Below are 288,358 nucleotides of genomic sequence, written 5' to 3' on the forward strand. Positions count from 1 at the left end.
CAGATAATCAGTCAGAACATGGGAACAACTAGGTTTGGTAATTACCTCAAAGTCGAACTCCTGGAATAGAAGGAGCCATCTCATCATTCGTCCTTTCACTTCTGCTTTGTTCATCAGGAAGGACAGGGCCTCATGATCCACATAAAATTTAAAGTGGGTAGATAGTAGGTAGTGGCGAAACTTCTCTAGGGAAAACACCATTGCCAAGCACTCCAACTCTATCACTATATAGTTCCGTTCCCTATCAGTAACTTTTCGGCTTGCATAATATATTGGTTGATCTAATTTTGAGGGGCCCTTTTGACATAGGATAGCATCTAGCCCTTCAACTTATGCATCTGTGTGCACATGGAACTTCTTCGTCCAATCAGGAGGCTGCAGAATGGGTGCCTCAATCAGACACTGCTTCAGAGTATTGAAGGCTTTGTCATATTCTTCCGTCCAAATAAACTCTGCATCTTTCCTCAGAAGCTTGTGTAAGGAGGTTGCCTTTGTTGCAAAATGGGCTATGAACCTTCTGTAGTAACCCACATGGCCTAGGAATCCCCTCAACTATTTGAGGTTGGTGGGTGCTGTGAGAGCTGCGATCTTCTCGATCTTTGTAGGGTCTGTTGATATCCCTTGTGCAAAGACAATGTGGCCCAATAGAACTCCAGAAGAGACCCCAAAGATGCATTTGTCAGGGTTGAGGGAGATCCCATACTCCCAGCATCGGTCAAAGCATTGTTCCAAATGTCCCCAGTGTTCACGGATCAAACTATAGACACAGAAGTCATCCAAATATACCTCAATAAAGTTGTGTAGATGATTTTGGAATGCGGCCATCATGACTCGCTGGAAAGTAGCAGGGGCATTGCAGAGTCCAAACGGCATCACTCGTTAAGCGTAGGTCCCCCATTCTGTGGTGAAGGTTGTTTTGGACTGATCTTCTTCTGCTATCTGCACTTGGTTGTATCCACTGAATCCATCCAGAAGGGAATAAAGCTCATGTCCTGCCACTGCGTCCAACAGTTGGTTTGTGAAAGGGATAGGAAAGTGATCCTTCTTCGTCTTGGAATTCAACTTACGGAAATCCACACGTATACGAATCTTGCCATTCTTCTTGGGTACTACCACGATGGGTGAGACCCATTCACTATTTGCCACTGGATAGATGAATTTGACTTCCAGAAGCTTCAGCAGCTCTGCTTTCACCAATGTGGAATAATTCAGGTTCATTCGCCTCTATCGTTGCCGTACTGGCTTGGCATCAGGCTCCAAATCAATATGATGCTGACATATTGTCGGATCAATCCCCTTTAGATCTTTGTAGGACCAAGCAAACACGTCCAAATTCTCTTTCAACAAGTTGTACAAGATTGACAACTGCTCTTCTGGTAGGCTGCTACCCACCTTAAAATGGCGTTCAGTGCCATCTGCATCCACAAAGGTTAACTGTCTTTCACCTTCTACTTCACGGATGAAGGTCCCACGGACTGCTTTTGGGTACAGATCCAACTCCTTCAAGGGGGTGGTGTCCTCTTCTGATGTCCCACTAGATCCAACATCTTCTTGTAGTAAGGACTTAGGTTGCCCCTTGAAATGGTAAAATGGGATCAGAACTGTCTCAGTTTTGGTTTGAATGTTAATTACCTTAGAGCTTGAGGACTCCTCTTCAGAGGATGCATCTAGGAATGTTACAAAACAGGGGCTCTCGGAATTCCGTTGTGGCCTTGGGACTGGTACTTGTTGACAAGGAGTATCATCATCATCCTTTCTTGACAAGTGTGGATGGGTGCGACAAGAACCACTGATAAAAGACGGCTTATTTTGCTTGATCCACTTCTTATATAGGCTTTGCCTATGGAAAGATCCATTTACCAATCCAAAGGGTACCATTGCCATTCCGTCCAACAGCATGGAGTCTTCTGCTTCTGGAGCTTCTGGAGCTTCTGGAACTCCCTCCTCATCTATGCCTCCTCTGGGTGGAATGATTTCTTCTGTTTCGCTTTCAAAGTCTCCTTCTTCAGATTCATCATCATCCTCTTCAGACTCCGGCTCTGCCTCTGTAGGCGCTCTGTAAGAGAAGAACAGGTCCTCTGCTTTGCCTTCTGCCTCTGTCCCTGGCTCTGCTATGGCCATGTAACAGGGAGAGCAGTACATCCATGCTTCTATTTCACTGTCAGAAGTGATTTCAGAGGGAGTTCCTGGTTCAGGCAGAAAGTATTCGCCCATTGACAAGGACTTTGCATCTTTTGGGAGTTGGCTTACAGTACCTACTGTTAAGGAACGTGCCTCTATTTTCTTGGGAAGGATTTGTTTGACAACATCTTCATGCTGATATTCCATCTGTAGCCTCATTAGGGGAGTCAGAAGATAATTCCAAGGAGGTGGATCCATGTCCTTTTTGAGCACCATATAGCTTAAGCACCACTTTATTAGGTCCTCTACCCAAGGTCAAGGTTCCTTTGAACCAATCCGTCCTTGCTCTGGCTTCAAAAAGTCATGGTCTGCCCAGTAACAGGGGATAGGATGTACCACAAGAGTTTAGCTTCACCACCAGATAGGTTAGCCAATAATCTTTTCCAGCCACTGTAGTCTTCACATATGGGAGAATGCCCAAAGGCTTGATTCTGCTCTGATCCACCAGTCTGATGAGCCATTGGGTTGGTTGCACACCTTGTAGGCCTAGATCCTTCATTGTCACATCCATCATAATGTTCATTGATGAGCCACCATCAATCAGTGCATTTGCAATAAAGCAGCCTTCTATCCACACGCCAGTCTTTGGGGTATCCGGATCTAGGAAGGCGTTAGCCACATCCACTTCTTTTACAGGCTCTGGAGCTTTGTTGGACTTTGTTGTTATTGAGGGAGCAATCCTTAAGCCACATCTTCTTGTCAGTATAATTTTGAACCTTTTTCGGCAACTTGGAGACAACATCAACAATTGTCGGAATGTGAGGTTTGGTTTAAAGGTATCTAGATCTCTAACCAGATCGTATTCCTTAATAGGATCCACTGGCTTCTCTAACCGGTTAGGGAATGGGGCAACACCCATTTTCATTTTCCCTTTTCCTTCCAACAGGGGCATCATGGGGCCTTCTTCTGCCACTTGTGGCACTTCCTCCTCTTCTATCTCTTGGACCTTTGGTCCTGTCTCTAGAACTGTCTCCGTGACTCTCTGTGGCACTGCAGTGCTCTGTACGGCACTGTAAGGCTCTGTTCTGTTCTGTTCTTTTGGTGGAAGATTGAACTTCACTGTTTTGGCACGAGGATTATTTTCTTTCTGGACAGGTGGTTCCTTTTTCTTTGCACGCGTGATGGCAGCAACTTCCAATTCCACTAAATTGGAGGTAGGCTCTTGGGCCTTGGCCGGGCTATCAGTAGCACTGTTTTTCACTGGGACTGGGCTTGGACAGTCTTTTGCAGTGTGGCCTTCTCCTTTGTATCGACTGCATAAGGGCTTGTAATCCACTGACCTTCTGGGATTTGGGCAATTTGGTAAAATGTGTCCCTTTTCTCCGCATCTGTAACACTCCACTTCTGATCTCTGACCACCGCCAGACTGTCTTCCTCTGTAACTTTGGGATGGAAATCTTGTGGGTCCAAAATTAGGACCAAAATCCCTAGGCTTTGGTCCAATATCCTGTGTTGTCATTTTGGATTCCAGCAAGTTAAATCTTGCGTCTTCTTCCTTCCTTCTCTTATCATGCATCTCCTTCAGAGAGCAAATATCCTCTGTATGGTTCTTCCGCAAACAGTAGGAACATAAAGCTCCAGGAATGGTTGGTTTTTGTGTACATTCAGTGGCTAAATGACCTGCTTGATGACACTTACTACACCAAGTATTTGACCGCATCACATCTCTTCCTGCTTCTGCAATGTTGGATATGCTAGCGGTATTCACTTTTAGCGTCTGTAGCTGCTCTGTAATCACATCCATCAACTCCTTTTTGATATTTGCAACTGAGTTGGATAAATAATCCTTCAATCTTTCTCCTCGTGAGGTATTGGCAGTAGGGTTTTGAGGAGTCTCTGTAATCACTGCATAAACAGGTTGGGCTGGTGTAGAGGGGTCTCTGTTCTGATTCTAATTCAGAGCTCCTGTTTGAACTATTGGTGGTTGTTGGCTCCAATTGGTAGGGTTCCACTATTGCTGCTAATTTGGCATGGGGGAAATTGGTTGGGACCATTGTTGTTGTGGTTGAACCATCATTTGAGGCATTGATTGTGGCCACTGTGGATTTGGTGCACTGTACTGTGATACTAGGGGCATCTGTTGGTAGGGATAAGGGATAGTCCCTGGGATTGCATTTGGCGGGTACATCATTCCTGACATCAGAGGAGGTAGGACTCCTCTTCCTGTATTCATCGCCAATCTAGCTTCCACTTCATCGTACAGTCTTGCACCTTCTGTTGCAGCTTGCAGTGTGGCTGGTCTTTGCAGCTCCACAAACTTATGAACTTCTAGTTGTAATCCTCTGAGAAACACTCCCTTCTGAATGCCATCATCTAGATTATGGTTAGTCCATCTCTTCAGGATGGATTCCATTCTTTGAGACATAAGCTTCTACTCTTTCTCCAGAGGACTGACTTAAATTCATAAATTCCTCTCGCATCTGCTCTTCAAAACCTTCACGCTTGAATTTAGTGAGGAAGGCCAACTTCAGGTCGCCCCATGTGCCAAAAGTTTTTATTGCTTGTCTCTCATACCACTGAAACGCCGCGCACTTGAAAGTGGCGGGGAATATTGCTAACCAATGCTCAGGGGTTCTAGCATTGTTAGCCACACATGCTACCATAAACTCTGCTACATGAAGATCGGGGTCTTCATTGTACTCTCCCTTAAAAATTGGCAACAGGACTACATTCGCTAGCCTGTCACCATCAATATTTCCAGGATGGATCTGGCTTGGAAGTGGACCTCTAGCAGGAGGAGGAAGGGCTTGATGTGCCATTGGGACTTCTGTAAAGAGTGCTTTTAGGGAATCAAAGGCGGCTTCTCCTGCTAGCACGTTCTCGGCTTTGATTTTTGCTTTCTCTCTTCTCACGTACCTCTGGACTCGTTCCATGCTTGCCTCTTTATTGCGTCATTCATCAGGGGGTTGGATCCACTATGTTGTTAGTGCTCCACAGAGGGATAACAGAAGGCTTCAGTCTCTGGAGGACTCTCTTGCCAACATTTCTTCTACTTCTTCCTTTTCAATGTCTCTGAATTCTGCTTTCATGCCACTACACAGAGGAAGGTATTCGGTTCTGAAGGTGTCAAAATGCATACGTCTAAGCATTGTGGTGGTGCCATTATCATAGTAATGCCAGCTTCTGATGGTTTCAACAGTGTATGTTGTAAAGAACACTCTGTCTACCAACTTCCAGTGGGTTGCCAATTGGACAAACAAAAGATTGTTAGAACACCAAGCATCCCACATATCTTGCTGTTGAGCATCTACGAATAAATTCCAACTCTGTTCCTTCTTATTTTTGTGAACCTCCATAGACCAAGACTCCTGAAGCTTCTTCACAATCTCCCATTTGATGATGTCTGGAAACTTCTCAATGAATGTCAAATCTTCCATGGATGGTCATTCTCTCTATTTTTGCTCTTCAATTTGTTCCCAAACAGTTTGCCACCAATATGCAAGTTTCTGCTGCTTCAACATGAAGAGGAAATAGCCCACCACATAGAGCATGCATCATGATGGTGATATGTTTCTGCCATTGTGGGATGAACTTCTTGTGGAAAGTGGCTTTGATTATGAGAAATTCCAACTCTTCAGTGGAAGAAGGAACTTTACAAACATCCATTGAATTCTTCTCTTCTTGGCAATGCCATTTCCTTCATTTTCAGCCTCTTCTGGTGCTTGTTGATGGCAAGGTTTCCCCGGCTGCGCACCAAAAACATAGAGCCCCGAGGGAAACACCAAGGAAAAGTGAATTCTCTTGCAAGAAAATCTATCTTGTAACATCAACAAGCTTTCATTCCATTCTTTTGATCATCAAAACAAAGAAAACAACAATTCTTTACGCAACATCATAGTAGATATCTCCCATGGCTTTATCTTTAACAAACTTGATCATGTTCTTCATATTCTTCATTAATAGACAAAGAGAACACAACTTTTGATGGAAAGAAATCACATAGTATTCATCTTCATTATCTTCATAGTCTTCTCCCTCATAGAAAGATACAATGTTTCACATAGAATCGACTATCTCTTGCATATGATCTCTCTCACAATAGTATGCTCTCAATACTAAATCATACCTTACTACAATCACTCAATAATCACTCACAATAATCCTTCTTAGATCGTGGAGACACCTTTCAAAAGGTATGTCAGATGTGAAGGGGCACCAGAGACATCATAGTGTCCTATGAGATCTGTCTTCTGTCACTGTCCTTCTGTAACCTTTTGTAAATCTTCTATAAATCTTATGTAGTTACTTCTTCACTTCAATTAGCTTGGATAGAGCTTCCATTCATCCTTTTCCTAAGACAAGAACACTTCCCAAAAAATCCATCATAACACTCAACAGAAACAAACAGAACAAAATCACAGAACAATAGAGCAACAGGACTACAGAGCTACAGAAGCACAGAAGCTATAGAACTTTACAGAAGATCAACAGAACCCATAAAAACCAAAACAAGACCAATTCAATCTCTCATAAACCTTTTCACACATTTCAATCATCTCTCAAAACATCCATTCAACCATCTCTACTACCAAAACAGAACAAAATCAGACCTTATAGAACCATACAGAGAGAATTACAGAACTCTTCAGAACAACATATTTCATCAAAAACCAACATAAACCCTTTCAAACATACTCAAATCACTCCAAACACTTCAAAATATCTTCAAACTCAAACAATCAACCACTAAAAACAACCATTTAGCAACAAAAACAACAAAAAATCAGTCCAAATACCAATCATTTCCACACTCAATACACTCCTAAGTGTGCAAGCAAAATACGGGTGGAGCAATGCAAGTGTGACCGAGTTCTTCAGGTACCTTGTACGTACTCTTTGTTGATTTTGTTTCGGCATTATCATTAAAAATATTTGTGCTTTTTCAATGTGTTTTATGATTTTTTTCAGGTTACTGAAATATCATATATTAACACCTTCAAATACCATGCCTGAGTCTCATGATGATGCACGACATGTTTTACGAAAGCTTGGCATGGACTATAACAGCATCCATGCATGTATGAATGATTGCATACTGTTTCGAGGAGAATACAAGACTATGGAGACATGTCCAAAGTGTGGTGCTCACAGTTATCGACTGCAGCGTCTCGCGAAGGGGCGGAGGTCTCAATTGAGGAGTGGGAATTCTTGAGGGGATGTAGTCCAAAGGTGATGACGTGTTTAGGATTTGTCGTATTTATATTTTATATACGACAACTAATTTGAGTGTTTCAATGTATAATACAAAATATATAGTGCAGCGTGGTCACGTGGACGGCATTTTTACGTGGAGCGTATTGACAAAATGCGCTCCATAATGGACTATGATATCATGGCAAGGTTCGAGCAGGAGAGTCGACGACGAGCAACGGATCCAAAGATGGTTATAGATGAGATAGAGTATTTTGGGAACTTGCAAAGTATTGTTACAGTGGATTACGGTAGCTTCTCCATGATACTATTCGATGTGCAGTGGTTCAAAGTGGTACTTGGAGGAGTTGGAGCAATAGTTCGACGAGGTCCATCTAGATTTCTCGAAATAGATTCCGAAAAAAAATGGACGGATTTGCGCAACACCTTTGTGTTAACGGCCCATTGTGAACAGGTGTATGGACTCATTTGTTTGTTAATTGTATTATGACATGGTATATGTCACAATAGTTTAAACTCTCTTGTACGTGTTTGTGAATAGGTAATCTTTTATCCAAACCCCCGACAACCTCAATGGTGGTATGTTATATCTTCAACTCCCCGAAGTACGAGAGTATATGATTAAAGCGATGTTTCGAGCATAGATGAAGACAATATGCAAATAGAGGGGTCAATATTGCAAGGGGTGGAGGCCACCGAAAGCTTGGAGCTAGCATCGGCTAACAATGATGGAAATACAGGAGTCCAAGAATTCTTTGAGAACGAGGTGGACTCATCCTTTTGTGGTGACATGTCTATCGACCTTCCAATGTATGCGGACTTGTGTTAGGAGAATTACATGGGACCATAGGATACTTCATACTTGGAGCATCCACTTACTCAATTCGTTGACTAATCGCTTATAAGGGTACATAAGATATGCATTTTAAGTGAGATTATTTTTTAAAGATTTATATTATCGTGCTTTATATGATTTAAATTGATTATGTTAATATCATTTTTTATCAGTGTACAAGTGACATTTTCAGGATGAGTCGAGGGATGAGCGATGAGGAGTTGCAGGATATCTTTACATGCATGTCTCCAGATCACATGGCGAGATTCAGAGACATGGCTGACCAGGAGCTGTCTCGGACATTGTCAGGCCGCTCTATTAGATCTACTTCGGCGCAATCAGATGCTTTAGCTTCGAGCAGACGAGATCGACACTCCAAACTTGGGCTAGAGGGAGGAAGTGCTTCAGGGTCAGGAGGATGCTGTAGAGATACAGAGGCAGTGAGCCCACGTTCGGCACGAGATACAGGTGCGACTCCTCGCTCTTGTGGCAGTTCCAGGGAGCGTGGCTTAGGCTCAGGTGGATGCTGTGGAGGCACGGACGCGGTGTCTCCGTCTTGTCATTCAGCTGGAGTTGTATCACCTCCAGGATTTGTCACACCTGTGTTACTCTGGCTTTTGCTTAACCGTCTACAGGTGGCACCCCTATAGATGCTACACTGATAGATACTACCCCGGTCGGTATATGGGATGTACAGGAGTCTCCTGGATATGCCTAGGAGCGTGGACGCAGGTGGGAGAGGACCCATTTTAGGCATACCTAAGAGAGATATGCCTATCTTGTCGATGATAGGTTAGGAGCCATCATCATGAATGATGAGGGGAGGAGGATAATGGCTCGTATGAGAGAGTTGTACCAACAAGTTTTTCGGCACAACATCTTAGATCATTGGAAAAATATATCGGAGGGGAGCAAGGACTACATAGTAGCATCCTTGCATGAGGAGTTTCCAATTCCAGCCATAGCAGATAGATTTTCTACCGGCTGAATGATGGAGTACTGCCTGTGTGTATATATGTCACACAAACGATCGGACGCACGCAAGGCACTTAAGAGTGGGCCTGCAAAGCCCGAGTGGCTAGACGCAGACGACTGGCGCTGACTAAGGGAGGAGACTACAGATTCTCCAGGACATTGGAGTCAGCAGCGCGAGGTGGCCAGGGCACGACTAAAGGCTGGAGTGGTCCATCATCTTGGGAGTGGCGGCCACAGGACATATCTGGAGGACTTTGTAAGTTTTTCTTTTGTTTTGCTTGCTTATTTTTTTGCAATATCCTTTGTACTGACAATCATGTTTCTAACAGTTAGCATTTTGTTTTATTTGCAGCACTTCATTACAAATCACGATCCAACCGGCCTTGAGACTCGATATGCAAAGAGGCACGGTCTCACTGCATTGATCGACCGATTGTATAGATGCGACGGCCCTATAAGTCACTCATCTTTCTTGTCCATAGTTACCATGTTTAATTAGAATGCATTATTGTATGGTAGACTGATGTGTAGTTATTTCTTTTTTTGCAGAGTCCGTTCGATGCTCCTTTGCAGCGGGACGAGCTTTTGGATGGTGAGGATATGTAGCTCGCCCTTGGATCCGTGGAGCTCACACACCCTTCTTTTTTAGTCGCCTGATCTGTGTAGACATTTTCTATATAGTAGTGATATATTGTCATGATTGTACCAATCGCTTTCATTATACGATCATGTATTTATTTCATATATCAGTGTTGTGATTTAAGTACATTTTGTTTTTGTTTACATGAGCATTGTACACAATGCTGAAACTATTTTGTATGGCCCAAATAAAGCACACAGTGATATATCTGCCCTACCACAAATTTTTTTTTCCCTATTACCATCACTATTAGCGTCGCAAATTTACCTGCACACGTCGTTATTAGCATTGCAGAGCGTGATTATCAGCGTCGCTATTTGCATCGATATACCGGTCGTCGCAAAAAGCGTCGTTATTGGCGACGCGATAGAATAGCCGATATCAACGTCGTTATCAGCGTCGCTATTTGCGTCGATATACGTACCGATGCAAATAGCGACATTGATAGCGATGCTGATACCCACTGTTCTATGGCATCGGTATACCAATGCAAATAGCGACATTGATAACGACACTGATACCAACTGTTCTATGGTGTCACCAATAATGACGCTTTTTGCGACGACGGGGGCAATTTTTGTTATTTACATTTTCGTTGCTTTTAACGTCGGTATAAGGCCTACATCTTGTAGTGGTACCCATGCACATACAAGATAATAAATGTTTTGTCAAGCACTTTAATAAATAAGCGTTCTCAAATAAATATTGGCGCCACGCTTTTAGTGATAAGATACACACCCATAAAAAATAGTAACTCTTCTAGGCATTTGGATTCATGCCATCACCCAGTGCTACTCAACGCCACTGCACCTGCTCTACACATCAACTAAAGCATTCACAATTGTTAGAAATAATTAAATTAAACCCAATAAAAGTGAATACCTAGCAGTCCCCAAATCCTAAATGGACATGAAGATGATTGATGTCTCTAAATGTGGATTAGAATTATGGAACTTTCATTAATTTAAGCAAAAAAATGGAAAGAGAGAGAGAGTGAGTGAGAGTGAGAGAGAGAGACTCACTTGCGTGGCTATTCCTAATCGCAAGTCCCCAATGCCTAGTGAGATAGAATGAAATAGGAGATAGATGTCACATGTGGAAATAAAATTTGAGAGAGAGAGAGAGAGAGAGAGAGAGAGAGAGAGAGAGAGAGAGAGAGAGAGAGAGAGAGAGAGAGAGAGAGAGAGAATCACTTTTGTGACTACTCGTACTTGCGAGTCATACAATGCCTAGGTGAAAAATGGAGAGAGAGAGAGGGATAAATATTCATTCGTGCAATTAGCAAAGGCAAAAAAAAGGTAGTAGATACAACACTTTATGTGGTACAAAACTTTCTTTTCAATGACACCATGGTGGCCTCAAGTAGGAGATTTCACTAGTGTAGAGCTACGACAACAACGCAACATTGGATAGGGAATGAAAAGCAAAGGCCTGAGAGACTGACTAATCATACTGCTCTCGACAGACCCTATTGGTGCCCCATGAATTGCAACCTAGCCTCTCTGCATCCAAGATCCTTTGCTTCAAGCTATCCTATAAAAGCAGATTATTGACCGCATAATGGCCAGCTTGGAGTTGCAAGACAAGTAAGTCATAGCTATCTAGATATGTGAGTTGTAGCCTTGCAATGTTGTAGATTCTTGTCACAATGTGCATGGGTTTCGCCCTCGCGGATGCGCTCATCTTCGAGCCCTCTGACCTTACGTACGCAGTCCACCCCCCCTCGCATCACATGGATATGAAAGGGTGCAAGGGCTCACGTTAAATATAGGCTTGCCTGGTAACGTGGCACCCAGTCACAGCTGGTGATAATGAAAAGCCCTCCTTTTGGGCCAAAAAGTTACTACCTTGTTGTCAGGAATCGAATCCACTCCCTCTAGCTGATAGACATGCACCCTATCATCTCACCCATGCGCACTAGTTGACACATGATAAGTTTATGAAATATATATATTTAAAAAATGAATGTGACCCTTAGAAAGTGCAAGGTCACCGACACGTGGCTTGTCTACGGGCAATAGCCCATAGCAAGCCGATATTTAACGTGAGCCAGGTGCAAGTGCACCTCTCGATGATGGTCTTTGATTGGGCCTGTTTAACGGCCAAGTGCTATCCATCTTGGAAGAAGACACAATGCGTTCATGGTGTGGGTGACGGAGACTAGGGACTTGGATATGGGAACAGGTGTAAGATGAACATGTGCTTGCACTCATAGGTGGATTTGGCAATTGGGGGGAGTATGCCCATTGGAAGAAATCCGGTTAGGAGGGAGAGAGAGAAAATTTCAATTTTAGCCTCATTTTACTTTTTGGTTAGGACTCCTAGTTTGGATGGACTTTTGACCGCGGTTTGGTGGTGGACTTACTAGATTCGAAAATAAGTAGTATAAATGGATATAGATGGATGTGGGTTTTCAATAGTCTCTCTATTCGACGAAGATGGATGTGGGTTTTCAATAGTCTCTCTATCCGACGCCCTACTACGAACTCGCCCTAAACCGACAATGGTGTCTGACGATGCCAGATGGACGACACCTCCATTTGAGCTTGACCAGCAGCATGGTCAAGAGCACTGTGCAATCACTTGACCAGCAGCATGTTCAAGAGCACAGTGCAACTTGCAAGGGTAGTGTGCAATCATTTCGTTTGTGTAGGGCTGGTTAGGATAGAAAGTAGTATCATTGAAAATAGACGTTCTTATCAAGGCGTCACACTAGCATGTGGCCAAAATTTCAAAGTCGCGGGTTGCTGGGCTCCACGCTGATTGGAGCCTGTCGTCTCTCGCTCAAAGTCATGAGACATCAATACAGCCAGGGCAATGCGGTGTATTTACTCTGTCTTTCCGCTTTTGAAAACCGAGTCTCTGATTGGAGCGCTATGATGGCAGGTCTGCAATATCCCCGCTTGTCTGCGACGCTCCTGATGCTTGCTCTGTTATGTTCTAATTGGACTTCGCAACTAGCCCTCCAGTCCTTTACCGACTTTGTCTACGGCGACTGCAGCAATGGGCCGTCAAATAATGATACTCTAAATGTCCTGCAAGTCATGCTGGCTCTGCAGAACGCGTCATCGACAGCCCTCTACGGGCAACGTTTGGACTCTGGAGATGAACATGTACGGCATATATCAGTGCAGGGGCGACCTTACACTGGAGCAATGCGCCAACTGCGTGTCGGCCATAGTGTCGAAGCCCTACTGTGACCCGAAGAGCCTGGGGATGCGCATGATCCTGGAGGGCTGCTATCTTCGATATAAAAACTCCAACTTCCCTGCATACCCTGACTTTTCACTCGTCACGGGCAACTGCTCGTCTTCTCAGATATTGGCCAGCAGCTCCGGCCTCGGCGACAACCTAGGCATTGTCCTCAATCGCACTGCCCAGACGGCCCCATCCAGTCGGGGGTATTTCTGGTCCGACAGGCAAGGCAGCGGCACTAACACTGCCTACGCCCTCGCCCAGTGCGTTGGTTACATCAGCTCCTCCCAGTGCTCCACCTGTCTCTCTCAGGTCTCGAATTTCTCCACCGTTTGCAAGAACTCCATCGCCGGCCAGGTCTACTTCGGCAGCTGCTACTACGTGTACAACAACTCGCCCATTCTCTTCAACAGCCGCAGCGCTACTGCGATCAGGGCACCCGCGCCTCTCCCTTCTTGGGCCTCTGGCGCTCATCAGCACTCCGGTGCCACGTCAGGGAAGAAGAGAACATCGCCCTTAATTCCCGTTGCCGCAGCGGTGGCGGGTGTGATACTGGTCCTCGCTGCAGCTGTGGTGGCCCTTCTGCTTTGGAGAATCGGAACCCGAAAACAAAAGCGTCGAAGAGGAAACCAAACTGACAGGTTCAATACTCGAGGTGCGAGGGTTGTTTCTCATGCAGATAATTAGAAAAGTCCCCGGACTGTGTCTGACAAATATCGTTGAGGGTTCTGTGCAGAGGAGAGCCTGCAGCTGAGTCTATCCAACCATTTCCGACGGAATGCAAGGAAGTTCACTATTCACGAGCTACAAGAGGCAACCAGCAACTTCGATCCGAGGTACAAGCTAGGAGAGGGAGGATTTGGTCCTGTGTACAAGGTCTCTCTCTCTCTCTCTCTCTCTCTCTCTCTCTCCCCCCGATTATAAGCGTATACTTGTTCACTGTGCTCAACTCTCTGTCGTATTCCGGCTCCTTTAATTATCCAAGCTTGCATCTGACCTGACGCTTAGGGATGCCTCAAATCCGGCCGGGAGGTAGCCATCAAGGTGCTTTCGTACGAGAGCCATCAGGGCGTATCAGAGTTCTCAAGTGAGATCAACCTCATCAGCACCATCCAACACAGGAACCTTATCCAATTGCTGGGGTACTGCGCCGAAGGTTCACAACGTCTCCTTGTCTACGAATATCTTCCCAATCGCAGCTTGGACATGCTCTTGTTCGGTAAAATAATTGACTCAGCCGTTTGCATTTTTGCACCACTTGCAGCATCTCGTGTAGACTCAGAATAATTTAGAATTTGCAGATGGTATTAAACATAACTGGATGCAGCAGGATCAGACCAATCGCGCCCGACTCTAGAGTGGAGAGCCCGATTCAATATTATCATCGGTATAGCGCAGGGCTTGTCATATCTTCATGAGGATTGCGATTTTAAGATCGTGCACAGAGATATCAAAGCAAGCAACATCCTTCTAGACAGCAAATTTAGTCCCAAAGTTGCCGATTTTGGCCTAGCGAGACTCTTTCCGAACGACGTAACTCACATCACCACTAGGGTCGCCGGAACTCTGTAAGCCACAGCTATTTGATCTTTTTGCCATGTCCTGGGTTAATTTCTTCTTCTATAGCAGCTCCAAAAGTCTAACGTGTTGTTCTGTTGCAAGGGGCTATCTGGCACCTGAATACGCAGTGAATGGGTGGCTCACAGAGAAGGCAGACGTCTATAGCTTTGGTGTACTTGTGCTGGAGATCGTGAGCGGGAGAAGGATCAAAGACCACAGCTTACCGCCAGAACAGCTACATTTGCTGGAATGGGTGTGGAATTCTTCTCATACAAGTCATTTGAGTACGTGATACCGCGTTGGCTGTAGGTTATACTGTTACCTTGTGTCGTGAACAGGCATGGGCGTTGTTTCAGAGGAGCCAGCAGATCGAGTTACTGGATAAGAAGCTGGGCAGGTCGTCAGAGACTGCAGATGAGGTGGTTCGCGTGGTGCATGTAGCCCTTCTATGTACACAAACCTTCCCGATATCTAGGCCATCCATTTCTAACGTGTCCGCCATGTTGCTCGGCCAGTCTGTGATATTCGATTTGCCTTCCAAGCCCGGCTTTTATGAATCGCAAGCCAATTCATCGGGTCCAATATCTTCACGTTGATAGCTGCTTCTCCGTCCCCGTATTCCCAACAACGTATTGTTCTGATGGCGGATCATGATGGTAAGTTAGTTCCTCTCTCTTGCTTGCGGACGATATATCAGAAAATCTGTGTAGTTTTGAGAAATTTTCTACAAATTTCTACGGCCTCCATACGATGCTAGGGCTAAAGGCATAGTTGAACATAGAGACTTATCTACATTCCAATTTCCCTTTATATCCCCTCCACGCAGCTAGAAAATGCTATTCCCCGTATGAAACTCTATCGAAGTCTCTGTTTTACGCCCGAGAGGCTACCTCCATAGTTACCAAGTTCTATTCCCATGTATAACCCTAAGGAATTTTCTGTAACGATAATAAAGAGAATCACGTACGTTTTCTTGAAATTCCTTGTGGTAGTGACCACCCAAAATTTGGTTTAATTTGATGTGCACATAACACTTCATAGGACACCGAAGCTCATAGCTAGTAAAGTTTACATTATCAACCATATGAAAGTGAGCATTAATAAGTGAGTGTACATTCACACACATGCACACACACATTATACATATATCTTGTGAAATCTTTGCTTGTATAAATACCTTCTCTTTTCGACAAGACATTGATCCGCCCTCCACACTCCCACCATGAACATCAAACCTTCTTACTAAATAGTAAATGATGATCTTCTTATTCTATATCGTGAGATTCTCATACAATATGTACGATATTGGCAAATACAAACATTTTCTATCATTATTTCAAGAGAAAATTTTATACGTGATTTCACTTTGAGAACAAATGAAGACATCCATTTTCAATAAAAACATCATCCATAAAATAGAGGTTGTAAGAAGTCATAGGCCATGCTTGGGATAATAGATCTCTTAGATATGTGTAGTCACAAAGACACCTAAAAACAATGAAAAATAGTATGTGATTTTAGATATATGATCCATGAACATTGATATACATTGTAGAAATTACACGACACACTAGACAGAATATGAACAATGAGTAGAGAACACATAGCAAATATGAGAAGAACAGAGATTGCTTTAATTTCAAATGAACTGATACAAGATAGTTATGCCCACACATGTGCTTCCACTATGAAGCTTAGATGGCGATCTAGAAAGATAATAAGCAAAGAGCTTAAGGCTAGTTAAAAGAACTCTGATAAAGTAAAAGATAGATTGATGATGGCTTTAGAGAGGTCTTCCTTTTATAGCCCAAGAAGGTAGTATAGTTGGTATATTCAACCATATTATCAACATTCCCTAGTCGGCTAGGGAATATTTCCTTGTGTCTTGAGTTGCTACTAGTATAATTACTCTATCTAACCCAAAGGTTAGATCCACAAAGATTATCTTTTTGCCACCCGGTCACATAGACCTCATCTGACATACAAGTCAGGACCCACCCAATGTTCGTGCTCACACATGGCTTCTCTTTAGAATGGGGGCTTTACAACTTAGAGTACCATGGATCATTGGTGGCACCTTACGAGGGTGGGACATTGAGAATATCTAACATTGTCTCTCAATGTCCACCTGTAAGTGAACTACGTTGTCGTGCCACTACGCGCACACAGTGTAAAAAAATCTAGAGTGTGGCTTCATTTTAGATTTAGAGAGCCAATGCCACTTGAAAGGTGAGAACGATCAAAGCTTGCACGCGAGAGCTATGGCGGGAGAGCGAGAGCAAGAAAGAGAGAGACAAGAAATGGGAACTCCAATAGTCACAATGTGTGACCGGGCCTTCCTTTATTCAAACTGTCACTAAAAGAATAAAGAATAAAGTGACAGTGACGGGCACCCACCACCTGTAGTGTGCAGTGGCGATGATTGTTAGTGTAGTAATACACGGGCGGCTAGGCAGAGGTGAAAAATCATCTATGAAAGTAACAAAATACTTTGCACCACCCATAGATTGACAAGGCACGGGCCTACAGACATCCGAACGTACCAATGCCAAGGGCTCACTCATGCGTGGCCTACCAGACTTCTTATGCGTAGACCTAGTCTGTGTCAAGATTGTGGGAGAGAAGGAAGGAGTCTCACTTGTAGCTTTCTCACTTACACAATGGGGGAATACACACAAAGGTGGAGGCTGAAAACAGTTTTCCTCTTCTTAGTTGTGTAAGCCAAAAAGAACTCTGGTACACAGAAATAGAAGAACCCTATATATGGGTCTCAAACCAAACTCAACTAACTAAGGTGGCATACTAACTAAGCCACGAACTAGAGTAGATAAGGATAGCTGTCATCTAGCTATTATTCATGGGCGGTGTACCAACCGCATCTGCAGAGCTAACAAGTCGGTGACATAAATGCACAACGGTCACCCTGGCATATCACGAGTGGAGCTCGATATCTCAACACTCCCCCTCGAGCTCAATCCCAATTCCTGCATACCAAGCAGGTCTCTGAACTTGTGCAGCTTCTCTGCGTCCAATGCCTTCGTAAATATGTCAGCTACCTGATCCTCTATGCTGATATAAACTAGATCAATAAGACCTAGTAAAACCCTCTCCTGCACATAGTGATAATGCACCTCAATGTGCTTTGATCTAGCATGATAGAGTGGGTTATTTGCCAAGTGTATACTACTCATGTTGTCACAATAAATGACAACTGGCCCATTTGTAGGCTGATGCATATCATAAAGTAGCTTATGCAACCAAGCTACCTCACATGCAGCCATTGCTGTACCCCTGTACTCAGCCTCTATGCTTGACAAGGCAATTGTAGGCTGTTTCTTACTGCTCCAAGTGACTGCAGCACTCCCAAAAGAGAACACATATCCACTGGTAGATTGTCTATCAGAAATACTACCAACCCAATCAGCATCACTGTATCCATACAACTGTATCTGAACCCCAATCTCATAAAATAGTCCATACTGCAATGTGGACTTCACATACCTAAGTATGCATCTAGCCGCATCCAAATGCAGTTTCCTTGGAGCCTGCATAAACTGAGTTACCAATCCAACAATATAGCTCAAATCTGGCCTGGTTTAAATTAAACTTCCTACTATGCATTTGAATATAGTAGGGTCTTCGAGAAGCTCACCTGCATCTGCACTCAGCTTCACATTCTGCTCCAAAGGAACTGAAATAGGCTTACAGCCTGTCATCCCATATTTGGACAGCATGTCCAATTCATACTGCCTCTGTAAGAGCTGTAACCCACTTGGTGATCTAATTACCTCAATGCCCAAGAAATAACGCAGCTCTCCCAAATCCTTCATCTCAAACTTCTGCTTCAATAGCATTTTCACATGAAGGATAACTTCATCACTATCACCTGTCATAATCAAATCATCAACATAAATGATAAGTAGCATAATATCTTTCTCTGTTTTTCTCACATAAAGTGAGAAATCTGCCTTGGAAATCTGAAAGCCAATAGTGACAAGATAATGTCCTATCTTGTCAGACCATGTTCTAGGTGCTTGCTTCAAGCCATACAAGGTTTTTTTCAACCTGCAAACAAACTCAGGATGAAGAGCATGCACATAACCTGGTGGCTGCTCCATATAGATCTCTTCTTGCAAATCACCATGCAAGAAGGCATTCTTTACATCCATCTGATGTAAAGACCATTCCTTTGATGTAGCCATAGCAATGACTGCTCTTACGGTTGCCATCCTTGCAACCGAACTGAATGTTTCTTCATAATCAATGCCATATGTTTGTGCATACCCCTTAACTACTAATCTTGCCTTGTATCTGTTCACAGAACTATCTGCATTGTGCTTCACCTTATAAACCCACTTACAACCAATTGCATTCTTATCTTTAGGCAAAGGTACCAATTCCTTGTAGCATTTTCTTCCAAGGCATCCATTTCTTCATCCATGGCTTTCTCCCATTTTTTCTTTTCCCATGGCTTGCTCAAAAGAAGTTGGTTCTGGTTCCTGTATCACTTTGACCATATAGGCATAGTGAATGGCTGAAAATCCATCATATTTTAGCCTATCCATAGGATACCCAGCTCTGGTAGACCTGCGCAAAGTAGGTTCACTCCCAAGTGCTCTCAAAACATCCTTGGTCATTCTTACTTCAGGTGTAACAATAGAAGGAATACCCAACTCATCATCAATGCTCTGTTCTGAGCCACTGGATTCACCATCTACATAAGAGTGACCTGCATTCACATCAAACATGGGCTGATCTACCTTCTCTTTTCCTTTTCGTGAAACTTGTATACCACTATCTACATTGTTTTGAGGAGATTCTCTCGATCTCAATCTGCCTGTCCATGGCGAAGAATGTGAACCACTGCTAGAGGACACTCCAAGTCCACTAATATTTTGTGACTGCTGCTGTGAATTCTGTGTAGCATTACCATTTTGTGCATCTACATCATCAATCACGTTTACTGGTTTATACCAGCTACTCATCTCATAAAAAATAACATCTTTGCTCACTGTAAACTTACGAGTAGAAGGGTTATAGCATCTATACCATTTCTGCTGCTGCAGAGAGTAACCAATAAAGATGCACTTCTCAGATTTTGGATCTAACTTGGATCTCAACTCATGTGACACATGAACATAGGCAATGCAACAAAAAATTTTCAAATGAGAAATATTTGGTTTCCTACCAGTATACCTCTCCTCTAGAGTCATCCCATGTATTGATGCAGTGGGAGTCCTGTTCATTATGTAGACTACTGTAGCAACTGCTTCAGCCCAGTAAAAATCTGGCAAGTCTTTTTCGCTGAGCATGGCACGAGATACCTCTCCAATAAGCCTGTTTTTCCTTTCTGCAATTCCATTTTGTTGTGGGTTATGACTGCATAAATATTGTTGCTTTATGCCATGCTCCTGCAGGAACCTTGCAAACTCATTTGAGAGGTACTCTCCCCCTCTATCTGACCTTAGGCATTTTATTTGCAGGCCTGTTTCTTTTTCAACCATAGCTTTAAGAGTTTTGAAATGCCCAAACACTTCACTTTTCTTTTTCATAAAATACACCTAAACTTTTTTGCTATAGTCATCAATAAAAGTGACAAAATAATGACAGATTCCAATAGATGCAGCTTTAGTAGTCCACACATCAGAGTGGATTAATTCCAATGGCTTCTTACTCTCTTGAACATGTCTAGGAAATGGTTTCCTTGCCTGTTTTCCAAATTGACAAGCTTCACATACCTTATGCATTTCTGTAACCTTGAATTTAGGCAATCCTGCAATAATATTTTGGGCCTGCATTGATTTAAGTCACTGTACATTAACATGACCAATGCGTTTATGCCAGATATGAATATCTACAACTACACCGGTCCCATATGCAAACATTGCTGCATTCAATTCAGGCATGTCTACATCCAACGTAAACATTCTGCCCTTCTTCTTTCCTTTTGCTATCAAGCGACCTTTATTTTTCATATCCTCAACAAAGCGTCCATGAGGATTAAATCTGACCTGCAAGCCCTGCTCAACCATTTGACCAACATAAACTAGATTCTTGGTGATATTCGGGACATGAAATACATCCGACAAGTATTTCTTTTTCCCATCCTGCATAGACAAAGGAAATTTTTCAATCTGCACAATAGGATGTGCAGTATCATCGCCAGCCTCCACAAATCCTGGTTTTTCCAGTTTCCTTGCATCCTGCATCCATTTTGCATGACCTGTCATGTGGTTTGATGCACCTGAGTCAACATACCACACATCGTTGCTTTCTTCTGCACTTGTCACAGAATTGGTCATGTGCTGCACCATAAACAAATGCTCATTTCTGTCATCACCCTGTCTACTAGAAGATGCATAATTCCCTTGTTGCAATTTTCCATTCATGATGTCATTCTGCTTTTGATAGCAGTCTTTAGCCATATGACCCATTTTATCACAGTAGTAGCATTCAACATTGTTGTTTGGATTTTGGCCTCTTTGCCATCCACCACGACCTCTTTGGCTCCCGCTGCCTCTAGAGTTACCACGTCCTCCTCCATAGGACTGGTTTTCTTAAGTTTGCTGCATATTCTCATTTCTACCACGGCCTCTAGATCGGCCTCCTCTATCTCTTTCAGCATTTGAGTAGAAGACAACTTCTTTTGAAGTTCCTCCTGAAGAAGATGCACCACCATTTCTCTGCTCTGAAATTAGAAGAGCAATCAACTCCTCAAAATCAAGAAATCTTTCACAGACAAAAATGGATGTTCGAAACTGTACATAATCCTTTCCTAGACCATTCAAGGTCACAGAAACTAAATCATCATTTTTCACTGGCGACCTAATGGAAGCAAGTGCATCTGCAATCTTCTTCTCCTTCATGTGGTAGTCATTGATGCTCATACTTTCTCTTTACACATTGTGCAACTCTTGCTTGAGCTGCATTTTCCTGGCTTGCGTATTTGTACTGTACATTTTTGACAAAGTATCCCATGCCTCCTTTGGCGTACTTGCATCCTGAATATGCACAATCATAGAGTCTAAAATACTGATAGACAGCCAATACATAACTTTTCTGGCTCTCTGATGCCAAGAGGTATATTTCACAGTGGATTCCGTGCCACAGTGGATTCCGTGAGGTTTTACGGTGGATTCCGTAAACTTTGGTATGATGCCAGGAGGCATATTTCATGGTGGATTCCGTGCCACGGTGGATTCCGTGAGGTTTTACGGTGGATTCCGTAAACTTTGATGACTGGGGCTCATACACAAAGTGGATTCTTTGTGCGAGAAGTTGATGGGGACGGCTGTCCTTTTCGGGCGTTTCATTAATTTAGTGTGTACATGGGTGATTCCATAGCGGGTGATTCCGCAAAATGCATATTAAATTAATAAATATCTATGAGTTTAGAGTGCACACTCGTAATAAATTAAGGTTAGGATTTATTTCTAACAAGTTGATTTATTTATGTAGTTGAAGACTGCTAGGTATTCACTTTTGTCGGTTTAATTGTATTATTTTACTAACGATTGTGAATGCTTCAGTTGATGTGTAGAGATAACAGCAGGGGCGGAGGAAAGCATTGGAGGATAGCGAGTATTCAAGTTATGGATTATATTTTGATAGGCGCCACGCCTATATTTTGTCACGCCTATTTATTAAGGCGTCAGATATTTATCATTATTTTGTATGCGCATGGGCGCATGATTATGTTATTTCTATTTGGACATTGTAATGGGCGTGCCAGACTCTTTGGGCACTATCCATTAGCTTTATTCCTATTTTTGTGTTAAAGAAAACTCAAAAGCTAAAAGCTTGCTATTTTGTAATTTGGGCTATTATTTGAGCTTGAAGATGAATAATACATAAAATACATGCTTTGTGGAGCGCTCACACAAGGCATGGGGGGAGATTGCACCCAATTGGTGTCTTGCTCTTGTCGTTCATGTTTTTTACTTTGTAATTTGTGCAAAAAGTAGAGTTCTATTGTTCTTGGGGACCTTCCGACATTCACTACGTGAGCGTACAACATCTAATCTGTGCACCACTCTCTAATGCCATCCTTTAAATGCCTACATTTGCTGTTGATTGGGAACATCAGGAAGAACTGGTTCTTCTTCATTTCCTGCAACGAATTCCCAATATCCTTTTCCCATAAAGAAATTTGTCATTCTAAACTTCCATGCTTGGAAGTTGTTCTTGTCAAGCTTTTCAGTGATAATCTGTGAAAGAGAATCAGACGCCATTACAGAACACTGCAAAAAATTTTGTCACTGCAAAAAAACACAGCTTCAACCTCACAAGGGCAAATCTGCAAAACTGACGAAAGTTGTATTTGACCACACAGTCACTTCCTAATGACAATTTTGCATCAACAGGCAACAAGGATGATTCTATAACTCCCGATATCTCTGCGCACAGGCATACGATGCAATTTCTATGGAAAATTTCCACCGACCTGTAGAACAGTGGTCGCACAGCAAAAAACAAGGCCTTTTCCTGAGTGCGTGTGGAAAACTTTCCCCTCCAAAACAGGCCCCGAAATGGCCTCGAATAAAAAAAACAAGGCAACCAAGGACTAAAGCCTTGATCCGCAGCATATACTGCCCTCTTGCTACATTACGAAGGGCGTCTCAATCTGAGACAATGCACTCTTGTACTTTCCGGCTGTGCTACCTACAAAAGAGATACGTGTGGGATAGAACCCACAGGCAAAACATGATTAAGGGAAGAAGCGGATACAATCAAGGGATAGAGGTTGCTAGCCTTGGCAGCTCTCGCAATCACAAGTCTGCCACAAGTGATCTTCCATGCAGAGTCTCCAAAAGATACATGATAACTTGCGTCATCAAGCTGTCCAGTTGACATGAGACTGCGTGTCAAAGCAGGTAAATGACGTGCGTCCTGCATAACAAAACTGCTGCCAGAAGGAATCTGTAGCCTAACATCACCAATGCAATATTAAGAGAGCTATCATAACCCAAGTGCACGGAACTCGAAACAGTACGATATGAATGAAACCACTCTCGACAAGGTATCACATGAAAGGACACACCTGAGTCCAAGCACCAACACTGTGCATATATAGAGTGTATCTCTGTCATCTGCGAAGCACTAGAAGAAGCTGCAAGGATATAATCATCATCAACATCCTCATGGTGCATAACATTGATCTCTTCAATTTTAACACTGGACTTTGCAAGCACTATGCTGCGATCAGAAGACTTATACTGCACTTTGTCTCTCCCCTTATCTTTGCGCCTTTCATTGCACAGTTCATGCTATGCTAGAAAAGAGGAGTGACATCCTCTGCAAAAGTGATGTCCTGTGAAGTCAAGTTCTTGAGTATAGCATGGAACTAGCTCAAGTGAGCATACATAGTCACATTCTCCTTCATGCACAGATCCATAAGTTGCTTCAGCCAATACATCTGACTCGTTGGACTTTTTTTATCATAGAGATTCTTGATTTTATCCCACAACTGCCATGCACTCTGTTCTTCCTCAAATACATTGTAATGAACTTGTTTTGTGAGAGATAATACAATAGTGGAATTGCATAACTCATCAAGCTCAAGCCATTCCTCATCTGGCATAGTTGCACGCAGATGTCCGGTCAACCTCAATAGTTTGATCTGCGATTTCTGTGCCAACACCTGCCAAATCTGGCTCTTCTAATAAGAGTAATTCATACCATCAAGCTTAGTGATGTTGAAAATAGCATGATCAGTGGACGAACTCACCATAATGCATGCTAGAAGACTACAGACAGTTCAAAATTGCTTGTTGTTTACTGCAGAAAATGACCAAAAAAGCATCAAAATCGAGAGAAAATTGTGAGAAAAGTGTAACCAAAGCTGCTGCCCACCAAGTACTAGTGAAAGTATATTATTTCAGAATATTTCAGCATGAAAAAATCAATGTGAGTCCGGTGTCAGAGAGTTCACGCAAAGGCTGCAGAACACGGGGTTTAAGATACAGCAAGAAATGAGGCTAACAAGAAAAACTCAAATATTTGATGCCAAAGTTCACTATATTCCTTGTCAGGTGAGTTACAGGAAACTCATGTACAGAAAAATCTGAAGTTTCTCTTAGTCAGCATTGCATCTAGGTGGAAGTAACTCTTAAACTGTTTACATTCAGATGTATAATGTCTTTTACATTGAACGGAATAATGGCACTAATAATCCAGTCAAGCATGTCCTTTAGTGCAGTGATCCTTTTGTTGTTCCACACATCTGATTTCAGATGCTTTCAGAGATCTTCTATCAAATTCAGATCACAACAGCAGCAGGTACATCAGACTAGCAGAAATTTTCAGCAATCCAACTCCTGTTTTTGAGCATCAAGGGTATTCAATTGGAATCCATAGCCACTGTTTGTCTCATTTCAGGAACAACAAAAATTGACCAAAGATCCATCCACATAAGCATGGCTGCCAAAAAATGCATACGAGATTTTGCTGCTTCAGGAAGTTCCCATATTTATGCCTGTATGTTGTATGGTGGATGGTATGATAGCCTGCCTGCACCCATGATTGACCAAATGTTTCCATGGATACAGTCATGAATATTGGTGATCCAAACAGCCTCTAGAAATATGAGAGCAACATGAGTTATAAAGTGGGTCGGTATAAACAGAATTGCTATCACATGTGGACAGGCCTGCTGAATCCTATCCACTGGGTGAAATGCCAACCCTGCAAATGGCGATAGAGTGTTCTCTTTATTGAAAATATGGTGTATTGCATGTAGTCATTTGTAGAGGGGTCTGCAATCATGTAAACCTCTATGCATCCAATAAATGACAAACTCTACTACCATAAGGTAAACAATCGACCATGCTATGTAGTGAAGCAATCCAATATGGCTGATTTTAGGATAACACTTAGTCCAGCCTTGTTCAATCATGTATTCTGATGCTGTAGACAAGGAAACATATAAAGGCATAGCCTGGAAATACACATGCTTTTTCCAATAGTAGATGTACCAACACCAGAGATCGCCTGCCACAAAGTATAAGATGACCCCGGTAATGTAATTCTTCAACCATGTCTGGGCGGTGTACGGGACCACTTTGTAGGGAAGAAGAGGTCCAAGACCAAATCGTTGTACCAGGATGTTTGCTCCATGAAGTAGTTCAAAGAATACACTGTATTATCAGATAACTAGTAGGCTGGCATGGGTGTTTGCGTGAGTAGCAGGCCAAAGTTCTTCTTCAATACAACACGGTGCTTCGAGAACTTGTCTTCTGGAGAGAAACGAGCTGGATGCGCTGATTGAGTGGGAGTGCCCAGCGGAGACTCTTTCTGCAGCGTGTAGACCTTTTCGCCATTCTCGTTGGTGTAAAACATGAGATACATGATGGTTGCTTCTTCTTCTGTCTGTGTGTAAGCCTTAAGGTATTCAAGTTTTCGCCATAACTGTGGAAGACGTCTGTCTTTGCTGAAGCCGAGTCATGAGAGTCAGAGAGATTTACCAAAAACAGGCTGTTCCCATCAAAAGAGAGCTCCCTCTCTTTGCCTCATATGAGAAAACATTCCCCAGTTATCTTTTTGCTAGCAATCAAGAATACGCCCCGTTTATGATTCTGCAGAGAATCTCGGATTCCCTGTTCCCTGGCGACCTGATCTGGTCTCGCAGTCTTCAACAATTGCCACCATCTCGGAAAAGCCCTGAGGCAGAAAATGCAGACCCGCGGTACACAGGTAGACCACACACAGACACCAAACAGACCGAGAGAAAAACGAGACAGAAAAAGCTCCCCATTCAATTTTTTTTTTCCCCACGTATCCTCCACAGGCCGTCTGTTCTTCCCTCCATCCGCTATTCGAATTCTCTCTCGAATTAGTCTTTTTTTTTTCCCCTTCCTTTTCTCCTCTGTTTTTAGTTTTTCTTTTTCTTGTTCACATGTCAAAATTAGGCAAGCGACCTTCCTCATTTATCTGAGACTCCAATCTCTTGATTTTTGTGTATATGTCTCGAGAATCCATGCAGCTTTTGTCTCCTACCACAAAACCATAGAGTCTGTGGTCAATTTCAACAAAAGCTTCTCCTAGCTTCTTATGTAATCTCATGGAACATTGTCGCATCTTCTGTATCTCATTAGCTTCTTCCCGCATTCCAGCACTTTTATAAAGGTCTGACATGAGCATAATTTTTGTCAAAGCATTGCTGTGCTAGCAATATGTCACCATGCCTTTTGCATTAATTTAACATTGACATCCAAGCAACAAGATTATTTGCAAGAGGCATATCTTGCAGCAACTCTGCTTCCTCCTTTAAATGTCCTTCTTGTAGCATATCTTCAAAACACTTGCACCAAGGCTGTCATGTTGGAGCAAACTTTGACTGCAGAAACAAAAGTGACTTCATTTGGTTGTTTGAAAACAGTAACCTTTTTCCTCAACCATGAAGTTCCTAGTTTTTGACCTTCATACCGAGATGTATAGCATGTGGTGATCTTAAAGACTGTCATTGCACATAGAGCTAGAACAAATAGCAGCAGGACAAAGATCCTTTGGCATCAGTTTTTCATATTTTTCTAATACACGCACATCATGCATCCAAACAAAAGCATACACATGCACTAAGGGAATATATACATTGGATGCGGATTATTAAAATGCATCACACAAACAATGAATCACACGTGGAAATTAACACAAATGCACAACAAAAGAAATGGAGGTGTATACGACTCGGATGCGCAGCAACACGACATCCACCCCCTCTAAACCTGCGCATCCTCCGGATGTGCCAACTAACCAGGATCATTCAACTCCACAAACAGGTCAAGTCCATCTTCTGATTCTAGTAGACCTGTTTCTCCATCGGCTTCATCATCTATGTCTTCTGTCTCTTCTGCTTGTCTTTCTCTTATCTGCTCTTCTTCTGTCAATGCTTCAAGTGCATATTCTTCATCTTCTCTTCTCTTGAAAATCTTGACTCGTTTTCCAGCAATAAGCACCCTCAATGTTGTTCCATCTAACTCAGCCAGCTCATAAGTACCATTGTCAAAAACCTTTTTCACTTCATACGGTCCAAACCATCTTTGAACCATTTTTCTCATGCTACTATGCTGATTTTCTAGACTACTGTCATAGACTAGAACCCAATCTCCTTCTTTTATGGCTCTAGGCCTCAAGCGATGCCTTAAATCAAACCTGTCCTTATTTCTGAGACGGGCTGCCTTCAAACGGTCAACGGCTAGCTGCACATCTTCTGTCCTTCTCTCTAGTTGACGAATTCGAAGGGCTAACAGCTCTTCCCTTGATAAATTCTCATGCCACGGAAGAACACTCCAAGTGAGAGCACAAATTTCAGTAGACATGACAGGTTTTTGCCCATACATCAACTCCGCAGGCATGTATCCAGTAGTCACACTATGTGTAGAGCGATCAGCCCACAATGCAAAAGGTAGTAATCTCAGCCAATCTCCAATCCGACCTCTACAAGCTTTTGCCAATGCTTTAACTATTGGCGGATGTCCTCTTTCACTTTTGCCATTTCCCTCTGGATTATAGGCAGTAGTAAGAGCCAATTTAATCCCAAGCCGTGAGAAGAATTCTCTAACTTCATCAGCATCTAGCTCTCCACGATCAGCTGTAATCTTGCCTATACATCCATACCTGCAAAATATTTCTTCCAACAAGAATTTACATACTGTAGTGGTGGTCTTCGTCCGCAACGGTCTACCTTCAACATAGTTTGTAAGATCCTCCCTAGCCAAGACAAGATATCTCATCTGCCAAAGTCCCACTGGCAAAGTAACCAAGTCTACCACCCACTTGTAATGCATACATAGTGGATAAGTCGGATGCAGCTCATCACGATGTCGCACTAAAGAGTAAAGCTGGCAGTCCCTGCAAGTCTCCACAAAGTGAGAAACATCTTTATACATCCCTTTCCACCAGTATCTTTCTTTGATTTTCTCATAGGTAGCCCACACACCTCTATGTCCAGCCCATGAGCTCTCATGAAACTCTCGCATAATCTGTATTTGCATCGCTACATCACAAACTACTCTCAAGGGCAAGCCTCCTCTCTTTCTTGGATGCTTCCAAAGAAAACCATCTTTCAAGAAATACCCATAAGCCTTCCTTCTGATTTTCTTGAATTCATCATCTGTCCAATCAGCTCTTCGAGTCAATGAACTTAGATATTGTCCAATTTGCAGCCATTCATCAACATAAAGTTCTTCAATAAAGGCTTCAACAGTAGATACATGACATTCATGAATAAGGACAGAAGCAGCAAACTCTGTCTCATCATCTTCTGCAAGCATTGACTCCTCATCCTCATATCTCGCTCTAGAAAGCATGTCAGCAACTGGATTATCTTTCCCTGCTATGTGTCGAAATTCTGGATTCAATGATTTGATATAGGCAATCCACCGAAGCATCGCTATATCTGGAGTCGAGCAACTAGTAATCATGCCAAGCAAAGGCAAACAATCTGTTTCCACAATAACTGAAGCTCCAATAAAATATCCTTTGTCACACTTCAGTGCAGTGACTACTCCCCACAATTCTCTTTTAATCTGCGGATATCTCCTTTGTCGCTCATTAAGAACTTTAGCTCCAAAGCGGATTGCATACCTATTTCCATCAGCATCATCCTGTCCCACAGCCCAACCTATGCCAATAGGGCTAGTATCAACTGTCAACATGATCGGCCGTCCACATTGATAATCCACCTTGCGTAGAGTAGGAGCTGATTGCAACAGCTTCTTGAGCTTACGCATGGCTTTTGAATGCTTCTCATCCCAATGAAATTTCTGCCCCTTTCGAAGCAGTTGATAGAGAACATCTGCAATATGAGCAAAATGAGGAATCCAAATCATGTAAAATACACAAGCTCCCACAAATCTCCGCACCTCTGAAGTAGTCGAGCAATACTCTGCAATCCTGTTTATGGCATCCACCTTTGCAGGAGAAGGCTTTCTGCCATAATATCCAACCATATGCCCAACTATGATGACTTCATTAATAGCAAAGACAGATTTCAGCCCTGAAAGTGTCAAATTTACCTCCTCTAATCGTGTCAAAATTTGCTCACAAGCAATCAAGTGATCAGCCACAAACTGTCTACATCCACGCAAATCAAGACTTTCATTCTTTTCTTCTTCTGCACAACCCTTAATAGGCACATCATCTAGAAAAGGCATGGTAAACTGCGGAATATAGTCTCGAAGAACTCTATGCATAGCATTCATCATATGAGCAACTGAGTTTGTAGCACCTTGAGGCAAGGTACACATCCTCACAAGACCAATAGGTGTCCGCATAGTAGTAATATCCCTGCTTTCCAAGGCAAGCTGAAACTGATCATAACCTGAATACAAGTCACCTAGTGAATAGATGGCTCGTCCTGCAAAAGCCTCAGCAAATTCATCCACAACTGGACCTGTTCCCACATTCCTGATTGTCACTTTGTTCACGGGCTGCATATCCTGAATAAATCTCAAAGTACCATTCTTCTTTGGTACAGTAAACCACCTGTTAGAATAAGGTGCAGAAGAGGGTTCCAAAATCCCCATTTTAATCTTCTCATTCAGCAACTCTATCAGCTTTGGCAAGTGTGCTTTAGGCACAGGTATAGGACGTATATTCCATGGTACATGAGGAACAGTGAAGATGACCATAGGTGCAACCAATTCGGGACTAATGCAGCCAATTTCATGTGGAAAAAAAGCAAATGCCTTACCATGACGTCCAAGCATCTCTCTAAAACATTCTTTTTCCACTGGAAGCAAAAAATCATCATTTCCAATCTTCAATTCTGCAAGAGTTTCAGCTGTAAACTTATGACCAATATTTGCAGGATCCCTCAACATAGGCTGCTTCATAGCTTTTTCAATCTGTTCATCACTATCAGAAGGAAGCGGCCCTGCAACCGGCTTAACCTTCTTATCAACTGTTTTATATTTTGTGTCAACCTTGGCATCATTCAAGCACTCTTTCCTTTGCTGCAATTTCTGCAAATTTTCAGCATCTTTCAACTCTGTTGGCTGAAAAATTTCAGCCTTTAGCTCTATGGACTGCATGGGTGCAGTCTGAAACTCTGTATGCAGAAATTTTTCTGCATTCAACTCTGTTGGCTGAATGAATTCAGCCCTCGGCTCTATGGACTGCATAGATGCATCCTGAAACTCTGTATGCAGAAATATTTCTGCATTCAACTCTGTTGGCTGAATGAATTCAGCCCTCTGCAATTCTATTAGCTGATCAAGATCAGCCATAAATTCAGTTTGCTGAGTTTTCTCAGCCTCTAACTCTGTTTGCAGCATAAAACCAGAAATTTCCTGAAACATATCCAAGGTTTGCACAGGTATGATCTTTGAACCCTTGCATACATCAGTTTTCAGCATTGCTCTTATCTCAAACAATGTATCTGCATAAGACATCCCTTCATACAATCCATCCACATGCTCTTCTGCTTGCAAGATACCTGCATTCTTCAACTCTTTCTCCTTACGACCAATGTACTGCCTGGCAGCTCTAGGCAAATCTGAAATTTTCTGATAACTTACTGAACTATCTGAAGTAAACCCAACAAAGTTATTGGAGAAAGACTGGCTGCCAGGAGGCGAGATCTCCTCTTTTCTCCGCTCCCTACCACTGGCGTCTCGCAAGACAGCGGTACCTAATGAAAATCCAACTCCTTCGCAGGTAGTGGTGCCTCACGCAAGGAATCCCTGTTTCTCGGATGATTTACCCCAACAGTCATAAACTGAACAGCTCGCATACCATCTTTACTGCGTATCCGCGCATAAGCTGATCCGTCATCCATCACTTTTGTTTCCATTCTTGCTTCTGTAATGAAAGGCTGTCCAAGAATAATCGGATAAGAACATGAATCCTGAACAAAGCAATGATAATCCTCTTCAACATTACCAATAGAAATTCTGATACTCGGACAAGCAGCATACATATCACCAGAAGTATTGTTGGCGGCTCTCATGCGCCAGCCATGCTCTGCATCCATAGGCCACTTGCCACTCTCATAAACACCTCGAGCAATAAGATTAATCTCAGAACCATGATCAACTAAAGCAATCAAGGGAATTTGTTTCTCTCCAATCCTTACCACTGTCTCAGTGGTTGCTCTAGCCCAATGACTTCGTGAAAAATGGCTGCGAGGAATGAGAATAGGGGTCTCATCATCTTCATACTGCATAGGCTGCACTATTTTCTCCAATTGCGGATTAACAGAAGCATTCTCAACCATCACTGCATCATCATGCTCTTCCCCAAGAGCTCCATGCCACAATCCCTGTAAAGCAGGTCCTTCCATCGCATGTCGTTTCCTCCGCAAAAGATCCTGCATCTGATCCTGTATTTCTCTTCTAGCAATCCCAAGAGCCTCTCCAACAGTAAAAGTGACTTCACTATTCGAAATTCTTTCATGAAAAATCTTACTCATATCCGTTTGCATATCAAGGTCTGACAAGAGCTTGAATCCTGGCTCTTTTCTTGGTTGCCTCTTTTCTTTCTGCTTGTCTCCCATTGGTTGATCAAAACCTGTTTGAGCTGGAGAATTTGGCATAGGTGGAGCTGTAACAGGTGGTGAAACAAAGTCACCCCCTCTAGTCTTTTTGGAGGAGCTAGGACCCTCCTCATCTCTTCTTCTCTTTTCCTCAACCATGGCATCTAAACCCTGCGTTTTAGCCATATAAGCAAAAATAGAATACCTGTCAACAGGAGAATCCCATCCTGTTTCTCCTAGGATGCTAGAGCCCACACAAGTCATAGTAGAAGTTTGAACTTTCCCTCTTCTCGCTATCTCCAAGGCAGAAGACCATAAAGCAGAGTCTCCATCAGATTTCTGCTCAAGCTGGACTCCAAAAGCTGAAGCATCTCCTCTAACACTCACATAAGCTGATCGCGCAGCCATATCATCAACAAGCTTCTTCATACCTCCCTTACCAAAGTTCGTGTCAAGAGGAGCGCCAGTCTCTGTCAGCCATATCTTCCCATCTTGTCCCCAGAACACTACATTCTTCTTACGTGCTTCCTGAAAAGCATCACAATCTCTGCAGTGTTGGTGCTCTGTACTATCACACCAAATACATCGTCGCCCTTTCCTTTGACCAGCTGGAAACGCAGTCACTGGAGCAGGTGCTACAGCAGGTACTGACATAAGTTGCTCCTTTAACTTACCAACTTCAGCTTTGACTGCTTCAATTGTCAAATCCGCTAAGCCTTTAATAACATCATCTACAGATAAGGGCACTGGAGCAGCAGGAACTGGTGGATTCACAACAGGAGGAGTAGGCTTAGGCAAAGAAGTTGCAGCAGGGGTAGAAGAAGAAGTCTCCAAGGATTTTTCAGGAACTGTTCCTGTATTTCGATGCAATCTTACTCTCCTGCGCTGCTTCTTGACAAGAGCATTCACAGCATCAATGACATGTCTCCACTCAGTCTTTAAACCTGAATCAGTAGCTTGATCTTCCAAAAGATCATCCAACTTTTCCTGTAAATCAGCATCTCCAAAGCTTGCTGTTCAGTCCCATCCAACTGATCATAACGACTTTCAAACTCTCGCAGAAGAGCGGTAACATAAAGTCCCTTATTAGGCATAGAAACCCATGCTAAAAAATTCCTGCGATTCATAAGACCTGTATCCTCCAGGAAATATTCATCTTTTAATGCCTTTTTAAATTCAGCCCAACCTGCATGTGCCTCTTGAATTTCAGCAATTCGACCTTCAAGAGCGCGCACCACGATCCGCAAGAAGTAGCGACTCCAAACATCTTGAGAAACCCCAAAAAACTTCATCTTTTCTTCATACAAATGTAGTAAGTTGACACTTGCTGGCCATTAAACTGCTTCATCTCCTGTTGGACAGCTTTCAAAGCATCCATAGCATCACTGTCACGTTTTGCATGAGCTTGCTGCTGCATATACATGGTAAATGACTGAAACAGGTTCTTCATGACATTATCATCTGTCATCTCTTCTTGCGAGTCTCCCATCTTGCTGATGACGCAGCACTTTCACATCGGGTTCACCAGAAATGTCAGAGAGTTCACGCAAAGGCTGCAGAACACGGGGTTCAAGATACAGCAAGAAATGAGGCTAACAAGAAAAACTTAAATATTTGATGCCAAAGTTCACTATATTCCTTGTCAGGTGAGTTACAAGAAACTCATGTACAGAAAAATCTGAAGTTTCTCTTAGTCAGCATTGCATCTAGGTGGAAGTAACTCTTAAACTGTTTACATTCAGATGTATAATGTCTTTTACATTGAACGGAATAATGGCACTAATAATCCAGTCAAGCATGTCCTTTAGTGCAGTGATCCTTCTGTTGTTCCACACATCTGATTTCAGATGCTTTCAGAGATCTTCTATCAAATTCAGATCACAACAGCAGTAGGTACATCAGACTAGCAGAAATTTTCAGCAATCCAACTCCTGTTTTTGAGCGTCAAGGGTATTCAATTGGAATCCATAGCCACTGTTTGTCTCATTTCACGAACAACAAAAATTGACCAAAGATCCATCCACATAAGCATGGCTGCCAAAAAATGCATACGAGATTTTGCTGCTTCAGGAAGTTCCCATATTTATGCCTGTATGTTGTATGGTGGATGGTATGATAGCCTGCACCCATGATTGACCAAATGTTTCCATGGATACAGTCATGAATATTGGTGATCCAAACAGCCTCTAGAAATATGAGAGCAACATGAGTTATAAAGTGGGTCGGTATAAACAGAATTGCTATCACATGTGGACAGGCCTGTTGAATCCTATCCACTGGGTGAAATGCCAACCCTGCAAATGGCGATAGAGTGTTCTCTTTATTGAAAATATGGTGTATTTCATGTAGTCATTTGTAGAGGGGTCTGCAATCATGTAAACCTCTATGCATCCAATAAATGACAAACTCTACTACCATAAGGTAAACAATCGACCATGCTATGTAGTGAAGCAATCCAATATGGCTGATTTTAGGATAACACTTAGTCCAACCTTGTTCAATCATGTATTCTGATGCTGTAGACAAGGAAACATATAAAGGCATAGCCTGGAAATACACATGCTTTTTCCAATAGTAGATGTACCAACACCAGAGATCACCTGCCACAAAGTATAAGATGACCCCGGCAATGTAATTCTTCAACCATGTCTGGGCGGTGTACGGGACCACTTTGCAGGGAAGAAGAGGTCCAAGACCAAATCGTTGTACCAGGATATTTGCTCCATGAAGTAGTTCAAAGAATACGCTATATTATCAGACAACTAGTAGGCTGGCATGGGTGTTTGCGTGAGTAGCAGGCCAAAGTTCTTCTTCAATACAACACGGTGCTTCGAGAACTTGTCTTCTGGAGAGAAAGGAGCTGGATGCGTTGATTGAGTGGGAGTGCCCAACGGAGACTCTTTTTGCAGCGTGTAGACCTTTTCGCCATTCTCGTTGGTGTAAAACATGAGATACATGATGGTTGCTTCTTCTTCTGTCTGTGTGTAAGCCTTAAGGTATTCAAGTTTTCGCCATAACTGTGGAAGAGGTCTGTCTTTGCTGAAGCTGAGTCATGAGAGTCAGAGAGATTTACCAAAAACAGGCTGTTCCCATCAAAAGAGAGCTCCCTCTCTTTGCCTCATATGAGAAAACATTCCCCAGTTATCTTTTTGCTAGCAATCAAGAATACGCCCCGTTTATGATTCTGCAGAGAATCTCGGATTCCCTGTTCCCTGGCGACCTGATCTGGTCTCGCAGTCTTCAACAATTGCCACCATCTCGGAAAAGCCCTGAGGCAGAAAATGCAGACCCGCGGTACACAGGTAGACCACACACAGACACCAAACAGACCGAGAGAAAAAAGAGACAGAAAAAGCTCCCCATTCAATTTTTTTTTTCCCCACGTATCCTCCACAGGCCGTCTGTTCTTCCCTCCATCCGCTATTCGAATTCTCTCTCGAATTAGTCTTTTTTTTTTCCCCTTCCTTTTCTCCTCTGTTTTTAGTTTTTATTTTTCTTGTTCACATGTCAAAATTAGGCAAGCGACCTTCCTCATTTATTTGAGACTCCAATCTCTTGATTTTTGTGTATATGTCTCGAGAATCCATGCAGCTTTTGTCTCCGGCCACAAAACTATAGAGTCTGTGGTCAATTTCAACAAAAGCTTCTCCTAGCTTCTTATGTAATCTCATGGAACATTGTCGCATCTTCTGTATCTCATTAGCTTCTTCCCGCATTCCAGCACTTTTATAAAGGTCTGACATGAGCATAATTTTTGTCAAAGCATTGCTGTGCTAGCAATATGTCACCATGCCTTTTGCATTAATTTAACATTGACATCCAAGCAACAAGATTATTTGCAAGAGGCATATCTTGCAGCAACTCTGCTTCCTCCTTTAAATGTCCTTCTTGTAGCATATCTTCAAAACACTTGCACCAAGGCTGTCATGTTGGAGCAAACTTTGACTGCAGAAACAAAAGTGACTTCATTTGGTTGTTTGAAAACAGTAACCTTTTTCCTCAACCCTGAAGTTCCTGGTTTTTGACCTTCATACCGAGATGTATAGCATGTGGTGATCTTAAAGACTGTCATTGCACATAGAGCTAGAACAAATAGCAGCAGGACAAAGATCCTTTGGCATCAGTTTTTCATATTTTTCTAATACACGCACATCATGCATCCAAACAAAATCATACACATGCACTAAGGGAATATATACATTGGATGCGGATTATTAAAATGCATCACACAAACAATGAATCACACGTGGAAATTAACACAAATGCACAACAAAAGAAATGGAGGTGTATACGACTCGGATGCGCAGCAACACGACACCGGAGTTATATGTTTGTTGTAATAAATGATAGCAAGGTACTGTGAGAGTCAATTGTTGACCAAATCACTACATCAAGTCAATAAATGACAGCCAAGACATGACCAGCCACCATAAACGGGCATAAATCAGCACTAAAAAGTCATTAAGACCTTGAGCATGATGGAAATTGTGAGGAAGACGAGAGATGAAAGGAAGAGAGGAGAGAAGAGAGGTATGAGACACCAAAAGTGGAACCCTAGAAGTGTGTCAGCTAAGCACACATGATAGGAATATATAGAGGGGACCTGGGGTGCTATATATAGACAGACTATATATAGCTAACAGAGCAAACACCCAAACATGTCACCAAAGCATCCGTCAGTGAGTAGACATACCCCCTAGACAGTAGGGCAAAGTATATATAATATTAGCAAGACCTGATACTAGTAGGTGTATGCTCACAAGAGTGCAAAGCCCAAGCTCAGGTTAAAAGCAACTCCAAGATATCAGTGCATGAACCATGCAACATTTAAGTGTAAGAGATTCCAAAGTCTCAAGTATCTGTAAAATGCTCAAATAGCATAAACCTCCTGCTCAATGTCGGTCAAGCATACAAGATGCTCCAACAGGAACAAAAGGCAGATAAACGAGCTCAACAACTCAATCAAACCAAGTCAAAGTACCAAAGATAAGTAACTAAGACAATGCCTCAATAGCATCCCAAGAGCATGACGTCTACAAAGCAACTGTAGGTAGCATCCATGAGCAAGATATACATCCCAATAAAGATATCTGACAACCAAAATGACATCCAATACAAATTTCGGAATAGCAAATGAGAATCCAAGCCAAGTCTTCAGAGAGTACTAAAGCTTAACAAGTACATGGTACATTGTGCCAAGACAAATGCATCAAGCTGTAGGCATCGGGTAAGCATGTACCCAAAGAGCATATAACGACCACTGTCAAGCATTGATTGATGTCAATAAGTGTGGGCTGAAATGCTTTCAAAAGCATCCGGATCCAATGACAAGCTCGAAGTCATCCCTCGATGATCAATACATCATAGCGTAACCCAAGACTTATACCTGGAACCAATAGGCATATGTCAAAGCATGAAAGATAACTTCATCCCAAGAGTATTCAGCTTGCATTTATTGTTATAAACTGTGTATTTCCAACCCCACAATCATGCCAAAATCATAGCATAACATGTAGCTTCAATCCCCCAATCAATCGGGATGCAATAGGCATCAAACCGGTTATGTAGTCATGCCCAAACAAGCATAGGCATAAACTGTGAATGTAGCACTAGCATCAAATGTCTGTAGACTATTTATAGCAGTCCTAAAATACTATTTTCAGCCAAACAAATGTCTAATCTCAAAGGATCAATGCCAAGTATCAATACATGTGCAAAAAGCCTGAAATGGAGCCCAAACAAGTGCCTAATGCCAAGCTGGAGTTGGAGCTGAAGTGGCTGAATGAAATCTATCCAAAATCAAGTGCAGATTTGCATGATGATGCTACTACTCCTGCTGGTCCACATGGCAGGTCTGGAGAGATTGGAGGGCTCAAACATGAGCCAAAGAGGCCTTGGAACAAGCCTCTAACAGCCCACAACCAGTGGCAAAGAGATATGAAGATTGGAAGCTTCAATGGTGGCTACCCTGTTTACCTAGATATGTGGACAGAAATAAATCTCTAAAATAATGAAGCAATACCTCAATGTCAATGCCTTGATGGTGCCTCAATAGGCCGGGAAGAAGCTCGGGAAGTCGCGGAGTGACGGGAGCTCAAGAGAATGAGCTATGGCTGCTGGGAAGGAGACCTAATTCTAGTGGGGAGTCGATGGGAAGTTGAGAATGCCACGAGCCAAGCTCAAGAGTTGGGAAGCCAAGCTCTGATACCAATTGAAAGGTGAGAAGGATCGAAGCTTACATACAAGAGCTATGGCGGGAGAGCAAGAGCAAGAAAGAGAGAGACAAGAAATGGGAACTCCAACAGTCACAATTTGTGACCGGGCCTTCCTTTATTCAAACTGTTACTAAAAGAATAAAGAATAAAGTGACGGTGACGGGCATCCGCCACCTATAGTGTGCACTGGCGGTGACTCTCAGTGTAGTAATACACAGGTGGCTAGGCGGAAGTGCCTTTACCCCCAACACCACTTTAGGCATTAATGTTAGTGTCCATGGTTCAAAATATTAGATTTTTTTGGACAAGTTTTTAGTCAATTTTTGATATTCTAGATATTATCTCTTATAAAAATCCATAAAAACTATAGACAACTTCTTGATTAGGATGACATGTAAAAGAAAGCATGTAGCTTTCAGCCAATTTGAGAGGATTTTATGTAAAAAGAGAAATTGACAAAATCACGCAATGCGCGATCGCTGTTTTCAGGCAGTTGAACAGCACTCCGAAGTGGGAGATGAAAAAGGAGTGATCTGACTAAATATTGGGCACGTGTCCTGGAATTTAATCCCCGTTTCGGAGCTAATGGAGGCATCATATTGGTGATCTGAGTAGCATAGAGCAAGGTATTATTTTGTACATGTTTTTGTCTATTAGAGTTATATTTTCTCATAATGCTGAAAGAAATTGACAGGCTTCATCTCTGTTAGTATTCTTCTATATTTTCTAATTCTTTTTGGGAGTATTCTTCTACATCTTCAATCTCTTTGAACCCCTTCTCTTCCATCTACTCCTCTCCCTAAATCTACCTTCACCCTGCTGTTTCTTATCTTCAAGAACTTGGCTTGAAACCTTCAACCCTTCTCTTATCTCTACCATCTCTGAAGTAAAAGCTCTTGAACCCCCATACATTCTTCTCTTGCCAAACCCTTGTGGTGACCTTCAACCCTACACGCTATGACATTAATGTCGTGCCGCTATGCGCACACCGTGTAAAAAAATCTAGAGTGTGGCTTCTTTTTAGATTTAGAGAGCCAATGCCACTTTAGGCATTAGTGTTAGTATCGATGGTTCAAAATATTAGATTTTTTGGACAAGTTTTTAGTCAATTTTTGATATTCTAGATATTATCTATTATAAAAGTCCATAAAAACTATAGATAACTTCTTGATTAGGATAACATGTAAAAGAAAGCATGTAGCTTTCAGCCAATTTGAGAGGATTTTATGTAAAAAGAGAGATTGACGAAATCACATCATGCATGATTGTTGTTTTCAGGTAGTGAACAACATTCCAAAGTGGGAGATGAAGAAGGAGTGATCTGACTGAATTTTGGCCACGTATCTTGATATTTAATCCCTGTTTTGGAGCAAATGGAGGCATCAGATTGGTGATCTGAGTAGCATAGAGGAAGGTATTATTTTGTACATGTTTTTGTCTATTAGAGTTATATTTTCTCATAATGCTGAAAGAAATTGACAAGCTTCATCTATGTTAGTATTCTTCTATATTTTCTAATTCTTTTTAGGAGTATTCTTCTACATCTTCAATCTCTTCGAACCCCTTCTCTTTCGTCTACTCCTCTCCTTAAATCTACCTTCACCTTGCTGTCTCTTATCTTCAAGAACTTGGCTTGAAACCTTCAATCCCTCTCTTATCTCTACCATCTCCGCAGTAAAAGCTCTTGAACCCCCATACATTCTTCTCTTGACAAACCCCTATGGTGACCTTCAACCCTACGTGCTGCAACAACGTTCTCGGTCCAATACCGAGTCTCTAAAGATGAATTCGAAGAAGATCCTTTGTAAGAGCTTTGGTGAAGATATCTACTCCATTCTCCTCTATTGGCGAGCTCTACTATCCCACCCTTGATCAAGTCATGTATATAGTGATACTAGATCTCAATGTGTTTGGTGCGTACATTAAAAAATGGATTTTTGGCAATGGTGATACAACTTTGATTGTCATATCTTAGCATTGTTGGATCTTCATCTTATACTTCCATATTCTCTAGGATCCTCCTTAACCATACTGCTTTACATGCAACAATAAAGCAAGTTGCCTTGTACTCTACTTTGATAGAAGACAATGCCACAATTAGTTGCTTCTTATTAATCCAAGAGAAGATTTGTGAGCCTAAAGAGAAACAATATCTAAAATTTGATTTCTTGGAGTCGCTGTCACCTACCCAGTCTGAGTCATAGTTTCTCATAAGAGCATTTCCTGAAATGTATGTGATACCATAGCCAAGAGTTCCTTTCAAATTTCTAAGCTCTTGTATCCCAACTTTCCAATGACTTTGTCATGGTTTGTTTGAGAACCTACTCAAAACACCAATAGCAAAACTAATATCTGGTCTAGTGTTACACAAGTAGATGATGCTACCAACCAACCTCCTATACCTCCCAATGTTTACTAGTATTGATGTATCCTCAATTGATAACTTCACATTGACCTTCATAGGTGTAGCTATCTCCTTACACTCGGTCATGCCAAATGTTATGGGAGCGCTAGATTGTGCTTGAGAGACTATACTAGATGCAAGATTTGTTTCAAGAATTTTGATTACAAGATAATCCCATGTAGGGGTGTTGATAGTATAGGCAGATGAATCCTCATTATGTAGGAGTGGATAAGGGCAGGCAGGTGTGAATGGTTCTAAGGGGAAGGAGAAATCCTAACCCTAGCCAGTTGGGGCTATACAAATAGCCCAAGGGTCTACATCAACCTTTGAGTGCGAGTGACCCAAGTTGTACTTTCATGAGCAACTGAATAAGCAAGACTTGTTCTTGTACTTATGAGCTCTTTTCTCCCTCTTGTGCACACTTCAATCTTGGCTTTCACTCCGATTTTCACATGGTATCATAGCCACCTCATATCCTTTATCTTCCCTCATCTTGATTACACCACGAAGTGCACATGAGCCTACATATTTTTCTTTTTGCTGCTTCTTGACCTCCATAGCCACAGCTTGACCCACCTCTGTTGGAGGACCTAGGGAGAGAAAAGGAGAGCATGTCAGCTCAAGGTTCCTTTTGAAGATCTCCTCCCCATCTCAAGTCGCAATAGCATGGCATGGGAAACCCCAACATTGTGGACATAGGAGGGCAGCTTTGGTAAAATAGTAGGAAAAGGTGGAGCCTGGGTAGTGTGATATCTCTGCGTATGGCATGATCTATAGGCAGTGGCAATCTTCTTGGCTGCCATACGAATTTTATAGCCCCCTAGTGGGCCATCTCCCTCTAAGAGGGTTTGATCCCATTACCTCTCTATTGCCCACAATCACCAAAACCCTAACTGTGGGTTTCCTGGAAGCCATAGACAGGAAGCTTCAAGCTTTCTTATTCTCATTTTTTTCAATCAAGGCATTATCAACATTGGTTTTAATCATTGAAAAACCCTTGTCAAGATTTGTTACTACCCTGTGGAGCTTAAATGTAGAGTCTCTCCTCATTCCATGGGCACTACTAAGCTTGTAAAGATCGACCTTCATTATGAGTAGAAGAATGGAAGTTGATACAAGTGTTTCTTAGCACTATTAATGCATTCAACTCATGTTTCTTACTATTTTCTGCTGGTAAATCAAAGAAATGAGTATTATTGTACTCTCCTCTGATTCATCCCATATCATAGAGTTGATTGATAAACCTTGTTCCACCAAGAACTCTAATAGGCCACATTATCATAGGAGGAGCCATAAGTGTAGTTTAAGTTCACCTCACTAAAGCCAAGGAAAACAGTCAAGCATAAACAAAGGGTTGGCCAAAGGTAAGGACCACGTAAGTCCTATTTTGAAATACTTCATATGTATGATTTTCAACTATTCTCAACCTTGAAGCTTTAATTGTAAAATCTACATTACTGTCATCCTTGCACTAGTGGCCCCTTGTAAAGGATTAGACATTACTACTTGCACTAAGCAAGTCATAAGACCTTCCTATGGCCTCAGCCTATGCCGACCTTCATCCTCAGATTCATAAATTTGATGGTAGAGACTTTCAACCCTGGCAAGTACTCATTAAGTACAAAATGATGGAGAGAGAGTATTGGCCTCTCATTCAAGGGATTGGAGCTATTGATCCTACAAACCTTTCTGATGTGGAGGATGAGCAACATGCTCAAGAAATAATCATGTTACACTTAGATGAATCCTTGATTCATCATGTTGATCACCTCTCCACTGCCAAGGAAGAATGGGATGAGCTTGAAAAGCTCTAGTATAGTGCTATAGGTAAAAACACTAATATTTTCCTTAAGATTTAATTCTTCAGCTTGGAATATAGAGATAGGGAAGACTTGGGAAAATTTATTTCTCGTATGAAAGGCCTCATGACACAACTTTCTTCACTGCAAGTACCAATCCATGATGAGGATGCTATTGCCATTCTTTTAAAGGTAGTCAAAAATGTCTTTTCCACACTTGTAACAACCCTAACTAATATTCCCAATCCTACCTTGGCAAGTACCATCCAATCCTATTTGGATGAAGAAAAAAAGAATCACAAAGAAGGAAGCACCAATCAGATGTCTAATCCAATATCCCATGACCAAGCCTTGGTGCATATAGTTGTCAATACATGTACCTTTTGTAAAAAGAAGGGGCACATTGCAAAGAACTATTGAAAAAAATACCCAGAAAAGATGAAATGTAATAAATGCAAGAAGACACGACATATTACAAGTAAATGTCCTAACCATCCTGAAGTACCTAAGGAATTGGAGGCGTATTTTGCCTCCCAATCCACAAATGTTCGACTCTTATGAGTCATCTATCCCTTCTACCTATAACCATCCTTGTAAGCCTATTCTATAAAGGCATCCTAATTTGGGTTAAGGGGGCGGCATTCTCTTATGCTTTGAATTCCAATGCCACTTAACATTGAGGGGGGGTGTTGAGAGTATAGGCATATGAACCCTCCTTATGCTAGAGTGGATAAGGGTAGGCAAGTGTGAATGGTCCTAAGAGGAAGGGGAAACCCTAACCCTAACCAGTTGGGGCTATATAAACATCCCAGGGGTCTACATCAACCTTTGAGTGAGAGTGACCCAAGTTGTACTTTCATGAGCAACTGAATAAGCAAGACTTGTTCTTGTACTTGTGAGCTCTTCTCTCCCTCTTGTGCACACTTAAATCTTGGCTTCCACTTTGATTTTCACAAGGGAACAAGGTATAATAATAACTTAGCAAGATATGGAAAATCCCATAACTCGAGACCATAGGTATAGACAACATGTCTTGATAGGATATGAAGGATTCTACAACCTGGGACCGTAGGCATGGATACACGATATCAGAATTATAAGATCTCCCTTGACGGGGATGAAGATACAAGACAGTACCAGAAAAGATCTTGTACTACAAGATTATAAGGTGACAAGACAATATGAGTATAATGGAATACAAGACAAGACTAGATACCATGACTAGACAAGAACTAGAACTAGAACTTGAAGTTACTTACTTGGAGGTCTCAACTCCTTGAGCTCCCAAGACTGAGGAGCTCTATGGCGAGCCCCTCATTTTATAGGTGTTGGAGAGAAATTAAAGGTCCTCTAGAATGTTCCATGATGATATCATTGATGATGCAAGCGATGACATGGCATATCCTCTAGAAGGTTCTATGATGACATGGCAAGGGTGGGCTCACATGGTTGGCTCGAGGATGTCCTGTTAAGGGTGCATTCACATGGGGTGTGGATTCATATGGCATGATCAAGAATTAATCAACACACTTGATTATGGTATGTCCGTGACATCACCCCCTCCTCTAGTGACAAGTTCCACGACGAGCAACTTGGTGGTTTGGTCTAAGTTTTATTGGAAACCTCTTGTGAAATTCTTTAACTTTGAGAGATTCTCTTTGAAGATATTTTGCAGGTTCCCAAGTGCGATCATTGATGTCATATCCCTTCTAGTGAACAAGGTATTCCAATTGACCTCAGGAGATCCTCGAGTATAAGACATACTCAACCTCAAATTCTTCATGATCTTCAATCTAGACAGGTCATGGGGGATGAGATCTCTCCCCCCCTTCAATGGTGAGCTATGATATGGCTCAAGCAAGAAAAGATGAAAGCCTGGGTGAATCTTCATGATGTTGGGGAGTTGGAGTGGGTATTCAAATGGGTTGATCTTGGCTACAATAGTGAAGGTCCCAAATCTTTGGTAGTCTAGCCTGTTGGAGGGCCTTGTTGTCTTTGGAGGTTATGCTTGATTGACCATACTTTATCATTGACTTTGTATGTTGGATATTTGAGACGATGCTAGTCTGCATAGTGCTTGTATTGATTTTGAGCCTTTTGGATTTGTTGCTTGAGTTCTTAGTGTATATCTACTAGGTGTTGAGCTTTATCTCGGGTGGTAGGGTTCTTTACTTGATTGGAGAGATACACATTCATCCTTGGATGCTAGCCATAGTTTGCAAAGAAATGAGTTTACTTGGTAGATGCATGGATACTATTATTGTAAGAAAACTTTGCAAAGGCCAAGAGCTCAAACCAATCATTCTGATGGTAGTTGATGGTGCAGCAGAGATATTGTTTGAAGACTTGATCTACCCGTTCTGTTTGACCATCACTCTCTTGGCGAATGATTGGCTATGATAACTTAACTTGGACTCCAAGAAGGTTGCAAAGGCTCTTCCAAAAACTAGATATGAATAGGGGACCTTCATTGTCGATGATGTCATTTGGATGTCCACGTAATCTTAAAATGTATCTGAGGAAGAGTCTAGCAGTAGTTGTGCCTGTGATGGTCTTGGTGTGCTAGGGATAAAATATGCCACTTTTGTGAACCTATCTACCACAACAAGAATAGAGTTATATTTGTCTAATTTGGGAAGATATGTTATGAAATCCATATACTAAGAAAACCAAGGTCGCACTAGAATGGGCAAGGGTTACAAGAGACCATGTGGTTTGTGACGAGGTACCTTGGCCATGTTGTAGGTATCACATGATTTTATATATTCCTTAACTTCTTTCCACATATAGGGCCACCAAAAATCTCTTGAAATAAGATCTAAGGTCTTATTAACTTCAAAGTGTCCTGCTACTGGGGTGTCATGGCGTTGCTAAAGTACTTGAAGTCTTCGCTTTTCTGGAGGGATGTAAAGTAGGTCCTTATAGTAACAATCCATTAGTTTCATGAAAGTCATAAACTTCATTTCCTTTTTTTCTCTTGATTTTTTGTATTGACATTATTGGCCAAATTATCATGTGGTGTGCCAAGGGCTTCATGGATTAATTGGATCAAGGTAGGGTCATCTTAGTGAAAATTGGAGATGGTTGCTAGTTGGAGGTGCTTTGGCTCGAGTAATATTTCTTGTTGTTGATCAAAAGCCTCTTCTCCCTTCTTAGGTGATAGGTAGGATCTTCTTAATAAAGCATCTGATTGGCATTGTTGGCATCCTAGGTGATAGGTGATGACAAAGTTAAACCTAGATAAGAAGTTACTCCATCGGGGTTTTCTTCGATTGAGGATGTGGGTTGTCATAAAGTATTCTAGATTTTTGTGATCTATATAGACGATAACTTTATGGACTGAAGCACCCTCTAGATGATGATGCCAAGTATTACAGGCAGCTACAATGGCAAGGAGTTCTTTGTCATGGATTTCATAGTTTATCTTTGAAGGGGAGAACTTCCTTGAGTGGAATGCCATTGGATGCATATGACCATCATCTCCATGCTGGGACAAGATGGCTCCTAAGCCATATTCTGATGCATTAGTATCCAAGAAAAATGGCTTGGTAGGATCTGCTTGGACTAGGATTGGGGTAGTGTTGAAGGCTATCTTCAGGGTTTGGAAGGCCTTCTCGGCTTCTGGGGTCCATGAGAACTTTGAGTTTCCCGTGGGTTTGGTGAGTGGTGTGAGTATCTTTGAGTAATCCTTGATAAATATCTTGAAGAAGTTGGCAAAGCTAAGGAAACATTAGACATTGTGGACACATGTGGGTGTCTACTAGTCAAGAATAGTCTTGATCTTCTTGGGTTCCATGAGGATTCCTTTTTGGGAGACATTGTACCGACCGGTTTTGGTGCTTCTTTCTTAGCTCTTGCCTTCTTTCTTGGCACTTCCTCATCCTTCTTAGGGTCTCCTTTCTTGTCAACCGTCCTTAGCGGTCCCCCTTCCATGCTAGGACTCTAGACTTGCGTCCCCTTATCCCCTTGTTTGTCAAGATTGCGGGAGAGAAGGAAGGAGTTTCACTTGAAGCTTTCTTGCTTGCACAATGGGGGAATACACACAAGGGTGGAGGCTGAAAACAGTTTTTCTCTTCTTAGTTGTGTAAGCCTCTAGTACAAAGAAATAGAAGAACCCTCTATATGGGTCTCAAACCAAACTCAACTAACTAAGGTGGCATACTAACTGAGCCACGAACTAGAGTAGATAAGGATAGCTGTCGTCTAGCTATTATTCATGGGCGGTGTACCAACCACATCTACAACTAACAAGTCGGTGACATAAATACACAACGGTCACCCTGGCGTATCACGAGTGGAGCTCGATATCTCAACACTCCCCCTCGAGCTCAATCCCAATTCCTGCACACCAAGCAGGTCTCTGAACTTGCGCAGCTTCTCTGCGCCCAATGCCTTCGTAAATATGTCAGCTACCTGATCCTCTGTGCTAACATAAACTAGATCAATAAGACCTAGTAAAACCCTCTCTCGCACATAGTGATAATGCACCTCAATGTGCTTTGTTCTAGCATGATAGACTGGGTTATTTGCCAAGTGTATACTACTCATGTTGTCACAATAAATGACAACTGGCCCATCTGTAGACTGATGCATATCATAAAGTAGCTTATGCAACCAAGCTACCTCACATGCAGCCATTGCTGCACCCCTGTACTCGGCCTCTGTGCTCGACAAGGCAACTGTAGGCTGTTTCTTGCTGCTCCAAGTGACTGCAGCACTCCCAAAAGAGAACACATATCCACTGGTAGATCGTCTATCAGAAATACTACCAGCCCAATCAGCATCAGTGTATCCATGCAACTGTATCTGAACCCCAGTCTCATAAAATAGTCCATACTGCAATGTGGACTTCACATACCTGAGTATGCGTCTAGCCGCATCCAAATGTGGTTTCCTTGGAGCCTGCATAAACTGACTTACCAATCCAACAGCATAGCTCAAATCTGGCCTGGTAATAGTCATATAAATCAAACTTTCTACTATGCGTCTGTACATAGTAGGGTCTTCCAGAAGCTCACCTGTGTCTGTGCTCAGCTTCACATTTTGCTCCAAAGGAACTGAAATAGGCTTACAGCCTGTCATCCCATATTTGGACAGCATGTCCAATCCATACTGCCTCTGCAAGAGTTGTATCCCACTTGGTGATCTAATCACCTCAATGCCCAAGAAATAACGCAGCTCTCCCAAATCCTTCATCTCAAACTTCTGCTTCAATAGCATTTTCACATGAAGGATATCTTCATCACTGTCACCTGTCATAATCAAATCATCAACATAAATGACAAGTAGCATAATACCTTTCTCTGTTTTTCTCACATAAAGTGAGAAATCTGCCTTGGAAATCTGAAAGCCAATAGTGACAAGATACTGTCCTATCTTGTCAGACCATGCTCTAGGTGCTTGCTTCAAGCCATACAAGGCTTTCTTCAACCTGCAAACAAACTCAGGATGAACAGCATGCACATAACCTGGTGGCTGCTCCATATAGACCTCTTCTTGCAAATCACCATGCAAGAAGGCATTCTTTACATCCATCTGATGTAAAGACCATCCCTTTGATGCAGCCATAGCAATGACTGCTCTTACAGTTGCCATCCTTGCAACCGGACTAAATGTTTCTTCATAGTCAATGCCATATGTTTGTGCATACCCCTTGACTACTAATCTTGCCTTGTATCTGTTCACAGAACCATCTGCATTGTGCTTCACCTTATAAACCCACTTACAGCCAATTGCATTTTTACCTTTAGGCAAAGGTACCAATTCCCATGTAGAATTTGCTTCCAAGGCATCCATTTCTTCATCCATGGCTTTCTCCCATTTTTCTTTTCCCATGGCTTCCTCAAAAGAAGTGGGTTCTAGTTCCTATATCACTTTGACCATATATGCATAGTGAATGGCTATAAATCCATCATATTTCAGCCTATCCACAGGATACCTAGCTCTCGTAGACCTGCGCAAAGTAGGTTCACTCCCAGGTGCTCTCAAAACATCCCTGGTCTTCCTTACTCCAGGTGTAACAATAGAAGGAATACCCAACTCATCATCAATGCTCTGTTCTGAGCCACTGGATTCACCATCCACATAAGAGTGACCTGCATTCACATCAAACATGGACTGATCAACCTTCTCTTTTCCTTTTCGTGATACCTGCATACCACTATCTGCATTACTTTGAGAAGATTCTCCTGATCTCAATCTGCCTGTCCATGGTGAAGAATGTGAACTACTACTAGAGGACGCTCCAGGTCCACTAATATTTTGTGACTGCTGCTGTGAATTTTGTGCAGCATTACCATTTTGTACATCTACATCATCAATCACATTTACTGGTTTATACCAGCTACTCATCTCATCAAAAACAACATCTCTGCTCACTGTAAACTTACGAGTAGAAGGGTTATAGCATCTATACCCTTTTTGCTGTAGAGAGTAACCAATAAAGATGCACTTCTCAGCTTTTGGATCCAACTTGGATCTCAACTCATCTCGCACATGTACATAGGCAATGCAACCAAAAATTTTCAAATGAGAAATATCTGGTTTCCTACCAGTATACCTCTCCTCTAGAGTCATCCCATGTATTGCTGCAGTGGGAGTCCTGTTCATTATGTAGACTGCTGTAGCAATTGCTTCAGCCCAATAAAAATCTGGCAAGTCTTTTTCATTGAGCATGGCACGAGATACCTCTCCAATATGCCTGTTTTTCCTTTCTGCAATTCCATTTTGTTGTGGGGTATAACTGCATGAATATTGCTGCTTTATGCCATGCTCCTGCAAGAACTTTGCAAACTCATTTGAGAGGTACTCTCCCCCTCCATCTGACCTTAGGCATTTTATTTGCAGACCTGTTTCTTTTTCAGCCATAGCTTTAAGGGTTTTGAAATGCCCAAAAACTTCACTTTTCTTTTTCATAAAATACACCCAAACTTTTCTGCTATAGTCATCAATAAAAGTGACAAAATAATGACAGCCTCCAAGAGATGCAGCTTTAGTAGTCCACACATCAGAGTGGATTAATTCCAATGGCTTCTCACTCTCTTGAACATGTCTAGGAAATGATTTCCTTGCCTGTTTTCCAAACTGACAGGCTTCACATACCTTATGCATTTCTGCAACCTTGAATTTAGGCAATCCTACAACAATATTTTGGGCCTGCATTGATTTAAGTCGCTGTACATTAACATGACCAATGTGTTTATGCCAGATATCAATATCTGCAACTACACCGGTCCCATGTGCAAACATTGCTGCACTCAATTCAGACATGTCTGCATCCAACGTAAACATTCTGCCCTTCTTCTTTCCTTTTGCTATCAAGCGACCTTTATTTTTCATATCCTCAACAAAGCATCCATGAGGATTAAATCTGACCTGCAAGCCCTGTTCAATCATTTGATCAACAGAAACTAGATTCTTGGTGATATTCGGGACATGAAATACATCGGACAGGTATTTCTTTTTCCCATCCTGCATAGACAAATGAATTTTTCCAATCTGCACAATAGGATGTGCAGTATCATCACCAGTCTCCACAAATCCTGGTTTTTCCATTTTCCTTGCATCCTCCATCCATTCTGCATGACCTGTCATGTGGTTTGATGCACCTGAGTCAACATACCATACATCATTGCTTTCTTCTGCACTTGTCACAGAATTGTTCATGTGCTGCACCATAAACAAGTGCTCATTTCTGTCATCACCCTGTCTACTAGAAGATGCATAATTCCCTTGTTGCAGTTTTCCATTCATGATGTCATTCTGCTTTTTATAGCAGTCTTTAGCCATATGACCCATTTTACCACAGTAGTAGCATTCAACATTACTGTTTGCATTTTGGCCTCTTTGCCATCCACCATGACCTCTTTGGCTCCCCCTGCCTCTAGAGTTACCACGTCCTCCTCCATAGGACTGGTTTTCTTGAGTTTGCTGCATATTCTGATTTCTGCCACGGCCTCCAAATCGGCCTTCTCTACCTCTGCCTCTACCTCTTCCAGCATTTGAGTAGAAGACAGCTTCTTTTGAAGTTCCTCCTGAAGAAGATGCACCACCATTTCTCTGTTCCTCAGAAATTAGAAGAGCAATCAACTCCTCAAAATCAGAAAATATTTCACGAACTGAAATGGATGTCCGAAACTGTGCATAATCCTTTCCTAGACCATTCAAGGTCACGGAAACTAAATCATCATCTTCCACTGGCGACCCAATGGAAGCAAGTGCATCTGCAATCTTCTTCACCTTCATGTGGTAGTCGTTGATGCTCATATTTTCTCTTTGCACATTGTGCAACTCTTGCTTGAGCTGCATTTTCCTAGCTTGTGTATTTGTACTATACATTTTTGACAAAGCATCCCATGCCTCCTTTGGCGTACTTGCATCCTGAATATGCACAATCATAGAGTCTGAAATGCTGATAGACAGCCAATACATAACTTTCCTGGCTCTCTCATGCCATGCTTTAAATGCCTGCATTTGCTGTTGATTGGGAACATCAGGAAGAACTGGTTCTTCTTCATTTCCTGCAACAAATTCCCAATATCCTTTTCCCATAAGGAAATTCGTCATTCTAAACTTCCATGCTTGGAAGTTGTTCTTGTCAAGCTTTTCAGTGACAATCTGTGAAAGAGAATCAGATGCCATTACAAAAGACTGCAAAAAATTCTGTCACTGCAAAAACCACAGCTTCACCCTCACAAGGGAAAATCTGCAAAACTGGCGAAAGTGGTATTTGACCACACAGTCACTTCCTAGTGACGATTTTGCATCAACAGGCAACAGGGATGATTCTATAACTCCCAATGTCTCTGCGCACAAGCATACAATGCAATTTTTACAGTAACTATTCACCGACCTGTAGAACAGTGGCTGCACAGCATAAAACTGAGCCTTTTCCTGAGTGCGTGCAGAAAACTTCCGCCTCCAAAACAGGCCCCGAAATGGCCTCAAATAAAAAAAACAAGGTCGCTGAGGGCTAAAGCCCTCATCCGCAGCATATACTGCCCTCTTGCTTCACTGCGAAGGGTGTCTCAACCTGAGACAATGCACTCCTGCACTTTCCGGCTGTGCTACCTGCAGAGATCTGCTCCCAAAACAGAAAATGAAAGCAACACTGCTCCTCTTACCAGAACACCGCGAGCTTGGCTTGCTTTCTTGAGCTCCTTACCACGAACAAGGCTCTGATACCATGTCAAGATTGTGGGAGAGAAGGAAGGAATCTCGCTTGAAGCTTTCTTGCTTGCACAATGGGGGAATACACACAAGGGTGGAGGCTGAAAACAGTTTTTCTCTTCTTAGTTGTGTAAGCCCAAAGAACTCTAGTACAAAGAAATAGAAGAACCCTCTATATGGGTCTCAAACCAAACTCAACTAACTAAGGTGGCATACTAACTGAGCCACGAACTAGAATAGATAAGGATAGCTGTCGTCTAGCTATTATTCATGGGCGGTGTACCAACCGCATCTACAACTGACAAGTCGATGACATAAATACACAACCGTCACCCTGCCGTATCACGAGTGGAGCTCGATATCTCAACATTGTTTAGGGTTTGCCTCAACCGGTTTTTCCTTATCTTCATCGCCCTCTTTAGCCTTTTGGCCTCTTGTCACGGCTCTTAAGTTAGAGGTTTTAGTATCATTGACTCGTACAGCCTCAATAAGGCTGACTCCATTGCCTTGTGGCAACTCTTTTATAGTTGTTTTTCCCCTCTGCAATATTTGCCTTAGTGCATCATTTTGCTGCAGGGTATTTCCTTGCACTCTATGATTCACGCGACCTAGCTGTTTACTCCCTTGTTGGAGGAAACTAATCTTACTCCAATAGGTAGCAGATAAATGGCCCGACTTCCCACAAATATCACATTTAATATTTGGACAGTTTCTAGGGAAATGCTGTCCATCGCACCACTTACAACTGAATCTAGAGGGTCCACCCTCTTCAGGGTGTCAACTTCCTATCAAATTCTGCTGCTTCTTCAAGAAATTAATGTCAACAGCTATTTGTCGATATTGTTTGAAAATCATGTCGGTATAATGCTTCATCATGTTCTTAACTTTGCTAAGGACATTAGATGCACTCGACTTGTAGCCTCGATCGTCGACTTGTCGTTCCATTGGCCTAACAATCTGATTTGGCATTGACTGTTGACCCACAGAAACAACATTAGAATTCAAAACTTGGCCTCCAACATTTGGTGGAGCCAACTGACTTGCCATAGGCATAGCCACACTGGGAGGAGCTGGCAGCAAAGGTACATTCTGAACCACGCTCCCTCTCCCATTAGGGTTAGTCATAGGCATCCCTTGACTTCCATTCGTCAATGGTAGGTTTCCTCCATGTACTAGACCCCCATTAACATTCATTTGAGAGGAGTAGGCCATTTGTAATCGTGCTTCTACTCCCTCTGCCCGCGTAATAGCGGTGTCTATATCTGCCAAGGCCACACTACTCAATTGTACTTGGATATTAAAATCCAACCCATGCAAAAAGTATTGCAATTGGGCGGGCGGCGGAATGGGAATGTAAGTTTGTAACTTACGAAACACTTCCTTTAGCTTCTTGGCATAAGCTTTCACATTCTCATGGGGATCTTGGCGTGTTACATTCAAGACACGCAACCAATATTGGCCACCTCTTTCAGGGGCATATTCTCCTCGGAAAGCTGCATAGAATTGATCGATTGTGGTTATGGTTCCAGACTCTATGCTGTGATGCCATACCGCAACCCTTCCTTTTAACGTCATATTGAAGAACATCATAAGATGTCCCTCATCTTGGATGTGATAATTGAACATCAATCTTTGAAATTCACAAATGTGAAATTCCGCATCCTCTTCCGCTAACCCATTAAAATGGGCAAGGGAACTCCTAAAGCTGGTAAATCCGACGTCCTCGCAGGAATTGCAATGGGTTGTGCCATGGCGACAATCAGATTAGCAATAGGAGCTTGAACCGACGGAATCACACCCCCACTTGAATTGGATAGACTTGGTGGAGGAGAGGAAGGATTTACACTTTCTCTAGCACCTAATGGACTATGTGGGGCAGTTGGGTTACTAAGACCACTGCCTCTTATACGTATCAGGCTACTCCTTTGAGGAGAATAACGCCTTAGGATCTCTAACCGCCGTCTAGCCCTCTCTACATGTTCTACTTTTTGGATTTCGGCTTGGCGGTCCTTGTCAAAGGACATAAACCAACTTTCTTTTGGTCCCTAAGAACCCTAGATTCGAGAACCACCACTTATAGGCGGCTCCCGGCAGACGCACCACTGATGGGACCTAAAATGGGCCGGCACTGGCTATAGCACAAGCCGGACCTCATACTCATGACACACAAACACCCTCACGGGCTCGTGGACCAGGAGCGTCAATCTAATACTGAAGGACAAACTGTCCTAAAGCTTAATTCATGCGTTTATAGTTTATAGTCCAACATTTCTCTTAAACTCTTCAAAGGGAGAACCCAAAGTACATGGACATAACGCCTCGTCACACACACATAGGAGGCACTCCACCGACTAGTAGTCGGAGCCCCATTACAGCTCTGCTACATCGCAGGGATTGGCCCTTTGATGCACTACTAAACATATAACAGAAATGAGCACAAACTCCTCTCAAGGTACCAATATTTTACGTTCCAGGATGTACCATTCCTCACTACACTTTCCCCTTAGGACCCAATGACTAACCTACAGCTTAGGACATCCTCTCACGCTCATCGTTGGTCACAACCTAAGGAAAACAGGTGCATGCATCCAGGAGGTTTTTCTGATACCCTTTTAATTATTATGCTTAGTGAAAATCGTGTATGGCTATGTGCTCAGACAAAAGAAAGATCAGCATCGTGAATAGTGCATAAAGCATTCTTTCCATGAATTTTACTAGTGCGTGCTGCGTTGAAAGGAGGCATCGAGCCATATGCTCATGCTACCATCCTCTTTATTTAAATCGTTTCCTATATGCCAAGTGCAATGCATAAATCAAATCTTTTCTTTATCTTTCAGTGTTTCAGTCCCTCTTCATCCAACTCTTAGCATTTTGTATCATTGATCGGTTAGATAAGATTTCTATGCATTTCTCCACTTTAAAAGAACGATAAATACACACAAAACATAGAAACGGGGACAAACCGAGGCCAACCTCGTGCTTTGCCATCATTATACATTGCAAAAACATAGATATGATTTTTCCTAATTTTTCTCAGTCCATTTTCTATTTTTTCCTAATTTTAAATCTATTTTTTTTATTTTTGGGTATTTTTTCTATTTTTCTTTAATAAATAATGACTGAAAATGAAAATTGATTGTGGGCTGTGGCCCTTAGGTTCATTGACAGCAAAAACTCAGATTTAGTTGGTGTGACATATCATATTTCTCATTTATATAGCAAAACCCCCGATTTTACCCTTAAAACGCGTGTTTTTCATGTATTTTGACATTAATTCTGGCCATGTAGCCTTATATTTTCTGATTTTCAGGTTGCAAACAGTGGAAACCCATGGCAAACAATATCATAATGAACTTTCATCCCATATGAACAAGGTTTCATAAAGCAAATAGCATAAAAAGATCATTTTTCTTTATAAAAATAGCATTACTGCTTATTTTCAGGTCTCGATTTCTTGTTCTTGATTACATGACTGATTTCTAGCATGCATTTAATGCTCAATATCTTCAGGAACAGCACTCTTTATGCCTTCATCCATCCGGAAGCAATCCGGTCTCATCCGGACAAGCTTTCCTCCACCATTCTTCATTGTCTTCTTCCACACAAGAACAGCCCCTTAAGGGAGAGAGAGGGAGGAGAGAGAAAGACTAAAATCAAAAATCTTCATCCAGGCCATCATTGTGCAAGCGAGAGCGGTGATATGATGAGCAGGGAGAAGGTAGTCAAGCCCCATGATCACTTGGGGGGATTGTGTGCAGGCTGCCATCATGAGAGAGAGGAGAGAGGGTGCAATTTTCAAACGCTAATGGCGCCTCCTCTCTCCACGTTTTTTTCCATCTCTTGCTTCCACACTTTCATGTGACATTTAAAATTTGGGCTCCCAAAGGTCATTAGCCCATTTTGCCTAAATTTTGTCCACCCCTTCGCATCTTGACCGGGTTCCTTGGCCATTTCCCTGTCCGGGCTTCAAATCAAGCTTTGAAAAATCCTGGGCATATGGCTTGACATCCCGCATTGGCTGGCAACTCTTGACAACCCGCATGGTAGTCTGAAAATTTATCAAAAATCAACATGTGTCGCTCGAGCGCCTTTTAAGAGTTGTATTTCACTTAGTGCTTAAAATCGTCCTAGCTGGAGCCGCCGCCTTCGATGTTGAATATTTTCTCCCTAAATTCCACAATTTTCCACAATTTTTAGGTCCATTTTCCACCCTAAAATCCAGCTTTCAAACTTCTCTAGAATGCTAATCTTGGGTTCTCTTATTGGGGGTTGATAAACATGCAGAATCATTTGATCACTTCCTCTATTGTTTTGCAAGTCTTGAATCTCATCTTGCATCTCTTGAAGTGCAGGGCCTAGAAGCATAGAGTGTTCTATTTGAAGTTGTGCTTGTCATTCCTTCAAATCTTGAATTTGTTGTTGGAGGTTTTGGAGGCAGGCCATGATTCTTTCAAGGGTTTCCTCATGGTGCTTAGTAGGGCTAGAAATTAGTCTTGTCAAATTGTTATGGGAGCACTAATCTATGCTGGAGAGACTATACTAAATGCAATATTTACTACAAGAATTCTAATTATAAGATAATCGCATGTAGGGGCACAAGATATAATGATAACTTAGCAATATATAGAAAAACCCACAACCCATGATTGTAGGTCTAGACAATAGGACTTGATAAGATGTGAAGGATCCCACAACTCGAGACCATATGTATGGATACAAGATATCAGAATTACAAGATCTCCCTTGACTGGGATGAACAAGATACAACACATTACTAGGCAAGTTCTCATACTATGCTCAGGTAAGTTACTCATGAATATATGTGTGCATCACGTGGGTTCAAAAGAAGGTATTTTTAAAATACCATTGTTATATATTTTTTACATACAGAAGGGTGTAATATAAAGGGATTATTTACAGATTGAATAGAAAAGGGTTATATTTTATTCAAGAAAAATTCACAGATAAGGATATTTATAAATAGGCCTTGAATGCACATGATGTAGAGGATATACATATAGTACCTTCCCCGAGATACTATGAGATTACAAGGTGACAAGACAACATGAGTATAATGGAGGACAAGATAAGACTAGATATCAATGAAGATCTCGACTCCTTGAGCTCCCAAGACTTGCATTTGCAAGACTGAGGAGCTCTATGGCGAGCCCCTCATTTTATAGGTATTGGAGGACAGCTAAAGATCCTCTAGAATGTTCCATGATGACATCATTGATGATATAGATGATGACATGGCATATCCTTTAAATACCAAAATAGGCTTCATAATGAGTTTTTCCATTAACAGCCTTTATATAACTTCGATTGAGAATGTATATTGTTGTATTAATAGCTTCTACCCAAAACTTGCCCTTAAGCATACACCTTGCCATTTTCACAATAGTGCAATTTCAGCATTCAACAATGCTATTTTGATGATGTGTATGAGATGTCATCAATTGACAATTAATGCCTTTGCTCTTGTAAAAGCCTTCAAAATCCTTTGAGTTAAACTCACAACCACCATCTGTTCTAAACTTCTTTACACTTTGCTATGTTTCATTCGCTAAGTCAACTAGTTTTAGCCATTCTTTAAACTTACCAAAAACTTGAGTCTTATCACGAAGGAAGTACACCACATCTTTCTATTGGAGTTGTTGATGATCAACATAAAATAAGAAGATCCTCCCAAGGCTTTTATAAGTATTTCACTAAACAAGTCAACATACACCAACTCTACTCTAGAGGAGCCTTCACTTTGTTATTTCTTTCTTATGAAAATGCCTTTCTTTGTTGCTTGGCCATCATAAAACCTTCACATCATCCCTTCATTTTAGTTACTATAGGTAGGTAAACAATCATACCTTGCTTATGCATCTCCTTCAACACTGTAAAAACAATGTAACCAAATGTTTCATGCCAAAGTTTACTTGTGCCCACACCAACGGTGGCTGTAAGAGCACTTAGCTCATACATATTGTTTATTCTTTCTTCTTTACTGATAACTTTACCAACACTGTCGATAATTTCTACACCTATCTTAATAAACCTCACCTCATGGCCAAGTTCAGGTATGGAAGCAACTGATATCCGATTTTTCCTAATCTCTCGAATATACAATACATTTGAAAGATTTTTTAATTCACCATTTGTAGTAAAAAAGGAAATAGTGCTTGTGTCCTCAACAGGCCATTTTGTATCATTCCCAACTATCATAGTGATGGATTCTTGCAAAGGCTTCATAGAACTATATAGACATTTCTTACTGGTCATGTGATGGGAGGTACCACTGTCCAATACCCATGAGTTAGTGCTAGATATTTCTTACACCGAGGAATACACTTCTCAATGATTGCCATGAATAACTCCAACTTTGCTTCAGTCGTATTGACTATCTCCTTCCCTTTAGACTTCATGGTGCCATTCTTTTTGTCTATCTTCTTGACATGGTAATCTACAATTGCATGTCCTTTCTTCTTGTAGTAGAAGCACTCTCCTTGAAACTTTTTCTTACCACCCTTTTTTTAATCATTGTTGCTAAAGGTGTTGAGATGGCAAGCTCAACATGTGGGATCATTGATGATGGACTTCCTGGCTAGATGGGTCTACACATCTACACTTAGTACGTGGATGGTCATTATGATCCTCACATGACCACTACCTTATCACTTATTATATTTAGTTTGTTGCACCTATCTACATTTGCCATAGTTGTAGTGCCAGTCAATTAGTATAGTCATTTATGTATTGTTTGAGTTAGTAGACTACTTTCCTTTCTATTATATCTTATCTATAATTTGTGTACATTGTAGTATGTGTGGAAGAAGAAGAAACCAACAAGAAACTATCTTCTTGTATTATTGAGTGAGCTTCCTCTTGTGTGTATGGTTTGTTTTGGCATAGTAGCTCAAGGAAGTCCCCCTACCATATGATTCTTGACATGGTATCAAAGCGGCATCACTAAGGTTAGTTTTGAAGGTTAAAGTGAAGGAGAAGAAGCAAGGTTTCAAGCAAGCAAGTAATGGGTAAGAAGCTCTCTCATTCTTTAACTCTCTCTCTTGGATAGTGCATGTGGAGGTATCGGAAGCACGGGAGAGTGAAAATCTCAGATTGCTGTCAGATTTGGTGTGCAAGCATAGAATTGTATATTCTAGAAATTGACCCTTCAAGGCTGGTCGTAGGTTTTTTTTCCATTTGAGGTTTTTTCAAGGCTTGTTTTGGATAAACAAGGTTGCAAACAACAACTTTAGAGATTATTGTAATTTTGGCCATGTTAGTCGAAAGTGGGTGCATAGGTTATAAATTTTAAATTTGTAATTTTTGAGGTATTTGCTAAGAAGCAAACATACTTTTTATCTGCAAGACGTGTTGGTAAGGATAGATAGGCGGTAGAAAGGAAGATAGGAAGATAGGAGGACGATAGGAAAGAGGTCCTAGGCCATGACTGGCCATGTAAAAAAGGGGATGATCGCCCAAAAGGAATTAGGGTTTGCTATATGAACTCAAAAAGTGAATGAGAAGCTCATTCTTTGGTGTATGGAAAAAGTGATCTCTTCTTCTCTCTTTCTTGCTTGCTTATGTGTGCTTGGGAGAGTGAGTGGAGAGTGTGAGGGAGTGAGTGTGCAAGGGTGATGGATCAAGGAGAAAAAGCTTTCCATCATCTCCTCTCTTCTTCTCTTCTCTTCTCTTCTCTTGTCTCACACGTGGCTATGGAGGATGGAGCTTAAAGGTGGCGACTTGAGGTTTCTTGAGCTCGCATCTAGAATTGTGAATCTATGGGGTTGCTTGAAGGAGGAGGTTACTCATTCGCGCATCAAGGAAAGCTCATCATACCCTCGTAGGATCGAAGGCGTGTTGGCTAGGTGAGAGATAGCCATTTGTGTTTGCTTGAAATGCTTGAATTAATAAGCGGTCCCTGGGTCTTGGCTATTGAGCATGAGCTCCCACTACATTGTGGTTCCATTGTTGGAACTGATGACCACTTGTGTGCCTTGTTGAGATGGCAAGCTCAACACATGTGGACATGGATGATGGACTACCTGGCTAGATGAGTCCGCACATCTACACTTAGCACATTGGTGGTCATTATGATACTTACATGGTCATTGACTTATCACTTATTATATTTAGTTTTTTATACCTACCTACAGCTGGAAAAGATATAACGCCAGCCGATTAGTGTAGTCCATTATGCACTGTTTGACTTAGAAGGCCACTTTTCTTTATGTTGTATCTTATCTATATATAGTGTGCAAAAAAAGAAGAAGAAACCAACAAGAAATTTTTTTGGCATCCATCTCTCTTCTTGTGTTCTTGAGTGAGCTTCCTCTTGTGTATATAGTGTGTGTTTGGCACAGCAGCTCAAGTACATCCCCCCATCACACGATTCTTGACATGGTATCAGAGCCGTGCCACTGAGAGAGACTGATTTTAAAGGCTGAAGTGAAGGAGAAGAAGAAAGTTTTGAGCAAGAAAGCAACGGGTAAAAATCTCTCCCATTCTTCCACTCTCTCTCTCTTGGACAGTGCCTCTGGAGGCACCAGAAGCCAGGTCTAGCAAAAATCTCAGATTGCTGTGAGATTTGGTTTGCAAGCAAATCACTATATATTATATAGATAAGCCCTTTAGGGCTTGATCACATTTATTTTGGACGTCTGAAGCAGTTTCAGGCCCCGTTTTAGAGCCACAAGGTTGTGGATAACAGTTTTAGAGCATACTGTGATTTCGGTTGTATTGGCTGAAAGTGGGTGCACAGGTTACAGATTGTAAATCTGTAATTTTTGAGGTGTTTGCAGGAAGCAAACATTAGGTTTATCTGCAAACATTTTGCAAATTACATGTACTATTGAGCAATCAGTGAAAAAAGTTGCTTGGTGTAGTGCTGTGCACGTGTTGTGAAAGATTGCAGAAGACTAGCTTGCTGTGTTGTATCCTTGTTTGTGATAATGACAGAGAACAATGGAAATCCCATTATTGAGAAGCTTGATAAGAACAACTACCCTTCATGGAAGTTCCGTGTGACGAGCTTCTTCATTGGAAAGGGCACTTATGAGTTTGTTTCAGGTGAAGAAAAGGAGCCAGAGCTAGGTATCCCTCCGACTATAGATGAATTAAGAGCATGGAAAGAATGGAATGCGAAAGACAAAAAGGTGATGTACTAGTTATCTGTATTCATTGATAATACAATGTTGGGACATATCAGGAATGCAGAAACTTCACATGCAGCTTGGACAATTTTTGATAACATGTTTTCAGTAAATACAAAGGCACGAAATATTCAACTCAAGAAAGAGTTGAATGCCTTGAAGGAAAAATGTATGTCAATGAGTACGTGTTGAAGGTGAGGAGCATTGCAGATGCTTTAGCAGTGATTGATGCAATGCCTGATGATGATGATTTGGTTTTATCCACTTTGAGTGGCCTTAACAATGAGAAGGCATGGAAATCATTTGTTACTTCAGTATATGTATGGAAGCCATTTCTTGATTTTGATGAGCTGATCTCTCTCATGATTACTAAAGAGATCAATATGCACAGTGATGTGTCTAAAAGAAATGGTGAATAGGTCCAAGAATTTTACTCAAGCTCAGAAAGGGAACGTGGTACATCCTCTTCGAGAGGCCGTGGTATGGGACGTGCTGGCAATAACCAGCAAAATAGGTTCAATCAATAGTTTGGTGAAATACAGGTTTCTAGAGGCAAAGGAAACTTTAGAGGCAGGGGGAGATCTAGAGGAAGAGGTGGATGGTAGAATAAAGATTCTGAAAATTCTGCTATTGTTTGCCATTATTGTGGAAAAACAGACCATATTGCAGCCCATTGCTATGCAAAGAAGGATGATATTTGCAGTTGTAAATTGCAGCAATGAAACTATGCATTGTCTTCACGACAAAATGAAGAAAAAAATGAGCGTATATTTGTTATGCAGCATATGATGAATGCACTTACAGGAAAGGGGACACATGATGATATATGGTATGTTGATTCAGGTGCATCTAATCATATGACCAATCATGTTGAAGGGTTTGGAGAGATGCAGGACTTATAAAACCCAGGTTATGTGCAGACAGGTGATGATTCATGCCACCCAATTTCACACATTGGAAAGGTTCCCTTGTCCTTGTATGATGGCCGGACAAAGAGTGTGACAGATGTATTACATGTGCCATCAATTACAAAGAATCTAGTGTCTGTTGGCCAAATGGTAGAGCAGGATTTGCATGTCTGATTCAATGCAAAAGATTGTTTTATAGAAGACTTTAATGATAAGTGCAGGTTGGTCGCAACAGGAAGTAGAGTTGGCCAAATGTTCACTTTAGATATTGGAATTCCTGCAATGGATGTTGCTATGTATGCTAAAGGAAAAGGAGTAGCTGCAGATATTGAAATATGGCATAAACGTATTGGACATGCAAATGTGCAAAGGCTAAAATTAATGTAGTCCAAAGGATTGGTTACAGGGTTGCCTTCTTTTAGAGTTGTAGAATTGCATAAAGTCTGTGAAACATGCTAGTTTGGTAAGCAGGAAAGACAACCCTTCTCGCATGACAGAGAAGCGAGTAGAAAAATACTTGATGTAGTGCATACAGATGTTTGGGGGTCTACACAGAATGTATCTCTTGGTGGCAGCAAATACTTTGTCATATTTATTGATGACTGTTCAAGGAAGTTATGGGTATACTTCATGAAGGAAAAGAGTGATGTATTTGAGCACTTCAAATCTTTTAAGGCAGCTGTTGAAACAGAAACAAGCTCAAAAGTGAAGTGCTTGAGATCAGATGGAGGGGGAGAGTATCTCTTTAATGAGTTCAGTGGCTTCTTGAGGACTCATGGGATAAAGTGGCAATTTACTTGCAGGTATACCCCACAACAAAATGGTGTTGCAGAAAGAAAAAATATGCATATTGAAGAAGTTGCACGGGCATTAATGGCTAAAAAGAATATACCCAAACATTTTTTGTCTGAGGCTGTCCATACTGTTGTTTACATCATGAATAGAACTCCCACAGTTGCAGTTCATGGAATGACTCCTAAAGAATGCTTTACTAGCAAGAAGCCTAATGTATCGCACTTAAAGGCATTTGGTTGTGTTGCATATGTTCATGTGCTAGATGAGCTACAGAAGAAGCTTGATCCAAAGGCAGAAAAATGTGTTTTTACTGGATACTCTTTAGAGAAGAAAGGGTATCGCTATTATAACCCTGTCATAGGTGAGTTCAAAAGTGAGCAGGGATGTTATCTTTGATGAGATGGGAAGTTGGTATACACCTGCTGGTGGTGTTTTGGATGATGATAATAATCAGGATAGCTATGTGCAGAAAGATAAACAAGAATCACGGAGTCTTAGTGGACCAGAAACATCATCTAGTACTACACCTACAGTGAGCCCTTGGTCTGGGAGACTAAGGAGTAGCCCCACATCTTGAGGTGGATCTATAAGTGTTGTAGGGAAGGACAAAGGAAAGAAGAAAGTGCTGGATGGTAATGATACATCTACCAGTCATTTGGGATTTGATGGAGATTCTAGTGGTTCGGAGAGTTTGGATGATGAGCTTGGCATTCCTTTAGTCAAGATGCCAAGTGTACAGAGAGCTCATAGTAATGTAAAGGGTCGAAGTGATCCGGTGGTACGCAGATCTAGTAGGGTCAGATACCCTGTTAAAAGATTTGGTTTTGAAGGTTATGCAGCTCACCATTATGCTTATATGGTGAAACTAGTTGAGGATGTTGAGTCCACTTTTTTTGAGGATGTTGTTGGTCATGCTCATTGGGATGTAGCAATGAATGAGGAGATTGCTGCATTAGAAGCCAATAAGACTTGGGATTTGGTACCCTTCCGTAAGGGTAAGAAAGCTATTGGATATAAGTGGGTTTACAAATTCAAGCATAATGTAGACGGTTCAATTAGCAGGTATAAGGCTAGGCTGGCTGCAAAAGGCTATTCTCAAACATATGGCATAGATTATGAAGAGACATTCAATCCAGTTGCTAGGATGGCAACTATTAGGTGTGTGATTGCCTTGGCAGCAACCAAAGGTTGGAGTTTGCAACAAATGGATGTTAAGAATGCCTTCTTGCATAGTGATTGCAAGAAGAAGTGTATATGGAGTAGCCATCAGGTTATGAGAATTTCAAGCATTCCACATATGTGTGCAGGTTAAAGAAGGCACTCTATGGGCTAAAGCAAGCACCTAGATCATGGTCTGGCAAGATTGGAGAGTATCTTGTCAATATTGGATTTTGTATTTCTGATGCTGATCACTCACTTTATGTGAGAAAGGGAGATGCAGGTTTGGTCATCATAGTCATCTATGTGGATGACTTGATTATTACAGGTGACAGTGGCAATGGGATTGCTAAAGTTGAGGACTTCTTAAAGAAGAAGTTTGAGATGAAAGATTTGGGTGAGCTGAGATACTTTCTTGGTATTGAGGTGATCAGTTGTGATGAGAGTATATGGCTATTCCAAAGGCAATATGGCTTGGATATGTTATCCAAGTATGGTATGACAGCATGTAAGCCTATTTCAGAACCATTGGAGCAAAATGTGAAGTTGAGTGTTGATGTTGGGGATGAGATAGAAGACCTTACTATGTTCAGGAGGATAGTGGGGAGTTTGATTTACATGACTATCACAAGGCTAGACTTGAGCTATGCTATTGGCATTGTCAGTCAATTTATGTAGATGCCTAGAAAGCCTCATTTGGATACAGTTAGACGTATATTGAGGTATGTGAAGTCCACTTTACATTATAAACTTTTTTATGAGGTAGGTAAGGACGTACATGTCTTTGGATACACCGTTGTAGATTGGGCTAGTAGCATGTCAAATAGAAGATCTATGAGTGGATTCATGTTTTCCCTCGGTAGTGCAGTAGTTACATGGAGAAGAAAAAAGCAACCTACAGTTGCTTTATCAAGTACAGAGGCTGAGTATAGAGGTGCTGCCATGGCAACATGTGAGGTGGTATGGTTGCAAAAGTTATTAGGTGATTTGGAAGTGCAGGGAGATGGTTCAGTTGTCATTCATTGTGACAACATGAGCAGCATACAGCTAGCTAGAAATCCAGTGTTCCATGCTAGGACAAAACACATTGAGATGTACTACCACTTTGTGAGAGAGAAGGTACTTTCAAGAGAGATTGACTTGGTATATTCAGCACACAGGATCAGATAGCTAACATTTTCACAAAGGCATTGGGTGTAGAGAAGCTTCAAAAGTTTTGAAGCTTACTTGGAGTTGCAGAGATAGAATTGAGCTTGAGGGGGAGTGTTGAGATGGCAAGCTTAACACATGCAGACATTGATGATGGACCGCCTGGCTAGATGAGTCCGCACGTCTACACTTAGCACGTTGGTGGTCATTATGATACTCACATGGCCACTAACTTATCACTTACTATATTTAGTTTTTTACACCTACCTACAGCTGGCAAAGATATAATGATAGTCGATTCGTGTAGTCTGTTATGCACTGTTTGACTTAGAAGGCCACTTTCCTTTATGTTGTATCTTATCTATACTTTGTGTACATTGTATAGTGTGTGGGAAAAAAAAAAAAACCAGCAAGAAAATGTTTTGGCCTCCATCTCTCTTCTTGTGTTCTTGAGTGAGCTTCCTCTTGTGTATATAGTGTGTGTTTGGCGCAGCAGCTCAAGCATATCCACCCATCACGCGATTCTTGACATGCCTCAAATTGAGCGATGAAGTAAGGTTTTCACCCTCGAAGGTAGGATATTTTGGGATTTTAAAACATGTATTTCAATTTTTTGATGATTAGACAAGTAGGAGGAATCATTTCAATATTTGGGTTTTGATTTTTGTTGCATTTAGAGTAGGATAGGAGTAAGAAATAAAAGAAAAAAAATTAGGATTCTGTTGTAAAACAAGCCCAAAAAAGGCACAAACAAGGAAGAAATGGGAGAAAAGTGTGCGTAGATGTGTTGAAGTCACAAGGGGAGTGATTGGGAAGGTCAAGGCAAGGATTTAAATCCCAAGAGAACAAGGGAGAGCTCATTTGCAATAGTAGCATTGAGAGAGAGAGAGAGAGAGAGAGAGAGAGAGAGATCTTGGAGAGACAAAACCCTTGCAGCAGATTGATCAATTTGCTCTGGAGTTTTTTTAGCACACTAGGTGTATATGGACCTTGACCTTTGTCCATTGATCTATTCTAGAAGTGTCTACCACCTAGCATGCTATAGATTGCACAAATGAAGTGAAAATCTCTTTCATTTTTGCCACATGCCATCTCACTCGGCCTCTATCCGAGTCCCAAACTCGAATAGCCACTCTAGGCTGCCCCAGAATTGGCCCTCAGCCATTCGACCCAATCACAATCGGACACTTTACTTGGACATTTGGCATGGTAGATTTGGCCCAACTGCATTCATCCCACTCTGTCCAACTAGACTTAGCTAACTAAAATTCGGCCCACTTGATTCGGCCCCTTCTCACTCAGCCCTCGGCCATTCGGCACGGCCATTTTGAACCACCATATTGGACCTGTTCGAATCGAACACGGACCATCTTGCCACATGGCATTCAAATGGCCCTCAGATACTCGGCCTCAGATTTGGCCCTAATATTATTCGGCCCCATGCCACTTGGATGGGGGACCGAATCTGACACTCGGACCCTACAATTCAGACTAGTTGGGCCGAATCTAGAATCTATAAAATTTGACATCTATAGACCTTGATTGGCCTAGATGGATGAACCTCCGAGAGCAATACTGACAAACACAACATCTTTCTGGCACAAGAAATGAGAGAACTAGCGAATTGCAGATCTACCAATGATGCAAGCCAACTTGTTAGTTGTCCATCCCCCTAAGAGCACCAAATTGTGCCGTAGACTCTCAATTAGACATTAATTGAGAGAAAGGACACAACACATACCCTAGAGACCTACAAGAGTAGCCAACAACTAAGCTTAAAGCACTATCAGGCCACCGAGAATGTAGATGAGGGCGGTGAAGCTGCATTTACCATTCTGCATTGCACACCACATTGTTTTTTGACACTTGAAGTACTGTACTTGAAGAAAAGTTTAAAGTTTGATTTCACATAGTGCACGAAAAAGAGCACAAGTATACACACACTGATTGACGGTAAATTAAGTCCGATTATTTGTAAATAGCAAGGAACTCACTTAGACTTAAGAAACTGAACAAACCTTCTCATAGGAGAAGACCATGAAACATAGGACAAGTAACCCAGAACCCCAAGTGGTAGGACCAAGAGAAAGACATGAAATAGAAGCTAAACGAATCGAATGTTGATATCATTGCAAGAGTGAATCTAATTGATTTAATCAACCTCATCGACACCCTAGTGGAATAAGAAACCATGGATATGGCAGAGCACAAGCCACAGATGCAACGAAGAGCTTGATATGGGGGATTTCTCGAATGAAATCTAGTAGATGGTGAGCAAGTACGACTTGCAAACTCGGATGGACCGCGCTAGGCCATCCAATGATATCATAGCGGAACTTGAAGAGGAGAGGGGACTAGCGTGGGAAGGTGTTGAGAGTGGAAAAAGATTGAATTTTTGACTGATTTTTGTTGTTTTTTAGGACTGAATGATTGATTTTTGATGGATTTACAGTGATGTATGGTTGTTAATGGAAGTATTTGAGAGTGTTTTGGATGATAATTGATTATGTTTTGGAAGTTCATGATGATTCTCAGTGGAGATATGAAGCTCTATGATGTTCTGTTGAGGTTCTGATTGGTTCTATATACCTTCTGTATAGCTTTTGCTTTGTTCTAATTTTCTTCTGTATGAAGCATGGATTGATGATTGATGAAGATTGAGATATTTTGAAGCTTATTGAATAGTTTTTGATAGTTTGGAATGCTTTGAGTATGAGTTGTGAGGTTCTGATGACCTTCTGTCTCTATTTTGTCTCTGCTCTGTCTCTGTACTGTAACTATACTGTAGTTGGTCTAGTCTTGTACTATACTGTTCTGTAGACCTTCTGTAAGTGTTTTGTAGAATGTATGTGTGAATTTGGGAAAGTTTTCTAACTTTTGGAAAATATGAATCTAAGTTCAAAAGAGCTAAAACAAGTGGAAGAAGCAGCTGCTGAAGACTGAAGAGAAGACTAAGTGACAGTGACAGTAGTGAGCTGTGAAGGGACACTTGTAGTGGCTCTGGTGACTCTTCATATCAGACATACCTCTTGGTAGGTGCATCCGTGACCTAAGAAGGATTATTGAGAGTTATTATGAGAGTATTGTAGTGAGGATATGATGTACTATTGAGAGAGAGAGAGAGAGAGAGAGAGAGAGAGAGAGAGAGAGAGAGAGAGAGAGAGAGAGAGAGAGAGAGAGAGAGAGAGCTAGAGATAGCCAATTCTATCAAAACAGTGTAATTGTATATGAGAGATTGAGGGAGAGAACTATGAAGACATTGAAGATGAATACTATGTGATTAATTTCCATTCAAAATATGGTGTACTCTTCTGTTTTCTTTGTTATATTGATTGATTCTATGAAGATGTTGAAGATTATGGTTGATTCTATCAAATCCGTGGGAGATATCTACTATGATGTTGCATGAAGATTTGTTGTTTTCTTTGTTTTAATGATCAAAAGAATGAAATGAAAGCTTGTTGATGTTACAAGATATATTTTCTTGTAGTAGAATCCCTTTTCCTTGGTGTTTCTCTTGGGGATCCATGTTTTTGGTGCATAGCCGAGGAAACTTTCCATCAACAAGCATCAAAAGAGGCTGAAAATGAAAGAAATGGCATTACTAAGAAGAGAAAAATTCAATGGATGCTTGCAAAGTTCCTTCTTCCACTAAAGAGTTGGATATTCTTATCATCAAAGCCACTTTTCACAAGAAGTTCATCCCACAATGGCGAAAACATATCACCATCATGATGCATGCTCTATGTGGTGGACTGTTTCCTCTTCCTGTTGAAGCAACAGAAACTTGCATCTTGGTGGCAAACTGTTTGGGAACAAACTAAAGAGCAAAAGTAGAGAGAATAACCATCCATGGAAGATTTGGTATTCATTGAGAAGTTTCCAGATATCATCAAGTGGGAGACGGTGAAGAATCTTCAGGAGTCGTGGTCTGTGGAGGTTCACGAAAACAAGAAGGAAAAGAGTTGGAATTTGTTCGTGGATACTCAACAGAGCAAGATACGTGGGATGCTTGGTGCACTGATAATCTTCTGTTTGTCTAATTAGCAACCCACTGGAAGTTGGTAGACAGAGTGTTTTTCACAACATACATTGTTGAAACCCTTAGAAATTGGCATTATTATAATGACACAACAACAATCCTAAGAAGAATGAGTTTTGATACTTTCAAAACTGAATATCTCCCCCTCTGTAGTGGTTTGAAAGCCAAATTCAGAGATGTTAAAAAAAAGGAAGTAGAGGAGATGTTGGCCAGACAATCCTCCAGAGACTAAAGCCCTCTCTGATACTATCCTGTTAAGTACAGACCCACTAGTTGGAGCCAACCTCTTGATGAATGACGCAATCAAGAGGCAAGCATTAGAGCGAGTCCAAAGGTACATGAGAAGAGAGAATGCAAAAATCAAAGCTGAGCACAAGCTTGCAGCAGAAGCCTTCTTTGACGCCCTAAAAGCACTCTTTACAGAAGTCCCCATGGCGACTCAAGGTCCCCTTCTTAGTCATATTCGTCCTGGAAATATTTATGTCCGGCCAGCAAATATAGTCCCATTGCCAGTTTTTAAGGGAGAGTACAATGAAGACCCTGATCTTCATGTAGCAGAGTTCATGGTAGCATGTGTGGCTAACAATGTCAGAATCCCTGAGCATTGGCTAGCAATATTCCCTGCTACTTTCAAGGGCGCGGCATTTCAGTGGTATGAGAGACAAGTAGCAGGAAATTTTGGCACATGGGATGACTTGAAGTTAGCCTTCCTTACTAGATTCGGGCGTGAAGGTTTTGAAGAGCGGATGCGAGAGGAGTTCATGAATCAGTTAGTCCTCTGGAGAAAGAGTAATCCATCCTGAAGAGATGGACTAACCATCATTTGGATGAAGGAATCCAGAAAGGAGTGTTTCTCAGGGGCCTACAACCAGAAGTTCGCAAGTTTGTGGAATTGAGAAGACCAGTCAGTCTGCAAGCTGCAGTGGAAGGTGCAAGATTGTATTATGAAGTTGAAGCAAGGCTGTCAATGACTCCAGGAAGAGAAGTCTTACCTCCTCCCATGCCAGGAATGGTATACCCACCAAATGCAATCCCAGGGACAGTTCCCTACTCCTATCCCTAGATGCAAACAGTACCGCAGTATAATGCACCTAACCCACTGTGGTCGCCATAGACGACAGTGCCTCAAATGATGGTTCAACCACAACAACAGTGGCCTCAAATAGTTCCTCCAATGGTGACTCAACAATAGTGGAACCCTACCATCTAGAATCAACAATCCCAAGTCTCAACAGGAGCTCTGAGTCAGAGCCAGAATAGAGGACCCTCTGGATCGACCCAACCAATGTATGCAGTAATTACAGAAGCTTCCCAAAACCCTACTACAAGTACTTCAGGAGGTGAAAATATGAAGGACCAACTTAGTTGCAAGTATCAAGAAAGAGCTTCTAGATGTGATTACAGAGCAGCCACAGATGCTAAAGGTGAATACCGCCAATATATTCTTTCATGTGGGAGCTGGAAGAGATGTGATGTACTCTAATACATGGTGCAGAAAGTGTCATCAAGCGGGATATTTAGCCACTCAATGTACCCAAAAACCAACCATTCCTAGAGCCTTCTGTTCCTACTGTTTGCGGAAGAACCATACAAAGGATATTTTCTCTCTGAAAGAGATGCATGAATGAAGATAGAAGAATGAAAATGCAAGATTCAACTTGCTGGAATCCAAAATGACAACACAGGATATTGGACCAAAGCCTAGAGAATTTGGTCCTAATTTTAGTCCAAGGAGGTTTCCCTCTCAAAGTTACAGACGACGATAGTCTGGCGGTGGTCAAAGATCGGAGGTGGAATGTTGTAGGTGTGGAGAAAATGCACATATCTCCCTAAATTGTCTAAACCCTAGACGATCTATGGATTACAAGCCCTTATGCAAACGATGCAAGGGAGAAGGCCACACTGCAAAGGATTATCCGAGTCCAGCCCCTTGTAAAGGCCAATGACACTGATAGTGATGGGACCTCAAATGGGCCGGCACTGGCTATGGCACTAGTCAGACCTCATACTCATAATAGACAAGCACACCCTCATGGCCTCGTGAGCCAGGAGTGTCTATCTACTGCTAAAGGACGAACTGTCCTAAAGCCCAATCTATGCGTTTATAGTTTTGTAGTTTTGTAGTCCAACATTTTCCTTTCTATAAACTCCATAGAGGGAGAACCCATACACATTGGCCATAAATGCAACGATAATCGCATACATGGGAGGCAATCTCTCGGTAGAAACACCACGACCCCACCACTGTAGCTCTCCTACATCATAGGGATTGGCCTCTTGGTGCGCTGCTCAACATATAAAACAAACGAACAAACTCCACTCTTTCATTTTGAATCTAGGAGATACCATGTTTCCTTGCCGAATAATCCCCCAAGAAACGAATGTCTATCCTATGACTTAGGATGTCTTGCCACACTCAAGCGTGGGTCATTGTCATTGAAAACAGGTGCTATACATCCAGGGTTTTCTTATTCTGATACCATGGTTTCATGCACATGCAAAGGTGAATGATCCTAAAGTGCTCAAACATCATTTTCAAATCAGCAACGTGCTTGTGCACAACGAGGCTTTCTAGTGCTTATTCACTAACCCATTGCAGCGATGTAAGGATAGCATTGAGACCACACTCGTGCTACTGTCCTCTTAATTAAAATAACACAGACTCTATGATATGATGTGCATCAGAAAATCAACAACAATCAGCACGCAAATCACACCATTCAAACATCCCAACCCCCTACGTTTAGGTATTGCTTTCGTTGCATAGGTGTAGAGGTTCATTTTGTCATGTTTTGATGTATAAAAAGCAATAAATCACCAACTTTGACAAAGAGATAGGGCAAACTGAGGCTAAACCTCATGCTTTTCCACTACCATACATCCACCAACAATCATTATATTTTTCCTTATTTTTCCAAGCCGTATTTCTATTTTTTCCCTTATTTTTCCCATTTTCTTGATTTATTTGGCAATAAAATATGCTATTTTCTGATTTTTCCTGTTTCAATCACTTCAGCATACTAACATTCAATTCATCTTCCATATTCCCCCCATGGGAACACTTTTTACCCACTCGAAACGGAAAAACTACCATTTTACCGCTTAAAAACCGCATTTCGAGTTTTTGGGAATTAAATAAAGCATGTAAATCATTGCAAAACCAATATTTTCTGATAAACACAAATTACTCATGATGTAAACAGCACACAAACAAATTCTCATCCAATAAGAACATGATTATCATCATAAACTATCAAGAATCCTTCATTTTTCTTCATAAAAATGGTCATACCGTGTTTTTATGTAACTCGAGATGCCTTGAATGAATGCATTACCAGCAGAAAGAGCCTCCATTGCTCTCAATCCAATGCTCCACATCAATCTTCAACATCTCCATCAATCTTCATCACCATTTTCTTCATTCTCCTTCCTCGGTTCCTCCTTCAAGATGGTACACATGAACAACCCATAGGGAAGAGAGAGAGGGAGGAGAGAGAAATACTAGAATCTGTTCTTTTCATTTGGACAGCCATTCCTCGTGCGAAGACCGGCGATAGCATCAGCCAAGAGGGAGAAGATTAGTCCCAATGTCGGTTGCATAGCTTCTTCACAGCCTGACAATCATCATCCATGAGGATGGAGCGGAATTTTCGGCCGTACAAACGTCGCCCTCTCTCTACGTTTTTTCATGCTTCTCCATAAAAAAATTAGAGGGGGTTAAATTTCCCAAAGGGCACCCCCCCTTTGGTCCAAGTTATGGCCACCCTTTCAAATCTTGCCCATCTTATGGCCTCTTTCTCGTCCGGGCTCCGTTTCGAGCTCTGAAAAATCCTACACGTCTGTCTTGGCATCCCACATTGACCGGTAGCTCCTGACATCCCGCATGGTAATCGAAAAAATTATTAAAAATCTTCCTAGCTAGAGCCGCCACCTTCCATGTTAAATATTTTTCCCCTAAATTCCAGATTTTTTGGCAATTTTTAGGCACATCCCGAACTCAAAACTCCACTCTCAGATAGCCAACAGAAGGTACAAGAGCCTGCCTCCAATTTGGTAGAGTTGAAAGTTACTGCTATTACGTGCACCTAGAAAAAGGAACCAGTTATTCAAAACAAAAATAACTCTCCTGCCAAGACTATAAAGTTCAAGCTACCAATAAAAGGACAGAGCAGTACAGAACATAACAATACAGTACAGAGCACTACAATGCCACAGAGAGTCACAGAGACAATCCGATTTCAGATCCAAAGGTCCAAGAGATAGATGAGACAGAAGCACCTCTAGAAATAGAGGAAGTGTCGATTCTGCAATTATTAGAAGAAAAAGGAAAGATGAAAATGGGTGTAGCCCCATTCCCCAGCCGGTTGGATAAGCCTGTGGATCCTATCAAAGATTATGACCTGGTCAAAGATCTAGACACTTTTAAATCAAACCTAACATTCCACAGTTGCTGATGCTGTCTCCAAGCTACTGAAAGAAATTCAAAAGCATCTTGACAAGAAGACGTGGACTAAGGATCGCTCCTTGAATAGTGACCAAGACCAATAAGGCCCCAGAGCCTGTAAAGGAAGTAGATGTGGCTAATGCCTTCCTAGATCTTGGAACCCCAAAGATTAGTGTATGGATAGAAGGATGCTTCATTTCAAATGCATTGATTGATGGAGATTCATCAGTAAACATAATGATGGATGTGACAATGAAGGACTTAGGGTTGCAAGGAATTCAACCTACACAGTGGCTTATCATATTGTCGGACCAAAGTAGAATTAAACCGTTGGGCATCCTTCCATATGTAAAAACAATCCTTATAGGAAGAGACTATTGGATGACATATTTGGTGGTCAAAGCACATTCTTATGGGACCTCATACCCACTGTTGTTAGGAAGACCTTGGCTTTTTGAAGTAAGAACCAGGACACGGACTGGTTCAAAGGAACCCTAACCTTAGGCAGAGGACCTAACAAAGTGGTGTTGAAGCTGTATGGATCGCAAAAAGACAATGGATTCACATCCATTGAAGTCATAACTAACTCCTACAATGAGGTAACAGATGGTACATCAGGAGACGAAGAGGTTGTTAAGCAGATATTTCCTAAGAAAACAGAGGCACAGTCCTTAACAGTGGGCACTCTAAGCCAACTGCCAAGGGAAGTAAAATCCTTGTCCATGGGTGAATACCTCCTGCCTCAACTAGAATTAACTTCTGAAATCACCTCTAATAGTGAAATAGAAGCATGGATGTACTGTTCTCCCTGTTACATGACAGTCGCTGAGACAGTACAGAGGCAGAATAGTTACAGAGCAGAGACAGACCAGAGACAATACAGAGGCAGAATAGAGACAGAGCAGATACAGTACAGATACAAAGCAGATACAGAATAGAGGCAGAATAGAGACAGAGTAGATATAGAGACAGTAATAGACACAGAGCCAGAGCCAAAGCCAAAGCTAGAGCCACAGCTAGAAGCAAAATCAGAAGCTATGACAGAAGCACAAGCAGATGCAGAGGCAAAAGATCTGTTCTTCTCCTACAGAGCCTCTACAAAAGCAGAGACAAAGCCTCCAGAGGAAGAGGATGAAAATGATGAGAAAGAAAATGAAGCAGGTTATGAAAGTGCAGATGAAAAATTTCCTCTGATAGCGGATGATCTTGTTGATGTCCCTACAGAGACCTCAGAGGCCAAAGATCTCAAGGTGTTGGATGGAATGACCATGGTTCCATTTGAGTTAACCGATGGACCACAAAGTATGCAGAATCTCTATAAGCAATGGATTAGAAGCATAAAATTAAGTTCACCAGTGGCTCCTGTCCCCCTGACTATTCAGTCTAGAGAAAAGATGATAATGATGCCCCCTGCCAACAGAAGCTAGAGCCATCAGAGCCACGGTCCCTAGAAGGTCCGTGCTATGTGACATTCCTGGACGCATCTTCGGAAGATGAATACCTAAGTCCAGAGAAAATTAATACTCATACAGAAGTAAACAAAGCTCTGATACCCTTCTAACAACCTCAACAGACGAATGAGTCATCTATTCAGAAGGAGGACACTAGTTTTAGTGGAACATCAGACAAGGATACTACTCTTTTGAAAGAGTCAGACCTCTATCCAAAAGCAATCCGTGGGACATTTATCTGCGAAGTGGAAGGTGAAAGGCAAGTAATGTTCTTGGATACTGACGGTACTGAACGCCACCTAAAAGCGGGCCTCAATCTTCCAGAAGAAGAATTAGTGGTCCTGCGAGACCTACTCAAAGAGAACTTAAATGTGTTTGCTTGGTCGTACAAAGACCTAAAGGGGATTGATCCCACAGCATGCCAACATCACATTAACCTAGAGCCGGATGCCAAACTTGTAAGGCAAAGATAAAGACATATGAATCCTAATTATTTTGCTCTGGTGAAGGCTGAATTATTGAAACTTCTTGAAGTAGAGTTCATTTATCCCGTGGCTAACAGTGAATGGGTTTCGCCCATTGTGGTAGTACCCAAGAAGAATGGGAAACTTCTATTATGTGTGGACTTTCGAAAGCTCAATTTGAAGACAAAGAAGGATCATTTCCCTATCCCTTTTACAGACCAACTGTTGGACACAATGGCAAGCCATGAGCTATATTCCCTCTTGGATGGATTCAGCGGATATAACCAAGTCCAAATTGCAAAAGCGAACCAATCCAAAACAACCTTCACCACAGAATGGGGGATCTATGCCCATAGAGTGATGCCATTTGGGCTCTATAATGCTTCTGCCACCTTTCAACAAGTAATGATGGTTGCCTTCCAAAATCATCTGCATGATTTCATTGAGGTGTATCTTGATGATTTTTGTGTCTATAGCTTAATCCGTGAGCACTGGGGACACCTAGAGCAATGTTTTGACAGATGCCGAGAGTATGGAATTTCTCTCAACCCCGACAAATGTGTCTTTGGCATCTCCTTGAGAGTTCTTCTTGTTCATATTGTCTCATCACAAGGGATTGCAACAGACCCGTCAAAGAAAAGATTGCCGCTTTAACAACACTGACAAACCTCAAGCAATTAAGAGGATTTCTTGGACATGTGGGCTACTATAGAAGATTTATTGTACATTTTGCAACCAAGGCAGCCCCTCTGCACAAGCTCCTAAGGAAAGATGTTGATTTCCTTTGGATTGATGCTATGAAGAAGCGTTTAATACCCTAAAACAGTGCCTGATCCAAGAACCTATTTTACAACCTTCTGAAGGGCTAAGTGTTGTCCTATGTCAAACAGGCCTCTATAAATTAGATAAACCAATTTATTATGCAAGCCGAAATGTCACTGATAGGGAATGGAACTATACAGTAATAGAGCTTGAATGCTTAGCAATGTTGTTTGCACTGGAGAAGTTTCGACACTATCTACTGTCAACGCATTTCAAGTTCTATATGGATCATGAAGCCCTGTCCTTCCTGATGAACAAAGAAGATGTGAAAGGACGACTAATGAGATGGTTACTCCTATTCCAAGAGTTCGATTTTGAAGTGGTCACCAAGCCTGGCCATTCCCATGTTCTAGCCGATCATCTATCACGGATCCCTCAAACAAAAGAAGAGGAACACGATGATCCAAACCTTCCTAATGCTTCCTTGTTTCTAGTTGAAACAATTACTCCATGGTATACAGATATAGCCAACCTCCTGGCAACTCAACAATATCCTCATGGCATCTCAAACCATGAGAAGAAGAAGCTTCTGTTAGAATCAGCCCCCTACACCTTGCTAGGCGGTGCACTGTACAAGAAAGGCAAAGATGAAGTGTTGTGAAGATGTGTCGCAGGGGATGAAATCGGCATAGTATTGAAAGCATGCCATGAAAAACCATGTGGTGGACACTTCGTAGGAGAAGTGACAACCAGGAAGGCTCTGTTAGCGGGATACTGGTGGTAGACTGTTAACCCCAAGTCAAGATGGCAGAAAAAGGAAGGAAAAAGCAGGAAAAAACACGAAAAAAGAGCAAAGACACGCAGACGACCTCCAAAGCTAAGCCGGGGAAAAAAGCGCAATTTTAAATGAAAGGCGCCTCAAAAAACTTGGAAAACTTTTGTAAAAGAGCGCCACGCTCCCTCGGTGCCATTTGTAAAATATTAGATGGGTGTAGGCTAGAGGCATAAGGCTAGAAGAGGGAAATTGAAAAAGGACCTTGCCACAATGGCCGGTCATGTAAAAAAGGGATGGGTGCCCATGGGATTTTAGGGCTTGTATATAAAGTTCAAAAAATGAATGGAAGCACATTCTTTGGTGTGTGGCTAACAAGAGCTCTCTTCTTCTTCTCTTCTCCTCATCTTCTTGCTTGTGTGTGCTCTTGAGAGAGGGAGTGTGAGAGTGTGAGGGAGCGAGTGTGTGAGAGTGAGGGATCAAGAGGGTGAAGCTCTTCACCATCTCCTCTTCTCTTCTTCTCTTCTCTTCTCTTTTCTCACGCGTGCAGCTATGGAGGATGGAGCTTCGAGATGGAGGAGGCTTGAGGATGCTTCAGCTCGCATCTAGGATCATGGAGCTACCGGGGTGTGCGAGAGAGGAGGCAACTCATATCGGCATCAAGGTAAGCTCATTACACTCATAGGATCGACAACGTGTCGGCTAGGTAAGAGATAGCCATTAGAGCTTTCTTGAAATGCTTGAAGCAATATGCGGTCCGTGGGTCTTGGCAGTTGAGCGTGAGCTCCCACTACATTTTGGTTCTGTTACCGGGACCAACGGATTCAAGCTTGAGCACTTGCGTGTCTCATATTGAGCATCGAAGTAAGGGATTCATCCCCAGAACAGAGCTTGAGATAGGTAGGAAGTTTTGGTATTTTTTATCTTCAAAACAAGTAAGTATTTTGGGATATTTTGTTTGTTTGATGATTGGGAAACACGGAGAAATTATTTCAGTTTTTGGCTTTTGATTCTTGTTGCATTCAGCGTAGGTTAGGATTAGGAAATCGCACCGGAGAAGGGTAGGGTTTACTATTGCAAAACAGGGCAAAACAAGGCAAAAATCGTGCAAAAAATGGTAAAAAGCTCGATGGTGATACCTAAGATCGGCAAGTGAGTGATTGGTAACATCAACACCATACCCGAAAAGGGGTATAAGAGCCAAGAGGCCAAGGGAGAGCTCATTTGTGACCATTTCAGTGAGAGAGAGAGAGAGAGAGAGAGAGAGCCATTGCACGATTCGATCCGATCGCACCATCGATGAGCCTACCTCTCTATTCAAGTATATGAATCCCTTACCCTATCCCCCTAGATAGGATCTGGAGGTTTATGCTTTCTATGATTTATTAAATCGCAAGAATCGAGCAAAATCGACCTCTCATTGTCGTCGTCGCGCCGCATTCGACTGTCCGAGCGGTCGCTTCTTGGCTGAGTCCCAGAATCGGCCCTCGGCCCTCTTTCGTTTGGCCCACTCGGTTCAAAACCCTAATCGGCCCTCGGCCCGGACCTACTCGGCCCGCCCGAGTTGACCATTCCGACCATCGACTAATTCGGCCCATCCGAGCCAAACTGTCTGAGTCTACCCTGTTCGAGTCATGAATTCGGTCCTCGGTCGATCCTCGGCCCATGTACCTTGGCCCATCCGAGTGACCCACTTGGACCCTGCAATTCGGACCAGCTGGGCCGAGTGTAAATTTTTATCAAATTCTCAGAAATTTGACCTGACCCGGCTAGAGCTCAGTAGCACAAACTATCAATCAAAAGTCATTTTGATGCGCAGAACTTGATTCTAGAACATGGAATAGACGAAATCGTAGGGAGTAGCCGCTTAGCAACTTGAAGTAGGCAGCAGCGAGACCCAGATACCTAGACACAGAGTGCTGAGCAATTAAAACCTGATTGGCCAAAAATAAATGAGGCAACATATTAGAAAAACCTTGAACCCTATCAAGGCGGCTATAAAATTGACCAACAAGCCTATTAGACCCGAAACAAAGTGAGAGTGCGTAAGACGCTTCGAGATTGTTTGCTGCACTCACCTTGAATTTCCGCACTTGAATGCACTTAAGGAAATTGAAAGCCTGATTGAGCACAAGTGCACGAGAAGTGACACGCACACTAAGTGACCATAAATTGAGGATTGTATTCAATAACTGAAGGAACTCACTCAGATAAACCACTCAAGGAACCCACCAGTAGGAGAGGACCCAGGACATAGACAAACCATCAACGCACGAAGTAGGACCAAGCAGGTGGCGTCAATGACGTAGATTTGACAAATCTACTCAACCTGATTGACAACTTGGTGGAGCACGACAACACGACTATGGCAGAAGGAGGCTCAGACCATAGGTCTAATGAGGAACTCGACTTGAATATCTTCCCAGAGGCTATTCAGGAGTTGGTCTAGCTACGATGCACACGCCCAGTACAGGCACCACGGCAGGACGGCATATGCTATCATTGTAGACCTAGAGGAAGAGAGAAAACTAGCCCACAAGGCTTTGCAAAGCATAGTCGAATACAATAGGGACTAGCAGGCTAGGAGCCAAAGGCAAAGCATGGAGTTTCATGAGGTACAGCGAGTGCTGAACTTAGCAGGTAGAAATCGAACAGATCACGAGAGGGCCCTAGAAGGAGACTTGATGTTAAGTGAGCTTCTCATGAAGCGACTACTAGATAACACGGCAGTAGAGTAAAGTTTCGCGGCACTAGCGACATCGCTGCTCGTAGGATTAGGAGCGAACCAAGGCTCAAAGATCCAGTCTAAAGTCCCTATTGTTGCCAAGCAACTCGACAAATACCAACCCCACGACAATCCATACAGCTTTGTAGAGCAGTTCGAGCAAGTCTGCGAAATCAACGGCCTCAATGACGTGACTCAACGCTCTCAAGCATTCGGGCTCTGTTTAGGTGACAAGGGAAGGACTTGGTATACAAGCCTAGATGCCGCAGAACAAGCCAACTTCAGTGGCCTCAAGGATTTCTTCATTAAGAGATTTGCCGAGCCTGGATACTCTGATAACCTGCTAGTACGCTTGATGAACGTCAAGAAGAAAGAGAAGGAGGACATTCACGACTACGTAACCCGCATGAGGAGTCTCTTCAAGAGAATCCCTATGGGCGAGTGACCGACTGAAAGAGCAGTTTCGACTGTATTCATTAGCGGAATTCAATACGAGGAGTTATATAAGGCTTTGGCAGGCAATTCGAGCTTGCAGTGAGACGATGTGCTAGCTAGAGTGTTTGAGGAAGCCATCAAAGTCGATGATCAAATGAAAGAGCGGAGCTCCAGTTGCTCGAACCTAGAAGAGACCAACTCAGGAAGCTTAGAGAGAGCGTCAGCCTCTAGTGAGTGATCAGTCCCATCATCCCAAGATAAGGGGAAACCACCGAGACGAACCAAGATATGGCTGATGTAAAGATGGAGTTAGCCAAGTTGCAAGACATGTTGAGACGACCAATGCGTGTACTGTGGCGGAAACCACTTGCCAGCCGAGTGTCAAGACCCTAGGTCAAGACCTTGTGCTAACTGCGGTAGGTTTGGTCATGACGTTGTGCATTGTAGATTACCAAGAAGACTTCTGTACTCACAACCCTACGGCCAACCTTACCTAGCGAACAGGCCGCAACCATTCTTCGGAACGGGAGCCCCATTGGCCCTTCCTGCACCTAATGACATTAAGCTAGCTATTCCTAGGATGGACATAAACCCTACTGGCATAGCCAGACCACCTGGTCCTTACGTGACCCATCCACCGAGCGATGCTCCAGTCCACTACGTGGAAGAACCAAATGAGGAAGAAACTTACATATGCCCTTATGTCTTGCATGGCGATGAGGGCAACACTGTCCTCATGGATTATCGCCCCGTGCTGGTGATGACATTAGGAAGAGGACAAGGTAGAGGCCTAGGAGAGCAGACGTAGGATCCAATCACTTGTTAGACTTGTGGTCACCCAGGTCATGTCTCATCACGCTGCCCTCAAAGGGAGCAGCAAAACAGAGACAAGGCTGACCAAAGGTGTACTGAGTGCGGAATCACTAATCTCTTCGTCGATTGCCCAAGGCGAAGCCTGTCTTCTAGCTCAACCAACGTACCATATGTCCCATTGGGGCTGTTTGGTGTCGAGAACCTCGATGGGGAGGCTATACCTATCCCATTGCAGGTCATGACCCATGTCAAGACAAAGCAGGCTAGCATATCACTGCCAGGACCTAGCAACCTTGACGCAACTTAGATAGGGAAGAAAAGTCGCATGCGGAAGAAGAAGAGGTCGGAAGCTAAAATCACACTAAAAACGGAGAGTGCTACAACTCTACTTGCTGGAAAGAAAGTCTCTCACGTAGAGGCAGAGACTTCAGCCCCTAAGACGGCCGAAAAGGGAAGTGCTAAGGTAGGGGAATACCCTCATCCGAAGTGACAGTTAGAGGCCATAGAAAAAGTGAACGAATGGGTGAAGGAGGCTCAAGAGCATCTAAAAGCCGCTGAGCCCATCATAGAGGATGAGATCGATGATCTCTCCAGCATAAGCACGCCAATCTCACCTCCTCAACCAAGGTCGAGAGAAGCAACTGCACCACAAGTAGTGCTGCTAAGGCCAAGCCTTGATGCTATAGGGCCGCAGATCAGTCATCACAGCCATTGGCCAGGACAATCCAAGTTAGGAGAAAGACGAGCACCCAACAATCTCCTGACCACGTTGGTAACTACCTGTGTAACACTTAGCCTGGGAGATTTGCTTAGGCAGCATCCCACCCTATGGCAAGATCTTAAGAAGTGGGTTGAAGGGTCACGAGAGCAGGTCACGGTAGAACCTCATGACCATGATGCAGAGACGCAAATACCGAGTTTGATGCTACACTCTATGCCTAAATCCTTACATGTCAATGCCTTCTGGGAAGGTTCCAAGATGCATGCGGTCTTACCAGTTCTAGCCCTAGGCAATACAACAAGAAAGGGAATCGTGGACACGGGATCTGGGGCTAGTGTGCTTAGCCACGCGGTGCTTCAAACTTGGGAAAACCCACCTGTCGAAACTACTAGGTTTAATGTCACATTAGCAAATGGTATGAGAGTCAAGCCATTCGGGGTGCTTAAGAATTGGCCAGTGAAGATCACAGGTGTCCAATTCTCTGTGGACTTTATAGTCATGAAGGGAGTGGACTACGATATCCTATTAGGCCGACCCTGGATGCGCAATGCTAGAGTCATCGAAGACTGGGGTAACGGCTTGATCTTCCTTGGCAATAGAACGGATGCCGTGAGAATAGAGATGGACACTTGGAAGACCTCACCAGTCGACTTAGATGCCATCTCTGCTATGCTCAAGGGTAACACCCAGGTCAAGAAGTCCTATGGGCCCTTGACCAAGTATATCCCATGTCCAGAGGACGAGAAGGATTGGATGCACATCCTTGCTACAATCGATCTGCCATTCTCAGATCATGAGGCATATGAGCAAGCCATCAAAACAATCGACAAGTCTAACGACACACCCTTCGTACTTGTCTGCATGATGGTAGGAACCCTTCCTGGGAAACCTAAGCCTGTCAACTTCCAAGTCCCAACCTACAAAAGGGAACTCCAGGTGATACTTGAATACTTAACAGACAAGTTAGCTGGCAATCCAGCTGCAAACTTCAAACCACTCCAGGATCTCTTAGATGAATCCAAGTGGCAATGGACCAGAGTGCATGACTTAAACCTCATGTATAACTAGGCCCTAGTTCCTAACCAATGACAAGAGATATGCCAAGCCCTAGGAGATGACGAGCAGTTTGACAAAGAGGATTCTAACGACGAATACGAAGACTGCCAATCCTTTAGTGACAAAAGTGAGGGCGAGGTAGATACCGTGGAATACGACATTGAAGGACAAGAAATAGAGCAAATACGAGCAGACTCCAAGCCGTAGAAAAAGAGTATCTTCAAGATAGAGCGAGGAGTCATGCGCATGGAATGTGATCATGCCTGGTTGGAACACGTAAGAGCCATAGACCTTGAGCAAGCAGGCCTAGCCCAGCCAGGAACGACATTAGTGCTTAGGACAGAGTCGCCATCTGAACTGCGCCCACCAAGGGAGACCACCTCTTCTAGCGAGGACGGGGAGTTCGACTCTGAGTCAAAGGTTAGTTCAGATAGTGATCTAGAAATCCCTAGGCCACCCAGACGCACCAAGGGGGACCTACTAGTCCACCTGAGGCGCAAACGATTAAGGCAAAAAAAGGCAAAACAACCCAGGGATACATGAACGCAAGAACAGTGAAAACCGCAGGACCTCCCTATATGATTTACGAAATTCAAAAAAGGGGATAGGGTAGTAGTTATGTTAGGTGCCAAGCGTCAAGGGAAAACAAGCAAACCGATCGAGGGACCAGCCAAGGTCAAGGAGGTGAACCTAGCCCAGGAAGGGGAAACATCCCGACCAGTCTTCATTGTCGATGACTTGACTGAGGAAGAAGAAACGAGTCTTGTCGCTCTCTTGGGAGAGTACATAGACATGCTGGCCTGGTCCTTAGAAGAGCTTAAGGGGGTAGATCTGAGTGTCATGACTCACAACATACCCATGACACCAGACGCAACGCTGGCCAAGCAGCGACCATACCCTATGAATCCAAAACACGCTCATGCTATCAAAGAGGAGATTGATAAGCTGATGAGAGTGGGATTCATTTATGAAATTGAACACACACACTGGGTATCGCCCATAGTCATCGTGATGAAGAAGAATGAAAAAATCCGAGTGTGCATCAATTACAAGAAGGTGAATGCTGCTACTAAGAGGGACAACTATCCATTGCCGTACACCGAGCACATGCTTGAGAGAGTGGCAGGCAAGGAAGCCTACAGTTTTCTGGACAGCTTCACAGGGTACAACCAGGTGCAAGTGCATCCTATGGACAGGCACAAGATTGCCGTCGCCACTGAGTGGAGCATCTTTGCTTACATAGTCATGCCCTTTGGGTTGACTCATGCCCCTACCACCTTCCAACTCCTCATGTGCACCATCTTTAAAGACATTCTTTGCAAGGAGTTGGAAGTCTTTATTGACAACCTCTGTGTCCACTCAACCTGGATCGAACACTTAGACAAACTCCGTGTAGTTTTTGAGAGGTGTCGCTTATATCGTCTCTCCTTGAACCCCTTAAAGTGCCAGTTTTGGGTAAAGCATGGATGCATCTTAGGGCACATGGTGTCGAAGAACGGCATTGCCACTGACTTCTCGAAAGTCAAGGTCCCTGTTGACCTTCCACCCCCAATCAACTACAAGGGAGTTGAATGCTTTCTAGGCCATATGGGGTACTATCGGCGGTTTGTACTGAACTATGCATTGATCGCCGGACCTTTGTACAAGCTATTGATTGTCTTCGAGTGGACCGAGGCATGCCAACGAGCATATGAAGAGTTGAAAAAGGCTCTAACCATAGCACCAATTCTACGAGCCCCATATTGGACCATTACTTTCCACGTGCATATCGATGCTTCTAAGTTTGCCGTGGGGGCAATGTTGTGCCAAACGGGCAAACACAACTTAGACTATCTAGTGAGCTTTGCTAGCAGACAACTCATTGAGACAGAAATGAACTACTCGACGATAGAAAGAGAAGGATCTAACGCCATATTGGGCAGATAACATAGTCCAAGTGCTTGAACACGGACTGCCTGATCGACCGATAGAAAAAGCCTGACTTAGGCAATTAATCCTTAAGATCCAACCCTATCAGCTGATCGCCGGCTAACTCTATAGGCTGGGGCAAGATGGATTGCTATGCAGATGCATATGCGAACATGAGATGCACGATGTGCTCTCAGAGGCACACATCAGCTTCGCTAGAGGGCACTTTAGCGAAGATACGACAGCACAAAAGGTGTTGCAATCTCAATTGTGGTGGCCCATGCTTTTCCGCGATTCGTCAAGCATTGTGACGAGTGCCAATGGACAAAAGTCCCGATTCGCAAGGATCAGATGGAGTTGACCCCAGTTATTGCACGACAACCCTTCAAAAAATGGGGAATTGACTTCATAGGACCCATCAGTCCTGCGGCACAGTATTCACAGGCCAAGTTCCTCATTGTGGCCACAGACTACCTCACGAAATGGGCAGAGGCAAGAGTGACACGAAAAACCACGCTAGGATGACTGCCAACTTCCTATGGGAGCAAGTGATCTCGTGATTCTGCTGCCCCATCGAACTGGTGTAAAATATTACACGGCGCAGCGAACAGAATCTGAGAAAGAGATAGAGAGTACACAATAGATAAGAGGAGAATCAGTAAATTCTTTAACTTCAAATAACTGATACAAAGATGACTCTGTCCACCCATGCGCTTTCACTGTGTGAAGCTTAGATGGCGATCTAGACAGAAGATAGGTGAAGAGCTTAAGGCTAGCTAGAACAACAACTCTAACTGGGTGAAAGATGAGTGATCGATGGCTGTGAAGGGGTTTAGCTTTTAAAGCCTGCGAAGGCCGTGAGGTTGACTGACCTACCATATAAGCCTCCACTAGTCGGCCATGGAATATTCTAGGGAATATTCCCTTTACCATCGGGCCAGGGGCGCTGCCTAGGGGCCCCTTTTAACTCCCTTACCCCGCAACTCGATGCAATGCTCCTCAAGTTGCTACTAGCTTAACCACTCCGTCTAACCCAATGATTAGACCCACAACGGTCACCTTTTTTCCATCCGGTCACATAGACCTCATCTGATATACAAGTCAAGACTCAACCAATGTCCAGGCTCACATTTGGCTTCTCCTCATAATGGGGGCCTTACAACTTTGAGCACCATGGATCATTAGTAGCACCTAATGAGGGTGGGGCATTGATCATATCTAACACCCTCCCCTCAATGTCCACCCATAGGTGAACTATCTCCTCGGCCCAATGCCGAGTCCCTGAAGATGAACTTGAAGCAGATCCTTCGTAAGTGCTTTGGTGAAGATATCTGCTCCATTCTCCTCTGTTGGATAGTAGACCAATTCCACTATCCCATCCTCCATCAAATCACGCACATAGTGATATTGGATCTCTATATATTTGGTGCATGCATGAAACACTGGATTTTTGGCAATGGCGATGCAACTCTGATTGTCACATCTCAGCACAGTTGGTTCTTCATCCTGCACTCCCATATGCCATAGAATCCTTCTCAACCATATTGATTCACATGTAGCAAAACAAGCTACCTTGTACTCTGCTTCGGTAGAAGACAATGCCACTGTTGGCTGCTTCTTATTAATCCAAGAGAAAATTCCTGAACCCAAAGAGAAACAATAACCAAAAACTGACTTCCTAGAATCACTGTCTTCTGCCCAATTTGAGTCACAGTTCCCCACAAGAGAAGTTCCGAAACTGTATGTGATACCATAGTCAAGAGTTTTCTTCAAGTATCTGAGCACCCGCATCCCAACCTTCCAATGACTCTCATGAGGTTTGTTTGAGAACCTACTCAAAACACCAACAACAAAACTAATATCTGGTCTCGTGTTACACAAGTAGATTAGACTGCCGACCAACCTCCTATACCTCCCAATGTCTGCTAGTGCTGATGTATCCTCGATCGAGAACTTTACATTCACCTCCATAGATGTAGCTATCTCCTTGCACTCGGTCATGCCAAATGCCTTCAAGATCTCCCATGCATACTTCTTCTGAGAGATGAAGATCTTTCCTGGCTCTTGCCAGACTTCAATCCCCAAACAATAGTGCAGCAAGCCCAAGTCTGTTATTTCAAGCTCAGAACTCAAAGCCTTTCGAGTTTGGTTGATCATATCTTCATAGTCACCTGTAATAAGAAGGTCATCCACATATAGGACAATCACTATAGACTTTTTACCATCCCTATAAACATACAAGTTAGCATTTGAGGCACATCTTTTGAAGTTTAGGTTTAAAAAGAACTTATCTATCCGTTGGTACCATGCTCTGGGGGCTTGTTTCAGTCCATATAATGCCTTCTTCATCTTACACACTTTGTTCTCAGAATGGGGGGCCTCAAACCCTGGTGGCTGAGCCACGTACACCTCCTCCTTGAGGTCACCATTTAAGAATGCTCACTTAACATCCATTTGGTACACTGGCCACTTCTTGTGGGTAGCCACTGCAAGTACCGTGCGAATAGTGGTCATTCTGGCAGTTGGGGCAAATCACTCTTGAAAATCAAACCCTTCAACTTGTGAAAATCCTTGGCAACTAGTCTAGCTTTGTACTTTTCTAAGGTACCATCAGCCTTGTACTTTACCTTCCAGATCCACTTGGTGCCAATAATCTTCTGCTTTGCAGGTCGATCCACTAGCTCCCAAGTGTCATTCTTCATTATGCTGTCATACTCTGTCTGCATAGCAGCCTTCCATGATGGATCTGCAAGTGCTTCTTCTAAGTCAGTTAGCTCCTTTACTTCTCTCATAATCTCAACCATCAAGGCCATATTGACTATGTGAGCAGAAGCCCTCCTTTGCTCCTCTATTCTCTGAGACCTCCTTGGTCCGTCTGCCTTCTCCTCAACAGATGCAGGCATAGGATTATTTTGGTCATAGAGCTACTTCACCCAGCGCGGCAATGGCTTTTCTGGTGGGGTGATGTCAAGTTGGTGAACTTTTTCCTCATCATCTGAAGATGATGCTTCCTCCTCCTTAAGGATAGGGATAGCTCTCGGGACAGGTTCATAGTGGACTACTTCTTTGCTTGATGATAAAGTGGAAGAACTTGCCTTCTCCTCCTCCACTGTATGCGGCTCCTCCTTGAACATCACATCACGGCTCGCGATGATCTTCTTTGCCTCTTGGTCATATAATTTGTAAGCCTTCTGCTCATCACTATAACCCAAGAAGATACATTTTTTGCTTTTTGGTTTTAACTTGTTTCTCTTCTCATCTGGAACATGTGCATAACATTCACATCCAAAAATTCTAAAATGTGAGATAGATGGTTTCTTACCAGTGTAAGCCTCATGAGGTGTTTTTCCCTTGAGAGCCTTTGTGTAGCTCTGATTTAGAATGTAGACTGCAGTATTAACAGCTTCAGCCCAAAAATGGTTAGGCAATACCTTGCCCTTTAGCATGCATCTTGCCATCTCCACAATGGTGCGATTCCTGCGTTCCACAATACCATTCTGCTGAGGTGTGTGAGGCATCATCAATTGACGCTTGATCTCTTTGCTCTTGCAAAAGCCTTCAAACTCCTTTGAATTGAACTCACCACCACCATCTGTTCTAAATTTCTTCACACTTTTCCCTGTTTCATTCTCAACAAGTTTTAGCCATTCTTTAAACTTACCAAAAGCTTGAGCCTTATCATGAAGGAAGTACACCCACATCTTCCTACTGTAGTCGTCGACAATCAACATAAAATAAGAAGATCCCCCCAAAGCCTGTGTAAGCATCTTACCACACAAGTCAGCATGCACCAACTCTAGAGGAGCCTGTGCTCTATTCTTACTTTCTTGTGGAAATGCCTTTCTCTGTTGCTTGCCCATCATACAAGCTTCACATGGTTCCTTCAATTCAGTTATTGTAGGTAGGTGAGCAACCATACCTTGCTTTTGCATCTCCTTCAACACTGCAAATCCGATGTGTCCAAACCTTTCATGCCAAAGCTTACTTGTGCCCACTCCAGCGGTGGCTGTAAGAGCACTTAGCTCATACATGTTGTTCCTTCTTTCTCCTTTGCCAACAATTGTGCCAGCATTATCAAGGATTTCTACACCTGTCTTCTTGAACCTCACTTCATGACCAAGATCAGTTATGGCAGCCAACTGATAAGAGATTTTTCCTAATTTCGGGAACACACAACACATTTGAAAGCTTTTTGACTTCACCATTTGCAGCAACAAAAGAAATAGTACTTGTGCCCACAGCAGGGCATTTAGCATCATTTCCAACCATCACAGTGATGGATTCTTGTAGAGACTGCATAGAACTATATAGACCTTTCTTGTTGGTCATGTGACGGGAGGCCCCACTATCCAACACCCATGAGTTAGTGATAGATTCTTCTTGCGCCGAGGGAGCACACTTCCTCAATGGTCGCCATGAATAATTCCAGCTCTACTTCAACCGTATTGGCTGTCTCTTTCCCTTTACTTTTAAGGGTACCATTCTTTTCATCTGCCTTCTTGACACGACAATCTGCAATTGCATGTCCTTTCTTCTTGCAGTAGAAGCACTCTCCTTGAAACTTCTTCTTTTCGCCCTTCTTCTTTTTGTCACCATCATTTTTGGTGGAGGAACCACCTTTGCCTTTTGCATTGGCAAAGAATGCAGCATCTCCTTTGTTGCTTCCTTCTCGGGCTTTCAGCCTCAACTCCTCCTCCATTAATAATGCACAAAACTCCTCAAAAGTCAAAGCTTGAGGTCTCACCTGAGTATTAAGGGCAGTTACTAGTCCATCAAACTTTTGTGGAAAAATCCAAAGACACCTCCGAGCTAGCTCTTCGCTACTCTTTTGTATCCCAGCTCCAGCCATCTAGTCGCGCAGATTCTTAATCCGAGTGATGAATGCTTCAACTGTCTCTCCTTCAGCAAACTTCTCTGCTGCTAGTTGATTCTCCGAGTTTTGAATCCTTGTTTGGTTTTGTGTTTCATACTGACTCCTTAGTACATTCCAAGCCTCTGACGCTTTGGTTGTATGCTAAATCAAAGTCAAAACACTGCTAGAATAGCTTATAACTAAGGCATACAATGCATCTGCATTCCTTCGTTTCCAAGCTCATAGAAGATCTGCATTCGGAGGTATCATCACACTAGGATTTGATGGGTCGGGGGTAGGCTGTGGTTCTACGTCAGTCCCCAGCACAGTCTCCAAAAGCTCATAAGAATCAAGAATAGTTGTAATTTTGAACTTCCATAAGTTGTAGTTTGTACCATCTAACTTGCCTTCACTGAAGGTTGGTGGACGAATCCTCAGTGTTTGAATAGCCGGTACAGCAACACCACCTCTTGCACTGCTTCCTAATGCACCAGAACCGCTTTTGGAAGTCGACATAGTTTCTCTTTGCCGTTGAAGCCTTTGCCTCTTGCACACTCTTCGATCTCTAGAGCCCCCTGGGCTCTGATACCATGTAAAATATTACACGGCGCAACGAACAGAATCTGAGAAAGAGATAGAGAGTACACAACAGATAAGAGGAGAATCAGTAAATTCTTTAACTCCAAACAACTGATACAAAGATGGCTCTATCCACCCGTGCGCTTCCACTGTGTGAAGCTTAGATGGTGATCTAGACAGAAGATAGGTGAAGAGCTTAAGGCTAGCTGGAACAACAACTCTAACTGGGTGAAAGATGAGTGATCGATGGCTGTGAAGGGGTTTAACTTTTATAGCTTGCGAAGGCCGTGAGTTTGGCCTGACCGACCTACCATATAAGCCTCCACTAGTCGGCCAGGGAATATTTCCTTTACCATCGGGCCAGGGGCGCTACCTAGGGGCCCCTTTTAACTCCCTTACCCCGCAACTCGATGCAATGCGCCTCGAGTTGCTACCAGCTTAACCACTCTGTCTAACCCAAAGATTAGACCCACAACGGTCACCTTTTTGCCATTCGGTCACATAGACCTCATCTGATATACAAGTCAAGACTCAACCAATGTCCGGGCTCACATTTGGCTTCTCCTCATAATGGGGGCCTTACAACTTTGAGCACCATGGATCATTGGTAGCACCTAATGAGGGTGGGACATTGATCATATCTAACAACTGGTCAGTGACCAAGGCACGCACTTCATCAACGAAGTGAGCGCATCTCTTGTCCACCTTTCTCATCATCCATCACAAATCCTCACCATACTACCCTTAGGCAAACGATCAGGCTAAATCCATGAATAAGATTCTTGTCAATGTCCTGACCAAGGTGGTCTCAGCCTCACGCAGCGACTGGGACAACAAGCTAATGGCAGCTTTGTGGGCTTACCGCACAGCTTATAAAACGGTTGTCATGGTCAAACCCCCTTCAAGCTAACCTATGGAACTGAAGCGGTTCTACCATTAGAATTCTTCGTTCCTAGCTTGAGAATAGCACTTCAAGAATGATGGGAAGGGAAGGAGGCATGGACGCAACGCCTGGTCGAACTTGAACGCCTCTCAGAGACTCGCCTTCTAGCCACCTATGCGCTTATATGTGAGAAGGCCCGACGCAAGAGTTGGTTTGACAAGCATATCAAGCAGCGCGTCTTTGAGCAGGGCGACTTAGTGCTCCTCTACTTAGTTAAGGGGCATAAGCAGAAAATGAAATTTAGAGGTCTTGGACCTTTCAAAGTTCATGCAATCAGCCGCACAGGCAATGTCAAGCTTGAGACCTTAGATGGTGAGGGCATAGGCTTCTTCAATGGCAGTCATTTCAAGAAGTACTACCCTCCCACCCATCCTTTGCACGAGCCCCTGATGTTAGAACTGCCTGTCAAGATAGGAGTAGCCACAATCACTGAGATTGATGATGAGGATGAGGAAGCCATAGAGCCCGCATACCTCCATATCACGGTCACTGCAAAACAAACATGCCCTTTCAAGGCTTTGATCGACGAGGGAGCAGACTTCAATGTCTTAACTCATGATCATTGGACTCAACTTGGTAGACCACCACTTCAACCCACTAATGTGAAATTAAGCCCATATGGGGCCCATTCCTATGCATTTCTTGGCACGGATTTTTATCGAGTCTGAGACTGTCCCAATGATTTTTTACGTGTTGCCAAATGCTAAAAACGTAGGCACGGAGTCGCTGCTGGGGCAAAATTTCAAAAAGCAGACTCACTGGAATGTTGATTATGAGTCGCAGTGCATCCACCTTGTAATAGGCAACATTCGCATTGTCATAGCTTTTAGCAAGGGCTGTGCGACCTCATCACTGTCCGCAATGCCACCGGTAGAAATATTCATAACCAAGTCCAAGGAGGGGGGTTGTGCGCGGCCGCCACCTCCCAAATTTCATGAATCACAGCCCACAATAGCAAAACTTAAGGCCCAACAGCCTAGATTTCAATGACAGCCTAAGCAGCAGCAACTGCCGCCTAGGAGTCAACGCTCCTATCCTCATAAAACCAAAAAGTCTAGACCTAGGAGGCCAAGACGCAATCATAGAAAGCGCAGCACGATCAAGCAAAGATGGGTTCCTAAAGCCCTCTTGCATGCACAAGGCTACTACGTGGGCAACACCTGGCTGTGGATCCCTAAGGCCTACACGGCCAAAGGCACTACTCATACGCCGCCCTCAAGCTTGATCAACCCAAGTCCCATAAATCCTCCAAACCATAAGCCGCAGTGCTCTCCAAAACCATAGCCATCCGACTCATCCACGCCTAAACCCATGAGAGTCACACAAGCCTATCAGCCCAAACAACAAACTCCGTCACAAAAGTCATCACCCGACCAAGTCAATCCGACTCCCCAAATCCAACCTGAATGCAGCACTCCGTCCGTCGTGGTTGCTCCTAATCCACCCATAATCCAAGCACCCCAACCTCCGCAGACTCAAGAACACTCCCAACCGCAACTCTTCATTGTCACAGGCTCTAGTTCTAGCAAACCTCGACCACCCGTCAGCCTTACACCCTCCTATGAATGCAAATCCTTTTTAGCACTCACCGCCGACCTCGCTGAGGATACTAGGGATGACGTGGTGGAATGCATTAAATGACTAGACACCACTTTCATGTCGCTAGTACTACGCTACGACCGCTTGGACTTAGGATTATTGGAGGAACCCTTTGCAATTGAAGTTAAAACGATGCCATGCTCCTGGGAGACCTTTGAATTCACATTCGAAAAAGCTTCTCGCTTCGCTGCTGAATTGCTCAACAGCGAGATCTCCAAGGAGCAAGCCATCAAACAGTGCCTCATCACGTCATAGATCAGTGAACCACTTTTGCTATCACTAATCAAGAAATCACAGCGTTATCAAAGCTCGCTGATACTGACTCCCCGTTCTTGAGGCATTGGTACACTCTTAGGCTGCAATGGGAAGTTGAAGGGTGCCGCATAATGACCGACGCTGAGTAGCGCTGCACTATCAAAACAGCGGAATACGACCCCATATATGTCGCGCCAACCTCATATAGAGTGTTAACCACTCCTCGGGGCCGACCCATGGAAGAACACATCAAAGGACACCCCTACCTCGATCTCTTGTTGATTGAGGAAGAGTTACACATTACTAGCTACGTCAACTCTGGTGACTTCCTAACAGATGTTCTCACATACATCACGCAAGTGGGGATTCGACCCTTTGATCTGGACCGCGAAGCTCACTTAGAATATAACCCCCAGTTCTATGATTGGCTCCTTCACAAGAAACTCCTACACCACCATGCCAAATGCCCTTGCCCTTCTGACCCTAAATCCTAGGAAGGATTCTTCTCAAGCTGGAAGGGGAGAGGGTAAGGTGAATCAAATCAGGCCAATCAAATCAAAATTAGTGAAACACATAAGCTATATTATGAAAAATGGATGGGGTAGGAAAAAGGACATGGAAACTTTGAAGTAAAGGGCAAAAAGTCAAAGTCTGAAAAGGAAAATCTACTTTGGTTCTTAATGAATTCATTCAAAAAGCATAGAGTTTTTCTTTTTCAACAATCAAAAAATTACTATGTGGAAAGAACTAATGAAAATTACGATTTATGACAGGAACATAAAATGTCGCAACAAGACCGTGCCCACCGACTCCCGTTCACGGAGGAGGAAAGAGCGCAGTATGGCATATCCCTAGAAAACCGCGCCTACAATCAACTGAAGTTTTGGACCATCCAGAACATCGAAGAAGTAGTGTCGAAGGAGGAAGAAGCCAAGAGAGTCATCGAGCAGTGCAACCTCACCAAGTACCTAGAGAAATTTGCGCAAGAGCCTGACCACACGAAGTGTGTGGAGTTTCTCAGGACATACGACCCTGACCAGGAGTGCGGCACCGTGACGGTGGGAAGGGGAGAAAATTCTAAACAGGTACAGGTGCACTTGAACCCAACCTTGGTGGAGAAGGCATTGGGATTGGAATTGAAGATAGAGAAAAAAATAGAAAAGGGATGTCTACACCATGCTGAAAATGAAAAGAGAGGAGGTGCTAACCAATGACAGTATCAGCATCCATGACATCCATGATGCTGAAGCCAGGCTACAGGCAAAGCTAGTGCACGTGCTCTTCTCCAACCAGCGCTACAACACCTTAATGCATTGAATCAGTGTGCCTGTGCTAGAGAATGTAGCAGCCCACACCTTAGATGAAGTCGACTAGAATGGGTATGTCTACAAAACCATTGACCAGGCAGCTAAAGCATTGGCTTTGGAAAGTATGCCAGCAGGTGGAGAGTCTCCAACTTCCAAGGCCACAAAGAGGAAGAAGGCCTCGTCCAAGGCCTCATTTATCGGCTATGGAAGCATTTTGACTGCGCTCATCTAGGAGGCAGTAAAAGAGACAGAGAATGTAGAAGAAAGAGAAGGAGAAATGCCAGATAGGTCGCCCCCTCACCAGGACAAAAAAGGGGTCCACCGATAGAACTAAGACCGAGGAAGAAGGGGAAGAATAGAAAAGCAAGAAGACGACCAAGAAACCCAAGAAGAAAACAGCCCAAAGGAAGAAAAAGGATAACGAAGGTTGCAAGAAGGAGAAAGAGAACTTGGAAAGGGCCAAAAAAGAATCCATTAAGGAGACCAAGGAGAGGGAGAAGAAGAAGAAATAGGAAGAAGAAAAGGAAAAGAGAAAGAACACCAAAAAACAAAACCGGAAAGGCAAAGAAAAGCCACTAAGGAAGAAGAGGATCTAAGAAGAAAGAAGGAAGAAGACCTGGCTGAGGCTACACGCCGGTTTATCGAACAACAAAGCAGGGCAAATGAATTGGGGAATCTGAGCCCACAAAGAGAAGAAGGGCCTGGTTCTAGCACATAGGCATCGGAAATCGTGCCACCCGTTGTCATTGAGGGCAAGGGCAAAGCCCTAATTCACCCGATTCCTCCCCTCATGGTTCCTCCCACCAAACCAACCACCATCACCCCCAGCATCCGGATGAGTGCCGATGTTTTGAATTTCGTGGCATGGATGCAATAGTTCATCAACAAAGAAATGGCCTAGAGAAAAAGCACCAAAACTACGGCCATAGGGCAAAAGAGGCCAGCCACTGATGTAGAATCAAGGCAAGACCCTAAACAGCAGAAGGTGGAAGCCTCGACATCACCAATCCACACAATGATGACGCCATCAGCTAACTACGATTACTATGTCACCAAGATACTTTCCCAATTGGAGAAAACTAAGGAGGAACGAAAGATAGTTGTGGCTGAGTTGGCGTCTGAAAAGGAGTCAGTAGCTGCCTTCCAACTCGACAAAACTAGAATGATAGCCATGCAACAAAGGGAGATCTAGGATCTCAAGCAAGAAGTGGAGGCTAAGGACAATAGGGAAGAGCATTGAAACACAGGAACTTGTGAAAATTCAGAGAGAACACAATCTCCTGATCATGCAGTATGAGGAGCTCATTGCAAAAACCGCCAAAGTCAAAGCGCTTATGGCTGAGCTCAATGCCAGGGACGAGGAAAGAAAACAGAACATGGAGCAATAGTAAAACGAGATCGACGATCAGCTAAACTCCAAAAAAGAAGAACAAGAGAAACTGGTTAGAGAACAGGAAGACCAAGAACAAAGGCTCACGACCCTGGTTCTAAGGCAAGGAGAGAGCCTAGAAGAGATGAACAAGAGAGTAGAGGAGTGGGCCACACAGAATGAAAGAAGGATGAAGACACTGGCACGGCGCCTTGATCTAGTGGAAAAAGAGAAGATCATCGCAGAGAACAAGGCAGAAGCCACTCAGGTGGCCTTCGATGCCCAACAAAAGGCCTTCCTCAACACAATCATGAACACCACCCACCCATAGGAGGGAGAATCGTTGGAGGTGGCACAAAAGAAGCTTAACATTGCACGCAGAGCCTTGCATGCAGGACTGCAGATACCATCGAAATCTGTGGAGGTTAGACTGAGCCTAGAAGAGAAAAGGAAATACCTGCTGTGCTAGCTAGTCTAACCCCCCAGGAAATAGATGCCATAGGATTTGAAGAGGGAGCACAACAAGGAGACTGGCAGGGGGAGGAAGAAGAACTGGAATTTGACATGGGTAGATTCAGAGAGGATGTGATCCCACAACCCCCCTCGTCACAATCTCAAGAGCAACAACAAGAGGACCCATCTGTGAAGAGACAAGCCGCACTTAAAGAGAGATGCAGGAAGTTAGTTGAAGAAGCCAGGAAGCAGTTAAGGGCCAAGCCATCTGTGTAGCCGTTCCGCACCCCTCCCACCTTGCCTTGATGACAACCCAGCTGGATTACACATAGAGCTAGTGGTTTGGGAGAGAGAAGAAAAAGAAAAGGATCCATTCACCTTTAGCTTTCTCCTGCCCAACAGCCTGCGAAGGGTCTTGCCGCTTAAGGTGATGGAGGAGGTGATCGTGATTGGTGGCCGACTAGGGCAAAAGTGGCTAGAAGAGAGAGAGAAGACCCCCACCTCTTGGGGAACTGAAGAGGCCGACTACTGGCAAAACAAAGTTTTTGAAGTTCCACATACAGTAAAGGGCTATAAAAGCCAACCCCTCTGGAGGAGGCGAGTATGTGACATTAGTATGCTCGCTTGGATGGCGTTTTGTAACACGGAATCTGAAAGGATACATGCAAAACTACCAATTTTTGAGCAAATCCATCCGTCCCCCTTCCTCTCCTCATTCAGATGAAGAGAATTAGGCCCTAACTGTCATTCCACTACTGTAACTTCAAAAAAAAGAAAAAAAAAAGTAAAGTAAAGTAGAGTAAAAGCGAAGAAAAGAACAACATGAAAGAAAAAGCATGAAAAACACTCTCCACTGACTGGAAAACATAGCCCACTTGCAGAAGCACTTACCACCACATAAAGCATGATCACTGCACCTAGGGGTTCTCAAGTTAGGCGTGCCCAGTGGCTTCAGTCGGCCGGCTCCACTCCTAACCCCCTAGCCCTTTTGCTCCCCTACTTCACGCTTAGGGCACATCAAGGGTAGGACATACATAGGAAGGTAATACTCGCCTATGATTAGACCTGTCACCCTAAGCCACTTGCACCGCACCTCCCTTGGCACAAATGGGGTCCTCAAGTGTGGGACATCACCCAGGCTTGCCAGCGGTTAGACCCACCTCCCCATTCCACTAGCATGAGCACAATGAATTAACACAATGAGGTAGGCACTCCCCTTAGGAATAGCACCGCACCTTCTCCTTTCAGGCATCACAAAAAGCAACAAACCACCAACTTCGGAGGCCCCCGTCAACCCCGCAATATCCATTTGGCTTCTTTGACAAAAATCATTTCACAGCTTCCACAAGCACCTGAGTCTCCAAGTGGCCCTCACCTTTAAACCACTTGGCAAATTGCCTACCAACCTACAACAACACAGAAGTGCCATGGGACTGGCACCCGTCTAGGAGGGGGTAATGTTAACCCCAAGTCGAGATGGCAGAAAAAGAAAGGAAAAAGCAGAAAAAAACATGGAAAAAGAGAAAAGACACGTAGGCGACCTCCAAAGCTAAGCCGGGGCAAAAAGCACAATTTTAAATGAAAGGCGCCTCAAAAAACTTGGAAAACTCTTTTAAAAGAGTGCCAGGCTCCCTCCGCTGCCAATTGTAAAATATTAGATGGGTGTAGGCTAGAGGCATAAGGCTAGAAGAGGGAAATGAAAAAAGGACCTTGCCACAATGGCCGGTCATGTAAAAAAGGGATGGGTGCCCATGGGATTTTAGGGCTTGTATATAAAGTTTAAAAAATGAATGGAAGCTCATTCTTTGGTCTGTGGCTAACAAGAGCTCTCTTCTTCTTCTCTTCTCCTCATCTTCTTACTTGTGTGTGCTCTTGAGAGAGGGAGTGTGAGAGTGTGAGGGAGCGAGTGTGTGAGAGTGAGGGATCAAGAGGGTGAAGCTCTTCACCATCTCCTCTTCTCTTCTTCTCTTCTCTTCTCTTTTCTCGCACGTGCGGCTATGGAGGATGGAGCTTGGAGATGGAGGAAGCTTGAGGATGCTTGAGCTCGCATCTAGGATCGTGGAGCTACCGGGGTGTGCGAGAGAGGAGGCAACTCGTATCGGCATCAAGGTAAGCTCACTACAATCATAGGATCGACGGTGCATCGGCTAGGTGAGAGATAGCCATTAGAGCTCGCTTGAAATGCTTGAAGCAATAAGTGGTTCGTGGGTCTTGGCGGTTGAGTGTGAGCTCCCACTACACCGACCCTCCATAAGGATGCATATGATTACTCAAAAGATGTGATGCTTGCCAGTGAATGGGAAAACCCACCAAAACAAGTGCCATGCCACTGCAACCCATTCTTCCCCTAAATCCGTTTGAGAAGTGGGGGATTGATTTCGTGGGTCCCATTGATCCACATACCAAACGGAAGCAAAACAGATACATCTTAGTATGTACGGATTATGTCACAAAGTGGTATGAAGCTAAAGCCTTGAAGTGGGATGATGGTAACAATATAGCCCTGTTCATGTACGAGAATATTATCACCCGTTTTGGCAGTCCCCTCAAGCTGCTTAGTGATCGAGGTACTCATTTCCTTAACAAAATCATGGAGGAGCTGACGGAACTCTATAAGATCCGCCATCGCAAGTCCATTCCTTATTACCCCAGAGCCAATGGCCAAATTGAAGTCACCAATCGCATCCTTTACTCGATCTTAACAAGAAGGATTGCCACACATCATCACGACTGGGACGATCGACTTACAGAGGCCCTCTGGGCGTATAGAACCTCCCATAAGGCAGCTATAGGACAGACCCCTTTCCAGCTAGTGTATGGTATAGAAGTTATCTTCCCTGTTGAGCTGGAATTGCCCTATTTGCGAGTGGCAGTTAAAAAACACTTGGGAGATAATGAGTCACTGCAACGTCGTCTCCTGCACTTGGAATGCTTGGATGAGATACAGCGGATGGCCCTATAGTGCATGGAAACCACTCAAGCGCGACGCAAGGCCTATCATGACAGTTTCATCAAGCACAAGGAGTTCAAAGAAGGTGATCTTGTTCTAACCTATGATTTGAGATTTGGCAAGTTTCCTGGCAAGCTTCAACAACGGTGGATGGGCCCGTACAAGGTACTTGCTGTCAATCCTAACAACTCTGTTTAGGTACAGACCGTTGATGCCTCTGATGATCCTTTCATGATCAATGGTTATCGCCTGAAAAAGTACTTTCCTCCCTGGGGATCTTGACAATCACAGTTGACCTACCTTTCCCTTTTGGGCATCGCACTGTCCTTCTTTTTGTGCTTCTGATAGCCCTTATGGTTCTCTTCATGAGGCGGTCTCATTCTGCTACCCCCTCGCAGAAACATCTCAATCCGACATTGTTCTCTTCTCGTCTGATCCAACAACGGTGGCGAGGTTGGTCCTGACATATGGTATTTCTATCATTCTCTTTTTCACCGAAAAAAAAAGGAAAAAAACAAAACAAAACAAAACAAAACAAATGAAAAAAATACATAAAACTGCTATGGGAGAAAATGAAGAAATTCCCTGTCATAACAGGACTTGTTCCAGATTAGGTGGAAACACCCTTGGGTGGGAAGCTGAGTGTGGAAAAGATAGCAAAACCCCACAGTTCAGGATAACTGACTCACCAGTAGAACCTCTTCAGCAAGTAATTTGAAGCCACCTCCCGTGGTGTACTGTCTCTGTAATATCAGTCCATCTGTCCTTCTTAACAGACAATTTTTCTTACAAATCATTGAAGTACCAGATTTGTTGGCTGCCTCCCTGGGTATGCCTCCTCCTCAAGATCCTGACGACAACAACAGTCGACATGATCTTCATCATCAACCCCTTGAATGATGTGAGCTTTCGTCCTAACAGGATGGGGACGTGTGTATGGGCTGCCCTCTGTATATTTCAACAAAGCGTGAGACAGAGGGTGGGTTGAGTGACCAATCTTTCCCTTCCAATCAAATGAGAGGTGAGATGAGTGAATGGAGTGTTGCACGCACGGGAAGGGCCTCTCAATGCACAATGCACGATCTATTTCTATACACTGCACCATAAGGCTCCCTGGCCTTCCTTCTTGCACTGTATGCCGGCACAGGGCGGGATGCGCAGTTGCACCATCAAATGCGCACAAGGTATACAACCTCTGCAAAGTGACAGTGAGGATTATATCAATGGGTTTCAGGAATGGATTGCTCTCTGTATCTTTCAATAGAGCGTGAGACAGAGGGTGGGCTGAGTGTGATTAATGTTTGTTCAATCAATTATCGAGAGGTGAGGATTGAGGGACGTTGCGACCATTGGAATCAAGTACGTTCTCGTTTCCCTATGCACCCACGGGCTAGGTTTCTACCATCAGCACAAGACACGTCACTCTGTTCTAGACACTACACTACAAGGCTCCCTGGCCTTCCTCCTTGCACTCATGCTAGGCAGGGTTGGACGCACTGTGGCACCATCAATTGTGTACCCCAGCATACTCTCTCTGCACCATTCCCTTGTCGATTCCTAAATCGGGTGTGAGCTCTGGGTTTTCATCATTATTTCCTCGAGTGATGTTAGTAATGGGGTGAGTGACTGCTCTTTCATTTCATTTGAGTACTCGTGAGTTGAGTGCCATATCCCTCGCCATCGATGAATTTCCTGTGATTCCTTCAACCAGCTACCTCCCTGGGTGCTACCGCGTGGGCCCTGCCACAAAGGACGTTGGACGAGTGCTATGAAGACACCTTGTTACCTCCTGCAACCGACAACGATATAAGACGCAACCTCGATAGTTGACATTCCTCCTCGGCAATATGGGCCAAATTTTTCTAACCCTACACCTTCTGCTTCTCAGTGATGGTTATGTCTTAAGTGTGGGGACGTTCGTGGTTGGTCTGATGTGAGGTATCAGGTCCTTGATGTTCGGTTTACCCTTCTTGCTAAGGTTCTAAGTGTGGGGACGTGTCCCTGTGCGTCTATGTTGCATACCCCCATGCATATACTCTGCTATGAGTATGCATCTATGCCGTGACTTCATTTTACCCTGATGGGGTCCCTTCCCCACCCTTTTGTTCTATTTTACCTTGTCCCCGAGGTTGTTTCTTGACTGTTTTTCTTTATCCTTTGTTTAATGATTTGTCCATGCAAATGCACCCTATGTTCATTGAAAACTCAATCCAACCTTATAGCCATGTTCGTCCCTTCGAACTGCCTATTTTTCCTTTTTACCAACCCCTGTTCTGATAGACGGTTCTCAAGTTATTAATTTTTTAAGCAATTCCCGTTAATTGGACAATTCTCCATGTGAATGGGTCTTTATTGCTTTGGAACCCTGATTTGATGTGCCAGCCCTATCCTACCCATTCCTCGTGAGACATTTTTCCTTTTTATTTTGTGTCATTTCGATGCACGGTTTTTTCGTTACTAATTTTTGCGGGTTTTCAGGCCCTTTTCGTGCTTCTTTTTTACATTTTTCCATGTGAACCTACCCTCTTTTCACCAGAATTCCAGTTTAATTTGATAGTCGTGTCTTGCCAACCTTTCTTCCACTTTTTCCTTTTTCCTTCCCCCTCTTCCGCTTGTCGGATTATTAGTTATTAATTTTTCCAAGTGTTTTTAGGTGTTTTTTTCATGTTTTTTCCATGTGAACCCCTCCTAATTCCTTTCCAACTTAGTTTTGATAGACTAGTCCTGTGAATCCCTTTCTTTCGGACATTTTTCCTTTTTACTATCCTCTATTCCGGCACGCGGTTTTTCCATATTAATTTTTGAGTCTATTTTCGGATTTGTTTTTGGGGTTTTTTTCCATGTGAACGCATCCTATCTCAATCCAAACTATGTTTTATCATGATAGCGGCGTTGGCGACCTTGTTCTGCATAATTTTCCTTTTTTCCGCACTTCATTCCGATGCGCGGATTTTTCAATATTAATACCCGTGTGTGTTTTCGAGCTTATTTTTTGTGTTTTTTCCATGTGAACACCCTGATTTTGCCCCCGAACCCGTGTTGCATGTCCCCATCCTTTTCCCCTCGTCTCTTGGCACATTTTTCCTTTTTATGGATTTTTGAATCGACGAACGGGTTGAATTTTATTAATTGTTCTTCCTTTTTCCCGTGTGACCGCGTTTCTCGTATCGCACATGAACGCGCTTGTTTCTGGGTTTACGCGGCTCGGGATGCCCCCGTGGTGTCCGTGGCTCGTGCTTCACCGTTCCAGCCCCGTTTGCTCCGGTCACTGTAAATTTTTTTACTCCTGCTCCGCACATGCGCGCGGGACAAGGATGCGTTCTTTTACACATTTTTATTCAATTTCTTTATATTAAGAAAAAACAATCAAACAAATTAAAAAATCAAACGCACCACAAAGCACATATACTAATAATAACTAATAATCACCATTCAATTCTAATAATAATAATACTAATTTAAAAAAAAACAAAGAAGAAGAAAAAAATTTCCAACAAAAACCAAAAGAGCACAAGAACAAGAGAAAAAAATAGAAAATACAAAACAAATTAACCAAATTAAGAAAAACTTATCATTAAAAAAAAACACATACTTGCTTGACCGTTGTCGTCCCTTCGTCTCGCCCTGCACTTCCTTCTTCTTCTTCTCCTCCCCTTCTTCTCTTCCTTCCTTCTCTTCCTTCTTCTCTCCCCCTCTCGGCCGTGACGACACCCTGCACGCTGCCCTAGCGCCCTGTGATGCCGCCCCACCTGCCATTGCTGCCATCACCGCCGACATAGCCCTGCCCGTTGTCTCTACTGCCCCATCGCCCTGTGACGCCGCCCTGCCCGCCGTTGCTGCCGTCGCCACCAAGGTAGCCCCGCCCATTGTCTCTGCTACTGCCCCAGCGCCCTACGTCTGCCGAAGTAGCCCCGCCCAAGGCTGCCGCACCCGCCACCTCCCCTTCTTCTTTCTCCTCCTCCTCCTCCTCCTCCTCCACCTTCTTCTTCTTCCTCCTCCTCCTCCTTCTCCTCCTCCCCTGGAACCCTGCTTAGTACCTAAACTAACCTTAGTTACAGCTAAACTAACATTAGTTAAGGTAAACTAACCCTAGTTAATTCCACTAACCCTAGTTAATTAACCTAATCCCTAGTTAGTCTAACTTAATACTAGTTAGTCTAACCTAACCACAGTTAGCCTCCCTAACCCTAGTTAATTCCACTAACCTTAGTTAATCTCACTAACCCTAGGTAATTCCACTAGTTAATTAACCTAACCCCTAGTTAGTATAACTTAACACTAGTTAGTCTAACCTAACCATAGTTAGCCTCCCTAACCCTAGTCAATTCCACTAACCCTAGTTAATTCCACTAACCATAGTTAATTAACCTAGCCCCTAGTTAGTCTAATTTAACACTAGTTAGTCTAACCTAACCATAGTTAGCCTCCCTAACCCTAGTTAGATTAACTTACCTTTAGTTAGACCCCTACCCCTAGTTAGACTTACTGAACCTAACCAGACTTTACCAGACTTAACCCACCCAACTAGACTAACCTAGTTAACATGACTAACTAGACAAACCTAATTTACTAGACTTAACCTAAGTAACCAGATTGACTTGACTAACCTAACTTAACAACTAACCTAACCTAACTAACCTAATTGATTTACTCAACTAAATTAACTTAATCAACTTTTTCAGACTAAGCTCACTTAATTCACTTAATCTACTCAATTAGCCCCCGTTCCTGCTCTTTCTCCTCCGTTGTTTTCCCGCTGTGTACAAGTGTGCTAGCGGGCGCGAGGACGCGTTGCCAACTTGTCTGTGCGGTGGAGTATTGGAGTTAGCTGTTCACACGCAATTCGAGTACCGCCTTTTATTTTCCAACCCGCAAATATATAAAAATACATAAAAATAAACATAAAACCCATAAAAATTCTAAAAATTCATTTAAAATTTAAAAAAATTACAAAAAATTTCCTAAAATTTTACCAATATTGTTGAAATTGTTTGGAATATTTTTAAAGTGGAAATTTAAAAAATAAATTCCAAAATTTTTAAAATTTAAAAATTACTTCAAAATTATATGCAAGATGAGTAAAATTCATTAAAAATAAGTAAAAATTTAGAAATAAATTCAAAAAATCCAAAAAATTCAATAAATCTCATTGTCCCTTTTGCCACTAATTTTCTTATTAAAAATATTTCCATAAATGGAAAAATATTATTTGAAGCCAAAAATCCCTAATTTTAATACTTCACTTTATAAAAATTCATTTTACATTCTAAAAATCAGTTTGAGAATCATGGATGAATTAACATACATTGTTGACACTTGCTAGATGGCTGAAATTTCACTCTTACACTTCACAACATATTCATGTGTCATATATCCTGATTTTTTTTATAAAACAAACAAATAATAATAAAATAATAATAATAATAACAAAATAAATAAACCAAAGCAAATAATATATAAAATACAAACGCACCTAAAATAAAAGTTTAAAAACAAATAAATAATTAATTAAAAAATGAAATAAAAATCAACAAAAACACTAAGGTGCTTTATTTTTTTCAGTCACAGTGGTGTTTGTTTGTTTTTTAAAACTGGATTCCTTGCATTTGGGGAACCACTCCGTGTGCCTTCAGTCCATTGTATACACCTCTACCAGGTATTTATTTTGTGAGCTTTATTTATTTTCATTATCCCTTAACCACAATTAATTGCTAAAATAAACTATATTCACCCACCTTTTCACGCGCATTCGCGCTAAACACACAATTTCTAATAATTAAAAATCAACCAACCGTTCACTTTGCATGTGCTACGGGTGCTTAAGAGGCACCTTACTTTTTAATGAAAATCAACTAACCGTCACAACAAAGCACGCGCTGGTGAAAAAGTGATCCACATCACTATTAATTTTTAATTAATGAATTTGCATTTAGAGACCCAGACTGGGAATCGTAGTCCAGGTTTCGATAAAGCACCGTTTCACGCTAATAAATTGTAATTAAAATTTTAAGAAGGAACCATCATTTTCTTATCAAGGTTTATAACCTAATAAAATGTCACCCATTGTTAATAATTTCTTAAAATGAACCCTTCATTAAAACAATTTCCCCTCATTGCACTTTTTTTCCCCTTTTTAATAAACACGCTTCGTAGGATGGACGCGTAAAGTTCTCTTTGTTGAAATTGTTGGTCAAGGTTATGGTTATGTCCTGATGTACATTTTTATGGTATTATGGTTTGCTTATGTGTTACGATTACGGGTACGGTTTGTAGTTTTTTCTTTCTTTCTTGCCTGATACGCGGTTCTGGGTGCATGTTTGTTGCATCGTATAAAGTTTTTGGTCGCATATGTGTAGAGGTCATGCCGATTTTTTTCTAGGATGTGGGTTTTTTGGGGTGGTAAATTGGTTAGCTACATCTATATATGTGTGTCCTTCTTTTTGATTGATTTCTTTTTTATAGCCCTTTGGTTATTTTGTAGGTATTCTTTGTGATTGTCTATGTTGTGGTGTGTGTGTTTTTCATCAAATGGCGCCTGGTTCATGGTGCTTCCATGATATTGACACCTCGAGGGTTAGGGAAGGCTTTATCTCTTCCCTACAAAGGAGAGACCCTTTGTTACAGCTGGACAATTATTCTCCAACGATGGGATTTTCAAGCTGTTACAGAAGCAAACCAAAGAAATTCTGGATGTCAAGAAAGTGATAAACACTTTAGGAGTATCTTTTTCCATGATCACTGATCCTCTTTGGAAGTTAATCTGCCAGTTTCTCCAAGACAGGTTTATGCCTACCAAAACACCATCCCATTATTTGTCCAAGGAACTCTTTATAGCTTCTAGGATGGTGTTAAAAAGGGGTGGCTATTGATTGGAGTACTTACTTGCTTACAAAGATGGACCAACATTTTGTCAAAGTAACCAGAGGAAATGTCACAAATGTTACCTATGGATCCTACCTGTATGCTTTCTTTACATACTCAGGCCTAAAGAAGGGTGTACTACCACCTCCTCCATTTGATCCAATACCTCATTCACCACCTTCAGAAGAGTCAAAACCTATTGACATAGAGGATCTTGATTCCCCTCCTCCACTGGTCATTCAGCGAAAGCGCTTGAAGCGTGTGGCAGATAAAACTCCCTCAGTTCTTCCTTCAGTCACAATTCCTGCTACATCTAGCAGTGATATCCCTGCTTACCTCGCATATAACAATTTGTTCAGAGCACATAGAGAGGGTTCTTTGGACATATCAGTCCCTTCAGTGAACAGTTTAGTGTCGCGAGATGCTATTCCATTCCTCTGTAAAGAAATTCAAAGTTCGATTGAGCTTTCACTTAGAGCCTGTGCTCAACAGCTGTATGCTTCTTTTTATGAAGAACTAATGCAGTCCAAAGACCACTTGCATAAGGGAACATCAGAGTTAGCCTTTGCTAAAGACACACTTGCAGATTTGTTTAAGCAAATGGAGCAGCAAACCCAAATGATTGAGATTCAAAGAGAAGAAATATCTTCCTTGAAGATTCAGTAAACAGAAACTCAATCAGAGGTCATTAAAGTCTCAGAGGAGAAGGAGAGAATGTCCAAAGAAGCTCAAGAGTTTCAGACTCTTTTAGATGCAAAAATCTCAGCCTTACAGACTGCTCATGACACAATGGAATCACAAGCTTCCCAAATTAAGCAGTTGGAAGACCAACTGGCATAGTCACGATCTGTTTCTCCAAGCCCTAATGTTCCTCTAATTCCAAGATAAAGTGGAAAGATTGCAGTACAGGATGAATTTGTTATGGTTAACATTTGAACACTTCTAGGAGTATGTTCCTCCCGACCATTCTTTCTTTGTCCACTATCAGCTGCAGAAGTTTGCCTTTTATATGAAGCTTTCAACGATGGATCTTCCTCTTCCAAAGGATGGTTGGAGTGGAGCTTGGTCTCTTGAGTTGCTGACAAAAGTGGTCCATATGGTGTTTGAAGATTCTGTGACGACGGATACCATGTTGCTGTCTTACATGTATCTACAGGGAGATCTGTTGATTCTAGATGATGTAGATATGACCTGTTATGTGGGGGACGTGGTTTTGGCAAGCTGTTTTGTATGTCAATTATTTGGAGTTGCAAATAGATGACATGTTCCAGTGTTACTCTTCAAAAGTGGCTACTTGCCCTGACAATTCTTGGCACTCAATGATTGATTATGTTGTTCTGAATCAATGTCAGAATATAGCTTCTACCTATGTATAGAGCACTAACCAACTGAGGGTGGATCTCTTAGCTTACCTTTCCAAAAACCATCCATTTGATTCAACCATTTTTTATGCCTACCAGAGAAGATTTGTCTTAGGTCCCTCTATTCCTAGCCTATTGTACTATCAACAAATGGCTCATCACTATGATACTTATCTTTCCCTTTATCAAACCAATTCAGTAGCAATCTTACCTCTTCTTTTCCAACCTCAATCTTTTTCTCAAATTCCTATATTCACCTATTTTTCTTTTATTGAAGATAGATTATTTTCCCCTTCTCCACTATGCCCTTCACCATCTATCCATATACTTCTACTTTTCCTGTTTATCAATTAACACCTTTCCTAACTGATTCACTTAAATTTTCAACCACTCCTTCTTTAACTTATTCCTCGTTTTATGATTTTGCCTACCCCTCTCTTCATCCTCTTTTACTTATTCCACTTCCATCTCCTGCCACTTCTATTTCTCAACCCCCTCAGTTGGTTAGTGAATACGAAGGGTTTGATCAGCAGATTCCCAGAAGAAGAGGATGAAGCTCGAATGATTCTCTTATAGGACCTCAGATTAATTGGCCAAATAATTCCAGGAGATTGGACTACTGCTAGTCAAGCATACCAAAATTACCTTCATTTTGCTCACCAATATTCACAATCTCTAGATCCTTTAGTGAGACTAACAGCTCATTTTGCTTGGTATCTAGCATACATGCATAGGCATTCTCATAATGATCAAAAGGCCATTCCAAAGCTTTATATAAATGTCAATGTGAACATTGACTCTCAACAGTTGGATGTCCTATATTTTCATGCCCTATGTCTACCTAGCAGATGCCTTGTTTTGCTAGAAAGGATGTGCTGCCTGCAGTTCTTTCAAAATCCTCCAAAGACATTTGTGGATGAATCCTTCTCCATGGATCATTTTCAAAACCACCAAGCCTTCAAAAGGAATCACCTTCATTGATACCTTTGCAATGTATTTTGGATGATTCTTAATGATATATATATCTCTTTTTGGAGGTGTCATTCAGATGGTTGTGTTAGTGTTTGTGTGTGTGTGTTGTAATAATTGTATGTGATGAGTTCGTGCTGATTGAGAATAAATTATTCGAGAGATCTTTTCAAACTATTGATGGTGGATGGAAAGCCTATGGTGGAAAGCTGATGAAAAACCTCTTATATCCTTTACAAATTTGTTATGATTTTTAAATGATTATCAGATGAGTTAATGAATAACGAATTCTTCCTTTAGAAGTTTTTTCTAGAAATATAGGTGATAAGTTGGGGTCATGGTTTGGAGAGATTATTTAAGATCCTACGAAAGATAAAATTGAGCTCTTTAATGAACTTATATTCTTCTTTTCCTTAGGTCACGAGGACGCTTCCTTTCTAAGTGTGGGGATATATTGAGAGTGGAAAAAGACTAAATTTTTGTCTGATTTTTGTTGTTTTTGAGGACTGAATGATTGATTTTTGATGGATTTAGAGTGATGTATGGTTGTTAATGGAAGTATTTGAGAGTGTTTTGGATGATAATTGATTAAGTTTTGGAAGTTCATGATGTTTCTCAGTGGAGATATGAAGCTCTATGATGTTTTGTTGAGGTTCAGATTGGTTCTGTATACCTTCTGTATAGCTTCTGTTTTGTTCTTATTTTCTTCTGTATGAAGCATGGATTGATGATTGATGATTGATGAAGATTGAGATATTTTGGAAGCTTATTGAATAAATTTTGATAGTTTGGAATGGTATGAGTATGAGTTATGAGGTTTTGATGACCTTCTGTAACTCTCTGTAGACCTTCTATCTCTGTTCTGTCTTTGCTCTGTCTCTGTACTATAACTGTACTATAGCTGCTCTAGCCATGTACTATACTATTTTGTAGACCTTTTATAAGTGTTTTGTAGAATGTATGTGTGACTTTGGAAAAGTTTTCTAACTTTTGGAAAGGATGAATCTAAGTTCAAAAGAGCTAAAACAAGTGGAAGAAGCAGTTGCTGAAGACTGAAGAGAAGACTGACTGACAGTGACAATAATAGTGAGCTATGAAGGGACACTGTAGTGGCTCTGGTGACTCTTTATATCATGCATATCTCTTGGGAGGTGCATCCACGACCTAAGAAGGATTATTGAGAGTTATTATGAGAGTATTGTGGTGAGTATATGATGTGCTATTGAGAGAGAGAGAGAGAGAGAGAGAGAGAGAGAGAGATAGAGAGAGAGAGCCAGAGATAGCCAATTCTATCAAAACAATCTAACTGTATATAAGAGATTGAGAGAGAGAACTATGAAGAAATTGAAGATGAATACTATGTGATTGATTTCCATTCAAAAGATGGTGTATTATTCTATGTTCTTTGTTATATTGATGGATTCTATGAAGATGTTGAAGAGTATGGTTGATTCTATCAAATCCTTGGGAGATATCTACTATGATATTGCGTGAAGATTTGTTGTTTTCTTTGTTTTAATGATCAAAAGAATGAAATGAAAGCTTGTTGATGTTACAAGATAGATTTTCTTGTAGTAGAACCCCTTTTTCCTTGGTGTTCCTCTTGGGGCTCCTGAGGGTTTGCAAGGCATACTGGCATACAACCATGAACAACAAGCTAGAAGCTTTCAGCAGAACGTAGAAATGTGAGATATCCAGCCTTAGCAACCAAAAATTGATCATGACCTGTCGATCATGACTTGACACTGAAAGAGAGAGAGAGGGCTAGAAGGAGACCTTACGCTGAGTGAGCTTCTTATGAAGTGACTATTAGACAACACATCCACAGAGCAGAGTGCCGCAACACTTGTGACCTCATTGCTCACACGGCTAGGAGTCAACTAGGGGCTCGAAGAGCCAATCGTAGAAGATTGGGGCAACGGTCTGACCTTTCTAAGAAATCAAATGGAAGCAGTAAGGGTAGAGATCGATACTTGGAAGACTATGCTAGTCAACTTAGATGCCATCTCACCCATGCTGAAGGGTGATGCACAAGTTAGAAAATCATATGGGCTGCTCACCAAGTATATCATTTGTCTAGAGGATGAATGACATTGGATGCACATGCTAGCCATGATCGATTTTCCATTCTCGAAGAATGAGGAGTATAACCAAGATACTAAGGCAATTGGTAAGCCTAGTGACACATCCTCAGTGCCTATCTGCATGATGGCAAGGATCTCGCATAGACAACCCACCCTGTCAAGATACGAGTGGTCACTATCATGGAAATTAAAGATGAAGAGGAGGAAGTCATAACTCTAGCTTATCTGCACATGATCATCACTACAAAGCAAACACATACGTTTGATGCATTGATCAATGAGGGAGCTAACTTTAATATCTTAACTCACGATCATTGGATCCAAATTGGTAGACCATAATTGTAGCCCACTAACACTAACCTCAGTCCATATGGGGACTCATCATATGCAATTCTAGGAAAGTGCAAGGTTGCAGCCTCTATCGAGAATGAAAGTATACCAATGATCTTTTATGTGTTGCCAAATACGAAGGATGTAAGTACACAATTGCTGTTGGGACGTACATTTAAAAAGCAGACACTATGTAATGTTGACTACCAGTCATAGCACATTCATCTAGCCATCAACAACATATGAATAATTATGGCTTTCAACAAGGGTACCGTAGCTCCATTGAAGCTTGCAAAGCCACTAGTAGAGCAACCTAGTATCGAGCCTAAGGAGGGGGGCCATGACTTGTCACAACCCGCCAAACCTCAAAGCCGGCAAACTGCTAAAATCAAAGCTAAGACCTATGCACCACAATTCAAATGGATGCCTAAACATCAAGGGCTGCCACCTAAAAGCACAGGGTCACAACCTCTCAAGGCTAGGAACTCATGTTCGAAACCTAGGAGGTAGAGAATGAACTATAGGCATCGACAAACGGTCAAGGAGCGATGGATCCCCAAGATCTTATTGTAAGAGCAAGGCTATTATGAGGGTAACGCCTAGATATGGGTATCTAAAGCCAAGATGTCCATGGGCACCACTCAAACACTACCCTCAAACTTGGCCACACCAAGCCATGTGATAAAAAATGCCCCGATGCCACAAAAATAACTCAAGCTGCAAAGCCTGTAGAACCTCAAACGTATAAGCTAGTAGAGACTAAACAAGTCTATCGACCAAAGATGCAGCCTACTACTCACACACTGCCTCAACCTAGTCCTACTAGTGACCCTAAAACCTCACCAGCATCTAATAGCTTGACACCCACAACTCCAACCAAACCCATCGCATAAGAAGCTCACCAACCACCCTTAGGAGAACTGTAGGCCTTAGACCCTTTTATGAATGTATATAAATTCTCACTTTCACCGTGGGCTTTGTTGAAAATACGGGGGATGACTTGGTTGCTTGCCTTCGACAATTGGACGCCACATTTACCACACTTGCTAAAAGCTATGATCGACTAGATCTAGGTCTTTTGGACGAGCCTTTAGCAATGGAGGTACATACACTGTTGAGATATCGAGCTCCACTCGTGATATGCTAGGGTGACCGTTGTGCATTTATGTCACCGACTTGTTAGCTGCAGATGCGGTTGGTACACCGCCCATGAATAATAGCTAGATGACAGCTATCCTTATCTACTCTAGTTCGTGGCTCAGTTAGTATGCCACCTTAGTTAGTTGAGTTTGGTTTGAGACCCATATATAGGGTTCTTCTATTTCTCTGTACTAGTGTTCTTTTTGGCTTACATAACTAAGAAGAGGAAAACTATTTTCAGCCTCAACCTTTGTGTGTATTCCCCCATTGTGTAAGTAAGAAAGCTATAAGTGAGACTCCTTCCTTCTCTCCCACAATCTTGACATACACTACCTCGCTCATGGGAGGAATTCGAATTCATATTATTTTAGGCTCCCTAAGCAGCTGAGGAATTAATTGCCATTGAGATATCTCAAGAACATGCACTAGAACACCACCTCATTACATCTTATGACAAGAGCACAGTCCTCGGTTGCCAACGACGACCAAAAAATATAGGAGTTGAAGCATTTTGCTGATATCGATTCCTCTTTCTTGACGAAATGGTATGCTCTCCAAATTCAATGGGAACTAGTGGGCTACCAAATCATGGCTAATGATTAGCAACACAATGCCACCAAAACCTCCGAGTATGACCCCACTCATGTAGCTCCAACCTCCTATAGGGTGTTGACCACCATTTGTAACTAGCCCCCCTAGAAGAGTACCTCCTAAACCACTTGTATTTAGATTGAATTCTAATTGAGGAGTGACACATTGCCAGCCAAATTCACTCTAATGGCTTCCTCATAGATGTTCTCACCTACATTAATCAAGTAAGAATCCATCCTTTTGACATGGACTGCTATGCTAGTCTAGAATACAATCCGACCTTCTATGCTTAGCTCATGCAAAAGTAAAACACTACAAGCATGTGTTGAATTCCCTTGACCTCTCAAACCTTAATCCTAGGAATAATTCTTCTCAAGGGGAGGGGGCAAGATGAATCAAACATGTAAACATGTAAGGTGAATGGAACATGCAAGGAAAAAAGCCTCAATCAATGTCCAAAAGCCGAAAAGAGTAGATGAAAATCAACTCATGATTGAGGAAAAAAGTAGTAAATTTTTTGGAATGAATGGACTTCGTAAATGAAAAATTCTATTTTTGTACTAACACCATATTGGGGAATTTGGGAATTTTCCATAAGTTTGGGACACGTGGTCAAATCTTTGGATTCGTCATAACTTGAACACCATAACTCAAAATCAAGCGCTCTATAGCTCAATAGATTCCATTTTTCAAGTGCTTTCCAATGATAGGTCACAACATATGGTTTTGTGAAACTTATGGGCATGTTATCCGAGTGCCACTTTTTTAGTATTCAAAAAATGAGAATTGGGAGATTCCCAAACTCACTAATATTGTGTTTACTAAAGAATTTTATTATTTCTATAAAAGCATAATCAATTCTTGCTTACCTTTCAGCAACAAGTAATTATCTTAAGGATACTAATGGTGAACTATGGTATCATGGTAGGAACTCAAAATGGCAACATAGTAGGTTCAGGCCCATAGGCTCCCATTCACAGAAGAAGAAATGGGAAGGTACCACATCCCCCCCGAGAACCACACCTACAACTAGATAAAGTTCATAACTATCCACAACATTGAAGAAGTCGTGGCCAAGGAGGAGGCTACCCAAAGAGTCATAGAACAGTGTAATCTAGAAAAATATGTCAAGAAATTTGGGCAAGAGACTAGCCACACCAAATGCATAAAGTTCTTGAGAACTACTACAATGATAAAGAATCTTGCACAATGATAGTTGGAAGAGGATAAGGAGCCAAGAAGGTACACGTCTAGCTTAGTAAAGCTCTGGTGGAGAAGGCACTAGGGCTGAAATCCAAGGTGGAAAGGAGACCAAAAAGAGATGTATATGACATGTTAAACATGAGGAAGGACCAGGTTTTGACCAATGATGGCATCAGCACCCAAGACATCCCCGACCCAGAGATATGACTCCAAGCTAAAGTCATCCACTTCTTGTTCTCCATCCAAAGGTATAATTCGCTTATGCACAGAATTAGTATGCCCACATTAGAGAGCTTGACAACCCCCTCACTAGATGAGATTGATTGGAATGGGTATGTGAGAAAGACGATAGACCAATCAACCAAGGTATTGGCCCTCGCAAGCAGGCCATTAGGTGGAGAATCCCTGGCATCAAAAGGTGGAGCTGAAAGAAAGAAACCATCATCAAAAGCCTTGTTCATTGGGTATGGGGGAGCTTTGATGGCTCTTATCTAAGAGGCAGTGAAAGAGACACAGAAGGATGAAGAGGAAGGGGTCAACGAAACACAAGAAAGGTCGCCTCCCAACCATGAATGAGAGAAATCCAATGAAAGGAAAATGAGTTAGGAAGAAGGAGAATGGAAAGCACAATCTAGTCGAGGAGGGACCAAGAAATCAAAGAAAAAGGCTCCATAGAAGAAGGATGAATAAGAGAGCAGGAGGAAAGAAAAAGTAGATATGACAAAAGCCCAAAGGGAGCCCAAAAGTGCTAAAGAAAAAGAAAAAAGAAGAGAGATGGAGGAGACGAAAAGAGTAAAAGAGGAATCCAAGAAGATTGAATAGGGAAGGAGGAGGAAAGTAGAGTAGGAGGCCGAGGAGTTGAGGAGGAAGGAAGAATAAAACATAGTCCTTGCCATCCGCCTTTAGTGGAGCAACCTTCAAGGGAAGAATAACAGACTTCCATGAGTCAACCCAAATGCGAAGGCCCAAGCACCCAAAAACCTACCACCCCCAATAATTGAGGTTAAGGGTAAGGGTCTAATCAATCCCATCCCACCCATCCTACTACCCACCACCCTAGTCACTACACCCACCCAAGGCTCTTCTACCATAGGGGAGACCAACAATCTTGTGGCCTAAGTGCACTTTTTGGTCAATAAAGAGGCAAATCAAGGTGCAAGTAGAGGAACCACAATGACAGGAGCAAAAAGACAGCTAGCTATGGATGCAAATGCGAAATCCATATGGGACTCCAAAAGGCAGAAGATAAAACCATCTACAACCACGGGTCCCACCGCATTGCCATTGTCTAAAAAAGAGAATCTAGAAAATCTAGAAAAGAGAATGGCCTCGAAGCTTGGAGAGCAACAACACTTGGAAAGAGAAATCAAGGAATAGGAGAGGAGGCTAAGGGCATTAGCCTATAGGCACAATGAAAGCCCGGAAGAAATGCAAAAAAAAGTAAATGAATGGGTGGATGGAGTGAAGAAAAAGTGAGAGACTTAGCACACTAGCTAGCCCTTGTAGAAGGCCACAGTTTGTTAGTAGGAGAGCAAGGCGGCAAAGGCTGCACAAGTGACTTTGGAAGCCCAACAACATGCCTTCCTCCACACTCTCTTGGATGCCACACAATCCAAGGGAACAGAGGTCGTTGAGTCATTAAGAAAAAAGCTGGAGATCACCTACAGGGCTCTAAGACATGCCCTACATGTCCAACCACACACTACAGGACCCAAAGAGATAGAGCCACCAGAGTACAAGGAAGAAGAGAGGAAAAGGCTGACTAAAGACACAAGGTCAAGTTTTTAAAGGGGGCAACATGGCATGGCTCCTTAGTTGAAGATCCTTAAGGCGAGACCCTACTTTGCAAGAATACCACCTCCCGCAACTCTTTTTTGACCTCAAATACCGACAAATATATCTATGCAATAGCTAGGTCAAGGATGCATTTATAGAAATAAATAAATAAATAAATAAATAGAAAAATGCACTACATGTAAGTCATAGTCACTGCATCTAGGGATCCTCAAGTTAGCAACACCCAGTGGCTTCAGTCGGTCGGATCCATCTCTAACTCCCAAGCTCATTTTGATTCCCCACATCACGCTTAGGGCACATCAAGGGCATGATATACCTAGGGAGGTCACCCCCTCACCTATGGTTATACCTATCTCCCTAAGCCACATTCCCCATACCACCCTTATGCACGATTTGGGTCCTCAAGTATGGGACAACACCCAGACTTCGACCCAACTCCTAGTTCCACTAGCATGAGTGCAATGCATCACACAGTAAGTAGACACACCCCTAGGTAGTGCACTTTCTTTTCCTTTCAGATAAATACAAATGCTCTAACCCACCAACTTTGGAGGTCCCATCCTCCACTCACTTCACTCTCTGCCTCCACCACCTCAACTGGTTGCTGAGTTTATTCCTAGGACCAATCTCCATGAGACCTTATTATCATCAACTCAGACCACCTTTTAAATCACTAAATCTTAATCAACTCAAAAATGTAAGTGCCATGGAACTGGCACTCATCTAAGAGGGGGGTAATGTTACACGAGATGTCACCATGCAGCCGAAATGAATCAAAGGAAGACCAAACCCAAGTCAAAAAGTTAATGAATAAGCTCATTCTACTTAGGTAGGAAATTGGATGAAAAGGCAAGCTCAAAAAAAATGTGGGAGAGCTCCAAATATTTTGGTGAGGTCCTTTCAAGGATGAAGGATTCTCTCTCTCATGCAACCTTCATTGTGAGTTTCTTTGAGCATGCAAGAGTCGGTCACATTAGATGATTGCAGGACATCTACTTGGTGCGTAAGTTGATGGGTTTGTGAGGTCTCGAGAAACATAGTGGGTTCAGACTACACAAGACTGATTGGTTGAGTCTCTAAAGACTTTGCTCTGGCATTAGTAGTGGCTAGTTTAGAGCTAGCAGGTTGCAACTTTGGCTGATAGATGGGCTTAGGTTTTGGGGCTTTGGCCTTTGTGGTTATCATAGATTTGACAGCTTGGGTCTTAGGTATGGCTGGTTTTTTAGTGAACACACTGCTTGAAATAGGTGTGGCCGCAAGCAGTGTAAGGGATTTGTTCTCTTAAGGACTGATGTCTTGGGCACCCAGATCTAGCTGTTGCCCTCATAGTATCCTTGAGCACGTAATAGGGTTATGGGGATCCATCGCGGCTTAAGGGTACGTTTATAGCTTTGGCATCTAGACTACTTTCTAGGCTTTGCGTGAGAGTTCGTAGGTATGTGGGGTCACATTTGCTTATTGTGGGAAGGCTTGCCTTGATGTTTAGGTACCCATTGAAATGTAGGTTCCTTAACCTTAGGAGTGGGTTTGGTGGGGTGGTGTTTTGTGAGCTGAGGGGGGTGTGACACATCATGACCCCCCTCCTTAGCCTTAGGCATGGTCTTCTCTATTGGTGGAGTGGCGGTCTTGGAGGGACCCGCACTGCCCTTGCTGAAGATTGTCACAACACACACATTTCCTATGGCGAGGTGGATACTCTACAGGTCGTAATCGATGTAACAATGGGTTTGTTTTTTGAAAGTGTGCCCTAGCATCACTCCCTGCCTGCTCATCATCTCTTGGGTCGTCCTTTCTAGCCTCTTTCTTGTCGATGACTAGAGCCCAATTGTATAGCAAGTTCATGTCGTGAACTTTGGTCCACTTCCACTTGTGCTCACCTAGGAGGTCTCTGAGGGGAAAGAGATTAGCGGAAAGATTACCCTCCAATCTGCCTATCAAATACTCTAGGGTTTCCTAGAGTTCTAGCTTATTATTTGGGACATGGAAAGTGACAGGTTTGGGCTGACCACACGCACTCCTTGCCATCATGCAGAGTGGTACTGAGTGTTCCTCACCTGGTGTGCCCATGGCTTGTGCGGCTTGCTTATACTCCTCCTCATCATCTGAGAATGGGAGATCAATGGTTGCAAGGACATGCATCCTATCTCACTCATCCTCAGGGAAAGGGATATACTTGGTCAGAGGCCCATACGATGTGGTTGATTGCATGTCACCCCTCAATGTGGCTGAGATGGCATCTAGATCAACAGGTATTGTCTTCCATGTATCCATCTCCACCCTTACTCCTTCCTTTTGATTCCCTAAGAAGATTAGACCGTTGCCCCAGTCCTTGATGACTCGTGCATTCCTCATCCAGGGTTGGCCTAACAGGATGTCATAGTACACTCTCTTTATAACAATGAAGTGTACAGAGAATTGGACATCTACAATCTTCACTGGCCAATTCTTTAAAACTCCAAATGGCCTTACCTTCATTCCATTTGCTAGTGTGACATTGAACCTAGCAGTCTCAATGGGAGAGTTTCCCCATGCCTGCAAGACTCTATGGCTCAAGACACTAACCCCTGTGCTCGTGTCTACAATTCCTTTCCGTGTCATGTCTCCTAGGGCCAAGATAGATAGCACAACATGTATCTCGGTGCCCTCCCAAAAAGCATTTACATGCAGAGATTTAGGCACTGAGTGTAGTGTCAAGATCGGTATCTGTGTAACTGCATTGTGCTCATACGGGTTAGCAGTAATCTTCTCAGTTGGTTCCTCCACCTAGTGCTTCAGTTCCAGCCAAAGCGTCAAATGCTGCCTAAGTAGGTCTCCTAGGTTCAGGGTTACTGGGGTGGTTACTAATGTTGTGAGGAGGTTACTCATCATTTGTCTCTCCTCCATTCCCATACCTCTAGGCCATTGGCCTTGGGTGTTTTGCTGATCCATGGCTCCTAAGCTTCTCTTGGGTGGTGCTACCCGTGGCATAGGTGCATCTCTTGACCGTGGCTGAGAGGGTGAGACTGGGGTGCTCACACTAGAGAATTCCTCAGTTCCATCTTCTATGATGGCCTCAACATCCTTCAGGTTCTCTTGGGCTTCCTTTACTCACTCCTTGACCTTTTCAATCGCTTCTAATTGGCGTTTTAGGTGGGGGTACTCCCCTACCTTGGAACTCCCCTTCTCTGTTGTTTTTGGAGAGGTGGTTTCAGCCTAAGCATGAGTTACCTTCGCGCCACTCACTAGCGTCATCTCTTCGTTAGTTTTGAGAGTGATCTTAGCGTCGTTTTTCTTCTTTCTTTGCCTATGTCTCTTCTTCCCTATTGAGGTGCCGGCCTGCCCCATTTGTGCACGTGTCATGACATGCTACGGGATGGGTGTATCCTCACTATCAAATGTCTCAATGCCAAACAACCCCAAATGTATTAATGGTACATTGCCTGAGCTCGAGGACGGATTTTGTCTAGGGAATTCCCTGAAGAGATGGGTGATGTTGCACTCAGGACACTTGAGATCAGTTCTCTCCCTATTAGCCAAAAGAGAGAGCGGTCTCTATCATTTTTATAAATGGAATCCGCAGGAGGAACTTTACAAGGCACTAGCAAGCAACTTGAGCTTGCAGAGAGATGTGCTCGCTAGGGTTTTCGATGAGGCAATAAGGGTACATGACTAGCTTAGGGAGAGAAGCGCTAGAAGCTCGAATCGAGATGGCTCTAGCCAAAGAACCACAAAGAAAGCCACAACCTATAGTGAGAGATCAACCCCTGACATGCAAGATAAGAGCAAGAGCACGGCATAAGACCAAGAGCTAGTCAAAGTCAGGATGGAGCTATCATAGTTGCAGGAGTTGGTAAAGAGACCAACTAGAATGCATGTCCAGTGTGTACATTATGGAGGCAACCACATCCTTGCCGAGTACCAGGATCTAAGATCCAGGCCTTGTGCAAATTGCGGAAGGTTTGGCCACGACGCAATGCATTGGTTGTTTGTTGGTAGGGATTCTCTTAAACAAGCTACGTACATGAGTGACGCAGTCTCTAATGTCCTCTTTGTCCTTTTGACTGACATTCATCATGTTGAGATATTAGCAATCACATCTAATGTAGCCTCTTTGTATGAGGCAGTTTGGGATGAAGACATGCAGACTGCAGGAATCCCATATGCACAAAAAGGGAAAACTATACCCATCCAACAACTAGAAAGCATTATACTTGACTACCACTTTTGATAGATGAATGAATACATGATGGTGCTTTTCTTTATCAGTTAGTAATGTACAATAAGTAAGTTCAAAGCTAGTAAAGAGGCAATGAAAACATTATCACCCAAGCAAAGCCCAAAAGTCTGAGCATTGGGTGAGGTCCCTGAGACCGTTGGCTTTGCAAACCTACTCGAACTGCTCTATGAAGCTATAAGGGTCGTTGCTGGGTTGGTAGTTGTCCAGTTGCTTGGCCATTGCCAGGATCTTGTTGTGGCTCCTCGCCCCTGCGTGACTCCTAAGCCTGTGAGCAAAGAGGTGGCTAGTGCAGTTGCACTCTATTCTACAGCTGTGTTGTCTATGAGCCGCTTGGTGACAAGCTCGCTTAGCATCAGGTCTCGCTCTAGCTCCCTCTCCCTCTCTATGTTCAGCCCTATAGCCTTACCAGCTAAGGGTAGAATGCATCGTGTCTCGTGCACCTCTAAGTCTTGCTGCACAGTGATGCTCTGCAGTGCTTTCCTAGTTGCCTTCCTCTCTTCCCCAAGGCTCGTAACTACTTCCTCCATCGGTCTGCCATTGATCGCGGTCCTTGTTAGCTAGTCGTATCGGTCGACCATACATTGCAATTCGCTTGGGAACTCGCCCAAGTATAGTTGGTCATCCTCTCGGTCTGCATCTACTCTTGACATTTCTACAGCCTCTCGCTCCACTAGGTTGTCGATTAGTCCAATCAGCTTGGGTAGCGACTTGCCCTCAATCGTATCATCTTCAAACTCTTCGGGGTCTTTAGGGTTCTATTAACAAGTCTCTGTGGCACCCAACTATGTCTTAGGGTCTGCTCCTACTCGTGGGTTCTTTGAATTATTATGATTCTATGTGAGTTCCTTGTTATTGAAAGTAGTTGTCAAGTTTATTCACACTTGTGCTTTGTTGAGAATAGCAAATGATGCTTAACATGAATGCTATAATATTTCCGCACACTGTGTACCGTAAATATTGACTTTCCGCACGTCGTGTAAATCCTGTGCAAGGGTATCCCCTACATCGTATTATTGGTAGTTTAATCTATACCATTCACGCTCAAAAATGTAGCCTCCACATTGTGAATTAGAGGCTGGGGTTGAGGACCGTAAAAGTCGCGAGGGAACACTCTTTTTGAAGGGGCAATTGGATAAATTTTAGGCAAATTTTTTTAATTATCCCTTCCCCCAGTCGATGCATGGCTGGAGGAGAGGGAGTGTGGGGAGGTATGGCCTAAGGAAGAGTGAGTAGGGAATGCATGAGGAGGGAAGGGCATGAGTCCTCCACGTGGTGGAGGCCTTCTCCCCCCCCATGCCTATATAAACACCCCCTAGCTAGAGGGGGGGAGGCTAGAGGGGAGGGCCGTGCAGACAGAGGGCCGGGCTGTAGGAGGAGGTCGCCGTGCTGCAGCAGGAGGTCGCCGTGCTGTAGGAGGAGGTCGCCGCGCTGCAGTCCCCCAGTCCGCTAGTCCGCCACCCGCCTGGATCACGACCCCTTCCCCCCCCATCGACCTGCTACTGACGACTAGAAGCTTCTTAGAAGCTTCTTAAGAAGCTTCTTAGAAGCTTCTTAAGAAGCTTCTAAGGGGGGGGCTTCCTTAAGGCCCCTTCCCACTACATCCCCCATAGACCCGTTCATACCCCCTCCCCGGGACTTTGAAGAGGAGAAGGTGAAGCCCATAAAGACCTCCCACAAGACCCTTCGTAAAAGGCTTTTCGCAAAAAGACTTCAAAGCCCACAAGCCATCCGTGAATCAATTCCGTGCCAATCCGGGTTTTCCCTAAAGAACTCATAAAGCCCTTTTCCGCAAGCACCATCTACCAAAATCTCGTAAAGGAATCTCCTGCATACGAGGGAAAAAGGCAAAGGTCGGGAGGTTGCATGCCAAGGCAAGTCAATTCGTAGACCGCAAAGGCTAACCAGAAGCCGAGACCACGCCTACGATGGCCCCTAAAAGGACACAAGGTGCGACTGCGAGAGGTTCATCTCCGAGCATACAAGTGGATATCTCCCCAAGCCCACAAGTTCAGGTTCTTTCAAGTTTATTTTCGCTTAAAGAAATGATTAGGTGCGCTTAGTTCCATAGGGAAGAATGCATTTTACGCTTATTTTTAATGCATGTGGCAGTGGTAAAAAGACATTTGATAAAGTATCTCTTGAAACGTTAGGCAAGGTTGAAGTATGTCATGAATTCGAAACGGGTTGCCCGCCTTAGGAGACTAGCTGCATGATGCTATTTTGGTACATTATCAAAGTAATGAGTCTAAACATATATTACTTAGGCAAAGAAATGGAATTTATAAGTGCGTTTTTTCTTCTTAGACATGGTAGGAATAAGTATGTGCCGCGTGTTAGGCAACATCCTCCTCGTAATGATTTCATGAGGAAAAGTTAACACCCATAAGATATTATCCGAAAAGAAATAGAAGAGAGTACGGAAATGATCTTATGGGCTTGCAAGTGGCATGTAAAATGGAATAAATTATCACTAGCTATAGTTTTGTATGAACTTCATTGTAGCTAGGAGAACGTTGCGTATTGCATAGTCATCATGCAAAAATGTCATTCATTAGGAGCCGCATTTAGGAGTCAAAGCATAAGATTCTAAGTATAGACAATAAGGTTGTAGGCATGACTATTTAATGTAAGTCCTAGTAGGACCTAGGAAAGTTAGTGTCCAGGTTATCAGGCATTTTTACCTTACCAAGGAAGGATAGGGTTATTGTGAACCATGTGATGCGTAGAAGCAGTGAATCGCATGTTTACACGTATTGGTTTAATTGTAACTATTAATCTCCACTAGATCTAGTTTATTACCTTTAGGAAAGGTTCATCCGTGACGCAAGACAAGTATATTGAGTTGACTAAGTCACCTAAACCACAAGGATTCTTATGGACATGGTTGGGTCGATATGATAGGTATCTCAAGTGCTAACTAGGGTTTAGTGCAATAAGAATTCGACCTAGTTTTACACTGGTTGCCAAGTCAAAACCCGCAAATCCCAAAGATCTTACACACATTCACGAGATGTCGAATCAATTGGATGCTCATGCATAAAATGATCTAAGGTTTTATCCTAAGGATCATTCGTTCAAATGATGAAACTCCGACTGGGTTGGAAATTCCTAGGATCGTGGACCAATATAATTAGGAATGGGCTAGGTAAGAAGACACCCTAAACCCTGCTACTCGCCTGAAGTTAATTCCGTAACCTGAATACGCCATTCAATGGGTGAAATGATCCCGTGGAATAGATACAACACATGTACAAAAAGTTGCAACATCGCATAGACTTGAGATTTGTCCACAAGAGAGTTTTGCCATTTCTTGGAAATGATGTTGGCAAGTTATTGCGCTAAGTTAACCTACAAAAGGATGAGTAATCATCCTGTTACATCACCTTTCCTGGGAAATAGTTGCTAAGGAAAAGGAAAGTTAGGTATTTGCCTGGAAGCAATTGACCAATCAATAGATTGAAGCGACATGGTCGCTGGAATCTACCATAACAAAACCTAAAGTATTGGTAGGGTATGACCCTAACCCAAGAATGATAGGAATCTTGCCAAGTTGCAATTGATTCCGGATCGAATGCGGGTTGCATTCGGAGAAAAGGAGTCACTCTTTAACAATTTGCCAGCTAAACGACCATTGGAATTGATTGTGCTTGTAACAGTTTAGAAAGCACTGTTTGCATTGTTTGCTCAATGAACTAAAGGATGAAAAGATATCTAAATACTTCAGGTTGAAGGCCTGAAGGGAGAGGCAGCTTCAGTTACCCCCGACTGCCTGCCTGACCCTAACCAAGGGGGTTGTTAACCGCGCCGGGAACGTGGACCGAACCCGCCGTGAGAGGTCTCTCCGTTGAGTTCTACTTGGAGCAGGAGGACGCTTGGGTGCCAGAGGGGGCTCTGGCCGTAAATCCCTCGCCTTCCGGGCCCTGCACAAGAGGCTAACGTGACTCGGGATTGGATCTCGAGGCCCGCATACTAGTCTACGGGCGGAAACTTGGATTAGTGATCCCTAGTGGATTACTGGATAGCCTTCGGGCGGATTATGAACAAGCCTACGGGCGGAACTCCTTGTATTTCAAAGATAAAAGGATAAAATGATAATAAAGAAGTGTTTGACATTGTTTTCTTTATGTCCTGTGATAAGATTACGTGAAGGAACCAGTGCTTAACAGGGTTAATCAAGGAAGCTGTTTGTTATATGTCAAACTAATGTGGTAGGTAATTACATAACTAAAACAAACCGAGGAAAGTGCGGAGGATGGACCATGGGTCCGACCTATGGATGGGTGGTCCCGGTTAGCCGGGAACTTTTCTCAAAGTCTTCAACGAACAGAGGATGATCGTCATCACCGAAACAAGTAACGAGAACGATGACTTGGAATTAACTATTACCCGATTCATGTTGTTTTAGGGGAACGGAATGGGACTATGCCTTATGGCAGAGAGGTCGAGCCTTGCATCCCTCTCGTTTCCCATTCTCCTTGAACCAAGTGCAGCGTGAATCCGCTTCGGACCTGGCGTTTCTGCATAAAGTAGTTCGTTCGGGTCTGACGCTAGTTACTGCTAGCTAATGACCAAACTAGAAAACCTTAATTCCGGTCGATCCTAAGTGGGAAACGGCCAGGACATTTTCGCTACGTGGCAGACGCGGAAAGACCTAGATTACAAGTCCCGTAACATTCCATGGGAGTGCCAGGCGGGGTTCTCTAGACAGCCTTCCGATGGACTGCCAAGACGTGTCCTAGAGGATTCTAGTGGACACGTTACAGTTGGTATCAGAGCCGACCAACAACGGAATTATTTTCATGAGGTTTCATTAAAAATGAAGTAAAGAAATTGTTGCTGTCCAAACATTTCCTCATCTTCAATACTGTCTTGCAGAATTACGAAGCATGGAACAAGTTCTTAGTGTTCCGAGTCATGTTTATGACCGCGATGCATTCCACGAATTATCGACAAAGGGTTGAGATGATGAACATCCTAGACCGCATTTACAATCCATCACCTGTGTACGTGGAATGGAGATGGATGGGTGTTACAGGGATCTATTACATAACTGCCTATCAACCTGCGTACCTTCAAATTAACTTGAAGAGAATCAAGTGGATGGAGGATTTGAAGATCGTAAAGCTGTTCGTCTTTGTTGAGGCTCATGCAAACGCGACCCTACAGGTCGGAGGTCGAAGGGTTAACCAAAATAAGTATGTGTACAGGGAAGTGATTCAAAGAATCCCTGCCGACCGAATCAAGGTTTTGGGACGTCATGTGAAGAAGGGATATCGAAGGAAGAGATACCCTAATCTTCCAATGAACTATCAATTCCTGAAAATCGATGACCCCAATCCGTACTACTACTCAGTTCCTGTAGCTGAATGCAATAATATCTTATTCTCCTCAAATTAATGTATCAACTTGTTCCTTCGCTCCGAGAAATAATTGTACCTCGGAAGGGCTATGTTGATATGAATGGAATAAAACTTTTTCTTCCGATTGTCTTGACTATGAATATTGATAAAGAAGTAAAGTGATTTGGTCACTTGGCTGAAGGAATATGTGGACGTAGTTTCTGAAGAGTTAACAAAACGTCCACTTCAAAGAGAAGTAGATCATGAGATCAAGCTAGTAATAGGAGCTACGCCAATTGCAAAGAGACCTTATAGAATGTCTATTCCGGAAGCTATTGAGTTGAAGGAACAACTCAAGCAACTGTTAGATCAGGGTTACATCCGGCCTAGCAACTCACCATGGGGAGCTCCAGTTCTATTCCAGAAGAAGAAAGATGGGACACTTCGACTATGTATTGATTACCGTGGGTTGAATCAATCAACAGTCAAGAACAAGTATCCTATTCCTAGAATAGATGAGCTTCTCGATCGCCTTCAAGGTGCAAAGATCTTCTCCAAAATTGATCTCAGGTCAGGTTACTATCAAATCAGGATCAATGATGAAGATATTCCAAAAACGGCCTTCAATACAAGATATGGGCACTTTGAATTCTTGGTTATGTCATTCGGGCTTACAAATGCACCTGCCACCTTCAATAGATTAATGCAGGATATTTTTAGACCATATCTTGATGATTTCGTGCTTGTCTTCTTCGACGACATTTTAGTCTATTCTAAACAGGAAGAAGATCATGAACCTCAACTACAGATTGTTTTGGAGACAATGAGGTCTCATAAGCTGTATGCAAAAATGAAGAAGTGTGCATTCTTCAAACGTCAGATTGAATATCTAGGGTTCATAGTATCATCAGAAGGAATATCAGTAGATCCAGCCAAAGTCAGAGATGTGCTTGAATGGCCAATACCAATATCTATTAAAGAGATACGTAGTTTTCTTGGCTTGACAGGATGGTATAGGATCTTTATCAAAAACTATGCTTTGATTGCAGCACCTCTTACCGACTTACTAAAGAAGCAGACTTCCATTACATGGTCAACTCCCGAGCAAAATAGCTTCGACCAATTGAAGCAATGTTTGGTATCGGCACCTATTCTGAAACTTCCCGACCTCAATAAGGAGTTCGAGGTAGTAACTGATGCCAGCATTCTTGCCTTGGGGTGTGTTCTTATGCAGGAAGGTCATCCCGTAGCATATTCTTCAAGGAAATTGAAGAGTCATGAAAAGAATTATGCCACGCATGATCTGGAGTTATTAGCTGTCATCCATGCTCTAAAGCTTTGGAGACACTACCTGTTGGGTAACAAGTTTACTCTAGTAACAGATCATAAGAGTCTCAAATGGATTTTTACCCAGAACGAGCTCAACATGAGGCAACGTCGATGGATCGAAGTATTGGAGGAGTATGATTTTGAAATCAAGTATCGATCAGGGAAAGAGAATGTTGTTGCCGATGCACTCAGTCGCAAGGCATTCCTAAATTCCCTAATCTTGCAGAATCCATCAACGGCCAGATCTCTGGCTACAAAGGTATCCATGCCAAGCAACCCTATACTCGAACTAGCTAAAGAGGAAGCAAGCCATGACTTAGCCTACCAAGCAATGATAAAAGAAATATCTACCAAGGATCAGAATCTGAAGTTACAGGCCAAGTATCATGAATTTTCTATTGACAATGGACTTGTTTATTACAGAACAAGGTTATGTATACCAACAAGCCAGTCACTTAAGCAAAAGATATTATGGGAAGCTCATGACTCCCCTTTCGCAGGACATCCTGGCTATGCAAAAACTCTTAATGCAGTTAGGAAAAGCTACCATTGGGAGAGGCTCAAAGGTGACGTCCTCAAATATGTCACCGAATGTTTGTCTTGCCAACGTATCAAGGCTGAACATGTCATGATGCCAGGGAAATTGCAACCACTTGACATTCCCCAAATGAAATGGGAATTCATCAGTATGGATTTTGTGGTGGGCTTACCCCAAGTCCAAGGAGGATACAACTCCATTATGGTCGTAGTTGACATGCTTACTAAGGTTGCACACCTGATTCCAGTAAAGACAAACTATAAAGCCTCCGACATTGCAAGGGTGTTTATCAAAGAGATATTCAAGCTACATGGGCTACCTAGAAGGATCATTAGCGATCGAGACTCCCTTTTCACTTCACACTTTTGGAGAGCTATCTTTGAAGCTATTGGAACTCAGCTCTGTTTTAGCACTGCCTACCATCCCCAAACGGATGGACAAACAGAACGAGTAAATCAAATCATTGAGGATATGCTTAGGGCTTACTGCTGTCGAGAGCCGAAGAGGTGGATTCAATACTTGCCGTTAGTAGAATTTACTTACAATGCTTCTTACCAGCAGAGCATTCAAATGACGCCTTTCCAGGCATTGTATGGTCATGATTGTCGAAGTCCCCTAAACTTTTCTGATCCTACCCTAAGGGTGGAAGCTTCAAGACAAATGTTGGAGGACATGGATGACCAAATAAGGTCAATAAGACAAGATATACAAGCAGCCAAAGATAGACAAAAGGCATATGCGGATTTGAAACGCCAAGAGAGGGTCTTCGGAGAAGGAGACATGGTCTTCATTCGTGTATGGCCGAAAAAGAGTTCTCTATCTCTAGGTGAATGCAAGAAGCTAAGTCCAAGGTATTGTGGTCCGTATAAAATCCTCAAATGCCTAGAACCCAATGCTTATAAATTGCAACTTCCTGATAACCTAAAAGTTCATAATGTATTCCATATTAGTCTCTTTTTAAAAAAAATAAAAAATAAAAAATAAATAAATAAATAAATAAATAAATAAATATATATATATATATATATATATATATATATATATATACCCAACCCAAATCATGTACTTGATGACCAACAAATTATAATGCCTAGTCAAGGAGTCCTTGAACTAAGACCGGATAAGATCTTAGATGTTAGGGAGAGACAGCTAAGATCTAGAACCTTGAGGGAATACCTCGTCCAGTGGAAAGATTATCCCGAAGAGGATGCTACCTGGATGGATGAAAGCTCTCTCAATCTTCAATATCCCCAGTTTATCTCGAGATGAGGACATCTCGATTCTTCCAAGGGGGAGAGAATGTAATATTTCCGCACACTGCGTACCGTAAATATTGACTTTCCGCACGTCGTGTAAATCCTGTGCAAGGGTATCCCCTACATCGTATTATTGGTAGTTTAATCTATACCATTCACGCTAAAAAATGTAGCCTCCACATTGTGAATTAGAGGCTGGGGTTGAGGACCGTAAAAGTCGCGAGGGAACACCCTTTTTGAAGGGGCAATTGGATAAATTTTAGGCAAATTTTTTTAATTATCCCTTCCCCCAGCCGATGCATGGCTGGAGGAGAGGGAGTGTGGGGAGGTATGGCCTAAGGAAGAGTGAGTAGGGAATGCATGAGGAGGGAAGGGCATGAGTCCTCCACGTGGTGGAGGCCTTCTCCCCCCCCATGCCTATATAAACACCCCCTAGCTAGAGGGGGGGAGGCTAGAGGGGAGGGCCGTGCAGACAGAGGGCCGGGCTGTAGGAGGAGGTCGCCGTGCTGCAGCAGGAGGTCACCGTGCTGTAGGAGGAGGTCGCCGCGCTGCAGTCCCCCAGTCCGCCAGTCCGCCGCCCGCCTGGATCACGACCCCTTCCCCCCCCATCGACGTGCTACTGACGACTAGAAGCTTCTTAAGAAGCTTCTAAGGGGGGGGCTTCCTTAAGGCCCCTTCCCACTACATCCCCCATAGACCCGTTCATACCCCCTCCCCGGGACTTTGAAGAGGAGAAGGTGAAGCCCATAAAGACCTCCCACAAGACCCTTCGTAAAAGGCTTTTCGCAAAAAGACTTCAAATCCCACAAGCCATCCATGAATCAATTCCGTGCCAACCCGGGTTTTCCCTAAAGAACTCATAAAGCCCTTTTCCGCAAGCACCATCTACCAAAATCTCGTAAAGGAATCTCCTGCGTACGAGGGAAAAAGGCAAAGGTCGGGAGGTTGCATGCCAAGGCAAGTCAATTCGTAGACCGCAAAGGCTAACCAGAAGCCGAGACCACGCCTACGATGGCCCCTAAAAGGACACAAGGTGCGACTGCGGGAGGTTCATCTCCGAGCATACAAGTGGATATCTCCCCGAGCCCACAAGTTCAGGTTCTTTCAAGTTTATTTTCGCTTAAAGAAATGATTAGGTGCGCTTAGTTCCATAGGGAAGAATGCATTTTACGCTTATTTTTAATGCATGTGGCAGTGGTAAAAAGACATTTGATAAAGTATCTCTTGAAACGTTAGGCAAGGTTGAAGTATGTCATGAATTCGAAACGGGTTGCCCGCCTTAGGAGACTAGCTGCATGATGCTATTTTGGTACATTATCAAAGTAATGAGTCTAAACATATATTACTTAGGCAAAGAAATAGAATTTATAAGTGCGTTTTTTCTTCTTAGACATGGTAGGAATAAGTATGTGCCGCGTGTTAGGCAACATCCTCCTCGTAATGATTTCATGAGGAAAAGTTAACACCCATAAGATATTATCCGAAAAGAAATAGAAGAGAGTACGGAAATGATCTTATGGACTTGCAAGTGGCATGCAAAATGGAATAAATTATCACTAGCTATAGTTTTGTATGAACTTCATTGTAGCTAGGAGAACGTTGCGTATTGCATAGTCATCATGCAAAAATGTCATTCATTAGGAGCCGCATTTAGGAGTCAAAGCATAAGATTCTAAGTATAGACAATAAGGTTGTAGGCATGACTATTTAATGTAAGTCCTAGTAGGACCTAGGAAAGTTAGTGTCCAGGTTATCAGGCATTTTTACCTTACCAAGGAAGGATAGGGTTATTGTGAACCATGTGATGCGTAGAAGCAGTGAATCGCATGTTTACATGTATTGGTTTAATTGTAACTATTAATCTCCACTAGATCTAGTTTATTACCTTTAGGAAAGGTTCATCCGTGACGCAAGACAAGTATATTGAGTTGACTAAGTCACCTAAACCACAAGGATTCTTATGGACATGGTTGGGTCGATATGATAGGTATCTCAAGTGCTAACTAGGGTTTAGTGCAATAAGAATTCGACCTAGTTTTACACTGGTTGCCAAGTCAAAACCCGCAAATCCCAAAGATCTTACACACATTCACGAGATGTCGAATCAATTGGATGCTCATGCATAAAATGATCTAAGGTTTTATCCTAAGGATCATTCGTTCAAATGATGAAACTCCGACTGGGTTGGAAATTCCTAGGACCGTGGACCAATATAATTAGGAATGGGTTGGGTAAGAAGACACCCTAAACCCTGCTACTCGCCTGAAGTTAATTCCGTAACCTGAATACGCCATTCAATGGGTGAAATGATCCCGTGGAATAGATACAACACATGTACAAAAAGTTGCAACATCGCATAGACTTGAGATTTGTCCACAAGAGAGTTTTGTCATTTCTTGGAAATGATATTGGCAAGTTATTGCGCTAAGTTAACCTACAAAAGGATGAGTAATCATCCTGTTACATCACCTTTCCTGGGAAATAGTTGCTAAGGAAAAGGAAAGTTAGGTATTTGCCTGGAAGCAATTGACCAATCAATAGATTGAAGCGACATGGTCGCTGGAATCTACCATAACAAAACCTAAAGTATTGGTAGGGTATGACCCTAACCCAAGAATGATAGGAATCTTGCCAAGTTGCAATTGATTCCAGATCGAATGCGGGTTGCATTCGGAGAAAAGGAGTCACTCTTTAACAGTTTGCCAGCTAAACGACCATTGGAATTGATTGTGCTTGTAACAGTTTAGAAAGCACTGTTTGCATTGTTTGCTCAATGAACTAAAGGATGAAAAGATATCTAAATACTTCAGGTTGAAGGCCTGAAGGGAGAGGCAGCTTCAGTTACCCCCGACTACCTGCCTGACCCTAACCAAGGGGGTTGTTAACCGCGCCGGGAACGTGGACCGAACCCGCCGTGAGAGGTCTCTCCGTTGAGTTCTACTTGGAGCAGGAGGACGCTTGGGTGCCAGAGGGGGCTCTGGCCGTAAATCCCTCGCCTTCCGGGCCCTGCACAAGAGGCTAACGTGACTCGGGATTGGATCTCGAGGCCCGCATACTAGTCTACGGGCGGAAACTTGGATTAGTGATCCCTGGTGGATTACTGGATAGCCTTCGGGTGGATTATGAACAAGCCTACGGGCGGAACTCCTTGTATTTCAAAGATAAAAGGATAAAATGATAATAAAGAAGTGTTTGACATTGTTTTCTTTATGTCCTGTGATAAGATTACGTGAAGGAACCAGTGCTTAACAGGGTTAATCAAGGAAGCTGTTTGTTATATGTCAAACTAATGTGGTAGGTAATTACATAACTAAAACAAACCGAGGAAAGTGCGGAGGATGGACCATGGGTCCGTCCTATGGATGGGTGGTCCCGGTTAGCCGGGAACTTTTCTCAAAGTCTTCAATGAACAGAGGATGATCGTCATCACCGAAACAAGTAACGAGAACGATGACTTGGAATTAACTATTACCCGATTCACGTTGTTTTAGGGGAACGGAATGGGACTATGCCTTATGGCAGAGAGGTCGAGCCTTGCATCCCTCTCGTTTCCCATTCTCCTTGAACCAAGTGCAACGTGAATCCGCTTCGGACCTGGCGTTTCTGCGTAAAGTAGTTCGCTCGGGTCTGACGCTAGTTGCTGCTAGCTAATGACCAAACTAGAAAACCTTAATTCCGGTCGATCCTAAGTGGGAAACGGCCAGGACATTTCCGCTATGTGGCAGACGCGGAAAGACTTAGATTACAAGTCCCGTAACATTCCATGGGAGTGCCGGGCGGGGTTCTCTAGACAGCCTTCCGATGGACTGCCAAGAGTGTCCTAGAGGATTCTAGTGGACACGTTACAAATGCCCATAGAGGCTCGATCTGTGCCCAAAAGAGCCTTTCCCATAAGTGGCTTTGTATGAGAGAGAGAGACAATGATGTATGCTCTAGGAATAGATGTCTAAAATCCCATAAGCATAGAGAGGAAAAGTGGTACTATCCACAAAACTATAAAGGCATGTACTTGACACTCATTTCAGTGCAATAGAACAATCAGTTTGAGTTACTCAACACTGTCTTTATGAGTCCAAGCTAGTCTATCTTGGAACCTAATTCACTTGAGTTACAATCTCTTATTTTGACAATGTATCGTGTGTTTGATTTGCGTCCACCATAGCTAACTAGCTCTAGAGATCCATGTTTCTTAACATGGTATTAGAGCCATGGCTGATCTAGATAGCAAGTGAGCAAAGCTTCCTAACATTTCCTTCTTCCTTGCATAGTCTAAACCCTTTTCATCTTGTTCTTCTCATTGTACACGCCTGTCTCTATTTGGAAATTTTCAAGCCAACATCCAATGTTGTGTATGAATTAAAGAAGCTCAAGAAAGAAGAACTTGTCATTTGGAAGAAGAAGAAGAGGGGCTTAAGGCCAAGCTGAGGGCTTGCTTTCAATTGCAAGCAAGGGATTTTCTTTGAAGGAAAAGGAAAGGGTGTGTTTTTTGGTTTGACAGAGAAGAGAAAGAAGAAGAAGGTGCCAAGTTTCAGTTGCAGAGCCTCATCATCTTCAGTCGCATCCTGTTCTGACAAATCCTCCTTGTAATAGAGTGCAGACTAGTCCACACCGGTCTCTGTCTTCTTCAAGGTTATCACCAGCTTGTTTGGGTTTACAACAACACGAGACATGTCTGGCATGATCTCTTTATTAAGCTTTTGGATGAAATATCTAAAGCTTTGTCCGTCGACATCATGGAGCTTGATGTCAAATGATCAGGTGTCCATGAAGACGACCTAATCTGAGGGACGGTGACGATGGTGGCAGCAGAATACTACAAGAAGAACTCAAGCTTTTCTGGTGCATTCATAAGAAATAGGAGATCCTTCCACTACCCAATAGCTACTCTTGGCTCAAGAGTATTGTTGCAGAAGAAAAGAGAGAGAGTTGTGGGTGATACTAAGCGCATCGAATTAGAGGCTCACATAGCTAGCTTAGGGTTTAGAGAAGTGCTAGAGGAAGAGAAAGCAGCTCGTTGCCTATAAGAGAGTAGAAGCTTTTTAATTTTTGAACACTCATTATTTCTTACATGAGCTACAAGCCTCTTCTGCATTGGAGCCTATGAGGCGAGCAAGGGCAATGAGACCTTCGAAGTTGTCGCAGGTGTTCTGCTCAGCGTCAGAGTAAGCCGGGGCCAATAAGGTGCGATCACCACCAGGCTGTCTGATCAGGGGCGTAAGGGTTGTAACCCATGGCACTCTGCCAGATGCCGTGCATCTCAAGGGAAGCACTGCTATGCACCCTATTGTTGGCGGGCATATGCACACGACCTACTGTGGCTATATTCAAAAGTTCCATCTGAAGCAACTCGATATTCTCCCCAATAGAGTAAAAGGTAAAGAAACTTATCACTAAGGTACAAACCACTTCACTAAAACCCTTTCACAATCTACCTCTCCAAACCTTATTTTGCTCCAATCTTCTTGACACGATATTTGTGCTTTATAGGTATATGGCTTTCTCTTGACAAGCTTTCTTTGCCATACATAGGATTGGCCTTTGGCTTAGCATGGATGTTGCAATGTTTTTTGCATACAAGATGAACATATTTCTCTTTGGATATCACTCGGATTTGGAGTATATGGCTTGACATGGCATGGTATATGTAAATCATTTCAATTTTGGGATATGGGAAGGTCTTACCTAATAGCAGTGTCTAATCCCGATTACAAAAATGCTTCAGAGAAATTGAGAAGCACACAATTTGAGTGTCAAAAGTCACTTGATGGTAAATATAAGGAAGTGGGAGATCACCTTAATGAGAAGAAGATGAAGAGAGGAGATGGGGAGCTTCTTCTCCTCAATCCCTCACTCTCACACACTCAATCCCTCACTCCCTCTCTCAAGCATAAGCAAGAAGGCAAGAAGAAGAGAAAAAGAAGAAGAAGAAGCTTTTTTCCACACACAAGAATGAGCTTCTCATTCACTTTTCAAGTTTATATACATGCCCTACTTCCCACGTGCGGTCATCTGGTCATCCTTAATTTTTACATGCCTGGCTTTTTACATGGCTGGCCATGGCCTAGACCCGTTTTCTCCTTTCTTTCACTTCCTAGATAGTCCTACCACCCTTCTAAGTTCACAATTTGCATAGGAGGGAGCCTAGCGCTCTTTTACCAAGATTTGAGAGTGCCTTTGCATTTAAAGGTGCGCTTTCTTGCTTTTAACTCCAAACTTCGACGGGGTTGCGCCTTGGAATTTTGGTAGTTGTTTCCATTCTTTTGGATTTTTTCTAGACTTATTATTCTTCTAGGCACCTTCTCCATGCCTACCCTATGCCTTTTCCTACTTCTCAGATTTTTCTATTTTCCCACTTTTTCCTGTTGTTGGTGTTGCAGTAAACACTTTTCTCATTTTTTTGGGATCATAATGAAGAACTAATCTTCATCGTCATGGTCATCCGAGGGAGAAATTGAAGGCTTAATCAATTTTCTAAGAAATTATCTACCTTGGATGTATCCTTTTAGGCCTATTCGAACATTAAGAGGAGTGGTGGATAGGAACTCGGGTAAGTTACTCATGAATATATGTGTACATCACATGGGTTCAAAAGAAATGGGTTACTTACAGATTGAATAGAAAAGGGTTACATTTTATTCAAGAAAAATTCATAGATAAGGATATTTATAAATAGACCTTGAATGCACGTGATGTAGAGGATATACATATAGTAACTTCCTCGAGGATAGGAAGTGATGGTTGTAGCCACTGAAATGGCTGTTGCTCATATCCTCTAAGAGGGCTACCCAAAAAGATGGTAAGAGGGCAACACACATCATAAGCCTTGCCATTGCACAACTATCTATGCCAGCATTGAGATAAAAAAGAGTGTCGAGAGGCAATATTCTTGGGGAGTAGGGTCTTGTCTTAATAATATTCTAAGGAGCCTAAGGTAATTACAAGTTGTTAGGAAGGCGGGTTCTGGAACTCAGTGAGGAAGTGATCAATGGAAGCATACAAGTCTTGCTCAAAGAAGGTGAGAGCTTCTTCGGGCTTGGTGGCATTGGCATTGTAAATCTTTGGGAAGTCATATTGGCCATGGACAACTAGATTGAAGTCCACCCCCACCCTTCTACGATATGGCATGTAAGTGGGGTTATTTTGCTCAAAGGGTAGGAAAACAATATCTAGTCATCCATGTTGCCATCTTGGATGTGCCTTCTCCATCTTGTTTGGCACTCTAGCACTTCACTATTCTAGGCACTTCCATGACATTATTCTCCATGTAGGATATGGCATGTAAATGGGGTTATTCTGCTCGAAGGGTAGCAAAATGACATCTAGTTGTCCATGTTGCCATCTCGGATGTGCCTTCTCCATCTTGGTTGGCACTCATAGCCCTTCACTATTCTAAGAACTTCCGTGACATTGTTCTCCCAGTAGTCAAGAGCCTCAATTCCCTATAAGGCAGGGTTCTTCTCTCTTTCGGCAACCCACTTGTCCCCTATCCCTCAGCTACACTACTCATGAATATATGTGTGCATCTTGTGAGCTCAAAATAAGGTATTTTTAAAATACCAAATTTATAAAATTTTTACATACAAAAGAGTGTGATATGAAGGGTTTATTTATAGATTGAATAGAAAAGGATTATATTTTATTCAAGAAAAAAATACAGGTAAGGATATTTACAAATAAGCCTTGAACGCACGTGATATAGAGGATATACATATACTAACTTCACTGAGCTCGTCCCCTAGTCTTCTTCCTACATTAATCACCTCTCCCACTATCTTTCTTGATAGGACTCTACTCAATGTGGTGGGAAATCAAAAATTAAAGTCAAAGGGATCATGGCCGGTCTCCTTCTGCTCCCATACTATAAGTTCTTCATTCCAATCCACTGGGAAGCAGTCTTCTCTTGGATGGATGGGCGCATTGATGGAATCCTTGTTGGTTGAGCTTGCAAGATTTTTGTTCATATTTTAGCATTCTCATTCTCTTCTTTTTTAGCTCCACTTTCCTCTCATAGGAGAGGTGTCTACCTGGTTCTATACTTCAGGCTATGGAGAGGGTGGCAGTGGGACTAGCTCAACATCTTGTTGTCCCATCTTATAGCTAGGTCTTGCTCCTTCCTTTTCTCTATGTTCATGTGGTGCTCCTTCAAAGAAAAAAAAGGGCTTGCACTTCTTGTATAGTCAAGCTAGCCCTTAGCAAATAGCTCCTTTGATCTTGTAGGCTTAGGCAGAGTCTTGCTACTTGTGGTGGCATATGCAACCCCTACCTCAGAGCATTGTGGGTGACTCCTAACTTTGTTTTTAATGATTCAACAACCTCCTCCTCTTTTGGTTGAGTGATTTCCATGATAGTATTGAGGAAGGCGCATGTTGGGCTTCTAAACTTACTTGTGTGGCCTTTGCTTTGCTCTCTGCTAGCACCTTGTCACCTTCTACACGAGCTATACTACGACTCTTTGTTCTCTTCTTCCCATCCAATAATCTACTCTCTTGTTCATCTCTTCTAAGTCTTCACCCTGCCTTTGAGCTAGAATCATTAGCCTCTGCTCTCTTTTTCCTCAATTTCTCTTTCTAATCAGTTATGCTCTTCTAGCTCTACTACCACTTGCTCCACGGCATCCTGGATTTTTTTTGTCTCCCCTTGTAGGTCTTTATATAACACCACTATCTTGTCACAATGTCATTGTAGGATCATGAGGTTTTGTGTCTCTTCAGGGATCCCTACTTACCAAATGTCTTCTTCTCCTTCCTTGGCCTTGAGCTTGGCTTTAAGCTCACTTATCTCTTTTTGACACAAGGCCACTTGGCAGGTTTTCTCGATCTCAAAGACTACTAACATATCCTTTTTGGCTTCTAGCTTAGCAATGGACACCTTCTTTTCCTCTGTTCTTTCTAGTTGTGAAAGGAGTTTTTTGACGTAATCATCATAATTGGCGGACCGAAGCAATGTTGTAGAAGTAGTCATTGTGGATGCTTCTATTTTTTGTCTTTTGGGATCTTGTCTAGACTTCGCATCTGCGGTGGTTGTCGATATTTTTGCTCCAATCACTGGGGTACTTCCACTCACACATTGAGTTATCTCTTTATTGACCAGAAATTGCACCCAAGCCACAAGGTTACTGGCATCTACTATGGTAGAAGTGCCTTGGGTGGGTGTAGAGACTTGGGTAGTGGGCACTAGGACAAGTGGGATAATGGGGTCAATTAGACCCTTGCCTTTAACCCCCTTGACTACTGGAGGTGGAACGCTTTTGGGTACCTAGGAGCTTGTCCTTGGGCATTCTTCTTCATAGGGACTCATGGCAGCCAGCTTCTCCTCTCTAGAAGGCTACTCCACCAATAGGCAGATGGCCATGGATATGTCTTCTTCTTCTCTCCTCCTGAGCTCTTTGGCTTCTTCATTTGCTTTTCACTTTCTCTCCTCTTTAACCCTCTTGGATTCCTCTTCTATTTGCTTTGACTCCTCCTTTTCTTTTCTCTTTCTTTTTTCTTCAACGTTTTCAGACTCTCTTTGGGCTCTTTATAGGTTTGCTTTCTCTTTCTTCTTGTTCTCTTCTTCGGCCTTCTCTTGTGGAGTCTTTTTTTTAAACTTCTTGGCCCCTCCATGACTAGATTGTGCTTTCTGCTCTTCTTCTTCGTCACTCATCGTTCTCTCACTGGACTGCTCTTGCTCATGGTGAGGTGGTGACCTGTTCGGTGTTTCATCAACTTCTTCTCCATCTTGAGCTTCCCCCAATGATTCCCTAATGATTGCCATAAAAAATTCACCAAATCCTACGGTCGAGGACTTGGAGGATGACGTCTTCCTTGCCCTAGAGGCCAAGGACTCTCCACCTACGGGTCTTCCTCCTGTGGCTAGTGCCTTACTTGAAGTTTCAATGGTCTTTTGCATGAATTTGTTTAGGTTCACTTCATCTGGAGACTTAACTGCAACGCTTTCCAACTTCAACACATTGATCCTGCTCATCAATGCATTGTACCTTTGGTTGGAAAAATAGGGCATGCACCATTTTGGCTTGCTGTTGGACCTCTAGATCAAGGATATCTACCAAGCTGATGCCATCATTAGTGTGGACTAGGACTTTGTCCACTCCAAGCATGCTATATACATTCCTTTTTGGACGTCTTTCAACCTTGTTGGCTAGGCAAAGTTCCCTCTCCACCAACTTTGGGGTCAGCTCAACTTCCACATGGTGGACGTAACACCATATTGCGAATATATGGGAATTTTCCATAAGTTTGGGACACGTGGTCAAATCTTTGGATACTGTAACTCCAAACTGAGTGCTTTATAGCTCAATAGAATCCATTTTTCAAGTGCTTTCCAATTATAGGCCATATCATATGGTTTTGAGAAACTTATGGGCATGTTATCTAGGCGCCACCTTTTTAGTGTTCAAAAAATGGGAATTGGGAGATTCCCAAACTCACTAATATTTTGTTGCATACTTTTTGTAGTCGACGGCTTGGCCAACCTTTTCCACATACTTCTGCAACTTACATTGGTTCATGATTTTCCATATGGCCTACTCCTCCATGACCACGTCCTCAAAATTCAAGATGTGCTTAAACTTGAATTGGTTGTAGGCCCTTGTCTCCACTGAGAGGTTATACTTTGCCTACTCTTCCTCCGAGAATGGAAATTTGTTGGGTTTTTCCTATCCTACCATTATAGATGCCTGTCATGAAGCCATAGCTCACAATTAGTGTTTTTTTTAAAACAATTTCTTACGGAAAGACATGTAGAAAATGGTTGTGTGCTTACAGAAAGTTCAAGTGCTTAAGTACAGAAAGAGAGTTTTCCTTCAAGCACTCCATGCATTCCAACCAACTTTATGACACTTTTCCTTAATCCCAAGTTGTTTTTAATCCATTGTTTTTCACTAGTCTATTTTTATGTTTCAAACTTTACCCCCTCCCCCTTGGGAGATCAGAAGAATGTTGAGATATTTGCAATCACACCTACTGTAGTCCCTTTGTGAGAAGCCCTCAATGCATCGAAAACAATCTCGTACTAGAAGCCTTTCGAAAAATAACATTTGCATAGAGACTGACTACTTATCATCATAAGTAATAAGGCATCATGTTTTATTTAGATATTTATTATTCTTAAGAAATAATATCAATACATGATTTCCACTCGATTGGGTGTCTAATGGACTCCTCAAATGGCATGGAAGTTAAGGATACCAAGGAGCATGCTAGTGATAAAGTCTACGATGATGGCTCACTATGTGCACCATGGATGTCCTCCTTTTGGAGTTTTCTGTTGTCTATATTGTAAATAAGAAATCAATTGTGACTTAACAAGATAGACCCAAGTATACTTGTTAGATATTAAGTTTTCTTCCTCATTCCTCACTCTCTAGGTCATGTGTTTGGATGGAGTATGTTGCAACTAGATTTGTTGTGGCCCCCTTGTTGCCTTCATAATTTCTTTGTCCAGGTTGATGATATCAGTATCGTTTATTACCACACATCACATTAATACTTCTAAACAGTGCAAAATAACTACAAATACGTTCTAGATCCATATATAACAACCTTTGATAATCTTTGTCTCTAAAGTAATGCTATGCACTAGCATTACTCTTATTATTTTAACACCAAGTGACTCTCCTTCTACTTGAGGAAAATACTTTGTAACTATTGTTAAAAACAAACACCTTGGAAGATTTCCCTTTCTTCCTAGTTTGCATGCATTATATACACGAAAATTTTGCATTTGCTGCATTTGATAAACCAAACATACACTTCAATGCTTTTAAATCACTTGCAAGATGCCATTCAATTTGATAGTCCCCAAATCCCTTGATGTGTAAAATTGCTCCATTATTTTACTATTGAATAACACTGGGTATATTAGCGAGGTTTAAAAAAACTTTAAGTACTTCATGGTCCTCTGGTACTTCAAATGCTGCAAGCCACCATATTTCATTCTTTGACTGTACACTAAAGTGTAAAGGATGGTTTTCATCGATGTTGGGATTCAATGCTTGATTCATAAGTGTTATACTCACACATTCAAGTTTTTTTCCCTTAATAATCTCACTCTCATAAAGTTTGAGGACAAACTTAAGCTTGCCTCTACATTCTTCCATAGACATATTGTAGAACTTGACCATAGCAATTTGAACCCTACATATATCCAATACAATGTTGTTGGATGCATTCAATACAAATGCAACTTATTTGGAACCATACTTCAATATGTGTGTATTTTCCAAATGCGTTGGCTCACCAATTAGTTCTAAAAATTTCTCATTTAGTTGTTTTTGAGCCTTCTTCACGTGAAATGGTTTTGGTAGAGGCATTACTCGCCTAGTTTTGAAGACTTGCTTAAATCCTGTATTCAATTGTTGATAGAGCATACTATATGACTCAAAACTCATTCCCACCATGTCACATAATTTCTGAGTATCTGTAGCAGTAAACAAGTTGCTCACATCCCTATGATGTTCACTTGCAACAGCATCTACAATGTCCCTGAATTTATGATTTTTCAATGCATTTTTCACCATATCCTTGCTTAGGACTTTGGCAATAGTATCATTCTCTGCATGAGGGAACATATTTCTCATTGAGCAGATTGAGCATATATCTGTCTATGATATTGTCCCTTTTCTTTGGTTAATTGGTGAATTGGTTTAACTAATCGGATGCGCTGACATGCTTCTTTGGTTTTTCAAGTGGGCCCAATCTCCAAAGTTTTTGTGAGCTTCCTCTTTATGTTTCGATTCTCCTTATCCATAACTTTATACTGTAACTCCATATTTTGCACGTGTGTAGCCTGCATAGCATATTCAATGACAGACATTGCTTGTTGTAGGCTTTGGTTCTCCCTATCCTTCTCAACCAATAATCTATCCTTTTCCATCAAAAACTACATATTTCCTTGTAATCTTGTCTGCATATTTGTCAAGGCTTGATGAACCCCTGCTAATCCTTGTGTGACAAGTCTACATTTGTATCCATATAATCCTTCATTGCCTTCACAAACGAACTTTACAAATGATGTAAGCCCTTCAAATTGTGGTGGCCTTTGAGTGACTGGATCGGGTGGATAAATGCACCCATCAACCCAAAGGTCCACTCTTTTTTTTCCCTGCATTCCTTTCTTGTTGCATCCTATATCTTATTGCATCATCCCTTTCTAAAGTTCTTTTGAAAATTGGTGCATATTCATCCTCCAATTGAAAGTGAATATCTCTCTTTATCTTGAAACATCCTACACCTACATCCTATAAAGAAAAATATATGCCAATTTTAACATTACACAATTACACCCCTTTGATTAATAGTAAGCGAAGGAGTCGATGCCGATTTTCTAATCAATAAACACAATATTAGAGAGTTTGGGAATCTCTCAATTTCCATTTTTTGAATACTAAAAAGGTGGCACCTGGATAACATGCCCATAATTTTTCTTAAAACCATATTATCTGACCTATCATTGAAACTCACTTAAAAAATGGAATCTATTGAGCTATAGAGCGCTCAATTTGGAGTTATAGTGTTCAAGTTATGACAAATCCAAAGATTTGACCACATGTCCCAAACTTATGCGAAATTTCCATATTCCCCAATATGCTGTTAATAGCAAGAATGTCTAAATATCTGGGAGTAGCAAGTCAGCATCAATACAGCAACATGTAGATAATTTTGGATTGGCTCAAATGACACAATTACACCCCTTTGATTCACTATATCTCTATTCTTTTTTACCTAGTTGGATCTTGTCTCTTTCTCTTGATTTCAGTCATGATAGACCCTAATCAAACCCTAATGGGCATGTAATCTTAGCTTTTAATCTACCTCTAATCAGCATCCAATCTTATCTTCTATTCTATCCAAAATATTCTCTCTCTCTCAAGAAGAATTGATCAAAGATATTTAAACACATTTATACAGAAGCTTGGCTAATGGAGAACAATAACATCATCTTATCTTCTACCCTAATCTACTATTTGTCACTCTATCACCTATTTTCTTAGTTCATCCCACATAGTCCTCTCTCTTTCCCCCTCCCTTCTCCCCTCTCTCTCTCTCTCTCTCTCTCTCTCTCTCTCTCTCTCTCTCACGAGTACTTCACATTGCACTTGTCCAATACACTGCACTCGAGGGTTGTCTCTTGATTTTTCAATTACTTCCATGCTATGGATTGGGTTGATGCATGTTTTGCACCATCATTGAGTACTAGCCTGACGTAATGTCTACTACAATTATATGCATTAGATCTTAGATACATGCGCACTTGAGAGAGCACCTTTCATTGTGTATGCATAGTTCTTTGCACCCATGAGAGTTGGGATATTCATCACCAAACTATGAATCTATGGTTGGTTGAGTTGGAAAAGTGGTTGGGTGGAGGATGCCTTCAATTGTGCATTTTTGGGAGTATGGAGCAGAATACAACATCATGAGGACCATATTTTTGTTGAGCGTTTGTGAGTTTTTGGGAGGGTGGAGCAGAATACAACATTTCTTCTTTATTCAGTGATGAGAGGTGAGGTTAAGGATATTGTGTTTGCATCTTGCATGATGCATGGGCACATGTAGATAGACTAGGCACTATGTTTTTCGGTGCATACATCTTTCCAAGTGTAGCATTGCTTATGTAATTGCATGGTATAGATTCAAATTTGCACTACTTCTCAAATTATGAATGGCTAAGCACAGTGTCTGATTACAAAGCATGTTTTCAAATAGAAACACATTATATTGTTACATGGTGTGGGAGTAGTTGGCTGATGCAGTCAAGGTCACAATGGGTCCTAAGGGAAGAAATGTTATCATTGAAAAGAGATTTGGAGCTGCAAAGATTACTAAGGATGGAGTTACTATAGACAAAATCATTACATTCAAAGATAAACTAATAATGTTTGAGCAAGTCTTGTAAAGATAGTTGCTAATGCTACAAATGCATTTTCTAGGGATGGAACTACTTGTGCTACAATTCTTACGATTGCACATAGTTATTGAAGGTTGCAAGTTTGTAGCAGTTGGGATTAATGAAATGGAACTAAGGTGGGGTATAAACATGGTAGTAGAATCTGCTATAGAACATTTGAAAGTAAGAGATGATTGGCTTATTGGAAGAGATTTCTTAGGTGGCTATGGTTTCAGCAAACAGTGATAGAGAAATTGGTGATCTTATTACAAGAACCATGGAAAAAGTGGGGAAGGATGATGTGATCACTCTTGCAAATGGTAAAACCTTGTAAAATGAATTGGAGATTGTCAAAGGTATAAAAGATTGATAATTGTAGCTTTATATGTCCCTACTTTGTCGCCAATGAAAAGACACAAATGTGAATTGAGAATCCATTGATTTTAATACATGGCAAAAACATATTTGTAAACCCCCTTATACCTATTTTGGAGCTTGTCATAAACACGGGGGACTCACTAGTAGTAATAAGGAGATGTCACCTGTGTGCAAGAAATATATGAAAATACCCCTTATCTACCCCCTATTTATAGGACCTTACCTTATAAACTATACCTTCCTTCCCTAAAATAACCCCCCTCCCTTACACTCATGTGGTACCATACAGTAAACCCTAGTGGATCCTCCTTGGGTCATGAAGAACCATAGACCTCTTCTGATAGTAGTGCTGATGAGGATGTGGAAGGTGATGTATTAGCAATGCTTATACTCAACAAATATCGTGCAAGTTTGAAGGCGTGTGCCATCAAAGCTCCAAGTTTCGGGGATAACCAAAAATTTTATCTATGAGATATTTACATCCTCAGTGGATGACATCTATCAAATTCTGAAAGAAATCTTATTGGTCCATGGGTACGCTAGAATTTTGAAGCATACTAATATTTTGTTAAGGGGATGAATGCCGTAAAAGTTCTAGAGGCTGCTCAACAAGCTTGACGGTTGTCTTATGATGCAACAAGCCCAAGTATGTCATTTCAAACTCAGAATTCAAAGCCTTTCGAGTTTGGTTGATCATATCTTCATAGTCACATGTAATAAGAAGGTCTTCCACATATAAGACAACCACTACACAATTTTCACCATCCCATGCTCTGGGGGACTTGTTTCAGCCCATACAATGCCTTCTTCAGCTTACACACTTTGTTCTCAAAATGGGGGGTCTCAAATCCTAGTGGTCGAGCCACGTACACCTCCTCCTTGAGATCATCATTTAAGAACATTAACTTAACATCCATTTGATGAATTGGCCACTGCTTGTGGGTGGCCACTACAAGTACTATGCTAATAGTGGTCATTCTAGCAGTTGGAGAAAATGAATCTTAAAAATCAAGCCCTTCAACCTGTGAAAATCCCTGTGCAATCAGTTTGGCTTTATACTTTTCTAAGGTACCATCAACCTTGTACTTCATCTTCCAGATCCACTTGGTACCAATAACCTTCCACTTTGCTGGCCGATCCACTAGCTCCCAATTATCATTCTTCGTGATGCTGTCATACTCGGCTTGCATAGCTGCCTTCCATGCTGGATTTGCAAGTGCTTCTTCTAAGTCAGTTGGCTCCTTTACTTCTCTCGTAATCTCATCCATCAAGGCCGTATTGACTATGTGAATAGAAGTCCTCCTTTGCTCCTCTATTCTTTGAGACCTCCTTGGTCCACGTCTGCCTTCTTCTCAACAGATGTAGGCATAGGATTATTATGGTCATAGAGCTACTTCACCCAACGCGGCAATGACTTTTTCGGTGGGGTGATGTCAGGTTGGTGAACTTTTTCCTCATCATCTAAAGATGATGCTAGTGCACAGATGGGACGCCGTATGCGTGCGTAGTGAGCGTCAGAAGGTCCCCAAGAACAAAATAACTCTACTTTTTACACAAAAACCAATGAAGAAAGCTTGCACGATATTAAAAAGAGACCAATTGGGTGCAATCTCCCCCCATGCCTTATGTGAGCGCTCCACAAAGCATGTATTTTATATATTATTCATCTTCAAGCTCAAATAATAGCCCAATTTACAAAATAGCACGCTTTAGCTTTTGTGTTTGCTTTTGTGCCACTAAAGAATTAAAGCTATTGGGTGCCCAAGAAGTCAGGCGGTACCCAAATACAATGTCCAATACAAATATTTAAATTGTGCGCCCATGTGCATACAAAAATAATAAATAAATATCAAGTGCTTTAATAAATAAGCGCGAAAAATATAGGCGCCATGCCTAAGATACGAGCCCATCAAAACTTGATGATAATTTGAATACACGCTATCCTCCAATGCTTCCCAATGCCACCACTGCTCACTCTACGCATCAACTGAAGCATTCACAATTGTTAGAAAAATAATACAATTAAACTGACAAAAGTGAATACCTAGCAATCTTCAGCTACAAAAATAAATTGGTTAGAAATCAATCCTAACCTTAATTTATTACGAGTGTGCACTCTAAACTTATAAACATTTATTAATTTAAATATATATTTTGCAGAATCACCCGCTATGGAATCACCCACGTACACATAAAATTAACAAAACACCCGAAAAGGATAGGCGTCCCCATCGACTTTTCGCACAAAGAATCCAATTTATGTATGAGCCCTGGTAATAATAAAATTTTACGGAATCCACCGCTAAACCTCACGAAATCCATCGTGGAATATGCCTCCTGGCATCATACCCCCGTATTGCGTGATCCATTGAAAGTATGAAATTTGAAGTTTCTTTTACTTATCTTTGTTTCTTTGCGAATGGATTGGGCTTCAAGTGTTGCATCAATGGTACGTCGTATAAGATCTTCGGGTTGCGATCCATCTTGATCGGTGGTAGATCGTTGCAAATTGGCCAATTGAACTTGCAAAGCTTGTCGAGCTCTTCGTTCCTCTTGAAGCTGCATCATAATCAAATCCAACTTTTGCTCCATTGTTGGTTCGGGTAAATCACCTTCATAAATCGTCATGTTTTGTTCAGTCATCCTGCAAAATTCCAAAAGACCTCACACTCTCGAAACCTTGTTAGTGGGATGAGCGTAGCTCAAAGGCGGGTTTACAAGGCTTGTATATATTTTGTTTGGCTTTTGTAGTATCTCTCCTTTACGATTGCGGAATTCGCTGTCACAACCATCTTCCAAGAGAATAGTGTTGCGTATAGACTACGTATAAATTGCGTATAGTCTGCGTGTGAATTTCTTTTTTTTTTTGCTGAAACTAGTTCAGCAAGTCTGTGTGAACAAGGACTTCTTGAGAGTAGTACAATGAATCGTGTATTGCTGAGTATGAACTGCCTCTAAGGTAGTTGGTGAAGATGACTTTGATGACCTTGGAGACTTGAGAAACTTGGAGAACTTAAAGCTCGGAGTTTTAAAGCTTTCTGACTAGGTGTGATTTTCGTGGACAAGAGGACGTTGTCGGCCGATTTGATGTTGATCAATTCATGCCGTTGCCGCCATTTTATGAATTCGTTTATGGAAGCTTTTTACTAAGCTTCTTGTAAAGCTTAATAATCTTAACCTTAAAGCTTTGAAAGATATGGAGGATTTCTTATCTCTATATTCCACGACTTGATGAAGAAGCTTTGCCGCTAGTCCTTCGCCTATTGAGAGAGGTCCTTTACGATCAAACGGTACAGAAGGGGGTTCTTGACTGCCAGGAACATGCTGGTATCGACCCTTCGCCACGAGACTGACTGTAGAGCTTGATTGTTCCAGGAGCTTCGCCTTCACGCGAGATGGTAAGCGATTGGAAGCTCTCGATCTCAGCTTTGCTTTGATACCACTGGTGTACAGATCGGACGCCGTATGCGCGCATAGTGAGCGTCAGAAGGTTCCCAAGAACAAAATAACTCTACTTTTTACACAAAAACCAATGAAGAAAGCTTGCACGACATGAACAAGAGACCAATTGGGTGCAATCTCCCTCCATGCCTTGTGTGAGCGCTCCACAAAGCATGTATTTTATATATTATTCATCTTCAAGCTCAAATAATAGCCCAATTTACAAAATAGCATGCTTTAGCTTTTGTGTTTTCTTTTGTGCCACTAAAGAATTAAAGCTATTGGGTGCCCAAAAAGTCAGGCAGTATCCAAATACAATGTCCAATACAAATATTTAAATCGTGCGCCCATGCGCATACAAAAATAATAAATAAATATCAAGCGCTTTAATAAATAAGCGCGACAAAATATAGGCACCATGCCTAAGATACGAGCCCATCAAAACTTGATGATAATTTGAATACACGCTATCCTCCAATGCTTCCCAATGCCACCGCTGCTCACTCTACACATCAATTGAAGCATTCTCAATTGTTAGAAAAATGATACAATTAAACCGACAAAAGTGAATACTTAGCAATCTTCAGCTACAAAAAAAAAAAGGTTAGAAATCAATCCTAACCTTAATTTATTACGAGTACGCATTCTAAACTCATGAACAAAACACCCGAAAAAGATAGGCGTCCCCACCATCGACTTTTCGCACAAAGAATCCACTTTGTGTATGAGCCCCAGTAATAATAAAATTTTACGCAATCCACCGCAAAACCTCACGAAATCTACTGTGGAATATGCCTCCTGGCATCAGATGCTTCCTCCTCCTTAAGGATAGGGACAGCTCTCATGAGTGGGGAAGGTGGTTGGGATGGAACTAGTGCTATAGTTCTTACGAGTGCGCATAGTCACTGAAGGTTGCAAGTCTATAGCAACTAGGATGAATGCAATGGACCTAAGGTAGGGTATAAACATGGTAGTAGAAGCTATTATAGAATATTTGAAAGTAACCTAAGATGATTAGCTTATCACAAGAGATTGCTTAGGTGGCCACAATTTCAACAAATGGTGATAGAGAAATTGGTGATCTTATTGCAAGAGCCATGGAAAAAGTGGGCAAGGATGATGTGATCACTGTTTTGCAGATGGTAAAGCCTTGGAGAATGAATTGGAGATTGTCGAAAGTATAAAAGCATGATAATTGTAGCTTTATATCTCCCTACTTTATTACCAATGCGAAGACACAAAAATGTGAATTCGAGAATCCATTGATTTTAATACATATCGAAAAGATCTTCTTTGTAAATCCTTTGGAGCTTGTCATGAAGAACCATAAACCTCATAGTAGTTGAGGATGTGGAAGGTGATGTATTACCAACGCTTATAATCAACAAATTTCATGCAGGTTTGAAGGCTTGTACCACCAAAGCTCTAGGTTTCAGGGAGAACAGAAAATTTATTGACGAGAATTTTTCCATCCTCACTGGGCGGCAGCTATCAAATTCTGAAAGAAATCTTACAGGTCCATGGGTACGGTGGAATTTTGAAGCATGCTGATATTCGTCAAGGGGATGAATGTCGTAAAAGTTCTACAGGCTGCTCAACAAGCTTGAGGGTGGTCTCGTGATCCAGTCTAATTGTATGTTTTGGCTGTCATTGATATTTTAGCTTAGGTATCAGTCCGTATGCAGTCGCCATTTACAATGACCGGTCCGACCAGCATAAGAATGGCTAATTGAAAATATAAAAGAAAGGTTTAAATTACGCATCGGGAGCTTGAGTGTATGCTAGCATGAAGTTCCAAAGAAGAGACTATAGGGAGTTGAGGAACCAAGGAAGACAAGTTCGGTGTTCTCTGTCGCCGAGGTCGTCTCAGGAAAAGAAGAAACCGCCATTCTTCATAAGAAAACAACGGTCATCAAGGCTTCCCTTAGTAGTCGAGAGAAAGAAAGGGTGCAGTTGACAGAGAGGAGGCTCATGATTCTAAAGGAATGATTACTTAAGGATTATTGTGGGAAAGGTTAACATGCAAGAGTACACCATGGGCACTCTCATATCAGACCACAATTTTCATGTCAGGAACCGGACTATCTGTGTTGTGAAGGATAAAAAGCCTAAAGCTAATGGCTACTGCAAGCATCATCCAGAAGACGGATACGTCAATGTCGGTCCTATAAAAGCAAACGGTCATAGCAAGCACCTAGCCATCGTTGCAGATGATGGCTGCTGCACCCGCACTGTCGAAAAATCTGGGCACAATGCATTGAGCCTTGCGACGATCAACAAGCCAACATACGGCACCAGTCGTGATGAAGTTAGTTTACTTCTGGACATCCATTGGAGACTAGCTTTCCAAACTTAAAGCGTGTTCCAAAAGGAAGCGTTTTCTAAACAACTTAAAAGCCATAGATAAACCAAAACGTTTGTTTGAAAAAAACGTAAAGCTTTTGAATAGGGGACTAAGAGAAGAAGAACTCTATAAGAGGAGAGAATACAAATAGAGAGGGGCCCTTCTCTTCGTTGCTATTCTTGTCTCTTATATGAGGAGAGAAGAGCGTCACACATAAGGGTGTGGAGATTTGTTTGAGTTCGTCGAATTTTCAGAAAACCCGATGCTTAAGGTTTGATGTATTGTCACAAATCCAAAGAGGTATGAAGACTTTATGCAAATTTTTTTTCAAAACTTGCATATTCTAAACATTGTTCAAGGTATTAGATACTTTACATAGAGTCTGTTTTTGTTGTAAATAAGGCTTCAAGAGGCATAAGTGTTCGTTTGTGCTGGTGTTTTGGTTGAGTTGTTGTTATAAAGAATAAAAAATTTTCAATTTGTGTTGTAGCTAGACAAAGTCAATTCAATAACCAACACTCCTTGTCGTCTCATTTTTGGGTTGTGTGAGAGGATTATCTTCGATCACTGCTCATAAAACACCGTACATGATTCTCATTAACCAAAGTCTTCTCTTTATTTTCAACACCCCCTTCATTGACCTCATCCTCCTCAAGAACACATTGCGAATCCTCAATGTCGACCTTTCTCCCTTAGAGTTGGATTGCTTGACGCCAATGGAAAATTTTCATTACTTGCCTCCTTTGGAGTGTCTTCAATGGCCTCGCCATTTACAAAAATGCATCTTTTGTGGCTACCACAATCCACATCGTCTCATGGGAGACTCCAAAATAGCTAGTGAAGAGCCCTCTTAATCCAAGCTTTGGAGTGGCCTACATAAGCCAAATTGTAATTTCATAGTAGCTAGAGTATCTACATAAGAACAATACAAAAGATCAGAGAGAATTTGAGAATTTGTAACTTTTAGATAACTTCTAAAAATTTGCAGAGCCACCACGTTGATGAGGCCATAGGGTACGACCTCTCTTTTGGGATCCTAATCTACCTTGTGCCATAGTAGAATCTAGAATAGTGTAAATATCTAAACAATTTATGAAAACCAAACATGATCATTTTCATATCCAAATATCACTACATTTAGTAAGTATAGAAATTATCCACAAAGATATGTACCATGTAAATGACTTTAAATGCTATGTTTAATAGATATTGAAGGAGAAAATTTTGAAGGGTCTTTGAAGAAGTATACATATAGAGATACGAACATTTAAACAAGTCATGACAACCATACACATGCATTTGTATTTAAATAATTATTTATAGAAAAATTAAAAGAGCTTGTAAAAATTATCCATAGTGAGATATGACATGAAAATGATTCTAATTGCTATATTTAATAATTATTGAAGAAGGAAAAATTAGAGGTATTACAAATTGTTTAAAAAATCCATGAAATTGTATCCAGAGAAAAGAAAACCCTAATATTCCACTTTTATTTCACCAAATTATGGAAATTAACCTAAGGTAGAGGGGAGGAGATCAAGGCAAAGCACAATTGCATCAATTTTGCCCTCAAACTCATCATCCACATACCTCACGAGTCTTAAGGTTGATTATATTAAAACAATATTAGACTCGTGATATGAAATAGATAGGATGCTTGGCAATATTTGTTAATTGAAAACTAGGGTATCTTTAACATTCACACCCTTTGTGATGTGATGCATATATAATTGCATCATATAGACTTGTTAGAGGTATGGATGGGGAGATAGGGAGAGAGGGTGAAGACACGGAAAGGAAGGTAGGGCTATTAGCCAGAAAGGTTTAGGGGAAGTATAACCATGCATTGCATAGGCAGAGGGACATGGGCACCCCCCAACCCAAATGATTTGATTTGGCAAGGAGTCTTGGGCATTGTCCAATACATCCCCAAGCACATCCACCCCCAATCGTACCCACACACTAGTCTCTCTTGAAATATATTTTAAACATTATTTTAGATACTCCATATACAAATTCAATTTTTAAATCTTTTTAATATTATTATTTTGAACACTATCCCTTACGGAATCAAGACCCCTCTACCACACATAAAATAAAACCCCCTTTACTCCAACAATTATGAAATTGCACCCCACCGTAGATCCCTATGTTCGAAGGGGGACTTTAACTAAACTAGATATATGTCATTTGTGGGGGGGGGGGGGGGGGGGGGGGGGGTCTTATGCCCATGTGGAGGCATGGGAACCCCCCAACCTAAAGCCCTTTTAACATGTGGGATGGGGCTTTGGCTAAACTAGATATATGTGGTTAGGGAAAGAGGGGCGCTTACACCCACATGGAGGCATGGGCACCCCCCCCCAGCCAAAGCTCCTTTAACATGTGGGGGGGTGACCTCCCCCTCCTTTTAACAAAGTTATATTATAATAGGTAACGGGGCCGCCAAGCCTTTAAATGAATGTAGAGGGGGGTGACTCTATGGTTGCCCCCCCCCCCTCTCCCTTAATTATATATTCATATAAACAATGTGGGAAAGGGGGGAGGGTGAGGCCAGAGGTCCCCTAGGCATCTCCTTTAACTATGTCACATATAAGTTAGAAGGGTTGAGAGCCCCTTGGGCATCTACACATGCATGGACTAATACGAGGGGAGCATGGGCATCCACCCTCCCCATTGTCCCCTTCAAAATTGTGGAGGGTTCCCCACCACTAGCCCTTGAAAAGTGTCAAGGGGAAGTGACCATAGGGTCCACACCCTCCCCCCCCACCCACTTTAATTTTCAAAGACACACACACACATACATGGCAGGAGGGGCATGTGACCACAGGGTCAATCCCTCCCCTCTGTCCCCCCTCCCCTTTGACTATATGACATGCTTGTGGGGGTATGGGAACCCCCTAGCCCTTGAAATGTGTCGAAGGGGCCTTGATCGCTCTCTCACCCCTCCTGCATCCCCCCTCTCCCCCCCTTTAACCATATCACATATAACTTTTGGGGGGGGGGGGGGCGATGACCATAGGGTCCCCCCTCCCCCACTTTAAATTTATCACATATATGTTGGGGAAGTGTGGGGCTAGAGCCCCCTTGGGTGTTCGCAAATGCCGTAAGAGGCATGGCACCCTTCGGGTCTTGAAACATATAGAAAGGGGGGGGGGGGGTAACCATAAGGTCGTCCCCTCCCCCTTTAACTATATCACATACAAGTTGTAGAGGGAGGGTGGAAGGGTTCGAGATTTTTCTGGGTATCTAGATGTGTAGATGCTCATGGGGGGGTATGGGTAAATCCCCAGACCCTGCAAAGTGTAGGAGGGAGTCACTATGATTTATGGGAGGAAGGGGGGGGGGGCAGAGGGGACAAGGGACCTACATCATTGTGCATGCACAAATGCTTACAAGGGGGCATGGGCACTCCCTCTAGCCCTTGCAATGTGTGGAAAGGGAGCAACCATAAGGTCCCTCCTCCTCCCCTTTAATTATATCACATATATGTTGGGGGGCCTAGAATGATGCCAGGAGGCATATTCCACGGTGGATTCCGTGAGGTTTTGCAGTGGATTCTATAAAATTTATTATTACTAGGGCTCATACACAAAGTGGGTTCTTTGTGTGAAAAGTCGATGGGGACGCCTATCCTTTTCGGGCGTTTTGTTAATGTAATGTGTAAGTGGGTGATTCCATAGCGGGTGATTCTACAAAATACATATTTAAATTAATAAACATTTATGAGTTTAGAGTGCACACTCGTAATAAATTAAGGTTAGGATTGATTTCTAACCAATTTATTTTTGTAGCTGAAGACTGCTAGGTATTCACTTTTTTCGATTTAATTGTATTATTTTTCTAACAATTGTGAATGCTTCAATTGATGTGTAGAGCAAGCAGCGGTGGCATTGGGAAGCATTGGAGGATAGCGTGTATTCAAATTATCATCAATTTTTGATGGGCGTGTATCTTAGGCATGGCGCCTATATTTTGTCGCGCTTATTTATTAAAGCGTTTGATATTGATTTATTACTTTTGTATACGCATGGACGGACGATTTAAATATTTGTATTGGACATTGTATATTGGGTACCGCCTGACTTTTTGGGCGCCCAATAGCTTTAATTATTTAGTGGCACAAAAGCAAACAAAAAAGCTAAAGCATGCTATTTTGTAAATTGGGCTATTTCTTGAGCTTGAAGATGAATAATATATTAAATATATGCTTTGTGGAGTGCTCAAACAAGGCATGGGGGGAGATTGCACCCAATTGGTCTCTTGTTCATGTTGTGCAAGCTTTCTTCATTGGTTTTTTGTGTAAAAAGTAGAGTTATTTTGTTCTTGGGGACCTTCTGATGCTCACTACGCACGCATACGGCATCCGATCTATGCACCATTGGTATCAGAGCGAAGCTGAGATCGAGAGCTTCCAATCGCTTACCATCTCATGTGAAGGCGGAGCTCCTGGAACGATCGAGCTCTACAGTGAGTCACGTGGTGAACGGTTGATACCAGCGTGTTCCTAGCAGTCAAGAACCCCCTTCTATACCCTCTTATCACGAAGGACCTCTCTCAATAGACGATGGACCGGTGGCAAAGCTCCTTCATCAAGTCGTGGATACAGATAAGACATTTTAGCCATAACCCTTTCAAGCTTAAGTAATAAGCTTAGTAAGCTTCAAAAGAAGCCTAATTAAAGCTTCCAAATCCGTTTTTAAACGCCGACGGCGGCAGGACGAACTGCCCGTCGTCAAATCGGCCAACAACATCCTCTGGTCCTTTAAATTCAAGTTAAGTCATAAAGACTTAAAGCTCCTTAAGTCTCCAAGGTCATTAAAATCTTCTTAACAACTACCTTAGTGGCAGTTTGTACTCAGAAGGACGTGGATCAATCTACTACTCCCTGAAAGTCCCTATTCACACTTGCAATTTTGCTGAACCAGTTTCAACAAAAACAGAAGTTCATACGCAGACTATACGCAGTCTTTACGCAACACTATTTTCTTGGAAGACAGTTGTGACAACGAATTCCGCAATCGTAAAGGAGAGATACCATAAAAGCCAAACAAAAATATACAAGCCTTGTAAACCCGCCTTTGAGCTACGCTCATCCCGCTAACAAGGTTTTGAGTGTGTGAGGTCTTTTGGAATTTTGTAGGATGACTTAAAAAAACATGGACAATCTTATGGCTGAAGGTGATTTACCCGAACCAACATTAATGGAGCAAAAGTTGGATTTTATTATGATGCAGCTTGAAGAAGAACGAAGAGCATGATAAGCTTTGCAAGCTCGATTGGCCAATCTGCAATGATCTACCACCAACCAAGATGGATCACAACCTGATGATCTTATACGACACACCATCGATGCAACACTTGAAGCCCAATCCATTCGCAAAGAAACAAAGATAAGTAAAAGAAACTTCAAATTTTATACTTTCAATGGATCATGCGATGGAAAGACTGTACTTTCTTTTATCAGTCAATTTGATGATTACTTCCATGAAGAAACATATGTTGAGAAAGACAAAATTAAATGTGTCACTAACCATTTAGTTGATTGAGCATATTTATGGTGGACTGTGGTCTGCAAGAGCGTTGATTGTCCCACTACCTGGGAGACTTTCCAAAAGAAATTTTTGTAGAATTTTCTTCCTCCCCAATTCCACGAAAAAGCCATCAAGCAATGGGATCTACAACAAAGGGATCACAAACCTATTTCCCAATACACTGAACGTTTCTGGAATGCCCTACTGCAACTACGTATGCTCGAAGATGTACCTGAAGCAACTCATAAATGCAGGCTTATGTCTGGCCTACTTGGACATTTCTATGCGGAAGTCAATATGTTCAAGCCAACAACCCTTGAAGATGCAATTTCCTTGGCCCATGACACTGAAGACAAAATTTACGGACGAGACAAGCGACCACAACAATTTTCAACTAATGGTAACTTTGGTTCCAAACAATTTAATTCAAATTTTCGAAGATTCAATCAAAGTCGTTTTCTTCCATCTTCATTCCGTAAATCTTGGACACGACCACCTACCTTGCCATCAAGCACAAATCCAAACCCTAAGCCATCCCCACAGTCAAATCCCAACATTCCTAAACTTCCTGCCATTACCAATAATGTATCCAAAGCAAAACCCATAGTTTGTTACAAATGCCATCAACCTGGACATCTAGCAGCCAATTGCTAATCCAAAAAGCCATCCGTCCATATCAATTATCTTGGAGCAATAGAAGATGAAGAACGTGAGGAAATGCTGGACTTTATAGAAGATGATGACGATATTGGTGCTACTTTGGATACTTTGCCAGGTATACCAAGTCCCCATTTTTTATTAACAATGAAAGGTTTTGTGCATGGTAAAGAAAAGACTATTTTACATGATGATGGGAGCACACATGACTTTATTTTTGCAAAATTAGTCAAAGAATTGAATTTACAAACTGTTTCTACACATTATCGCATCAAGGCTGCATTCCTAGGTACGAGATATAATGGAACACAAGAGGTGCATAATTTAGAAATTAAAATTGGTGATTATACTAAACGAAGAAATTTCTTAGTTGTACCTTTGCATTCTAGTGACATTATCTTAGGAATGCCTTGGCGTCATCAATACAATCCTGATATAGATTATTCTACGCATTCAATTAAAATTTCTTTTCAAGGAAAACAAATCACACTGCATGGTATGCACGCTTACAATAATTTTCCACTGCTTACTCATACTCAAGCTAAACGTGCATTATGTAAAAGTAGCAAATCTTATTTAATATGGGTGAATGAAATTCAGGCTAAAGAAAAACAGATGCATCCTAGGCATACACAATTTCTTGCCCAATTCCAAGATTGTTTTGCTACTGATTTATCACCTGGATTACCACCTTCACGACCTAAAGATCATAAGATAGATTTAATTCTTGGAACACAACCACTATGTAAAGCACCATATAGACATAACCAAATTGAACAGAAAGAAATTCAAAATCAAATAGAAGAATTACTTAATAGAGGATTAATTCGACCTAGTAGTTCTCCATTTGGTGCACCTGTTTTATTAGTGAAGAAGAAAAATAATACTTATCGCATGTGCATTGATTATTGTGCCCTAAATAAAATTACTGTTAAGAATAGATATCTGATTCCTAGGGTAGATGATCTTATGGATAAGTTATAAGGATCTGCCATATTCAGTAAGATAGATCTTAAATCTGGATATCATCAAGTAAGATTGGACAAATCTGATATATTCAAAATTGCATTTAGAACACAATTTGGACACTATGAATTTCTAGTTATACCTTTTGGTTAATGCACCAGTCACATTCAGTCATATGATGAATCGCATATTTCTGAAACATCAGCATTGTGTCATAGTTTTCTTTAATGATATATTAGTATTCAGTAAAAATGAGAATGAACATTATGAACATTTGTCTTTAGTTTTTAAGTTGTTAAAAGATAATCAATTATATGCTAATCCAGAAAAGAGTAAATTCTTCCAAACAGAAATTAAATATCTAAGCCATATTATTTCATCAGAAGGTATTAAAGTCGACCCTAAAAAGATAGAAGCAATTTTAAATTGGCCCATACCTAAAAATGTGCATGAATTATGTTGTTTTCTAGGTCTTGCTAGCTTTTACAAAAAAATTGTGAGGAATTTCTCATTACTTGCATTACCTTTGACAAAACATTTAAAGAAGGGTATAGTGTATAACTGGTCTGACAATCAACAAAAGTTCTTTGATTTGCTAAAACATGCTTTAACTCATGCTCCTATATTACAATTACCTGACTTCAATAGACCATTCTTCTTAGTAGTTACTGACGCAAGTGGATCTGAAATAGGAGTAGTCCTTATGCAAGATTCTCATCCCATAGCCTACTCTAGTTGCAAACTCAAACCATCTGAACTTAAATATTCTACCTATGACAAAGAATTGTTAGCTGTAGTACAAGCCTTACGTCAATGGAAACATTATGTAATGGGAGCTGAATTTATGATCAAAACTGACCAACAAAGCATTAGACATCTCCTTAGTCAACCACAAATATCTGATCGACACATTAAATGGGCCGCTTTTATTGACAATTTTCATCCCATTATACAATGTCAACCTGGAAAAGAGAATGTTGTAGCTGATGCTTTGAGTAGAAGACCGACAATTCAAAATATTTCTGTCATATCATTTGATTCCCTTATTCCTATGAAAGATACTTATCATCAAGATCCTACTTTTCAAGCTGATTGGAATAAACTTGTTGCAAATAATTGGATTCCTATTGATTCATTGTCTTACAATAATGGATTTATGTTTTATGAAAAAAGATTATGTGTGACTATTCCATTTCGATCATTTATTTTGCATGAAATTCATTGTTCTCCATATCAAGGTCATAGAGGAATTATATCTACTTTGCGTACATTAACTGAAGATTTTTATTGGCCACATATGGACAATGATGTATCTAATTTTGTATCTGAATGCTTAATTTGTCAACGAGTTAAAGACACCATGGTAAACAATATGGTTTACTAATGCCATTATCTATTCCATCACGACCATGGGAACAGATTTCAATGGATTTTATCACTGGTCTACCTAGCATAAAGCTAACCATGATATGATTTGGAGTGTTGTAGACAGGTTTAGCAAACAATCATATTTTATTCCATGCAAGAAAACTTTAACTGCATCTCAAGCTGCTCAATTGTTTTTGAAAACTGTTGTTACTAATCATGGTTTACCAAAAGCCATTATTTCTCATTGTGATTCTAGATTCTACAATAATTTTTGGATTACTTTGTTTGCTAACTTAGGAACAAAGATTGATTTTTCATCTGCATTTCATCTTGAAACAAATGGTCAAACAGAAGCTACTAACAGTACCATTTTAGATCTTTTGTGTGCTTACACTATTTCAAAACCACACACATGGGATACACATCTACATTTACTTCAGTTTGCATATAATAACACACCACATACAGCTACAAAGAAAGCACCATTTGAAGTTTTTTATGGATATCGATTGCCTACACCTGTTACATTATTATCAAACAAAATTCAAACTAATGATGATATTACTAGCATGCATGCTACTATTTTTGATGAATTTAAAGATATGATTAACAAAGCCCAGTAATCATGTACAAAACAAGAAAACAAGAAAAGACATGCTATGAATTTTAAAGTTGATGATTATGTTTGGTTACGAATTGAAAAACAAAGATTACAAAGTGTAGATAAAAACGCAGTTGTCAAATTAGCACCTAGATTTTATGGACCATTCAAGATCATACACAAAATCAATGACAATGCATTTAAACTAGAATTACCACAACATTGGAAAATCCACATCACCTTTCATATCAGTTTACTACGACCTTTAAGAGGCCAACTACCTATACACCCTATCTATGAAAACCCTCCTTTGCTAGATGATGAAACTGAAATCCTTGAGTCTGAAACTATTATAGATAGTGACTTTATGACCACTAGAAGTGGTCGTAGATATTCTAGATATTTGGTCAAGTTTAAAAATCATCCTGTTGAAGAGGCCCAATGGGTGCACGCTAGAGATCTAAGTGCTTTCGCCACATTGTTAGCTCCACATTGAGCTAATAGCAATTCAAGACAATTGCTATCCCACCCCGGGGGGAATGATGCCAGGAGGCATATTCCACGGTGGATTCCGTGAGGTTTTGCGGTGGATTTCGTAAAATTTATTATTACTGAGGCTCATACACAAAGTGGATTCTTTGTGCGAAAAGTCAATGGGGATGCCTATCCTTTTCGGGCGTTTTGTTAATGTAATGTGTAAGTGGGTGATTCCATAACGGGTAATTTCGTAAAATACATATTTAAATTAATAAACGTTTATGAGTTTAGAGTGCGCACTCCTAATAAATTAAGGTTAGGATTGATTTCTAACCAATTTATTTTTGTAGCTGAAGACTGCTAGGTATTCACTTTTGTCGGTTTAATTGTATTATTTTTCTAGCAATTGTGAATGCTTCAGTTGATGTGTAGAGCAAGCAATGGTGGCATTGGGAAGCATTGGAGGATAGCGTGTATTCAAAATTATCATCAATTTATGATGGGTGCGTATCTTCGGGATGGCGCCTATATTTTGTTGCCCTTATTTATTAAAGCGTTTGATATTTATTTATTACTTTTGTATGTGCATGGGCGCATGATTTAAATATTTGTATTGGACATTGTATATTGGGTACCGCCTGACTTTTTGGGTGCCCAATAGCTTTAATTCTTTAGTGGCACAAAAGCAAACACAAAAGTTGAAGCGTGTTATTTTGTAAATTGGGCTATTTCTTGAGCTTGAAGATGAATAATATATTAAATACATGCTTTATGGAGTGCTCGCATAAGGCATGTGGGGAGATTGCACCCAATTGGTCTCTTGTTCATGTCATGCAAGCTTTCTTCATTGGATTTTGTGTAAAAAGTAGAGTTCTTTTGTTCTTGGGGACCTTTGACGCTCACTACGTGCGGATACGGCATCCGATATATGCACCATAGAGCCCCCTTGGATATCTAGGCATGAGTACATGCCCAAAAGGGAAATAGGCACCCCCCTTCCCTTGCCCTTAAAATGTGTGTGTGTGTGTGTTGGGGGAGGGGGGGCGACCATAACATCGCCCCCTCCAATTCCCATGATTAACTTTTATTTAGAAAACTCTTTTTTGAAAAAGTAAAATTTTTTATTTTAAAGCCCTCCTTAAAAATTTTCAAATGATATATTTTTAAAAACCTTAAGAGATGGAGCTACCTAGAAATTTGCTTTAGTTGAAAAACTTGCAATGGTTTTTTTCCTACCAAAACAAATTATTTAAAAATGATAAAAACTCAAACATTAAAAAAATCTAGTATTAAAATATTCAAACCCCCTAACATAAAAGAACCTAATATTAACATTATAAAAACCTAACATTAACATTATACAACCCTAATATTATGTTTTTCAAAAATAATTTTTTAGAAATTTACAAAATCTTTCAAAACAAACTTAGCATGGCCACCCTTGTGTAGGAAAACTGCCTACCATGGAGATCCTCATGGAGGGCAACTACCATAAGGAGTGTGGGGGTGCGATGGGTGCTTGTAGATCATTAGAGACTTGTGGGGCCCTAGCAAGGGTTGTAAAACCACCCTCCCTCTTTCTTTTCCCTCTCTTTCTTGGGAGAGAATGAGAGGTAGGAAGAGAGTGAGAATGAGTGGTGGAGAAGTGAGAATGATACTTCAGACCCCCCATACATACACAAACATGGTTCTTATTTTTCCTTAATTTTCGGCACTCAAAATCCATTTTTTCCTTATTTTTCCCCATTTTTCCTATTTTTCTTGTTTTTTTTCGCAATATTAAATGACTGAAAATACAAAATGAGTTGTGGGCTATGGCCCTTAGGTTCATTTGCAGCAAAAACACAAATCTAGTTGGTGTGTCTTACTATATTTTCCATTTATATATCAAGAACACCCAATTTTCCCATATTTTGCGTGTCTTACGGGTTTTACACTATTAATTTCATTCACAACACTTATGATTTTCTAATTTCCTGAGCATAAACTGATCAAACTCATAGCAAGCAACATTATGATGCATAATCATCCCATGGGAACAAATATTTATGAAGCAAATTGCATAAAACATCAATTTCCTTTGTAAAAATGAGATTACCGTTCTTTGCGGATTGCGGGTTTTTATTTGCCATGTCTCGGGACTGATTTCGAGCAGCCATTAATGCTCATGATAGTCCACAATCAGTAATCTTCCTTCCTCTTGAACCACGAAGCAATCCGGTCTTCATTGGACAAGCATCCGTCATCCATTCTTCTTCTTCTTCTCCTTCACCACATGAATCTGCCCTTAGGGGAGAGAGAAGAAGGAGAGAGAAAGACTGAAATCAGAGATCTTCATAGAGACCACCATTTGAGGAGTGAAGACCGGCAATGTGACCAGCAGGCAAAGGGGAATCAAGCCCCATGATCAATTGGGGGGGGGGGGTTGCTCACAGGCAGGAGATGGCATGATCAACAAGAGGGCGCAAATTTCGGCGCCTCCTGATGGCGTTTTTTTCTCCCTCTCTCATCCCACGATTTGTTGCTAAGTTTCATGTTGCATATGTTAAATTTCATGGAAGCAGGAAGGAGAGCAACACGGAGTGAAGCAACATGCTTACACTCTCTATTCTTCTTCTTATTCATTTAGCACACACACATAGTGCATATATAACCTAAGGTCATAAAGACCATTCACACTAGAAGTAACACCGACTTATTTAATACACCTAACTAATCTAGCCAGACTAGCTGTGTCCAGCTCATGTCGGTCAAACACACATGTACGAGCTTGATATTCTAACACTCCCCCTCAAGCTCAAGACAGCATATGTACTCCAAGCAGCTGTCTAAAACCACAAAACTTATCTTTACCCAAGGACTTGGTAAAGATATCCGCTACCTATTCATCAGTCTTCACATGCATAAGATCAACTCGTCCTACAAGAACCATCTCTCTGATGAAATGGTAGTGTACCTCAATGTGTTTCGTCCTGCATGATAGACTGGATTCATAGCTAGGAGTACACTACTCAGATTGTCACATAGTAACTTCACTGGAGCATCTACCTGTATGTCCAAATCAGCCATAAGCTTGAGCAGCCACGAAATCTCGCATGCTGCCAATGCAGCACCCCTGTACTCTGCCTCAGTACTTGACAAAGCAACTGTAGGCTACTTCTTACTGCTCCAGCTAATCATGCCGCTACCAAATCCAAATGCATATCCACTCGTAGATCTACGATCATATGAGCAACCTGCCCAATCTGCATCCGTGTATCCAGTCAATATCAAGGGCTTATCTCTGACATAGAACAGCCCATACTCTACAGTGGACTTAACATATCTCATAATGCGTCTAACTACATCTAAGTGTGGCTTTCTAGGCTTCTGCATAAACTGGCTTATGAGCCCTACAGCATAGCTCAAGTCAGGCCTAGTGATGGTCAAGTAAATCAAGCTGCCAACCATCTGCCTGTATATAGTCACATCCTCTACTTCAGCCCCAGTGTTCATGTCTAGCTTGACATTCTGATCAAGAGGTGTATCGAGCGGTTTGCATTCAGTCATGCCATACTTCTTTAGCATCTCTATGGCATAGTGCTTCTGCATCAGCCATAACCCATTGTCAGCTAGAATTACCTCAATGCCTAAGAAATACTTCAGTTCTCCTAGGTCTTTCATGTCAAATTCAGATTTCAGCATCTTCATTGCATGTTGTATACCCAAGTCATCATCACCAGTGATTATCAAATCATCAACATATATGACCAGCACTACTAAACCACTGTCAGTCTTCTTTGTAAATAGGCTATGATCAGCCCTACCAACAGCAAACCCAATCTTTGCAAGTAGTTACTGATCCTAGCATGCCAAGCTCTCGGAGCCTGTTTCAGCCTGTATAATGCCTTTTTCAGCCTGCATACGTAATGTTGAAAATCAGGGTGCACATACCCTTCCGGCTGAACCATATAGACATCCTCTGCTAGGTCACCGTTAAGAAATGCATTCTTAACATCCATCTGCTGCAATTTCCAGCCTTTAGCAGCAGCCAAGGCAATCACAGTGCGTATAGTTGCCATCTTGGCAACAGGGCTGAATGTTTCATCATAATCAAGTCCATACTGTTGGGCATACCCCTTTGCAACCAGCCTGGCTTTGTATCTCTCCACACTGCCATCTGACTTGCATTTGATTTTGTAGACCCATTTGCAGCCAATGGTCTTTTTCCCTTCAGGCAGTGGTACTAAATCCCATGTTTTATTTTAAGCCAAGGCATTCATTTCTTCATCCATGGCTATACACCAATTCTCATCTTTCACTGCTTCAGCATATGTACTTGGTTCTTTGACCTCCATCACTTTTGTCATGTATGCATAATGCTTTGTAGAGTAGCCACTGTATGTCAACCTGTCAACAGGGTATCTGACCCTCTGCGAGCATCTAAGCTGTGGTGCACTACTCGATTCACCTCTCTCATGAGGTGGAATGTACCTATTCTGCCTTGTGCCAGGCGTATAAACAGTCGGAATACCAAGTTTGCTGTCTAAAGTATCACTAGACTCATAGCCCGAAGTCATTCTGCCAGGTGTCATCATACCAGATGCATCCTCAATAACTTTCTCTTTTCCTTTGCTGTCCAAGACTTCATGTCTCCCCCTCACTGACATACCCATGTCAGTGGACGGTGAGCTCCTCAATCTCCCTGTCCATGGGGATACTGTCTGACTGATAGGTCCTGTCATAGCAGTGCTCTGCTGCAAATCAACTGTAGAGACATGAGTGGAAGGCATATCAGATGGCACTGCAACTGGTGATACATACCAAGAACCCATCTCATCAAAGATAACATCCCTGCTTACCAAAGTCTCCCTAGTAGAGGGATCATAGCATTTGTATGCCTTCTTCTCCTGCGAATATCCAATGAAAACACACTTATGTGTTTTGGGATCCAACTTCTTCTTTTTCTCATCTGGAATATGCACATAAGCAAGACAGCCAAAGACTTTCATGTGAGTTACATCTGGCTTATAGCCATACAACTTCTCAAACTGTGTCATCTCATGAATACCTGCAGTGGGAGTCCTGTTCAAAATGTATACGACTGTCATAACAGCCTCTGCCCAATAGTAAAGTGGCATATGCTTTTCATTCATCATAGCCCTAGCAGCTTCCATTAGAATTCTATTCTTCCTTTCAACTACTCCGTTTTGTTGTGGAGTGTAGCGGCAGGTGAGCTGCCTACGAATGCCATTTTCAGCCAAGAAATCATCAAATTCATTTGATACATACTCCCCACCACTATCAGATCTCAAGCAAGAGATGTAGCATTCAAACTCCTTCTCAACCTATGCTTTAAATTGCTGAAAAACAGCAAAGACCTCATCTTTTGTTTTCAATATGTAAAGCCAGGTATATCGACTGTAGTCGTCAATGAAGGATACATAATATCTAGAACCTCCCATAGATACATTATGAGCTCGCCCCCAAACATCAGAATGCACTAACTGCAATGGACGTGTAGTCAGTCGTACATTCCTGATAAATGGCAATCGTGACTGCTTACCAAACTGGCAAGCCTCAAATACATGACCAATATCTGAATATTGGAACTTCGGTAACCCTGTAACCAGCTGTTTCTTTTGCATAATTTGTAGCCTTTGCAAATTTACATGCCCCACTCTCTTGTGCCATATTTCCAAATCCCTAACAGTGCCAGAACCATGGGCAAACATAGCTGAATTCAGCTCTGGCAAAGAAGCATCAAGAGTAAACATTCTGCCATTCCTGTGACCACGAGCTATCAACTTGCAGCCATTTCCAAATTCTTCAATAAAGCAACCATGCTTATTGAATCTAACCTGCAAGTTATGCTCCATCATCTGACCAACAGATAACAAGTTCTTCGTAATTGAAGGGACATGCAATACATCATGCAAATTTTTCTTTCTGCCATTATGGACCACAAGAAGCACTTTGCCTTTATGCTCAATACTATGCTGCGTGTCATCACCTGTGCATACATAGCCATGCTTTTCAGCCACCATATCCGTGAACCAATCACCATGAGGGGTCATGTGATTCGACGCCCCCGAGCCAATGTACCACACTACATCATCAGATGATTTTTCAGCAGCCTTATCTTTGACATACTGCATGGCAAACAGTCTATCACCAAAGTCATCTGCCTGACTGGACGTAGCATAATGTCCATGCTGCTTGCCCTTCTGATTTCCCTGCTTCTTCCAGCAATCCTTTGCAATATGCCCATACTTTCCGCAATAGTGACAATCCTTATCTTTTTTTGGATTGTCTGACTGACGCTGCTGCTGCCATGAGCCTCTACCACGGGAGTTAGATCTCCCCCTGCCTCGAAAGTTTCCACCACCTCTTGCATTTGATGACTGCTGATTGCTATTACTATAGGATGCATTCTGCTGGCCTTCTTTGCCAGATCCATAGCCTCTACCACGGCTAACACGACCACGCTGATTCGAATAAAAAACTGCATTCTTATTCTTTGAGCTGCTTGACCCTGTAGCTAAGCCAAGCTTCACCTCTTCATGAATCAATAATGGAACCAGCTCATTAAAATCAGGCATCCCAGCCCGCACAGATACTGAAGTGTCAAAAGATTTGTACTCCGAACCCAAGCCATTTAAGGTCACTGCAACCATATCCTCATCTTCTACCTGTGAGCCAATAGATGCCAGCTGATCTGCTATGGTCTTAACCTCTGTGACATAATCTTGTATGGATCTATTCTTCCTCTCCATGTTATTGAATTTCTGCTTCAATTATATCTTCCTTGCACTTGTAGTTGTGCCATAGTATTTGACCAATATATTTCATGCATCTGCTAGGGATTTACAGTTCATGATCTACATCACCATAGCATCCGAGATACATAATGACAACTAATGTAAAACTCTGCGAGCTCTTTCCGTCCAAGCTCGATGTGCTCGTCTTTGATCAGCTGTAGGATTCCTATCTGGAACTTCAGGTTCAGCCTCAACACCTGTCACTAAGTCCCAGTATCCTTTGCCTATCAGAAAGTTCTCCATGCGGAACTTCCATATTGCATAATTGTTGCTATCAAGCTTTTCTCCCACAATCTGGGTTACATTATCAGTTCTATCAGCATTTGCCATGTTGCAGACCTTGCCTGACTACCTGCAAACCAAGATATTCTTAACAGTTCAACTTCAGCCCGGAACTGTTTATGACAGTTTTCTGCAATTAATTGCAGTAAAAAACTAGGGTATTTCAGCCCACTAACAGTCCAAAACAGCTCACACCAAGTGGCTTAACCTGTGAGTAAAGCAATCAATGCAAATACTATGCATTCACTTCGGTTTGAACTCCTGCAACCTCACTGCCAGGATACATATATGCAGTCTGAAAACTGTAATTCTGTGAGTGACCAGCAGTGATTTCAAGCCCAAAACTGAGTAGTATACATGACATACATATCCCAAACCTTTATAGACATCTGCTAGTACATGTAGCAAACCGAGCATAACCAATGGGACACAAATCAGTGCAAAGATAGCAAGTATAAGTATCAAGGCTTCTGCTTACAAATTGCAATTAGCAACTTCTCAGTAAACCACAGTCAATCCAGCTCCAAAAACAGCCTCAAATCATGTTAGACATTCACTTTGAAGATTTAGGTTCAATACATGAGCATTCCGGTATCTATAGGCATCCTGTCTTCATGAATCCAATTTATATATTGCATTTACTGCTTGCAACCACTGAGACAATGTCACTGTAGAAATCACCAACCTTAGACTTCAACTTCCATGATCCCTTGATGCTCAACCCAATCCATAAACCTCCAACATACATATCCCATGTCATACATATGGTAGATCCTAGCCAAGCGTCAAGTAATGCTTCAGTGAAAGCTAATGCTTGCTGCCCACTGTTCTGAGACAGGTTTCCAGCCTGTTTACACTTCCAAATCTAAGTATTTTCTTCAAGGAACTTCAGCTCAAAGTCTTGAGAACTGATACTTATGTCTTCTAGAATGCTCCTAGGCTCGAGTGAGGTCCATAAAGCATGTCAAAGAGCTTCAAGTCTCTTCCAAAGTATTGCATATGCTGTATATACACTGTATACAGCAGTTCAGCCTTCTGTTCCAGGTCTATGTACTCTGATTTTAGCTCATAAGAGAGCTCCAACACAAGCAATGACTTCTTGTAACCCTGAACTACCTTCCAATATCTGCTCACTAGCATTTGATGACCTCTTGTACAGTGCTCATGTCAATTTTTCTTCAGCAGAAGCCATGCCTTCAACAGGCGCAAACACAGAGGCTGGGCAGATCTGTGCTGCTGCACATCTTGCTCATTACTATGATAATGATGCACTCACTGGTGCTCAATCAGTCCTTGGAAGACTCCTCAGCAAGCCACAACCCTGCTTCAAGCAATGAGACTCCAATGCTTCACAGTACATACCTCTGTGTGACCAGTGATGGAAATGACAGTCAATCCTCTTCTTTTTCCAGCTCTTCAGTTCACTCTTCAAGTCTTCTTCTTGAGTGCATTCCACCAGTGAGCCCATTCATGGCTCTGATACCATGTTAGATTTCATAGAAGCAGGAAGGAGAGCAACACGGAGTGAAGCAACATGCTTACACTCTCTATTCTTCTTCTTATTCATTTAGCACACACACATAGTGCATATACAACCTAAGGTCATAAAGACCATTCACACTAGAAGTAACACCGACTTATTTAATACACCTAACTAATCTAGCCAGACTAGCTATGTCCAGCTCATGTCGGTCAAACACACATGTACGAGCTTGATATTCTAACAGCATAAAACTCCCAACTTCCCAAGGGTCATGCCCACTTTGGCCAAATTTTGTCCACCCCTTCGTATCTTGACCGGTTTCTTGGCTCCTTTCCCGTTCGGACTCCGAATTGAGCTCTAAAAAATCCTGGGCGTCCGGCTCGGCATCTCGCATTGGCCGGTAACTCTTTTCAACCCACAAGACAGTCTGAAAAATTATGAAAAATCAACAAGTGTTGCTCAGGCGCCTTTAAAGCACTTTGACCCTCAAAATCGTCCTAGATCGAGCCACCGCCTTCGACGTTGAATATTTTTCCCTTGATATTTGTAAATTTTAGCTATTTTTAAGCACTTCTCAGCACCAAAATTCTACTGTCAGGTTCTCTAGTAGCCAGCTTTGCTTTGAGATATTCTCCTAGTAGTGGGTTCCTTGATGCTATTATGTTTCCTGTCGAGCTCCTTGTTACTGGAAACCATCGTCAATCTTATCCACAACTTGTGCTTCATGCTTTCTAGTGCTCAGTTTGGAAGTAGGCTTTTCCTTTCCTTGTAGTGCACCCTAGGTGATGAAATCAAAAGGTGAGGTGAGGATGCACTAAATGCCTGATGCAGACTCCACCCTACTGCTCATGTTTGTAGCCTGATGTGGCTCTAGGCGCAGGTCCTGGATAATCTAAAATCTTATAGAAAGACCCTACTGCATTCTCTATTCTGCTTCAGGGTTGATTAGTTGGTTGGCTAGTCGCCGAACGTCACGTCCAATTCCAAATTAGGTCTGCTCGGTGTCTAGCTATTCGGGGTGAATCTTCGGTCACCCTGTATGGTCTCCAGCTTCCAAGATTAAATTGGGTTCCTTAGGGGATCAGAGACGTGACCAAGGTACCCAAGACTGTGGCCCAGGTAAACAACCTTCTATTCAAACTCTGGTGAACTGGTCCGATTCTAGGAATCATTTCGATTGTAAGAATCGGACGGGGATGGTCCGATTCCGGGAATGGGACGGGCGGGTCCAATCTTACTCAGGTTGACTAGGACACGTGGCCTGAATTTGATGGGCTGGTCTGCTTATAAGAATCGAATCGGACCAACGGTCCGATTTTTTTCAACTGGTCCGATTATGGGAGTCGGACTGTCCGACTCTCGAAATCGGACAGTCCTATTCTGGAAATCGGACACATTGGTCCGAGGGCGCGGACGACGGCCTGCAAGTTGCACATGGTGCCTCTAGGTCAACGCCTACTTTATCAAATCGTGACGTGCCTTACAAATACATGTGAGCAACAGAGGGAAACGTCTGGCATACCTCGAAGCGATGGGATGCTTGATCACTCAGCACTTCACGATCTCCCGCAGCTCTCTCTCTCTCTCTCTCTCTCTCTCCCTGGCTCTCAAGCTCACAGTTTTCCTAGAAGGCAGGGTGTCAAATGTGGCCTCCCCTGGTCCCCTAGGCCCCTTATTACCTCATCTCAGTCTATTGTAGACTCAGACATTAATCTCATACACTCCTCCAGCCAGATGTCTGAATTTGCACCCCAACTTCCCTGTCTCACATCTGTTTCCTTCTTTTTCCTTCAGACAGGGAAGTTGGGGTGCACGTCTGTCTCACAACTTCCGTGTCTGACTAGGACCTCACATCTGAAATGCTTGATCAATAAGCTGTCTGTAGGTCCTCACATCTGTCTCACAACTTCCCTGTCTGACTAGGACCATCTGTTTCCTTCTTTTTCCTATCCTACCCTTAACCTATTGCAACAAAAATGAGAAACAGAAATAAAGACAGATGGTCCTACTCTAACATTCAGCGTCCTACTCTAACATTCAGCAACAAATCAAAATACTTACTTGCTCCAGGGATTAGAACCTCCTAATCCTCCTAACTATCTCGAGCACTAATTCAAGCTGCAAACCCTACTACCATGCTCGATTTGACACGCATGGTGCTCAAGGCTCGATTCCGTCGATCACAGCAACATAACCAAAATGTAGGGGAGCTATGGAGCTCTAGCCCGAGACCTACAGACAGCTTATTGATCAAGCGTTTCAAGCCGAGCGGCCATGGCTACCTCTCACATAGTCGACGTGCAATGCCTACCTTGCGGGTGTAGTGAGCTAACCTTGATGTTTGATTGAGTCCCCTCCTTTCTCTCACACTTCGGTAGCTCCAAGATCCTTCTGGCAAGCTCAAGCAACCTCAAGCCCCCTCCGTCAAGCTCCATCCCCCATAGTCGCGCAAGACAAGAGAAGAGAAGAAGGGAAGGAACGATGAAGAGAGAAGATGGGGAGCTTCTTCTCCACGATCCCTCACTCTCACACACTCACTCCCTCACTCCCTCACACTCTCTCAATCCCTCACTCAAGCACAAGCATGAAGGTAAGAAGCAAGAGAAGAGGAAGAAGAAGCTTTAGCCACACCCAAGAATGAGTTTCTCATTCACTTTTGAACTTTATATACATGCCCTACCTTTTGGGCGGTCATCCACACTTTTTTACATGGCCGGCCATAGGCCCTCTTTTCCTATTTTCCACTGTTCCAACTCATCCCATTCCCACTAATGCCTACAATTTGCACACGAGTGAGCCCGGCGCTCTTTTTACAAATATTCAAGAGTGCCTTCATATTTAATGGCGCGCTTTTACTCTTTTCTTTTCTCGAGGTGACACTGTCGTTTAAATCATTCAAATTTCCAAGCTTCCATTTTTTCCGCACTTTTGTTCCATTTTCGGTTTCTTTGTGCTGTGGTAAACAATGGGATCAGTCTAGCAAACATCCCTAACCCCACCATCTAGTTGCAAGCCAAGATAGTGCATGCCCTATTCTCCAACCACTCATACTATACCCTCATGGCTCAAATCTCGATTCCGATGCTTGAAAGTATTGCATTAAGGGTCCTAGATGAGGTAAATTTGAATGCCTACATCCACAAAACAATTGAATCATCATCCAAGACATTATCATCAAGCCCAAGACCTCCAAAAGGTGAGTCACTAGCCTACCACAACCAAGTGTCTACATCAAAAGAATCCCTGGTAGAGTTTGTGGAGGGGTGCTAACCACCATGATCTAAGGAGCCATAATAGCCCTAGCTTTCTAGAAGTCGGTGGCAATGCCATTCTTTGATACTACATGTCATTCGAGAATGCATCCATGCTTCATCCAGAACTGGCACTTCAAGGGGTTCAATGAGAGATGATATAGCCTACATCTTTCAAAGATTTCTCAGAGCTAGGTGTGTCTTCCAATTAGAGTGGACATATAAATTGTCAACAAATACCTCTAGCTCTTGCCTAAGTATGTCCTTGAAAATGGCACACTTGAGCCTTTGAAATGTGACCAGTGTGTTCGTCAATCTGAAGGACATGACTACATAGGCAAAGATGCCCCACTTGGTAGCAAAGGGAGATTGTGCCTATCATGCGGATGCTCTTGTACATGATTGTATATCTGGAGAGGCCATCCAAAAAAATGTAGGCCTCTTTACCATCCACTCTCTCGAGCATATGCTCAGTGTAGGATAGCGGATAATTATCCCTCTTCATGGCAGCATTGGCTTTCTTGTAATTGATGCACACCCTGATGTTTCCATTCTTCTTCATTACAATCACTATGGGTGATGCCTAGTCCTTGTGCTTGATTTCATAAATGAATCCTATGCTTAGTAGCTTATTGATTTCCTCTTTAAATATGTGATCATGCTTAGGATTCATTGGGTATGGTCACTGCTTGATAGGCATTGCATCAGGTGTCATCGGGATGTTATGAGTCACTACACTCAGATCTATCCCTTTTAGCTCATTGAGTGACTAGGAAAATATTTCTATGAATTCTCACAAGAGAGAAATAAGTTTTTCCTCCTCATCCTTAGTCAAGTCGTCAGCCACAAAAATCGGTCTGGGTGTTTTCCCTTCTTTTTCTAGATTGACCTCATTGACTTTTGCAGATCCTTCTATTGGCTCGCTCACTTGTCCTCATCTCTTGGCTCCTCGCAAGACCACTACACTTTCACCTTTTTTAAATCTCATGAATTGCTTTGGCAAGTCTTGTGGCTTCCTCTGTTCCTTAGCTTTTGTGGATCCCTAGGCTCTTACCTCTTTTTCTCCTTTAACCTCCTACGCCTTAGATAGGTCTCCTCTAGTGTGTTTTTTTAAGGTGTTCATGGTATCTTAGGATCATTGTCAGATCTTACTTCTGATTTGGAATCAAACTCTCCATCTTTGCTAGAAGAGGGGGTCTCTCTCCAATGGTGATTCCGTCTTGAGTGCTAATGCAACACCTAGTTGGGTAAGACATGCTTTGTCATAATCAATTGCTCCTATGTGCTCCAACCATGTGCTATCACATCCCACCATTGGCGTGATTCCTTTCTCAATTCTCAAGATGCTCTTTTTCTATGATTTTGAGTTTTTCCTAATTTGTTCAATCTTGTGCCCCTCCGTTTTCTACTCTATCAGGTCAATCTCTTTATCGCTCTCGTCATTGGATGAACAATAGTCATCGTACTCATCCTTGAAATCATCATCATTCGACTGCTCCTCATTTCCTAGGTGCACTTTCTTGCCATCTCATGGCTAAGGCCGAATTATACTTCAAATTTAGGTCATGCACCTTGGTCCATCGCCACTTGGTTTCATCCAAGAGACCCTTGAGTGATTTAAGATTTGTGGCTGGGTTACTACCTAATTTGTTCGCCAAGTGCTCTAAGATCTCGTGGAGGTCTTGTTTATTGTTTGGGATTTGCGTTAGAAGCTTGTTTGTATTCCTTGTTGTCTGAGAATGGAAGATCGATTGTGGCTAGCACATGCATCCAATCTCACTCATCCTCAAGGAAAGGGATATAAATAGTCAGTGGCTTGTAAGATTTCTTGATTTGAATGTCGCCCTTGAGCATAACTGAGATGGTGTCTAGGTGGACTAGTGTAGTCTTCCAAGTCTCCATCTCCACTCTTACCGCTTTCGTTAAATTTCCTAGGAAGTTCAAGCCATTACCCCAGTCTTCTATGACTCGTGCATTGCATATCAAGGGTCGGCCTAACATGATATCATAGTTCCCTCCTTTCATGACTATAAAGTCCACAGATAACTGGAATCCTACGATCTTCAATGGCTAATTTCTCAACACTCTGTATGGCTTCACTTTCATTCCCTTAGCTTGCGTAACATTGAACCTAGCGCCTTTGATAGGTAGGTTACCCCAAGCATAGAGTGCTACGTGGCTAAGTACATTGACTCCTACCCCTATGTCTACAATCCTTTTCCTCATGGTATCACCTAGAGCTAGGACCAAAAAGACACATGTATTTCAATGCCTTCCTAGAAAGCATTAACATGCAAAGACTTGGGTATCGAGTAGAGTGACATGATCGATATTTGGGTTACTACGTCATGTTCTTGCAAGTTAGATGGGGCTTGATCTATCAATCCCTCCATCCATTGCTTTAGCTCCTACCATAGGGTTGGATGCTGCCTAGGTAGATGTCGTAGGCTCAAAGCGATAGGGGTGGTCACCAATGTTGTGAGAAGGTTGCTAGTTGCTAACTTGTCTCCTAGTTCTGTGCTCCTTGACCAGTGGCATTGACTAGTAACACCATATTGGGGAATATGGGAATTTCCCATAAGTTTGGGACACGTGGTCAAATCTTGAACACTATAACTCCAAATCAAGCACTCTATAGCTCAATAGATTCTATTTTTCAAGTGCTTTTGAATGATAGGTCACATAATATAGTTTTGAGAAACTTTTGGGCATGTTATCCGAGTGCCACCTTTTTAGTATTCAAAAAATGGAAATTGGAATATTCCCAAACTCACTAATATTGTGTTTAGTTTGCTGGTCCATGGCATTCAAGTTTTGTCTTGGTGGCACAATTTGAGATGTGGACATGTCTCTCGATCATGTGGGAGAGACTAGTGTACTCACACTAGAGAGATCATCCATCTCATCCTTCAAAATGGACTCAGCATCCTTTAGGTTTTCTTGGTCTTCTCTCACCCACTCCTTGACTTTTTCTATGGCTTTGAGTTGGGGTACTCTTCTAGCTTAGCACTTCCTTTCTCAGAAATATTTGGAGCAGATGTTTTGGCCTCAACATCCGTGACTTTCTTTTCGACACACAATGTCATTGCACTTTTAGTTTTCAATGTGACATTTTCTTCACTTTTCTTTCTGATTGAGGTTGCATCTAGGTTATTAGACCCTAGCAATGATATACAGTCCTGCTTCGTCTACACACGGGTCATAACATACAACATGATGGGCGTGGCCTCCCCGTTAAATGCCTCAATGCCAACCTCAATGGAAGTGATGGTATAATTGCCAAACTAGAGAATGGTCTCCGCATAGGGAAATCGACAAAGAGGTGGGTGATTCCACACTCAATGCATCTGAGATCAACCTTATCTTGATTGGTTTTCTCCTTCTTGGGGCAAGACATGAAGAGATTTGTCATGGGTGACTACAAGTCTTGGCTCTTGGGTTTGCCCTCCTAAGCCTCTGCCTCTCCCTTTTCCTAATGCCATCAATGAAATTGGTCAATAGTCCATGAGAACTAGATTTCCCTCTTCATCGTATGAGGTGTAAGGGTTTACATAGGGATCCTCATCGTTAGGCTCCTCCAGGTAATGGAGTGGAGCGTTTCTTAGTGAATGGGTTACATAAGGTCCCAGTGGCCTAGGTATGCTCATGGGATTGATCTCCAATCTAGGGATGGATAGCTTTGCATCGTTAGGTGCTAGGAGGGCCAATGGGGCTCCTCTCCCAAATAAATTTGGAGGCCTATTCCCTAGGTAATGCTGGTTGTTGGACTATGAGTATGGGACTCTCTACGACACTCTGCAATGCATGGCATCATGACCAAACCTACCACAATTGGCACAAGGTTGGGTCCTAGGGTCCTCACACTCAACTGAAAGGTGTCTTTTGCCAAAATACACACATTGGACCATGTGATCTCATAGGTCTCCTCATCATTTCTTGCAGTCTAGCTAGCTCCATTTTCATCTTTGCTAGCTCCCAAGAGTCAGTGCCCTTCCCTTTGTCTTGGTTTCTTGGGCATGATCATTCACTAGATATTTTTCCCTTTCTGCAGTTCTATAGTTGGCTTCATCTCGATTCAAGCTCCTAGAGCTTCTCTCCTTAAGTTGGTCATCCATTCATATGGCCTCTCCAAAAAGCCTAGCTAACACATATCTCTACAAGCTTGAGTTGCCTGCCCAAGGCCTTGTAGAGTTTCTCATTATGTATTCCATTAATGAACACAGAGGACACCACTCTCTCAGTGGATCATTTGTTTGTTGGGATTCTCTTATAGAGACTCCACATGTGAGTAACGTAGTCCTTGATGTCCTCTCTGTTAGCGTGCTTGATATTCATTAGCCATACTATAAGATTATGGCCTTCGAGAATTTCTTAATGAAGATAATCCCGAGGTCATTGAAATCATTGTGCTCCGCGACATCTAGGTTTGTGTACCACATCCTACCCTTATTGCCTAAGCATAGGCCAAAAGCTTGTGAGTGCTGGGAGAGATCCGTAAGGCCATTAGCCTCGTAGACATGCTCGAGATTTTCTACAAAATTGTATGAGTCATTGCTTGGCTGGTACTTGTCTAGTTGCTTTGCAACTACAAGGATTCTCGATTGGTTCTTTGAACCTTGGGTAACTCCTAATCCTGCAAGCAATGATATCGCTAGTGTTGTCATTCTTTGCTCTACCGACGTGTTGTCTATTAGTCACTTCGTGAGAAGCTTACTCATAAGTCTGCCTCTAGCGCTCTCTCCCTCTCTGCATTTAGTCCTATTCGGTTTTTATTTGCTAGGGCTAGCATTTCTCGCATTTCTATATCCTGCTGCAATCTCCTAGCCTACTATTGTTGACTGTATGTTGCAATGCCTTGCAAGACTTTTTGCACCAACTTTCATTCATCTTCAAGGTCCACTATGATGTCTTATGATGGTTGTCCATGGTATTCTACCCTAGTTTGTGCATCGTATGCATCCATCATCGGCTGGTTTTCGACCAAGAAATCTCCCAAGTTGAGCTCCTCATTTCCACATTTTCTACTGACTTCCGCCATGTCTACGGTCTCATGCTCCACTAAGTTTTCAATGAGTTTGATAAACTCAAGCAATGTCGCACTCCCAATGGTATTGCTCCTTTGAATCGTCTAGCCTTCTATGTTGTGTTTGTCACTTGGTCCTACCAATTGTGTTTTCTTGATCCCCTATCTACATTTGAGGGTCATCTCCTATTGGTGGGTTCATTCTATTTATTAAGTCTAAGTGTGTTCCTTTTTATTGATAGTCAATCCTCAATTTACATTCACTTAATGTGTGTGTGGTGCTCTTTTCTATGCACTATGTGAAATCAAGCTTTCAAATTTTCTAAGTGTTGAAAACAATGCGGATGTGAATATGAGATAATGAATGCAGCTCCTGCAGTTCGATCTAAGTTCGCAGTCGACTAGGGCTTTATACTCAGTTCACTGGGTGCTCTCTCTAGTCTGTAAGGTCTATGCTCTATTATTCAGCTCTCATTCAAGGTCTAATGGGGGTCTACAGGTCAATTTAGAGCTCTATGAGGGCTAAAAGCTAACGTGACTGTCAGTGGTTATGTCTAGCCATCCGGCTACAATTTCTAAGGTCAATTGCAGCTATAAGGCTTTAGAAACCTTCCTAGGATGCGGGAGGTGTTCTACCTCACCTGGAGTGAGTGGCGTTTGTCAATCTCTCCTATCAAAATTTTGGTCTAATTTAGTAGTGTCCAATTCTGCAGTGTCTGATTTCACAGTGTTTGATCCTCAGAATTGAACATCTAATTTTAACTATCCAATTTCAAAGTGTCCAATTGTGGCATGTTTGAGTGTGAAGCATGCGATTTTGACAGGTTTAATTTTGGCATGTTCGAGTGATCTCGATGGTTGAGTGTTTGAGTCCAATTTTTATGAGTTTGATCGCTTGAATCAAACAAGGTGTATGTCCAATCGGACAGTTGAGGGATGGTCTAATTTTCAAGATTAGACATATAACACCTGATTGGACAAGTCAAATTAATCCGAATGTCCGAATTCCAAGAATCAGACGTTCAAGTGTCCGATTCTGGGAATTGGACCCTTGCAAACCGTGTTCAATTCGGCTGGTCATGTTTCTAATCAAGGCCAAAATCGAGTCGATGGTAGCAATTTTGGGCATGCCAAACCAAACGACCTTTGTGAATGCAAGAATGAACAAGAGGCAAGGTTAGTATATACTTGGGATGGCTAGACAATAGAAACCCTAACATGAAACACTTTGATTTCTTGATCCTGTCCTACTCTAAATGCAACAACAATCAAAGCCTAACTCCTAAAATGATTTTTCCTACTTGTCTACTCATCAAAAACCCAAAATACTTAGTTGTTTTGAATATTAAAATCCCCATATCTCTTATCTATCTCAAGCATCTGTTTGTGGATGAAACCCTACTTCGGCGCTTGATTTGAGGCACGCAAGTGCTCAAGCTTGAATCCGTTGATCCCTACAATAGAACCAAAATGTAGTGGGAGCTCACACTCAACCACCAAGATCCATGGACTGCTTATTTCTTCAAGCATTTCAAGCAAGCACAAATGGCTATCTCTCACCTATCCAGCACACCTTCAATCATATGGGGGTGTAGTGAGCTTACCTTGATGCTCGAATGAGTAGCCTTCTTCCTCAAGCAAGCCGGTAGCTCCATGATTTGAGATGCAGGATCAAAATACCTCAAGCCTTCTCCTTCTAGCGCCATCCTCCATAGCCACACATGAGGCAAGAGAAGAGAAGAGAAGAAGGAGAAGAAGAAGAAGAAGAGAGGAGGTGATGGAGAGATTCTTCTCCACAATCCCTCACCCTCATACACTCACTCCCTTACACTCCCTCTCTCAAGCATACACAAGTAAGCAAGGAGAGAAGAAGAGAAGAAGAAGAGACCGCTTTTGCCACACACCAAAGAATGAGCTCCTCATTTACTTTTTGAGTTTACAAATCCTTAAATCCCTTGGGCACCCATCCCCTTTTTTACATGACCGGTCATCTTGCCAAGGTTCTCTTTCTCTATTCCCTTCTAGTTGCCTTATCCCTTCTCCTATGTCCATTTAGACTTTACAACTTGCACAGGAGGGAGCCAAACACTCTTATAAAATCAATTACATTTCACCGTGCACTTTCCTTGCTAGAGCCCTCGAAGGTTCTCCTTCATCCTTGAGAGAGCCTTCTTAATCCTTGAAAAAGCTAAAGGAACCTCGCGCTCTCATAAAATGAATTACATTGTGCTCCACATTTTCCTTGTGGGAGCCCTCAAAGGTTCTCCTTCATTCTTGAGAGGACCTTGCTAGAATCTGTGATGCTCTCCCACGTTTTTTTCTGATCTTGCCTTCTCCTCCAGTTTTCCTTCTTGTGCAGAATGAGCTTCTTCATTCACTTTTTGACTTAGGCTTCCTTGGTCATCCTTTGCTTCCGTGTAATAGTTGTCTTTAGTTTCGTCAGAAAGTACCTATATATTTTGTAAATGAGAGAAAAGCCTTAAAAGGTCTCAAGCCAAGTATGAAGTTCAAGAAGAAATATTTTTGTCCTACATAGTAGTGGAGTAGGTTTTTGACTGCATCTTTTTTTAAAATGAAATATCTCATTCTTTTGCTCTCCATTTTTTGGGAGCATGTGCCATTCAAACTACATCACTATAGTGTATATGTGAATTCTATATTCTCTGATGTTTGTGTGTGTGTTTTATCCTTGTAATATGGACATAAGGTTGAAGAAAAAGATGTTTAGAGGTGGATGGTGGTTGAAGTTGAAGATATTTTGGAAGAATATGTGATGAGATGCAGAGAAAAATCTTATATACATTATTGGTTTAATTTATGTGTTTAATTATTTAAGGAAGGAATGGCTCATAGTGGTTATGGTTTTTCTTTATATCTATTGTTAGATTTAGATTTTTTTAAAAAGAAGACATGTTTGGATCATGGATTTATTTGGATTGGAGTTAATGATTGAAGATAGCTATTTTAGAGCTTTTATTCTCTTTTTTCAATGTTGCAAGGATGCTCCCTGATCAAGTGTGGGGATATATTGAAGACTGAATTAACTTACTTTTTGAGCCAATTTTTGTTATTTTTGTGAGCTAAATTGGTTGATTTTATGGTTAATTGATTGGTCTTTTAATGTTTTGAAAGTGTTTTGGAATGGTTTGAGTAGGTTTGAGAAGCTCATGATGATTTTTAGTTGAGATATGATGTACTGATTAGTTCTGTGGTACATTCTATTTGGTTCTAATAGGTCTGTTTTGCTTCTGTTTTTATCTTTTTTCTTTTTGATCGAGAGATTATGATTGTAAATGAATGGTTGAAGGAATGATTGAGAGTGTGTTGGATAATTTTTGATGGTTTGAGTTGGTTCTGATTTAAGCTATATGATTTTCTTGCCTCATATAGACCTTTTGTGAAGTGTTATGTAGAGCTTCTGTAAATCTTATGTTTTGTTCTATATGCTTCTATAAGTGTTTTGAGGGATGAATTCTTAGCTTGGAAATGTTTAGTAATCTTGGAAAGAGATGAATGAAAGCTCTTTGAAGCTTGAAGAAGTAGCTGATAAACACTTGAACTAAAGACTGTAGTGATAGTGACAATTGTGAGCTTGCAAGGGTCATTGTAGTGTATTTGGTGACCTTTTATACAAAAGATACCTTTTGGGAGGAGTATCCACGACCAAGAGAGGATTATTGAGTGTTATTTTTTGTTATTCTCATGTACTATTAAGAGAGAGCATATGTGGAGAGATAGTGTATGAGAGATAGTGAATTTCTATGAAGAAACATTATATTTATGAGAACAGACTTTAAAGCTACACTTCAAGTGCAATAGAAACTTGAGACTCGTAAAAGAGATATTTTTTGTGCAAAATGAAACGACTATGGATCAAGGAGCTCGAATTTTCCTAGATGCATTTTGACGTCAAAAATCCAACACAAGTGTTCATTTGTCAATTGAAGTCAATTTGACCCCCCATTTAATGGCTGTGAGGTAATGGATCAAGAAGCTAGATAGAAGGTAATGGAGGACAGGGTGATAGATTATGATACCAGAAAGCTGCCCATACATTCAAATCGCAATTCTAAGGTCATTTTCTTCTCCAATCAGGTCAAAACCACTTATGCGCAAGTGTCAACATGGAAAAATGAAATTAGTTACTTTGTAAGTTATGCCTTAATCATAGTAAAGAGACCAAAACACAAAAAATGCTCACAAGATGGGGAGGTGTTTTTTTTTTCGATGCCCCTTTCTCCTTTAAAAAAAGGTCATTTTTGCACATGTAATGATCTTTCTCCCCCTCTTGTGCTTGAGTTCCACCATTTTTTTTTCTCTCCTTTGCTCCAATCCTCAAGAAGAATGATGTAGTAATCAGTAAGATCCAATTTTAGTATTTGTCTCTCATCTTTGCTCCTTGTTCATATGGCTATTTATGAGAGAGAGAAAGGGTTTGATTTGACAAATCAATGATGGATGATGGCTCGAAACTATAATGGCACGTTGATCAGGTAATTTGAATGCAGTAGCGGTTAGGTAACTGTGTCAATAGTTCCATTTCCTTGAAATATGAGATGTACATATGCGAATTTTTGAGTAAGCGATATTTATTTAATTTTTATGATGAACCGTTAATGCGTATGATAGAAAGATGGTTGCAAATGGTAAAAATATGTTTATGATGTCTATAATTCCAAAACTTCATTCATTTTTCTTCCTGTTTATTAAAAATAATAAAATTGTAAAACCCAAAATACGAGATTTAATGGAAAATGGGCTTGTTCTTGGGTTTTGGATATGGAATGATGTTCATATGGCATGAAAATGAGTATGCTAATGGATAACACTTCACATAAGTCATACAAATTATAAAAATTATAAAAATCGATAATTTATGTTGAAATAAATGAAAATTTCATGAAAAATAGTTAAATAAAGAGAAAAATAGGAAAAAATAGTTTTAACGTAAAAATATATATTAAATTAGAAGAATATTTATGAATGTATAATAAAGGTGAAGCATGAGGGTTTGCCTCAGTTTTCCTTTATTTATGTGTTAAAGTTGTATTGTTTTAGGACCTCTTTCTATGTAAAATTATCATAAAATCTCCATACATTTGTGCAAGCAATCTAAATGTAAATGGTGTGGGGTGTGGGGTTGAAATGGAAAGATATTTGATTAAGTTGTTGATTTCTTTGCATATATATCTTAACATATAGACTATGGTTCATGTAAGTTTTAAATGGTTTAGTAGCATAGGTTGGCCCATTGTTGTTCCTTAGCAACACAACATGATGCTAGTAGAAAGAAATCATGAAAAGATTGATTGTGTGCTGCATGTTTGCTTGTTTTAAGTTAAGTTGTTTGAGCATGGAGTGCTATACACATTGTATGTGCAATTTAAATATGGTATCATAAGATAAGTTCCTGGATGCATTTCAATTGTGTGTTTAGGTGACAATCAACATTAAGAGTGTAAGATTCCCCTTTGTTGTAGGATAGTGTGATATATTGAAAAACTAAATTAAGTGAGGAATATATATAGTCTCTTGGATTTTTATGTTTATATAATGAGAGAACTTTGTTACGTTTGTGTTCTATGTGTAGGACAACGCATCTTGGGGCCAATTCCTGGGGTGTAGGAGAGTCGTAGGAGCCACAACATTCTTTTGGTGGGGGGAATCTCTTTAGGTATATGAATCAAGATATTGATCACCTATATGTTTAGATACTCCCTTTATTGGACTGCAATCTATATAAATCACAAGGGATTCACTAGTAGAAATAAAGATACATCACCTACATGCAAGAAATATATGAAAATATCCCTTATCTACCCCCTATTTATGGGACCATACCTTATAAAATGTACTTTCCTTCCCTTAAATAAGCTCCCTCCCCCTTACACTCATGTGGTACCATATGGTAAACCCTAGTAGACCCCCTGGGATACAAATGCGTGACTTGTTTAAAGTAGTGTGTAACCTTCAAACTATCCTAGCCGCGAGGCCATGAGGGTATCTTGGTGAGCATAGGACTCTCAGTTAGAGTTCTAGAGCCAATGTCAGACACCCCTTTTAGGTCCCAACAAGTGGTGCATTTATCAAGAACCACTAATAAGTGGCAGTTTTTGAGTCTTGGTTATTTAGGAACTATTCACTTAAAGTGTATACCAAAAAGCATTGAAATGGATGCTTTATTTCCTGATAGACACCATCAAGACAGAGATTCAATAATAAGAAAGAGTTGAAAGGGCTAGACATAAAATTGAAATCATAAGGACATATTCTCCTAAGTGTAGTAGTCTAACATCCATAAGAAAGTGAGATCTTATTGACCCAATTAATATCCCAGCTAGTCCATCATTTAGGGGGAGGAGGAAGCTCTAGTGTTCCACTTTCTTCAAAAAGTTAATCTACTTGGAATGGAAGTGTAACCCCACCAATACAAATCCCTAGATCAAACTTGATTGTCATGACAGTGCAACCCATTGCGATACCTACAGGAATGTCGAATTTGCCAGCCCTTAGGTTTCCCTCTACCCATCATTAATGGGCTAGTAGAGGAAGATGCAAAATTTCATGTTAGTGAGTTTTAATAATTAATGTTCAATTTCCAAATTCAGGACAAAGGACATCTTATGATGTTTTTCAACATGACTTTGAAAAGAAGAGCTGCAAGTGGTATCATGACTTGAAAGCCCGAACCAGGATCGACTTATTCTTTGTGGCCTTCCGAAGTAAGAGTTTTCCCTTGAGAGAGGTGGATAGTATTAGCTACATGTTTTGAATGTGACACATTGAGAGCCCCATGAGAATGCTTGAACTTATGCCAAGAAATTAAAAGAGGTGTTTTTCAAATTGCAAACCTCTATTCCTATTCCACTACAAGGATATGGAGGCATAGCGATGGCACTTCCTGATGCAAAATAGCGGCGTCACTATTTGTGTCACAAATGAGACGTAAATAGCGACGTGAATAGTGACGATGCTCAGACGAAAAAATTCAAGTGGAAACCCAAGCATGTTATTTTGCATGAACGAACGAAAGAGAGAGCAAAATCCATCTTGCATTTAAGGGGGAGAGAGAGAGAAAGAGAGAAAGAGGGAGAAGGAAATATTCTCACCGCCGCCGCTGCCATTTGCAAAGAAGAGGAGGAAGTGTATAGAGAGTGAAGAGGAGCCGCCATAAAAAGGAGGAGCTGTCGAATCCATCCTGGGGCCTTTGCGGTGAGTGCATTGTTTCTTCTTACTTTATTTTTATTTTTTCTCCTTTTCTTTTACTTGTTTTTGTTAAAAATCATGTGTATTGAGAGAGAAAGAGGAAGAGAGAAAAGGAAAGAAGGAATGAGAACGAGAGAGAGGGAGAAAACATTAAACATAATAGGAAAAGAGAGAAAGAGAGGGAGAGGGAGGGAGGAAGGGAGGGAGAGAGAGAGGGAGGGAGAGGTTGTTGTTATTGTTATTGTTGTTTTATTTCTTCTTTTCTTTTTTTCTTGTTTGTAGTGGTAGTGGTAGTGGTAGTGGTAGTGGTAGCGGTGCGGTAGTTGTTGTTTAATTTCTTATTTTCTTGTTTGTTGTTGTTTTGGTGGTAGTCGTGGTAGTGGTAGTGGTAGTGGTAGTGGTAGTGGTAGTGGTAGTGGTAGTGGTAGTGGTAGTGGTAGTGGAGAGAGAGAGAGAGAGATGTTTTGTTAAAGGAAATGAGAGAGGGAGATGAAGAGAAAAAGAAAGAAGGAACAAGAGAGAGGGAATAAACATACAACATAATAAAGAAAGAAAAAAAGAGAGAGAGATGGAAGAAGAGAAGAGAATGAATGGGTAAAAAACAAAGAGAGAGTGGCGGTGAGGTCCAATTGAGGTCTAGTGCAATACCATGAGACATAAAACACTCCAACATACGTTAATTTGTGGGTGGGTGGAGAGTTTACATATGTTAATTTTGTTGAGTTACAAGAGAAGAAATCCCTTCTCAAACAATTTAAGAAAGAAAAAAAGAATGATAACAAAAACAAATTGTTAATCGTAACGTAGACCAAATGGAAAACGATAAAGGTCGTGATGTTCAAGATCACGAGGCGTATCTTAATCAGCATGTCCCATGTCCTTGCTCTCAATGTAAGCTGGCAATTAGATGAAAATGTCGATTGTCTATAGAACATGCACGACGCTTCGGCGAGTTTCAATCTGAGATCATTGATCAGGAAATCTCAGATTTTGAGCAAATAGTAAAAAAAGTGTATATCAATCATGCATTGTATTTGCAAGCTAATTGAATACCATATACAAAAACATTGGGTATAGCTAGAAAAGTTTCTATCCAGGGAAGTGACGTCTCGTCCCAAGGAGGAGTGCACCGTTTGCAGCTATTTAGAAGAGTTTGTGGGTGTGCGATGGATGGAGTACCTGAGCCAATCCACCACTTGGAAGGTACTTGCCAATCTATACCGTCAATACCAAAGGAGATAGACAGCCTTCCAAACTGACCTACAATCTTGGAGCCTGAGATGGAGTCAATGATCGATGCATTGATGCCCATGGATGTCGAGACTTTTGATCTGCTTAGAGAGAAAGCATCCATACCATTATATGATGGGTGCTGAGTATCTCACCTGAAGACACTGCTTGCACTCCTAAGTGTGCAAGCAAAATACGGGTGAAGCGATGCGAGTGTGACCAAGTTGTTCAAGCACCTTGCACGTACACTTCGTTGATTTTATTTTGGCACTTTATCAAGGTGTTTTATGCTTTTTTTTCAAGTTACTGAAGTATCATATATTACCACTTGCAAATACCATGCCTGAGTCTCGTGATGATGCGCGACATGTTTTACAAAAGCCTGGCATGGACTACAATAGCATCCATGCATGTATCAACCATTGCATACTATTTCGAGGAGAATACAAGACTATGGAGACATGTCCAAAGTGTGGTGCTCATAGGTATCGACAAGACTTGCAAGGGTAAACCATCCCTCAAAAAGTTTTTAGACACTTTCGGTTTATCCCTCGCATAAACCACATGTTTTGTACATCTGACATGGAGAGCTTGACAACGTGGCATGCACAGAATAGGTCCACAAATGGAGTTCAACGAATATCAGCAGATTCATGTGCATGGAGCCACATTGACTCTACCTTCCCAAGCTTTGCCCGAGAGCCAAGGAGTCTTTAGCTCGGTCTTGCTATGGATGGCATGAACCCATTCGGTCTGCGCTCAACTTCTTACAGTGTGTGGCCTATAGTCCTTGTTAACTACAATATCCCTCCATATCTTATTCATTCTCAGCCACTACAAAGTCAAAAATATGGACATATATCTTTGTCCATTAGTCGATGAGCTTAAGATTTTGTGGAAGGAGAGGGTCATCGTGCAAGATATGAGCAAGCACGATGGTCGATGGTCGAGCCATTCTCATATGGACCATGCATGAATTTTTAGGATTCAAAGAGTGCTCAGGTAAGTAGGCTTCTGTTCTCGTTGGTAATATCTATCATAGCTCGTTCAAGTTTGTATTCACTAGATAGAGGTATTGGGACAGGTTTGATTACCTCACATTATCATGCATGTCCATTGTGTGGGCCACATTAGACTCTCGAAGGTCACAAACCATGAAAAAGATGGTATATCAAGGACACGCCACTTTCTTACCAGAGAGTCATGAACTTAGGGATGACCTCCAGCACGTATGAATGCCCAAATCCGGTACGAGCTCAAAATGGTCCACATAGAGTATGAAATGCAATGATTCTCAATTTTCTACGAGTTGCCATATTGGACCCACTTACAAATCAACCACTTGTTGGATCTCATGCATATTTTTAAGAAAGTGGGTAGCTTGCTATGGAACCACATCATAGGAAAGAGAGACACTGTAGGGGCATGAATGGATTTGAAGGAGGTAGGCAAGATGGAGGCACTTTGGCCATTGTCGAGTGCTGATGGTCGCTTACAGCTACCTTGCGCTCCTTGGGTTTTTTCCACTAAAGAAGAGTGCATTGTGAAGTAAATAGTCAAGTCCCACACTCCGAAGAGTATGATGCGTTCTCTCAGGTCCACATTTTCTAAAGATGACTAATCATTAGGGCTAAAATCCCATGATTGGCATAAGATATATTAGGTTTTTACTATGAATGGATTGTAAGTGGCCTGCGTATTTGTGGTAGTTTGTACTACTGATCGCGATTACATGATGCCTTACTCCAGAAATACGCAGGGTAATCTACAAATTGTCGACTTTAGTGCAATGGATCTCACAGAAGGAGATTAAGACATCCTCTATTGAGTCCGCGAGATGGGGAGCAATGGAGATGATCTGTCTCTTTGAGAAATACATGCATATCAGCATGCTCACAATACAAATCCACCTTCTTGTGCATCTTGTAGATGAAGTGGAGATTGCTGGACCTATCCATGCACAATGGATGTTCTTCTTGGAGTGCTTTATGAAAATTGTAAAAGGCTTTATGCGACAATGAGATCGGCCAAAAGGTAGCATGGCTGAAGGTTGGTTGGTGTCTGAGGTGCTAGTGCATATTTCACAATGGCTACCAATAGTGGATTCAGACAACAATATGATATGGTCATTGAAGGACAATGATAGACTGATCGGAGATGTGGTGGTTGAAAACAAGATAGAAAAACAAATGGATGCTACAATGGAGGAGAAAGTGAATTGCTTTTGTATGTTGCACCATGCCTCTATGGAGATATGACTCGCTAAGTACCAGCAAGCTATGAAATATCGAGAGGAAGCACGATCTGAATTTCAACGTAGTATGCGCCATCAATTGATTCAATATCTTGAGGGCATGGAGGAGATGCTGCGGTTTATATCAATGCGATGGTTGCATGGAGATTTGACCGTAGCGTCTTGCAAAGGGGCAGAGGTCTCAATCGAGGAGTGGGAATTCTCGAGGGGATGTAGTCCAAAGGTGATGAAGTGTTTAGGGTTTGTCGTATCTATATTCTATATGCGATAACTAATTGATTGTTTCAATATATAGTACAAAATATATAGTGCGGCATGGTCACGTGGATGACATTTTCATGTGGAGCGTATTGACAAAATGAGCTCCACAACAGATTGTGGTATCATGGCAAGGTTCGAGCAAGAGAGCCGATGATGAGTAACTGATCCAAACACTGTTATAGATAAGATGGAGTATTTTGGGAACTTGCAAAGCATTGTCAGAGTGGACTATTGTAGCTTCTCCATGATCCTATTCGATGTGTAGTGGTTCAAAGTGGTACTTGAAGGAGTTGGGGCAACAGTTTGCGACGAGGTCCATCTGGATTTCTCAAAATAGATTCTGAAAAAAAATGGATGGATTTGTGCGACACGTTTGTGTTGCCGGCCCATTGTGAATAGGTGCATGAACTCATGTGTTTTTTAATTGTATTACGACATGGTACATGTCACAATAGTTAAATCTCCCTTGTACGTGATTCTGAACATGTAGTTTTCTATCCAAACCCTCGATAACCTGGATAGTGATTCATTATACCTTCAGCTCCCCGAAGTGTGAGAGTATATGATCAAAGTGATGTTTCGAGCATAGATGAGGACAATATGCAAATAGAGGGGTTGATATTGCAAGGGGTGGAGGCCACTGAAAGCTTTGAGCATGTAGAGGAGCAAGCATTGGGTAACAATGATGGAAATACAGGAGTTCAAGAGTTCTTTGAGAACGAGGTGGACTCATCCTTTTGTGGTGACATGTCTATCGACCTTCCAATGTATGCAAAGTTATGTCAGGAGATTGACATGGGACCATAGGATACTTCATACTTGGAGCATCCACCTACTCAATTTGTTGACGAATCGCTTATAAGGGTACATAAGATATGCATTTTAAGTAAGATCATTTTTCTAAGATTTATATTACCGTGCTTTGTATGATTTATATTGATTATGCTAACATCAATTTTTGTCTATGCAGGTGACCTTTGTGGATATTTAGATCATCAAGATGAGTCCACAGATGAGTGAGAAGGAGCTATAGGAGATCTTCACGTGTATGTCTCCAGTTGAGATGGCGAGATTCAGAGATATGGTGGACCAGGAGTTGCCTCCGACACCATTAGGCCACTCTCTTAGATCTATTTCGGCGCGCTCTAATGCTTTAGTTTTTAGCAAATGAGGTTGACGCTCTAGACTTGGGCCAGACGGAGGGAGTGGTTTAGGGGATGCTGCGGAGATCCGGATGCAGTGAGCCTACGATCAGCTCGAGATGTAGGTACTACTCCTCGCTCTCATGGCGGTTCAAGAGCATGGCTCAAGTGGTTGCTATGGAGGTACCAATGTAGTGTCTCTGTCTTGTCGTTCTGTTGGAGTTGTGTCACCTCTCGGATTTTTCACACATGTGGGGACAACTACTCCAGCCACTCCAACTTTTGCTCAATCATCTGCAGGTGGCACCCCTATGGGTGCTACTTCGAGAGATACTACCCCGGTAGGTACACCAGATGTACATGGGTCTCCTGGATATGCCCAAGAGCGTGGTCGCAGGTGGGAGAGGACCCATCTTAGGCATATCCCAGAGGGGTATGCCTACCTTGTAGATGATATGTCACGATCCATCATAATGAATGATGAGGGGAGAAGGGTGATGGCTTGCATGAGAGAGTTGTGCCAATAAGTTTCTCGGCACAACGTCTTCGATCATTGGAAGAACATACCAGAGGGGAGCAAGGACTACATAGTAGCATCCTTGCATGAGGAGTTTCCGATTCCAACCACAGCAGATAGATTTTCTACAGGTTGGATGATGGAGTGCATATGTGCATACATGTCACACAGATGATCGAACACACGCAAGGAACTCAAAAGTGGGACTTCAAAGCCCGAGTGGCTAGATGGGAACAACTGGCACCGACTCAGGGAGGAGGCTACAGATTCTCCAAGATGTTGGAGACAGCAGCACGAGGCAGTGAGAGCACAAATAGAGACCAGAGTAGTCCATCATCTTGGGAGTGGCGGCGACATGACATATCTGGAGGACTTTGTAAGTTTTTCTTTTGTTTTGCTTGCTTATTTTTTTACAATATCCTTTGTACTGACAATCGTGTTTCTAACAGCTATATTTTATTTTCTTTGCAGCACTTCATTACAAATCGTGATCTCACCAGCCTTGAGACTCGATATGCAAAGAGGCACGGTCTCACTGCATTGATCAACCGATTGTATGGACATGACTGCCCTATAAGTCACTCATCTTTCTTGTCCATAGTTACTATGTTTAATTAGAATGCATTATTGTATGGTGGACTGATGTGTAGTTGTTTCTTTTTTTGCAGAGTCTGTTCGATGCTCCTTTGCGACGGGACAAAGTTTCAATGGCGAGGATCTATAGCTCGCCCTTGGATCCCTGGAGCTCACATACCCTTCTTTTTTGGTCACATGATCTATGTAGACATTCTCTATGTAGTAGTAGTATCTTGCCATGATTGTACCGATCTCTTTCATTATATGATCATGTATTTATTTCATGTATCAGTGTTATGATTTAAGTACACTTTGCCTTTATTTACGTGAGCATTGTACACATTACTGAAACTATTTTGTATGGCCCAAATAAAGTACATAGTGCTATATGTGGCAGGGCAGCCACCACAATTTTTTTTTTCCATGTTACCATCGCTAGTAGCATCACAAATTTACTGCACATGTCGCTATTAGCGTCGCAAAATGCATTGCAAAGCATCGTTATGAGCGTCGAAATTTGCGTTGGTATGAGCATCATATACTGACACAAATAGCTACATTGATAACGATGTTGATAACGATGCTGATACCGACTATTCTATGCCATCGCCAATAACAACGTTTTTTGCGATGACAAGGGCAAATTTCTTATGAACATTTCTGTCACTTTTAATGTTGGTATAATTCCTACATCTTGTAGTGTTCCAGTGGCTATCCAATTGGAGTGCTTTTTATATGGATTAGACTTCAAAATCCAAGCGCAATTGAGTAGTGTTGCTCTTGTTTGTTGAGATATCGAGCTCCACTCGTGATACGCCAGGGTGACCGTTGAGTACTTATGTCACCGACTTGTCAGTTGCAGACGCGGTTGGTACACCGCCGATGAATAATAGCTACATGATAGCTATCCTTATCTACTCTAGTTCGTGGCTCAGTTAGTATGCCACCTTAGTTAGTTGAGTTTGGTTTGAGACCCATACATAGGGTTCTTCTATTTCTTTGTACTAGAGTTCTTTTGGCTTACACAACTAAGAAGAGGAAAACTGTTTTCAGCCTCCACCCTTGTGTGTCTTCCCCCATTGTGCAAGCAAGAAAGCTTCAAGCGAGACTCCTTCCTTCTCTCCCATAATCTTGACATGGTATCAGAGCCTTGTTCGTGGTAAGGAGCTCAAGAAAGCAAGCCAAGCTCGCGGTGGTCTGGTAAGAGGAGCAGTGTTGCTTTCATTTTCTGTTTTGGGAGCAGATCTCTGCAGGTAGCACAGCTGGAAATTGCAGGAGTGCATTGTCTCAGGTTGAGACGCCCTTCGCGGTGAAGCAAGAGGGCAGTATATGCTGCAGGAAAGGGCTTTAGCCCCAGGCGACCTTGTTTTTTTGATTTAGGGCCATTTCGGGGCCTGTTTTGCAGACGGAAGTTTTCTGCACGCACTCAGGAAAAGGCTCAGTTTTATGCTGTGCAGCCACTGTTCTACAGGTCGGTGAAAAGTTACTGTGGAAATTGCATCGTATGCTTGTGCGCAGAGACATTGGGAGTTTCAGAATCATCCTTGGTTCCTGTTTATGCAAAATCGTCACTAGGAAGTGACTGTGTGGTCAAATACCACTTTCGCCAGTTTTGCAGATTTTCCCTTGTGAGGGTGAAGCTGTGTTTTTTGCAGTAACAGAATTTCTTGCAGTATTCTGTAATGGCGTCTGATTCTCTTTCACAGATTGTCACTGAAAAGCTTGACAAGAACAACTTCCAGGCATGGAAGTTTAGAATGACGAATTTCCTTATGGAAAAAGGATATTGGGAATTTGTTGCAGGAAATGAAGAAGAACCAGTTCTTCCTGATGTTCCCAATCAACAGCAAATGCAAGCATTCAAAGCATGGCATGAGAGACCCAGGAAAGTTATGTACTGGCTGTCTATCAGCATTTCAGACTCTATGATTGTGCATATTTAGGATGCAAGTACGCCAAAGGAGGCATGGGATACTCTGTCAAAAATGTATAGCACAAATACACAAGCCAGGAAAATGCAGCTCAAGCAAGAGTTGCATAATGTGCAAAGAGAAAATATGAGCATCAATGACTACCACATGAAGGTGAAGAAGATTGCAGATGCACTTGCTTCCATTGGGTCGCCAGTGGAAGATGATGATTTAGTTTCCGTGACCTTGAATGGTCTAGGAAAGGATTATGCACAGTTTCGAACATCCATTTCCGTTCGTGAAAGATTTCCTGACTTTGAGGAGTTGATTGCTCTTCTAATTTCTGAGGAGCAGAGAAATGGTGGTGCATCTTCTTCAGGAGGAACTTCAAAAGAAGCTGTCTTCTACTCAAATGCTGGAAGAGGTAGAGGCAGAGGTAGAGGAGGCCGATTTGGAGGCCGTGGTAGAAATCAGAATATGCAGCAAACTCAAGAAAATCAGTCCTATGGAGGAGGACGTGGTAACTCTAGAGGCAGGGGGAGCCAAAGAGGTCGTGGTGGATGGCAAAGAGGCCAAAATGCAAACAGTAATGTTGAATGCTACTATTGTGGTAAAATGGGTCATATGGCTAAAGACTGCTACAAAAAGCAGAATGACATCATGAATGGAAAACTGCAACAAGGAAATTATGCATCTTCTAGTAGACAAGGTGATGACAGAAATGAGCATCTGTTTATGGTGCAGCACATGAACAATTCTGTGACAAGTGCAGAAGAAAGCAACGATGTATGGTATGTTGACTCAGGTGCGTCAAACCACATGACAGGTCATGCAGAATGGATGGAGGATGCAAGAAAAATGGAAAAACCAGGATTTGTGGAGACTGGTGATGATACTGCACATCCTATTGTGCAGATTGGAAAAATACCTTTGTCTATGCAGGATGGGAAAAATAAATACCTCTCCGATGTATTTCATGTTCCGAATATCACCAAGAATCTGGTTTCTGTTGGTCAAATGGTTGAGCAGGGCTTGCAGGTCAGATTTAATCCTCATGGATGCTTTGTTAAGGATATGAAAAATAAAGGTCGCTTGATAGCAAAAGGAAAGAAGAAGGGCAGAATGTTTACATTGGATGCAGACATGTCTGAATTGAGTGCAGCAATGTTTGCACATGGGACCGGTGTAGTTGCAGATATTGATATCTGGCATAAACGCATTGGTCATGTTAATGTACAGCGACTTAAATCAATGCAGGCCCAAAATATTGTTGCAAGATTGCCAAAATTCAAGGTTGCAGAAATGCATAAGGTATGTGAAGCCTGTCAGTTTGGAAAACAGGCAAGGAAACCATTTCCTAGACATGTTCAAGAGAGTGAGAAGCCATTGGAATTAATCCACTCTGATGTGTGGACTACTAAAGCTGCATCTCTTGGAGGCTGTCATTATTTTGTCACTTTTATTGATGACTATAGCAGAAAAGTTTGGGTGTATTTTATGAAAAAGAAAAGTGAAGTTTTTGGGCATTTCAAAACCCTTAAAGCTATGGCTGAAAAAGAAACAGGTCTGCAAATAAAATGCCTAAGGTCAGATGGAGGGGGAGAGTACCTCTCAAATGAGTTTGCAAAGTTCTTGCAGGAGCATGGCATAAAGTAGCAATATTCATGCAGTTATACCCCACAACAAAATGGAATTGCAGAAAGGAAAAACAGGCATATTGGAGAGGTATCTCGTGCCATGCTCAATGAAAAAGACTTGCCAGATTTTTATTGGGCTGAAGCAGTTGCTACAGCAGTCTACATAATGAACAGGACTCCCACTGCAGCAATACATGGAATGACTCCAGAGGAGAGGTATACTGGTAGGAAACCAGATATTTCTCATTTGAAAATTTTTGGTTGCATTGCCTATGTACATGTGCCAGATGAGCTGAGATCCAAGTTGGATCCAAAAGCTGAGAAGTGCATCTTTATTGGTTACTCTCTGCAGCAAAAAGGGTATAGATGCTATAACCCTTCTACTCGTAAGTTTACAGTGAGCAGAGATGTTGTTTTTGATGAGATGAGTAGCTGGTATAAACTAGTAAATGTGATTGATGATGTAGATGCACAAAATGGTAATGCTGCACAGAATTCACAGCAGCAGTCACAAAATATTAGTGGACGTGGAGCGTCCTCTAGCAATGGTTCACATTCTTCGCCATGGACAGGCAGATTGAGATCAGGAGAATCTTCTCAAAGCAATGCAGATAGTGGTATGCAGGTATCACGAAAAGGAAAAGAGAAGGTTGATCAGCCCATGTTTGATGTGAATGCAGGTCACTCTTATGTGGATGGTGAATCCAGTGGCTCAAAACAGAGCATTGATGATGAGTTGGGTATCCCTTCTATCGTTACACCTGGAGTAAGGAAGACCAGGGATGTTTTGAGAGCACCTGGGAGTGAACCTACTTTGCGCAGGTCTACGAGAGCTAGGTATCCTGTGGATAGGCTGAAATATGATGGATTTACAGCCATTCACTATGCATATATGGTCAAAGTGATACAGGAACCAGAACCCACATCTTTTGAGCAAGCCATGGGAAAAGAAAAATGGGAGAAAGCCATGGATGAAGAAATGGATGCCTTGGAAGCAAATGCTACATGGGAGTTAGTACCTTTGCCTAAAGGTAAGAATGCAATTGGCTGTAAGTGGGTTTATAAGGTGAAGCACAATGCAGATGGTTCTGTGAACAGATACAAGGCAAGATTAGTAGTCAAGGGGTATGCACAAACATATGGCATTGACTATGAAGAAACATTCAGTCCAGTTGCAAGGATGGCAACAGTAAGAGCAGTCATTGCTATGGCTGCATCAAAGGGATGGTCTTTACATCAGATGGATGTAAAGAATGCCTTCTTGCATGGTGATTTGCAAGAAGAGGTCTATATGGAGCAGCCACCAGGTTATGTGCATGCTGTTCATCCTGAGTTTGTTTGCAGGTTGAAGAAAGCCTTGTATGGCTTGAAGCAAGCACCTAGAGCATGGTCTGACAAGATAGGACAGTATCTTGTCACTATTGGCTTTCAGATTTCCAAGGCAGATTTCTCACTTTATGTGAGAAAAACAGAGAAAGGTATTATGCTACTTGTCATTTATGTTGATGATTTGATTATGACAGGTGACAGTGATGAAGATATCCTTCATGTGAAAATGCTATTGAAGCAGAAGTTTGAGATGAAGGATTTGGGAGAGCTGCGTTATGTCTTGGGCATTGAGGTGATTAGATCACCAAGTGGGATACAGCTCTTGCAGAGGCAGTATGGATTGGACATGCTGTCCAAATATGGGATGACAGGCTGTAAGCCTATTTCAGTTCCTCTGGAGCAGAATGTGAAGCTGAGCACAGATGCAGGTGAGCTTCTAGAATACCCTACTATGTACAGACGCATAGTAGGAAGTTTGATTTATATGACTATTACCAGGCCAGATTTGAGCTATGTTGTTGGATTGGTAAGTTAGTTTATGCAGGCTCCAAGGAAACCGCATTTGGATGAGGCTAGACGCATACTCAGGTATGTGAAGTCCACATTGCAGTATGGACTATTTTATGAGACTGGGGTTCAGATACAGTTGCATGGATACACTGATGCTGATTGGGCTGGTAGCATTTCTGATAGACGATCTACCAGTGGATATGTGTTCTCTTTCGGGAGTGCTGCAGTCACTTGGAGCAGCAAGAAACAGCCTACAGTTGCCTTGTCGAGCACAGAGGCGGAGTACAGGGGTGCAGCAATGGCTGCATGTGAGGTAGCTTGATTGCATAAGCTACTTTATGATATGCATCAGTCTACAGATAGGCCAGTTGTCATTTATTGTGACAACATGAGTAGTATACACTTGGCAAATAACCCAGTCTATCATGCTAGAACAAAGCACATTGAGGTGCATTATCACTATGTACGAGAGAGGGTTTTACTAGGTCTTATTGATCTAGTTTATGTCAGCACAGAGGATCAGGTAGCTGACATATTCACGAAGGCATTGGGCGCAGAGAAGCTGCGCAAGTTCAGAGACCTGCTTGGTGTGCAGGAATTGGGATTGAGCTCGAGGGGGAGTGTTGAGATATCGAGCTCCACTCGTGATACGCCAGGGTGACCGTTGAGTACTTATGTCACCGACTTGTCAGTTGCAGACGTGGTTGGTACACCGCCGATGAATAATAGCTACATGATAGCTATCCTTATCTACTCTAGTTCGTGGCTCAATTAGTATGCCACCTTAGTTAGTTGAGTTTGGTTTGAGACCCATACATAGGGTTCTTCTATTTCTTTGTACTAGAGTTCTTTTGGCTTACACAACTAAGAAGAGGAAAATTGTTTTCAGCCTCCACCCTTGTGTGTCTTCCCCCATTGTGCAAGCAAGAAAGCTTCAAGCGAGACTCCTTCCTTCTCTCCCACAATCTTGACATTGTTGATATAGACATTTCTATTACACAAGAAAAGGAGGTAGAGGCATGGTTACACAAAGCCTATGCATCTAGGATAAGCCTAAATTAGCATCTAGGTCTTGGAAATAATTTGGCATTGATTAATGGAAGTCAAGGTGTGCTTAGTACACCTATGACCAATTCGAATGGAAGAGAAAGCATAATGCATAATGTGCCTCCTCTTAATGTTGATATGCTAATGGCTAGCCAAATGATTCCATTGAATAATGGAAGCCAAATGAAGAACCCTAATGTCATGTCAATTAATCAATGATCCATCCCTTATTAGGCAGTTAGACCAGTTAAAAGTCAAGTGGATGATCATGGTTATGAGTCTAGTACATTAAATGTTCTTGGCCAAGTCAAGGACATGATGAAGCATTATCACAATGTGATCGTGAAGGGATGCGGGGAGGTCCAAAACCTTGCTGAAAATGCTCATTCTTACGGTACTTTCTTGCATATTTCTCAGCTAGTTCGATTGCATCAAATAGTGTAGTGGGTTTTTGGGCCATGACATCAGCCGATAGACTCGGTTCCAACCCATAGATGTACTTGTGCAATTTAGCATCGTCACTAATGATTTCCACATACATGGTCAAGTTCATGAATTGATTGGTGTAGTCACATATAGTGAGGTTACGTTGGTCAAGAGTGTACCATCGTCTTGCCAACCGTTCTTTTTCCACAGGGGACACAAAAACTTGGACCATATGCATTTTGAAATCTTCCCAATCAATGAATTGTTGATTCTCCCAATTGATATAGCGCCACCAAGTATGGACAAAACCTTCCAAATGGAGAGAAGAAAAAAGTATTTTCTGATCATCAGTGCGGGGGTAGATGTTGAAGTAGGACTCCAACTTGGACGTCCATTCTTCTAGGTGAGATGGTGAGGGGGATTGCCCATTGTACTTTGTTAGGATGACCTTGTCAAGCAAATAGTGGGGGCCATGCTGCCCATGTCCATGCATCCCATGTGGTGGCCATACATGCCCTGCTGTCCATACATCCCTTGTGGTGCATTCAGCCCATGTTGTCCATTATAGCCATATTGTCCATGATTGCCAAGCTGGCCATTTGTACCATATTGTCCTTGATGGGGCTGATTCATATGTGGTGCATGGGGGATCCTATGTAGAGCGGGTGAAATTCGACCCAAGGTGGGAGAAGGCCTCAAGTGAATGTTGTCAGCATGGTGGATGGGGAAATTCAATAGGGGCTCATCATGTGTATGAGAGGGTCCCCGATCTCATAGGTATAAGGGAAATTTCCCTTAGCGCTGAGTATACCCTCTGGGCCATGCGACGGTTCTAGATGTGGAGGGCGTCTAGACTCATATCTAGAGTCATTGGTCTTCTCTTGGGATGAAGCGGTCACTATAACTGAGCAACAAGAGCAGTAAATTGTTCCAAGGTTTGTTGGGTCTTTGAGTTTGAGATAGCCATGTGCTCGATCGCTTCATCAAACTTGGACATCATTTGGCGGTGGTTGGTGACCATATCATTGTGGCATGGGCCCACATACATCTGAATGTACCAATGCCAAGGGCTCACTCATGCATGGTCTACCATACTTTTTATGTGTAGACCTAGTCTGCCAGCCATAAAGACAATGCTCACATGAATCAAAACATGCATAATCAAGGGGTGGTAAGTACTGCAGACTAGAAAGCATGTTCGTTCCCTTCAAAGACATATGGCCCAAACGGGCATGCCAAAGAGATACATGTGGGATAGAACCCACAGAAAAAACATGATCAAGGGAAGAAGCTCTGATACAATCAAGGGATAGAGGCTGCCAGCCTTTCCACCTCTCGCAATCACAAGTCTGCCATGAGTGATCTTCCATGAAGAGTCTCCAAAAGATACATGATAACCTGTGTCATCAAGCTGTCCAGCTGATAGGAGACTGCGTGTCAAAGTAGGTACATGATGTACATCCTGCATAACAAAACTACTTCCAAAAGGAAACTGTAGCCTAACATCACCAATGCCCACAATATCAAGAGAGCTGTCATCACCCAAGCGCACAGAACCCGAAACAGTACGGTATGAATGAAACCACTCTCGGCAAGGTGTCACATGAAAGGATGCACTTGAGTCCAAGAGCCAACACTATGCATACATAGAGTGTATCTCTGTCATATGCGAAGCACTAGAAGAAGTTGCTAGGATATAATCATCATCATCAACATTCTCAGGCTGCACAACATTGATCTCTTCAATTTTAACATTGGACTTTGCAGGTACCATGCTGCGATCAAAAGACTTATCCTGCACTTTGTCTTTCCCCTTATCTTTGCGCCTCTCATTGCGTAATTCATGGCATTGTGGCCTAATATGGCCCTTTTTCCCACAATGGTGACAAATAACATCTGCATTCCTGCCACGGGATTTGCTACGTGACTTTCCACGAGACTTGGACTGAGATTTCTGATAATCCCGTCCATGGCCACTACCACTACCATGCTTTCCATATCCATCATTTCTACCTCTAACTGTCATAGCATGAGACACACGAGAGGCATCCAAATTCTTACGCTTAACCTCTTCCTGCAGAAGAGCACTCTTAACATTAGATAATTTAAAGGTAGCAGTAGAGGCACATAATGCAGTGCAGAATACATCCCATGACTCATTAAGAGTACCAAGCAAGAAAGAGGAGTGACATCCTCTCCAAAAGTGATGTCCTGCAAAGTCAAGTTCTTGAGTATAGCATGGAACTGGCTCAAGTGAGCAGACATAGTCACATTCTCCTTCATGCGCATATCCATAAGCTCCTTCAGTCAATACATCTGACTCGTTGGACTTTTCTTGTCATAGAGATTTTTTTATCTTTTCCCACAACTTCCATGCACTCTGTTCTTCCTCAAAGACATTATAGTGAACCTGTTCTGTGAGAGACAATACAATAGTGGACTTGCATAACTCATCAAGCTCAAGCCATTCCTCATCTGGCATAGTTAAAAGTGAATGCCCGCTCAACCTCAAAGGTTTGATCTACGATTTTTGCACCAACACCTGCCAAATCTGGTTCTTCCAATAAGATTAATTCGTACCATCAAGCTTAGTGATGTTGAAAATAGCATGATCAGTGGACGAACTCACCAAAATGCAGGCTGGAAAACTGTAGATAGTTCAAAACTGCTTGCTGTTTACTGCAGAAAATGACCAAAAAATCACCAAAATCGAGGAAAAATGGCAAAGAAAGTGGAACCAAAGCTACTGCCCACCAAGTACTAGTGAAAGTACATCATTTCAGAGTGTTTTAGCATGAAAAATCCATGACAGTCCATACATATATGCTTGTTGTAATAAATTACAGATTTCAGTAAAAGAGAGCTAACAATGCCAAAATCAGATCCCAAGGCAATCAGATACTGCCAAGACCAAAGCCGGCATCATGTGGGCATAACATAAGCATATGACAGTCGATAAGCATGAATCCAACACCCAAACATGTCATACAAACATGTGCCGGTGAGTAGGCACACCCCCTAGTCAACGGGGCAAAGTGTTCCTACCACTACCAAAAGTTGACACAAATAGGTGTCCAAATTTGAGACTCAGCTCATAAGCATACAATGAACCAAGACATATAATGTATCATCCCAAATGGTAAGAAATCCAAAATTCTCAAGTGTTTGTAACTGCTCAATAGCATGTAACTACTCAATACATAAAGGCACCGCCTGCTCAATGTCTGATAAGCATTCAAGAATGCTCCCAATGGCACAAAAGCTGTATGTACGAGCTCAAGAGCTCAAACCAAGGCAAGATACAATGTCAAGGACATAAGTCCAAGACAATACATCAATAGTACATCCCGAACATGTAGATGATAGAGCATCCATATGTAGCATCCATAAGCATATAAGACATCAAGTAAATCCCAAGATACAACTTTGGCAAGCCAATAAATAGCTCAAGTAAGCTTCGGGAATCCAAGGTCAAGCCAAGACCGAGCTCTAGTAGCAATAGGCTTCAAACAAAGTAACTAGGATGTAGTAATGGCATAGGCTAAGCATGTCAAGACCGGTCAGACATAAGAAATATACATACCATAAGTACATCCAAGATGGAGCATCCAAATGCTTTGCAAAGCGAGCTCAAGCTCAACTAATGATCCTGAATCAAAACCAAGCTCTACGTCAAGCCCCAAGTGTCAATACATCACCATATATGCCCGAAACATAGCCTGAAAAGCATAGGCATAAGTATACATGAGTAAAATGACTTCAGCGCAACTGTGTACAACAGTGATTTACTGTTCAAAACTGAGAATTTCAGCACTAAAATAAGCTCCAAATGGTTGTCAAGCAATAGGCATACATTCCCCTAACATCCGGGCATCAAACAGGACCAACCGAGCATCAAATGACAATGCCAAACAAGCTGTAGCATCAAATGTCAATGTAACACTGTCATAAACTGCTTGTGGACTGTTATGATAGCCCCAAAATAGTGTTAAATCAGTCCAAATTCTATGCCAACAAATCAACCATCAAAATTGAAGCAAGGTAGCTTCAATGGTGGCTAAAGCACATTAAAATCAAACAAATACTGAGAAAATCTTCATGTATCCAACCATTACAAGAAAATTAAAGCACATGGATGGCAGCAAGTCTATGGTGAACTCATATTAAAAGACATAAGATTGATCAATAGATTGCTTGACTTATTTTCAATACAAGATGATTAGGTGTTTGATTTATTTTGTGAGACGTGTGTTTATATAGTTGTTCTACTAAGATGATATATCTAAGTGATATAACAAAAATATATATAGCCCATGGTAAATAAATAATATATTTAGATCTCATACAATCAATAGGAACAGCAATCGCATGCACTATTTAGAAAGGAAGACATTGTATTGCTGTGGAGCATGATAACCTTCAAGTTGTATTTGTAACTTCAAAGTATCCTTGAATTGCTAGATTAGGATCAAGAAGTATGTGCAAAGGTCATAGTGGACATTGAGAAGGTCATGCTTGCATCTAAGAAGCCCATGTCTCTTCTATCTAATGAATCAGTAGAACTTTGTAGTGCTAACCTGATATTTTAACCTTTTACCTCCAGATATGTCTGAGTCTCCAGCCATAGCTCCTACTTGCTCCAAAAAGCTGAAGTTAACTACAGTCCTTCTTGTTGTACATGTACTTGTAAGCTGAGTAAGTAGGGTTTTTTGGATTTGAAAAGAGAGAAAGGGGAAATAGAAAAAAGACCAAAGCTTAAAGCTGTGATACTACTTGTAATGAAAGAAGTTGAGAGGGGAGAGAAGGAGAGCTGAGGAGAGAGAAAGAGGACAAGAAGAAGAAGGAAGAAGACTAGAAGAAGAGAGGGAAAGAGAGAAAAGAGGAGAGAAGGAAGGAGGAAGCCATGGAAGCTGGAGATGAAGGTGAAGAGTATGATCTTGATAACAACTGGTTGCCCTAATCTGGGGCTCTTACACCTTAAATACCTTGGTCAGTTTGACGCGGTGTCTAAACCCTAGTTGGTGTGTATCCCGCTTGTTATAGGCAGGGAGGAAGAAGGCACCATCTTCACAATTTGTGGATTGGGGGGGCTATGGTGGCTAAAAATAACCCCCCCTTTTGATTACATGGCTGATCTTCCTCCTGTCTACGCTTTCTATCGCCTACCTCCGTGCATGCAATGGCTATCTAGATGGCATGATCAGAATTCAATATTTCTCTCTCCTCCCTCTCTCTTCCCCTTAAGAGGCAGTTCATGCCCATGAAGAGGATTGAAGATCGCTTGTTTGGCATGGTACCAGATCACTCCCAAATTGGTGGAGGGCTAGAGTTTACTGTTCGGAGGTGGGCTGAGCCTTAAATGAGGGCTGATCTGCAGTCCTGCATCAGATTTTAAAACCCGCAAAGAAGGAAAAAAATTAGTAATTCTATTTTACAAAGAAAAATTGCTTGTTTTTGACATTTGATTGAGCCAATGTTGTTCTTATGGAGTGAAAATTGGTAGAAATGTTTTTCATTGTTTTTTCTAGGCTTTCATGATGAAAAAATCAGAAAAAATGAAGTCAAAATGCTGAAAATAATTTTTAGAAACTCGTAAAATACGGTTTTTATGAGGAAAATGGGGTTTTTGGTGTTTTCGGGTGGGATAAACCAATACACATGGGATAAAATGCTAATAAAAGCTATATTTCTGTTATTCTAAGAATCAAGAGCCACAACACTAAAATTATATCAATTTTTATTAGAAAAATAGACAAAAATCAAAAGAAAGAGAAAAAATAAGAATATGCCTTAGAAAAATATGGAAAAATATAATAAGTGGTTGTGGATGTATGGTGGAGCAAACCATGAGGGTTGGCCTCAAATTTTCCTATCTTTTTGCTATAGTGTGTGATTTATTACTTTTTATAAATCAAACAATGACAAAATAATCTCTATACACTTATGCAATGAAGCAAAACTTAAACAGTGAGGGGGAGTAGGATTTTGTGCAACAATTTGAGAGCTGAAATAATATAAAGTTTGATTGGTTTTTTTAATGCATAGCATTTAGGAAACTGCCTATTTGGAAATAAGGGATCTAGTAGCACAAGGTTTGCCTTGGTGCTAGATTCTTGCAACGAAGCATATGTGTATTTATTGGAATTCATGGAAAGATTGTTTGTGTACTAGCACATAGGATGATTTCGAAACATAACAGTTTGTGCACGATGAGACATCCACTATTGCATTGATCATACATGTGGTATAAACTCCTTGAAATGCATAGCAATTATTTGAATTATAGTTGACCCACACTTGAGAGGGTGAGATTCCCCTTACCGTAGGATAGATGTTTGGTTTTTGGGGGAGATTATTAGTGAAGAAACATAAAATCTCTTGGATCTCGCTGACAAAGAGAGGATTTTTGTGCGAATGTGTTTATATGTAAAACCATTGCATCTGGAGGTCAATCCCCAAGATATAGGAGAGCTGTTGTGGGGTCTTGACAATCAACCGGTGGGGTGCCTCCTTTGTCTGTGATACGTGGCACTTATTGCCAAAATATGTGGGATACCCCTTTGAGGGGTTTTGGGGAAGGTGGCATTGGACTCTTATCCAGCTACAAATGCAATATTAGATGTATCTAGTGTGCATTTAATTGTTACAGACCCTCCTAGACTGCAAGGCCGTGTGGTGGTGGTGTTGTCTATTGTATGCATGAGGTTCGGCTAGTGCCATAGGCAAGGCTGGCCCATTTTTTTGTCCCATCAGTGGTGCATCTGTTGGGAGCTGCCTCAAAGTGGTGGTTTGTGAATCTAGAGTCTCTTGGGACCTACTTGTTAGTTGATGTCCTTTGAAGAGATCCGTCAAGACGAACTCCAAAAATAGGAGAGAGCCGAGAGGGCTAGACGGAGGGCCGAAATCAATAGGCATTATTCTCCTAAAAGGAGTAGTCTTGAACCTATTCACAAGGGACGAGTCTTAGTAACCTTAGGCTAAATCAAAGTCTGTCAGGAAGTGAAGGTTCTAGTACTCCACCCTCCCAATTAATCTGCCCATTTTGAGTGGTGTGATAGCTTTGCATGTCCCGGTTACATTAGCAAATTCAATCATTGCCATGGCGCAACCTATCGCAATCCCTGCAGGAATGGAAGATTTGCCAGCCTTAGGTTTCCCCTACCCATTTTTTATGGGTTAGTGGAAGAGGATGCGGATCTTCATATAAGGGAGTTCCAAGAGTTGATGTTTAATTGCTGCATCCAAGAGAAAGGGCATCTAATGATATTCTTTAATATGGCCCTAAAGGGAAGAGCAGCTATATAGTATCACGGCCTTGAGATCCGAACCATAACCACCATGTATTTATTTTATGAAGCCTTCTGAAGGTAATTCGCCCCCACCAAGAGAGGTGGCCAATATTGGCTACACATGTTGAATTCGACATGCCAAGAACCGCATGAAGATATACGAGTGTATGCCAAGAAGATCAAAGAGGTTTTTCCGTAAATTGGATGCCTCTATCCCTATCCCACCTGCTGTCGAGTTACAATACTTCTTGCATGGTCTTGATTTTAACATCTAGGTGCAGTTGAGTACTGTCACCTTGGCAGATATAGACACTCCCATTAGACGAGCGCAAGAAATAGAATCCCGTTTGCAAGCGGCATATGCTTCTCGAATCAATTCCACTATGGCTCTAGCATTGAGAAATAATTTGTAATTGATCAATGGCAGTGGAAGCCAAGGGATAGGGATGGCCAACCCTAATGGGAGAGGGAATGTGGTGCCAAATGTGCCTTTATTGCTAGCTCCGACTAGTGTGACTATGCCTATGGCTAGTCAGATGCCTCCAAATGTGGGAGGCCAAGCAGTGAACCCTAACGTTATTACTGTGGGTCATCAACCAATGCAACCAATGCCTAATCAAATTGTGTGGCCAATGGATGGATGAGTAGATAATCAGGGCTATGAGTCAAGTTTGTCAAATGTCCTTAGTGAAGTCAAGGATATGATGAATCACTACACGGATATGATCTCTGAACAATATCAATAAATAGCCATTGATGTTAATTTCTTAAAGAAATAATAGAATTTGATAGGGATTAAATGCCCTGAAGAGGGTGCATCCTCTAGATTCAGCTGCAAATGGTGTGGTGGGCAACATTATCTACGTAATTGCCCAAATGTCCAGTGCGACATTTGCGGGAAGTCTGGCCATTTAGCAGCCACCTGTTGGAGCAAGATTAGTTCCCTCTAGTAAGGCAATCGGTAACCAGGGATTGTTAATCATCGTGCGCAAGGAAACAATTTTCAATAGGATGATAGGCCAAAACAGCTACTCCAAAGGGGTAAGGCTACTGTCGAGGAACTGCCAAGCGGTAGTGGGGTGAGCCTCATCAAGACTGTGCAGGTTAATGGCACTGAATTTTCTAGCCTACGTGCTGTAACAAGAGGCCAAAAACATAGAGAAGGCAACAAAGATAATGTAAAACCTATTGACGAAAACCCTAGGTAGGATGATAAAGGAACGCAAGTTCTAAATCTTGACAAGGAAGGGGGACCTCTGAAACCCGCAGAGAGTAAAGCTCATGCCAAGAGAGATAAAGATGTGTTGAGAAAGAAGGTGAGAGTTAAAAAAGAGGCAATAAAGCCAGTGCATCGTCCTAAAGAGTGGATGGTTTGGTGCGAGAAGCGAGGCCAGGAGGGTTGATGACACATACATTGCCTTCCTAGACATCTTGCATTTGTATTACGTCGTTTGTAGTCCACTCTTCTCTCACCCACTACTCCTCAGAGGGAGTCCCTTACATATTTCCTAATGGCATGAAGCACAGACATAGGGGGTCCTCCAACGGCTGAGTGCCGCCACCCCTCTGCGACTCTCCTACACCTTGGGGATTGGCCCCTCGGTGCATCGCTCAACATATAAACATTTCGCACAAAATCCACTCAAGGAACCACTTAATCGTATACAGGAATGTACCATTGTCCTTACTTCTCTTTCCCCTAGACCCCACGACTAGCCTATGGCTTAGGGTGTCCTGTCTCTCACTCAACGTGGGTCAAGGTCCTAATGAAAGCAATTGCTGTGCATCCAGGATTTTTGATACCTTTAAATATTTCCATGATTTATGCATATTGTGGATGCCAAGTGCTCAAACAATTATGAAATCAATATTGTGCACATGTGAAAAACATCATTTCAATGATTTTTAACTACCGTTCTTATGCGGCGTTGCACGAACCTAGCACCAAGGAAACCCTCGTGCTACTAGGTCCTTATTTTATAATTATTCACCGACCTATATGGCATGCAAACAAAAAAATACACAGCAGTCTTTTCATCATTTTACTCCACATTTAGACACATTTTAACCACTCTACCCTCCCATTGATCAAATGTTGCATTGTTGTATAGATTTATACGGCATTTTGCCATCATTTTATGTGTAAAAAGCAGGAGAAACACACTAGAACAAGAAGGTGGGGTTGAACTGAGGCAAATCCTCATGCTTCAGTCCCCACAAACATTCACAAACATTGTTCTTAATTTTCATTAATTTTTCGCACCCAAAATGCATTTTTCCCCTATTTTTAGTGGTTTTTCTCTATTTTCCTTGTATTTTTCCTTATTTTATGCATTATTTAATTACTGAAAATTCAAAATAGGTTATGGGCTATGGCCCTTAATTCCTTCTTGCAACAAAAATAAAAATTTAGTTGGTGTTCCTATCTATTCCTCCATTTTTATGTCCAAAACCATCATTTTCCCTTGATTTTCCATATTTTACGTGTTTTAGTGTATTATTTTGAGTCACAAGATGCATGTTTTTCTGATTTTCTGATTATGATCAACAAGTACTCATGGAAAACAGCAACATAAACAATTTTTAGCCCACATGAACAACATTTTATCAATCAAAAGCCATGAAACCTCAAATTTCCTTTGAAAAAAATTGAATTACCGCTTATTTGCGTGTTTCGGGTTTCATGTCCATGGCTGCAAATGTGAAAATCAGCAGCACTTCATGCTCATGACGATCACAAATCACCATTTCCAGCCCGTGGAGCAATCCAATCGATGCCGGACAAGCCTCCACCATTCTTTCTTCTTCCTTCCCCTTTCCACATGAACTTTCCCCTTAGAAGAGAGAGAGGGAGGAGAGAGAAAGACTAGATTTCTATCTCAGCATTCAGGCCATCAATTGAGGAGTGAAGGGCGGCGATAGAGTCAGCATTCAGGAGGGAAGCAAGGCCCAATGTCTAATGGGGGGGTTGTGTGCAGGCAGCATGAGGCATCTCCCACCATGATGGCGCATTTTTCGGACGTGTTCTGATGGCGCCTTCTCTCCTCTCTCTCTCTCTCCACGATTTGTTGCTAACTTTTCATGTGGCATTTTCAAATTGGGCTCCCAAAGGTCATGCCCACTTTGGCCATTCCAATGTCCACCTCTTCAAATCTTGCCCAACTTCTTAGCCATTTCCCCGTCCGGACTCAAAATTGAACTCTGAAAAATCTTGGGCGTCTGGCTTGGCATCATGCATTGGCCAGTAGCTCATGTCAACCCGCATGACTATTTGAAAAATTATGAAAAATCAACAAGTGTGGCTCGGGCACCTTTAAAGCACTTTGGTGCTTAAAATTGTCCTAGATCGAGCCGCCACCTTTGACGTTGAATATTTTTCCCTTGATATTCATAATTTTTAGCTATTTTTAAGCACTTTTCGGCACCAAAATTTTGCTCTCATAGCCACTGTGAGAGAAAGGCAGTTGATTATTTTACAAAAATGTTTTGAGTGATGTAGACAATTTTTCATAGCTCTCAATCCAAGGAAGTGTGTTTTTGGCATACCTTTTAGGCTCCTACCGGGCCATGTAGTTAGCTCGATAGGGATTGTGACGGATCTTGAAAAGATCAAAGCTATAGTTGCCATGAGTCTGCCATGGACCCTTAAAGAAATTCACAACTTTCTGTCATCAGTTGGATGTAATCGACAGTTCATAAATGCTTTGGCAGAAAGAACGTTGCCATTGACAAATCTGTTATCCTTCAATTGTTTGTTTATGTGGAGTGACCCTTGTAAGGTGGCTTTCGAGGATGTAAAGCAGGAAATCGCAAGAGCACCTGTTGGATATTATCGACAGTTCATAAATGCTTTGGCAAAAAGAACATTGCCATTGACAAATCTGTTATCCTTCAATTATTTGTTTATGTGGAGTGACTCTTGTAAGGTGGCTTTCGAGGATGTAAAGCAGGAAATTGCAAGAGCACTTGTGCTGAAAGCACCGAAGAGGGGCAAATTTTTTTATATCTTTTCAGCAGCTAGCATGCATAGCATTAGTTGCTGTCTAGCATAGATATGGGAAGAGAAGTGGTATCGCTCGATTGCTTTTTCTAGTTGAAAGGTCGGTGTATCCAAAATTAATTATTCTTATATGGAAAAGTTGTGCCTTGCAATGGTCTTTGTGACTAAAAAGTTCATGCACTACATCCTTTATGAGAAGGTTGTCCTTTAGAGGAAGGTGGAAGGGTTACGATTGTTGATGAATAAGCTACAACCACCCAACCATTTGGCAAAGTGGTTAATCACTTTGCAGGAGTTTGATTATGACATTAAGAGCAAGCCACCCACGTTGCAGGGTATCGTGGAGTGCCTTATGGACTTTGGGGAGCCAAAGGAAGCTTTAGTTGAAGGTAGTGACTGGGACTCATTGTTCAAGATTGACATGACATCTATTCCCTCTTGGTATGCGGTGATAATGCATTATTTGTCAACGGGAGAGACTGGAGCTGGTCTATCCAAGTTAGAAAATTGAAAGATCAAGAAACAGGCTTTAAAATTCACAATAATTGTATTCACATTGTATTGGCAAGGGGTAGAGGATATCTACCGCCGATGTGTAATGCTTGATGAGGTCCCTTTCATCTTAGAAGAGTGCCATGAATCTGCTTGTGGAGGTCATTTCGTTGGGCGACTAAGTGCACAAAAATCCTTGAGGGCTGGATATTGGTCGTCAGCCATTTTCCAAAATGCATTCGATTACGTTAAAAGATTCGACATTTGTCAACGACATGATAGTCGAGAGAATAGGAAGCGACCACTCACTCTTATTATGGCCATCCTTCTGTTCGAGAAGTGGGGGATCGCCCTATTACTCCATCGTCCACTACACAGAAAATATATATTATGGTAGACTGATTATTTTCCTAAGTGGTCGGAAGCACGTGCAACACGGAAAGACGATAAAAAGGAAATCGCCAATTTCCTATTGGAGCAAATTGTATGTCGATTTGGTCGGCCAAAAAGAAATAGTATCGAACTGTGAACCCATTTTTTGAACAAGGTGATTAAAAGCCTGACTAAAGTGTGGAAAATCAAGCATAATAAGACAACCTCCTATAATCCACAAGCAAATGGATAAGTTGAAAGTACCAATAAGCAGCTTATGGATATCCTATCCAAGATAGTCTCTGAAAAGAAACGGGACTGGGATACAAAATTATATGTGGCAGTATGGGCATATTATATGACGCTCAAACGAGCTACTGGTCACACCCCATTCAAGCTAGTATATGAAGAGAAGTGTGTCCTACATCTAGAGATTGAGTTGCCAACGATAAGATTCGCAATCAATCATTCTTTGGGTAATGGGGATGCCCTCTTAGAGCGCTTTACGACTCTAGCACACAACATCATTGAGATTAGATTTCAGAGCTTGCTACATCAGGAGGTGATTGAGAATCGGATGAAGTAGCTCCATGATCTAAAAGAAAAAAAAATACACTTTTAAGAAAGGACAGCTAGTGATGTACTATAATGCACGTAGAGAATTATTTCCAAGAAAGCTGGAGCCCAAATGGGACAGTCCTTATAGGATTGTTAAGATCGAGAAGAATAAATCCACAGCATTATTTGCAAAACTTGAGGGTGTGGAGTTTAAGAATAAGGTTAATCTTAATAAGGTTAAACCTTATTATTTCTTACTGTGCTAATGACATAAGTGCCTTGCAAGTCAATGTGCGATTGATTAGACATCTGCAAGGAAACTGCGACAGAGGTTGATGGGTCGACTGATCCCTTATTTGGAGCACTCGTACTTAGAGTAGCAATATCATTAGGGAATGCTCATTTGGTGGAGTAAAGGCTATAAAGTAACTGAGCAAGATGACAGGACATTCGTTTGGAAGATTAAGGTCTCCTATAATCAATGTTTGCAGATTTTGATGAGTGTTCCTGTAATCTTTAAAGATGAAGGTGAGATGGAGCCATCAATTCATCCTCTCAATATGTTGAATTTTGACTATCATAATTACGAATAGGAGAGTTCCAAATGGTTGGATGTGTAGACCCATTGTGGATGTACACATTATATTTTGATGGGGCATCCGAGGGTCCTAATAAAAAAGGGAGTGTTGGAGTAGTTATCCAAGATCCCCAACGTAGAGTTACAATGAAACTAGCTACCTATCTCGGGGTAGGATTCACTAACAACATGTGGAGTATAAGGCCTTGATTATGGGACTGAATATTGCCAAGAAAGGTGGTATTCTGAATTTTTTAGTAAAAAGGGATTCCTAGCTGATCCTAAATTAATTGAATGAGACATATATAGTCCAGAATCCTATCCTTCGTATGTATCATCAAACTATTATAACCCTACTTAATGAATTTGAGAACGTATCTCTTCAACTCATTCCACATTCGTGGGATCAGTTTGCGGATTCACTAGCCAATTTTTCTTATGAAGAGGATCTCTTCTTCAACTTTGGTCTTAGTCCGGATGTTGATCTTGATAATGAGGTAGGACTTGGTCGCTTGTGGGGAATATTATCTAACCCCCATACGTTATATGGCAGGCGATGGTTGATTTGGGTAATGCAAAGAGTAGCCGAGACCCATCTACCACTACTATCCTAGACCCATAGGTTGGTCAAATGAAATGTTATGCGCACACCTCTTTCTATATATGCAGGAGGTATGGGTCACAACTTGATGCATTTAATTTAGGGCTGACAGCTCTATTTCCCCTTAGAATGGAGAGTATTTTCGTATATTCGCCTTTGTCCAAGGAGGGATCTATATGAGCTAGTTTGTTTGATTTATTTAGGCCAAGAGGGCCAGTTAGTTTGGAGTACAAATGTGATATTTCTTTAGGGGAAAAAGTCTTTGCCCCAGGTTTAGGTTATGTATGTCTATGGGAGGTTTGAGTAACCGCTGCCTCTTGTAAAAGCATTGATAGGCACTGAAAGACCTGCTTGCGAAGGAAGTTCTAGTGACCCTGTTCTATTGACCTACTAGGCGGCCAATCTAGGAGGTCATGTTAGTGCGAGGCAGTTAGATAAGCCTACTAAAATGATGATATAAAGAAGCATAACCCTAAATATCTAAGAGAAAATCTATGAATTATGGAGGTGTGCAAAAAGGGATTCTAACCCCTATAAAATATAGAAAAGGAAAGATAAGAAAAATTTTGAGCAGTCGATCATCGCCTTGCAAAGGCCTGGTAGGTTCCTAGGTATGAGACAAGACCCAGTGCCGATGCCTTGTCTTCTTAGGGGTGGCAACTAGCTAAAAAGCGAAGGAGTAACAATAAGAGAAGGTTGGAGCGAAAATAAAAGTGAGCGTTAGAAAAGGATAAAGTGTTGCCTCGCGAGGGCTTGGTAGGTTCTTGGGTACTGATATAGGACTTGAGGCCAATGCCTTCTTCTCCTTGGGTCACTATGCTCAAATCCCTCCTTTTTACATGCCTGAGTATGGAAAATAAGAGGTTAAAGGACCAATGCGCTAAAAGATAATCTTTGTTGATGAGGCTATAAGAGCCCTCACTTAGTAGGAGCTCCTAGTTGAGTTGTCCTTAGTTAAGTAGGTAGTTCAAGCCACCACTTAGAATGACCTCTTTAATTGTTCTTTTTCACTTAGCTATGTTGGAACACTTGGTTAGTGACTATATTTTGGCTTTATATTTGATTCTGCTAGGCCTACTCCTCGTGGATTTCATGCCTTGGTTTTGTCAGGGGATAGGATGAGAGTTGTGATGTGTTTTGATGCGTATCTTTTTGTATCAGCTTGATGCTTCCTTTGGTTGTTTTTGTACAAATTTCTTCATGGGATTCGATGGGCTGAGTTGCCCTATCCCATGGTCACCCATGACAAATGATTTTTGACATTGAGGAGTGCTCAAAAATAGACTTCGTCGAAGGCGGGAGTTGCAATCAGTACGATTGTAAGCGGCAATGCCCAAAAGTGCTTTAAAGACCCACTAGACGGAGGTCGGTGAAATTTCATAACTTTTCAGAATATTAGATGAGACCCTAGGAGATGGCCAGCAGTGGGGGGACGTTGAGTTGGACGCCCAGGAATTTTCAGAAAGTGATTCGGATGCCTCACAAGGAAACGGGAGTGCCCAGAAGGCCAAAGACCAAAAGGCCAAGTGTAAAGAGCCTAAAGAAATCCCAAATGGTGTGACTCTTAGGGGCTCCCTTTGCAAGTCCCAACAAAAAATGATTTCATTGGGGGGGAGGCATTTTTTTTCGACGGCAAGCAAAAAGAAGGTGCCATCTTCAAGATTTGTGGATTGGGGGGCCTAAGGTGGCTGCAATCAACCCCCCCTTCTGATTACATGGCTGATCTTCCTCCTATCTAACTCCATGCATTGAATGGCTACCCAGATAGCCTAATCAGAATTCATTCTTTCTCTCTCCTCCCTCTCTCTCCCCCTTAAGAGGCAGTTCATGCCCATGAAGAGGATTGAAGACCGCTTGTCTGGCATGGTACCGGATCACTCTTGGATTGGTGGAGGGCTAGAATTTGTTGTTCAGAGGCAGGATGAGCCTTGAATGAGGGCCGATCTGCAATCCCGCATCAGTTTTTAGAACCTGCAAAGAAGGAAAAAAATCGGTAATTCGATTTTACAAAGAAAATTTGCTTGTTTTTTACATTTGATTGAGCCAATGTTGTTCTTATGGAGTGAAAATTGGTAGAAATGTTGTTCACTATTTGTTCTAGGCTTGCATGATGGAAAAATCAGAAAAAATAAAGTCAAATTGCTGGAACTAGTTTTTAGAAAATCGTAAAATACCGTTTTTATGAGGAAAATGGGGTTTTTGGTGTTTTCGGGTGGGATAAACCAATACACATGGGATAAAATGCTAATAAAATCTATATTTTTGTTATTCTAAGAATCAAGAGCCACAGATCTAAAATTATATCAATTTCTTATTAGAAAAATAGAGAAACATGAAAAAAAATAAGAGAAAAATAGAAATATGCCTTAGAAAAATACATAAAAATATAATAAGTGGTTGTGGATGTATGGTGGGGCAAAGCATGAGGTTTGGCATCATTTTTCCCTATCTTTTTGTTACTGTGTGTGATTAATTGATTTTTATATATTAAACCATGACAAAATAATCTCTATACACTTATGCAACAAAGCAAAACTTAAACGGTGAGGGGGAGTAGGATTTTGTGCAATAGTTTAAGGGCTGAAATAATATAAATTTTGATTGGTTTTTTTGATGCATAGCATTTAAGAAACAACCTATTTGGAAATAAGGGAGCTAGTAGTACAAGATTTGCCTTGGTGCTAGATTCTTGCTATGAAACATATGCGTACTAGTTGGAATTCATGAAAAGATTGTTTGCGTACTAGTACATAGGCTGATTTCGAAACATAACTATTTGTGCACAATGAGACATCCACTATTGAATTGATCATACATGTGGTATCAACTCCCGAAAATGCATAGCAATTTTTTGAATTATAGTTGACCCACACTTGAGAGGGTGAGATTTCCCTTATCGTAGGATAGACGTTCGTTTCTTGGGGGAGATTATTAGTGAGGAAACATGGTATTTCCTGGATCTCGCTCACAAAGAGAGGAGTTTTGTGCAAATGTGTTTATATGTAAAAGCAATGCATCTAGGGGCCAATCCCCAAGATGTAAGAGAGCTGTAGTGGGGTCATGGCAATTAGCCAGTGGGGTGCCTCCTTTGACTATGATACGTGGCACTTATTGCCAATATGTGTGGGATACCCCTTTGAGGGGTTTTGGGGAAGGCGGCATTGGACTCTTATCCAGCTACAAATGCAATATTAGACGTATCTAGTATGTATTTAGTTATTGCAAACGCTCCTGGAACACAAGGCCATGTGTGGTGGAGTTGCTTGTTGTATGCATGAGGCCAGATTGGTACCATAGCCAGTGGTGGCCCATTTTTTGGTCCCATCAATTAATTGAGAGGACACTACCATTGAAAAATCTTTGTTCTTTAACTATCTGTCTATTGGAGTAGCCCATGTCAAGTATCCTTCGAGGTTCTTTAACTATCTGTTTATTGGAGTAGCCCATGTCAAGTATCCTTCGAGGATGCAAGGTAGGAATTGGTAAAAGTACCAATCCTAAAATCATCTAAAAGGGGGTGAGATATTTTATATATATTTAGCAACTAGGATGTATAGTATCAGCTTTGCTGTTTAGCCTAGATTTGGGAGAAGAAGTGGTATCATCCAAGTGCATTTGCCAATTATAAATTGCGGGTGTCTGGGATTAATTATACCTACATGGAGGAATTATATATTGGGATGGTTTTTGCAACAAATAAATTCAAGCACTGCATCTTGTATAAAAAGGTAGTATTTTATACGGAGCCAGAGGGCTAAGGCTATTATTGAATAAGTTGCAGTCGCATGATTGCCTAGCGAATTGGCTAATTACTTTGCAAGAGTTTGATTATGAAATTAGGAGTAAGCTACCAAAGTTGTAGGGCATCGTTGAACATCTTTTGGATTTTAGGGAGCTAAAGGAAGTCTTGGCTGAAGGTAGTGATCTCAAGGGTCTATTCAAAATCGATATGACATCCATTTCATCTTGATATGCTACTATAACACACTATCTATCTATAGGAGAGGCTAGAGTTTCTTTACGAAGGCTAAAAAGAGAAAAATAAGGTAGAAAGCCTTAAAATTTACCTTGATTACAAGAACACTATATCATTAAGGAATCAATGATGTTTATTGCCAATGTGTTATGCCTGATGAGGTTCCGTTTATCTTGAGTATCATGACTCCCCTTATGGAGGACACTTTACAAAAAATGGTTGACTACATAGAAAGCTTTGAGAGCCAGATATTGCTGGCCATCCATTTTCTAAGATGCATTTGTGTATTTTAAGAGATGTGATACATGTCAGAGACATGACAATAGGGAGAAAGGGAAGTGCCTCACTGTCTCCTATTATGGCTATACTACCATTTGAGAAGTGGGATATTGATTTTTCTAGACCTATATATCATTTTCCGACTACAAAAGCGTTATATTATTGTGGTGACATACTCTTTCATGAAGTTGTCAAAAGCTTGCATTTCCATGAAGGATAATTCTAAGGAAATAACTAGTTTTATTTTGGAACAAATTGTTGGCCATTTTGGTCCACCTAAGGAGCTTTGTGTCTGATCATGGAACACATTTTTTGAATATAGTGATTGAGGCTTTGACGGAAACTTTGAAGATTAAATATAATAAGATCATACCTTATAACCCCTAAGCTAATGGATTTTATTCAAGACTATATCCAAAGGTAAGCATGATTGGAAAAAGAAGTTATTTGTGGTTGTTTGGGCTTATAATATGACATTCAAAAGAGGTACATGCCATCCTTCTTTTAAATTAGTATATGGAGAAGAGTGTGTTTTACCTTCGGAGATTGAGCTGCCTAAAATAAAGTTTGCTCTAAACCATTTTTTAGGTGAAGAGGAAGCAATACAAGAAATGTTTATTTCCCTTTCACATATTGATGAGATTCGGTTACAAGCCTTGTTACATCAAGAAGTAAGGAAGAAGCAGATGAAAATACTTCATAAGCTTCAAGCTAAGAAGTATAACTTTGCTAAGGGTCAATTGATCCTATATTATGATGCTTGCGCATGATAGAGGTCTGGCTAGTGCATGAGCCAGTGCCGGCCCATTTTAGGTCCCATAAGAACCCCATCAGTATGGCCCTAAGAGGACACGAAGATCCGGAAGGCAACAACATAGAGAATCGGATGCTGCCAGAGTTACTATAGTTGATCGATGACCTTGTGGAGCTGGAAGTGGGAGAAATGTTAGGATCACAAGGTGGACAAGGAGAGGACCGACTAGACTTGGGAGAATTCCCAGTCATGGCGCAAGAGTTAGTCAGCAAGTATGACTTGCTGGCCAGGGCGGTAGTTCAGGGTAGGCCAGTAGAGGAAGTGGTAGCAACCCTAGAAGAGGAAAGAAAGGTAATCAAAAGGGTGCTAGAAGAGGAAAGAAAGGTAATCAAAAGGGTGCTAGAGAGCATGATCGCCTATAACCACGAGCAAAAGCTAGGAAACTCCAACAAGATGTGAATATGTACGAGGCCAGGCGTGTGCTAACCTTGGCGGGAGCAGCAAAAGCAGGACCAAATGCGGAGAGAGAGCGGGCAGTGGAGGATGTCTTATCATGAAGAGAACTTGTAGCTAGGCGGCTCATGGACAACATGTCCGTTGAGCAGGGCGCAACAGCCTTAGCCACAGCCTTACTCTTGGTATTAGAGGTCACACAAGGGGCAATCTAGGATCCTTGTAGTGGCAAAAAAACTAGACAAGTATGAACCTAGCAACAACCCATATAGCTTTATGGAGTAGTTTGAACAAGTTTATGAAGCAAACGGCCTCACAGACCCTGCACAACACTCCCAAGCTTTTGGGCTGTGCTTAGGTGATAAGGGGAGGGTTTGGTACACTAGTTTAGATGCAGCTAAGCGCGTGAACTTTGCCCATCTTAAAGACCACTTTATCAAGAGGTTCTTTGAGGCAGGATACTCTGACAACCTCATCATCCGGTTGATGAATGTCAGTCATAGGGAAAAGGAGGACGTGAGAGACTATGTCACCCTTCAGTGTTTATAAATGGAATCCGAGCGAGGAACTCTACAAGGCCTTGGCTAGTAACTCCAACCTACATAGAGATGTGCTAGCTAGGGTTTTTGATGAAGCAATAAGGGTGGACGACCACCTTAGGGAGTGAAGCATGAGGAACACAAGTCGGGATGGTACATGCCAGAGGGCTTTAGAGCGGTCAACGGCGTCAGGAGAGAGAGAGATCTCTAGCACACGGGATAAGGGAAAGGGAGTCGACCAAGGCCAAGACCTGGCTGAGGTGAGAATGGAGCTTGCATGTTTGCAAGAATAAATAAGGAAGCCTACGCGAACTCACATGCAGTGTATACACTGTGGTGGAAACCACCTCCTAGCCGAGTGTCAAGATCCTAGATCTAGGCCGTGTTCGAACTGTGGTAGATTCGGTCATGAAGCGTTGCACTGCAGATTGCCCAAGAGGTTTCCATATGTGCAACAATAAAACCCTCCTTACCTAGGCAACAGGCCATCTAACTTCCTTGGCAGGGGAGCTCAGTTGGCACTTCCAACACCAAACGACATGAGACCAGCCATCCCTAGGCTAGAGATGAACCCAACATGAATACCCAGACCACCAGGACCCTACGTAACCCAACCACCGAGTGACACTCATGTTCACTATGTGGAGGAACCTAGTGAAGAAGAAAGCTACGTAAACCCATACATCTCCTATGACGAGGAAGGCAATCTAGACTTGATGGATTATCGACCAATGCCGGTGATGGCGCTGGACAGAGGAAGAGGCAGAGGCTTTGGAGGACCAAGCCAGTACCCAATCTCATGTTGGACTTACGGTCATCCAAGCCATATCTCATCACGTTGCCTGGAAAGGGAATAGGCAAACCAGAACAAGGGTGACCTTTGATGCGCCAAATGTGGGATCACACACCTATTTCCTAACTACCCTAGACGAAAACCATCAGCGAGTTCAGCCAACGTGCCCTCCATGCCCTTGGGGCTATTTGGGGTGGAGACCTTTGGCCGGGAGGACACACCCATCCCATTGCATGTCATGATGTGAGCACAAACAAGACGAACATGCATCTCACTGCCTGGGCAAAGTAACCTGGATGTAGCCTCACTGGGAAACAAAAGCCAAAGGAGAAGAAGAAAGAGAACAAATGCAAGGATCACCCTTAAGACTGAGGAAGCTACAACCTTAGTGGCAGGAAAGGGGGTCACAGATGCCGAGGCAGAGACCTCAACCCCCAAGATGGCGGAACTAGGTAGTGTCAAGGTAGGGGAATACCCTCATCCCAGACGCTAATTCGAGGCTATATCCAAGGTTAAGGAGTGGGTCAAGGATGCCCAAGAACACCTTAAAGATGTAGAACCCATATTGGAGTATCCGATGGAGGATCTCTCTAGTGCAAGCACACTCGCTTCGCCATCGGGACCTCAATCGGGGAATGCGTCCACACCATAAGAGATGCCACAAAGGCAAGACCAGGAAGAAGCTTGTCAACAAGCTAACCAGGACATGTGGCCAAATAATGGTGACCAAGGAGGAAGCTAACTACCCAGCAACCTCCTCACCACCTTAGTAACCACCCTAGTGACCATGAGCTTGGGAGATTTGCTTCGGCAGCACCCTCCATTGTGGCAAGAATTGAGGCATTGGGTGGAGGGAAAGGGGGAGCATGCTGCCACTAACTTCAACGAGCAAGACGCAGTCCCGCAAATTCCAAGCCTAATGCTGCACTCAACTCCAAGGTCACTGCACATCAACACTTTCTAGAAAGACACGGAGATGCATACAGCCCTATCTATTTTAGCCTTGGGGGACGCAACACAAAAAGTAATTGTAGACACCGGCGCCCAAGTCAGTGTCTTGAGCCATGCAGTTCTACAGGCTTGGGGAAACCCACCTATGGAAGCAGCTAGGTTTAATGTTACATTAGCCAATGGAATGAAGGTCAGACCATTTGGGGTCTTAAAAAACTGGTCGGTGAAGGTTGCAGGAGTGCAGTTTTCTGTGAACTTCATTGTCATGAAGGGTGTGGACTACGACATACTGCTAGGCCGACCCTGGATTAGGAATGCGTGAGTGGTTGAAGACTGGGAAAACAACCTCATATTCTTGGGGAATAGGATGGAAGTGGTAAGGGTTGGGATGGACACCTGGAAGACTATCCCACTCGACCTCAATGCTATCTCGACCATGTTAAAAGGTAATGCCTAGGCACGTAAGACCTATGGGACACTGACCAAGTACATCCCCTACTTGAGGATGAGAGGGATTGGATGCGTGTCTTGGCAATCGTTGACCTGCCATTCTCAGATGAGGAAGAGCTATATAAGCAAGCGGCTAAGTCACCAAGCATGCCAGCAAAGGAGCCCACTGTGCCACTCTACATGATGGCGAAAAGCTTACGGGACCCACGAAGACTGGTCTCATTCCACACCCCCACTAACAAGCTCAAGCTTCAGGAAATCGTAGAGTACCTTGTCACGATTGTGGGAGAGAAGGAAGGAGTCTCACTTGTAGCTTTCTTGCTTGCACAATGGGGGAATACACACATAGGTGGAGGTTGAAAACAGTTTTCCTCTTCCTAGTTATGTAAGCCAAAAGAACTCTAGTACAAAGAAATAGAAGAACCCTATATATGGGTCTCAAACCAAACTCAACTAACTAAGGTGGCATACTAACTGAGCCACAAACTAGAGTAGATAAGGATAGCTGTCATCTAGCTATTATTCATGGGCGGTATACCAACCGCATTTGCACAGCTAACAAGTCGGTGACATAAATGCACAACGGTCACCCCGGCATATCACGAGTGGAGCTCGATATCTCAACACTCCCCCTCAAGCTCAATCCCAATTCCTGCACACCAAACAAGTCTTTGAACTTGCACAGCTTCTCTACACCCAATGCCTTTGTGAATATGTCAGCTACTTGATCCTCTGTGCTTACATAAACTAGATCAATAAAACCTAGTAAAACCCTCTCCCCCACATAATGATAATGTACCTCAATGTGCTTTGTTCTAGCATGATAGACTGGGTTATTTGCCAAGTGTATACTACTCATGTTGTCACAATAAATGACAACTGGCCCATCTGTAGGCTGATGCATATCATAAAGTAGCTTATGCAACCAAGCTACTTCACATGCAGCCATTGCTGCACCCTTGTACTCAGCCTCTGTGCTTGACAAGGCAACTGTAGCCTGTTTCTTGCTACTCCAAGTGACTATAGCACTCCCAAAAGAGAACACATATCCAATGGTAGATCGTCTATCAGAAATACTACCAGCCCAATCAGCATCAGTGTATCCATGCAGTTGTATCTGAACCCCAGTCTCATAAAATAGTCCATACTGCAATGTCGACTTCACATACCTGAGTATTTACCTAGCCGCATCCAAATGTGGTTTCCTTGGAGCCTACATAAACTGACTTACCAATCCAACAACATAGCTCAAATCTGGCTTGGTAATAGTCATATAAATCAAATTTCCTACTATGCATCTGTACATAGTAGGGTCTTCCAAAAGCTCACCTGCATCTGTGCTCAGCTTCACATTCTGCTCCAAAGGAACTGAAATAGGCTTATAGCCTGTCATCCCATATTTGGACAGCATGTCCAATACATACTGCCTCTACAAGAGCTGTATCCCATTTTGGTGATCTAATCACCTCAATGCCCAAGAAATAACACAGCTCTCCCAAATCCTTCATCTCAAACTTCTGCTTCAATAGCATTTTCACATGAAGGATATCTTCATCACTATCACCTGTGATAATCAAATCATCAACATAAATGACAAGCAGCATAATACCTTTCTCTGTATTTCTCACATAAAGTGAGAAATCTGCCTTGGAAATCTGAAAGCCAATAGTGACAAGATACTTTCCTATCTTGTCAGACCATGCTCTAGGTGCTTGCTTCAAGCCATACAAGGCTTTCTTCAACCTGCAAAAAAACTCAGGATGAACAGCATGCACATAACCTGGTGGCTACTCCATATAGACCTCTTCTTGCAAATCACCATGCAAGAAGGCATTCTTTACATCCATCTGATGTAAAGACCATCCCTTTGATGCAGCTATAACAATGACTGCTCTTACTGTTGCCATCCTTGCAACCAAACTGAATGTTTCTTCATAATCAATGCCATATGTTTGTGCATACTCCTTGACTACTAATCTTGCCTTATATCTATTCACAGAACCATCTGCATTGTGTTTCACCTTATAAACCCACTTACAACCAATTGCATTCTTATCTTTAGGCAAAGGTACCAATTCCCATATAGCATTTGCTTTCAAGGCATCCATTTCTTCATCCATGGCTTTCTCCCATTTTTCTTTTCCCATGGCTTGCTCAAAAGAAGTGGGTTCTAGTTACTCTATCACTTTGACCATATAGGCATACTGAATGGCTGTAAATCCATCATATTTTAGCCTATCCACAGGATACCTAGCTCGAGTAGACCTGTGCAAAGTAGGTTCACTTCCAGGTGCTCTCAAAACATCACTGGTCTTCTTTACTCTAGGTGTAACAATAGAAGGAATACCCAACTCATCATCAATGCTCTGTTCTGAGCCACTAGATTCACCATCCACATAAGAGTGACCTGCATTCACATCAAACATGGGCTGATCTACCTTCTCTTTTCCTTTTCGTGAAACCTGCATACCACTATCTGCATTATTTTGAGGAGATTCTCCTGATCTCAATCTTCCTATCCATGGCAAAGAATGTGAACCACTGCTAGAGGACACTCCAGGTCCACTAATATTTTGTGACTGCTGCTGTGAATTCTGTGCAGCATTACCATTTTGTGCATCTACATCATCAATCACATTTACTGGTTTATACTAGCTACTCATCTCATCAAAAACAACATCTCTGCTCACTATAAACTTACGAGTAGAAGGGTTATAGCATCTATACCCTTTCTGCTATGTAGAGAGTAACCAATAAAGATGCACTTCTCAGCTTTTGGATCCAACTTGGATCTCAACTCATCTGGCACATGGATATAGGCAATGCAACAAAAAAATTTCAAATGAGAAATATCTGGTTTCCTACCAGTATATCTTTCCTCTGGAGTCATCCCATGTATTGCTGTAGTGGGAGTCATTCTTCTTCTTCTTGTTCTTACTTGCTTGAGCTTGTGCTTGAGAGAGGGAGTGTGAGAGTGTGATGGAGTGAGTGTGTGAGGGTGAGGGACCGTGGGGTGGAGAAGCTCTCCATCTTCTCCTCTCTTCTTCTCTTCTATTCTCTTCTCTTGTCTTGCTCGCGGCTATGGAGCTTGGAGCGTGGAGCTTGAGGATGGAGCTTGCTTGAAGCTTGCAACTTGGATCGTGGAGCTACCAGAGTGTGCGGGAGAGGAGGTAACTGGAACGGCATGGATGTAAGTATGTAGACTGATGTAGCAACTGCCTCAACCCAGTAAAAATCTGGCAGGTATTTTTCATTGAGCATGGCACGAGATACCTCTCCAATGTGCCTGTTTTTTCTTTCTGCAATTCCATTTTGCTGTGGGGTATGACTACATGAATATTGTTGCTTTATGCCATGCTCCTGCAAGAACCTTGCAAACTCATTTGAGAGGTACTCTCCCCCTCCATCTGACCTTAGGCATTTTATTTGCAGGACTGTTTCTTTTTCAACCATAGCTTTAAGAGTTTTGAAATGCCCAAAAGCTTCACTTTTCTTTTTCATAAAATACACCCAAACTTTTCTGCTATAGTCATCAATAAAAGTGACAAAATAATGACAGCCTCCAATAGATGCAGCTTTAGTAGTGCACACATCAGAGTGGATTAATTCCAATGGCTTCTTACTCTCTTGAACATGTCTAGGAAATGGTTTCCTTGCATGTTTTTCAAATTGACAGGCTTCACATACCTTATGCATTTCTGCAACCTTGAATTTAGGCAATCCTGCAACAATATTTTGGGCTTGCATTGATTTAAGTTGCTGTATATTAACATGACCAATGCGTTTATGCCAGATATCAACAACTACACCGGTCCCATGTGCAAACATTGCTGCACTCAATTCAGGCATGTCTGCATCCAACGTAAACATTCTGCCCTTCTTCTTTCCTTTTGCTATCAAGCGACCTTTATTTTTCATATCCTCAACAAAGCATCCATGAGAATTAAATATGACCTACAAGCTCTGCTCAACCATTTGACCAACAGAAACCAGGTTCTTGGTGATATTTGGGACATGAAATACATCCCACAGGTATTTCTTTTTCCCATCCTACATAGACAAATGAATTTTTTCAATTTGCACAATAGGATGTGCAGTATCATCACCAGTCTCCACAAATCCTCGTTTTTCCATTTTCCTTGCATCTGCATCCATTCTGCATGACTTGTCATGTGGTTTGATGTACCTGAGTCAACATACCACACATCGTTGCTTTCTTCTGCACTTGTCACAGAATTGGTCATGTGCTGCACCATAAACAAATTCTCATTTCTTTCATCACCCTGTCTACTAGAAGATGCATAATTCCCTTGTTGCAATTTTCCATTCATAATGTCATTCTGCTTTTTATAGTAGTCTTTAGCCATATGACCCATTTTACCACAGTGGTAGCATTCAACATTGCTATTTGCATTTTGGCCTCTTTGCCATCAACCACGACCTCTTTGGCTCCCCCTGCCTTTAGAGTTACCACATCCTCCTCCATAGGATTGGTTTTCTTGAGTTTGCTGCATATTCTGATTTCTACCATGGCCTCCAGATTGGCCTCCTCTACCTCTGCCTCTACCTCTTCCAGCATTTTAGTAGAAGATAGCTTCTTTTGAAGTTTCTCCTGAAGAAGATACACCACCATTTCTCTGCTCCTCAGAAATTAGAAGAGCAATCAACTCCTCAAAATCAGGAAATCTTTCACGGACGAAAATCGATGTTCGGAACAGTGCATAATCCTTTCCTAGACCATTCAAGGTCACAGAAACTAAATCATCATCTTCCACTGGCAACCCAATGGAAGTAAGTGCATCTGCAATCTTATTCACCTTCATGTGGTAGTCATTGATGCTCATACTTTCTCTTTGCACATTGTACAACTCTTGCTTGAGCTGCATTTTCCTGGCTTGCGTATTTGTGCTATACATTTTTGACAAAGTATCCCATGCCTCCTTTGGCGTACTTGCATCCTGAATATGCACAATCATAGAGTCTGAAATACTGATAGACAGCCAGTACATAACTTTCCTGGCTCTCTCATGCCATCCTTTAAATGCCTACATTTGCTGTTGATTGGAAACATCACGAAGAACTGGTTCTTCTTCATTTCCTACAACAAATTCCCAATATCCTTTTCCCATAAGGAAATTCGTCATTCTAAACTTCCATGCTTGGAAGTTATTCTTGTCAAGCTTTTCAGTGACAATCTATGAAAGAGAATCAGACGCCATTACAGAACACTACAAAAAATTCTGTCATTGCAAAAAACAAAGCTTCAACCTCACAAGGGTAAATCTGCAAAACTGACGAAAGTGGTATTTGACCACACAGTCACTTCCTAGTGACGATTTTGCATCAACAGGCAACAAGGATGATTCTTTAACTCCCAATGTCTCTGCGCACAGGCATACGATGCAATTTCTACAGTAACTTTTCACCGACCTGTAGAACAGTAGTCTGTGTGTGCGGAAAAATTCCGCCTCCAAAACAGGCCCCGAAATGGTCTCAAATAAAAAAAACAGGGTAACCAAGGGCTAAAGCCCTTATCCGTAGCATATACTGCCCTCTTGCTTCATTGCGAAGGGCGTCTCAATCTGAGACAATACACTCTTGCACTTTCTGACTATGCTACCTGCAGAGACTTGCTCCCAAACTCAAAAAATGAAAGCAACACTGGTCCTCTTACTAGAACGCCGCGAACTTGGTTTGCTTTCTTGAGCTCCTTACCACAAACCAGGCTCTGATGCCATGTCACGATTGTGGGAGAGAAGGAAGGAGTCTCATTTGTAGCTTTCTTGGTTGCACAATGGGGGAATACACACACAGGTGGAGGCTGAAAACAATTTTCCTTTTCTTAGTTGTGTAAGCCAAAAGAACTCTAGTACAAAGAAATAGAAGAACCCTATATATGGGTCTCAAACCAAACTCAACTAACTAAGGTGGCATACTAACTGAGCCATGAACTAGAGTAGATAAGGATAGCTGTCATCTAGCTATTATTCATGGGCAGTGTACCAACCGCATCTGTAGCTAACAAGTCGGTGACATAAATGTACAATGGTCACCCTGGCATATCACGAGTGGAGCTCGATATCTCAACGTACCTGACCACTAAACTGAAAGGAAACAAGGTGGTTAATCTAAAACCCCTAAGGGATCTCTTGGCTCGGCCTGAATGGGAATGGACCAAAGTTCATGATCTTAACCTATTATACAACTAGGCTTTAATCACCGACAAAGAGGAGATCAGAGAGGAAAACCTAGGGGATAACGTGCATTCAGAGGGGCAAGATTCTGGTGATGAGGGGTATGAGCATTGTTGCTCTGAGACGGACGAGAGCGAAGAAGAGTTTAATACGATAGATTATGACATTGAAGGGAGAGCAATCAAACAGATCGAGGCAGACTCTAGGCCAAAAAGGAAAAGGGTAGGCAGGAATGGAAAAGGAGTCATGTGGATAGAATGCGATAGGACCTGGGTGGAGCAGGTAGGAGCCATGGATTATGAGTAGGCAGGGGTGGCGCAATCGCTAGTATTTCCAATACTGAAGACAAAGTCACCTACTGAACTACAACCCCCAAGCAAAACCCCTTCCTCAAGCGAGGGATGTGAGTTTAACTCGGAGTCTGAAGTCAGTACAGAGAGTGATCCTGAAATACCCCAACCTTCTAAGGTCACATGCACCAAAGGGGACTTGCTAGTCCACTTAAGGCGTAGATGGATAAAGGAGGAAGCTAGGAAGCAAACTAGAGACTCAGAAGTAGAGAGGCAAAAGAAGCCGCAGGACCTCCCCAAATGCTTCACAAAGTTTAAGAAGGGTGATAGAGTGGTGATTTTGCTAGGATCAAAGAGACAAGGGCAAGCCAGTGAACGAATTGAGGGACCCGCCAAGGTCAAGGAAGTCGACCTGACAAGGGAGGGCAAGAAACCTCGACCTGTCTTCATTGTTGACGACCTGACCAAGGAGAAGGAGGCTAGACTAGTTTCTCTCCGCGAGAGTATGTTGATGTGTTTGCCTGGTCCTTGGAGGAAATGAGAGGAGTCGATCCTAGGGTTGTGACCCATAATATTCCAGTGATCCCAGAAGCAATGCCAACAAAGCAGCAACCTTACCCTATGAATCCCAAACACGCCCATACGGTGAAGGAAGAGATCGATAAGGTCATGAAGGCATGATTTATATATGAGATCGAGCACATAGATTGGGTATCACCCATAATGATCATTATGAAAAAGAATGGCAAGATTCGAGTGTGCGTGAATTACAAGAAGGTGAATGCTGCTACAAAAGAGGGACAACCACCCCTTGCTATATACTGAGCACATGCTGGAGAGAGTGGCAGGCAAAGAAGCTTACAGCTTTCTGGATGGTTTCTCTGGCTATAATCAAGTGTAAGTGCACCCTGAAAACAGGCACAAGACTACCTTTGCCATAGAGTGGGGTGTATTTGCCTACTATGCCCTTTGGGCTAATGAATGCACATGCAACCTTCCAACAATTAATGTGCATGATCTTCAAGGATATGTTGGGACACGAGCTGGAGGTGTTTGTAGACGACTTGTGCATACACTCTAGTTGGACCGAACACTTAGAGAGGTTGAGAGCTGTCTTTGAACGATGTCGGTTATACAAACTCTCACTGAACCCCTTAAAGTGCTTGTTCTGGGTGAAGCACAGATGCATCCTAGGGCATGTAGTGTCAAGGAATGGCATTGCCGTTGACTTCTCAAAAGTTAGGGCCATTGCCGACCTCCCATCACCCACCAACTACAAGGGCGTCCAGTGTTTCTCAGGCCACATCAGATACTACGATGCTTTGTACTGAACTATGCACTGATCGCTAGACCATTGTACAAGCTACTGATTGTATTTGAGTGGACTGAGGAATGCCAACGCGCATATGAATAGTTAAACAAGGCTCTCACCACTGCACCAATCTTGCGAGCCCCAAACTAGAGTGTAACATTCCATGTACACATAGATGCCTCCAAGTTTGCTATCGAAGGCATTCTATGCCAGCTGGGTGAACATAGTCTTGATTACCCTATGAGCTTTGCTAGGCAGCTCACCGAAACATAAATGAACTATTCCACTACAAAAAGGGAAGGGCTAGCCATGGTGTTTTCCGTAAATAAATTTAGGTATTATCTGTTGGCCACACCCTTCGTCTTTTTCGTGGACCATCAAGCCTTGTTGTATCTTGTGAACAAGCCATGCACCACACGTCGCATAGCAAGATGGTTACTTATCCTGATGGAGTTTGATTTCTCAGTTATTGTACGTAAGGGAAAGCAGCACTATATGGCGGATCACATGTCCTGCATACCCACAAGGGAAGCTGTTGGTCAAGGCATACATGACAACTTACCGGACGCGCACCTCTTTGGCCTGTCTAGCAAAGGGGACTTGTTTAGAGCTGATTTGATGCCTTATTGGGCAGATGATGCTGTCCAAGTGTTAGAAAACGGCCTGCTAGAGAGACCTATTAAGAAAGCTAGGCTAAGGAGACTTATCTTAAAAATCCAACCATATCAACTAATCACTGGCCAACTCTATAGGTTGGGGGTAGGACGAGTTGTTACGTAGATGTGTGTGCGAGCACGAGATGCATGATGTATTGAGAGAGGCGCATTGCGAGATAGCTGGCAGGCACTTTAGTGGGGATACGATCGCCTGTAAGGTATTAGAATCCCAACTCTGGTGGCCCACCCTATTCTGTGACGCCGCTAAGTTCGTCAAATACTGCGACTAATGACATGCACAAAGATAAGATGGAGTTAACCCTCGTAATAGCACGACAAACCTTCGAAAAATGGGGCATTGACTTCATCGAACCTATCATTCCTACAGCTCAATACTCCCAGGCATGCTACATCACTATGGCAACGGATTACCTAATGAAGTGGGCGGAGGCAAGAGCCACTAGAAGGAACGACACTAGGACCACTGCGAAGTTCCTGTGGGAACAGGTCTTTTCACGGTTTGGTTGTCCAATCAAACTAGTAAGTGATCAAGGTGCACACTTCGTTAATGAAGTAATATCCCACCTGCTCTCAACCTTCCTAATCATTCATAGAAGGTCCTCTCCCTACTACCCTCAGGCAAATGGCCAAGCGGAGTCCACAAATAAAATCCTATTCAACGTGCTTACTAAGGTAGTATACACATCACGAACAGACTGGGATAATAAATTGATGGCAGCCTTGTGGGCTTATCGAACGACTGTCAGACAAACGCCCTTTAGGATTACCTACGGGATGGAGGCCATTCTACCTTTAGAGTTCTTTGTCGCTAGCTTAATAATAGCAACATAGGAGCATTGGGAGGGAAGAGAGGCTTGGACTAAACGCTTAGTGGAGCTAGAGCGTCTCACAGAGACTCGACTTTTAGCCACCACCCATGCTCTGATCTATGAAAAGGCACAACAAAAGCTGTGGTTTGATAAGCATGTCAACCAGTGTAACTTTGATCAAGGGGACCTTGTCCTACTCTACTCAGTGAAAGGGCACAAACAGAAAATGAAATTTCGAGGACTGGGACCTTTCCCGATGCGTGCAATTAGCAGAACGGGCAATGTCGAGTTGGAGACACTCGAAGGGGAAGGAATAGGCTTCTTCAATGGCAATCGCATGAAAAAGAACTATCCTCCTTCCCATCCGTTGCACGAGCCACTGATGCACGAAGCTCCTGTCACCGTCTATGTGGCCACAATTACCGAACTAACAAATCAAGAGGAAGAAGCAGTAGCACCTGCCTACCTCCGAATCATGGTCACTGCAGAATGGACATATTCTTTTGATGCCCTAATTGACGAAGGGGCCGACCGTAATGTCTTGGTTCATGACCATTGGACACGCATTGGTCAGCCTAAATTACAGCCCACAAACGGGAAACTTAGCCCATTTGGGGGCAACTCTTACCCTCTCTTAGGAAAATGCCAAGTGGCTGTCTCCGTCAAGTTTGGAAGTATCCCAGTCGTCTTTTATGCGTTACAAAACACGAAAGGAGCCAGTGATAAATCACTACTAGGGTGCACTTTCAAAAAGAAAACAAATTGCAATGTGGACTACAATCTAGATCATATTCACCTGACCGTGGGCAATGTGCGCATAGTAACTACTTTCAGCAAGGACCATCTTGCGCCTTCTACAACTGCAGAGCCATCGATAGAGACCCCCACGGCCAAGCCTAAGGAGAAGGGCATGGATGTCCTACCCCGTGCCCCAACTGCTAGAAGCAAACCCACCCAAGTCATTCACATGGCTAGAAAACCCACGCACATATGGGTGCCAAAATGGCAAGTGCCACCTCTTGGTAGACTGCAGAAGCACTCTCCTAAACGCAAAAACTATCAGTTGCAGCCTAAGAGGTAGCCTAGGCACCATCGACATGGGCGCACCATCACACCATGATGGATATTGAAAGATGTCCTGCAAGCACAAGGATACTATGAGGGCAACCCGTGGATATGGGTGCCTAAGGGAAAACACCCAAGAAGATCAACTTTGGGCAAACCCACTCCAGCTGGACAGATTGGCACAGGCAAAGCACAAAGTCACAAAGAATGTCGAACTAGCAACGGTGATGATTAAGGGCACCCAACACATTCAGTGTCCCAAACTGGATGATCCAGCACCATCTAGGTTAGAGGAGGTGCACATCCCCATACCTACTCGAATGGATTGCAGTACGCCTCCTTTGGCACGGGAGCCCATTGCAGCATTTTCAAATGATCCAGAGTGCAAAGTCCCATTGACGTCGCTCGCAAGGGAGTCACCATTGTCCAGTCCAACTGTGCCATCACCACTAGCAGGTCTTAAGCCTTCATACAAAAGAGGATCCTTCCTTTCAACGGCCAAGGATCTTGCTGAGACCTCGGGGAATGATGTAGTGACATGCATCAAGGAATTGGACGACATCTTCACTACATTTGCTAGAAGCTACGAGAGGCTTGACCTAGGACTTCCTGACGAACCCCTCCCTTCTGATGTTAACTCATTGCCATGCACTTGGGAAGACTACAAGTTCATGACCATCAAATTCCCCAAAGTTGCAGCCGAGCTAATCACTAATGGAGAAATCTCGAAGGAACAAGCTGTTCTCAGACGACTAGTCACCTCGTATCGCAAACCTGCTCGCTCTACTCCTAAACGAGAACTAGAGCAGCTCATGCAGCCTGCCAGCTCTGCTTCTCCATTCCTGCAACTATGGTATGCCTTATCACTCAAATGGGAGAAAAAAGGCCATCGGATCATGACCAATGCTGAGGAAACGAGGGCAATCAAAACATTTAAATGCGACCCTACGTACGTGGCACCTCTTTCATTTAGAGTTTTGGCCATTACACGCAACTTACTATAACGTGTCCACTAGAATCATCCAGGACACGTCTTAGCAGTCCATCGGAAAGGATGTCTAGAAAACTCCGCCCGGCACTCCCATGGAATGTTACGGGTTTTGCAATCTAGGTCTTCCCGTGTCTGCCACGTAGCGGAAGTATCCTGGCCATTCCCACTTAGGATCGACCTGAATTTGGGTTTTCCTGTTTGGTCATTAGCTAGCAGCAACTAGCGTCAGACCCGAGCGAACTACTTTACGCAGAAACGCCAGGTCCGAAGCGGATTCACGCTGCACTTGGTTCAAGGAGAATGGGAAACGAGAGGGATGCAAAACTCAACCTCTCAGCCATAAGGCATAGTCCCATTCCGTTCCCTTAAAACAGCGTAAATTGGGTAAAACATAATTCTAGGTCATTGCTTTCGATGAACCTCTCGCTGCTCTTCGAGATTTTTGAGAAAAGTTCCCAGCTAATCGGGACCACCCATCCGTAGGACGGACCCATGGTCCATCCTCCGCACTTTCCTCGGTTTGTTTTAGTTATGTAATTATCTAACACATTAATTTGACATATAACAATCAGCTTCTTTAATTAACCCTATTAAGCACTGGTTCCTTCACGTAATCTTATCATGTGACATAGAAAAACAATATCAAACAACTTCTTTATTATCATTTCATCATTTTATCTTTGAAATACAAGGAGTTCCGGCCCGTAGGCTTGTCCATAATCCGCCCGAAGGCTATCCAGTAATCCGCCAGGGATCACTATTCCAAGCTTCTGCCCGTAGACTAGTATGCGGGCCTCGAGATCCAATCCCGAGTCACGTTAGCCTCTTGTGCAGGACCCGGAAGGCGAGGGATTTACGGCCAGAGTCCCCCCCTGGCACCCAAGCGTCCTCCTGCTCCAAGTAGAACTCAATGGAAAGACCTCTCGCGGAGGGTTCGGTCCACGTTCCCGGCGCGGTCAACAACCCCCTTGGTTAGGGTCAGGCAGGCAGTCGAGGGTAACTGAAGCTGCCTCTCCCTTCAGGCCTTCAACCTGAAGCATTTAGATATCTTTTCATCCTTTAGTTCCTTGAGCAAACAATGCAAACAGTGCTTTCTAAACTATTACAAGCACAATCAATTTCAGTGGTCGTTTATTTGGCCAACTGTTAAAAAGTGAATCTTTCTCTCCGAATGCATCCAGCATTTGATCTAGGATCAAATTGCGACTTGGCAAGATCCCCAAGTGTTTGTTTGTTCACCCTTTTGTCCTTGGGTTAGGGCCATACCCTGTTAACCCAACTTAACCAATACCTTAAGTTTTATTAATAGTAAATCCTGGCGACCATGTCGCTTCAATTTATTGATCGGTCATTTGCTTCCAAGCAAATACCTAACTCTCCTTTTTCCTGGCAATTATTCCCCAAGAAAGGTGATGTAACAGGATGATTACTCATCCTCTTGTAAGTTAACTTTGCGCAATAACTTGCCAACCTCATTTCAAGAAATGGCAAAACTCTCTTGTGAACAAATCACAAGTCTATGCGATGTTGTAACTTTTTGCACATGTGTTGCATCTATTCCACGGGATCATTTCACCCATTGAATGGCGTTTTCTGGTCACGGAATTACCTCCAACCGAGAAGCAGGGTTTAGGGTGTCTTCTTACCCAACCCATTCCTAATTATATTAGGCCACGGTCCTAGGAATTTCCAACTCAGTCGGAGTTTCATCATTTGAACGAGTGATCCTTAGGATAGAAACCTTAGATCGTTTTATGCATGAGCGTCCAATTGTCCCTACATTCCGTGAATGTGGGTAGGACCTTTGGTTTAAGGGTTCAACAAGTGCGTGAAACTAGGTCAAATCCTTAATGTGCTAAACCCTAGCTAGCACTTGGAGCATATTGTATCAATTTAACCATCTAAATGAGTCCTTTGCGGTTTAGGTGTTTTGGGTAAATCAATTTACTTGTCTTACGACAAGGACGAGCCATTCCTAAAGATATTGTCTTGATCTAAGAGGGGAAAAACTAGTTGCATTACGTCATAACTCACGTATGCACGTGATTCATTTCCTCTAGATTTCCAATCCCTAATTTTTCTTGTTAAGACCAAGCACATGATAAAATTCGCATAACTTCCATTGGTCCTACTAGGGCATGTGTCCACGACTCATGCTACTAAGCTTTTAAGTTTTTATGTTAAACAAACCATGCAGCCTTTCCCTAACTTCATTTTTTTGAATGAAATATTCGAACGCACTGATTGAGCATTACGCAATCTCGACTTTGTAATGATAGTCATTAGTTGTTCTAGATTCGTTACTTTGCAATGCACTAAAGCAACTTGCTATAGACATCTTTCATTCATTCCATTGAAACATACAAATGACCGATCTTCGATCATGTGTTACTTCCTTTAAAATAGCCAAAGTATTTCAATCGCAAAAGTGCATCCTAGTTCCATAAATTAACCATGCATAATTGCAATACTTTGACGTGAATCAAAAATAGGAAGAAAACTTGGACTTGTGGGTTCGGTAAAATATCCACATGAATATTCGGAGATGATCCTCCTGCGGATGCACCTTGTACCTTTTTAGGGGCCATCGTGAACTCGACCTCTGGTTTTGCCTTCGGGAATTCGAACTTCTTGCCTTGGCTCGCAATCTTATGATTTTTGGCCTTCTCCCTTGTACGCGCAAGTCCCTTTGAGGTATGGCTCCTTGACTTGTGGAATTTGGATTTGGAAGGTCTTATGGTTCGGAGCTTGGGCCTTCTTTCTTTCGGAAAAGAGGGATTCGTGAGAGGGTTCTTGCAAAAGCCTTGCGGAAACAGAGGCTTGAGAGATTCTTCTCCTTGAAATTCCGGCTAGGAATGGTTTTATGTGCTTTGTGGGAATGGGGACTTATGAACTTCTCCTTCCTTTCATAGAAGTTCCGGGGATAAAGATCTTTGTGGAGAGGGAGTGTGGGGGGAAAATTTAGAGATGGGTTTATGGGGGAAATCAAGTGGGAAGGGTTTAGAGAAACCCCTCTTCTTCTTACAAGAATCGAGCTAGGGCTTTAGTAGCTTCCTTTGCTTCAAAGCCGGGAGGGATGGGCTTATTGAGAAACTAATGGAAAGGGCTTTAAAATTGGGGGTAAAGATTTGCTTGTGGTGGATGCTATGAAAAGGGGACTTGAAAATTTTGGGATTGGAATGAACTTACGGAGATCAATATGAAGGCTTTAAATTCTGGGAATAAAATGGCCTTCACAGAAAGCGGGCTTAAGAACAACCCGGGGTAAAATGGCTTGTGGGAGTTACAATGGGAAGGAGGGCTTTAAATTCGGAGGGTAGAGTGGACTTTAAAGGAGATTCAATGGGAAAAGGGCTTAATCCTTGGGGAATGCAAGGGAAAAGGGCTTTAAATCTCGGGGGGTGGTAAAAACTGCTTGTGAAGGATCCAACGTGGGGAAGGGCTTATGGAAGCCCCCTTAGAAGCTTCCTAGAGAAGCTTCTATGAAGCTTCAGCACGTGGTGTGACGACGTGGAGACCTGCAGGGCGGCGGCCAAATGAGCCAGGTGGCAGCGATTCTGTCAGCTGGCGGCTCCACGGATTGTAGCGGCTTCTAGCGATGGCAACGGCGACCTCAATTTTCAGGCAGCGGCGGCCTCAATTTTCAGGCGGTGGCTCCTCCCGTACACAGCACAGCAGGTCATTCTATTCCCTTCCTCCACTCAAGCATAGTATGGCACAATATTCTTTCCTCACGCTCTCCTCTTTCCCGGCAGCTTCCTCACGGCCCCTCCTTCACCGGCAGCCTCCTCACGGCCCCTCCATCACGGTCGCCTCCCCACGGTCCCTCCATCACGGTCGCCTCCTCACGGTCCCTCCATCACGGTCGCCTCCTCACGGTCCCTCCATCACGGTCGCCTCCTCACAGCCCCTCCATCCCGGTCGCCTCTTGTCAGCTCCTCCCCTCTATCAGTCTCCCGACTCTCCTTTCAGCCCCCCAACTCCCCCGTTAGAGGGGGTTTATATAAGAAAAAGGGGGGAGAGGACACCCTCCCACGTGGTGGCCTGCATGGCTCTTCTCCCCTCCACCTCTCAAGTTCCCTATTTCAGTCCATCCCCTTCCCTCAGCCACGCTTTGGCTGGGGGAAGGTAATAAAAAAATTTGCAATAAATATTACATTATCCTCTTGACCTCCTCCCAAGAGGATGTTTACCTATGGTTATGCGGGTTATTTAAACCTCGGTCCCGTTTTGCCAGTGGAGAGGTCATGATTCTTCGGTCTCGATTTACCAATGCGGAGTACTCCTTTTCTCGCGTACGATCATAAATCAACTACCGGAAATGGAGATAATCTTTTCACAAATTTACGATGTGCGGGAGGTTGGTCTAGTAATATTTCAAACGGAAATATTACACTTACACTTAGATGATCAGGTATTGGCCCATTTGTATATTGACGAGTTCCTCACAGAGGAGGAGTTGCACATTGCTAGTCACCTCAACTTGAGGGACATCTTTCATGACGTCTTAACCTACATCACTCAAGCTTCCCTACAACCATGCAAACTTGATCATCATGCCTAGTTTGAATACAACCCTAACCTTTATACCTAGATTATGGCCAAGTAGCTCACCCCACACAGCCCATGTGAGCCTTCCCCCCTCCCCCGCAAATCCTGAAAAGGATCCTTGTACCACTTAGGAAAGAGGGGGGAAGAGCAAGTGACAACCAAGGGACTAACCAACTGATGTACCAAGAAGTGTAAAGGCTCACAATGCTCAACTAAATTCACATAGGAAAGAAAGCAAGGAGAAAGTAGATGTTGGTTGTGAATTATTTCTAAAAAGTTTCATCCCCTTAAATTCGCCCGGCAAAACTGTCACACACATTTTTTCTTGGGGTATGCTAGGAATGAATCAAATCGTAACTCTAACGTTGACTTGGGTAATGACAAGCACCTACCATGGCAGGATAGGGTAGACTTCCATTTACGAAAGTGGAGATGACGAAATATGGAATCAGCATCGAGACGCAGGGATTCAACCAATTCACATTCAAGCATACCATGAACCTAGATGAGGCCATCTTGGAGGAGCCGGCCGTAAGAGAGCTGGTGGAAAAATGCAGCCTCCAAAAGTACATAGAGAAAGTCGGGCAGGCTATAGACTATAGCATGTGCACAGATTTCTTAAGAAATTTCGATGAAGGACGAAGCTATGGCACAGTCACGGTAAGGGCAGGTGATGAAGAAAGACGGGTACATGTGCCCCTTAATGCAATCACTGTCGAAAGAGCCCTAGGAGTTGTGCCCAAAAAAGAAAGATGCCGAAAAAGAGATGTGTACGCCATGCTGGAATATGTGCACACGGTCGATGGAATTAGTCTAGCTGACATTCCAGACCCGACAATGAGGATGCAGGCTAAGATGATCCATTCTCTCTTCTCCAACCATAAATACAACACACTCATGAATAGAATCAGCGTGCCACTAGTGGAAAGCATTGCGGCAGCAGGAGTCTCGGAGGAGGTGGACTAGAACGGCTTTGTCCAGAAGACTATAAAGAGTTCAACCGCCCTTCTAGCTCCAGCCGTAGCCCCAGTCAGTGGGGAATCTCTAGCCTCCACCGCACGATCCACGAGAAAGAAACCTGCCATCAAAGCCTCTACAATCAGATACCGAGGTATCCTTACAGCAATCATTGACAAGGCTATCAAGGATGCCGACATGGAGGAAGAGCAAATTGAGCACCAAGGCTCACCACGTTGTGAGGAGGAAGGCTCGAGTGAAAGGACGGTTAGCAATGAAGGAGAGCCTGAAGTACCACCCACGCAAACAGTTGAGCCTTAGAAGCAAATGAAGAATGGCAAGAGCCAAAAGAAGGGGAAGAGACTGAGCAAAGTGGAGCGGGTCGAGGTGAAGAGGGCACGAAAAGAGTTAGGTAGGTCAAAAGAACAACTACAGAAGGAGGAGGAGGAAGAACTCGAAAGAGTTAAAGAGGAGTCAAAAAAGGCGGAAGAAAAACAACAAAGAAGGGCGGAAGAGGAAGCCCACGAGTTGAGCATGAAGGAACTGGCTGAGTTGGCTGAGGCCACTCGCAGTCTATTGAAGAAACTCATGGAAGAGGAGAAATCAACCCCTATGGTCCTCACAAAGAGGCCAAAGCAAGTGGCAGCGTGAGGGCAGCCACGATAATCACAAGCAAGGGAAAGTCACTGTTACACCCCTTGCCTCTCCCCTTCGTGCCGCCACCAATAGACACCCCAAATGCCCCATAACCCACACCCTCTCTGGACACGGACCAGCTAATGAGCATGATGCAAATGCTTGTCAGTAAGGTGGCAGAGATTGTCCCAAAACCTGGAGTGAAAAGACCTGCCACTGCTGATGCTGAGTCTAGGAAAGACCCAAAACGGCAAAAACTCGAAGCATCAACCACCATAGCTCCTATCCCCATATCACCTGGTGCAGACTACGATGCCTATGTGGCCGAGCTCCTAGCACAGCTGGATAAGGCAAAGGAGGAAACGAAAGTGGCCCTGCTGAAGCTAGAAAAGGAAAGGGAAACCTCGGCAGCCCTGAGGCTCGAAGTTTCAAGACAAGGGGCTAATCGGCAAAGAGAGGTCAAGGCATTACAAGATTAGCTGAAGGAAAAAAAGAAAGAGGCCCAGGATAACAAAAACCACCTGAGACAGAGGCTAGAGGACGAAGAACAAAACATGGTGGCCGAACAACAGAGATAAAAGTTGCTAGTGCAGCAATATGCTGACCTAGAGTAGAGAACGGCCAGACTGGAGGGATATGGACCATTGGCAACTCAAGAAGGTGATTTGAGCGAGTGGCAAGGGAATACCATGGCAAAGCTTCAATATGATCTCGAGGAACAAAATAGGCTAGAGAGAGAGATAGAGTTCCTAGCACGGGAACGGCTGGCAACCCTTGCAACAAAAGCACAAAAACAACAATAGGAGGCACAATGTCTGCAAGGTGCGTTGGAAGTTGCCAAGGAAGACACAGAGGCCCTCATGGCCATGGCCTTCATGCAACGAAGACTGCACCTTGTAGAGATCCAGAGCCACGAGCATCTAGCGCTGGAAAGGTCAGAACTAATCACTGAGGTAGAACAGAAATTCAATATCGGTAATCAAGCGAAAGAAACTGCTGAAGAATAGCTGACTCGGAAGTCCAAGGAGTGGCACCAACTCTGGGCCTTAACGAACGAACAACAACAAGTGGTAACAACACTAGCAAGTGCGCTGGAAGAAGAAAGAAGAAAGATGGATGAAAGGCCCAACAAAGCGAACAAATTTAAAAGAATCAGGCAAGCGCTTGGTGGTGGCAGAGTGCGAGAGAGTGCTTGCCGAATCCAGAGCTGAAGCATCCAATGTATACACCCATGCATAGAGGCAAGCCTTTCTCAGCACCGTGCTACATGTCACCCACGCACAAGGCGATGATTCAGTGGAGAGGGTGAGAAGGAAACTGGAATTGACTACCCGAGCACTAAGGTATGACCTTCAGGAACGGGAGCTCCCCACCGGCATGGCACTCACCAAGGAGCAGCGATTCCACTACATGCGCAATGCCGGACTCTCCACCATTGAGCTCAAGGAATTGGGGTTCAAAGAACAGGAGCAGCCCGCACCACCACCACAAATGACCCCAAGCATGGCCGAACAAGATACCGAGGAAGGCCCGGATTTGGAGCAGGAGGCCGACAAAGAACAACGAAAAATGCCTAGTCCCCCTCTACCAGACCTCCCACCAGACGAGCCTAAAGATGCCTACATGTCGGAGCGCATCCTGACAGCCAGAAGAAGGAGGCAGAAGCTGGTAGAGGACGCACAACACAGAGCATGGTCACTACCCAGACAATTCTGTGGCGAGTCAGTACCACTACAAGGGGACCCCAACCCTATCGATTGGCCTCACGAATTGATCATCTAGCGTGACCGGGAGTTCCAGACGAGACCTTTCGAGCTGTCATTTTCCTATCCATGCTCGCTGGACTGTGTGTTTCCTCAAGTATCCTATCCAAGATCAAGGATCTAGCCAATGACCTGGCAAACAGATGGATGGAAGAGAGGAGCCTAATTATAACTAGGTGGAGGCAAGAGCTCGTAGATTACTAGTAGGACAAGGTGAATCGGATTCCCAAATCCGTCCAAGGCTACAAGGTGCAGCCAAAGTGGCGGAGGAGGATTTGGGACACCTGGATCGCCTTTTGCAGCTCACTCCCCGAGGAACGAAATGACCCCACCTACATGCCCTACCCCCACCGGCATGGAGTGGATTATGACCGCACTATTCATGGGGATTTTTTTTTTCCTAGAATATATAATGTAAATGCCCGAACTCCCGAGGAATGCTTAGTTTTTAGAGTAAAGGATATCCTTCCATCCATCAACTGTTTCCTCGCGGACTTCTCCTCCTGCCCAGATCTCGCCTTCGTAACCACCTACAATTATCTTAGGTTGATCAAATTCCTATTACTACAGAAGCCTACGCTGAGGAAGCCCACCTTCCCCCCCTCTTTTTTGACATAAATCTAGGAATAGATAGTAGAGCTATGACTAGATTAATGATGAGGGAAACCCTCCTTCCCTCTTTTTTCTTAGAACTCTTAGAAAACATGAATGACACCCGATTCACAAGGTGTAACCATCCCTTTTTGTCATCCACACCTCTGAAGGCGCGGACTGCTATTAAAGAATACCTCCAAAGTCTTGTCTTTCTATCCCAATGCCTGCGCGACCACCCCACGCTTTCGGCTGACAGTGATTGGCAGTAGCCAAACGCCTTCTATGTATACTATCTCTATAAATTTTTATTTTTATTTTTTAAACTCACTTTGCTCACCGTGCCTAGGGTTCACCCCTAGCCCCTCTCCCCACTTCACGCTTAGGGCATATCAAGAGTAGGACTTCCAGACCTGTCACCCTAAGCTCTGCACTGCACCTCCAACGACACACGAACTGGGTCCTCAAGTGTGGGACATTACCAAAGGCTTGCCCAAGGTAAGACCCATCTCCTAGTTCCACTGCACATGCACTTACACCTCACAGGGAGGCAGATACACCCCTTAGGGAGTGCACATCCTTCTCTTGCAGGCTGTTTGTAACTCAACCGAGGCCTGCCATTGGCATAGATTTTGGAACCATGTGTTTTTCCATGGCTTGCAGAGCCCCGGTAGTGACAGTCATCGCCAATGACAAATTCCAACTGGGTAACAAAGGCCGAGCACCTTTAGGAAGATCAAAGCAAGCTGGAACCTCTCGAAATCATCCAAAATCAACACCCCATCATGTCTCCTTCACAGCAACACCTTTTTTTTATCGTGGTCATCTGCCCGCCAATTCCACACAGCACCAATCCCAACTTTGCTGCTGCTCCCCACCCCAGTGCCATGGGACTGACACTCTGCTAGGAGGGGGTAATATTTACCGCAGCATAGAGGAATAGAAAATGGAGCAGAAGTGCGGAAAAAATGGAAGCCTGGAAATTTGAATGATTTAAACGATGGTGTCACCTCGAGAAAAGAAAAGAGTAAAAGCATGGCATTAAATATGAAGGTGCTCTCAAATCTTTGTAAAAAGAGCACCAGGCTCACTCCTGTGCAAATTGTAGACATTAGTGGGAACGAGATGAGTTGGAACGGTGGGAAATAGAAAAAGAGGGCCTAGTCTAATGGCCGGCCATGTAAAAAAGTGTGGATGACCGCCCAAAGGGTAGGGCATGTATATAAAGTTCAAAAGTGAATGAGAAACTCATTCTTGGGTGTGGCTAAAGCTTCTTCTTCCTCTTCTCTTGCTTCTTACCTTCATGCTTGTGCTTGAGTGAGGGACTCGATTGAACATCAAAGTAAGCTCACTACACCCACAAGGTAGGCATTGCGCGTCGGCTATGTGAGAGGTAGCCATGGCCACTCAGTTTGAAATGCTTAATCAATAAGCGGTCCGTAGGTCTCGGGGTAGAGCTCCATAGCTCCCCTACACCCATCATTGGTGTACACCTTTGTCTTCAACATATTCAGCATGTTATAAATATCCCTCTTTGGTCTCTTCCCCTATGTGTTGGCCAACCCTAAAGCCTTCTCCACTATCTCAAGATTAAGCACAACCTCTATCCTTTTGGGGGAGCCTTTCTTCCTAATGGTTAGTATGCCATTGTTCTTTCTTGCATCAAAAGTTCTTAGGAATTGTATGCACCTATCGTGGTCTAATCTTCTCTATGTTTCTATGGAGACTACATTGATCAACTATTTGTCTTTTATCGCGCCTTCCTTGTTCACCAACTCTCCCAAATTGTTGATGTTCTGGTACTTTAGCTAGTTGTAGACATGTGTTTCAATGGCGAAGTGGTACCTATTATGATCTTTCTCTAAGAATGGAAGTTGGCCTGCCATCTATGTTCTTGTTATGGTACAATATCTTACAATTAGCTCTTTTGAGACTACCTTTTGCAAAAAAGAAAAAGTTTAAGAACAAATATTATGGAATGGAGCGATATTCCAATAAGGAATGGAAAATTTTTATACTTCAAGCAATCCACACATTCCAAGCATGAATTCCATAAAAGAGTTTTTTGAAGTACGAGTTCCCTTTATTCGTCTCCTTTTCTCTTGTGAACCTTTTTTGCTTGTGAAGTTCAGTTTGAAGTTCTAAAGTTCAAGTCATATTTTCATTTCCACCTTACCCCCTGCCCCTCGAGAATGATGAAAATCCTTCTTAGGATCGGAGGGTGAAAGGTTAAGGGTGTAAAGCACTTGCTTATTCTACTATATTTCTTCATGAGCCAAGCATAGAACTATGGGTTATACTCTAAATAGGAGTGATGGTCCATGTTTTAAGGCCTAATGCCTATGTGTGTAATGTAGGTTAGGACATCGGTTAGGCAATATCCAGAGTTCATCCTACTCATGACGTGCAATTATTCCTCAGTTAGGCATTGATCCAAATAGGGATGAGCCATAATATGTTCTTTTAAAGGTTGTTTGCATGTGATGGCCAATAATCTGAATGAGGTAGGAGCCATATAGGTGAATTGGAGAGTAGTACTTCTTGAGGTGACTACCATTAAAGAAGCCTATGCTCTCCCAATTTCTTGAGCTCTACATGATAGTTTGACTAATGTTGTAGACCTTGAAAGGTTCGAGTCCCCTAAAATTCATCTTTTGCTTATGGCCTTTCAGAGAGTAAAGGAGCACTAGGTTGCCTTGCTTGAAGCCATATTGTTTGACATGCTTGTCAAACCAGCTCTTGCATCTCTCCTTTATGCATATCAGTGCTACATGAGTTACCAAGAGTCGAGTTTCAGAGAGGCCTTCTAACTCCACCAAGTGTTCTGCCCATGCTTCCTTGCCATCCCATATTTCTTGTACTACCACTTGCAATCTGGGAACAAAGAATTCCTCTGGTAGAATTGCTTTAGTACCATTGGTCAGCTTGAATCGTGTTGCCCCCTACAACCATCTTGTAAGCTGTCCTATAGGCCCATAGAGCTACCATGATATTATTGTCCTAGTCACTGCATGAGGTGGAGACTACCTTTTTCTAGATATTTACTAGGATCTTATTTGTGGATTCTCCTTAACTATTATCCTTAGGGTAATATGGCAAGGATTTCCTATGGATGATCATGAAGGTGGATAGAAAATGGATAATCACTTCATTAATAAAGTTTGTGCATTGATCACTAACTAGTTCAATGGGGCAATTGAATCACGAGATCACCTACTCCCAAAGGAACTTAGCCATGGTTTTAGCCTCATTCTTTCTAGTGGCCTAAGCTTCAACCCATTTCGTGAGATAGTATGTTGCTACAATTATGTATTTTAGGTATCAGTACTATGATGCAGGAGTGATTGGCCCAATGAAGTCAATTCTCCACTTTTCAAATGGTTGTTGTGCTATCACCGAGGTCAATTCCATCTTTTCCTTTTGGATGGGGACTTTCATTTTGTAGCACTTGTCACAATTCTTCATAAAATTAGTTGTATCATGGGATAGGGTGGGCCACCACAGTTGAGATTGCAGCACCTTGCATGCAATAGTGTCTATGTTGAAGTGTCTGCCAAAAATTCCACCATGCACTTCATCAAGTACATCATGCATGTCATGCTTACACACACATCTTCGTAATAACCCATCATGTCCTAGTCTTTAGAGTTGGTGAGCTATCAACTATGATAGGTACGAACCTTGAGGATAAGGTGCTTTATCATAGCCTTCTCCATGGGTCTTTTAGAGGTAATCCATGCTCTAGAATTTGGACTATTTCATCTGTCCAATATGGTGTTAGATCAGCCTAAACAAGTCTCTCACTAGATGCTCCAAAAAGGTGCACATATGGTAGGTTGTCTACAATGCCATGGTTAGCGGCTTCTCCTATGGGTATGTAGGGACATATGGTCTCCCATCTAAGCTTCTTATCCTTGTGTATAACCATATAGAAGTTAAACTCTAGTAGTGGAAGTAACCATCTAGCTAGGCATCCTATAGGACAAGGTTTGTTGACTTAAAATAAAGCAAAGCCTGATGGTCAACAAAGAATGTGAAGGGCGTAGCTAAAAGATAATGACAGAACTTCTTCATAGAAAACACCATAGTTAGGCCTTCTCTCTCCATCATGGAGTAGTTTATCTTTGTATCTGTGAGTTGTCTGCTAGTAAAGCTCTCAAGTTAATCGAGATTATACTCACTAAGCTGATATAAAACAACTCCCACGGCAAAACTTTGATTCATCAATGTGCATGTAAAATATTATGTTCCAATCTGGGCTTGTAGGAATGGTGCAGTTGTACGAGCTTTCTTAAGTACTTCGTAAACGCATTGGCATTCCTCAATCCACTCAAATACGATTAGAAATTTGTAAAGGAGTCTAGCAATCAATGCATAGTTTCGAATAAATTGTTGATAGTACCTTATGTATCCCAGGAAGCACTGAACTCCCTTATAGTCTGTGGTGGATGGTGGTAAATTGACAATGACCTTGACTTTGGAGAAGTCGATGGAAATTCCACTCTTAGACACCACGTGCCCTAGGATACATTTGTGTTTTACCCAAAACTGGCACTTTAGGGGGTTCAAGGAAAGCTTATACAGCCTACACCACTCAAAGACTATGGAAAGTTTATATAGGTGTCTCCCCCAACTAGAGTGGAGACACAGATTGTCAATGAATACCTCCAATTCTTGCCTAAGCATGTCTTTGAAGATGGCACACATGAGGTGCTGAAAGGTAGGTGGTGCATTAGTTAGCCAAAATTTCATGACTATGTAGGTGAACAGTTCCCATTCGATCCAAAATGATGTCTTATGTTTGTCTTCATAATGCACTTGCACCTAGTTGTAGCCTAAGAAGATGTCCACGAAACTATAGGCTCCCTTCCCCACTACTATTTCAATCATGTGCTCCTTGTAGGGTAGTGGATATTTGTTCCTCGTCCTTATAGCATTGACATTTTTATAAATCATACACACTCAGATCTTCCCATTGTTTTCACGACAATCACTATAGATGACATCAGTCCATGTGCTTGATCTCGTAGAGAAATCCAGCCTTCAATAGCTTATCTATCTCCTCCTTAATAGTGTGTCCATGCTTGGATTCATTGGGTAGGCTTGACTGGCATTGCATCAGGAGTTATGGGGGTGTTATGAGTCACAACTCTTGGATCTACTCCTTTTAGTTCAAGCAAACATATCTATGTACTCTCGAGCAACAAGATTAGCCTCCTCTTTTTTAGTTAGGTCCTCGACAATGAATATGGGTCAAGACTTTTCACTTTTCCCGGCTAAGTTGGTTTCCTTGACCTTGTAAGCCCCTCTATTGGTTCACTTGCATATCCTTGCCTCTTAGCTGTCCTAGCAAGATCACCACTCTATCATCCTTTTTGAACTTTGTGAAGTGCTTCAGTAGATCTTGGGGCTTCCTTTGGTCTTTAGCTTTTGACCCCTTTGATTGCTTCCTCTTTTCCTCCCTCCACCACTTGTGACTTAGGTGGATCATTAGGTTCTCTTTGGTGTGTTTGGTCTTAGGTGGTTGGCTAGTCTTGATTCTGAAATATGGGGTTGCCCCAAAATCATAAGATAACTACATGAATCCTGCACAAAAAAATGATATTCATCCCTAACATCTCTAATAGTCACAGGTACATTTGGACAAGCCACAGAAAGAACCCCTGATGAATTATTTGATGTCCACACGTATCATCCCAAATCTACATCAACCTCCATTCTCATACAAGCTGTGTGCCATAACATTAATTTCAAAACCATGATCTAAGAGAGCTATGCACAGCATCTCTCTTTCTCCCACTTTAACAATTGTCTATGTTGTAGCACAAGCCCAATGCATTCATTAACAGCTTGGAATAAAATGAGCATCTTCTTCTTCCTGTGCTTGTTGATGGACATCCCCATTATACATAGCCTTCTCTCTATGCTTATTAGTGCTACCCATAATACCATTTTCAGTTACAAAATTTCTCTCTATACTCCCATTTAACCCATTTTTAACATCAATCTACTCCAAATCAGCATTACATGCATCATCATATTCCCTCTAAAGTTGTTTCTCTATGTCTTTGTCAACCTGCATCAATGCTTGCAAAACTTCACCATTAAACTATCTTTTTCATTTTAGAATATCAATGATTGCATCATGAAATTCACGCTTTGCGATTCCAAGAACTTCGCCAAGTGTGCATTCCACTCTATTGCAAAGTATGCGATCTTCCAAGACCTTTTTAAGGTTTGTGGCATTCTCAGGCTCCAATTGTAACCTGTAACTGAGCTGCTTTCCCTTTTCTTTCCTTCTTGTTTCTTCTCTTGAGATGCATCCTCCATAACATGCTCATGTATGGCTTTTTCAGCTTATTTGTGTTGCTCCATTTTACTTCATGTTATGCTTTTAGATAGGCTTGAAGAGGAAGGACTAGCAATGTCCTCATATCTTCTTCTCTTTTCTTCCACAAGATCTTCTTGATTATGTACCTCAGCCTGAACCTCAACCAAATAAGCATTGGCTCAAAATGAATCCACTGGTGCACTCCATCATGTTCTCCCTTGTATACTCTGACTTGCATCAGTCAATTTAGATTTTGCTATTTTGGCTTTTTCCATGCAATCTAATGCTTGCATCCAAAATGTGAGATTTTGCTTCAACCATGCCTCCTTTACAAGCTTCATCAACCCTTTCAATTCTCAACCCATATGTGGTTGCATCTATGGCAACAAATGCTATCCTTGCAACCATATCTTCCAATCTCTTCTACATTTCACTATTTTCAAAATTTGGCTCTATAGGAAGACCAATTTCTATTGCATTTATTTTGCCATCTTTCCAAAAGACTAACCTTTTTGCTTTCACTTCAGGGTAGGCTATATAGTCTCGTTTTTCATGCTCTAAGCTATCACACCAAATGCATCTCCTCTTGTATCCTTCTCTATATGGCCTTTGGGATGTTTCCTGAACCTTCTCTTCTGCCTTGACATCCAATTTTTTGACATTTGCATTGATTTTTGTCAAATTCAGCCTCATATCATGCATGCCTTTGATTAATTAATCCACAACATCACATATTTTACATATGATTTTGCAGAACATGAGAAGATTGCATGGACCGTCGATCTTGGCCGTGATGAGGATGGGTAGTTTTGGGTAGTAGTTTTTAATGCCAAAAACATACATGTGTTTTCCAATTCAATTTCAAGTTTTTTTGGACCTCTGATTTTAAGCAAACCACTCAAGAGATCCAGTCTAAACACACAAGACAAGGGAAAGGGCATCGACCAAAGCCAAGAATTGGGGGACATGATGCTAGAGTTAGCTAAGCTTCAAGAGATGATGAGAAGGTCCACATGACCTCATGTGCAATGTGTGCATTGCGGTGGAAATCGCCTCCTTGATGAATGCTTGGATCCTAGGTCAACGCCATGTGCTAATTGCGATAGGTTTGGACATGATGTGATGCATTGCAAATTGCCAAGATGATTTTCGTACTCACAACCATACAATCAGCCGTACTACCTAGGGAATAGGCCACCAAACTTTAGGAGGGGAGCTCCATCAGCTCTCCCAGCATCCAATGCCTCAAAGCCAGTCATCCCCAGGAAAGACATCAATCCTACAAGGATACCTAGACAATCTAGACCCATTATGACCCACCCACCACGAGCAATGGTTTGATACATTACGTAGAGGAGCCAAATGAGGATGAGGCATATGTGAATCCTTCGTTGTCGTGCCGCTATGCAAACACAAAGTAAAAAAACTCTAGATTGTAACTTTCTCATTGATCGAGAGAGCCAATGCCATAGTAGTTATTAATGTCAGTCCGAAGTGTGGATGGTCCAAAAATACTAGATTTTTGGACAAGTTTAGCCAATTTTTTATATTATCTCTTGTAAAAATATAAGAACTATAGATAAGTTCTAGAATAGGATGACATGTAAAAGAAAGTAGGTAGCTTTCAATCATTTTGAGAGGATTTTATGTAAAAACAAGGATCAGCAAAATTGTGTGACGCGCGATCGTTTTTTTCGGGCAGTGAACAGCGCTTCAAACTGGGGGATGGAGTGATTGCAATAATTCTAGCCAGGTGTCCTAGTATTTTACCTCCTTTTCAGAGCCAATGGAGGCATCAAATTGGCAGTCTGAGCAGTATAAAGGAAGGTATTGTTTTATGTATGTTTTTGTCTACAATAGATTTGTCTTCTCATAATGCACAAATAAACTAACAAGCTTCACCTCTGTGAGCATTCTTCTACATGTTCTATTCCTTAGAACCCCTTCTCTTCCATCTACCCCTCTTCCTGAATCTCCCTTCACCCTACTATCTCTTATCTGCGCAGTAAACTTTCAACCCCAAATGCTCCGACTGTGGTGAACTTGGCGTGAAAGTTAGTAGCTCATGTGTAAAGATGGGGGATTCTGCAAGTTCAAGTGGTGGTGATGCTTTACAACATATGATTTCTTTGTTGTAGCAACACCAAAAGTAGCAATTGTTGTTACAACAATAGATGCAAACTCGGTAGGAAGTAGAAAGGATTGTATCCTTAACTGTGAATGCATTGCAAGCAATGGGACGAGAATTGAAGTAGTTTAAAGGTCAAAATGTTTCAACCTTCATCGGATTGTATGAAGAAAATATGTTGTTTCATGGGGTACCATAGTATGCATGGAGTCCATATTTCTCATGTTTGACCATGCATGCATTGCACGATCGAATTGATGAGTTACACAAAAGAGATGTTGATTAGGCAGCTTTTAAGAAAGCTTTGAGAGATGAGTTTTTCTTAGAAGATGCAAGATTGGTAACTAAAAAGACATTTACAAATTAGATTGAAAATCCCAATAAAAGGTTGGCTGCTATAGCTTTTCTACGTGAAATTGAAAGCTGGTATGCACAATTGGATGCCAATGAGCAGCAATCATTGGAGAGTCAAAAAATTGATTTGTTTCTGAAGGCTGCAGATCTTTTCTTACAAGAGAAGCTGATTGATCATTTAGAAGATGCCTCTTCTAAAATAGGACTGAAATAAGATTGGGCTAATGTAAATGAGACAGTGCATATGTTGGTAAAGAGAGATCAGATGAAATTAAGATGGGGTACAAGCATCACACCTACTATTGCTCAAAAGGGGGCTGAAATTACAACCAAGGCACTTGTAACTATGGCGAATCAACCAGCTACACATATTGGTTTGGCTCCTAGATGTTATTTTCGGCTTCTGAATCATATAGCTACTTTATAACACAAAACCTTGCAACCATAAAATGGGGGGTCAAATGGACTCCAATAGATGAAGGACAGTTGCTTGGATTCTAGCATTGAAATACATCTAGGAAAACTTTGGATCCTCAATCTGTGATCAACACATTTTTCACCAAAACTGCCACTTTTACACGCTTGAGCCACTTTTATGCTTGAAATTCACTCTCAAAAGTAGCTCTTATTGGTGATAGTGGGATAGGATGACTCAGCATGTCAAACCCATGAACTGATTTGCACACACATATAAACTATAAAGAGCATCAAGTTGCTATGAATAAAATACACAACAGAGCTCTCAGCCTACCCCCTAACAAAATTCAAGGTGTGAATTTCACAAGAGATAGGCCAAGCATAATTTGACAAAGAAAAAAAAGCTAGTTACTAACCAACTATTCCAATACAAACTGACTAAAAGAACTATCAAAGTGGTCATCCTAAGTGGTGATCTACTGACCTAAGACAACTGGACCAAGAACTCCTACTACCAAGCAAGTGCTGCTAGAGCATGTCTCATTTTCTTTTGGTACAATCTCTACTCTTCATTATTTTATACTCTGATGTGTAAAAATGAGGGAGTTGATCATATTGTGATCCAAGGAGAACATGGCTTCAGTGTCCTTAGGTCCAGTCTCAATACCCAAGAACCTACCAAGCTCTTGAAGATGACATAATTTTTCTTTTTATTCCTACTTACTGTTATTTTCACTCCAACCATCATTATTTCCTTTTTGGCAAAATGCCACCCCAAGGAAGATAAGGGACCACTCATCTCCACAAACCTATCGAGCCTTCACAAAAGCGATGAACATCAACTCTTTGAAAGTTTTCTTTCTTTATATTTCCTTATTGCAGGTGTTAGAATCCCTTTTTACACACCTCCATATTATATATATTTTAGATATATTGATCATTTTTCTATTTTATTTATCAACCTTCCTTAACTGTCTCACCAACTAACAAGGATTCCTAGAACTAGTTTCCAAGTAGGCTAAAAGGAGAGGGTCACTAGGACTGCCCTCTAAAACATCTCTTTACATACCTAACAATGTCTTCGCAAGAGGCGGACAACTGCTCAAATCTCCCCAAATGTACCTAACCTAATCCTGGGACTTCATGTCTTGACTTCCAATCCCTGACACAATAAAGGAAAATCCTCAAAATACGCATAAGACATTCTACTTAAGAGAAAATAACATGGAAAGGAAAGATATCACTTGGACTAGCTGCAAAAAGCTTCCATGCCACAATTGGCTCTCTCCAAGTGCTCCTTCAAACCTGTCTAGTATAGCACTAAAACAAAGAACCATTAAACACACCCACACCAAACGGATAGAGATCCCTCTTGTCCTAACAAGAATAGGTCATTGTGATATATCAAATACACTTGTTATATACATTGCATCTTATTAGACTAACCAAGATCAACCAAAAATGACATAAGATGTGAGGGCTAGCCTCATTCTACATATGCAACCTAGCTTAGTCTAATATAATCACTGAAGTTTAATCTTGGGCATTTTTATATCCGCAAGTCCAATCCTTCCCATTGATATAACATCAATATGGGCTATTCCTTCTTTGGGTGCTATTAGCTAAATGAATGACCTCATGGAGCTCATGTATCCCACCTTGATTGTCATTCAAAAAGATTGGTCATCCAAGCTTCCTAGACACCCCTCCTACATAGAGAATCACATATTTATGCTCATTTAAACCTTGCCTATTTGGATTATTGCATGTGTCAGTGTTACAACTCAAACTAGGTAGAGTTTCAATCTTAGGTCCATCACATAGATGCATCCCAGAGTGGAGCATAGTGTTCGATACATCACTATGGCCTCTAGTCTCATCCACTTGAGAATTGGCCATGGTATGTCCACATGCAATTCTTGGCCTTTCAACTAGCACACCAACCACACTTTTAGAGATTTTGGGTATCCAAACCCATCTCACATTACTTTTTAAATTCTTGCATTTCCACATTCGCCACATTTGTCTAATGGACTCAATGTGGACTTACTGCTATGAACAAATTGCCTCACTTGCTTATATGACTTTCATGGAGCATAGATGGACATTTGGCATTGTACATCTTCTTCACATGGGATGCCTTTACTTACCTTTTTCCACATTGTGACTTCTCACTCATAGGCATCATGCTCTTACTAAGAGGAACAACATCCACCCAAAATCATGATTCACTTATACATGGCAAAGGTTAGATAGCAAAGGTCTCTTAAGAGTCTTTCTAGGAGAAAAATGAGAACCACTCATAGGAGGCTAATACACATTTGTATTCCCAATGATTCTATCGATTTTACCTTCAAAGCCACCTCTCATGGAAGTGTTGTAAGCCCTACTGTTAGGTTGAAACCTTTCCACCAAGAGGCATACTATCACTCCACATAGAATTCACATTGCCTACCTAGAGACTTTGATTATCAAGGTCCCCCACATAGGTTGCCTTGGTATTAGCAAGTGAATTATCTCCTTATTACAGAAAATGTTGAATACTTGGATGCACTTGCAATGAGTGTAAAAACTCCAAAAATTTTCCCAACATCTCTGAATATACTGCTCATACTCAACTTCTTGCATCTAAGCCTCCACTTAATGACTTAGGATCTCACATCCTCACTTAGATTTGCATACTAATCACTAAACCACTCATAAAGAGCTCACACAACACAACATTTGGCAACACAGTGGCTCTTCTTGGCTAAAGCCTAAGAATATCATCAAAAGCTCTAGCATATTATTTAACAGAGGTATGTGACTCTTGTCAAATCTGTGCAAGCTACCCCAATACCAAAATCATAAGAACCTTTTTTTCATACTCGTCTAGGAAATTGTCTCATAATTCCTCAAAGGTTCTAACTGACCCTCTTGGGAGACTCTAATACCATTTCTTAGCCTCTCCCTTCAAGCTACTTTAAAACGCAAGCATCTGATGTATATCATTAAATCCACTCGCAAGGCAAGTTAGATTGTATTATTTCAATTGCAGCATCAAATCCTCATCTAGTACCCAATAAAATGCTAGCAGTTCCCTATAAGGAGGAGGGTATTTATTTATCTTCTTTGGAATCAATACTAGGTCATCTAGATCTTCATATTAATCTTGCCTAATCCCATCATCTCAAGGCCTCTAATCTCTTTCGTTTTCACCTTTAATAGTGTAGGAAGGTTAATACTTCCATTGATGTTCCTTTTTGCCAACTCAGAGAGTGGATTAGGGAGTCCTATAACTTTTAACATACCATTCTAACCCTTTCTCAAAGGATCTTCTATCCTTTGGCTATCCATAGGCAATTCCATAATAGATTTTTGCAAGAGCTTTTACCCCTCACCTAAAGCAAATATATCAATATTACTTAGAGGTTAGGGGTTGTGCCTTTTGAGCAACAGTTCTCCCTTAACAACTATAGGCTTCCAACATCCTTGTGAGGCCTAATATTTCAACATGGTGACCCACCACATGGAACATTTTAGTCACAACTAAATTCCATTATGTATTGGTACTTTTCCATGGAATTATGGCTTTAGCATGATCGTTAGTTGATACCATCACTGCCACATGTTCCAACATACTTGTTGCATATCCTCTAGGTTGATGGATGGTTGTGCACAATGTCTCTTGGATAGAGACTGCACCAAGGTGAACCTTGGCCCATGCCATTGTACTAGAGGATGGAGTAACCACTAAATGGTTACTTTCCACGTCACAGGAATTATCCATCGTAGAGGACTCATGCTCTACATAATTAATTAGGTCCATCATTAGGTTTCATATAGGGCAAGCCAAGTGTTTTAATCCCTGGGCAACCCCATTTTGCAAATATTTTAGCACATTTGTAATGGTCAAAAGTAAAGTATTTGGTCCCTTTTCATGAAAGGTTCTGAAAGTGCCACTTATTATTAGCAGATTCTAGTAAATGCACCACCTATCTCATGACGTGAAATGGGCCAGAAGCTAACTCTAAGGCTCTAGTTCAACTCCTATATTCTCCAAACAACCCCTATAGCCTCGTGGCCAAGAGCATTTGGATGCTGCGAAATGATGTATCTAACTGACACATTTGTAGACATGAGTTTCAAATTATAGTACAATGTATTGTCCATCCTGACTCCAAGCAAAGGGAGTAGCCTATACATACATGTGACTAATACCGTGTCATACATACAAATAGAACAACCCTCAGTTTTGATGGTTTAAGGTTCCTACAGCTCTCCTATAACCCAAGGATTGGCCACATGATGCACCATCTCAAACATAAAGAATAAACGTGATAAAATTCTCTCATGATACATGTAATGATCTAGGAATATTTCAACCTCACATAACATTTCCCCAAATATGAGCGTGCTACCCTACAACAAAGGAACCTCACACTCCCAATATTGGTTACAACTAAGTATACAAGTTTTCAACATCTAGGAGTTTTTCTTTCGATATCATGCTCAAATGGAAATGCAACCTGTATGACTCATTGTGCTAAAAAAATTTCAACCATAAATCAGTCATGTCTCATGCAAAAACAACTTTTTCATGATTTCATTTCTCTAACATTATGATGTGTTGCAAAGGGACAGTACCAAGCTAAGCCATGCTACTATTCCTCTTAAAACTTAAATAAAACAAAGCCTATATGCCATAATGTGCGATGAAATTAGAACTTGCTCAAATCTTATTTTTTTTAGTCCCTTTATCCTTATCGCTTAGGTTTTGCTTTCGTGCATAGGTGTAAAAGAGTTTTGTCATCCTTTTTTGTATAAATAAGCAATAAATACATACTTTTTACATATAAATGAAGGTAGTCTAAGGAAAATCCTAATTTCCTACCCTCATTATACATCCACACATACTCTCTTCATTTTTTGATAATTTTTAGCATATTAAAACTATTTTTTCCTTCAAAAAGACTATTTTTCATGATTTTTTCCATTTATTTGAACATAAATTATTGATTTGTCTTGAATTTTTAATTTATGTGACTAGTATGGACTAAGGTCCATCAGCATATCAATTATTATTCCATGTGAACAATATTAAACCCACAAAACCCAATAAAATGTCCATTTTTATATTAAATCCCACATCTCGAGCTTTGTGATTTTAATATTTTTAATATAAATGGCTAAAAATGGCTGCGTTTTTTTATGATTTCAAATATTAGCAAACATGATTTAAGAATTTTTAACCACATTCCATTATAGATACAAGAGACATGACATTATATGCAATAAATTGTAGTGATTATGGCGGGAGAGAAAGAGGAGAGAGAAATATTAGATTTTGATCTTTTCATTTAGTGCATTGTTTCTCTTGATTTTTGCGGTGAAATAGAGAAAACATTTATAGGAAGCCATGGCCAAGGCTTCTGATTCTCCTAATTCAACCAGTTGCAAAACTCCATTTCATAGGGATTGAAGGGGTGTGCTAACAAATGCCCCCCTCCCCCTCATGAAAATTTTGAGTTATGCCCCTTCTTAATCACTAATAGCAAATAGCCAATTCATTTACCTTGAGTTCATAATGTGCTAGCAAAGTGGTTTGCTTAAAATTAGAAGTCTAAACCAACTGGGAATTGATATCTGAAAACAAAGACTCGTTCTCACCATCGAAAACTATTACCCTAGACTCCTGGACGCTATTTTCGGTTATTGAATCATGTAGCTACTTTATAACGCCAAACCTTGTAGCCATTAAATGGGGAGTCAAATGGACTAGGATCAATGAATGGACACTTGTGTTGGATTCCCAATATCAAAATGCACCTAGGAAAACTCTAGCTCCTTGATCTGTGATCGACACATTTTTTCACCCAGAACCACCACTTTTGCAACTCCCGAGCTACTTTTGCACTTTACATTCACTTGTAAAATCAGCTATGAATAACCTATTCCAGATAAGTGTTGGCTATATATTATATTACAACAATAAAATGATAGTTAAAATTGAGCAAAATGCAAGCTCAAATCAGCCCAAAAATATCTTAAGGCATCACCATAGTATCCTAGCTTCAACACACATATAAGCATCAATATTTGCATAGATCTCATGCAAACATGAAGGAGATCCTTGCCAATAATAGTAACTAGCATAAATTCTACTATAATCAATAGTAAACTAGCTCTAAATTGAGAAAAAAATGCTCAAGGCATCAGACATTGCAATATCGAAGCATCCAGAGCATATAAAGAAGAAATATGTAGTCACTATCAAGCATAAATCAATGTCTTCAGCCCTCAACATGTGAGGTATAATAATGACATATCACCCAGGAGCTCTAATATATCAAATTTCAATATCATAAGAAATGTTTTACTGACATCTCAAGCCAAAATGAGAGTACTATCCACTGCAATAAATAGCCAGTCTGCACACGTCTATGTTGAATATCTCAAAATCTGTGTAGAATTTTGAAAAAAAATTATGCAAAGTTGTAGATCACATTGAAATGGTTAGGGATTGTGAACCATTTCTCCAAAATAGATTTTTGTAGTACAAAAAAGCGGGCTATTGCAAGGTTTCTTACAGGCTGAAAATTCATAGCTAAAGGTCAAGTTTAGCTCCACAACTTCAACTCTCTCCCACAAATGCAAGCTATGATATCATGTTCAAAGAAATCAGAAGAGATTGATAAAGGATGAAGATGTTAAGCCAAAGGGCAGTGAACCCTCATCTTCTTCATTATTCCATAGATACATAATAACACAAACTAACAACTAAGTCACACACTATAGTAAAGAGATAGGTCACTAAGTGACTACACAAACTAACTACCAATCATATACATAATAAATGAGTCAGACTGACTCATTTCAATTATGCTGCCACACATGATGGATTATAGTTAAGGTACAACTACACCACACAATGTTAGTGTATGCTACTAAGCTTGATTCTTAACACTTCTTTGGATCAACCATGATCCCTTTCTCACTTACAATGTGACCCAAATATTCTATTTGACTCGCAATAAAAGTATACTTTCTTTCCATTACAAAAATTGTATGTCTTAAACTCAATGTGAGTAGGACTTCACGGACATGTTGTAAATGATTCTCTATTCCTATTGTATATAAGGATATCATCAAAGAATATCAAGATAAATCTATACATGAGTGGTTTTAAGACCTTGTTCATGAGAGCTTGAAAAGTAGTAAGCACACTGAAAAGCCCAAAAATGGCATAACCAAGAAGTAATAGAGACCTCATTTTACGCTACGGTTGTTTTGTACTCATCTTGTTCCTTCATTCTAACTTGGTGTTATCCTAACCTCAAGTCAATCTTAGTAAACACCTTTGTATCCTTAAGTTCATCCAAAAAATCTTCAATGTGGGAGATTGGGTATCTCTTCTTTATGGTGCTCTTGTTTAGGTCTCTATAATCAATGCACATCTTATAGGAGCCATCTTTCTTCTTGACAAGTAGTATAGAAGAAAAAAAAGGTGACTAACTATAGGTTGAAAAAATCCCATTTCCAGCAAGTCTTTAACTTGTTTTTCCACTTCTTCCCTTTCATACTTTGACAACCTGTAACATGAATTGTTCATAGGTTTAGTGTCAAATGCCAAATTGATAGGATGGTCCACTTCTTGATTTGGAAGTAAGATGTAGAAGGTTGAAATATGGATCATCCTCCTTAGGTGAAGAAGTTTACTGATTTTCATCTACCTTTGAAAGGAGAAGTGTGAAAATATAAGACATTTGATTTCATCTTCATCTTCTTTTTTTATGGTTATTTCCACTTGTTTCCTCTCTATGCCATTAAGTGCTACTTGTTTCCATTCTAGTAAACTCCACAAATGTTCAATTGAGATCCAAGGAAAAATTCCCAAGCTTTTTGATCCTATCACAGTCAATAATAATATCAATGGATCTCATATCTAAGACAACTAGGTCTGTCATAATGGTACAAGACAGTCGACAACCCCTTTCCCTCTTAAATACAATTTTAGTTAATTTGGAAATCTTTCAAGTCCCATTCTTCATTATTTAGAATATTGGGACTCCAAAAAGACATATTTAAGTTTTCCAAAGCTATCATTTGACAATAATTGGAAACCTTACAAAAAATGGAATCCATTGATCTATTTAACAATAAATTTGGAGCAATGATGTGAGAGTTATAGCACAGATAAAGTTTTGACCATGAGTCCTAAACTTCTAAAAACTTTCCATGTTGAAAGTGGAAAAAAACTAAAATTTTGATTGATTTTTGTTGTTTTTGAGGTTTGAATGGTTGATTTTTGATGGATTTTAAGTGATGTATGGTTGTTAATGGAAGTGTTTGAGAGTGTTTTGGATGATATTGATTATGTTTTGGAAGTTCATGATGATTCTTTGTGGAAATATGAAGCTCTGTGATGTTCTGATAGGTTCTGTTGAGGTTCTGATTGGTTTTGATACCTTATGTATAGTTTGTGTTTTGTTTTGATTTTCTTCTGTATGAAGCATGGATTGATGATTGATGAAGGTTGAAATCTTTTGAAAGATTATTGAATAGTTTTTGATAGTTTGTAATGGTTTTAGTATGAGTTATTTGCTTGAGCTACTATGCCAAACACACACTATATACACAAGAGGAAGCTCAGTCAAGAACACAAGAAGAAAGATAGAGGCCAAGACGTTTTCTTGCTGGTTTTTTCTTCTTCTTCCACACACTATACAATGTACACAAAGTATAGATAAGATACAACATAAAGGAAAGTGGCCTTCTAAGTCGAACAGTGCATAACCAACTACACTAATCGATTGGCGTTATATCTTTGCCAATTGTAGGTAGGTGTAACAAACTAAATATAATAAGTGATAAGTCAGTGGCCATGTGAGTATCATAATGACCACCAACGTGCTAAGTGTAGACGTGCAGACTCATCTAGCCAGACAGTCCAACATCAATGTCTACACGTGTTGAGCTTGCCATCTCAATAGTCCCCCTCAAGCTCAATTCTATCTCTGCAACTCCAAGTAGTCTTCGAAACTTTCGAAGCTTCTCTGCACCCAATGCCTTTGTGAAAATGTCAGTTATGTGATCCTGTGTGCTGACATATACCAAGTCAATCTCTCCTACAAGTACCTTCTCTCTCTCAAAATGGTAGTGCACCTCAATGTGTTTTGTCCTAGCATGGAACACTCGATTCCTAGCTAGCTCTATGCTGCTCATGTTGTCACAATGCATGACAACTTGACCATCTCCTTGTACGTCCAAATCACCTAATAACTTTTGCAGCCATACCACCTCACATATTGGCATAGCAGCACCTCTATACTCAGCCTTTGTACTCGATAAAGCAACTGTAGGTTGCTTTTTGCTGCTCCATGTTTCTATTGCACTACCAAGGGAAAACATGAATCTGCTTGTAGATCTTTTATTGACATGCTACCAGTCCAATCTGCATCTGTGTATCCAAAGACCTGTACGTCCTTACCTACCTCATAAAAAATTCCATAATGTAAAGTGTACTTTGCATACCTCAATATACGTCTAACTGTATCTAAATGAGGCTTTCTAGGTATCTACATAAACTGACTGACAAGGCCAACAACATAGCTCAAGTCTGGCCTTGTGATAGTCATATAAATCAAACTCCCTACTATCCTCCTAAACATAGTAGGGCCTTCTATATCATCCCCAACGTCAGGACTCAACTTCACATTTTGCTCCAATGGTACTAAAAGAGGCTTACATGTTGTCATTCCATACTTGGATAACATATCCAAGCCATACTGCCTTGGGATAGCCATATACCATCATCACATCTGATCACCTCAATACCAAGAAAGTATAGGCTCACCCAAATCTTTAATCTCAAACTTCTTCTTCAAGAAGTCCTTAACTTCAGCAATCTCATTGTCACTGTCACCTATAATAATCAAGTCATCCACGTAGATGACTATGATGACGAAACATGCATCTCCCTTTCTCACATAAAGTGAGTGATCAGCATTAAAAATTCAAAATCCAATATTGACAAGATACTCTCCAATCTTGTTAGACCATGCTCTAGGTGCTTCAGCCCATAGAGCGCCTTCTTTAACCTGCACACATATGTGGGATGCTCTAAATCCTCATAACCTGCTGGCTGCTCCATATACACTTCTTTTTGCAATTCACCATGCAAGAATGTATTCTTAACATCCATTTACTGCAAACTCCAACCTTTGGCTGCTACCAAGGCAATCACACACCTGAAAGTTTCCATCCTAGCAACTCGACTGAATGTCTCTTCATAATCTATGCCATATGTTTGAGCATAGCCTTTTGCAACCAGTCTAGCCTTATACCTACTAATTGAACTATCTACATTATGCTTGACTTTGTAAACCCACTTATAGCCAATAGCTTTCTTACCCTTAGGTAAGGGTACCAAATCCCAGATGCTTAGGAAGATAATGTATGTGTCATCCACGCTCCTGGCTGCGAGGCCGTGGGGTTGTTGAGTGCATGATAGAGGTCCGGCTAGTGCATGAGCCAGTGCCGACCCATTTTAGGTCCCATCAGGTGGTAACAAAATCCACACCTACCCTACGAGGGTACGCCATGAATGTGGGGTCGTTCCTCTCATGGGGCAGGGTGTTACAAAAATCCATCCAAGCGAGCATGCTAATGTTGCACACTCGCCTCCTCCATAGGGGTTGGCAGTTGTAGCCCTATATAGTATGTGGTATTTCGAACACCTTATTTTGCCAAAACTTTGCTTCTTCCACCCTCTTTAGGCATCAAGGTCAGCCGCCTCCCCCTGCTGGTCTTCTAGTTACGCTCCTTCTTCAAAGTCAAGTGCATCTAATTCCTAGGGGGTTAGGCAGGCCAGTCATAGGTACTTTCATTGCTCTTCTAGGCTCAGCCTAACCTCCACAGGTTGGGGTGGCATTTGTAGCCCTGTATGCAGGGCTTTGCGTGTAATGCTCAGTTTTTTTTTGCACCACCTCCAATGACTCCTTTCTCTCTGGGCGGGTCATGTCTAGTAGTGTATTGATGAAGGCCTATTGCTGGGCACTGAAGGCTGTCTGGGTAGTGTCTGCTTTACTTTCTGCAAGGATTTTTTCTTTCTCCACCAAAGTGAGGCACCGTGCCAGTGTCTTCACCCTTTTTTCATTCTGCACTGTCCATTCCTCTGCTCTTTTGTTCATTTCTTCCATGCTTTCCCCCTGCTTCTGTGCCAGGGTTACAAGCTTCTACTCCTAGGCTTTGAGTTCCCTACTCATGTTCTCATGCTCTTTCATTCCCAGGTGTAGTTGATCAGTCGTAGACTCGATCTCCTTTTGTTGCTGCTCCCTCTCCTTCTTTCTCTCCTCTTCTTTGGCATTCAATTCCTCCATCATTTGCTCAATGTTGGCGGTTTTCGCCTTCAATTCCCCATGTTGCATCAGGAGGAGCTTATATTCTCGCTGCATACATCTGTACCAGTTCTTGATTCTCATCCTCGAGCCGCTGCTTTTAGCTTTCTTCCATGTCCTCCTTGGCCTTTAATTCCTGATTGAGGTCAAAGATCTGTCATTGTTGCATGGCTATTGTGCGAGTTTTTTCAAGCTAGAAAGCGGCCACTGACTCCTTTTCCGCCACCAACTCAGCCATAGCCATCCTCTTTTCCTCCTTAGCCCTCTCCAATTGGGAGAGCAACTCAACGACGTACTCGTCATAACTGGCTGGTGACGTCATTGTTGTGTGGGTTGGGGTGGTTAAGGCTTCCACTCTCGGATGCTTCTAGTCCTGTCTCGACTCAGCATCTGTGATTGGTCTCTTTTACCCCGTGGCCATGGTCTCCTTGCTCTTTCCTTGGGCCATTTCTTTATTGATAAAATATTGCATCCAGGCCACAAAGTTGGAGACCTCAATGCTGGTGGGGATGCTAGGGGTGAGGGTGGTTGGTTTGGTGGAGGACACCATGAGGGTGGGGATAGGATGGAGAAGGGCCTTGCCTTTGCCTTCAAATATAGTGGGCGGCATGACTTTTGGTACCTGCATGCTAGAACTAGGCCCTTCTTCCCTCAGCAGGCTCTAGGCTCCCGAATCATTAACCCTACACTGCTACTCAATGGACCATCATGTGGCTTCGGCCAAGTCCTCCTCCTCCTTCCTTCATAGTTCCTCTTCTTCCTCAGCAGCTCTTCTTTGCCTTTCTTCTTCAGCTTTCCTGTACTCTTTCTCCAGTTTCTCTTTTACTTCCTATTCTTCCCTTTTCCTCTTCTCGGCTTCTTGTTTTGACACCTTTTTAGCCCTGTTGACTTCTTCCTTTGTTTTTTCTTCTTTCTGTTTATTCTTATTCTCCCTCTCCTCGGCCTCCTTGAGGGATTGTTTTTTTTCCTTTCCAAATCCTCTTTCTCCTTCTTGCGGCCTTCATCCGGCTTCTTTTTCTTTTGTGTTGTCTTCTTCTTGGGTTTCTTGGCCTGCTTTTTGCCTGATTGTTCTTCTTGTTCCTGCCCTACCTTATCAGTCTCAGTCCTGTCGTTGTACCTCTCTTGGTCCTGGTGAGGGGGTGACCTGTCAAGTGTTTCTCCTTCCCCTTCTTCTACATCTTGTGTCTCTTTCACTGCCTCATGGATGAGTGCAGTCAAAATGCTTCCATAGGCAATAAACGAGGCCTTAGATGAGGCCTTCTTTCTTTTTGTGGCCTTCGAAGCTGGGGACTTTCCTCTTGCTGGTGTGCTTCCTAAAGCTAGTGCTTTAGCCGCTTCGTTGATGGTTTTGCGCACATAACCATTCCAGTCGACTTCATGTAAGGTGTGAGCCGCTACGTTCTCCAGCACAAGCACGCTCATTTGATGCATTAAGGCGTTGTAGCACTGGCTAGAGAAAAGCGCACGTACTAGCTTTGCTTGTAGTCTGGCTTCCGCATCAGGGATGTCCTAGATGTTGATGCTGTCGTTAGTTAGCACATCCTCCTTTTTCATTTTCAGCATGGCATACATATCCCTCTTTTGCTTCTTCTCTATCTTTGGCTCGAGTGCCAACACCTTTCCCACCAAGGCAGGGGTTAAGTGAACCTGTACCTATTTGGCATTTTCTCCCCTTCCTACTGTGACGGTGCCGCACTCATTGTCAGGGTCGTAAGACCTCAAAAACTTCACACACTTTGTGTGGTGAAGTTCTTGTGTAAGTTTTTTGAGGTACTTGGTAAAGTTGCATTGTTCAATGACTCTCTTGGCCGCTTCCTCCTTGGCCACCACACCATCTACGTTGTGAATGGTTCGGAACTTAAGCTGGTTGTAGGCGCGGCTTTCAAGAGTGATGTTGTATTGTGCTCTTTCCTCTTCCGTGAACAGAAGACAGTGGGTGCGGTCTTGCTGCGACATCTTTTGTTCTTGTCATAATCCCAAGTTTCCATTAGTGCTTCCACATTAACAATTCGCAAGAAAAGTCATAGTTTAAAAAGAAAGACTCTATATGTTTATTGAATGAAAGCATTAAAATCCCATCCAATGTAGAAGCTTCCCTTTTAGCTTTAACTTTTTGTCCTTTATTTCAAAGTTCTCTTGCCATTTTCCTACGTTGCTCGTTGTTTACGTGTTTATGCATTTTGCTTGATTTTCCTTGGTTTTAATTTGATTCACCTCACTCCCCTCCCCTCCTAGCTTGAGAAGAACCCTTCCTAGGATTAAAGGTTTTGGAGGTTGAGGGCATTTTGCAATGGGCCTAGGCGTTACCAGCATAGGAACCAAGTGTAGAAATCGGGTTGTACTCTAATTGAGCTGCGTGGTCTAGATCAAAAGATCGAGTGCCCATGTGTGTAATGTAAGTGAGAACATCTGTTAGAAAGTCACCGGAGGCGCACGACTAGCAATATGTAGCTTTTCCTCAGTTAGTAGGCGATTGAGGTAAGGGTGTCCCTTGATGTGCTCTTCAAGGGGCGGTCGCAAAGAGTGGTCAACACTCTATACGAGGTTGGCACGACATAAGTGGGGTCGTACTCCGTCGTTTTGATTGCTCGCCGCTACTTAGCGTTTGTCATGACTCGGCACCCTTCTACTTCCCATTGCAACCTAAGAGTGTACCAATGCCTCAAGAATGGGGATTCAGTCTCAGCAAGTTTGGATAATTTTGTAATTTCTTGGTCAGTGATGGCAGAAGTGGTTCACTGATCATATGACGTGATGAGGCGTTGTTTCAGGGCTTGCTCTTTAGAGATCTTGCTATTGAGAAATACAACAAAAGTTTGTTGTATTTGTGAGGGAAAGTTCAAAGTCTCCCAAGAACAAGGCATGGTGCAAACTTCGGTTGCAAAAGGCTCAAGCAACAAGCCTAAGTCCAAGCAGTCGTATGTTAGAGCTAGCTCTCTAAAGGTGGCATCGAGCCGTCTAATGCAATCAACCACGTCATCCCCTATATCTTTGCCTAGATCTAAGGCCAGTGTCAAAAATGATTTCCACTCATAGGAGGGTTTAAGACGTGCTGGTGGTTGGGGTTTGATAGCACTAGAGCCTTTGACAATGGATAGTTGTGGTTGTGGGTGTTCTTGAGGTTGCAGTTGGGCTTCCTGGCTTAGGGCTGGGGAAGTAGCAGCTACTTTTGATGGATTGTTGCCTTCGGAGTGGATCATTGTAGTCAGATGGGCTCTAGCAAGTGATGGATCATGTGACAATGTTTGTCGTTTGGGCTGATAGGCTTGTTCGACTCTCTTGGGCATGTGTGTGGATGAGATTGATGGATGTGGGCCTAGGGAGCATTGCAGTTTATGGTTTTGAGGTTTTATGGGGCTGGGGGTGATCAGACTTGGGGGTAGCGTACGAGTGATGCCCTTGGTCATGTGAGCTTTAGGGATCTATATCTAGGCATTCCCCTCATAGTAGCCTTGCACGTGCAGGAGGGCTTTAGGGACCCACCTTTACTTGATTATGTGCCGATTTCTATAACTGCACCTTAGTGTCCTAGGTTTAGAGCTTAGGGTCTTATGAGGCTGTGTGCAACGACTCCTAGGTGATGGTTGCGGCTGTTTAGGCCTCCATTGAAAACTAGGCTATTGAGATTCAGCTTTTGTTGCCATGAGCAATGGTTCTTGAGAGGTGGTGGGTGGTGACCGAGCACTACCCTTCTCCTTAGATTTGGCTGCTAATAGTTCTACCGGTGGCCGTGTGGACTGGGGTGAGATCGTGCAGCCCTTGCTAAAAGCTGTATCAATGCAAATGTTGCCTATGGCGAGATGAATGTGTTGCAACTCATAATCAACGTTGCAAAGAGTTTGCTTCTTGAAGATTCGCTCTAGCAGTGTCTTTATGCCTATGTCCTTGGCATCTGGCAGCACATAGAAGATCATTGGTACAATCTCAAACTCGATAGAAATGGTGGCCCTACACTTGCCGAGAAGTGCATATGAGTTGTCCCAATATGGGCTTAATTTGGTGTTAGTGGATTTGTAGTGGTGGTTTTCCAAGTTGGGTCCAATGATTGTGAGTCAAGACATTGAAGTCCACTCCCTTGTCAATTAAGGCATTGAAGATGCATGTTCTCTTGGCAGTGATGACCGTGATGTGCAGGTATGTAGGCTCCATGGTTTTCTCATCCTCGTCATCGATTTTGGTGATGGTGGCTACTCATACCTTGACAGGTGGTTCCAACATTGGTGGCTCATGCAAAGGATGCATGGGAGGATAGTATTTCTTGACACGACTGCCATTGAAGAAGCCTATTCCCTCACTATCTAAAGTCTCGAGCTCGACATTGCCCATTCAGCTGATCGCACAGACTCTGAAAGGTCCAAGACCCCTAAACTTAATTTTTTGCATATGCCCCTTAACTGAGTATAGGAGTACTAAGTCACCTTGTTCAAAGTCGTGTTGCTTGACATGCTTGTCAAACTAGCTCTTGCGTCACACCTTTTCACATATGAATGCATGAGTGGCTAGAAGGCGAGTCTCCGAGAGGTGTTCCAGCTCAACTAGGCATTGCGTCCATGCCTTCCTTCCTTCCCATTGCTCCTGAAGTGCAATTTGCAAGCTAGGAACGAAGAATTCTATAAGGAGAATTGCTTCGGTTCCATAGGTCAACCTTAAGGGGGTCTCTCCCCGATAGCCATTTTATAAGCTGTGCGGTAAGCCCACAAGGCTGCCATCAACTTGTTATCCCAGTCACTGCGTGAGGCAGAGACTACCTTGGTTAGGACGTTGACAAGAATCTTATTTGTGGATTCTTCCTGGCCGTTTTCTTGAGGGTTCTATGGAGAGGATTTCCAATGGATAATTAGGAAGGTGGATAGGAGATGAGCTATTACTTCATTGATGAAGTGTGTCCCCTAGTCATTGACTAGTTCGATGGGGCATCCGAATCATGAGATCACCTGCTCCCACAAGAACTTGGCAGTCGTTCGAGCATCGTTCTTTCATGTTGCTCTCGCCTCTACCCACTTCATTAGGTAGTGTGTGGCCACAATGATGTATTTGCCCTGTGAATACTGTGTAGTGCGGCTGATGGGTCCTATGAAGTTGATTTCCCATTTTTTGAAGGGTTTTTGTGCAATGATTGGGGTCAACTCCATTTGATCCTTGCGAATCGGGACCTTCATCCGCTGACACTCATCACAATGCTTAACAAATCGTGCGGCATCACGGAACAGCGTTGGCCACCGTAGTTGAGACTGCAACACCTTGCGGGCCGTCGTGTCTCCGCTAAAGTGTCCACTAGCGATTCCACTATGTGCCTCTGAGAGCATGGTGTGCATCTCATGTTCGCACACGCATCTGCGCAGCAATCCATCTTGCCCTAAGAGATACAACTGGCTTGCTATCAACTAGTAGAGTTGGATTTTGAGAATAAGTGGTCTTAGCCTTGCCTTCTCTATCGGCAGACAGTCCGTGCTCAAGCACTTGGACTATGTCATCTACCCAATATGCCATTTGATCAGCCTTGAATAAATCTCTCTCACTCGAGAGGTTAAAGAGGTGGGTGTCTAGCAATTCATCGATAATGCCTTCTCTAGCGACTTCTCCTGTGGGGATGCGTGACATATGATCAGCCATGTAGTGCTGTTTTCCCTTCCGTACAACCACGGAGAAGTCAAACTCCAAAAGCAAAAGAATCCACCGAGCTATGCATCCTATAGTGCAAGGTTTATTCACTAGGTATAGCAAGGCTTGATGGTCCACAAAGAAGGTAAAGGGTGTAGCCAATAGATAATGTCGGAACTTCTTTACAGCAAACACCATGGCCAAGCCCTCTCTTTCTATCGTCGAGTAGTTCATTTCCATCTCAGTGGTCATCCACCTATAGTGAAGGCTTTAGCCAAAGCTTGTAGTGGAAGGATTGGCAAGGATGTTGCCCTATGCTCTTTGGGTGGATGTACTACTCATAGTGTTACCATAGGGTATATACCTTTGGAGTTGATGTATGGAAAAACTCCAGTTATGCAGATAGAGGTTTGTGCCTTTACTTGGAGTATTTTGCCTTGGTAGGAGGATATGCCTAGAGAAAAGCTTTTAGCTCTTTGCATTCAACAACCTAAAAAAATATTGGAGGATCTACAAATTACATTGCAAAAGCTCGAAGAAGCTAGGTTGCGGAGTAAGGAGAGGTTTGATAGCAAGCATAGGTTACAACCTAAAGTAGTTGAAGAGGGAGATTGGGTATTGATGTATGATGGTAGCCTCAACAATTAGCATAGTGAGAAGGTGGTTTGGACCTAAGGTGAAGCATACATATGATAGTGCTAATTATGAGTTGATTAAGCTTGATGGGATAGTCTTAAAGACACGTAAATTATGACAATGCTAATTATGAGTTGATTAAGCTCGATGGGATAGTCTTAAAGACACTTATTACATGTAAATGCATCAAAATTTCCAATACAAGAGAGGAAGTTGAATATGCAATGGAACATTTAATTGAGGATATAGTCAATGATGTTGAGGAAGATGATGTTATCTTGGATGTTGATGATGGCGAGCTTGACTTATTTGTTGAGCTTGAAAGATATGAGGATGAGTAGATGTGGCTCATTCAAGGGATGAGCAAGTTTAGAGGGGGTGTGAGAGCATATTTTTGGAACCAATTTTACAGTGCGAAAAGACCTTGGGAGGTGTAAAAGAGCAATTTCATGGAAAATGAATAATGATATCTTTGTAAATATTTTTTTACAATTCAAGTTAGTACTTATTTAATATTTTAGTAGTATCCAAATTGGTACTTTTTAACACCATTGAGTTTACTATCATTTTAGTACTATTTTAGAACTTCATGATATCTTCCTTTATGATTCAAATTAGTAATATTTTGGTATAATTTAGTTCTATGTAGTACTATTCAAGTTAGCCCTATATAGTAGAAGATGGAGTTTTACAATTAACTAGTTATAGCAAATGGAATTTCTCAAGGCATCCAAAGAATACCAAGGCTCACAATTTCCCATCCTAAAGGAAAGATAACACCAATCGATAACTAAGAACAAATAATAAACATCCTAAAAAAGTACTGATAGTAGGATAAATCAACATAAGAGCTAATTCTTATTCAAAACTTAATCACTATAATCACAGATGTAAAGATCATACAACACAAACTTGATTAATGTGTAGATATGAAGGATCTACAAAAAGAAGATATATATCTTTGTCAACTATCTTAGAAATTAGTTCTATTATAAAATACATATGTAATATTTTATTGGAATACTACTACTATGTTTGCCCAATGATAGGCAAGTCTAAGAAGGACACTAACCTCTTTTTACAAGATTTAAAGGGTCCTTCACATTTGTTCAAAAATTCCATTAGAACTTTATCTTCATCCCCTCTTCATACATTTGGTTTAGGGATATCCTTTAATGCATCCTCTAAGTTGTTATTTCCTTTTTTCTTTCTCTCTTCTAGTCTTTTTGTATCCTACTAAATTAGACTATCTTTCTCTGTTTTGACCTGCCAATGCAGATCCAATTTGAGACCAATTCTTGAGTCAGTTAAAAAATTTTCAAATACAATTTGATTTGTGCCTATCCTAATATTCCATGTGTATAGTATCCTTAGACAATTCTAAATTGCATGTAGGAAAATCATGTGTATTGATTGGTCTTTGTCGTAGAAGTTTACTAGTGGATAAACTAATATTCTTAAGAAGGGTTCTAGATTTGGGAAGGGGGGGGGGGTTGGGCACCTCTACTTTTTAGGGCATAAAATGGGCCCAAGAGTGGCTCTATCACACTCAAGAGCACTCAAGGATCCTACAACCCAACCTTACAGAGCTCTACAACCATGATTGATTGGAAGATACACTCGGGGGGTCACTCATGAATATATGTATATATAACATGAGTTCAAAATAAGGGGTTTTAAAAACACCAATTTTATACAGTTTTTACATACAGAAGGGTGTCATATAAAGGGATTACTACAGATTGAATAGAAAAGGGTTGTGTTTTATTCATGAAAAATTAATAGATTAGGAAATTTATAAATAGGCCATGAATGCATGTTATATAGAGAATATATATATAGTGAACCCCCTGAGAGGATACATTATAGAAACTCACACTATTTAAAGGATTGCATTTGTAGTACAAACCCTAGTAATGATCTAGTCTTGATCTCCAAGGCCAAATTTCCCAACAAGGTGTAAATACCCCTTGCGACACAAATGTAGGACCTAGTGTCATGGTCTCTATTATGGGTGTCCACAAGTTGCTTAGGCTTGGTTTCCATCCTATCCCATCTCTTTTCCATAATAAGCCACTTGTTTCACTCTCATTAAATAAGACCGTGGGGAGGGAAACCTTACACCCATATAAGGCCTCAAAAGGGGAAACTCCAATGCTAGAATGCATGGAGTTATTATAGGTGAGCTCAGCCAAGTGAAGCCACGTATCCCAACTATGCTGAACATCATGGCAAAAGTGCCTCAAATATGTCTCAAGACATTTGTTCACTCTTTCAATTTGGCCATTAGTCTGAGGGTGGTATGCAATGGATGGAGCAAGCTTGGTCCCCATGGAGGTAAAAACTGTCTGCCAGAAGTTACTCATAAACTTTGCATCCTGATCATGTACTATGACCTGTGGCAAGCCATGCAACTTGAAGATATTTTCCATAAACTAAGTGACCACATGAGAGGCAATGTATTGGATTTTAGTGGGGATAAAGTGGAAAATTTTGGTGAGGCAATAAACGACCACATAGATACTATTCAACCCTTTCTTAGTTGCAGGAAGGCCAGTGATAAAGTCCATCATGATGTGAGTCCATTTCCCTTCAGGGATAGGGAGGGGCTGCAAGAGGCCAATGGGCCTAAGTGTACTATCCTTGTTCTGTTGGCATGGAACACATTTGGTCACAAAGTCCTTGACATCCCTCCATAAGCCTTTCCAATGAAAGCTTTTGGCAATCCTGTCATATGTTTTGAAAACACCCAAGTGACCAGCAGTGGGGGAAGAATGCATCTCTTCCATGATCTTCTGCGTGAAAGGGGAAGTGTGGGGGATGACAATCTTGCCATGGGACCAAAGAAGGCCATGCTTAAGCTAATATTGGGAGTTTTCAGCCATGATCCCATGCTATAATTTCTGAAATGTGTGGCTGAAATGATCATCTAACAAGTAAGCCTCTTGAAGCTCTTCAACCCAATCACTGTGCAATTCTGAGATAGAGGACATCTTGCATGCCCACATTCGAGAGAGTGAATGGGCCACAATATTATTCTTGGCCCGAGTGTGTGAAATATCAAAGTCATAGTTCTGTAAGGTTGCCACCCATTGCCATTGCTTAGGAGTCAAAGTAGACTGAGCCAAGAAGTAATGGAGGACTCGGTGGTCACTTTTTACTTGGAAGCGGCTGCCATACAAATAGTGGTGCCATTTCTTGATGGCATGGAGAATGGCCAACATCTCCTAGTCATATACATTCATTTGCATTTCCTTCTCATCGAGCTTGCGGCTCCCAAATGCAATCACATTGTGCTCTTGCAACAACACTGCACCAATACCCCATCCACTGGCATCACAATGAATGGTAAACAGCTTAGAGAAGTCAGGGAAAACAAGGATGGGGGCTGAAGTAAGTGCGTCCTTTAATTAATTGAAGCTATGATCCGCTGTGGCATCCCAAAATAATGACTCCTTTTTCAAGAGATCAATCAAAGGTGCTGAAATGGCGGCATAGTGCTTAATGAAGCATCTATAGAATGAAGAGAGACCAAGGAAACCATGCAAGGAAGTGGTGGTGGAGGGAGTGGTCTAGTCTCTAACATATTGCACCTTCTTTGGGTCAACCTGTAAACCATTTTTTCTCACAATCTATCCCAAGTACTCGACAGATGTCTGCATGAGTATGCATTTGCTCTCCTTAGCAAAGAGTCAATGCTCTCTCAATATGTCAAACACCCTCCGAACGTGTGTCAAGTGCTTTGTGGATGACTTGATGTAAATGAGGATGTCATCAAAGAAAACAAGAACAAACTTGAATAGAAAGGGCTATAGAATTTTGTTAATTAGGCTCTGAAAGGTGGTGGGGGCATTAGTCAACCCAAAAGGCATCATTAGAAAATGATAGAGTCCACGATAAGTCCTGAAGGCCGTTTTGACCTCATCTCCTACCTTCATATGGATCTAATGGTAGCCAGAGCACAAGTCAATATTAGTGGAACAGCATGCCCCTTTCAACTCATCTAGCAAATCATCAATCTGTGGGATGGGATAGCGGTTCTTCATTGTAATTTGGTTCAAATCTTTGTAGTCAATGCACATGCAAAAGGAGCCATCTTTATTTTTTACTAAGAGGACGGGGATGCATAGGGGGAAGAACTTGGCTCAATGAAACCCATCTCTAACAACTCCTTGATTTGCTTTGCAACCTCTTTGCACTCACACTTGGAGAGTCTATAGGGGGGTTTATTCACAGGCTTGGAATGGGGCTCTAGGTCAAGTGGGTGGTCCACTTGTCTCTTAGAAGAGAGGGATGTAGGCATTTGAAATAGCTCATTGTATTCCTCAAGTAAGGCCTGCAAGGCTGAATCATGAGATACTACAGAGGGCTGATCAAAATTGTCTTGATTTGAATGCAAAACAAAGATCTGTGAGCATTTCTTAAACTCCCGCTTGAGTTGCTTTACTGTAATGAGCTGAAAATCAGCATGATCTTGAACTCCCTCTAGGTGGATAAGCTATCCATGCATCATAAACTCCATGTAAAGCTGAGAGAAGTCCATTGCAATCTTCCTCAATTGTTTCAGCTAATCACAGCCCAAGACAATGTCAATGGGGCCCATATCTAGGGCAATCAGGTCAATCAATGCCACATAATTTTCAGCCAAGCATAAGGGAACTGTAGGACATACATGTGTGTTGATTTCTTCTTCTCCATTTGCTACTTGGATCTTTAAGGGGTGGTGTAATGCCATAGGGGTGCATTTCAATCGATCAATGATTGATTTATTGACAAAAATGTGAGTGCTTCCACTATCCACAAGGATAAATACATGCTTCCCATCAATATTTCCTTGGATGCGAAGGGTCTGTTGCGAGAACCTGTCCAATCAGCCAAGGAGATCAAGAAAAGGAAAGTGGGAGGTGGGTGGGATGTCAAATCAAATATCTGTAATGGAGCACCACTCGAGTCAAAGGGAAACCCATCCTCGGGGTCATAGAACTGCTCGTGATCAACATCCTCTATAGGCTCAGCCTTATCAATGGGGAGGTCATCCTCCTCAGTGTACCAATCTTCCATGACATACATGCTATGAAATTTGACCTTAGTTGTCTTGTACTGAAATTTGGAGGCATGATCAGCAGTGTACTTATGTCCACACTTAAAGCATAGGCCCTTTTCCTTTCGTTCCTTCACAACATCTGGGGGAATGAACTGTTGGTTGCTGGATCCTTGGTACGGTGATGTAGTGGACTATTTATTTTCAGCATAGTGTTTTTCAGCATTAGAGCCCAATGTTGGCCCAAAAGTGCTCATTTTTTTTTCAGCATGGAGGGCAGGGTAAGTGGGTACTTTGGGGCTATTATTAGGCATAGAAGTGCCTCAAAAACCACCTCCATATGGGGCTGATCGTGAAGGAATGCAGGGCTGGCCAACACCTTGCTGAAAAGGCTCATTCCTACCATACTTTCTTGCATATCTCTCAGCCAATTCGATTGCATCAAATAGTGTGGTAGGTTTTTGGTGACAAGAATCGCGTGGTGGGGAGACTTGCTCAAGATGCTGCTCAAACACACACAGAATGCACAAGGAGAAGCTCACTCAAGAGACAAGAAGAGAGATGGAGACCAAAACGTTTTCTTGCTGGTTTTTTCTTCTTCTTCCACACTCTTTACAGTGTACAAAAAGTATAGATAAGATACAACATAAAGAAAAGTGACCTACTAAGTCAAACACTGCATAACCGACTACACTAGTTGACTGGCGCTATAACTATGCTAGTTGTAAATAGGTGTAACAACCTAAATATAATAAATAATGAGTCAGTGGCCATGTGAGAGTCATAATGACCACCGCCATGCTAAGTGTAGACGTGTGAATCCATCTAACCAGGCGGTCCATCATCAATGTCCACGTGTGTTGAGCTTGTCATCTCAACACTCCCGCTCAAGCTCAACTGCATCTCTACAACTCCAAGTAAGCTTCGCAACTTTTGAAGCTTCTCTGTACCCAATGCCTTTGTGACGATGTTAGCTATCTAATCATGTGTGCTGACATACACTAAGTCAATCAACCCTGCTAGTACCTTCTCTCTCACAAAGTGGTAGTGTACCTCAATATGTTTTGTCCTGGCATGGAACACAAGGTTCCTAGCCAACTGTATACTGCTCATGTTGTCACAATAAATGACAAATGGACTTTCCACCTGCACATCCAAATCAGCCATTAACTTCTGTAGCCATACTACCTCACATGCTGCAACAACAACACCTCTATACTCAGCCTCTGTACTCGACAAAGTAACTATAGATTGCTTTTTGCTGCTCCAAGCAACTGCTGCACTACCAAGAGAGAACATGTATCTGCTTGGTAGATCTTCTATCAGACATACTACCAGCCCAATTTGGATCTGTATATCCAAACACCTGTATATCTATACTTGCCTCATAGAAAAGTCCATAATGTAATGTGGATTTCACATATCTCAATATGCGTCTAACTACATCCAAATGTGGCTTTCTAGGTACTTGCATAAACTCACTCACAAGACCAACACGTAGCTCAAGTCTGGCCTTGTAATGGTCATGTAGATCAAACTCCCCACTATCCTCCTGAACATAGTAGGGTCTTCTATCTCATCCCTAACATTAGCACTCAACTTTACATTCTGCTCCAACGGAACTGAAAGTGGTTTACATGCTATCATACCATACTTGGACAACATATCCAAGCCATACTGTCTTTGGGATAGCCATATACCATCATCACATCTGATCACCTCAATGCCAAGGAAGTACCTTAGCTCACCTAAATCCTTCATCTAAAACTTCTTTTTCAAAAAATCCTTGACTTCAACAATCCCACTATCACTATCACCTGTAATAATCAAGTCATCCACATAGATGACTATGATGACCAAACCTGCATCTCCCTTTCTCACATAAAGTGAGTGATCAGTATCAGAAACATAAAAGCCAATATTGACAAGATACTCTCTGATCTTGTTAGACCATGCTCTAGGTGGTTGCTTGAGCCCATAGAGCGCCTTCTTCAACTTGCACACATACATGGGATGCTCTAAATCTTCATAACCTGCTGGTTGATCCATATACACTTCTTCCTGCAAATCACCATGCAAGAAGGCATTCTTCCCATCCATTTGCTACAACCTCCAACCTTTTGCTGCTGCCAAAGCAATCACACATCTGATAGTTGTCATCCTAGCAATTGGACTGAAGGTTTCTTCATAATCTATGCCATATGTCTGGGCATAGCCTTTTGCAACCAGTCTAGCTTTGTACCTACTAATAGAACCATCTGCGTTGTGCTTAATCTTATAAACCCACTTACATCCAATAGCTTTCTTTCCCTTCAGCAATGATAATAGATCCCAAGTCTTATTGGCCTCTAATGCAGCCATCTCCTCATCCATTGCTGCATCCCAATGAGCATGACCAACAGCCTCCTCAAAACATGTGGGCTCAACATCCTCAACTAGTTTCACCATATAAGCATAATGGTGAGCTGCATAACCTTCAAAACCAAATCTTTTAACAGGGTATCTGACTTTGCTAGATCTGCATACCACCAGATCACTGAATGGAGCCTTTATATTACTATGAGCTCTTTGTACACCTGGTGTCCTGACAGAAGGAATACCAAGCTCATCATCCAAGCTCTCTGATCCACTGGAGTCTCCATCAAGAATTGCATCAATGCCATCTAACACTTTATTCTTTCCTTTGTCTTTACTTGTAGTGCTACTAGATGCACCTGAAAATGTAGAGGTACTCCTTAGTCTCCCAGACCAAGGACTACCAGATGATGTCTCTGGTCCACTAAGAGTCCGTGATTCTTGCTTTTTAGCCTGCACACGAGTGTCATGATCATCATCATCATCCAATGCATCACCACTAGATGTATACCAACTAATCATTTCATCAAAGATGACATCCCTACTCACTCTGAACTTACATGTGACAGGGTTATAATAGCGATGCCCTTTCTGCTCTAAAGAGTATCCAATAAAAACACATTTTTCTGCCTTTGGATCAAGCTTCTTCCGTAGCTCATCTGGCACATGAACGTATGCAACACAGCCAAATACCTTCAAGTGCAATACATTAGGCTTCCTGCCAGTAAAGCATTCTTCAGGAGTCATCCCATGAACTGCAGCTTTGGGAGTTCTGTTCATAATATAAACAACAGTATGAACAGCCTCAGACAAAAAATGCTTAGGCATATTCTTTTCAGCCATCAAGGCACGTGCAACTTCTGCAATATGCCTGTTTTTCCTTTCTGCAACCCCATTTTACTGTGGGGTATATCTGCATGTGAACTGTCTCTTTATCCCATGAGACCTCAGAAAATCACTGAACTCATTCAAGAGGTACTCTCCCCCTCCATCTGACCTCAAGCACTTTACTTTCAAACCTGTTTCTCTTTCAACTACAGCCTTGAAAGTTCTAAAGTGCTCAAACTCTTCACTCTTTTCCTTCATAAAATATACCCACAGCTTTCTAGAATAATCATCAATGAATGCGACAAAGTATGAACTGCCTCCAAGAGATACATTTTGTGTAGGCCCCCAAATGTCTGTATGCATAACATCAAGGATATTTCTGCTTACATCTTTGTCATGTGAAAAGGGTTGTCTTGCCTGCTTACCAAACTGACATGCTTCGCATACCTTATGAAATTTTGCAACTCTAAATGTAGGCAAACCTGTAACCAACCCTTTGGACTGCATTAATTTCAGCCTTTGTACATTTGCATGTCCAATGCGTTTGTGCCAAATTTCAATATCTGTAACAACACCTTTTCCTTTAGCATACATAGCAACATTCGTAGTAGGAATTCCAGCATCTAGAGTAAACATATGTCCAACTCTACTTCCCTTTGCTACCAACCTGCACTTGTCATTGAAGTCTTCTACAAAGCAGCCCTTTACATTAAATCTGACTTACAGCCCTTGCTCTACCATTTGACCGACTGACACCAAGTTCTTTGTAATAGATGGCACATGTAATACATCTGAAAGACTCTTTGTCTTACCATCATGCAAGGACAAGGGAACTTTTTCAATGTGTGAAATTGGGTGGCATGAATCATCACCTGTCTGCACATAACCTGCATTTTGCAAATCTTGCATCTTTCCAAACCATTCTGCATGGTTGATCATATGATTAGATGCACCTGAATCAACATACCAAACATCATCATGTGTTCCCTTTCTTGTAATAGCATTTAGCATATGCTGTATAACAAACAGACATTCATTTTTGTCTTCATTCTGTCATGAAGACGATGCATAGTTTCCTTGCTACAACTTACCACTACGAATATCATATTTCTTAGCAAAACATTGGGCTGCAATATGAGCTGTTTTTCCATAGTAGTGACACACAATACTAGAGTTGTTAGAGCCTCTGTTCTGCCATCTACCTCTTCCTCTAAAGCTCCCCCTGCCTCTAAAGTTACCATGACCTCCTAAAATCTAAATATCGCCAAATTGTTGATTCAATCTGTTTTGCTGGTTGTCATTACCACGTCCTATACCACAGCCTCTTAAAGAGAACTTGCCACATCCCCTTCCTAAATTGAAGTAGAAATCTTGGAATTGTTCACCACTTCTTTCAGATGTCTCACTCTACATGTTGATCTCTTCAGTGATCATAAGGGAGACCAACTCATGGAAATCTGGAAATGGCTTTCTGACATATATGGAAGTTACAAAAGACTTCCAAGCCTTTTCATTATTAAGTCCACCCAAGGTAGAAGACACCAAATCATCATCATCAAGCATTGCATCAATTGCTGCCAATGCATCTGCAATGCTCCTTACCTTTAGTGCATACTCATTGATAGACATCTTCCCTTTCTTTAATGTATTCAACTCTTGCTTGAGTTGAATCTTTCGTGCCTTTGTATTTACAGAAAACATACTTTCAAGTATGGTCCAAGCTGCATATGAATTCTATGCATTTCTAATATGTCCCAGCATATTATTGTCAATTACTGCAGATAGCCAATACATGACCTTCTTGTCTTTTGCATTCCATTCCTTTCGTGCCTTTTGTCTCTTCTGCAGTTGGAGGATCACTCACGTCCAGCTCCTTTTCTTCACCTGAAACAAACTCGTAAAGGCCTTTTCCAATAAGGAATTTCATGACAGGGAACTTTCATGAAGGGTAGTTATTCTTGTCGAGCTTCTCAATGATGGGGCTTCCACTGTTCTCTGCCATTATCACAAAACTAATACCAAACAGCAAGCAAATCTTCTGTAACCCTGGACCTGTAGTGTACAGCAATACACCAAACAGCATTTTTCACTATATGCTCAATAACACATGCAATCTGCAACCTGTTTCCAGATAAACCTTATGTTTGCTTCCTCCAAACACCTCAAGAATTACAAATTCACAATTTGTAACCTGCGCACCCACTTTCGGTCAAAACAGTCGAAATCACAGTGTACCCTGAAACTGCTGTCCGTAACCTTACGGCTCTAAAACGGGGCTTGAAATGGCCTCAGATGCCCAAAATAACTACGTCTTCGCGCACACCAAATCTCAATGCAATCTGAGATTTTTGCTCTACCCTGCTTCCGGTGCCTCCACAGGCACTATCCAAGAGAAAGAGTGGAAGGATGGGAGAGCTTCTTACTCGTGGCTTGCTTGCTCGAACCTTGCTTCTTCTCCTTCACTTCATCCTTCAAAATCAGCCTCTCTCAGTGGCATGGCTCTGATACCGTGACAAGAATCGCGTGGTGGGGAGACTTGCTCAAGATGCTATGTAAACACACATAGAATGCACAAGGAGAAGCTCACTCAAGAGACAAGAAGAGAGATGGAGGCCAAAACGTTTTCTTGTTGGTTTTTTCTTCTTCTTCCACACTCTTTACAATGTACACAAAGTATAGATAAGATACAACATAAAGGAAAGTGGCCTACTAAGTCAAACACTATATAACCGACTACACTAGTTGACTGGCGCTATAACTATGCCAGTTGTAAATAGGTGTAACAACCTGAATATAATAAGTAATGAGTTAGTGGCCATGTAAGAGTCATAATAACCACCAACATGCTAAGTGTAGATGTGTGGACCCATCTAACTAAGTGATCCATCATCAATGTCTGCGTGTGTTGAGCTTGTCATCTCAACATTTGGGCCATGACATTGGCCGACAGACTCAGTTCCAACCCATAGATGTACTTGTGCAATTTAGCATTGTTGCTAATGCTCTCCATATACATGGTCAAATTCATAAACTGATTTGTGTATTTACATACAGGGAGGTTACATTGGTCAAGAGTGTACCATCGTCTAGCCAACCGTTCTTTTTCCACAAGGGACACAAATACTTGGACCATATGCATTTTAAAATCTTCCCAGTCAATGAACTATTGATTCTCTTGGTTGACATAGTGCCACCATGTGTTGGAAAACCCTTCCAAGTGGAGAGAAGAAAAAAATATTTTTTGATTGTCAGTGCGGGGGTAGATATTGAAGTAAGAATCCAACTTGGACATCCATTTCTCCAAGTAAGATGGTGAGTGGGATTGCCCATTGTACTTCCTTAGGATGACCTTATCACGCTGATCATAGGGGCCATGCTACCCATGAAATCCTTGCTGTCCATGCAGCCATGGTGGCCATACATGCCTTGTTGTCCATACATCCCTTGTGGTGCATTAAGCCCATGTTGTCCATGATTGCTAGGCTGGCCATTTGTACCATATTGTCCTTGATGGGGTTGATTCATGTGGGGTGCATGGGGGCTCCTAGGTAGAGCAAGGGAAATCTGACCCAAGGTGGGAGAAGGCCTCAAATGGATATTGCCTGCATGGTGGACAAGGGAATTCAATAGGGGCTCATCATGCGTATGAGAGGGTTGCCCGATCTCATAGGTAGAAGGAAAATTTCCCTTAGTGTCAAGTATACATTGTGGACCATGCAACGGTTCTTGATATGGAGGATGTCTTGAATCATGCCTAGACTCATTGGTCTTTTTTTGGGATGAAGCGGTCACTAGTTGAGCAACAAGAGCAATGAGCTGCTCAGAGGTCTGTTAAGTCTGAGTAGTGTCATCGTCTGATGTTCCACTAGAACCAGTCTCCTCCTTCTGATCAGATGACTCATTTATCTGTTGAGATTGTTGGAAGGGTATCAGAGCTTTGTTTATTTCTGTGTGAGTGGTGATTTCTTCTGGACTTAGGGATTCATCTTCAGAGGATGCGTCTAGGAATGTCACATAGCACGGACCTTCTATAAGTTGTGGCTCTGGCTTTTGTTGACAAGGAACATCATCATCATCTTTTCTCTAGAATGAATGGTCATGGCAACATGAGCCACTGGTGAACTTAATTTTTATACCTTTGATCCATTGCTTATGCAAATTTTGTGGTCCATTCGTCAGCCCAAATGGAACCATGGTCATTCCATCCAACACCTCAAGATCTTCGGTCTCTAAGATCTCTGTAGGGACATCAATAAGATCACCCACTATCAAAGGAACTTCTTCATTTGCACTTTCATAACCTGCTTTGTTTTCTTCCTCATCATTTTCATCCTCTTACTCTAAAGGATCCGTCTCTGCTTCTGTAGAGGCTATGTAGGAGAAGAACAGATCTTTCGCCTCTAGGTCTGCTTCTATCTCTGGCTTTGTCTCTGCGACTACCATGTAACAGGGAGAGCAGTACATCCATGCTTCTATTTCGCTACCAAAGGTGATTTCAAAAGTCAATTCGGGTTGAGGCACAATGTATTCTCCCATGGAAAAAGACTTTGGTTCCTTCGATAACTGGCTTACAGTGCCCAATGTTAGGGACTGTGCCTTTGTTTTCTTGTGAAAGATTTTTTTAACAGCCTCTTTGTCTCCTGATGTACCCTCTGTTACTTCGTTGGAGAAGTTTATTGTGACTTCGATGGATGTGGATCCATTGCCTTTTTGCAATCCATACAATTTCGACACCACTTTGTTAGGTCCTCTGCCTAGGCTTAGGGTTCCTTTGAACCAATCCGTCCTCGCTCTTGCTTGAAAAAGCCAAGTTCTTCCCAACAGCATAGGGTATGAGGTCCCATAGGAATTTGGTTTGACCACCAAATATGTCAGCTGATAGTCTCTTCATGCAAGGGTTGTTTTTATGTGTAGAGGAGGATGCCAAAACGGTTTAATTCAGCTTTGGTCTACCAATCTGATAAGCCACTGTGTAGGTTGAATTCCTTGCAAACCTAGATCCTTCATTGTCACATCCGTCATTGTGTTTACTGATGAGCCTCCATCAATCAATGCATTTGAAATAAATCATCCTTCTATCCATACACTAATCTCTGGGGTTCCAGGATCTAGGAAGGCATTAGCCACATCTACTTCCTTTGCAGGTTCTGAGGTTTTATTGGACTTTGTTGTTGTTGGGGGAGCAATCCTTAGGACACGTCTTCTTGTCAAGTTGCTTTTGAATCTTTTTCAACAATTGGGAGATAGCATCAACAACTGTCAAAAGGTTAGGTTTGGTTTAAAGGTGTCTAGGCCTTTGACCAAGTCATAATCTTTGATAGGATCCACAGGTTTTTCCAATCGACTGGGAAATGGGGCCACATCCACTTTTATCTTCCATTTTTCTTCCAGGAGCGGCAACATATGCGCTTCTTTGTCATGAGGAGGAACTTTTGCATCCTCTACTTCCTAGAACTCGGGTCCTGTCTCTACTTCCGCCTGTGTAACTCTCTGTGGCTATGTAGTGTTCTGTACTTCCTTATTTTGGATTGGATTATTCTTTTTTTCCTGAAGGAGGTTGAACGTCACTCTCTTTGCAGAAGGTACGTTCTCTTTTGGAACTACAGGTTCTCCTTTCTTTGCTCGCATTATTGCGGCATTTCCAATTCTACCAAATGGAAAGCACATTTTTGGGTCTTCCGTTGGGTATCCGAAGTAGATTTGATAGGGGCTAGACTTGGACAATCCTTTGGTGTGTGTCCTTCTCCTTTGCATCAGCTGCATAAGGGCTTGTAATCCATAGATCTTCTAGGATTTGGACAATTGGGGAAGATATGGCCATTTTCTCCACATCTGTAACATTCCACCTCTGATCTCTGACCACCGCCAAATTGTCATTCTCTGTAACTTTGAGAGGGAAATCTCCTTGGACAAAAATTAGGACCAAACTCTCTAGGCTTTGGTCAAATGACCTGCGTTGTCATTTTGGATTCTAGCAAGTTGAATCTTGCATTTTCATATTTCTGTCTTCGTTCGTGCATCTCTTTTAGAGAGCAAATATCCTCTGTATGGTTCTTCCTCAAACAATATGAACAGAAGGCTCTAGGAATGGTTGGTTTTCAAGTACATTCAGTGGCTAAATGTCTCACTTGATGACTCTTTCCACACCATGTATTAGAATGCATCACATCTCTCCGAGCTCCTGTAGGAGTGGATATATTGGCAGTATTCACCTTCAGTGTTAACCCTCAAACGAACAAGGTGGAAAAGCTGAAAAATCTAAAGTAGAAGACAAGGCCAAGGAAAAAGTGAAATAGAAGACAAAGGCGTACCAAGAAGAATCTCGAAACACAAGAAGTGCAGAAAAATCCTAAGTCAAGGAGAAAGGTGCACAAGAGAAGCGCAAGTTAATACTCGTGTAAAAGAGTGCAAGGCGCACCATGATTTATTTTAAGAGTATTGGGCTCTCACCCTGCAATTTGTAAATGTAGACGAGCACTAGAAAGGAAGCTAGAAAGATAGGAGGACAATGGCAAAAAGGGCCTAGGCTACAGCCGGCCATGTAGAAAAGGGAATAAGGGGATGACCGCCCAAAAGGGATTTAGGGTTTTGTATATAAAGTTGAAAAGTGAATGAGAAGCTCATTCTTGTGTGTGGCCAAAAGTGGCTCTCCTCTTCTTCTTCTTCTTTTTCTTGTTCTTGCTTGCTTGAGCTTGTGCTTGAGAGATGGAGTGTGAGAGTGTGAGGGAGGGAGTGTGTGAGGGTGAGGGTGAGGGGAGAAGAAGCTCTCCTTCTCCTCCTCTCTTCTTCTCTTCTCTTCTCTTAGAGTGGTGAGCTTGAGGATGGAGCTCGCTTGAAGCTTGAGCTTGAGGATTCAAGCCTTGAGCGCATGCACGCTTTGAATCGAGTATTGAAGTAGGGTTTTTCTCAAACCGGTGCTTGAGGTAGATAGGTAGGAAGCGAGGGAGTTTGAAGAGGTATTCGATCTCCATAGAAAGTAGGTTTTTGATTTTTGGACTTCAAAAAGCATGTTGGAGTAGTGTAGGTATTTCCCTTATTATTTTTTCTTGCATTTAGGAAGGATAGGAGCAAAACATTGGAGCACGCAGTAGGGTTTTCTTTTGCTGTATAATAGGCCGAAACACGGTAAATAAGGGCAAAAAATGAAATTTTGGGTTAAATATTGGTGAGGGGAGCAAAACCAAGGTGAGTATAGGCTTGGGCAGGGTGATAAGGGACCAAGACTGACAAGGAAGACCACATTTTGCATTGTAGGGTTTTAGGAGAGCTGGAGAGAGGGAGAAAGAGCTTCATTGCATAGACCTACTTCGATCTTGCCATCAAGGAGTTCTTTGCCCACCACAGGTAATTCCACACCTTCCAGTAGCTTGGATCTGGAGGTGCTCAACCAGTTGGAAGGCTTCAATCACTTGGCATGACGAATTCTTTGAAGTTCGGCGAAAAGACGTGTTGTGCTTGGCCTATCCGAGAGTGACGGGGATTGTGAGCTGAGTCCCAGAATCAGCCCTCGGCCCCACGTCCTATATTTGGCCCTCAAACCACTCAATCCACTCAGCCACTTTGCCCTCGGCCCAGTCGGACACTAAGCTCTAGGCCAACCACACTCGGACAAGTTACCAATCAGTCCTTGGCCAATCAACCATTCGGCCCATCGTATTCAGACGCCCTTCGCTCGACCTGTCCAAATAAGGCATTCGACCAACTTGATATTCGGCCCTTGGCTTGCCAACCGACTCAGCACAACACCAACCAACTCGGATGCCTACTACTTGGCCCGTCGGAATTGGTCACTCGGTCCCGACAATTTGGACCTACTAGGCCGAATTTGGATTTTTTTAGATATTTGACCCATAGACCCTGAAACCGACACAGAGACCATATAGACCCAAAAGCACATCATAGACCTATCACTAGACTAAAATCTAGAGCAAGTAGTTTAAAACTTGGCTATGAAGGGTCCTTCAAATCGCGCATGGTGTTTACCGTAACGGCCCTGCGGCCAAGGGAACTGCCCCCCAGACCTCGATAGAGGGGGCTTTGCCCTCTTCGCACCTCTCCCAAGTAGGTTGGAGAGAAAAAGTGCATTGTGACAGGTCTTCCAAATTAGATCCTAGTGTAGTCATGGCTCTACACAAGCATGGATTCTCACCTATAAAATAGCAACCAAAAGCCCATGCCCGAACAAAGACAAATAGAGACCCTAGAGCCTCAATGAGCCAATCTAGCCAATAGTGGCAAAAAGGCCACACTGCAAAAACACGTATGTGTTGCATTTGGAGTGCATCTAGTCAAAGCGGAAAGCAACAACATCAAGCTACAACTGCGAGGATGACTAGATATGACAGTCCTGACGATATATGCACCTTGAATAGCACTGCACAGATAATCCAAGACATCAATGGAGAATCCACATATGGTCGTGTAGTTGGGGACTCAAAGGCATGCATCAGGAGGCTTAAATTTACAAGCCAAGACCTAGAAGATGAAGACATAGTGCCGCCTGCTTATCTTAGGGTCAAACTCACCGCAAAAAGAGAGCACACTATCGATGCCCTCATTGATGAAGGAGTTGATTTTAATATCTTGACCTATGTTGCATGGACCCTACTAGGCCAACCAGAGCTCACAGCGACTAATGAAACTCTTATTCCTTATGGGGGACACTCACAAGCACTTTTATTGGAAAGTGCAAAATCCTTGTAACTATTGAAATGGAAAGCTTGCCTATCCTTTTCCATGTTCCTCCATGTAGTGCTAATTGTGGGAAAGAAACCCTCCTAGGAATACCCTTCAAAATGGCGAAAAAGTGTGAGGCTGATTATGTAGCACATATGATACACTTGACACTATCGAGTGTGAGGATAGTCACAACCTTTAGCAAGGGTGACCTCAATGAACCTCCTTAAAGGCAAGGAAGGTGCTGACATAACATGCAAGCCTACTAACAAGAGCAAGGATTTGTTGAAAGAGTTGATACAAGCACATGTTGAATAGAGAGAACCAATGAGCGAGGCCAAGGTTAGGAGAAAATGCCAAGGATAGGATTTGGACTTACAAATATCATAGAAGGCCACAAAAGAAGCCCAAGACTTACAGATGAAGGTATCGATGGAGAGCCAACACAATGCCGCGATGGATATCCACCAAAGCGTTGCTATATGCCCAAGGGTAGTATGCAGGTAACCAATGGATTTGGGTACCAAAACTCCATGCTAAACCACCTCTATCAGCTGAAGGCGAGATTGCATCAAAAGCAAGGAAGCACAGGAGGAAATCTAAGAGAAACTCTAGGTCTCAGGGCAAGAAACCAAACATGAGTATTCAAAGGGAAGAGCCTCAGCCTAGCATGCTTAATAAGCAGATGTCAGATGTAATCATTGAGTATGCACAAAGACCACTAGTGCTCAAGGAGATTTTGGCTTCCCAACAAGATAATGAGCACAATAGGCACAACACTGCTCATAAGAAGGCTGGTTGCTCAACAAAGAAAATGGCACAATCACCTAATAGCCATGAGCAAATCTTTTAGCCAGTGCCAAGTCTACCTAAGAGTCCAAGATCTCCTACACCCTCTTTCCCTAAATGGACATAGGAAATACAACAACAATCATCAAGTGCATCTGCTCAATCCCAATCTCTATCTCCATCTAAGCTTCCCAATGTCCAAGAGGTGGGACATGACACCTGTAGCTCTCGGCCCAAGGATACATCTGTGTAATCTATTGTGACTAGATCAACAGAGGCTCGATCTGCACAAGTGAATGCTCAAAGGGAAACAAAAGACACAACCACTTTTGATTTGCTTGAGGACTTGACATTGAAATCTACTAACAGTAGCCATTCCACTGAATTAGTTGCTACTACTTCCAATCATGAATGACAGTAGTCACAGTATTTGGCTGTGACGATGCCCCTTGCGGAACGTGTCCTTAGCAATTCAACCGTGGAAGAGGTGTCGCAACCAACATCGTTGACACCTCCAGCACTACCAAAGCACTTAAAACCTAGGTTTGAGGAGAAATATCTTGAAGGTTTGGCCAAGGAGATGGCGCATTTGACCAATGAACCAGAGAAGAAGTGCCTGATGAAGCTTGATCACAAGTTGACAGCCATCACACGTACGTACGTCCATGTGGACATGGGAAGGCCAACACTAGAGCACACGAAGCTCATAGACGAACCCCTGACTTGGGATGAGAAACAACATGTTTGCTCCCAGTATATAGCTATCATCAAAGAAGTCATAAAGGATATCCCAAAGGCCATAGCTAGAGAATGGTGCTTGATACCCTCAATCTATACTGCTCAATGTGAGGCAGAGAAGGAAAAGATCGAAGCAGTCAAATGAAAAGGGAAAGGAAAAGGTGAGTTCGTGTAGAAATGGTACTTCAATCAAAGTTTGGCAACCAAAATTGGTCACCGACTAATGACACTCACTGAGCAAAGAAAAGCCCTTTGGACATCAAAACATGATCCTACGTACATTGCCCCAACCTCATTATGATTGTTGGTAGTGGTCCATGAGGTCCAGCTTTCTGCCACTGTCCAAAAACATCCCTTGTATGATAAATTGCTTCTAGAAGAAGATCTACACATGGCTAGTAGGCTAGGAGTAGGGAGCATGGTTCTTGATGTTAGTGCATATGTCTTTTGCCTCATTCAAGACCTTGCAATCCTAGATTTCTATGCTTTCCATCAATACAACCCTGACTTCTTTAGCTGGTTTCATCCAAGCTTACGTGACAAGAATCTTAGACTATCTCTCGGTTCTACATTAGAGTCACCCAAACCTCATGAGCAAGAGAAAAACAGCTCTAAACACAACACCTGCACCGATAAGAAGCAATGCACACATGTTCCAATGGGTAGGGACAAGAGTCTAGAGAAAATGCCCAACCAAAAGCACTTGCCAATGCAATCAGATGAGAAGCTAAATGGAGGGGAAATAGCTAAAGAGCTAGGCTCTCCAAAAAGAGAGACAGTTGTACCCTCACAACCTAGCGAGGCTGTTCAGCAAGCCGCAGCTATGTCCCATGAGGACACACTAGAGATAGAGAATGCTGAGGTCCAACCAAGCACATCAATGAAGTTCCTACTTCAAGGTCCCGAGTCTTCAAGGGATACACCTCAATTGCCTAAGAAAAAGGAGAGAAAAGAATGAAAACAACAATGGCAGTTGCAAGTGGTTGTAGACCGTGAGAAAAGATTGAGACCAAGAGTGCAGAAGAGCCGAGGAATAAAGCATCGAGTCCACCCATGAATGAATCCATTTCCATCTCTCCTAGTAGCGGTGAAACCTCAGACGCATCCATGTGCTCTCAAAAATCAAAGAAACCATTACCATCAACGGTTGCTGGCAACACTCAATCCACAAAAAACAGAACTTGCATTGACCACTCAAGAGTGGATACAACACTGTCACAATAGGGTGAAAAGACTATACTGGTCACATCCAAGGAGAACCATGACACAATAGTAGCAAGGCCTCAGGATAGACATGGAAACCCCGAGAGCATAAAAAATTCTAGCGTTGACCAATCTTTCTCATCTAGGCCTGAGCCCCCAGCTACGCTAAAGCCTAGGGAAACTCCTAAAACCTTGCATGAGATAGCAACCGAGCAAGCCCTCATTGAACATAGAAGTGTTGCAGAATGCTTAAATGAGTTAGATGCTAAACTCGGAGTATTATCACATGTCTATGTCCTTGTAGACATGGGAGCATTCCCTAGGGGGCAACTGAAAGAATACTTGCCATTTTCCCTATCCTAGGAAAAGCAAGAATATCTTGATGAGCACTATGATAGGCTCCTACATGAACACATGTGACTCATCTCTGCTGAGAAAGCCGACAAACTACGCTTAACTGTGACATTCAATGATGTGCCCTGCCAATCAAATCTCTTAAAGATAGAGCAACTGAAGTAATAATCAGAGTGTTGAAGTCAATTCGAAAAACGTTGGTTTGAGAACCACATTACAATGGCCGAACTAGGAGCCCAGATTATGATACTCTCAGAGGAGTGATTGGCCAATGGCGATCTCAAAGAGACCCAACCTATGTGGTGCCAACTTCCTTTCGAGTGTTGACTGCCATTCGGGGTACGGAATTAGTTGAAACTAGCCAAGAGAACTCTCTAACTGATAAGGTTCTCATTGAGGAGTTACATGTTGCCAGTAAACTTGAACAAGGTACCATGCTACTTGACGTTGCAAAATATCTATTGTTATTGAGTAAGGTGCCACGAGTACTAGATGCATGTGCCACAATCCAGTACAATCTTGAGTTCTACAATTGGTTTTTATCCTCACGAAGTGACATGGATTCATAAATATGTACATAAATAAAAAATGAGTTTTGTGACTCTATATAGATAATATCAACATACACAAGCAATGATAGTCAAGCGCAGGGAGAAGAGTTGGGTTTGACAGGCTGAGATCCTCAGGTGCTCCTCTCATCACATGTCTAGAAGTTGTGTGACCATTCTCACCTCTAGTGGAGGGCATGCAACCCTCATTACCACCATAGGAATCCCTGACCAACATCTCTGACGGCATAGACGGGGTGCCATCCCCTTCTATACACCTTTTCCCTTTTTGGTCTATCCTTTTGGGGATGAGCCTTGCTCCACTCCATCACAACCAGTCCATGCAACTTAGCATAAGCCAAGATTTGCTAATGGCTGGAATACGCCCCACAGTCGAAGTAGGACAAATATCATCACGAGGGCCGTCCCTCTACAACAAACACTGCATGCCTCACCTCACCCCTCCTCCTCATATGCATTTGATAATCCACTATTTAATCCCTTTCATGCAAATAATTCTATCCTACCTCAAAGCCTAACCTTGGTTCACATTTTGCAAGTTTCCCCATAGTAGCCGTCATGGAGCACACAATGTAGTTGGCATGCAAGCTCTCCTCCGTAGAAGGGAGCATAGGGCACAAGCATCTCCATGAGAGCGATATGTGCCTACCCTTAAGAGGTACGCATTGAAAAGAGGCCCTAAGTGACATCACCAACGCAGGCCAAAACATTCCCAGGCTAGGAAAACAAAGGCTCAAGGGAATACACGGGGGGTGGCAACCCCAGCCGTGCAGGCCCTCACCATACGCTTGGGCACTAGGTGCTCGAAAGAGGAGAAGGTAGCTAGAAACAAGAGGGAATTTGATGAATCATTTAAAAGCATTCTTGAAATAGTTGCAGCTATACCATACGGGTCCCAGTCGATATCTTCCCTGCCCGGCCTAATGGGAGTCCTGCACCAACACAGCCCCAGTCGCCCGACCACCCAAATTCACCCCGCCTCATACAAATAGAATAGGCCCTATGTTGTATAAGCTACTTGCCAAATGCCATTTTATCATGACTTTTTGTCCTTAAGTGGTATCTTCTTGCGTTGCATTTGTTCATTATAATTGATGCATGTGACTTGCGTATACTCTCACGAAGTATCAAGTGGATGCAAGATGACACAGGTCTTTGTACAAAAGTGTTCAATGTCCAAGTCACTGCAAGACCATCAACCTTACAAAGAGCCATGACGGAAGCCTCACCGACAAAAACGAAAATTACCCCTGTCGAACTCTACACCTGGCACTCACGGTAGTTGTCACCTCAATTATACCAACATTGCACGTTACAAAGAGGTCTTGCAAAATCTCCAGTGTATCTCCCCATCTCAACAACTATTCCTCTAGAAACAAGGCTAGGACACAATCATCGCTATAATATCCATTTTCACAACCTTTGAATCTCGACAATTCCCAATCCAATTGAAAGATTGATAGCCTCAACGTATTGCGATGGTTGTACTCATGTTATTCTTTAAATTAAAAAAAAGAAAGAAGAAGAAAAAGAAAAAGAAAAAGAAAAAAGTACTTACAATCATAGCATGACACCTAGGGGTACTCAAATTAGGTATGCCCAGTGACCTTGGTCGGCTGGCTCCGTCCCTAGTTCCCTAGCCCTCTACACATCCCCCACAATTATTTAAGGCATATCAAGGGCAGAACATACCTAGGGAGCTTGTCTCCCCTATGGTTAGACCTATCACCCTGACCCAATTGCATGATTCCTTTTTGTATCCGCCTTAGTACCATTGCAATCGATCGTGGTAAGAACCACACGAATGGCCATGAAATGTACACTGTACTCGTGGAGTAAGCCCCTAGCTACCAACTACTAAAATTTCAATGTCAATGTGTTCGATTATGCTACATCATGCTGTCACAATGCAAAGGATGTCTCATACACCTTTATGTGTACTTCTCCTCAACATGGGCAACTTTGCTTCATCCACATGTTGTTACAAGGAACCAGCCCATGGTCTTCTAACTACTTAATATCTAAGTATGCATGAGCACTCACATAATATCTGCACTGAAATATATACATAGTTTGGATCCTCAAGTATAGGACAATACTTTCAGCTTGCTTAGAGTTCGATATGTCTTCCAAACTAATTGAACTATGTCTTGTGCACGATAAAGAAGACTAGCACTACCATGAGGGAGAGACCACCTATGAGAGGTTTTCAATTGCAGGTATTGAAGACTCCTAAGAAAGTGTCGTTTGCCCTTCATCAACACTCAACTCTGAATTCTTATCCATTATCATTATACAAGCCCACCAAGAATCGTCGGCCGCAAAATCCCTAGAACATCAATCCATGTGCCAACCCATGAGTACAACTCCTAGCCCTATCACCAACAACATGCCCCCAATGACCTTCATTCGCACCACCACCAAAACTCCTCCACGGCAAACCACAGTTGTCCTTTCCACCCACGTCTTCGGTGCATGCCAAAGCCTGTTACCTACGACGGTGAGTGCCATGGGACTAGCACTCGTCCAGGAGGTGGGTAATGTTAACACTCAAACGAACAAGGTGAAAAAGCCGAAAAATATAAAGTAGAAGAAAGGCCAAGGGAAAAGTGAAATAGAAGACAAAGATACGCTAAGAAGAATCCGGAAACACAAGAAGCGCAGAAAAGTCCTAAATCAAGGAGAAAGGCAAACAAGAGAAGTGCAAGTTAATACTCGTGTAAAAGAATGCAAGGCGCACCATGATTTATTTTAAGAGTGTCGGGATCTCACTCGTATAATTTGTAAATATAGATGGGCGGTGGAAAGGAAGCTAGGAAGATAGGAAGACAATGGAAAAAATGACGTAGGCCACAGCCGGCCATGTAAAAAAAGGGGATAAGGGGATGAGCGCCCAAAAGGGATTTAGGGTTTTGTATATAAAGTTGAAAAGTGAATGAGAAGCTCATTCTTGTGTGTGACCAAAAGTGGCTCTCTTCTTCTTCTTCTTCTTCTTCTTTTTCTTCTTCTTGCTCGCTTGAGCTTGTGCTTGAGAGAGGGAGTGTGAGAGTATGAGGGAGTGAGTGTGTGAGGGTGAGGGACCAGGGAGGAGAAGCTCTCCATCTTCTCCTCTCTTCTTCTCTTCTCTTCTCTTAGAGTGGGGAGCTTGAGGATGGAGCTTGCTTGAAGCTTGAGCTTGAGGATGGAGCTCACTTGAAGCTTGTACTTGGATCGTGGAGCTACCAGAGTGCTCGAGAGAGGAGGTAACTCAATCAGGCATGGAGGTAAGCTCCCTACACCCATAGGGATGGATGGCGCGTCAACTATGTGAGATAGCCATTAGTGCTCGGCTTGGAACACCTTTTGAAACAATAAGCGGTCTGTAGGTCTTGGCGGTTGAGGGAGAGCTCCCACATTCAGCGTCTATAGTTTCTTTGTAATCACATCCATAAGCTCTTTCTTGATACTTGCGATTGAGTTGGATAAGTAGTTCTTTAGATTTTCACTTCCTGAAGTATTTGTAGTAGGATTTTGGGAGCTTCTGTAATTACTGCATACACTAGTTGGGTTGATCGAGAGGGTCCTCTGTTTTGGTTCTGATTCAGAGCACCTGTTCAGACTTGGGGTTGTTGATTCCAGTTGGTGGGGTTCCATATTGTTGAGTCGCCATTGGAGGAACTGTTTGAGGCCACTGTTGTTGTGGTTGAACCATCATTTGAGGCACTGTCGTCTGCAGCGACCATTGTGGATTATTGCGGCACTGTTTGCATTTGGGGATAGGGGTAGGGATCTGTCCCTAGGACTGCATTTGGTGGGTATACCATTCTTCGCATAGAAGGAGGTAAGACTCCTCTTCCTG

At 42.1% G+C, this 288,358-nt stretch overlaps 1 protein-coding gene and 3 pseudogenes across 4 annotated transcripts; 2 read left to right on the top strand and 2 right to left on the bottom strand.

The window, feature by feature from the left end:
* Positions 1–12,614: 12,614 nt before the first annotated feature.
* LOC148021152 (cold-responsive protein kinase 1-like) lies at positions 12,615–39,630 on the top strand. Of its 4 annotated transcripts, none has more exons than XR_015694678.1 (7): positions 12,615–13,632; positions 13,714–13,853; positions 13,986–14,196; positions 14,305–14,545; positions 14,640–14,790; positions 14,876–15,193; positions 39,504–39,630. XR_015694678.1 is itself a non-coding variant. In XM_087698995.1 (6 exons), the coding sequence occupies exons 1-6, from the start codon at positions 12,813–12,815 to the stop codon at positions 15,131–15,133; spliced, it is 1,821 nt and encodes a 606-aa protein (XP_087555121.1). In that variant the 5' UTR covers positions 12,615–12,812; the 3' UTR covers positions 15,134–15,525. The 4 variants fall into 4 exon arrangements, 2 of the variants coding, with proteins under 2 accessions (XP_087555121.1, XP_087555123.1); XR_015694677.1 differs by lacking the exon at positions 39,504–39,630 and adding an exon at positions 22,067–22,415; XM_087698995.1 differs by lacking the exon at positions 39,504–39,630 and having other exon boundaries at positions 14,876–15,525.
* Positions 22,786–25,855, bottom strand: LOC148021153 (delta(7)-sterol-C5(6)-desaturase pseudogene; annotated as a pseudogene).
* LOC148021154 (delta(7)-sterol-C5(6)-desaturase pseudogene) lies at positions 33,994–35,726 on the bottom strand (annotated as a pseudogene).
* On the top strand, positions 37,738–143,425 carry LOC148021155 (chaperonin CPN60-2, mitochondrial-like; annotated as a pseudogene).
* Positions 143,426–288,358: the final 144,933 nt, after the last annotated feature.

This window comes from Lygodium microphyllum, chromosome 18, assembly GCF_053477565.2.
Source record: "Lygodium microphyllum isolate KBCC chromosome 18, Lygodium_microphyllum_v1.1.10, whole genome shotgun sequence".
NCBI lineage: Eukaryota > Viridiplantae > Streptophyta > Polypodiopsida > Schizaeales > Lygodiaceae > Lygodium > Lygodium microphyllum.

Excerpts from the sequence above, each read along its gene's own strand:
- LOC148021152 (XM_087698995.1), top strand. The coding sequence starts at position 12,813 with ATGTCCTGCAAGTCATGCTGGCTCTGCAGAACGCGTCATCGACAGCCC. Across the intron at positions 13,854-13,985 it reads GATTTGGTCCTGTGTACAAG|GGATGCCTCAAATCCGGCCG; the intron begins GTCTCTCTCTCT and ends CCTGACGCTTAG. Across the intron at positions 14,546-14,639 it reads ACTAGGGTCGCCGGAACTCT|GGGCTATCTGGCACCTGAAT; the intron begins GTAAGCCACAGC and ends TTCTGTTGCAAG.